The following is a 288358-nucleotide window of genomic DNA, read 5'->3' as shown; positions in this document are numbered from 1 at the left end:
AAGGGTGCCCTGGGGTGGAGGTGACCCCTTCACTACGGCAGCTCCGGCTTGGTTGCCTGTGTGTGTGTGTGTGTACGTGTGCATGGGTGTGTGCGTCTCATATTTTGTAAATGCTTGCATGTCATTTAATTTATGTTCCACAGCTGAAAAATGGTTTGCAAACTATGGCACTTGATTTTTGCATTCCATTTCTCTTCGATCACTTGGTGATTTCTTTTTTTTTTTTTTTTTAATCAGCATAGCAGCATCAGGAAATGCAAGCTGCACCACACAGACCCGTCCGTCGGTCAGCCCCGTGCCGCTCCATGGTCTGTCTGTCTGTCAGTACCTCCTGTCCGGGTGCTAAATGTGGATTCACAAGAAGGCCTTTAGCCACAATCGAGCACAGGTGGCGTTATGTGCCCTCCCTGCAGCCTGGGCACATCTGACTTCACAGTCCCCTTCCTGCATAAGATGATATTAAAGACTATATTTTACCGCTGTGTGGTATAAAGAGAAATATAATCTAGCTTTGATTACATTCATATTCTTTCTTCCGATTTTAAAAGAAATTAAGACATTTAAATGGGCTCCTGAAAGGATCGTGGGCCCCCACGCTCAGCGTGAATGCCCAAAAGGAGGGATCTAGTTTTTAAATGTTGGAGAGATGGAAAGTTGAACGTGAGGTGCTGTGGGGATGTTTAAGGCCTCTCTGGGAGAAATGATCACAGAAATGGTCAATAAATTTGAATTAACAAACTCTCCCTGTCCTCCCCCTCTTCACCCTCAGAGAGAGGAAAGTAGGCAAATAAGCATGGTTTGGAGGAAATTAGCAGATCATTACTGTGTGATTTTGCTCAGTTTCAGCAGAGTACAGTTGGCATTCTTTCTGCTGGAGTGGGCAATTAAGTCCACATTGGAGGCAAGAGGCAGAGGCTCATTATACAAATGAAATAAAATAAACGTGTGACCCGGCACCACATGGGAAGAGGCACTGTCACGTGTCTTCCCAGGAGGGGCTTTTTAAGTAACTCAAGCTCAGTCCAAGAGTCTGACACACACACACACACATACACACACATGAGCTCAAGGCCTCGAAAGGGCCCCATGTAAGAGCTACCAGTCAGCCAAAGAGGATCCAGGAACAAAGGAGAAACGAGCAAAGGAAGGGACGCAGAGAGAAAGGATGCATGGGTCAGTGGGGGCATCACGGTGACAGTGACATGAGAACAAACCCAGTGACATGATTACTGGCCCTGACCAGTAATCAAACCCAGGACATCCACACACTGGGTCCATGCTTTACCACTGAACCAACCAGCCAGGGTCACATTAAGGTTCAATGATTGCTTCTCTCTCTCTCTCTCTCTCTCTCTCTCTCTCTCTCTCTCTCTCGGTGTTTTGCACACTTGACCCAAAGCAGAGCACATGTTATCTTCTGAAGGAAGTAGGCAGGGGATGAGCACAGCCTGTGCTGGTTTAGGAGGCAGAGCGCAGCCAGGAGAGGAGCGAGGAGCATCACTCAGAGGGACCCTGGACACCCGGACCTCCAGCTCCCCCACCAGCGCGCTGGTAGACCTTGGGTGAGTCCCCTTAGCTCTCTGTGCCTCTGTCCTCACCAGTGAAATAGGGATTTTCCCTGCCTGCCTCTCGGGGCTGTTGTGAAGATGAAACGAGAGCACACGTGTACACTGAGCCGTGGTTTAGAATAAGCGTACATTCAGGATTTGCCGTTATTACTACCATCAGCCTTAACGTCATTGTCATTAATATTCTCTGAGAATATTGATGTTACAGAGATACGGAGCGACAGAGTCAGGTTGTCGGGGAGGGGCTCCCACTAGAGGGGTGTGTTTTTAAGATCTGGGGGACTGGAAGAGAATAGGGCTGGCGAGGAACCATTAAGGGTTTTTGTTTGTTTGTTTTTTCTTCTTTTCCAAGTGAGAGGAGAGGAAATAGAGAGACAGACTCCCGCATATGCCCCAACTGAAATCTACCCAGCAACCCCTGTCTAGGGATGATGCTTTGCCCATCTAGGGCCATGCTCGCAACAGAGCTGTTTTTAGCACCTGAGATGGAGGCTCCACAGAGCCCTGCTCAGCACCCGGGGCCAATGTGCTCTAACCCAGTGGTCCCCAACCTTTTTTGGGCCACGGACCGGTTTAATGTCAGAAAATATTTTCACAGACCGGCCTTTAGGGTGGTACGGATAAATGTATCATGTGACCGAGACAAGCTTCAAGAGTGAGTCTTAGATGGATGTAACAGAGGGAATCTGGTCATTTTTTAAAAATAAAACATCATTCAGATTTAAATATAAATAAAATGGAAATAATGTAAGTTATTTATTCGTTCTCTGCGGACCGGTACCAAATGGCCCAAAACCGTTACCCGTCTGCGGCCCGGGGCTTGGGGACCACTGCTCTAACCAATTGAGCCATGGCTGTGGGAGAGGAAGAGAGAAAAGGAGAAGGGAGAAGGGAGAAGGGAAAGGGAGGAGAAGCAGATGGTCACTTCTCCTGTGTGCCCTGACCAGTAATCAAACCCAGGACATCCACACACTGGGTCCATGCTTTACCACTGAACCAACCAGCCAAGGTCACATCAAGGTTCAATGATTGCTTCTCTCTCTCTCTCTCTCTCTCTCTCTCTCTCTCTCTCACTCACACACACACACACACACACACACACACACTACTTTTTACCTATAGTCAAGTCAGGAGATGACCCTCCTGTAGCCCATCTCGGGATATAACCATAACTGCTGGCTCTCCCTGTTCTCAGACTGAACCCAAGGCTTTCTGCACTGACACCCGACACCCACCCAACCCCGCAGCTTCCCCTCACTCCTGAGGCCTTCAGCCAGCTCTGGGCTCAGAAGGCCGGCAATTCAATGACACAGGGGTAAAGAAAACAGCAAAGACCTGGGGGCTCGGTGGTGGGCAGGAGTGGAGCTGGAGGAAGGGATGCAGGAGCCACTAGCAGAACCCCTGCTGACTCAGAGGCGGTGTCCTCAGAAGGCAGACCTGCTCAACGAGGCGCTGGCAGCCCCGCTCCAACCCCCTTCCCTTCACAGGCGGCCCTCACTGCACCTTCCGGCTTGTCCTGACTCCGTCTGCCTCCTCGATGCCGAGCTGCGAGGGTTCATACGAGTTTACAGCTCTGCGTTTCCTTAGGAAAAAATCAGCAATTTCTTGTTTGCTTTATGAAGTTAGCCAGCTTTTTATTTTCCCTTCAATACCCCCTTTCCAGCTCTAGCCCTTAATCCTCCACACTATTCATTGTGAGGCACACACTGAAATCAACAGCAAGAACTGAGTGCACGCTGTGCGCGCAACACCTTGCCAGGCACTGTCTGCGCATTTTCTCTATTATGTTTACAAATGATAAAAGTGAGACTCAGAGAGTTTAAGTTACTTGCCAAAAGTCACACAGCAGGAAATGGCTGATCACAAACTCCAGGCTGTCTGACTCCCATGCCTGGAGCACAAACCCTCTACCGGTTCATTACAGGCAACTTAGCATATGAAGAAATAGGGACGCTGTCAATTAATCCTCTATTAAAGCGCACACTAGAGCAGGCCTTGGGAACTTATGGCTTGAAAGCCAGATATGGCTCTTTTGATGGCTGCATCCGGCTCGCAGACAAATCTTTAATAAAAAAAATAATAACATTAAAAATATAAAACATTCTCATGTATTACAATCCATTCATTTCCTAACGCTCATGTTCATGGTTGCGGGTGGCTGGAGCCAATCACAGCTGTCCTCCGGGACAACACCAAATTTTTATTGGATAATGCATAACATACAAGAGTCGTTGTGAAGTCAGGAAGTAAACTTCGCTCCTTTTAATCAAGTAATTAGCTAGCTAATTGCAGAAACCCTTTTGACGAAAAAGATGGCTAAAAGAAAAAAAGATGAGAGTATCATACTTTTCAGCAGGAATGGACAGAGGAATTCGCCTTTGTGGAGAGAGCCGGTTCTGCAGTGTGTCTAATATGCAATGATAAAATTGCATTGATGAAACGGTCAAATATAAAGCGGCACTTCGACACACGCCATACTACATTTGCATCGAAATATCCAGCAGGGGACAGCAGGAAGAAAGCATGTCAAGAGCTACTGTGCAGAGTGCAAGCTAGTCAGCAGCATCTCCGTGTTTGGACCCAACAAGGTGACTGGAATTCGGCTAGCTTTGCTGGTGCTTTAGTAACTGTGAGAAACAGAAAACCAGTTCACAGATGGGGAGTATGCCAAAACATTCATGCTTGATGTTGCCAATGAACTTTCTGACGACTTTTCGGATAAAGGCAAAATAAACAAATAAAAGACATGCTTCTGTCGGCAAGAACTGTTCACTATCGTACCATCATGATGGCAAATCAAATTGCGGCAACACAAGTGAAGGACATAAATGCAGCACCATTCTTTTCTCTCGCTTTGGATGAGTGAACAGACGTAAGCCATTTATCCCAGTTCAGAGTGATTGCAAGGTATGCTGTTGGTGATACACTATGTGAGGAAAGTCTTACTGTTTTGCCTATGAAAGAGACAACAAGAGGGGAGCATTTATTCAAGTCTTTCACTGAGTTTGCTAAAGAAAAAAATCTGCCAATGGATAAACTTATTTCGGTGTGTACTGATGGTGCTCCGTGCATGGTGGGGAAAAACAGAGGATTCGTAGCGCTTCTTCATGAACATGAAAAGAGACCCATCCTAAGTTTTCACTGCATCCAACATCAGAAGACGCTTTGTGCTCAGATGTGTGGTGAGCAGCTTGATGAGGTGATGTCTCTGGTCATTCAGGTGGTCAACTTATTGTTGCCCGAGCTTTAAATGATCGCCAGTTTAAAACACTGCTGGATGAAGTTGGGAATAATTATCCTGGTCTGCTTCTGCACAGCAATGTGCGTTGGTTGTCAAGAGGGAAGGTGCTCAGCCGTTTCGCGGCTTGTCTGAGTGAAATTCGGACTTCTCTTGAAATGAAAAACGTCGAGCATCCTGAGTTAGCTAACACTGACTGGCTCCTGAAGTTCTACTATTTCGTGGACATGACTGAACATCTGAACCAGCTCAATGTGAAAATGCAAGGCATTGGAAATACAGTCTTATTCCTACAACAAGCAGTGTTTGCATTTGAAAACAAGCTGGAACCCTTCATCGCCGACATTGAAACAGGTCGTTGACTACACTTTGAAAAACTGGGAAAGTTTAAAGATGCATGTACAGCAAGTGACCCTGCTCAACATCTTGATCTCCAGCAGGTAGCAGGCTTCACATCTAATCTCCTGCAGTCATTCTAAGGGCGCTTTGGAGAATTTCGTGAGCACACTCGTCTTTTTAAATTCATCACCCATTCACATGAGTGTGCAGTGGACAGTGCCAACCTGAGTTACATCCCCGGTGTCTCCATCAGAGATTTTGAGCTTCAAGCTGCTGACCTGAAGGCCTCAGACATGTGGGTGAATAAGTTCAAGTCACTGAATGAAGATTTGGAAAGACTTGCACGACAGCAAGCAGAGTTGGCGAGCAAACACAAGTGGGGAGAAATGAAAAAACTTCAACCCGCGGACCAGCTGATTGTCAAAACTTAGAACGCGCTTCCCATCACATACCACACACTGCAGCGTGTGAGTATTGCTGTACTGACAATGTTTGGCTCTACGTGTGCATGTGAGCAGTCTTTCTCACATCTAAAGAACGTTAAGACCAACCTACGATCACGTTTAATGGATGAGTCTCAACGCCTGCATGAAGCTTAACCTCACCACTTATCAACCAGACTACAAAGCCATCAGCAAAACCATGCAGCACCAGAAGTCGCATTAATGTTAAGAAGTACTTTATCATCATGGTTAGCAACAGCATAACAACGTTATTAAAAGAATTCAGAGACTTATTGTACTTTAAAAGTGTTGGTCTTACATAAAATGCACACATTTACTTGTATTTAGTGTTAAACATATTGTATGACTCTCATGGAATTACATTTTAAAATATGTGGCGTTCATGGCTCTCTCAGCCAAAAAGGTTCCCGACCCCTGCACTAGAGTCATTTAAAGAAATAAATGAGTGCGTATCACAGGCAGTCTAATGTACACACAGGGTTTACCACAGCACAGCCACAGAGAAGCCGGCTGATCACAGGCTCAGACAGACACCAGGAGAAAGCGGAAAGACGCTCAAGGTTCAGCTCTCTGAGCTTAGCTTAATGAAGCAGGAGCAGGAGTCTAAAACAAACAAACAAATCCTCAGCTATGTAAGTCCACAGCACTGAATGAAGAGCAGTGTGCTGTATACGGATAAACGCAAGAATAGGAATAAACCAGGCGCTGGCCAGTTAACTCAGTCAGTTAGACTAGAGCATCTTCCCAAAACACCAAGGTGGTGGGTTCAATCCCCAGTCAGGGCACACATAGGAAATTATCAATGAATGCACAACTAAGTGTAACACAGATGAACACTTCTCTCCAAGACTGCCGGTTATCTCGACAGTCCTTGCTCAAACCTCTGCTGCCATTCTGGAGGGAGGCCCTCCCTTCCCCCTGAATCCCACAGATCCCCAGCCATGGCTGGACGCGGCTTCCCCAAGGTATCTCAGCACAGAGAAGCAGCTCTCAGGGCCTGCATGGCTACTTCTGGACCCTGGCTCTGCCCCACTGGTCAGAATCCCACTCTCCACCCTCAGTTTCCGTCTCCGTGGCCAGGGGTTTAAAGAGAAAAGAACTGCTTGAAAGACTCCACAGGGTTCCAGGAGTCAGTTTCAGGACACAAGTGAGTTAAAAACACTTTCAAATTTTCAGTATTGGTTTCTAGCTGCAAACTCATTTGAAGAAAGGTCTCCACCGTGTTCCAAAGCTTGTAAACCTCTGGGCCATATGCTCGCTGCAGTCCCTTCCAGCTGGGGCTGCCCATCATTCTGTGACAACTCCCTTCAGCAGTAATGGCAGCATCAGGTGTGAGGGCCCCCCTCCCCAGGGACAGGCCGCTCATTCTGGTTTCTCTTGGCCCCTCGCCAGGAGCTGCAACAGCCTCTGCACCGTGACACCCGGGACCACGCCAAGGGATGCTTTGGCTGCCTCTCCCAGCTGATGGACAACAGCTGGCCAGATGTGGTGGCATTTCATGGCCCTTATGGTTATCCTCTGCTTTTCCCCATTCAGTCGACCAGGACAGCTCCCCCATGACCTATGAGCTCTCAAAGTTAGAGAAGATGGACCTGTCCAAGGCTTCCTGAGGTGGCCAGAAACAGCCACTGCGGCCAGGGAGGGAGAGGTGAGCCTAAACCACCAGCCTGCCCGCTGCCCAGCCTCACGCAGCCCAGCCTCAAACAGCCCGGAGACCCGCAGCCCAGAGACCCGCAGCCCAGAGACCCGCAGCCCAGCCTCACACAGCCCGGAGACCCGCAGCCCAGAGACCCGCAGCCCAGCCTCACACAGCCCGGAGACCCGCGGCCCAGCCTCGCGCAGCCCGGAGACCCGCGGCCCAGCCTCGCGCAGCCCGGAGACCCGCGGCCCAGCCTCGCGCAGCCCGGAGACCCGCGGCCCAGCCTCGCGCAGCCCGGAGACCCGCGGCCCAGCCTCGCGCAGTCCGGTGACCCGCAGCCCGGAGACCCACAGCCTGGCCTTGAGCAGCCCCACGACTCGCAGCTTGCTCAGCTGTCCAGTGAGCCCCTCACCGTGAGGGCATCAGCCCCAGTGCTCTCGGCCGCTCCAGCTGGATGCCCAGCGGAGGACAGAACACCTACCTGCCAGGGCTCCGCTCCTGTGAGGGAGCACGGCCGAGGCTCAGAGTCCATCCTGCCTGTTACTGGCATGGTCTCTGGTCGGCCAGCCCTGGATGAGGCGCATCCGAGTCCTGGATCTCCTGGATCTCTGTGAAAATTGGTTCAGCCTCCCTGCCTGGTTCCCTCATTTATGAGATGGAGGTGATGACCCCCACCTCACTGGGTTGCTTGAGGATCTAATGAACTATTGTGAGAGTAATGCAAGGTCTGCACATAGTGTCTTATTATTTTTACAACTTTTTAACAAGGAAGGTATGCACCTCTGATGTGGGTGAAATATGCAAAATCCATTTCCATGTGTATGCTAGGGAAGAATCTATCATTTATTTATTTATTTAACTTTTTTTAAATGAGAGGAGGAGAGAGAGACAGACTCCCCACATGCACCCCAACCAGGATCCACCCGGCCACTCCCGTCTGGGGCTGATCCTTGGATCAACTGAGCCACTGGCTGCAGGAGGCGAAGAGAGAGAGAAGGGGGAGAGGAAGGGGGAGAGAAGCAGATGGTCACTTCTCCTATGTGCCCTGACTGGGGATCAAACCTAGGATGTCCATATACTGGGCCAACCAGCCAGGGCCAGAATCTATAATTTAAATGTTTATCATCACAGAATTCAGGGGCCTCCCTGCCTGGTCCATCTCCACTCCCATCACTACCACATACAAGGTAATGAACTGGACCACACCTCTAAAATCAAGGGGCTGTAGTAGCACAGAGGCTCCTGGGTGTCGGTTGGAGCCTGAACACCTGCATTTTTTTTTGGTTTTTTTTTGTATTTTTCTGAAGCTGGAAACGGGGAGAGACAGTCAGACAGATTCCCACATGCGCCCAACCGGGATCCACCCAGCACGCCCACCAGGGGCGACGCTCTGCCCACCAGGGGGCGATGCTCTGCCCATCCAGGGCATCACTATGTTGCAACCAGAGCCACTCTAGCGCCTGAGGCAGAGGCCACAGAGCCATCCTCAGCGCCTGGGCCAACTTTGCTCCAATGGAGCCTTGGCTGCAGGAGGGGAAGAGAGAGACAGAGAGGAAGGAGAGGGGGAGGGGTGGAGAAGCAGAGGGGCGCTTCTCCTGTGTGCCCTGGCCGGGAATCGAACCCGGGACTTCTGCACGCCAGGCCGACGCTCTACCACTGAGCCAACCGGCCAGGGCTACTGAACATTTGCATTTATAGGATTCTCAGGAGCTGCTGATGCTCTGGTCAGGGCCACACTTTGAGAACCACTGGACCCTAAATGCCCTTTCCAGCTCAAAGGTTTTATACTTTATATGTGTATGTTACACATAATTCTAACTATTTATTTATAGCTTATGCTTTTAGGACTTTATCTTCTAAGTCTATCTGGGGTCTTCACTAGGTGGGTTTTCCAGGAAGGCAGTCAGCATTTGAATCCTGACTGTTTATAGCAGTGGTTCTCAACCTTTCTAATGTCGTGACCCCGCAATACAGTTCCTCGTGTTGCGGTGACCCCAAACCAAAAAATAACTTTGGTGGCTACTTCATAACTGTAATTTTGCTACCGTTGTGATTCGGAATGTAAATACCTGATATGCATTATGTATTTTCCGATGGCTTTAGGCGACCCCGCCGGGGTAGTGACCCACAGGTTGAGAACCGCTGGCTTATAGTGATGGTCTGTGTGGGACCCTGAGGAGACTCCTTATCCTCTGATGACAGTGTTCTCACCTGTACAGTAGGGATAACAACAGTCCCCTCCATACATAATCTGTGGTGGAGACCAACGGTCATCCCTCTAATCCCCTGCCACGGAACACTGGCTGAGTACACAGCCCCACAATATGAATCATAACTGATCAAAGCCAAATTATATTTCCCTTTGCCAGAAACTGTTGGGGGGGGGGGGTCAACCTGACACAGTCTATAAAAAGAAAGTCTGTCAGTGATGAGAAACCTAATCAATGATGAGAAACTGTCAAAGGGAAAGACCTTTTAACCTGTCATCCCATTCTCCACGGCTTTCCTGCTTGGGATTCTGTCCCGTGGAGGCACAATGCTGGGGCTGCAGCAGCCACCTTGCCACCATGAGGCCAGCGACCACTGACTCAGTGAGATGGCAGAACGGAAAGACAGAAAGGACCTAGGTCCTCAAGGGGACCTTTGAACTGCTGAGCCAGCCCTGGGTCGGTCAGCTTCTAGACTCCTGTTTATAAGAGGCCCACATTAGTGATATTGGTGAGCACTGCATTGGCAATACGCCAGATATACTGTTCTATTGGATAATATGTGAAGCACATTTTTACTTAATGACTAAGGGCATAGCCTATATACTCAGTAAATATTAGGTCTGGGCAATGTTGAAAATCCTAAATCATTTCCTGTGGGTAGCATTTTTGCTCATTTTCAAAACAGTTTTTGGGTCAAAGAAATAAATTTCCCCCTGTCTCCAGCACCTGGCAACCCATAATCTACATTCTGTCTCTATGGAGTTGCCTATTCTAGATCTTTCTTATAAATGAAATCATAGAGTATGCAGCCTTCTGTGTCTGGTTTCTTTCACTGAGCATAATGTTTTTCATATATGGTTCATCCACATTATAGAATGTAGGAGTACTTCATTCTCCTTTATTTAAAACTGAGTTTTAGAGACAGAGCTAGGGAGGCAGAGAGACAGAGAAAGGGAGCCATTGATTTGTTGTTCCACTTATTCATGCCATCATTGGTTGGTTTTTGTATGTGTTCCGACCAGGGATATCAAATTCACAACTTCGGCATGTTGGGACCACACTTACAAACTGAGCTCCCTGGTCGGAAGCGTTCATGCCTTTGGGACCATACATCAATCCTTTGAATTGTCAAATAGCACTCCCCTACAGCATGGACATAGTACATTTAGTTTATCCAATGAGCAGCTGGTGGACACTTGGGTTATTTCTATTTGGGGGCTATAATAAATAATGCTGTTATAAAAAAAGAAAAACTTACAACAAAAGGGTTCATCTTACTATTCTTCACCATTCATTTTTCACTTAAAAACCCACGTTGCAGATCTTCACATATTAGCATATACCATTTGCCAGGTAGAAAAATAAAGTGCATTATCAATGAAATAAAATGTGATGAGGAAAAGGAGTTTGTGTGGAGGGAGCCATCTTTTATTCTGAATTAGGCAAATTTATAGAAAAAGGAAACAGCTAAGAAGAGATGACTTTACAAGCAACCGGAAAAAGGGATAGATCGGTTAAATGCTATTACCATCTACTTTGGCAAGTGCGGTAGCTTCTCTTGACATCCCTGACTTCATTTCTTACAAAAAAAAAAAAAAAAAAAAAAAACCCAAAACAAAAAAACAACCAAGCAACAATTGGTGAATTGTCAGAATGGACAAACTGGATTGACAGGTGAACTTGCTGGGCTCACCTGACCCTGGCCAGACTGCCCACAACACACCACCTTAGAGCCTGTGGCCAGCCCCACCCATCTCCTCTGGGCACTTCCGCCTCACCTCTGCCCAGCCCAGTCCTGCATCCACCCTCCTAATCTCCGCTGATACGCTGTAAATGCTTCCTGTGCCCAGTCCCCGACTCTTACCACTCTCTTTATGAATGAGCCCGCTCGGGTACCCTGCAGTGGCTGCACTTTAACCACAGACACAACCTGGATGCTCTGAGCAGCAGAAGCGCAGAGAGATGGTAAGGAAAGGGGAGGGCAAGACTCCACCTTTGTCCCTTGGTTACCTGTCATCAAGGTAACTGAAAGTGTAGCCTTCTGGTCTTGAACTGCTCACCCAGCCCCAGGCAAACTTCATGCAAAATAATGCAGGATCTTCTTATTGCTTTTATTTATTTTTTCCCCCAAGTCAGAACTGGTTGCTATATTTGTAAAAATTCATTACTGAGCTATTCCACCTGGCGACCAAATCAGACTGGCAGCAGAGGAAGGCTGATTATACAGAAACCCATCTGTCCTCATTAATCTGGGTAATGATGTGCAGAACCCCTGGAAGTTGGCACACGGGGCCTCTGGGCTGCGACAGCAGGCGGTGACACGGCTGTGCCCTGCCTCCCTCTTTGATCTGCAGGAGCTCCATCAGAGGTGGTGACAGCCAAGGTCTAAATACCTCCATGGAGACAAATCATTAGCTGGTGTCCGAGGAAATGGCACCAGTATCCTACAAATTCAGGTCCTGTCCCATCTCCAGATGCACAGGGGACTTAATCACTCCCTCCCTCCCCTGCTCTGCCACCTCGCCCAGCACCCTTTCTTAGACTTGAGAAAACAACACCTCTTTCTAAAAATGGGACTTTATAACCCTGTCAATGTTTGGAAATAATAAAATAGAAATTTAGGCCCTGGCCGGTTGGCTCAGCGGTAGAGCGTCGGCCTAGCGTGCGGAGGACCCCGGTTCGATTCCTGGCCAGGGCACACAGGAGAAGCGCCCATTTGCTTCTCCATCCCTCCGCCGCGCTTTCCTCTCTGTCTCTCTCTTCCCCTCCCGCAGCCAAGGCTCCATTGGAGCAAAGATGGCCCGGGTGCTGGGGATGGCTCTGTGGCCTCTGCCTCAGGCGCTAGAGTGGCTCTGGTTGCAACATGGTGATGCCCAGGATGGGCAGAGAATTGCCTCTGGTGGGAAGAGCGTAGCCCCATGGTGGGCGTGCTGGGTGGATCCCTGTCGGACGCATGCGGGAGTCTGTCTGGCTGTCTCTCCCTGTTTCCAGCTTCAGAAAAATGCAAAAAAAAAATAAAATTAAAAAAAATAATAAATATGGCCTGACCTGTGGTGGCGCAGTGGATAAAGCGTCAACCTGGAAATGCTGAGGTCACCGGTTCGAAACACTGGGCTTGCCTGGTCAAGGCACATATGGGAGTTGATGCTTCCAGCTCCTTCCCACCTTCTCTCTCTGTCTTTCTTTCTCCATTTCTCTCTCCTCTCTAAAATGAATAAATAAAAAAATAAAATTAAATTAAAAAAAAAAAAAAGAAAAAAAAATAATAATAAATAAATAAATAAATAAAATAGAGATTTACATGCTGCAAACTTGACCCTCACCCTTGCTGACCAACTCATACCCAGGATCTCAATGCTGAAATGTCTCCATGGGCTGACAGGGTTGGGATCTGACTGACGTGTGTACCCATGCTCCCAGCAAGCCTGGAGACCGCCCTTCCCAATAGCAAAAGTGGTGTGTGCGTGGCCTCCCTGCACCTTCCGCTGCTGCCTGTTCAGCCCAAAGCAGACGTGGCACTAGAAAGAAGGGACAAATGGTTTCAGAGGGAACAGCTGTTTATGTCAAATATGGATGTGTCCTCTTATCTAATTACCCAGATGCCTGCTGGACCCTCCTCTCCACTGTCCCCACGGGGCGTCACTCCACCTGTCTCCTGCCCCCCAACATCTGAATGAAGTTCTCTTCCCAACAACAAAGTTGACATCCTGGCCCGACATCCGCTCGTTCCCCTTCTCAGATGGAGTGCGGCCACTGGATCAGCTTCTGAGCTCTGAGTCACTTGGCTGCTTCCATTTCCACATCATTCACTGACAAGCTCAGCTATTTGTTACCACCCATCACATTAATGACCCCACTTCTAACCAGGTGTCCAGTTATCCCTCACTCCAAAGTTCAATATAATAAAACAAAACAAAACAAAACAAAAAAAGAGTCATTAATATTGGAAAGGAGGGGACAAAAGTCACTGTTTTCCTATGACATGATTGCTTACTCTAAGTCCAAAGCAAGCCACTTAAAAGCTATTAAATTAGTAAGAGAGCTTTGTAGTACATCAGACTCAAGATAAATAAACAAATAACCCATATATGTCCCAAATGCATGCAATAACAGAATAGAAAATAAAACAAGGCCCTGGCTGGTTGGCTTAGTGGTAGAGCATTGGCCCGGCATGTGGAAGTCCCAGGTACAATTCCTACTCAGAGCACACAGAAGAGGCAATCATCTGCTTCTCCACCCCTTCCCCATCTCTCTCTCCCTCTCTCTCTCTCTCTCTCTCTCTCTCTCTTTCTCCCTCTCCCTCTCCCTCTCCCTCTCTTCCTCTCCTGGAGCCAGTGGCTTGACTAGTTTGAGGGCATCAGCCTAAGCATTGAGGATGGCTCTGTGGAGCATCTGCCTCAGGTGCTAAATATAGCTCAGTTGTGAGTATAACCCCAGATGGGCAGAGCATCGGCCCCAGACAGGGGCGGCCAGGTGGATCCTGGTCGGGGCACATGTGGGAGTCTGTCTCTCAATCTCCCCTCCTCTCACTTGGAAAAGAAGAAAACAAAATAAGAAAAAACTACTTCCTCAAAAACAACAAAAATGTAAATACTTAGAACTAACTCTGAACCAGAAGCATGCAAGACTTATATGAAACTATAACACTTTACTGAAGAAACACAAGAAATACTCCATGCTCTTAGACAGGAAGAATCGGTGTAAAGATGGTAATTTATCCCTGAAACTAATCCACTAATTCAATTCAATCCCAATAAAAATCACCACCAATAGTTAGCACAGTATATGAAAAGTCTATATAAATCTAAAAGTCGTGGTGAAGAAAAAATATACACAAATAAAAAAGGAAGTTTTGAAAATAAAAACAATTTGGAAGAACTAGTTCTATTAGAATTCAAAATGTATTGCAAAATAATAGTCATGTGTGTCTTTGTGTCAGTGGAAAAAGACAAGGGGAACCAAATTACGACTCCAGAAATGCAGCTATACGAGAACTTAGTTTATGATTATTTTATGGACAGTGAGGGGATTATAGATAGGAAATAATCTATAAATGCCATATGGAAAAACTAGCTATTCATTTGGAAAAAACAGAGATTCAACCTTACCTCACACCACACATAAGACTAAAGGCAGAGTAATAATTCAAGTGTACAAATCAAAGCTGTAAGAGAAAATATATGAGAATATTTGTATACTCTTAGGATGGGGAAAGGCCTTTCATCTTTTAAATTTTTTTAATTAAAAAAATGTTTTTAGGTGAGGGGAGGGGAAATATAGAGACAGACTTCCACATGCACCCCGACCGGGATCCACCTGGGGAACCCCATCTTGGATAGATGATTTAGTACCAAGCTATGTTTAGCACCTGAGGCTGATGCACTCCAACCAAGCTATCCTCAGCACCCAGGGCCATACTCAAACCAACTGAACTGCTAGCTATAGGAGTGGAAGAGAGAGAAAAGAGGGAGAGGGGGAGAAGCAGATGGTCGCCTCTCCTGTGTGTCAAGTGGGAATTGAACCTATGTCGTCCATATGTCTGGCCAACGCTCTAGCCACTGAGCCACCAGCTAGGGCCAGAAAGGCCTTTTTTCAAAGACAGGAGAAAACTCAGAAGCCATAAAGAATAAGACTAATTTGACTACAATATATATTAAAATTTTAAATGATTTAAAAGAGACAACTTAGCAAAGTTAAAATATAATTTACATACTGGGAGATAAAAAATGCAACAAAGATTATGAGGGGACATGGCCTGAGAGATGAGGCAGGTGATGGAGGACCTCAAAGGCCATAATAAGGAGTTTCATCTTCACCCCAAGAGAAGTGGACAAACACTAAAGTTTATAACACAGATCATGACGACAGGCTTGGGATTTGCATTTAGAAAGATCATTGTGGCTACAAGATAAAGAGGATGGGTTGGAATTTAGTTAAGGTTGATATGGGCCACCCCAGTCAGACCAACTACGAGGTCTTACATTACAGTGGTCGAGGCAAGAGATGACCAAGGTTAGGACAGAAATGGAGAGAGTGGACAGATTGGAGAGACGGAGCATGGATTGCCGCAGGGCCGGGGGTGAAGGACAAGAGGTATCAGGAGTTACGGCTAGGTGTGGGTTTGGGGGACTGATGGGTGGCAGATCCACACAGTGAGACAGGAAACAGAAGAAGAACCTGCTTGAGAAGACAAGGTTCCGTGGGGACGTGGAAGATGAGGGTAGGTGTGAGACCTCCTCGGCAGTGTACAAGGTCCATCGTTAACAGGAAGACAGGGATGTCATAAAGGTGTGGAGACATGGGGGTCCAAGAGTGAATGGCCAAGAACAGACACTGGTCCTCGACCTCAAGGAGTTTGTCCTCAATGGGGAAGAGAGCTGCTCACACCAGGAGTGACAAACATCTTGCTCCTCCAAGTGGCAATGCTTCATTTGACTCCCACTCTGCGGAAAGTCTTTGGGCCTGGACGCATCTGCGGTCTGAGCCCAGCCACAAGGGTCCCAGGTCGTCTCGTGACAGAAATCATGATGGTGGAATTACAAGTAGGCATTATTTTCTTCTTGTTGTTCATAAGATTTAAGTATTTTCTGATGAATGTGTATTCTTTTATGAGGAGACTAAAGAATAAGTAGAGATGATTTTAAAAAATAAGACTTACTGCCTGATCAGGCAGTGGCGCCGTGGATAGAGCATCAAACTGGGATGTGGAGGACCCAGGTTCAAACCCCAAGGTCACCGGCTTGAGTGCCGGCTCATCTGGCTTGTATGTGGGCTCACCTGCTTGAGTGTGGGCTCACTGGCTTGAATGTGGAATCATAGACATGACCCCATGGTCGCTGGCTTGAGCCCAAAGGTCGCTGACTTGAGACCCAAGGTCGCTGGCTTGAGCCCAAGATCACTGCCTTGAATAAGGGGTCACTCGCTCTGCTGTAGCCCCCCGGGTCAAGGCACATATGAGAAAGCAATCAATGAACAATTAAGGAGACTAAGGAGCCACAACGAAGAACTGATGCTTCTCATCTCTCTCCCTTCCTGTCTTTCTGTCCCTATATCTGTCCCTCTCTCTGTCTGTCTTGGTCACAACAACAACAAAAAATAGTTACCAAAGAAGGATTATGGAGAACTGAAGATGGTGGGTGACTGTTTTTTTTTTCATGTCCTCTAACACATGATTTTTTGAGGAACAGTAACATTTGGGAGGAAGAACAAGCGCGGAGGGGAGCCTGGACAGCCCTTGCGCCCAGGGCGCATCGTGACTGCGTGACGAGAAAGGCAGAGGGAGGAAGAACCCCAGGGGACACCCAGGAGGAAGCCCACGAACACCCACCTTCAAACCCAGTGACACACGGCAGGGGTTTCTCAAAGTTATTGAGGTCATTTCTTTTTTTTTTTTTTTTCTTTTAGCAAGAGAGACAGAGAGAAAGAGACAGGAAGGGAGAGAGACAAGAAGCATCAACTCCTAGTTGTGTCACTTTAGTTGTTCATTGATTGGTTCTCATATGTGCCTTGACCGTGGGGCTCAAGCCAAGCCAGTGACCCTTTGCTCAAGCCAGAGACCTTGGGCTCAAGCCAGCAACGATGGGATCATATTGATGATCCTATGCTCAAGCCAGTCACCCCGCACTCAAGCTGGATGAACCCATGCTCAAGCTGGTGACCTTGGAGTCTCGAACCTGGGACCTCAGCATCCCAGGTTGACACTCTATCCACTGTGCCACAACAGGTCAGGAATAGAAAGTTATTTGTTAGCAAAAAAAAAAAGTTTTCCAAAAAATTTCAGAGACGCTGTCCTTCAATTCATTAGAATCACTCAATGCAGTTTCCAATTTGGAGTCTTTAGTATCTAAATGATCCAAGTCATTGAAATGAAACAAACTTCTTCATTTAGACTGCCAATTCTCTCTCATTCTCTTTTTCCCCTTACCTGAACAATATGGATGCTAAAAAAAAAAAAAACTGTTATAGACTAACTGAGTCTGCTTCCTGGAGCTGTGGACAGGGCAGGGACATCCTGACCACTCAAGTGCAGCCAGATCCACAGGCCACCTGTGCTGGCCGACTCCCTCTGCGTGCCGTCTGCATCATTCTGACGCCTCCTCACCCCGAGCAGTCCCTCTCAGGGCCACGCTGAGCTGCGTCTCAGACAGTGAACCAGCAGCTTCTCTGACACCGCTTCCTGGGTTCCATTCTGGTGCCTTGTGTCCATGTCTGGCCACCTAAGGGTAGTTGACATGGCTGGGACAATGTTCAGTGCAAGAAAAGTCACCAAAGAGTGATGTGGACCCCACCTCTCAAGATACCGTTCTTGGAGACGGCATCCAATCTAAGCAACAAGGGAGGAGACCACGTGGGAAAATCAACCGCCTCCGTGGTGAACGCACCCCCTTCCCCAGGAAGGAACCCTGAGACCTTTGTTGTATGGAAGGCCCCTCCCAACCCCAAAGAGCCTAAACCATGTTTAAAGTCAGGTTTAGAAACTCTTAATGTTGCAGCAACATAAAATAAACCTAGAGCTGCGTTAACACCTTTCATCTGATTAGAAATCGCCAGAGCCCTGGCCGGTTGGCTCAGCGGTAGAGCGTCGGCCTAGCGTGCGGAGGACCCGGGTTCGATTCCCGGCCAGGGCACACAGGAGAAGCGTCCATTTGCTTCTCCACCCCTCCGCCGCGCTTTCCTCTCTGTCTCTCTCTTCCCCTCCCGCAGCCAAGGCTCCATTGGAGCAAAGATGGCCCGGGCGCTGGGGATGGCTCCTTGGCCTCTGCCTCAGGCGCTAGAGTGGCTCTGGTCGCAACATGGCGATGCCCAGGATGGGCAGAGCATCGCCCCCTGGTGGGCAGAGCATCGCCCCTGGTGGGCGTGCCGGGTGGATCCCGGTCGGGCGCATGCGGGAGTCTGTCTGACTGTCTCTCCCCGTTTCCAGCTTCAGAAAAATGAAAAAAAAATAAAATAAAATAAATAAATAAATAAATAAATAAATAAATAAATAAATAAATAAATAAAAGAAATCGCCAGAAAGCAGCTGACTGTAACAACATTACAAACATCCCTTCTCTGACCCACATAAACAATACATATAAGATACGGCTGTGCACATATATGTGCAGCTAGAAATAAAAACATTTATCAGTAGACTAAAGAAACTAAGGAAATTAGTCTCACTTGCTTTTTAACCCCCACCCCCACCCCAATCAGGATGCATTTTTTGGAGTCTGCATTTAATGCCAATTAAGGGATGCTTTTCTATCTTTTACACAGGAACAACTATATTTAACACCACCATTCACTCTAAATAGTAACCGGATTTTATAAGGATGAAGCCTTTAAAGCTACCTTGAAGTCTCAAAATCTCTCAGCTGCTCATGAGCCGAGCTGGCTGGGCTCACAGCGGAAGGCACTGGTGGGAGCCACCCAGGCACCGGCAGACCTGCTTCAGCCTCGGGGGCTGCAGAGCAGAGCCACGCAGAGATACAGTTAATGTGCACATCCAGGAAGAGAGGCACTCCTTTATTTAAAAAAAAAAAAAAGTGCTGGCCCTGGCCAATGGGCTCAGTGGTAGAGCATCAGCCAGTATATGGATATCCCCAATTCAATTCCTGGTTAGGGCGCACAGGAGAAGCAACCATCTGCTTCTCCATTCCTCCCCCTGGCCCCTTCTCTCTCTCTCTCTTCCCCTTCCATAGCCATGGCTCAATTGGTTCAAGTACACTGGCCCGAGTGCTGAAGAGAGCTCCATGGAGACTCACCTCAGGTGCTAAAAATAGCTCGGTTGTGAGCATGGCCCCAGGTGGGCAGAGCATCAGCCTCAGACGAGGGTGGCTAGGTGGATCCTGGTTGGGGTGCATGCGGTAATCTGTCCCTCTACCTCCCCTCCTCTCACTTGGAAAAGAAGAAAAAACTGTTAATTTGCAGGAATTGGCCTTCTGGATTTTTTCGAATTCACAATTAGGTTTTAAGCATGATGACTGTAAAGAAGAGACAGGAGAAATAAGCAGAAATGTGTTATATTCTGTTGAAAACTATATCAGCCTGAGGTGGAGGTTGGGGAAGAGGGCTTTTACAAAACCCGCTGAGGTTAATCATGACGTTGGCCTGCTTTTAGGGCAACAAACTGAAAGTTCTGCAATGTCACACAGTAGTGGCCTGCGTGAAACTTCATAAAAGTCAGAATGAAACATCAGTTGTGTTGATGGGATGAGTTGAAAAAAAAAATCAGTCCTTTAGACACTCTCTTCTCTTGGAACACATGAGCCTACCCTTCCAACAGCCCAGGCACCCGTTAGTGCCCCACCACTGTCCTCCACATGGTATTCAAGAGTTGCTGGACAAAAATGCATCAAAACAGATTTGCTGGATCCTGGGAAAGTGGTGGAGTAGAAGTGTCGGGAGTCTGTCTCCCCACCTATATAACAATTGCACTGGCAGAATCTGTCTCCTGTAACCACAGTATTTTGGAACTCTGACATTTATTGAGGGTTTGCAACTTCCAGGGGAAGGCTTGGAAAGTAAGTGACATTTAGTTTCTGTATATTTCAACTTTTAGCTCACCAACAGCTACGCATCCCTACCCCAGTCCCATGGCAGGCAGCTGTGCACCTGTTCCTGGGGCAGGAGGCATGAAGTCTGGGGAAGCCAGGGTGGGTAATAGGGACCTTGCCCTCCAAAAGTCAGGGGTCTGTGTTCTGGTCACCGATTGCTGCTTCTGGTCATGAAGGTGCACACACAGAAGCAGCCACCATTGTTATATCATTGCAAGCCCCTCCCATTCAGCTTAAGTGACTTCCAAGGGATTTAAAGGGCTGGTACTTTCTCCCCCAATTCATTTTTCTCTTTTTTCCTTCAGGGAGCCAGGCGTAACCTTAATACTAGGTTCTCCCAAAGCAACTGCCTAGACAAAGAAAACTAGAAAGTTACCATGCATTCCCAGGGAAAGGTTTAGGTTCAGAACAGACCTGAGAAGACTTTAAATTTACACCTCAGGCTGATCCTCAACATGGAGACAACCTGCAGAATTTTTTAAAAGGCAAAACAAAAACAAAAAACAGCAAAACCTGGGGAAGGGGACAAACCTGACTTCCAGAGTCACCACATTAGATTCAAATGTCGGGTTTTCAACAACAAAAAAAATTACAAGGCAAATATAAAAACAGGAGAGTACAGCCCATTCAAAAGAAAACAAACCAACAGCCTGATGAGGCGATAGTGCAGAGGACAGAGTGTCAGACTGGGACGTAGAGGACCCAGGTTCGAAACTCCAAGGTCGCTGGCTTGAGCACAGGCTCATTTGGCTTGAGCACAGGGTCACTAGCTTGAGCACAGGGTCACTGGCTGGAGCATGGGATCATAGATATGACCCCATGGTCGCTGGCTTGAAGCCCAACGTTGCTAGCTTGAGCAAGGGGTAACTTGCTCTGCTATAGCTCCCTGGTCAAGGCACCCATGAGAAAGTAATCAATGAACAACTAAGGTGCCACAGCAAAGAATTGATAGTTCTCATCTGTCTCCCTTCCTGTCTGTCCCAATCTATCCCTCTCTCTATCTCTTTCTGTCTCTCTCTCACTAAAAAAAAAAAAAAAAAAAAAAAAAAGATGTAAAGCAAGTGTCTTAAAGATGCTTAAAGAACTAAAGGATGATGTGGACAAAGTCAATAAAAATTAAGTATGAGTAAAATGGAAACATTCATAAAAAATATATAAGTCCCCTAAGATGATACATAAGAGAAATTCTAGAAAGTCGAGAAATGAAATGTGCAAAAGCTGAAATGAAAAAATTCACTACAGATCCTGGCTGAATAGCTTGGTTGATTAGAGTGTCATCCCCATATGCAAAGGTTGTAGGTTCGAACCCTGGTCAGGGCACATACAGGAACAGATCAATGTTTCTGTCTCTCTCCCTTCCTCTCTATCTACAAATCAATCAGTAAATTAAAAAGAAATTTTCTAGAGGGATTCAAAGGCAGATTTGAGCACACAGAGGAAAGACTCAGCAAACTTAAATATAAGACAATGGAAATTATTTTGAGTCTGAGGAACAGAGAAAAAAGACTGAAGAAAAGTAAACAGAGCTTAAGGGATCTGTGGGACACCATTAAGTAAATCAATATATGCACTGTAGGAATCTCAGAAGAGAAGAGAGGAAAGGGCAGAAAGATGATCTGAATAAGTAATGGCTGAAAACTCTCTGGGTTTCATGAAAAATATGAATATACATATTCATGAAGCTCAACAAATTTGAAGTACAATGAAACTCAAAACAACTTACACCAAGATACATACTCAAACTACTGAACACCACAGGCAAAGACAGAACTTTGAAAGCAGCAGGAGGAGCAACTCATAACAGGTTTCCACAGTCTTTCCAGTGCTCTCCCTTCCCCCAGTCCGAGCCCCTTCCAGTCCATTCTCCACCTCATTCTGAAAGACAAAATCAGACCCTGTGCCTCCTCTGCCCAAAACTGGCCAACTGCAACTGCCATGATCTGGCCCACTGGTTCCTTGAGCCCTACCCGCTTGCTCTTCTCCAAGGCTTCACTCACATTCTGAGTGCACTGACCTGTTCGCGGCTCCCTGCATGGACATTCTGATGTCACACCTCAGTGTTGGTCCACACCGCACCCCCTCCTGGAAAGTCCTCTCATGCCTGGCCCACCTTGCAAACACAGTTCACACTTTCAAGTGCAGCTGTGCAGTCACTTTCTCATAGAGAATTTCCTGGCCACCCTGGCATTTGATCACAGCAGGTACACCTTGAGTGTACTTCCCTGTCCCCATCTGGAAGGACCAGTACCTGTTCCACTTCATGTTCCCAGTGCCCAGCATGGTCCCCACTCAGAATAAAGAAATCACGTGGAATGGACAGACCCTACTGTGCACTGGCAACAAGGAGATGTAAGTCCTGGTGTCCACTCTCCAGGAACTTGGAATTGGATTACGGTTAGAGAATAATACCAGCCAGTAGTCCAGGAGGGAATACAATCAGTGCGCAGTTAAATGTCTCAGAAGGGTGTAGACATTGTCTCATCTTCAAAATGAGGATGGCATTTGGGGAGTTTTCACAAACTCTGAAATAGCAGCCAGTATCTACTGAGCACACCTCTTTGGTATAGGGGATCGTGCTGATTGTACTCAAGTGATTACGTCATTGAAGCCTAAAACATCAGTTTGAGCAGATAGAAATCAGACTCTATATAAATCCCTAAGATGACACAAAAGAGAAATTCTAGAAAGTCAAGAATACTGCACATAATTGAGTTTCTACCATTCATGTTCTCCTCACGTGCACGTGTCAATGTGTATTTTATCGACTCTGTAACAAAAGAAAGGCCACAAACAAAAAAAAGTTAAATCTTTGAGCCTTACAGGAAGACAATGGTTGAGAGCTAAGCTTCAAATAAAACAGGAGGAAAAAGAATCTTGATTCCAAATGTTTCCTGTTTACTTCTCAGGCGAGCCCAGCCCAAGTGTAGATCATAGAGCTTACTATATACCATGGAAACTCAGACATGAAGTCAGAGAAGTTTCCTCCACACGGAAAGGGAGGACCCCACCCCTTCTCATCCACAGAACGTGGGAAGGAGACAGGTGGAGCAGGAGGGGAGTCAAAGATGTCCGGGCTCACCAGAGACCCTTAGGGTCAAAACCTGGGCGTAGAGGGTCAAGGTCTTCATATGCTTAGGGAGGCGTTTGAGAACGCTGTGCCTAAGAAAAGCCCTGCACTTAGCCCGACAACACAGCTGAAAGGGCATCCGAGGAGAAGGCGGCTCTGAGCAAGGGGGGGGCGCCCAAGGTTCTAACTCCCCCACCCAGGAGGGAATTGTGAGGGCGGATGGCAAGAACTATAGAACATGGGCCTCAGGACCAAAGGAAAATGGTCCAGAGCACGGTCTTCAGCACAGAGTATCCAAGCCAGTTCCCGAAGTACCACAGGACGCAGCACAGCGGAGCGGACAGCCAGCGGTGAGCCAGGCTCAGGACCAGAGCAGCCACCCAGCAGAGAAAGCGGTAAGGACACCATCCGGCACAAGGTCCCGCACTTGCACGGAGCCGGCAGCTTGGTAACTCCCTCCCTGTAGGCCCAGCTCACTTGAAGACAACCGAGAAGGAGGAGAATATCGAGTGCACATTTGTGCCAAGAGATTCATCCATTCATTCTACAAACACTAGATCCTACCACACGCAAGACAATGCCGTGGACCCTGGGAATACGGCACTGAGCCACAGAAGCCAAGAGCCTGTACTCAAGGGCCTTGAGCTCTGGTAGAGAAGCAGACCTATTACAAAAAAAAAAAAAAAAACAGGAAAATATTTCAGGGTACTGTCAATGTTAGAGTTCTGAAACAGGCAAAATTAAACCGTTTTGCCCTGGCCGGTTGGCTCAGCGGTAGAGCATCGGCCTGGCGTGCGGGGGACCTGGGATCGATTCCCGGCCAGGGTACATAGGAGAAGCGCCCATTTGCTTCTCCACCTCCACCCCCTCATTCCTCTCTGTCTCTCTCTTCCCCTCCCGCAGCCAAGGCTCCATTGGAGCAAAGATGGCCCAGGCGCTGAGGATGGCTCCTTAGCCTCTGCCCCAGGTGCTAGAGTGGCTCTGGTCGCGGCAGAGCGACGCCCCGGAGGGGCAGAGCATTGCCCCCTGGTGGGCAGAGCGTCGCCCCTGGTGGGCGTGCTGGGTGGATCCCGGTCGGGCGCATGCGGGAGTCTGTCTGACTGTCTCTCCCCATTTCCAGCTTCAGGAAAAAAAAAAAAATTAAACCGTTTTGTCTACTGACTTATACATAGGTACTGAAACACAAAAATAAGCAAAGGAATGATAAACTCAGGACAGTGGTTTTTCCCTGTGGGTAGAGTGGGAGTACCAGGGCGGAGGGGGGAGGAGGGGAGAAGGGATGGGGGTCCCCCCCCCCGCCACAGTTCAGCCCTAAGGCACTGGGAATCAATTCTTAAACTGAACAGAGGGCACGCAGTTGTGTGGTTTGTTATTCACTAATTGCACACGGATGATTTATGAACTCTTTTGCATGTATGATTGCCCAATAACTTTTACCAAAACATATCATTTGCATATCTTAGTCGTGTGTGTCATTATTCAAACATGCTCCGAGTATGAAGGCCTCACGCTCAAGTATGAAGGTGTTGTAAACCTGAGAGACTCTGTGCGTAAAGCCACCTGGGTGACACAGTAAATGACCACTCTCTCTCCTCCTTTCCTCCTTCCTGCAGGAGTCTTCAGCACCAGTCCACGTTTCTCCCAGTTCTCTAAGGAAATGGTTCTGGTTTTACAGAGGAAGTTGGACAATGGAATGACACCGTTGCTGGTCAAAGGGCTCTCCTGGAGCAGCCTCTCCATCCTTCTCCATTATCCCTAGGGAAAGGGACAGCACAGCTGTTGTCTGAGTCTCTGCCAGTTCCCTGATCAGTGCCAACAGGAGTAAAGGAACCTCCCAAGACAGACCAGCCTCTCCTGGTACAACACCCTGAGATTCCGCCCTGAGATTCCGTCTCTCCCCAGCACTTTAGACCCCGCCGCCGGCTTAAGTCTCAGTCACTCACTGACGCTCTGCGCTGGGCTAGCAGTCAAGCTCCCTGCTTGACAGACACAAATGAAGAAAGTTAAAAGGGTTGAGGAGGGCTTGACCTGTGGTGGCGCAGTCGATTAAGCGGCTAAAGCGTCAATCTGGAACACTGAGCGCCAGTTTGAAACCCTGGGCTTGCCCGGTCAAGGTGCAGACAGGAGTTGAGGCTTCCTGCTCCTCCCCCCTTCTTTCTCTCTTTCGATCACTGGAAATGAATAACAACTAAAAAAAAAAAAAAAAAAAAAAAAAAAGTTGAGGAGTTCAGTATTATCCTTCAATAATTGGATTTAAATGTTAACAAATATCATTTTTGTCACCATTGAGATTTTTCTTTTGAACCATGGATATACGTTACAGTAAAATATTTCTAACATCAAGTCGTTACCGCCTTCCTGCAATGTTAATTTGGTAATAACTTTATCTTAATTTAATAGAATGTTGGTCAATTTGTTAGTGTTAAATTCAGAACTATTTGCTTATTTTCATAACTCAAATTGAACTCTAACTTCTTTTGCACAGACATGGAGCATCATGTCAGTTGTTACCGAGGTTGTTAATAAATGAATAAGAAAACTTTATGTATTTCCTTACTCTGTTTATAATACATTTGAATGAACCATCATCCCAGCCCCTTCATCTATTTTTTCTTAATAATTTTTATTTTTGGACGTTTTAGATTTATTCATTTTTAGAAAGAAGAGAGAGAGAGAAATGGGGGGGGGGGGCAGGAAGCATCAACTCCCATATGTGCCTTGATGAGGCAAGTGCAGGGTTTGCAACCTCAGCATTCCAGGTCAACACTTTATCCACTGCACCACCACAGGTCAGGCCTCTTCATCTATTTTTTAATTCATTTTCATTAGAGAGAGAGAGAGAAAGAAAGAGAGAGAGAACGGGGGAGGAGCAGGAAGCATCAACTCCCATATGTGCTTTGACCAGGCAAGCCCGGGGTTTAGAACCGGAGCCCTCAGCATTCCAGGTCAACGCTTTATCCACTGCGCCACTACAGGTCAGGCCCCTTCAGCTATTTTTAAGTATAAACTTTAATATCTGTGGAAATTTGTCCTAATTAGTTATTCTATCCTTCAAGATTTGCCACTTCCAATGTAAATTATTTTTTAAATTTATCTATTGATTGATTGATTTTACTGAGAGAGGAAGAGAGGGGGAGAGAGAAACAGAAAGCAACAGGAACGAATATACAGCTGTTCCTGGATATGCCCTGACTGGGGATCGAACCGGCAACCTCTGTGCTTGCAAATGATGCTCCAACCAATGGAGCTATTTGGCCAGGGCTAATGTAAATTTTTATAGCTATATTTTCCTTGAAATCAGTCCGTATTTTGAGATGTTCATATTTATTTTCTTAATTACACAGAAAGTTTTCTATATTCTTTTCTTTCTCCCTGCACACAAAAAAAGTGAGACATCAACTTCTTTGTAATTTCCAATTTCTTTTAAGTGCTCATTTTTTACTTCACGTTGCTCTTGCTCCCCGTTTTCATAATACTGTATTTGCCGTTCCTTTCTAAGCTGGGTTGAACCTTTGATCACGTTCATTCACTGCTCACCCTGATCACCAAGCTTCATTTTCTGAGCCATAGCCCTCCCTTTCTTCACTGCCCTCACGGTCCTCTGCGTCTGATAAGGAGAACTCCCATTTTCACTGTTTTCTAAGATGTTTGAAATCACACGTTTATACTTTTTCTTTTTTAGGGGATTGCAATTTTTTCCCCACGTAATTGAAGTTTGTGATCACAGAAAATGAACTACTATATAAATTCTCCCATTTGCAATGTATGAAGGTCTTCTTTGTATTTAATTACATTTTATCGTTGTTCAATGAACTCTTACCAGAGATATTCAGTTGTCTGTAAGGTACAAATTCCAATTTGGTCTATTTAATTAAATTTAGTGATGTTATCATCCAGATTCTCTGTTTTCTCACTTAGTTTTGGCTGCTTGATCTTTCAGAGATGTAGGAAACTGTGTTAACTCTTTCTCCTGTGGGCTTCAAAACTTTTTCTCCCTGTGTACCTTATACAAAAGTATTTTGTTGAATATGTCAATGACATGTAGCCACTGCATATATGATATATTGCTGACCCTTATGTGTGTAGGGGGTCTTGTACTTCCTGTCAAAATAAAATTACCTGTCATTTTCTAGGCCAAGTAAGAGGAGGGGAGACAGAGAGAGACTCCCACATGCACCCCAACTGAAATCTACCCAGTAACCCCCATGTGGGGCCAATGCTCTGCCCATCTGGGGCCATGCTCGCAACCAAGCTACTTTTAGCACCTGAGGTAGAGGCTCTACGGAGTCATCCTCAGTGCCTGGGGCCAATGTGCTAGAACCAATTGAGCCACTGGCTGTGGGAGGGGAAGAAAGAGAGAAGAGAAAAGAGGAAGAGTGGAGAACACTTCTCCTGTGTGCCCCGACCAGGAATCGAACCTGGGACATCCACATGCCAGGCCGATGCTCTACCACTGAGCCAACCAACCAAGGCCAAATTACCTGCGTTAATTTTAATGTTTCTATATTTTAACTTCTTAATTATATAATACTAATATATCAGAATCTGTTGAGGTTTTCACTTTTTTATTTTTTTACCTGCACATATTAGCCCAACATCGTGGTTTTAACCTTCTCATTTTCTTCTTTGCTTTCTGAGATAGACAGTCTTTCACAAGTAGGACATGAGATTTGTGTGGGGTTTTTAATTCCAAAGATTTTTTATTTGAACATCTTGATGTTTACTATCATGAATATGTTTGATCTTATTTATGTTCCTCTTGCTTCCTGTTTTTTGGTGCTTGGGAAATTTTTTCATTGTCGTTTTTCATGTGTTCTTACTGTACACACCATGTTGCATTTATATTGTCTCCTGTGGTATTATTAAAATTAGTATTTTAAAAAAATTTATATTTGTAATTACTGTTAAGTCAATATAAAATCATACTTGAAAATAAATTTCTTTAATGAAAAAACTCAAAAATAAGAACCTTCTTCCTCCTCCTCCGTCGGGGGACACATTCAGTTCATGCTCAGCTCTCAGTGACTCTTCCTGGTTTTGTTAATAATAGTTGGGATTTTCAGAAACATGTCAGTATAATGAAATTACAATTTTTACACAGTATTTTCTCTGCTTTGTGCATGTAGGTTACAGGTATATATAAAACAATTCTGTTTCACTCGTTTAATTCTCCAAGTCAGGACTTCCCCATTGTAACCACACCATTTTTACTTACTTTGATTTATTTCTTGGCCCACTTCACTGTTTTGGGAAGTAATATTCCTCTAAGAGAGTTTATAGGGCTTTTACATTCTAGAACCTTCAGTCTCCCTCCCCTGCCCCAGAAAGAGAAATGACAATGTCTCATAGACGCCCTTCACCTACGAACATTTTTGCTAATATAAATTTGGAGGCAAAAAGATTCTCCTTTCAAAACAATAATTTGAAGAAGTCTACTGCAAGCATGAATATAAATTAAATTAAATTAAAATAAATGGATATTCATTTTTATTTTACCATCTTCTTACATGACTACAGGCATATACTGTATATACACCTTCATAAAGGGACATCACATGATGTCACTCCTCATCTTTTATAAATTGTACTTAATGCTTACTTACCTGGATTCTGACAAGCTTTCTGCTTTATTATTCTTCCTTTTCCTCTGTCTGACCTCTTCTGCAGGTATTGTGTCATCTACCTATAGCTTCACTATGACACTGTGCCCATGTCATCTCCTCTCACTGTTTTTATTCCTTTGTATTTTTCCTCCAAATCTGGGAGCCTTTCTCAATTTGATTCAACATCAGTAGGTTTCAAAAGATTTTTTGCCATAGGGACACAATTTCAAACAAAATATCAGATGCCCAGATTATAAAGAATTTTTTTTTTCCTGGTCTGTGGTGGCGCAGTGGATAAAGCACTGACATGAAATGCTGAAGTCTCCAGTTCGAAACCCCAGGCTTGCCCAGACAAGGCACATGTGAAAAGCAACTACCACAAGATGATGTTTCTCCCCCCCCCTAAACTTTCTGCAGCGTGAACTTGCTTCTTTACACGGCTGCTGTTGATTTTAATCCGATGACTTCGTTTCTAACGGGAAATACTATATTTGATCTGATGACTTCGTTTCTAACGGGAAATACTATATTTGATTTGCTGGCCTCATTGGAAACTTCCGAAAGCAGTGTGCCTAACTCCTCCATACACCTGTAATTTTACAGAGCTTAACTTCTACATTTAATTGGCAACACAGGCCAAAACGTTTTAAAGAAGTCAAGATTTATTAACACTCGGAGACTTTTAATAGCACTTTTGGCATTCACTGATGGTAGGTCTCTTTGAAAAACCAAAATAGGAAAGAAGAAACTTAATTTTCTTTTCATTAAAAAAAAAAGAGGCTAAATATCCATTTAAAAATAAATTTTGAACTACTGAAAACATCTGTCCAAAGGCAGAATATGGAATCAGCTCTGGTAACCACATCAATGAAAAAGGAATGCAATATTTCTTGTGCATTTTTGTAGCTTTTGCATCTAGATCCATTATCAACCATTAAAAACATCGTTAAATTTCAGTCTCCTTGAAAAGCTCTCCTTATCACAAACATCTCCCTTTTCATCAAAGTCTACTCTGTTTCCATCTTTTCCTTGGCTTCCTGAAGTTTATTGAGCTCAAGTTAGATATTTTCTAAAACTTTTTTGCTCTTTCCTATCATAATTCTTTTTTTCCCAAAGGAATACTGCTCCTCGGCCTCTTGCCTCCCACATTTTCCCTTCTCCACGTCCAATCCTTTGATCAAGGAAAGATCTTCACCTTGATATTTGCTCATAAAAAGTGTGTGGTTTTGCTTGGGTCCCATCCCTGTCTGCCTCCTCTGAGCTTCCTGTCTCCGCCCCTCCGTGGCCCACCCGCCTGTGATTGGCAGTTGGTGGTAGAACCAAGGGGAGGGTCTCCCCATCAAGTCTCTGGTCTGAAGTGCTGTACGTTTACTTCCTTGTCAAAGACATTGAATAAAAAACATTTTTCCGTTTGCATGAATCCCAGTTGCTGAATTCTCATTTCTCTTCTAGCATATTGGGAAGTCCAGCCCAGGAGTCACTTGGAGACAGATAGACAGACAGAAAGACAGACACTGACTCTGTAACAGGGAAAGCATTTCCTATGACCTCTTTTTCCCAATATATCCTTACTCGCTTCCTTGAAGCTTCTCCAAAGTTCTATACAATAGAAATCCCTCCTGGCTTCTAGTAAGTTGTTAAATAGTATTTCTGGTTTCCAACTTTGTTGGAAATTTGAATCCCCTTCTATATTTTCATAATTATGTCAGTGGGAAGATGTGTGTGTAGGGGGGATAAATTTAAAGTCCGTTGTTTCCTGCCACCATAACCCACAAACTAGTGTGGTCATTTAAATACAGGGGGCCACTGATCAAACCTGCAATCTCGGTTGAAATGATTGGGAACGACTGGTAGGGCTGGGAGTGAAATGTGTCCTCTGAGTGTGAAGATGGTGGAGAGCTGGAGTGTACAAGCGTGTGTGCTTATGCACAGAACGTCGATGTGTATAGGTGCTGACACGATGTGGGGTGGTCACTGAAACAAGGGGTGGGCAAACGACATTTAATAGAATTTAAAATTGAAGACTATGTATAATAATTCCTGTTCCTGAAAGATCTAATCCACTCAGGGTCAGACCTTGTTCCCTAACTCACCACACAGTTCATTCAGGTAACAGACCTAAGCCAATCAGCACCCCCTTTCCCTGACCAGTTTCAAACAAGCAGGTAAGCAGTGAGAAGTGAGGGGAGGTTTGCTGAGGAATTCTGAGAAAGAAACAGGGACAACATAATGAAAGAGAGGCTCTCCCTGGAGCTCTGTCATGTTCCTATCCAAGCCTGGAACTGTGACGACAATTTTGCTAATGAGAGAGAACTTACCCTGAAGGTGGGTGCAAAAAGTTGAGCAGAAACAAGAAAAGCAGATCCTTGAAACATCCTCAGGTTACTCTTGTCTTTCTAGTTCATGAAACATAAACCATGGCTTTTGTAGTTTAAGCTAGTTCCAGTTGGGTTTTCTGTGACCTCCAAAGAACCCCAGCTCACTCAGGGATCAGGGATCACGTTCACCTCTATATCTCGTACCTTACATGTGACATCTGCTCTTTTGCTCCATCCGTTTCCAAAGTGGTCATGACACGTTGATGGAAACAAAAGCCCAAATGGTGCAGAGAAGCAAGCCGTTCCGGTCAGTGCCAGGTCATCAGCCACCTCTGCAGGTACTGAGCCACGGCGTCATGTCAGGACTGCCCCACGCAGAGGACAGCCTCAGAGCAAACACATCATGCTGGGTTTATGCTGTGGCACAATGGCACCACCAATGAGACCACAGTCACTCCCAAAGCAAGAATACCGGCTTTACCTTTTTTTAATTGATATTTTTATACACACACACACACAGAGGGGGAGAAAGAGAGAGAGAGAGAGAGAGAGAGAGAGAGAGAGAGAAGCATGGATTTGTTATTCCACTTACTTATGCATTCACTGGTTGATTCTTGTATGTGCCCTGACCTGGGATCAAACTCACAACCTTGGTATATCGGGACAATGCTGCAACCAACTGAGCTTTCCAGCCAGGGTGTACCCACTTTATCTTCAACGGTTCCCTCTAGAGCAGGGGTCTCAAACTCGCGGCCCGCAGACTAATCCACGAAGTTCAAAATATTTTGGATAAAATTAAGTAAGCCTAGGGGCCTACTTGTATTTTTCATTTCTCTAGCATCCTAGCTAGATATTAGCTTAGTTAACAGCAGTTGTGATGCGAACTACAGTTTCTGGTCGTTTTGTGACACTGAAAAGTGTTGCGTAACAGTTGCCTTTTGTAGACCTAGTGCGGCCCGCCGAACGGCTGTGATCTTGCTCTGCGGCCCACATGCTGAGTTGAGTTTGAGACCCCTGCTCTAGAGAACACCCATGGGGAAATTGGATCCGTTCACAGAAAAGATGACTGACCCCGCAAGTGCAGACATCCCCCGACTGGACTAGAGGAGCTGCCTGTGTGATCCATCTCTGTGTCCTAGCACTAAACACACACCCGATTCACAGAGTACACCCCAAACACGTTGTGACTGATGGTACAGGGAACACGCCCTTCTGGAAAATTACTGAATCTTCCTTACTATGTTAGCATCCCTTCTTTCCAAATGCCCGCAGTTACCTAATAAAAGTTAATTGAATTAATTGTCCCCAAAGTGGAGGGTTTATTGCACAGGTTTTGGGAGAAGAAATGGCCAAGCCAATAAGAGATAGCAGGTGCTGGTGTTGGGGCTTCGAAGGATGGCCTCATGGTGGGTCCCAGGAGGAGACACATGGACAGGACACCTGGCTCAGGTCCTGATCTTCCCATTTACTAATTGTATGATCGTAGATGATGATGGTGATAATTCTTATTCTTCCACCACACATAAGATAAAGTGTTACTGAGGAATTTTTTATAGACCTAAATAATTGTAGTAATACACCATCTCCGTGGATTTTAAGACTCAGTATTATAAGAAGGTCAGTTCTCCCAAATTTATCTATAGATCCAAAGAACCATATGGGACGATGGACAGGAGAGAAGGTCTCAGTGGCAGCAGGAGTCAGACACAATTCTGAGCTCTGAGGGTAGCAAGCTGACTAAGGCCCTCACAGGAAGGCATAGCTCAAAGAAACAACCCTTCAGAAATTTCCTGTGATATGCAAATTTGAGCAAACAGCTCTTTCCTGATCCACACACCCTGCCCAACCAGATTCCTGCTAGAATAATTGGGGTCCCTGGCCTATTGGATCAGTGGTAGAGGGTCAGCCTGGCGTGCAGGAGTCCCGGGTTCGATTCCCGGCCAGGGCACACAGGAGAAGCGCCCATCTGCTTCTCCACCCCTCCCCCTCTCCTTCTCTGTCTCTCTTCCCCTCCCACAGACAAGGCACCATTGGAGCAAAATTGGCCTGGGCACTGAGGACGGCTCCATGGCCTCCGCCCAGGCGCTAGAATGGCTCCACTTGCAATGGAGCAACACCCCAGATGGGCAGAGCATCGCCCCCTGGTGGGCATGCCAGGTGGATCCTGGTCAGGCACAAGTGGGAGTCTGTCTCTCTGCCTCCCCGCTTCTCACTTCAGAAAAATACAAAAAAAAAAAAAAAGAAAGAAAAAAAAGGCCAGCTAACAAGTATCTTGTCCCCCTCCTCACCTCGCCCCAGGCAACAGTCTCGAACTAGAACTTCACAAATAGCATATCCAAATGGCTTACAAATATATGAAAGGTTCCCAACATAATTAACCATCAGGGAAATTCATATTAAAAGCACAATGTGACACCACTACACACTTGCAAGAACATTTTTTAAACTGTCAAAGATGTTGGGCAACTGGAACTCTCGCAGGTGCCTGGTAGAATAAGAATGGATATAATCACTTCAGAAACCCGTCAGTGTGCACTAAAGCTATGACTTATGCATACCTTACGTTCCATTAGCTCTATTCCTGTGGATGTACCCCCAAGAACTGCATGCATTTATACACCAAAATACATTACAAGACTATTCCTAATATCATTACTTATGTCCATTCATAGTATATTGGATAAACAGTGGTATAAACAATCAATGGAATACTATACTTCCATGGAAAACAACCACATAGCAAGATGGATGACTCTCAAAAGCATAATAATAAAGCACAAGAAGACAGCTGTAAAAGTATACATACTGTATGATTCCATTTATAATCAGTTTTAAAATAAGCAAAACAAACGCATGGTCAGAACATGCAGAATACTGTTTACCTTGAGGAATAGAATGCACTGGTGAAGGCACCAGGAAGCCTCGGGGGTGCTGGTCATGCTCTATTTCTGGATCTGGGTGTCGGTTACCCAAGGGCTTGCCAAAGTTGATGCCGGACATGGAAGAAGAGTTTCAAATCCCAGTATATCTGACTTCAGAGTGCTGTCAATTGCACTCTCTTACTAAATATGGTATGGTAAGGAAGTCTACTTAAAAATGGATATGAATAAGAAAATGTTCAAATTAGCTCTCCTTTAACCATCCATTTGGTGATGGAAATCACAGAACCATGACTGAGAAACCACTGCCACCTAGTGGTATCCTGCCCTAATTGCAGGACCAGATATTTTGGGCGTGACTCAACTTCCAAGTGTGCCAATTCAAAGCCGGAGGATAACAGCAAAAAAATGTGTTCAGTCTCCCCACGTACACCCAGTATTTCTTTCTCAAGTGATTGTGTATGGAAATAAATCTCTTTTCCTTCCTATGGTTTCATCCTAGTAATATATTCACTCTTTATCCTATTTTCATAAAAATAAGAATGCTACCTACCAATCATTGAATAGACACTGTATTAATCTCTTCGCATAGATGATGTCATTTACTTAGCATACCAATTCTATGGAGTCTACTATAATACCGACTTCAGGTATGAGTATAGTGAGCACTGGTCAGGTAACTCAGTTGGTTAGAGTGTCTTCCTGATACACCAAGGTTGCAGGTTTGATTCCCGGTCAGGGCACATACAAGAATCACCCAATGAAGGCATAAATAAGTGAAACAACAAATAAGTGTTTCTCTCTCTCCCCCCCCCTTCTAAATATCAATAAATAAAAAATTAAGAAAAAAGAAACGATTCGACTGAGATGAGACGTGCTGAAATTTCTCAAGTCATCGCAGATATTAAGTGATCAACTTGAGATTTCAAGCCACATCTGTAGGATTCCAGACGTCCTGCTCTCCTGTTTCCCAAGTGTGAAAGTCAGGCATGTTGTCCTCGCAGGAGGAAATGCAGAGATGTGAGTTCCGGGGGGAGGGGGCGCCAAGGACTCACTGTGGATTGGGAGCAAACCACTCTACTTCCCAGGGCTTCTCAATTCTCTTATCTTTCCACTAAAAGACTTGCCCAGATGATGTCTGAGGCTCCTTCCCACCCCAGCACCTAATAACTTCTAAACGCAGAAGAGAAACATTCATCTAAGTCACTTGCAATATGTTTTTGCGGTTTGGTACAACTATTTTTAGATCATCGCCGAATAAGAGCTCATTTTATGGAGCCGGTCACAAATTTCCCACAATCTTTAGGGGAAATCCAGGCTTGAGAGATTCTAGTGCTTAATGAGATGATGTAATGCAGGAAAATATATAGCTGGAAGAAAATTTTATTAGTGTGAGTAAATGTACATTTTCAAGCGAACTACAAGAACTTAAGAAGTAAATGTATACGCCCCACGGGGGAAATCACCTAGGACTTTAGAACAGAGCGTGCAGTGTTCATTGTCAGGCAGTCTGAGAACCTCTGCAGATGTGAGCAAAACAGAAAATTGTACAGGACCTTTAACCCTAGAAGGAAAAACAAAAGACCTTAGGAAAATATCTTCAGGGAGCAAACTGAAGACATCCTGTGACAGGTGCTTTTGTCAGAGAAAGGAACATTACAAGGCTCCATGAGTTACTCCATCATTCAGCAGAACTGCACTTATGTAAATATGGTGATGAGACACCTTCAGGATTAGCAACATTTAAGAATAATGCAGCCCTGGCTGGTTAGCTCAGTCTGTTAAGAGTGTCGTTCTGATACAACAAGGTTGCAGGTTCGATCCCCAGTCAGGACACACACAGGACGCAACCAATGGATATACGACTGAGTGGAACAGCAAATGAATGCTTCCCTTTACCCACCCCTCCCTCTCTCTCCCTGTCTCTGTCAAGGAATAAAAAATAAAAAGAAAATTAAGCCCTGGCCAGATAGCTCAGTCAGTTGGAGCATCCTCCCGGAGCACAGAGGATGCTGGTTTGATTCCCTGGTCAGGGCACATACAGGAGCAGCTCGATGTTCCTGTCTCTCTCTCAAAAAAAAAAACAAAAATAAAAATAAATTAATTTATTTTTTAAAAAGAATAATGCGTGATATTGGTCAGCATTCCAATAGCGGAGTAGCCACCTCCCAGTTCAACATGCCTATTTTCCCCCAAATAAGCATCTTGGCTCATGCAAATGCAAAAAGTAACATTCTAAATCCTATAAATTTTGTGACGTGCTTCTACATTGTTACATACCTAGAATATGTCTGACACATGCATCCTGGCAAATTTCAATCCTGTGATGTCAACTTCAGAGTTTAAAACTGTGACAAACCATTAGGGACTGGGAAGCCTACTCATTTCCATTATGATTTCACAGAACTAATCTTAAGTGAATAAAGGAAGGGGTAAGTCAGTGCAGAATGAGAAAGGTATCCCAGAGAGATGCTCTTTTGTCCTGCCTTCCCTGTCCTGCCTCTGTAGAGGCACTCAGGGTGTGTTTCAATCATTAAACAAGAACTTGTCAGTGTGTAAGCTGAGAATAAATTCAGAGAGTAGGCATCTTAGGGAACACCACTCACTGATGCTTTCAAAACCAACAAAGCATCGCAAGGAATCAAGGGACCACGGCCTTGATGGGACTAAAGCAACCAGCACACTCCCAACCCAGTTCCCAGTGGGCAAAGGGCCACCTGCGCACCTTCCCAGGTGAGGAGACTAAAGCACAGAAAGCAAACTGAGCCTGCAGCCAGCAGAGCCGGGGTGGGTGCCTCCGAGGGTGGCCAGAGGGTTTCTCCGTGGAATTGCCCCTCTGCCCTTTCTGGTCTTGTGCTGCTGTTCACTCCCATCCCAGCAGCCCACACTCCCTTTCAAGTGCCATCTGGCTCCCCAGTGCAACCAAGCCTCTCCAGCGCCTGCTCTAACCCCAGAAGGCTTCTCTCTCCTTGCCCAACTGCGACGCATTACTCCACAGAGGCTTATAAAGGAAGGGTGGACCTTCCGTACATCTAGCCCTCTCTCCTCACATCAGTTCAACCCAACAAATCCTGCCTGACACATAATAGGTCCTCAAGTTTTAGCTAGTGGCTAGGGGGATTGGCCAAACTGTTTACATTTACAAGAGGAACAAGATCCACTCTGCTTTCTTTGAGTTCAGAGTCCAGCTGAGAAGTGAGGCATGTTCAAAAGTAGCTCTAATTAATGAGAAACCACCAGCATGTGGGGTGACCTGTGGGAGGAGGCAGCATTTGAGAAAGACCTACAGGATTCATGGGAAAGTTCAATGGACAGATAAGAAAATGCTTCCTCTTTTCTTTAGAATCTTTCCCTTCCAATTTCTTCACATTTTTCTGAGAACTATTTCTCTAACAGGCAAGTTCATGAACAACCCCCACTGAGGGTTTATAAGTGGACAGAGTAACGGCTGGCTGGATGGATGGGAAATGCTCCCTGCCTGCATTCTGCGATGGCTCCCTATTGTCCACCATACTGGATTTTAGCTAGTCTTGATTGACCAACCCCATGTTACAGCTTAATCTTCACTGTGGTCCATTCAAATATCCTAAGCACCTTGGAGAAATCTTTTATTAAATTTTGCATTTGCCTGTAGGGTTCTTCTGCCGTAAATGGCCTGTGACCCTTTTCAGACCTCTCCATCCTCCAAAGTCAAGTTCAAGTTTCATCTCTTCCAGGAAGTCATCTTGACGGTAATAGCCCACAGAGATATCTCCTATCTCTGAGTATCTGCAGGACTTGCAATGGGAACAGGTAGTTTGTTCCTCAAACACAGAGTGCCCAGAATCTCCCTTGACTCTATCAAATGAAACCAGATTTTCCTACAAGATACTGATCTTCACGCACAGAAACACTCTGCATTCATGATATGTCCCTTCCCAGACACCTGGCTTACAAGCTGCTGAGCAAGGCGGGGTGGGGATGGAGGCATTGAACAGATGGAGATTAAACTGAGTTTAAATCCAGGCTCCCTCATGTACAACTCATTCATTCCTCCAAAACATCACTTCCTCATCTGAAAAAAATGAGATCAAGATGCCTGTATTGGCCCTAGCCAGTTGGCTTAGCGGTAGAGCATCAGCCTGGTATGTGGAAGTTTCAGGTTCAATTCCTGGTCAGGGCACACAGGAGAAGCGACCATCTGCTTCTTCATCCCTCCCCCACTCTGTCTTTCTCTCTCTCTTCCCCTCCCACAGCCATGGCTCAAATGGTTCTAGCAGGGTTGGCCCCAGGTGCTGAGGACGGTTCCATGACCTCACCTCAGAAGCTAAAATAGCTCGGTTGTCGAGCAATGGAGCAACGCCCCAGATGGGCAGAGCATTGCCTCGTAGGGGGCTTGCCAAGTGGATCCCAGTCAGGGCACATGTGGGAGTCTGTCTCCGCACCACCACCCCCCCACTCAATAAAAAGTGAAAGTTAAAAAAAAAAAAAAGATGCCTGTATTGAAAACATGGCATAGCAGGCCCTGGCCAGGTGGCTCTGTGCATAAAGCATTGTCCCATCATGCCGAGGTCATAGGTTCAATCCCCAGCCAGGGCGCATAGGAGAAGCAGTCAATGAGTGCACAACTAAAAAAAAAAATCGAACAATTAAGTAGAACAAGTTGATGCTTTGCTCCTCTCTCTCCCTCTCTCTCTCTCTTTCTCTCTCCCTTCCCCCACTCCCTTTCTCTCTCCCTCTTAAACCAATGAGGGGGAGAAAAAGGAAGACATGGCATGACAGTTAAATGAGACAACCTATGTGAATGCACTTAGTATAGGCAGGTAGCAAGCTTTGGACCTTCAACAAATGTTCAATGCCCTCTTGTTCTGAAGTTCTAAAATGCAAGGAGAAGCAGGGGCGGAAGAAAAAACAGTCCCCTCTCTCCAATGGTTAATGCTATCAAATCCTGAAATTAATAGTCTGGTGTTTTGTTTTGTTTTTTGGCAAGAGGGGGGGAGATAGAGAGACTCCCACATGTGAACTGACCGAGATCCACCCAGCAACCCCATCTGGGGTTGATGCTTGAATCAACTGAGCTATGTTTAGCACCTGAGGCCAATGCTCAGACCAATTGAGCAACTGGCTCCAAGAGGGTAGGAGAGAAAGAAGGGGAGAGGGGGAGAGAAGCAGATGGTCACTTCTCCTGTGTGCCCTGAGAATTGAATCCAGGATACAGCATGCTGCGCCAATGCTGTATCCACTGAGACAACCAGCCAAGGCCTAATCTGGTATTTCACTCATTCATTTGGAAGGAGACTTTGCAAAAGTCACACACTTTAAATCTGAAATCTCTGTTTCACAAGGTCAGCCCTCACTCTACAAAGTTCTGTAACCCGGGAGAGAACAGGGTGACGCTCTCTACTGGCGACATGCCACAGATCCCCAGAGTCAAGGATTTACCCAAACAACGTGATTCAACGCGATTCTCCTCTACAAAAACTCCCAGACAGCTCCCCTGCTCCTCTATAATTACCATAAAGTGCCTGCAGACCGACCACACTGGCGCTTCATCCTTCCCCTGTCAAGGGCAGCCTCTCCTGGCCACTGGAGGATCTCCTGCAGTGGACAGGAGCAGCCAGACTGGACAACGTGCTGCACTTCCCGGTCCTGAATCAGAGAACTTCCTCATCCTGGTGCCTCTTGCTGGCCCTGTTTACACATTTCCTGTGATTTCAGAAATCTAAACTTGAATGAGCAGAAAAATAACACAAAGCAGAGAGACGTTCAAGATGACGGAGCAGGAAGATCCCGAGCTCACCTGGTCCCACGGGCACAAGCAATCTACAACCACATGCGGACTACGTCCCTCTGAGGGGGACTGGGAACTGGGCGGACAGAGCCTTGACAACAGGAGCGGCACCAAGAGGGGAGGGAGAGGCAGGGACACAGCCTAAGGGAACCCCACGCCCCGCTGCAGCACTGCATGGTCTGGCTGGGGAGGCCTCAAACGTACAGAACTTTTCTCTGAGGAGCGGGCAGGATTTGAGCTTCCACATCAGGCACCTCAATCCTGGGATCCTGCACAGTAGACAGGAGCCCCCAAATCTCCTGGCTTTGAAAGCTGATAGGAGTATGCCCAGGTAAACTACAGAACTGCAAGGAAAGGAGGACCTACTCTTCAAGGACTCACTCAAGCTAGAAATCGGCAGAAAAAAACCCAGCAGCTAGGAAACCACACGGACCAGACCCCAGTGGAGGGGGCCCACATGGGGTGCCTCTGGGGAGAGGAGAGAGCGAGCGGGGGTCTCCCGGGGACAGCGGAGCAGCCAGGGAAGAGGGAAGAGACCGGGAGAGGAGGCAGCGTGGGGAAGTAAGAGGGAGAGAGTCAATGGAGCTCACGTAACAGAAAAACCCAACAGGCAGAACACTTTCTTGAATGACATCCTTCTTCCTCCCTTGGGATCTCAAACCAGCCATCCGCTAGCCACCCTCGGCTCCCTGACTAAAGGAGCCGCCAGGTCCACACTCCGGGCCACTGCTCCACCGCCTCAGTGCCGGCCCTGCTCACTCCCCGGCTGCCAAACATTGGGACCGGTTCCGTCATTCCTCTTCCTTCTAGCCCAATCTCAAACCTCCTTCAAGTATGCCCACTCTCTAAAATATCACTGTGACCATATGACACACCCACTCTCCCTGAAAGTCTTAGGTTGCTTCCAACCACCCTCAGAAGGAAGCCCGGGAACGTCCCTCACGACTGGCCCAGCCTGTCCCCAGCCTCACCGCCGGCCACGCACCCACACTGTCTGGCCTCGCCACTTCCATGCAGTGGCCCGGTGTGAACACTTGGCCCAAGTCATTTCTCCTTACTAGCGTGTTTTTCCTCCTTATTCACCCAGAACGCTCCTACTCATCCTTCAAGTCTTGATTTAACCGCTGTGTTAGTTTCCTGAGGCTGCCATTATAAAGTACCCCTGATGGGTGGTTAAATAAATGAGATTTATTGTCTCCACTTCTGGAGCCTCCAAATCTGAAATCAAGTCATAGGAATGGTTCCTTCTGAGGTTCTGTGAGAGGAATGTGTCCTAGTCCTCTCTCCTGGCCTCCGGTAGCCTCAGGAGTCCCCTGACTCACAGCTAGCATCCTCCTTGCGTCTTCACATCGTCCTCCAGCTCTGCCTGGCTCTGTCTGTGTCCATTTGGCTCATTGGTAGAGCATTGACCCAGTGTGTGGATGTCCCAGCTTCAATTCCCAGTCAGGGCTCACAGGAGAGAAGACCATCTGCTTTTCCTTCCCTCCCTCTCCCCCTTGTCTCTCTCTCTCTCCTTCTCTCTTTCCATCCTGCAGCCATGGCTCGATTGATTCGAGCACTTTGGTCCAGGAAGCTGAGGATGGCTCTGTGGAGCCTCTGCCTCAGGTGCTAAAAATAATTCAGTTGCAAGCATGGCCCCAGATGGGTAAAGCATAGGCCTCAGACGGGGGTTGCTGAGTGGATCCCAGTCAGGGTGCGTGTGGGAATTTGTCTATCTCCCCTCCTCTCACTTAAAAAATAATAATAATAAGGGCACAGTTACATTGGATCAGGGTCTACCCAATGACCTTAATATAGTCATCTTTACTTGATCATGAGCAAAGACCTGTTTCTGAAAAAGGTCACACCCATAGGTACTATGGGTTAGGACTTTAGCATCTTTCGGCAGAACAAAATTCAACCCATAAGAGCCATTATTATATCAACTACCCTTTCTTCTTTCTGCCTACAATAACAGCCCTGTCCTCGCATATAAAAACGCCCCACTAAACTTTAGCCCCCTTTCCATCCAATAATTCACAGGCTGGAACCAAGACGATCAGGACCCAGTGAAATGGTCCGGTTCCATTAGCCATTTGCCCCTGCAGGAAAACTGAATTCTTTTTGATGGCTTTCTGGGTCAAGGGCCAAGCGACAGATGTTAAAGCCACAGGTCACCCAAAATAAGGCATCTGAAAGAGCCTTCCTGCACCCCACACCAGGCCATGATGATGCAAAACCACCTGCAGCGGGGAAGAGGGGGTCAAGGCTGAGCCGGAAGTCAACGGGATTCCCTGTGCAGACCCAGCAACGCAGAGAGAGCAGCTTGGGTACTGAAGGAAAAGGGAAAGACTAGAGTCTCACCAGGCAGTGGCACAGCGAATAGAGTATCGGCCTGGAATGCAGAGGACCCAGGTTTAAAACCCCAAGGTCGCCAGCTTGAGCGCAGGCTCACCAGTTTGAGCATGGGGTCCCGGCTTGAGTGTAGGATCATAAACATGACCTCATGGTCACTGGCTTGATCCCAAATGTGGCTGGCACGAGCCCAAGGTCGCTGGCTTGAGCAAGAGGTCACTCGCTCTGCTGTAGCCCCCCAGTCAAGGCACATATGAGAAAGCAATCAATGAACAACTAAGGTGCTGCAATGAAGCATTGATGCTTCTCATTTCTCTCCCTTCCTGTCTGTCTATCCCTATCTGTCCCTCTCTCTCTCTTGCTCTCTGTCACAAAAGAAAAGGGCGGGGGGAGGACTAGAACCTATTCCTGAGGAGGAGTGAGCTGGCCTCAGCCCTAAGGCAGCATCACAGCCCAAATTCTTGCTGCCAAGGTGTTCTGCGCTCCAGTTTCTCTCTCCCTGCTCCCCAAACTGAGCCACTGAACCTGAGAAGGTACCTACATGCCCATGAAGATGACGATGTTCTGGACAAAAATGAAATAACCGGTCAAAGAAATATGCAGCATCTTTAGAACAAAAACAATTCAAGTCTGAACCACATCACGTTGATACAAGCACACTGACTCTTTTTAAAGAAAGGAAAATGAATGGAAAACTCTAGGTGTTGTTTTTTTTTACTTGACACTTTTAAAATTGATACCCTAACAGTATATAATATTTGTTATTAAAACCATATATAAGCCCTGGCTGACTGGCTCAATGGTAGAGCATTGGCCCAGCATGTGGAAGTCCCAGGTTCAATTCCCAGCCAGGGCACACAGGAGAAATGCCCATTTGCTTCTCCATCCCTCCACCTCTCCTTCCTCTATTTCTCTTCCCCTCCTAAAGCCAAGGCTCCATTGAAGCAAAGTTGGCCCAGGCACTGAGGATGGCTCCATGGCCTCTGCCTGGGGTGCTAGAATGGCTCCAGTTGCAACAAAGCACGCCCCAGATGGGCAGAGCATCGCCCCCTAGTGGGCATGCCAGGTGGATCCCGGTTGGGCGCATGCGGGAGTCTGTCTCTCTGCCTCCCTGCTACTCACTTCAGAAAAATACAAAAAAACAAAACAAAACAAATAAAACCCCAGAAAACATATATAATGAACAGTCTTCATTCCTCTAACATCTGATTAAATTTCTTCACTTCCTGTTGCTCTTTATGCCTCTTTCTTTTTCTTTCTTTCTTTCTTTCTTTTCTTTTCTTTTCTTTTCTTTCTTTCTTTCTTTCTTTCTTTCTTTCTTTCTTTCTTTCTTTCTCTCTCTCTCTCTCTCTCTCTCTCTCTCTCTCTCTCTCTCTTTCTTTCTTTCTTTCTTTCTTTCTTTCTTTCTTTTTTGCAGGAGGTATTGACATTGCTGGAGAAAAATTTATTGCCTGGAATCCAGCAATTGTGAAAACAATGTTTTCATAACATCACAGTGAAAACAACGCTCAGGCATGAGTTCTACCACCGAGGAGGAGCTGGCGCTGCATCCACACCCAGGAAATGAGGAACCCCTCACCTCTGCACTGCAGGACCCCACCCTCCGCACTGCAGGACAACCCCTTACCTCCCCACATTATAGGACCACCTTCTCACCTCCCCATATTACAGGACCACCCCCTCGCCTCCCCACATTACGGGACCACCACCCTCGCCTCCCCACATTGCAGGACCACCCTCTCACCTCCCCACATTGCAGGACCACCCCTCTCACCTCCCCACATTACAGGACCACCCCCTCGCCTCCCCACATTACAGGACCACCCTCTCACCTCCCCACATTGCAGGACAGTGTCGTCCCCTTTGTAAGAGGCAGGTAGTAAGAGAGATAACATGATAGGTGTCAAATAAAATGAAGCATTTCAGACCTTGAAAGGGCCTTAAAAATCAATATTCTGTGAACGTTTAAGGCGGTTCATTTGCGGGACACAAGACAAGCCGAGGTGGACGAAGCCAGAGTAGAAAGCTCAATGACTTAGGAAGCCATGGAACTACCTAAGGAATTTGCTCCAGAGCTTTGGACAAGTGTCCAGGTGGCTCTTGAGCTCCAGGGTCCCTTCAATACTGCCACTGCCCCTGGCGGAGGGCACGAAGCCAGGCCGTAGCCTCCCCTCGGACAGTCAGGGCAAGTTGTGGGTAGAGCACCCGCTAAGAGAGAGGGAAGTAGCCACCCCCTCAAATGTCAGACTCACGCGCATCTACACGTAGCACCTTAGACACAAAATAGGCCCAGTTATAGAAATATAGCGAGTCAGACATTGTAATCAAGTGAAATGTGGGCTATTGCAGAGGAAGAGATTGAAAACAGATATGAAAACTCAGATACGAGGAAGTGCCCTTCTGAAACAGATTTCTGCAGCGTGAGGAAACGGTGAGAGGGGCCAGGGAGTGCATGAATGACCGGGAACCAGGCTGAGGCAAAAAGATAAGAAACAAGAGGGTCTGGGAGAGTCATCTCCGTGGCCACACCTAGCACAGCCTGGGCACGGTTCCCCAGGGGGGCCCTTAGCTGTTAACCTCAGACCACGGTGCAGGAAGCGAAACTAGTTGAAGGTAATTATACTTCGTTTCACTTTTAAGGAGCTGTAGAGTTATTCCATAGGATGGATTGCTCCTGCTCTTCCTTTAGTTGTTTGTTAAGGAGGCCCTCGGAGATGTCAGAACGACACCTCCCTGGACTAGTGGCAAGAACAGCAGTGCTCGGTCGGCCGGAGTGGGCAGACCAGAGCAGCACCTGCCTCCAACTAGACTGACTCTTCCCTGCGCGTCTGCATCAGCGCTGAGTCCCCGGGCCTGCGACGTGAGCGGGTCACACAACATGTCAGCACCGCGACGGTTTCTGTTTCCTATTGCTGCTGCTGCTGCTACAAGTCACCACAAACACAGGGTCCTAAAACAACACAAATCCGTTCCCTTTCAGTCATCCAGGTCAGCAGTCCAAAAAATGGGTCTCACTGGCCTAAAATCAACTTGCTGGCAGGGCTGTGTTCCTTCTGGAGGTTCAGGGGAGACTGTTTCCGTTTCCGGCTTCTCCAGGCCACCCTCACCACGCCTCCCTCTTCTTCCTTCTTCCAGCCAAGTCGGGCTTGGAAGGGTCTCAGACTGTCACCCCTCTGGGTCTCCTTCTCCATTTCTATGGACTCTTGTGATCACAACAGGGTCCACCCGTCTAATCCGGGATCATCTCCCAATCTTAAAGTCATCTGATCCCATTCAAGTCACCTCACTTTTATCTGCAACCTAATCCCCCCTTTGCCACTTAACCTGACAAGAGTCTCAGGTTCTGGGGATTAGACCGGGGGGGGGGGGGGTTGCAGGGATCACTCTGCCTGTACCACCAGGAACACAAACTTCCGCTTCCACGCTAGTCACACATCACGACTCTCACCCACCCTTCACCTACGCAGGGCCCAGGGTGAGTGCCAATGGAATAAGAAGCAGGCATTTCACCTAGTGAATCACCTGACACGAGAGTGGGGGAGGAGGGAGGGGGGAAGGGACCGGGGGTCACATCAGCTGCTGTGCTGCTGCTGCTGCTGCAGCGCCAGCGCCTGGTTGGTCACCATCTCCACAGCGGAACTGCAAGGCCGTCCGGTCAACATGGCTGCTGGTGGCCGTGGGAATTCGAGCCCACGTGTACCCCGACAGCTTTGCGTTTGTTCTTTTCCGTGCGTTTGTCCTTTCCCAGCTGGCAGGCCCCTGGCCTGCGCATACACACGAGGAACGTTCAAAACGCGAATAAAAGAACAATGTGATGGATATGCTTCGCTCAAAAGACTGTCCTCTAGTCTGAGCCTTTGTCCTTCCTACTGTTTTGGTTTTAAAATGATTTTTAGTTTCTAGGATGCTGGGGGTAGAAAATGAGGGTGGTTGGTGTCTGACAGACCTGGTCTTGAATCTCAGCTCTGCCGCCCGCCGCCTGTGGTACGGACTGGCCCTGGACCTGCTTGCTCCTCTATAAAGGGTGGACAAGGTCCAGCGCCCAGAGCTGTTGCAGGTGCTGAGAAAAGGGACAGTGCCTGGCCCGGGGCCTAGCGCTGCTGTTGGTGTCAGCTCTCTCTTCCTGCCGTCTCTGCAATGCCCACCATCACTGGGCTCCAGCTATCAGTTTTTTTTGCAAATGACGCCTGGAGTCACATTCCCAGGCTTCCTCTCCCTGGTCCTTACTTTTCCCCTGGCCTGCTAAACATCTCTACCCAACATCATGGCAGCACCTCCAGAGCTGAGCCCTCCCTGCCCCGGCATCTGCTTTCTCTCCCATTTTCTTTGCTTCTATTAATGATAAATGCCCAGTGTCTGGTCACCCAGGCCGGTAACCTGGGTCTTCTTTGGTCTGCTTTTTCCTGGCTTGATGTCACCTCCTCCTGTGAGCTTCCTTCTCCCAGTTCTCACTGCCACCACATCAGAGCCCACACATACCACTCCCAGGGGCCGCACACCACAGCCTCCCTGCCCTGGGGGACTACCTTTAGAGGTGTCACCGCTCTGCCCCCTGTCCAAAAGCATTGAATAGTTGTTAAAACGCCTCTAAAATCACACTCAGACTCCTCGCCTGGGTCTTCACGGCCCCCGCGGCCTCCCACCGGCTCTCCTGCCGCTCTGTCATCCATCCCGACTGCAGCACCGCCTTCCGGTGCTGCCCAGCTCCCAGACTTCCATCTGCTGCTGCTCCCACAGCTGCCCAGGGTGCCCTCCCTGGTCCCCGGGTCCCCCAGCCTACTGCACCTGTAACAAACTTCTTTCTCTAGCCAACATGCTGCTCAGCAGTCGTCGGTGTGTCCAGGTCTTCAGTGTAAAGCTGGGTGATGACAATGCAATGCTTTGAATGCGGTCTGTGGGGCGGCAGTGTGAGACTTGCTCGCGGGGGCACCAGCTGCAAGCACTCTGCCTGACTGGTGTGTGAGTGCGTGGCTGCGCCACGTGTGTATGGCCTATCCAAGGCTACAGGTGCTTGCGCTCGGGAGAGATTGGGGATTGCGGATACACGGATTGCCTGCCCTCCACTGTAGGAGCTGTTTTTGCTGTTTGTTTGCCTGAGAGGCGGTTTCCCCTGCCTGTGTGCTTGTCTGCCATTGTGAGACTTTATCAAACAGAACGGCCCATCTCTTTCTGGCTCTGCAGATTTTCTACCATCTGCCCGAATCCAATGTGAACCTGCCTGGCCTTGGCCACCGGCGTTACACAGTCCCAAAAGCTTTATTTGAAATACTAGCATGGAACCTGGCTTCTGGTTACATATTCGTCAAGAATGAGTGGTCACGTGTGCATGGGCAACCAAGCCGCACAACACTTGGCTCTTAGTAACAGAGCTGCTCCCACTTCCTCCATAAAACAGGGGACCCCGTGGCTCTCTCTGCGACAGCTGCTTCTCAGGCACACACCAAGATCCAGTGACTAAAGGGTCACTCCTTCCTGACGCAACGACAGAGCCGGTTTCCTAGGGGTCCTCTGGGCTGTGGGAGCCCGCCACGGTCACAGAAGACAGGAGGTAGCCTTATACTGTTCCTCGTTTATGCCCCTAACTTGGGAGTCCAAATTCTCTCTAGGGATCCTTCGGGTTAGAGCAGTGGTAGTCAACCTGGTCCCTACCGCCCACTAGTGGGCATTCCAGCTTTCATGGTGGGCGGTAGTGGAGCAACCAAAGTATAAATAAAAAGATAGGTCCTGGCCGGTTGGCTCAGCGGTAGAGCGTCAGCATGGTGTGCGGGGGACCTGGGTTCGATTCCCAGCCAGGGCACACAGGAGAAGTGCCCATTTGCTTCTCCACCCCCCACCCCCTCCTTCCTCTCTGTCTCTCTCTTCCCCTCCCGCAGCCAAGGCTCCATTGGAGCAAAGATGGCCCAGGCGCTGGGGATGGCTCCTTGGCCTCTGCCCCAGGCGCTAGAGTGGCTCTGGTCGCAGCAGAGCGATGCCCCGGAGGGGCAGAGCATCGCCCCCTGGTGGGCAGAGCATTGCCCCCTGGTGGGCGTGCCGGGTGGATCCCGGTCGGGCGCATGCGGGAGTCTGTCTGACTGTCTCTCCCCATTTCCAGCTTCAGAAAAATACAAAAAAAAAAAAAAAAGATAGATTTAACTATAGTAAGTTGTCTTATAAAGATTTATTCTGCCAAATTTAGCGAAAATCCAACATAAAGTACTTGGTAATTATTATTATATGCTTTAACTTGCTGTAACTCTGTCTTATAAATTTTATAAAGTAAAGTTACTTCCCTACTTTATAAAATCACCATTACTGTGGAACCAGTGGGCGGTTAGAAAATTTTACAACTAACAGAGATACAAAAGTGGGCGGTAGGTATAAAAAGGCTGACTACCCCTGGGTTAGAGGAAAAAGAAGCAACTTCTCGCTTCACTCCTGAACCTGGAATCTGAATCCTGAATCAGATGGCTGTTGTTGCTTTCCCCTCCCCCACATGCTCACAAGCCCCGCCCCCATCAGGCTCTGGCTCCGGGGCTTCATGGTTTCAGAAACCCTTCCGGGGTCCATCTCTTAGCTGGTCACCTGCTATCAGTTCACATTGACCCACATCACAGTCATCTCTGGTCCCTCTTGCACATCAGAATTACCCATGGAGCTCTGCCAAGCCTGAAATTCTGGGTCCCACCCCAACTTGCCCAATGCTGGGAAAACAGCTGTGTTAGGCTTGCTCACTTGTATTTTGTGCGATTAGTGCACAAACACATGGCAGAGTTATGTATTCGTAAAGATATAGTCTATGTAAAGCTATGGGTGTTTGCCCTCAGCGTGGGTTGCAGTTTGTAGATTGCCTGCCCGCCACTGTGAGAAGCCATTTTGCTGTTGGTTTGCCTGCTGCCACGAGAAGTGATTTTCCTCTGCTGGTTTGCTTGTCTGCCGTTTCAAGACTCGATTAAATGGAAATGGCCCAACGCTTTCTGGCCTCCACAGTTTCTCTACTGTCTGCCCGAATCCAATTGAACCTGCCTGGCCTCGTCCACCAACATTACACCCAGCCATACCGTCCAGGAGGCAGACCCAGGCATCTATATTTTTTATGTAAGTGGGCGTGGGGCAGCTGTATTAGGCTTGCTCACGGGGTCACCAGCTGCAAGCACTTTCCCTGACTGGTGCCTGAGTGTGTGGCCTATATAAGGCTATGGGTGCTTACGCTTAGAAGCGATTGGGGATTGTGGATGGTGGATTGCCTGCCTGCAGCTGTGAGGGGCCATTTTGCTGTGTGTTTGCCTGAGAGGTGGTTCCCCCTGCCTGTGTGCTTGTCCGCCGTTGTGAGACTTTATTAAACAAAATGGCCCGGCTCCACAGTTTTTCTACCGTCTGTCCCAATCCAATGTGAACCTGTCTGGCCTTGGCCACCGGCATTATACTGGTGCTTCTTGATTTCTGTCTAGCACCAAGAGAATGGCTCCCACCTGCCCCCACACTTACACTCCCGTGCCCGGGAATGCTCCATGAGCTCACAGTTTCCACAGGCCGACCCCGCCCCGAGCCGCCTCCCAGGGCATCGGAAGGCTGCGCGGGTGACTGCAGTCGTGGCCAGCTCAGTCCCTGTCCAGTGTGAGGAACTCCAGAGCCCTCTTCATGGTGCTTGCTGTCTCCCTCGTGGGAGACGGGCAATATCACCATTTCTCATAACGCTCCCTGAATTAGCAAATGAAATGAATTCTGCTCTACCATGAGAACTAAACTGAAAGTGAGAAATTAATTCCTGAAGCCAAATTCAATACACTAAATTCATAAATTAAAAAAAAAAAACACTTTTACTGCCTTTCATTATATTTTCTCAACTTATTTCTTTACTTCTCTATTTCAAATTCCCACTTCGGACACCTCTCCTTCCCTATAAATCAATCTATCCATTTTTATTTTAAGTCTACCTGTTTGTCTTAAATGCCAGGAATGATGGCTCCACACCAACACCCAAGATAGACACGGGTTACCTGTCACTCAGTTCTAGGAAGAAATTGGCTACAAATTTAGTTTGCTCCCAGCCCAGGCTTTAGCTCCTGTGCTACCTATTTACCTGATGTAAATATTTTGCAAAAAAAATATTTTGCAAAAAAAAAACTTAAAGCAGTCTGAAAAAACTCTGCTACTTGATTTTACTATTACTACATCTTGCTAAAGGATTGCCAATTTTCTTTATGTACTCTTTCCAAATACACTGCTCACAAAAATTAGGGGATATTTCAAAATGAATGCAAAGCAATAAAAAAAGGAAGCATTTGTTTTTTTATTAAATAAGAACATCAGAAAAGCAAACAACAAGTCAAAGAAAGTTTTCAATTATGCAAATGAGATGCAAAAACAACTTTTATTTCATTGGTGAAAATGCACTATACAAAAGGCTGAAAGTACTAAAGTGTCTGCATGTTCCCTGATCTTGAAAGTGCGTTTTGAAATATCCCCTAATTTTTGTGAGCAGAATAGTTGCTCTTCATTCTCAAGTGTGATTATATTTTGTCTTGGGAACAACGCCTCCCAGCAAGCCCAAGTGCAGTCATGGTCTGAGGCCACGTGCAGGCGCCATCTGCCTGGCGCACACTCACCTACTGGCGGTAGATGCGGGGTGAGGAGTAGTCACAGCGGTGGTCCTCCTCATCCAGCTTTCCCTTGTTGCATCTTACACACCACGGAAGAGCAAACCAAGTATTTAGGACTCTGGCTAAGCACCAGCAGGACCCTCCTAGGGACCATCTTCATCGGGCAGTTCAAGATAAAGAAGGGTCCCTTGGTATCATTCAAGCAGGGACCAGCTGCTCGTAAAAGCAGGGCACCAGAAAATGTGGCCAAAGGTAAAGGACACCAATTCTAATGATGTGTCAGCATATCCTTCTCACCCTAGTGACACGAAGAGAAGCAGGGGGGCTGGAGGCAGCTAGGGTACATGTAAAAACCCCTAAAAACAAATTCCAAACTTGCAAAAAAATATTATTACCAAAGTCTGAGAAATGAAGCCCCTCACACTCCCCAGCCATCCATCGCCAGCGTATCTCCTCACTGTGAGTGTGACGGGAGCCACTGAGGGATGCAGTAGCAGCAGGGGAGGGGCCAGAGACCAGGTCACAGTGGAGCAGGGCCCAGGAAGGAGGGATACACATGGACCACTTGCCGCTATATAAAAATTACCCCAAGCAGGAAACCTTTCTCTTTTTCTTTTTCTTCTTGTTTTCTTTTTTTTAGGTGAGAGGAGGGGAGATAGTGAGACAGACTCCCTCATGCACCCCGGCCAAGATCCACCCAGCAACCTGTCTAGAGCCAATGCTCGAATCTACTGAGCTATTCTCAGCACATGAGGCTGATGTTTGAACCAATCCAGCCACTGACTGTGGGAGGAGAAGAAGAAGAGAAAGGGGAGGGAGAGGGGGAAAGAAGCAGATGGTCGATTCTCCTATGTGCCCTGACTAGGGATTGAACCTGGGACATTCATACGCCAGGCTGATGCTCTATCCACTGAGCCACCGGCCAGGGCCAAGAAACATTTCTTGTCTAGCAAGCTCTGTGGGTTAGGAGTTGGAAAGTGGCAGAGCCAGCAGGGATTTCTGTTATTTGAATGGTTCGCAGGCTCAGTCCGGTGCTGGCGCTGGTGCTGGTGCTGGGAGCAGGAGGCCTCAGCGCCAGGTCATCTGGGCCTCCCCGTAGGGCTTCATGAGCGTCTCTAGAACTTGGTGGCTGACTTCTCCCAGAACAAGTGATCCAAAAGACAAAGCCAGGAAAATTCCTAATGCCACCGATGACCTAACCTCCAAAATCCATACCATCAGTTCTGCTTTATTTGCTTCACAAGAAGTAAGACGCTAAGTTCAGCCCACACTCAAGAGGAGGGGAATTTGACGCCACCTCGGAAGGAAGGAGTATCAGGAATTTGTGTATCTTAAAACCATCAGCGAGTGGGGGGGGGGGGGCTTCAGGAACGGAACAAGGGCAGAGAATGTTTGTGGTGCACATTACCTGGCAATAAAAACACTACTTTTACATTCTAACATAGTTGCCTCCAGACACTCAGTCAAAATGCACACTCCTTCAGACATATTGACTGTCACTCGTAACTCAAGCGACCTATGATTCTGCATCAGCGCTCTCTTGCAAATCACCTTATTTGTGGGTGCTCAAGCCAATAAGCAGTTGTATCAACTTATTAGGAAGGTCTCACAGGTCGTGAGCCTTTGAGGGGTGTGGGTGGGGGCAGCTCACTGCTCTCAGGCTGACCCCTCAGCTGCACTGACTGCAGCAAATTAAACAGAATGTGTTGAACCATTCTGTGCATTAAATTCACATGATTGTGTAGCAAGAGAGAGCTTTGTCCCTGCAAAGGCTCCCTGTGTCTCAGATAAAAATAAGCAAAGCTGCTTTTAGAAGCTTTGTATACTTTTTCCCCTTCTGACAGCCTTCAAGTGGCAACATATGATTTGGTCCCTGGGACACACAAAGTGTTTTAATTAAAGGTTGTCTAAAAATACAGAACATTTCCACAAGCACATCTGCCATAAACTGCTCTGACATTCCGGCGGCGTGAAGTCCCCGAAAATTCTTTACATCTTAAGAGAGAATCCGTGTGTGCCCGCGCACTGCGGGCTGTCTGCACTGACAACCCGAACGGGATGTTTCTAGTTGGTGACCACAATAATTACAGGCACTGGGGGGCCGCTGCAATTAGTCCTTACAACTTGAAGAACAAGTTTAGAGATTTTGTGGCGTTTGGCTGAATAACTATTTAAACATCCTGTGAGGAGAAGCAATGGTGTAAGTGTCCATTAGACAATTACTCCCTGTGACCTTGAGCAAGTCAGTTAACATCTATGAGCCTCAGTTTTTAAAATCTATAACAGCAGCAGCTTTTTAGCAACGAGCTGAGGGGTACACAAAATGCTTCCCATCGCAGACAGCACCCGATCCCTAGTTCATCCCAATGAGACAGGTCCTATTCATTATGCCCATTTTATAAGTCTCCTGCTTCTTCCCTGTTTATACTTCATAGGGGGGGGAGGGAGAAAGCTTTCTTCTGAGAGGCCATGAAGGCGGTGGTGAACAGGACAATTTGGGGAAAGGGGGCCCAGGTTCAAACGCTGGCTCTGCTGTTTACTAGCTGAGTGACCTCGGGCTAACTACTTAACCTCTCTGTGTCTCACTTTTCCCCCCTCAGTAAAACATGGGTAACAATACTGCCGACCTTATAAGCTTATTAACATGAATGAAGTAAGTTAATATTTGGAAGGTACCTAAGACAGTGCTTGGTATACACATTCAGTCAGATAATAATAAATCTAGTATGATCTTGGACCAGCTCTTTCCTGGACAGGAGAACGTTGGGCAGTTAGGTCCCTGATGAGTCCGGGGAGACAGAAAACGTGCTTTCCGGAAGGGCCTCTGCCCAGAAGTACCTCCAGAGCCTCCCACCAGGGCAGAGAGGGGCGACAAGCCTCAGGGCCGTCCCACGGGCCAGGCCGCCTGCGCTTGTAGATGCTGTCACCTGCACTGAGACAAGGGCCACGTTAACAGGAGGGCAGAAGTCACAGTGTTTTGTGTAGAATTCCAAGAGGTCAGTACCGCTGAGGCCCCGTGAGGGGAGACTTCAGGCTCTGTCCCTGTAATCCCTACCTCGATCTTGTAAATAACACATCACGACACAGGAGCCTCCATCCACTTTCTGTCCCAGCCTACCCTGGACCAACCGGGACAGCAGCAGCATGTGACCAAACCCTCTGTCCGGTCATTCCCTCTTCACCCTAACTACCCTTCCCTGCCAATGAGGGGCCGCCTCACCTATTCCCGAGGCTGCTGTGAAGAGCAGAGGAGTTCTGGTCTTGGAAGTAACAGGTTCCGTACACAGGCCCCCACTTTATATATCTTTGCAGAGATAACCACAGATAAATCTTTCATTCCTCGGGGTTTAGGGTGAGAAGTATTGACTATTGAGAGGAAAGCAGTTCCCACGGACGAGAAGATGATGGGCTATGGCAGCTGGAGGGTCACGAGAGCGTCGCCCCTGGTGGGCGTGCCGGGTGGATCCCGGTCGGGCGCATGCGGGAGTCTGTCTGACTGTCTCTCCCCATTTCCAGCTTCAGAAAAAATACAAAAAACAACAACACTCCCCTACCCCCGCATCCTATCCCCTTGGAGACTTTTCAAGGAACTAAGTAAAAACTGGCAGTGTTTTCGATTCTATTATTCCGAGGACCTTTTAATTTTTAACTGATACTATGTAAAGATGGGGCGCCACGGGGCTCCAGCTAGTGAAGTTGTACACACAAAACACAATGCACTGAACAGGGGCGCTCGCCGCTCAGGGGATGAAAGGGAGGAGAGCGAGCGAAGCGACAGGACGTCCAGGAGGGTCGGACCGAGCACCCCTTTACGGGAGCAGCTGCGGTCCATGTGGGGAGACTCAGAGAGGGGCCGTGGAAGGAGGGGTTTCAAGAAGCGTTGCTCTGCATCCAAACCACTCCCCTGGCCCTGGCCGGTTGTCTCAGCGGTAAAGCGTCGGCCTGGCGTGCGGGGGACCCGGGTTCGATTCCCGGCCAGGGCACACAGGAGAAGCGCCCATCTGCTTCTCCACCCCCCACCCCCTCCTTCCTCTCTGTCTCTCTCTTCCCCTCCCGCAGCCAAGGCTCCATTGGAGCAAAGATGGACCGGGCGCTGGGGATGGCTCCTTGGCCTCTGCCCCAGGCGCTAGAGTGGCTCTGGTCGCAATACAGCGACGCCCCGGAGGGGCAGAGCGTCGCCCCTGGTGGGCGTGCCGGGTGGATCCCGGTCGGGCGCATGCGGGAGTCTGTCTGACTGTCTCTCCCCATTTCCAGCTTCAGAAAAAATACAAAAAAAAAACAACACTCCCCTACCCCCGCATCCTACCCCCTTGGAGACTTTTCAAGAAACTAAGTAAAAACTGGCAGTGTTTTCGATTCTATTATTCTGAGGACCTTTTAATTTTTAACTGATACTATGTAAAGATGGGGCGCCACGGGGCTCCAGCTAGTGAAGTTGTACACACAAAACACAACGGCTTCAATAGAACCTCAACCCCGGCGTCCCACAGTTCTGAGAACACAATGTCCAGGCAAGTACTGTTTAAGCAAATGTGTCTGTGCTGTGCTCCCATAAGGAAAATGTGCCTTCTCATCTTCGGGGCCCCACAAGCAACATTAGGAATGGCTTGGAAAGTGGATTGTGCGAAGTAGGGTAACAAGACACACACAGATGTCCTAGGGACCCCGCGCCGGTCAGGAAATAGCAGGGTTCCTGCAAACCCATGGGCACTGAGAGCCAGTCGTCTCTCTCGGGTTGCTATTATTATAAATCTCCTATATTCCTAGGCCAGGAAAAGACAACTACTCATCAGGATTCTTCAGCTATAAGACATATCACTTATAAGACACAAGAGCACACCATGCATTTAAAAATAACTGGGAGAAGCTGAGCCAGGGACCATGCCTTCTTCCATCGCCAGGGAGGGGCTGAACGAAGCATCTGTCCTCTGCTTTCCGGTATTTCATCCTCCCTTCACTGTCACCCCCCCCCCCCCCCGAGAGCTGTTCACGAGCTCATCCCTCCAACACTGATGCCAACAGAGCCCGTGCATATTGTTATTGTTTTTATCAATTGTTGTTTAGAGAAGCAGAGGGAGGGAGGGGAGAAAGGAGAGACGGAGGGAGAGAGAGAGAAGCACTCAGTTGTGCATTCATTGGTTGCTTCCTGTACGTGCCCTGACTGGGGATCGAAACCGCAACCCTGCATTTTGGGATGACGCTCTAACCAACTGGCCCAACCAGCCAGGGCCTATGTGGATATTACTGAGAGTCCTCATTTAACAAGGCTTCGCAGCAGCCCGAGTGCTGGTGACACGCCTGAAATGTTCACCTCTCCGCTTTGATTTCTGTGATGCCGCCTGGCCGTCCACGGCTGTCCCAATCCGCTGCCTGTGCTTCCCGGCCTCTCTGCCGGCTTCCTGCTACATACTCGGTTTATTTTTCCTCAAGGACTCGATGCTAGGCTCTCAGTTCCTTACCCGTACCCCTTCCCTGAGCGGTCTCATCAATGCACAAGACGTCAGTACCGCCCAAACTGTCAAAGCATTTCTCAGAGCTCAAAAGAACCCTAGCTAAATGTATACTTTAAATCTCCCCTTAGCTACCTCAGAGATTATTCATATTCAGTATGTCCCAAACTGTTCATGTTATCTACCCTTCAAACTTGGTTCTCTTCCAAAATCCTTCCTCTCAGTTCATATCAAAAGCAGTAAGAATGACATCAAACATACTCTCTCTGCTTACCGTACTCCCAGCACCGAGCTACATACATTACAAGTGACTTGTAGAAATCTCTGACTTTGCCCAAGAATTCTAAGGTTGGTACTTTGTTGGCACTAGTTTAAAAATAAAGACACTAAGGAATGGAGAAGTTAGAATTCTCCTCTGTCTGCAAGTGTTGGGTCCGCTGTCTAAACAGGTTTGAAGCCAGAAACAAGGGGCATCACTGACATCCCCACTAGGAGACATAACAACTTGCCAGGTTCTGTCCATTTTTTCTTCTGAAGAGATGTTTCTTTTCCCTACCTCTAACTCCACCTCTCCTTCCACCTTCTGTCCTTTCTCCATCGTATGCCTGCAATCTCCTACCCGTGTTCCTATATCCCCTCTTGTTCGTGTCTAGCATTATAACAACAGATTCAGAATGTGAATCTGATTGTTTTAACCTTTTAATATCATCTACTGCTTTTAGAATAAAGAACAAGCTCCTAATGACAGCCTACAACGCCCTCGGGTCATCCTCCCTGCCTCCCAAACGGTACATTCTTTTCTCACAGCACTGATCTTTCTCGAGCACCTCTGTTGCACTGTTTGATGTCTGTATCTCTGCATGTGGGAAAGTTGCTTGAAATGACCGTGTCTATTTTGTTCACCACTTCATCCTCCTTTAACCAGCACAAAGCCTGGCAAGTAACTGGCATTCATTGATGTCTGGTAGATGGGTGGATGGGTGCATGGGTGTGTGGGTGCACAGATCATGAACAATAAATGGAGGAAGAAAAGATGGAGGTTGGATGGGTGGAAAATGGAGGGTGGATGATGGAGGATGAATGATGGAGGATGGGTTGATGGCTGGATGGCTGGCTGGATGATGGATGAATGGATGATGGATGGATGGATGGATGGAGAATAGATGGATGATGCATGGATGGATGAATGGATAAATGGATGATGGATGGATGGGTGAATAGATGGATGAGTGGGTGGGTGGGTAGATAAATGTATGTATGGGTGGGTGGGTGGGTGGATGGATGGATGGAGGATAGATGGACAGATGGATGATGAGTGGAAAAGTGGATGGATGGATGGATGGATGGATAAATGGACAGATGGATGATGAATGGAAAAATGGATGGATGGATGGATGGATGGATGATGGATGGATGGATGGATGGATGAATGGATAATGGATGGATGGATGGATGATAGATGGATGGATAGATGGATGGTGGATAGATGGATGATAGATGGATGGATGGATAGATGGGTGGGTGGGTGGGTAGATAAATGTATGGATGGGTGGGTGGGTAGATGGATAGGTGGATAAATGGAGGATAGATGGATGGATGGATGATGAATGGATAGATGGATGATGGATAGATGGATGGATGGATAGATGGATGATGAATGGATGGATGGATAGATGGATGGATGAGTGGGTGAGTAAATGGATGGATGGGTTGGTGGGTGGATGGATGGACAGGTGGGTGGATGGATGGATAATGGATGATGGATGGATGGATGGATGGATGAACGGGTGGGTGGATGGATGGATGGATGGATGATAGATGGATGGATGGATGGACGATTGTATGAGGAGCGACAATCAGAAGTCCAACCTGCTGCCCCGTTTCTATTCTGCACATTTATCTAAAAGATTTTTTTTGCACACTTAGCCATGCCTTCAGTACGTTCTGTGGGTGGTAAGCACCAGAAGTCAAGTGATTCGTATAAACCTAAAAGGAGACTGGCTGCCAGACTCATGAGAATAATGAATAGGACTGGGGAGGAGACAGGGTTCTAACTGCAACAGGAGACAGTGCATGGAGCACTGGCCTGGTATCTGGAGACCTGCTTCAATCACAGCACTGCCCACGTTGGCCACGTGACTCTGGAGATGCTCTTTGCTCCCTTACTTTCTCCAAATGCTGTTGAAGAAAAAGGAGGTTGAAGATACAATGCTGTGTTCACCTCTAAGAATCCTTCCATGCTCATTAATAAGTTTCAGTTCATTTCATTTACAGTATCTGAATTCTTCACATAGAGGGTTTCACACAGGATACAAAAGGGAGGTTTAAAATGAGGAAATTCACGTAAGAAATAAGCATGGCTTTTAAATTGCATTTGGCATTGTTTCTAGACTGGGTACTAGTGTTTTGCTGCATTTTAAAATAGCTATTAAATGTTCTGCTTCTGTTAGTCATATGGTCACTTATTTGCTGCTCTCTAGCCATTAAAAGAACTTAAAAGAAGCTAGGGTTATTTCATTATTAGAATTATTAATTTCTCTCTATCATAAATGTGGCTCAGTAAAGTCATTCTGTGCCCTGCAGTTTATAGCTATAGTATGTTGTTTATGTGTCAATCATCAAAACACACTCTCTTTTTTTAATAAAAAGTTAATAAACCATAAGCACCACAAATTGAGCTTCATCTTCATTGTAATCGCTGCATTCTATCTGTGCACTTTCCAGAAATGACCTCTGGAAGGGAAGAGAAGCGAGCTTCGTGTCTGTGCTAAGTCTCATTAAGATAAGCCCAGTGGATGACTTGGAGTGAGACCCACAGTGCCAGGAAACCCGGGGTTCTTCCCTGTCTCAGCATAAACCAACACATCTCCACTTTGTTGTTAACGGAGCAATGGCAGGGCAATAAAAATGTCTGGCAGACACAAATAAAGATGAGGTTATGAATACTGACTAACAAAGGGCCCCGGCTAAGAGATGCAGGCCCTGGAGAAGAACAGAGTGTGGAAGCCAGGTAGGCTGAGCCACAAGGGTCCGAGGTTCCATATCCAGGGCCTCATGCTGAAGCTGGGCCCCGAGGAAACAAAACAGAAGAGAGGTGAGGCCCTGGCCCGGTTGGCTCAGCAGCAGAGCACCAGCCTGGTGTGTGGAAGTCCTGGCTTTAATTCCCCATCAGGGCACACAGGAGAGGCAACCATCTACTTCTTGTCCCCACCCCCTCTCCCTACTCTCTCTCTCTCTCTCTCTTTTTCTTCTGCAGCCATGGCTCAAATGGTTCAAGCAAGTTGGCCTCCAGCACTGAAGATGGCTCCATGGCCTCGTCTCAGGCACTAAAATAGCTTGTTTGGCCCTGGCTAGTTGGCTCAGCAGTAGAGCATTGGCCCAGTGTGTGGCTATCTTTGGGTTCGATTCCCGATCAGGGCACACAGGAGAGGCGACCATCTGCTTCTCTACCCCTCCCCCTCTCCTTCCTCTCTGTCTCTCTCTTCCCCTCCCACAGCCAAGGCTTCACTGGAGCAAAGTTGCCCCCAGACCCTGGGGGATGGCTCCATGGCCTCCGCCTCAGGCACTAGAATGGCTCCGATTGCAGCGGACCAACACCTCAGATGGGCAGAGCATCGCACCCTAGTGGACATGGTGGGTGGATCCCGGTCAGGCGCATGAGGGAGTCTGTCTCTGCCTCCCGCCTCTCACTTAAAAAAAAAAAAAGAAGATATGCGAGGATGTGATCCCCTTCATACAGAACTTCCTCATCACATGCCTCTGCTACAGGTCACTCTTTGGCTGACAGCCTATAAGGGGAGTGGTGCACAAGGGAGGTGGAGAGATAGAGCAAAAATAGACCAAAAAATAAAAATAAAACTCATGGACACAGACAACAGCGTGGTGACTGTCCTGTCCCAAGAGGGGAGAAGGTAGAGGAGGGTATGGAGGCATCAATGGTGGTGGACAAGGACTTGAAGTGGGGGGAGAACACACAATGTGCTACATAGAGATGCCTGCGGAACTGGGCACCTGAAACCTGTATAATTATATTAACTAGTGTCACCCTAATAAGTTCAATTGGAAAATTCAGAAAAAAAAAAAATGGACAGTGTGTAAAGACTAGACATTCCATACGAATGCATGATATAATGAACCTGGTTAGTTTCTTTTCGACAAATGAACAAGCCCAGAAAGAGGTAAGAGGCTCTTTCAATGGACATAAAACTTCTAGTTAAGAACAAGTTTGGCTCTGGGAACTGACCTTCATAACTAAAATAGAAAACTATTCGGGAAATATGAAAAGACGTTCTGTGGTCACACCCTTAATGCCTGTGATATTCAGCCTCCGTGAATGTTGATATAACTGTAAATCATGTCAAACTCCATTTTCTAGTGAGTCCTCATTATAGGAGGGCATTGAGTCTGCCATGGCCCTGTCTCGTCAGTCATTTCTGTTGACCTTTATACTTCTATCTGGAGTATATTTATTAAATAGCTCCTCATGATTAGTTATGTTTTATGGAAGCCAGAACACAACCACAATACTTAAGCCTAGTACCATTAATTTATCCTTTTTTTTTTTTTTCTGAAGCTGAAAACGGGGAGAGACAGTCAGACAGACTCCCACATGCACCCGACCGGGATCCACCCAGCACGCCCACCAGGGGCGAGGCTCTGCCCACCAGGGGGCGATGCTCTGCCCCTCCGGGGCGTCGCTCTGCCGCAACCAGAGCCACTCTAGCGCCTGGGGCAGAGACCAAGGAGCCATCCCCAGCGCCCGGGCCATCTTTGCTCCAATGGAGCCTTGGATGCAAGAGGGGAAGAGAGAGACAGAGAGGAAGGAGGTGGGGGTGGAGAAGCAAATGGGCGCTTCTCCTATGTGCCCTGGCCGGAAATCGAACCCGGGTCCCCCACACGCCAGACCGACGCTCTACTGCTGAGCCAACTGGCCAGGGCCTATACTTTTTTTATACATAAATTTTTATTAATTTTAATGGGATGACATCAATAAATCAGGATACATCTATTCAAAGAAAACATGTCCAGGTTATCTTGTCGTTCAATTATGTTGCATACCCATCACTCAAAGTCAGATTGTCCTCTGTCACCTTCTATCTAGTTTTCTTTGTGCCCCTCCCCCTCCCCCTCCCCCTCCTTCCCTACCCCCCCCATAACCACCACACTCTTGTCCATGTCTCTTAGTCTCGTTTTTATGTCCCACCAATGTATGGAATCATGCAGTTCTTGGTAATTTATACTTTTAATAAATGTACCAATTAAGAGAAATAAAAAAGAGATGCAGACCTAGAATGTTAGTTTTTTGTTTTGTTTTTCTTTTAGGTGAGAGGAATGGAGATAGTGAGACAGACTCCTACATGCACCCCAACCGGGATCCACCCAGCAACCCCCATCTTGGGCTGATACTTGAATCAACTGTGGTATTTTTACTGCCTAAGCCTGACAGTTGGACCAACCAAGCTATCCTCAGAACCCAGGGCTGGGGCCCTGCCGGTTGGCTCAGTGGTAGAGTGTCGGCCTGGCATGCGGAAGTCCCGGGTTCAATTCCTGGCCAGGGCACACAGGAGAAGCGCCCATCTGCTTCTCCACCCCTCCCCCTCTCCCTCCTCTCTGTCTCTCTCTTCCCCTCCCACAGCCGAGGCTCCATTGAAGCAAAGATGGCCCAGGCGCTGGGGATGGCTCTGTGGCCTCTGCCCCAGGCGCTAGAGTGGCTCTGGTCGTGACAGAGCGATGCCCCGGATGGGCAGAGCATCGCCCCCTGGTGAGCATGCCGGGTGGATCCCGGTCGGACGCATGAGGGAGTCTGTCTGACTGCCTTCCCATTTCCAGCTTCAGAAAAATACAAAAAAAAAAAAAAAAAAAAGAAAGAACCCAGGGCTGATGCTTGAACCAAGTAAGCCACTGGCTATGGGAGGGGAAGAGAAGGAAAAGAGGAAAAGAAGTGGGGAGAAGCAGATGTTCGCTTTTCCTGTGTGCCTTGACTGGGGATCGAACCTGGGATGTCCATAGGCCAGGGTGATGCTCTCTTCACTTAGCCAATCAACCAGGGCTGGAATGTTAGTTTGAAGACATGTAAATTTCCACCAACGAGGGAGGGACCGGACCGTTAATGGTAATGCTGAGCTTCTGATGTGCAAACTCCATAAACTCATTCTCAACCAAGGCTTTTGGGTGTATTTTAGACTTTGTATTTTAAATGCAGGAGGGAGGCCATGCACATAAATGGTGGATTCGGTGTTCCTCTGTCAGGGGGTGGTTGAATATGGTTAAAGAAAGATCAAGTTACAGATTTAAAGAAACACAAACCTGGAATTAGATGACTGAGTGGTGGGCACGCCACGCAATATACACAGGATGCACCATGGAATTGAAACCTATATACCTTTATTAATCGATGTCACCCCAATAAATTTAATGAGAAAAAAGGAAACACAATCCTCTTGTAAAGAAGAGTTAAATCCAAGGGCACACTTTTTAAAACTTGTTTAAAAGTGCTTCTGTTCAGAAAGTAAACAAGGCAGGCCAAGGGGCACACAGAGAGGTCGCTTGCAGAGAAAGGATGAGAGAAACATGAGCATGGACCCACGCCGGCACACTGCCCCGTGCACGCAAATGCCCAAGTACATCCCACGCACACACAGTCACTGGGGCCTGGGGATCTGTCTTTATTGGTACAAGGAAGGGGCATCTGTTTCCATGGCTCACTCCTTTATTTTATTTATTGGGTTTGGAGAGAGAGAGAGAAGAAGAGAGAGAGAGATATCTATTTGTTGTTCCATTTATTTATGAATTCCTTGATTGATTCCCTGTATGTGCCCTGACCAGGAATCGAATCTGCAACCTTGGTATATGGGGACCACTCTAATCACCTGAGCCACCCAGTTGGCCGTGGCTCACTCTTAATTGGTGAATTTAAAACATAAGAGTGAGAATTTAAAGTACAGGAAGAAAACAAAACTAGCCCAAATGGTCAGTTATCAAATTAACCAAATTCTAAAACAGGGGTCCCCAAACTTTTTACACAGGGGGCCAGTTCACTGTCCCTCAGACCGTTGGAGGGCCGGACTATAAAAAAAAACTATGAACAAATTCCTATGCACACTGCACATATCTTATTTTAAAGTAAAAAAACAAAACGGGAACAAATATATTTAAAATAAAGAACAAGTAAATTTAAATCAACAAACTGACCAGAATTTCAATGGGAACTATGGGCCTGCTTTTGGCTAATGAGATGGTCAATGTGCTCCTCTCACTGACCACCAATGAAAGAGGTGCCCCTTCTGGAATTGCGGTAGGGGCCGGATAAATGGCCTCAAGGGGCCGCATGCGGCCCGTGGGCTGTAGTTTGGGGACCCCTGTTCTAAAACAAAGGAGGCAGCCTTACACTTTATCTAGTCCTGGGGCTGGCAGTGGGTTCACTTAACCTGTGTTGAAGCAGAGATGCCTAATCAAAGCTTAAGTCAGGCACATGCATTTCAGAAAGAAAATCCACATCAGGGCTCACAGTGCAATTATTCAGGTATCTGTGACAATGCTGGTGTAAACAAACCTACCACATGGCCAGTCACATGAAAGTGTCACTTACAACAGAAAACCATCGGGCTGTAACATCTAGGTTTGTGTGAGTGCACTCTAGGGTGTTTGCACAACCACAAAACCACCCAACCACACATTTCTCAGAACTTAACCCCATCATTAGGCAGTGCATAACTGTATCTCAAAAAAATTTTTTAGCCCTGGCCGGTTGGCTCAGTGGTAGAGCGTCGGCCTGGCGTGTAGAAGTCCGGGGTTCGATTCCCGGCCAGGGCACACAGGAGAAGCGCCCCATTTGCTTCTCCACCCCTCCCCCTCTCCTTCCTCTCTGTCTCTCTCTTCCCCTCCCGCAGCCAAGGCTCCATTGGAGCAAAGATGGCCCGGGCGCTGGGGATGGCTCCTTGGACTCTGCCCCGGGCGCTGGAGTGGCTCTGGTCGCGGTAGACGACCCCCCCCCCCCAGGGGCAGAGCATCGCCCCCTGGTGGGCGGAGCGTCGCCCCCTGGTGGGCGTGCCGGGTGGATCCCGGTCGGGCGCATGCGGGAGTCTGTCTGACTGTCTCTCCCGGTTTCTAGCTTCAGAAAAATACAAAAAAAGTAAATAAATTTTTTTTTAGTGATATGAATAAAGATACAACTACACATGCAGAGACAGAGAAAAGTTACCTTAAAAAGAAACTGGCTTCAGTCTTCTCTGCCACTTTGTCACAAGATGATGGGCCCTGGCCAGAAAGCTTAGTTGGTTAGAGGTCACCCAGATACACCAAGGTTGCAGGTTTGCAACCCAGCCAGGGCACATACAAGAATCAACCCAATGAATACATAAATAAGTGGAAGAATAAATCAATGTTTCTTTCTCTCTCTCTCTTGCTCCCTCCCTCCCTCTATAAAAAAAAAATCATAAGATGATGGATTAATAGCTATAGAATTTTAAAGGTAAGTGTGGTGACCCAAGAACTATATTGGTTAGATTTCAAGACAACAGGAAACCATCAGGCATTGGTTAAGGTCTGAGAAATACACCACCTTTGTGAGATAGGATAAGGATTTCAAGGTTTGGGAAGTTCTAAATGTTATTTCTTGCTAACTGTTTAAATGTAGCACATTATTTATTATTTTGCAGACCAGCTGGTACACAGGATGAACTGATAGGAAGGAACTCAACCTAATGCAAGTTGCCAACTGCAAAGAAGAAATCAACATGTAATTAACCAAATAGTATGTATAAACAATGGCAAACCTCCCTTTGGGGAAAAACAATTTTGAATAGGACTGGCCTCTCCTTTGCTTACTGCAAGTATATAAAACTACCTTGGGATAAACAGGTCTTGTTTTTGAATAGAGCATCCCAAGAGGTGCACCCCTTGAGTTTGGTAACACCTTTAACACAACCTCAAAGGTATTTTTTCCACTGAATGACAACCTGGCAACATTCAAAGCCAAGAAACGGGAAAGCCCTTCTAAATGAAATAGCAGGGGCTCTTGAAACCACTTAAACTGAAACAAGCATATTCATTATACATGGGGTCATAAAATCAAAGACAAATAACAAAAATTACCCTGGAAGAGGAAATAGTATATAATATGTAATAATATCAATCAAGATCTAAAATTTCAGATAACAAAAACAAAGATTAAGAAGGGGAAACAGAATGATGTAGTTTTTAAATTTCTATACTGAAACCAAATAATATTGCTTCCTTCTTGGGTCTGATAACTGTTGAAATATAGAAGTGGTTTTTTTTTAATTAAACAGGCCCTGGCCAGGTAGGTCAGTCAGTGAGAACATCATCCTGAGACCCCAAGGTTGTGGGTTCGATCCCCAGACAGGGCACATACAGGAACCAACCAATGAATGCATGACTAAGTGAAAAAAAACAGATGAATGTGTGTGTCTCTCTCCCTCACTTTCCTCTCTCTCTCTTTAAAATAAATTGGTTGGCCCTGGCCGGTTGGCTCAGCGGTAGAGCGTTGGCCTGGCGTGCGGGGGGACCCGGGTTCGATTCCTGGCCAGGGCACATAGGAGAAGCGCCCATTTGCTTCTCCACCCCCACCCCCTCCTTCCTCTCTGTCTCTCTCTTCCCCTCCCGCAGCTAAGGCTCCATTGGAGCAAAGATGGCCCAGGCGCTGGGGATGGCTCCTTGGCCTCTGCCCCAGGCGCTAGAGTGGCTCTGGTCGCGGCAGAGCGACCCCCCGGCGGGGCAGAACATCGCCCCCTGGTGGGCAGAGCGTCACTCCTGGTGGGCGTGCCAGGTGGATCCTGGTCGGGCGCATGCGGGAGTCTGTCTGACTGTCTCTCCCCGTTTCCAGCTTCAGAAAAATACAAAAAAATAATAATAATAATAAATAAATAAATAAATTGGTCAATAAATTTAAAAATTAGGCCCTGGCTGGCTGACTCAGTGATAGAGCGTCGGCTCAGTGTATGGATGTCCTGGGTTCGATCCCCCATCAGGGCACACAGAAAAAGCAACCATCTGCTTCTTCACCCCTTCCCTTCCTCCTTTCTCTCCCTCTCCCTCTCTCTCTCTCTCTCTCTCTCTTTCTCTTGCTTCCCGTCCTGAAGCCATGGCTCAATTGGTTCAAGCATATCAGCCCCAGGTGCTGAGGATGGCTCCATGGAGCCTCCAGCCTCAGGTGCTAAAAATAGCCCAGTTGCCAGGACTGCCCCAGATGGGCAGAGCATCAGCCCCACTGAGGTTGCCAGGTGGATCCCGGTCTAGGTGCATGGGGGTGGGGGGTCTGTTTCTATATCCCCTCCTCCCACTTAGAGAAGAAGAAAACAATTAAAAATTAAATATAATCATAGAAATAAAAATTGTAGCTCTATAGATGTATATGCTTTCCCAAATAATATAAAAGATAAAAACAATAAAACTATTTAATACAGAAAAAAGCAAAGCTTAAAAACAAAGAGAATAAAAAGTAAGGCCACATGTTATCAATTGCAATGACTGAAATTAGGCCAAACTCAAATTTTTTAAATAGGAATGACCCCTGAATGAATATTTAAACATGCTGTTTATAAAAAGCATTCCTAAAATATAGTGGAAATGATGAAAAGTACAAGGACAGGCAAAAATGTATCAAGCAAAAATAAACAAAGCCAAGATACCACTTTATACAAAATAAGCGAAAGGAATAAAGAAAATGATAACTACATCAAACAGGCTTTATTTTGTATTTTCAAGAAAATACAGAAGCATGAAAGTCCATAAAGATGGTTAATTTACTCTGATAACTCAATTTATAATTGTTGGACAAACCACTGTGCTACAAATGTCTTAGGTTTGCACTTTGCCTAATTGGTGCATGAGCACAAAGCAGCACCAATGTGTGTAGTCTATGGAAGGCCGGGGCTGGGGGGGGGGGGGGGGGCAGCAGATTGCCTTCCTGCTTGGGAGGGGCCATTGTGATCTTCCCTGCCTGTCTGCTCCTCCCTTTAGGAGACTTTAATAAAGGGAACAGCCCCACCATTTTCTGGCTCCACTGTTCCTTTACTGTCTGCCCAAATCCCATGGGAACCTGCATGGCCGCGGCGGTGGCCACTGGCCTTACAATAATAAAACAGTAATCATAATGAATCATCCGTGTTTAATAGCCTTGCTCCCACTTACCTACAGAAATGTATAAAGTAAAAGAAGAAATAAATACAAATAGAAATGAATGAAAAGCAAGGCTCAGGTCTGATCTGTCAGGAAGATAAAAACTTAATAAAGATACAGAAATATGAATACAGTGTCATTTCATTCGACAGCATTTCATCACAGTGCTGATGGGGGATCCCGGGCAGGGCCGTTGTCAGTGTGGTGCGCACACATTCTCCGTGTCTGTGCGGGTTTTCTCGGGATGGCGGTTTCCTCCCATGCCACAGAGATGTGCACATAATTGAATGGTGTGTCTAAACTATCCCCACCTGAGTGTGAGTGGGTGTGGGTAGCCCTGCAATGAAGGGGTGCCCTGGCCAGAGTGGGGTCCCCCCTGGTGTCCTGAGCTACAAGGAGAGGCTCTGGCCACCCTGGACCCTGAACTGGATGGAGTCAGCAGGATGGAAAAGAATTCTCTCACCTGCTTTTAGTCATCTTCGCTAAATGTACATATGCCTCACATTTATTTCAATGTTTCACAATAGAAGTGTTTTGAGTCTTTATTTACAAATTTGGTGGTTTTTCTCAGTGGTAGAGCGTCGGCCTGGTGTGCAGGAGTCCCAGGTTCGATTCCCGACCAGGGCACACAGGAGAAGCGCCCATCTGCTTCTCCACCGCTTCCCCTCTTCTTCCTCTCTGTCTCTCTCTTCCCTTCCCGCAGCCGAGGCTCCACTGGAGCAAAGTTGGCCTGGGCGCTGAGGATGGCTCTGTGGCCTCTGCCTCAGGCACTAGAATGGCTCTGGTTGCAACAGAGCGACGCCTCAGATGGGTAGAGCATCGCCCCCTGGTGGGCATGCTGGGTGGATCCCGGTCGGGCGCATGTGGGAGTCTGTCTGACTGCTTCCCCGTTTCCAACTTCAGAAAAAAAAAAAAAAATTTGGTTGTTTTTCTGACCAGAAATATACTGTAGGAATTTAACTCTTGCTTCTATCAATTAGCCTCTGGTAAAATTGGTTTTGTTAAAGATCATTTTGCCTAACAGCACAATTTCTAATGTTGTATCAGAATAGCGAGATAAAACGTCTTGCCACACAATCAATCAATTAGCCAAATTAAGAAATTGGGAGTCTTTAACTAGCCGGCTACACGGACTTCATGGAAACCTAAGCTGTTCAAATCAATGCGACGGTGAATACAGTTTGGAGTTAGGTTTTATAGGGAGAATGACATACTGATTGAGGAAAGGGGAGGGGAGAAAGCGTAACAGTAAAACAAAGCAGTGAAATAAGCTTTCTTACAATGTTTATCTATAGGGTTAGTTCAGGGAGGAATATTCTGAGAATACTTGCTACTTCGCAAAGCTAGTCCAAGGCCACAGTCTGGGAAACCAGCCTCAAAGCCAACAGAGAGTAACTGACTTTCAGAAAAAGTATAAGTTCTGCTAGAAGTCTCTTTGTTTTAGAGAAAGTAAATTTGCCAAAATTTATTTATAAGCCTTTCTTTTCTACACTTCACTAACTACCTAGCGACAATCTTAGGTGAGGACTTACTGTACAGCTTGTTCATTAATATACCTGTATATGTAAGGCCGGTAGCCCTGACCACGCAGGTTTGGGTTCGCACTGGATTCGGGCAGATGGTAAAGGAACTGTGGAGCTGGAGGATGGTGGGCCATTCTGTTTATTAGAGTCTCCTAACAGCGGACCAGCAAGCAGGCAGGGAAGACTGCTTCCCTCTCTCTCTCTCCAGACTCACAAGGAAAAAAGTCTGGGGGCAGTGGGGGGAGGAGACCCCTTCTCTGGCAAACAATAGCAAATAATGTCCCTTCCCAATGGCGGCAGGCAATCCATAATTTACAATCTGCCGCCCTGAGGGCAAGCACCAATCAGGCCAAGCACAAGGCGAGCAAGCCTAACATACTGGTTGGCCCAACAATATACAAGAACAAAATATTTTTGATATTTAGATTACATCTCTTCTAAAATTCATGAAACAAAATTGATCATATAATTGGCCAGAAAAATAAATAGATTTCAAACAGCAGAAATTATATGGATTAGATTTACATATAAAGCTTCTTTGAAATTAAAAATTAATTTTAAAGCCTGACAGCGGTGGCACAATGAATTGAGCCTTGACCTGGGATGATGAGGGCCCTGGTTTGAAACCCTGAGGTTGCCAGCTAGACCATGGGCTCATTGGCTTGAGCCCTGGATCATTGACACGATCCCAAGGGCGCTGGCTTGAAGCCCAAAGGTCACTGGCTGAGCCCAAGGTCGCTGGCTTGAACAAGGGGTCAGTGGCTCGACTGAAGCCCCTCCGTCAAGGCACATATGGGAAGCAATCAATGAATAACTAAAGTGATGCAACTCTGAGTTGATTCTTCTCATCTCTCTCCCTTCCTGTCTCTCTTTCAATTAAAAACAAAAAAAGGCTTAAATAAAAGTTATTCTACCTAGACTATCTGCACGACTTACCGTGTTGACCCCGGTCACCGTGCAGACTGCAACGTTTGTCACTTTTCTCCACCGTCAAGTTACTTTCCCCCCTTTCCACATGCTTTGGAAGGAAGTCACCAAATGCAGCCAAGCGTGCAGAGTAAGGAGTTACAAGAGGGCAGAGTTTCCACATAATTTGGAATTCTTCTGCACAGGAGATGGGGCTCTCCTCCTCTTTGTACTTATTTATTTATTCAATCATTATGTATACCAGTATGAACTCCTGGATGTCTAGTTTATGCTTTGGGTTATAAATATAGGCACTATTTTGTTGCTCGGACTGTTTCAGCTGGGGCCACGGGGCGCTCCTCAGATGGCTCCTGCGATCCTCTGCCGACGCGCCCTCTTCTCTGGCGTTACAACCGCCAGGTTCATCCTGCATCTTTTCTCGCCTGGACCTGCAGTCAGTCCCTTTCCCTAGGGGCCCTGGTGCCACTAGTTGGAGAATGATACTATTAGACACCAAAGGCTCTAGGTGTTAAATTACTTTTTTTAAAAAATCTGGTGGCTTCTGGCTAACGGAATTATGTCATTTTTGATCCTGTTTCTTTATATGTTTTGTTTTTCAGATAGTCTAAAGAAGTTGGTCCTTATAAAAAGTAAGCAGAGTAATTTTATCCTGTTAAATAGCTATATGTGAAGTGGACAGAAGGACACCATGGTTTTCTGGCAGGCAGTGAGTGCCTATGTGCAGTGGAGGTGGGGACAAAATGAGGAGACGGGTCCACCCCTCCCTAAAACCACACAGCAAATTCGTGGCAATAATTGAACTCAATATAGCATGTGACCCTACAAATAGCAATGGGCTAGGAGTTGGGCAGTCGCGTTCCTCTCGATGTGCCTCGTCCCTCCTCTCCTCCCAGACTCACTGACTCCTTAGAATGTGCACCTTTCTGGGCTGCAGGGATGGCCAGAAAAGGAGGCAGGTCCCAAGTATCACAGGGTGTGCAGCCTGTTGAAATGACAGAGTTAAATTCGGCTCTCACAGGATGGCAAGGCGGGTAACTAATTCACACGAGACTCTTATGAGTTCTCGGTTTGTTTTTCCTCTTATGCGAATCCGGGTTTGTTTTGGTGGAAAAGCAAGTAATAATTCTGTGTCGTCTTCCCCGGCTACAGAGCTAGGTCACGTGGCCCCAAGTTTTGCCAAAAGCAGCACTTTTATTCTGTCAAGTTGCCAAGGCAACACCAGCTGCTTATGACATCATGTGACTGAGGGGACACAGACTGATTTTAGAAGCCTAAAATTATCACTCAATCTGCTCACCAAGATTCTGAAGCAGCCAAGACGGCCCCAAGCCCGAGGAAGAGCTTCACAAACGCTGCTGGGGAGGAAGACAGTCTCGGACTGGAGCTGGCCTCTCAGCCCAGGGCCACCGCCTCCTCACACACCGGAAACACGCGCGAGACCAGCCTGTCGTGGGCGCGCAGGGCACGCCGGCCCCTCGATTCCCGCTAAAGTTCTTGTAGCACCACGATGGGTACAGATAATTTTTAGTTTTTATTGATGGACTTTTAAAAAAATCAAAATCTATATTTATTTAAAGTCGAATTCTATCTCAAAAGGTTCTAATTCAAGAAGTGTTCAAGAGGAAGGATTGGATGTATATATTGGGGATATATATAATATTTATATAATTGCTTCAATATTTTCATAATAATAAGAGTCCATGGATCATAGTAACATTCTAAATTTTAGGGATTCCCAGAAAGAATTGATTACATTGACAGATTTCAGAGAACTATAATTATAAATTGATCATTTTTCAGGCACTTTTAGAAGCAGTGAGCCTCATGTTACCCCATCGTAGAGAATAAATTAGAATGAAAAGTAAGCCTTGGCCAGCTGGCTCAATGGATAGAGCACTGGCCTGGCCTATGGACGTTCTGGGTTCAATTCCCAGTCAGGGCACACAGGAGAAGCAACTGTCTGCTTCTCTCCCTTACCCTCCCCCCCTTCTCTCTCTCTATTTCCCTCCCACAGCCAGTGGCTCGATTGGTTCAATCGTGGCTCTGGGAGCTGAGGATGGCTACTTTGGAGCACATCAGCCTCAGACGCTAAAAATAGCTCGATTGCAAGCATGGCCCCTGATGGGGGTCGCTAGGTGGATCCCAGTTGGGGCACATGTGGGAGTCTGTCTCTCTATATCCCCTCCTCTCAGGTATGAGAGAAAGAGAGAGAGAGAGAGAATGAAAAGTAAAAACTGGACCAACTGCAAATTGCAAATACTTGGTCCTGCCACGTGGCCCAGGCTTTCCCCTTTAAATTCCCATAAAACTCGCTTTTAAATTAAGATAGTTGCATTGAAATGCTTATGCTTATTCTGACAAAATGAGTGAGATTATGGTTGAAGGAAGATACCCAGAGTGTCCATATTCCCGGTGAACAGAAATACTTCTTTATATTTCATTTTACAAATATGAATATTTGTGCCCTCTCTACATGCAGGACGGTGTTCTAGAATTCTCTGGGGCCAAGATGAACAAAATGTCATGCTTTCCTCCGTGGAGATAAGTCAAAAGGTACAAATAACCAAACAAAGGTAAGAACAGCTAAAACTGAAAGCCAGCGGACGTGAGAGGCCAGGCGAGGCCACGAGTGCTTCTGGCTGGAAGGGTGGGGGTCTTCGTGGAAAGTGATATTCTGAACTGAGACTTGAAGGACCAGTAAGACTTTAACAGCTTAAACGGACAAGAATTGCCAGACCAAGGAGGAGACACACAAGGGGTAAAGCTTGAAGGAGGTCAAGGGAGAGTTCGAGCAGGAAGAAGAGAGGCGGAGTGTATTCAGGAAGTTGTTGACCGGGGAGAAGGGTAAGAGATAGGGACCAGGTCCTAGGAGAAACCAAGTGTCATTCTGAGGTGCTTGGGCTTGATCCTGAGAATAAAAGGAGATGACCGGCCATTTCTGGGCAGAAAAGCATTATGTATACTATGAGGAGATGAACTTGGGGAATGTACCCAGAATGAAGGCTCAAGCAGAAGAGTGGGAGTCATAGAAACCATAGCAACCCAGATGGGTGACAGGCAGTGGGGCTTGGAACTGGGTAAGTGGATGAGCGAGCAGATGGACTTGAGGTGTACAGAAGGGGTAATCGGGACACGGCGGCCAGCTGCAGGAGTGTGGGCGGAGGGGGTAGTTCAGGACACCGCCAATGTGCAGTACATGAAGAAAAACAGCGCTCCGACCCCCCCCCCCCCCCCCCCCCGCCAGCTACAGGATTTGGGCGTGGCCTACTGAACTCCCTCCCCTTCCCCACCTGCCAGGGGGGATGTCTGTGCGTGTGCGCCCACGTGTGTGAACTCACGTGTCTCTACAGGATCGGAACTAGAAAGAAAAGAAAAGAGGAGAAGCAGACTTGATAGGGCTGGAGAAGCTGTCTGGGAATCTATAAGAGAAACCCAGGGTAAGGAGCCTCAGGGAACTGAGGACAAAGTGAGTACAAAGCAGGGGCAGGTTACAACTTTCAGCTCTTTAATGACAGCGCAGCAAAGGATCAGATTCGTTTTAAATTATCGTTCTCCAGTGGATGTTTAATTCTGGAAGCCCCACTCCGGAATTTAAACATACGGATCACAACTTCATGTGCATTATTTATAATAGCCAAGATCTGGAAACAGCCCAAATGCCCAGTAGATGAGTGGAGCTATATATAATGAACTGTGGTTTGATTCTGAGGATGGTAAGGAAGGAAGGGGTTTTTTACTTTATCTTAGAATCCCTGCCATGACTAACTGCAAATTGCAAACACTTTGTCATATCAGCCCCAAGGAGGGGCTGACTCTCTGGATAGGAACCATGACAACATGGAGACGCATCTGAATTTATTGAAGACTCAGTCCACTGAAATGTCTGTCTGGCTGATTTCTTAGAAGAAACGAGAAAAACCCTGGGATAAGAGTACATGTCTGCGAAGCCCATTCATGGTGCTTCCCACAACTGTGACTCATTCATTCTTATCTCTGTACACCAGTATTCCTCAATCCTTAGTGTGTATCTGAATGGTCTGAAGGGCTTGTTGAAACTGCCCTCAGTCTCACCTCCAGAGTTTCCGATTCATCGGGTCTGAAGCAGGGACTGAGAATGTGCAGCCCTGACAAGGTCCCAGGTGATGCCAAGCCTCACACTTCAAGGACCACTGTTGTGTATTCCACACGTCACAATGACACAATTCTTTTGGGGGGGGGGGGCGGGAGTTAGAAGAGGGGAGATAGTGAGGCAGACTCCCCCCACATGTGCCCTGAACAGGATCTACCCAGCAACCCCATCGAAGGCCAATGCTCAAGTATCAAGCTTTTTTTAGTGCCTGAGGCTGACATGCTCCAACTGAGCTCTCTTCAGTGCCCAGGGCCATGCTCGAACTGACTGAGCCATGGCTACGGGAGGAGAAGAGAGAGAGAAGGGGATCAGTGCCCAGGGCCATGCTCAAACTGACTGAGCCATGGCTACGGGAGGAGAAGAGAGAGAGAAGGGGATCAGTGCCCAGGGCCATGCTCAAACTGACTGAGCCATGGCTACGGGAGGAGAAGAGAGAGAGAAGGGGATCAGTGCCCAGGGCCATGCTCGAACTGACTGAGCCATGGCTATGGGAGGAGAAGAGAGAGAGAAGGGGATCAGTGCCCAGGGCCATGCTCAAACTGACTGAGCCATGGCTATGGGAGGAGAAGAGAGAGAGAAGGGGATCAGTGCCCAGGGCCATGCTCAAACTGACTGAGCCATGGCTATGGGAGGAGAAGAGAGAGAGAAGGGGATCAGTGCCCAGGGCCATGCTCAAACTGACTGAGCCATGGCTATGGGAGGAGAAGAGAGAGAGAAGGGGATCAGTGCCCAGGGCCATGCTCAAACTGACTGAGCCATGGCTATGGGAGGAGAAGAGAGAGAGAAGGGGATCAGTGCCCAGGGCCATGCTCAAACTGACTGAGCCATGGCTATGGGAGGAGAAGAGAGAGAGAAGGGGAGCGGGGGGGGGGGGGGGGGGGAGAAACAGATGGTTGCTTCTCCTATGTGCCCTGACTGGGAATCGAACCCCGGATGTCCATACACAAGGCCAGCATTCTAGCTACTGAGCCACCGGCCAGGGCCACCACAATTCATTTATACTTTCTACTGCTGATGGGCATCTGGGTTGTTTTTATTTGGGGGCTATTAAAAATAATGATTCTGTGACTATCCTTGGCTATGTCATTTATTAACTAGGTAACACATTTCGCTTGGATCCCTAGGAATTATCGGGTTCAAGTTTAGTAGATACCACAGATGAGTTTCCAAAGTAGTTGGATCATTTTACACTGCCAGGAATGACACCTATCTGAGAGTTCCTGCAACGCAGCTCCCCACCACACTCGGGCTTGTGCAGCTTGTAAGTGTCTGCCAATCTGGTGACTGTGCGTGTGGTTTTCATTGTGGTTTCAATTTTCACTTTCCTGATGACTAACGAGGTGGAGGCCTTTTACTACGTTTATTGGACATGAGGATTTCTTTTTACATGAAGTGCCTCTTTGAGTTTTTTTGCCTATTTTTCTAATTGATTTGAATGAGTTCTTTATGCATTTTAGATACTGGGCCTTTGTCAGCTGTGTGTGTTGCAAACATTTTCTTCCATTGTGTAGCTTGTCTTTTCATCTCTCTAGTGCTTTTGGTGAAAAGCATGTCTTGATTTTAATAGAGTTTAGTCTAGTGTTTCTCAAACTATCTGTGGTGAAGGACCCCCCACCTATCCATTGGGGATGATAGTTTTGAAAAAACAATAAAATAACCACATAAATGAAACACTAATTCAAAAGAATGTATACATCTCTATGTTCATTGCAGTGTTATTTACAACAGCCAAGATCTGGAACAGCCCAGGAGATGAATGGATAAAAAGGCTGTGGTACATTTACACAATGGAATACTACACAGCTGTGAAAAAGGAAACTTTACCTTTTGCAACAGCATGGATGGACCTGAAGTTTATTATGCTAAGTGAAATAAGCCAGTCAGCGAAAGGCAAATGCCATAGGATCTCACTTATATGTGGAAAGTAATGAACAAAATATAATAATGAGCAAAACAGAAACAAGAGGCATGGACACATGGAACAGACGGACAGCTGTCAGAGGGGAGCTGGGGTTGGGGGGATGGATGAAAGAAGGTGAAGGGATTAGACAAAAAACATATAACGAACACATAGATCCTGACAACAGTGTGGTGGTAGCCAGAAGGGAGGGGTGGGGAGCTAGGTGGGTGGGAAAAGACGGGGAAGTGGTGACAAAAGAGACTTTGCTGGAAGCAGTGGGTACACAGTGTAAAGACGGTGTCGTACGAAGTTGTACACTTGAAACCTATATGGTTTTGTGAACCAAATCACCCCAATAAATTCTATTTTAAAAACATGAAAAATTATAAAAGGCATTCAAAAAAACATTAAGCACTGTTTTATCAAATAATGTATTCAAGAGACACACACACACACACACACCCCGCATCACTCAGCCACACCCAATACTGTACCCAACAGTGACAGGAAACCGAATTCAGAGTGGAGGTCTGACATTTACACTTAACAGATCAACCTTTAAATGAGAACGTGCAACTGCCAGGCTTTGTTTTGTTGAGTAAAGGTCACAATGGACATGTTACCTGATTCCCCTGATGGCTGAATTTTCTTTCACCCCATTCTTCACCTTTGCCCCATTTCTGTCCCCATTCTTGAGCCGCCAACGTCCTTGAAGCACAGGGATGGGATGAGGCATCTATAAACATGATAGGAATATATTATGACGGTTTTAAAATCATGTCAAAATATCCCCAGAATTTTTTTTTTTTTTTTAATATATGAGTTAAAATGTCACATAGACTAGGTGAGCGGCATGCTCAGAGTATAGCTTGATTTTCAGCAAAGCATTCGGACACTGTCCTACAGGATATAATTATAGACAACATGTGCACACGAGCAGGAAGATGACACTGTTAAGTCAGGGACAAGGGAACGTGGGAGCAGCTTTATTATAGGAAAAAATTCAATGTGATGACATTTAATTGATGGAACTCTTATTCTCTTCTCTGGTTAAGAGGACTTAAAAATGATTGTGCAGCCCTGGCTGGTTGGCTCAGCGGTAGAGCGTTGGCCTAGCGTGCGGAGGACCCGGGTTCGATTCCCGGCCAGGGCACACAGGAGAAGCGCCCATTTGCTTCTCCACCCCTCCGCCGCACTTTCCTCTCTGTCTCTCTCTTCCCCTCCCGCAGCCAAGGCTCCATTGGAGCAAAGATGGCCCGGGCGCTGGGGATGGCTCTGTGGCCTCTGCCTCAGGCGCTAGAGTGGCTCTGGTCGCAATATGGCGACGCCCAGGATGGGCAGAGCATCGCCCCCTGGTGGGCAGAGCGTCGCCCCATGGTGGGCGTGCCGGGTGGATCCCGGTCGGGCGCATGCGGGAGTCTGTCTGTCTCTCCCTGTTTCCAGCTTCAGAAAAATGAAAAAAAAAAAAAAAAAAAAAATGATTGTGCAAGGCCCTGGCTGGGTGGCTCAGAGGATAAAGTGTTGACCTGGCATGCCATACGTCACAGGACCAACCCTCATTCAGGACACATACAAGAAGTAGTCAATGAGTGCACAACTAAATGGAACAATGAGTTCCTGCTTCTCTCTCTTCCTCTCTTTCTCAAATCAATGAAAAACCATTTTTGAAATGATTGTGCAATTCATAGCTGTGTTTCTGGGCCTATGTCCCCCTTGACAATAAACCTCTTGAAGGCAGACATTATGTCTTACTTGTCTTTGCAGTAGGTTTTTATAGATAATCTTTAACAGGTTAAGAAAGTTCCCTTCTCTTCCTACCTTGTTAAAAGTTTACCATGAGTGAATGCTTAATTAAGTTTTTACCATTTTTCCTGCACCTATTGAAAAGATCATGGGGTGTTCTGCTCTAATCAGTGAATGTAACAGAACAAGGACTAGATCTTCTAATGTTAAACTATTGTTACATTCCTGCTATAAATCTGTTGGGTCACGATGTGTTCTCAATTCCACACATTGCTGGATTCAGCTTGCCAACTTTTTGTTCATTAGTTCATGTTTGAAACTGGCCTAAAGTTTTCCTTTATCTTACTGCCTGTCTGGTTTTGATATCCATGTTATACTTGCTTCATTAAATGAGTGCGAAAAAATTCCTTTTTTTCTTATTTTATGGACTACTTTGTGTGAGACCAGAACTATCTGTTCCTTAATTGTTTATAAGAACCTGCCTATAAGAACTCTAGATTTAAATATTTCTTTTTAGGAAAGTTTTTAACTACTGATTTTTCTTTAATGGTTTCAAGTCCATTTGTTTTTCATTTTTCTTGAGTCAGTTTTTTTATTTTTATTTTTCTATTTATTGATTTGAGAGAGAGAGAGAGGGAGAGACGGAAACACTGAGTTGTTGTTCCACTTATTCATGCTGTCATTGTTGGATTCCCGTATGTGCCCTGACCAGGGATCGAACCCACAACCTTAGCATGTCAGAATGACACTCTAACCAATTGAGCTACCCAGCCAGGGCCTCATTTTACCAAAGTTTTTTTAAAATGGGGCACAAAATTAGTCATGATGGTAATCATTATTTTTTCATCTCTGCTGGTATATGCCGTTATGTTGCCTTTTTATTTTTTCCCTATATATTTTGTTTTTATTGAATTTGTTAATGTTACACAGTTTTTGCACTGCCAAACCATGCTTGAGAATTCAGAGAAAGAAATGGTACAATGAACAGCCTGTCCACCCATCATACAGTATATTAAAACTTGATTCATGTGCATTTTGATAATTCCACAATTTTTTTTAAAAGTTATAACAAGAGTTGATTTTAAATCTCCTGCAGGTCTTCAGATTTCTCATATAGTGTACCATTAAATATCCGTTTCAGTTAATTCCTCAATAACATAACCCTCAACAAAATTTTGTTGGAAAAAAAATGCATAGTTTTCAAGGAAAATATGTGGCTCAATGTCCAAGAGATTTGTTAAGATTCTGGTTCCCAGATGAAGTCTTCAGTTTAACCAAGAATTCCCTGTTTCTCACTTAATCATCCAGCCTCCCCTTGGCTTACTCAGCAGCTCTCCCACACACGTCAGAAGGCAGGCGCCCTGCCTGCCACCTCCTGTAACACCAACCCTATTGCCCAGAAATGGTCGGCAGGTCCTGTCAGGAGACCTTTTAAATCCCCAGGAGTCCAAATCCTACAGTGACACTTTTATCAAGACTAAACTCGGTTCTGGCTGGTTGGCTCAGTGGTAGAGCGTCAGCCTGGAGTGTGAAAGTCCTGGTTTCTATCCCTGGTCAGGGAACACAGGAGAAGCGCCCATCTGATTCTCCACCCTTCCCCCTTCTCTCTCTCTCTCTCTCTCTCTTTCTGTGTGTGTGTGTGTGTGTGTGTGTGTGTGTGTGTGTGTGTATGTGTGTCTCCCTCTTCCCTTCCTGCAGTCATGGCTTGATTGGTTTGAGAGCATTGGCCCCAGGCGCTGAGGATGGCTCCTTAGAGGCACAATCTCAGGTGCTAAAAATAGCTCGGATCAGATGGGCTGAGTGTCAGCCCCAGATAGGGGTTGCTGGGTAGATCCTGGTCAGGGCACATGCGGGAGTCTGTCTCTCTGTCTCCCCTCCTCTCTTAGTTGGAAAAAAAACCAAACCACTCACCTACCGCAGGCCCTGGCCAGGCAGCTCAGTGTGTTGGAGTTTCGTCCCCACATGCCAAGGTTGCAGGTTCCATCCCTGGTTGGAACATGTACAGTAATCAACCAGTGACGGCATGAACGGGACATGTACAGTAATCAACCAGTGACGGCATGAATACGTGAAGCAGCAGACTGCTGTTTCTGTGTTTCTATCACTCCCTTCCTCTCTCTCTGAAAATCAATAAGTTTTTAAAAATTAAAAAGAAACTAAACTCCCACAGCAGGATAGTTTCACTCACCTGTCTGTTTCCCTCACACCTGGAGCAGGTCTGTGACTCCCGACCCTGGCAGAGGTATTTATGGCAGAGAAACCCAGACTCCGCCCCAAGTGGCCACACCTCTTTGTTTCCTCTGCCGCTTATCTCAGCTTTTATATTTTGTTGATTAAAATTGCCAAAGGTTTATCAATATTACTAATCTTATTTTTTAAGATTTTATTTATTGATTTTAGAGAGAAGAGAGAGAATGAGAGAGAGAGAGAGAGAGAGAGAGAGAGAGAGAGAGAAAGGGAGTGGTGAGGATGGGAGCATCAACTTATAGTAGTTGCCTCCTGTTGCCTCCTGTATGTGCCTTGACTCGGCAAGCCCAGGGTTTTAAACTGGCGACCTCATCATTCCAGGTCGAAACTCGATCCACTGCGCCACCACAAGTCAGGCAATATTACTAATCTTTTCAAACAACAAACTTTATTTTCTCTATTGTCTCTTCATCTTCTAGTTAAATAATTTTTAGTTTACCTTGACCAGTTTGTTTTTTGGAGGGTTATTTTGCTTTTATTTTTCTAATTTACTTAGAATTACTTAGGTCATGCATTTTAAGCCTCTCTTTCTTTCTTGTGTAAGTATTCAAGGTGTAAAATTCCCCTCGACCAAACTCAGCTGCAACCCAAGTTCTGATACTTCATTTTGTTATTGTTCAGCTTCAGATACATGTGAGTTTCATTATGATGTCCTCTTTGACTTCTGAAATATTTAGGAGTGCTTTTCATTTCCAAGTGGATAAGATTGTTTTAGTTATCTTTTCATCTTGATTTTGGATCTTAGTTTTTGTTATTGTCAGAAAACGTCTTCTCAAGGTAACTACATACCCAAGTCAAAAAAGCCTATTGCCTGGCCAGGCGGTGGTGGCGCTGTGGATAGAGCGTTGTACTGGGATACAGAGGATCTAGGTTTGAAACCCTGTGGTTGCCGGCTTGAGCACAGGGTTGCTGGCTTGAGCGTAGGATCATAGACATGACCCCATGGTCGCTGGCTTGAGCCCAAAGGTCTCTGGCTTGAAGCCCAAGGTTGCTGGCTTGAAGCCCAAGGTTGCTGGCTTGAGCCCAAGATCACTGGCTTGAACAAGGGGTCACTCGCTCTGCTGTAGCCACCCCCCCAACTCCCCACCCCCGTCAAGGCACATATGAGAAAACAATCAGTGAGCAACTAAGGAGCAACGAAGAATTGATGCTTCACATCTTTCTCACTTCCTATTTGTCCCTATCTGTCCCTCTGTCTCTCTGTCTCTGTCACACACACACACACACACACACACACACACACACACACACACACACAAGCCCATGTCCTCTTTCCCTGACCCCTTGCCTTCCCTGTTGCCTCCCCCTCTCTTCCACCCACTGGTCAGTCATCACTAGCTCACGATTTCACCTCCTAGTTTATTTTTCCTCGATATCCATCCCCACTACTGGCCACTGTCCTAGTGCTCACACACGTGATCACTATTGCAACAATCTTTCTCCTCTGGTCTCTTTGCCTCTCCATTTGTCCTGAAATTCACCTTCCACAGGATTGAAATCTACATCTGAGGATAGCACTTTGTGCTAGGTAATACCACCCAAAACCCAGACTTTTTTCTTCTCATGACCTCCGTCTGCTGCCTGCCGCAGCCCCAGCCCCGGGTCCTGGCTCACTCTGCCACCACTCCTGCTGTGCTCAGCCTCTCTGCTACCAGAAATGTTAGTGCTGTGAAAGCAACCCTGCAAATAGTACCTGATTTCACAGAACTACTGAGGAGAGCGGTAGGAAAAGCTTGTGTGATTTCTCTTCACTCCTAGTAAAGAAGCTGAAGTTCAAAAAGTGAGGTGATTGCCGAAAGCCACACACCTAGAAGGAAGTGGAAGAACCCCATGCCTTCAAGCACATTGGTCACTGCTTGTCTTGACTACTTAAAGTTGGCAGCAAAGAGGGGAAGATCTCTACCAGTAAGACAATGAGAGGCCTACCAGTAAGACCTGTGGTGGCACAGTGGATAAAGAATCAACCTGGAATGCTGAGGTCACTGGTTCAAATCCCTGGGCTTGCCGTGTCAAGGCACAAACAGGAAGCAACTACTATGAGTTGATGCTTCCCTCTTTCTCTTTCTCTCTCTCTAAAAATCAATAAATAAAATCTAAAAAAAAAAAAAAGGAAAGACTATGAGGGAGGGGAGTAAAGAGTGGGTAAATGAAAATAAAACAGAAAAACACACTGAAAAACAATTTTTGACACTGATTACTCCCTTCATGTCCAACTATAAAAGTCTATTCTCCTGCCCTGGCCGGCTAGCTCAGTGGTAGAGCATCAGCCCAGTGTGTGGAAGTCACAGGTTCAATTCCCAGCCAGGGCACACAGAAGAAGTGCCCATCTGCTTCTCCACCCCTCCCCCTCTCCTTCCTCTCTGTCTCTCTCTTTTCCTCCCGCAGCCAAGGCTCCATTGGAGCAAAGTTGGCCCAGGCACTGAAGATGGCTCCATGGCCTCTGCCTCAGGTGCTAGAATGGCTCTGGTTGCAATGGAGCAATGCCCCAGATGGGCAGAGAGAGCATCGCCTCCTGGTGGGCATGCCGGTGGATCCTGGTCAGGTGCATGCCAGAGCCTGTCTGTCTGTCTGTCTGCCTCCCTGCTTCTCATTTCAGAAAAAAAAATTTTTTTAAAGTCTATTCTCCTCTAACTGCTGTCCAAACCCCAGACGTCGTGTAAGACAGATGCTTCATTCATTCAGCGTGTCAAACTTTTGGACCATTTAAAACGACAATTTATGGTCCCTGAAACACTCAATTACAAAAAAATAATTTTGCTGTACTTCAGCCTTCATGATACGGTGAGCACATGGGCAGGCCTCATGGTATGGTCGGCGTCAGATGACAAGAACCATTACGACAGCTGCGCCGTGCCAAGTCCAGCCTGGATAGCCTCTATATATACACTCCTGTTTCCTCCTCCTTGTCTCAAGATAAAAAGTAGAGCGCATTAATTAATGGTCTGACCTTACAGGAAAAAAATATATATGATTTGGACAAATGCCCATCAGAGTCCCCAAGATACTCTCATACATATACCCTTGTATTTCCAGGCTTTTTTAGTCACTTTTAGCCACTGTGGACTCCTTTCCAAGGCTGAGAAACTTCCTTCCTTCTGCCACACCCAGAGTCTACAGCTCTTATTCAGAAAAAAGGAAAGAAAGAGAAGAGAGGGAGGGAGGGAGGGAGCAAAGGAGGGAGGGAGCAAGGGAGGGAGGGAGGGAGGGAGGGAGGGAGGAAACTTGGCACCGATCGACAGAAGTTCAGTCTTAGAACGCCTATGCCTTTCTTCATCGGTATAGCCCTGTGATGTCTCATCTGCTGACCCTGACCCCGGCTCCCGGGCCACCCAGAGCCTCTGCCTTGATGCTATAGAAGTAGTTTGAGCTAAGCCAGACTCAGCCCCGAAGGCCACATGTCCGGCCCCATCCCTGAGACCCAAGCCATCTCTCCCTCCCTGGTTCTCTGCCAGTTTCATGGCTCTCCTATGGAGAGATGAGATCTAACTGCTGGGCCCTCGTTTTCTGGATCAGAGGCAGTCAGGCTGCCCGAAGAGAAAGCCAATGAAGGAAGTTTAACCATATGCCACTTCTACGTCCCCCACCCGATCCCACATCCCCTACTCGGCGTCCCCTTCACCAGGAACACAGTCCTACCAACACTGTTACTTTAGCCCGGACACCCATTGTCAGACTGCAAACCTCCACAACTATGAGATGATTTTTGTCGTGTTCAGGTGGTAAGTCTGTGCAATGTATTCAGGCAGCGCAGGGATCACACATCACATCCCTCTTTAGCTCAGCTCCAAAGACTAACCTCTTTTTCACTTTTTTTTTTTTTTTTTGGTATTTTTCTGAAGTTGGAAACGGGGAGAGACAGTCAGACAGACTCCCGCATGTGCCCGACCAGGATCCACCCAGCACGCCCACCAGGGGCGACGCTCTGCCCACCAGGGGCGATGCTCTGCCCCTCCGGGGCGTCGCTCTGTTGCGACCAGAGCCACTCTAGCACCTGGGACAGAGGCCAAGGAGCCATCCCCAGCGCCCGGGCCATCTTTGCTCCAATGGAGCCTCAGCTGCGGGAGGGGAAGAGAGAGACAGAGAGGAAGGAGAGGGGGAGGGGTGGAGAAGCAGATGGGCGCTTCTCCTGTGTGCCCTGGCCGGGAATCGAACCTGGGACCCCTGTACTCCAGGCCGACGCTCCACCACTGAGCCAACTTTTTCACTTTCAAACTTCTGCCACCATCTCCCCCCGAACAAGACTGCCTTTGCCAGGCCCTCCGGCCGCCTCCCACTGCCCAACAGAACCGCCCTCTCTCAGTTGGCAGCATGGCTCCCCTCAACCTCCTGAGGATTTCAACACTCAGGTGAGGTCCTGGCTCCTCTCCCTTCTCTGAGTTGGTCCTAGTCTTAGGGGTCCACACCTGTCTTTTCCCTGCATACCTGCTCTGGGTCCCCCTGCTGATGCCATGTGAGTGGGTGAGGAAGACAGTGCATGAAAGTATCTTCTTCGGGCCCTGGCCAGGGGCTCACTGGATAGAGCATTGGCCCAGCATATGGACATCCCAGGTTCGATCCCCGGTCAGGGCACACATGAAAAGTGACCATCTGCTTCACTCCCCTCCCTCTCTGCCTGCTGCAGCCTAGTGGCTTGATTGGTTCGAGTGTGGCCCCAGGTGCTGAGGATAGCTCCTTTGGAGAAAAATCAGCCTCTCAGGCACTAAAAATTGCTCAGTATTCAAGCATCAGCCACAGATGGGGCGAGGGGGTGGGGGGAGGCAGTGGTCATTGGGTGGATCCCAGTCAGGGAGCATGCAGGAGTCTGTCCATCCCCCCTCCTTTCACCTAAATGTATATATTGCTCACAAAAAAATTAGGGGATACTTCAAAATGAATATGAAGCGATTAAAAAAAGAAGCATTTGGGCCCTGGCCGGTTGGCTCAGCGGTAGAGTGTCGGCCTGGCGTGCAGGGGACCCGGGTTCGATTCCCGGCCAGGGCACATAGGAGAAGCGCCCATTTGCTTCTCCACCCCTCCCTCCTTCCTCTCTGTCTTCCTCTCTGTCTCTCTCTTCTCCTCCCGCAGCCAAGGCTCCAATGGAGCAAAGATGGCCCAGGCGCTGGGGAGGGCTCCTTGGCCTCTGCCCCAGGCGCTAGAGTGGCTCTGGTCGCGCAGAGCGATGCCCCGGAGGGGCAGAGCATCGCCCCTGGTGGGCGTGCCGGGTGGATCCCGGTCGGGCGCATGCAGGAGTCTGTCTGACTGTCTCTCCCCGTTTCCAGCTTCAGAAAAATACAAAAAAAAAAAAAAAGAAGCATTTGATTTTTTTATTAAACAAACGACAAGTCAAAGAAAGTTGTTTGATTATGCAGATGAGATGCAAAACCAACTTTTATTTCATTGGTGAAAACGCACTACACAAAAGGCTGAAAGTATTGGAGTACCTGCACGTTCCCTGATCCCCTAATTTTTGTGAGCAGTGTATATCTTCAGGGGAGACTCTTACTCAAGAGACCCAAGTCCACTCTTCATCATCTGCTAGATGAAGGGTGAGGCCCCCAGCATCTCCCCTCAGCTGAGGGGGCGTGGTTGCCTCATGGCTCCGCCCCAACCATGTTATTCCTGCTTGGCCTGCTTCGTTTTCACACTTATTTTTTGGCATCTAGTTATCTCAGCTTGCCTGATGTACGATGCTTCCACATCTGCATCGATTTTCTATTTGAGCTCCATTCTGAGAGAGAGTGAGTCTTTACTCCAGTCTTTACTCCAGCTGCATGGAGAAGACTCAGCAGCTAAGACTGCCCCAGAACGGCCTCCGGGGCGGGGAGCCCGCAGCAGCTGGTCGCACCGGGAAGCCCTGCTCTGCACAGACCGGTCCATGGCATGGCCTGTGCCCAGGGCCTCTTCTCTTATCCTTCCTTAGGGACAAGCTCACATATTTCAGCTACTACCTACCTGTTCCTCAAAGGCCTGACGAAGTTCACAAAAGAACAACCACAAATAAACAAGAGCAAGCTTTAGAATATTAAATATATGATTGCCAACATTAGTTTTTAAAACTTTTAATAGCAGAGCGGGGAAGATAAAGGTGAGGAACTCCCCTAGAGTTATGTATCTCCCAGAAGATCAAATACCGAAAGCATCTATTCAAAAAAGATATATTGGCACAGGAAGAATACTATCCAAAATGAAAGAAAATCCACCCTCCCCTTCCAAGGGAAGCAGCACCGGCCTTCAAACGAGAAGACTCCCGAGGCGCCGGGGCTGGATGGCTGTGGCCCGGCCCGTACCTGGACATGTCACTGCCGAATTGCAGAAGAACAGGAAGAAAGCAGACCGCTCTAAAGCACCTAGACTCTGAAGCAGGGGTCTCAAACTCGCGGCCCGCCGAGCAATTTTGTGCAGCCCGCAGACTAATCCACGAAGTTCAAAATATTTTGGATAAAATTAAGTAAGCCTAGGGGCCTACTTGTATTTTTCATTTCTCTAGCATCCTAGCTAGAGATTAGCTTAGTTAACAGCAGTTGTGATGCGAACTACAGTTTCTGGTCGTTTTGTGACACTGAGTAAACTGCATGTACGATTGTGCTTGTTGTACTGATTTTTTTTTTTGTTTTCAACTGCAGTGAGAAAAGTGTTGCGTAACAGTTGCCTTTTGTAGACCTAGTACGGCCCGCCGAAGGGCTGTGATCTTGCTCTGCGGCCCACATGCTGAGTTGAGTTTGAGACCCCTGCTCTATAGGAAGGAAAGCAGGTCACTGGAAGAGAGAAATAAGTAACACACGATTCTGCTCGGTGACCTGGAGGAGAGATGAGGCTCCAGCCCCTGTGCCCTGGAGGGAGCTCTGACTTCTCAAGCTCAGAGTGCCGATGGGCGGGAAGCACTGAGACTCGGGAGACAGTAGCTCCATCCTTGCTGAGCAAACGAGAGATGTCCCATTACGACCCTTACGCAGCCGGCCTAGAAGAGCTGCTGCGCACACTGCAGTGGGCTAGCTGCAACGCCTTCCCGTTATAAATGCAACGGCCTCACATTTGGTCCACAGATATCCCCCGCACGCCTGCTCAGGCACGGAGGCGAGCGCAACGGCGATGAGAGGGACACACTGGCCCCCCGCACGCCTGCTCAGGCACGGAGGCCAGCGCAACGGCGATGAGAGGGACACACTGGCCCCCCGCACGCCTGCTCAGGCACGGAGGCCAGCGCAACGGCGATGAGAGGGACACACTGGCCCCCCGCACGCCTGCTCAGGCACGGAGGCCAGCGCAACGGCGATGAGAGGGACACACTGGCCCCCCGCACGCCTGCTCAGGCACGGAGGCGAGCACAACGGCGATGAGAGGGACACACTGGCCCCTGCACTCACGGAGCCTACAGTCTCGCCCTGGCCAGGGGTCCCAGCCAGTCTCCCGAAGACTGCCTCAGGGCTGCCCGGTAAAGCCAGAAGTGCCCCAGGGGCTCTCGGCTGCTGGCCATCCGGTAGAAGTGAGGATCCCGGGGCTGGCATTCCCCTTCCGTCCCATGGCCCATCCTTCTGTTTCCAAACAGGATGAGCATCCTCACAATCTGCGCCACCCCCTGCTTCTCCGGATGGAAACCACAGGTGAGATTCGAGTCGTCCCTCAGTCCGGCTCTCTGGGTACTGGGCTGGGCAGGCATTCCTCCACAGGGTGATGATGGCCTATGACTGGTCGCTTCCCCGAGGCCGACTTTCTCCTGGGATGGGGTGGAGCAAAATGAAGAATAACTCCCTATTTATGAAAAAAAAAATTGGGAGTTATTTGCTACTTAATAGCAGAACCAGGACCTGAGAATGGAATGGCTTGCTTTCCTTATTAGCTGTCCTCCTTGAATTACCAAACAGGATAAAACTTCGTTATTTTCTCTATGCAGACGAAAGTGTGACATGAAGAGGCTCCGGTAATTAAGTTTAATTGGAACCAGATTTCTGAGAGACAGACCGTGAGCCCTGGTGGACAAGGGCCGTCTCATTTCCCTCCCTCTCCAAGTCGGCGCTGGCGATGATTGTTGACGTTGGTGCTGTTATCTAATTATTATGTGTAACAGAATTGAGAAATAATTGCCTCAGAGAATAATCAAAGTGGGATTGCACTTTTATTGATCATTATAAGATTTTTTTTTTTCCCTAAGATAAATTGGGGGCTGAACAAAAAGAACATGCACGGCTTTGTAAAAGGGATAGCATTATACGGCAGGATCTATTATTTAAATGCCGGAGATAATATTTCTGTTAAGGAGCATACCAGAATTAGCTATAAAAATGCTGTGTTCCTCCTCGATCAACTGCGCAGCCAGCACTGTTGGTTATGAAGGTAAAGCTATACACATCCCAAAACGCACCTCCCTTGCCCGTGTTTCAGCCTGACCCCCATCAGGAAGGTGAGCACTGTGGGCTGGCGAGCCGGGCGAGGGTCTGTGAGGGAGAAGCAGCACGCACGACGCACAGAGCACAGACCAGAAGGGGACAGACCCACGGTGACAGAGTGTCAGGGACAACAGACAGGAGAGAAGATGGCAGTAGGCGGAGAGGGGGCAGCTTGCAGAAGGGAAAGGGGAAATGAGAGCAAGGAGACAAAAGCCGCCCCAAACGGGAGGTGTGGGAGGCAGAGCGCCAGCCCAGGGGTACCCCAATTTCTCTCCAGACGCGGGTCAGAGAGCAAGAGAGAGAACGATGGAGAAGGTGAATAGGGACTGAAACACAGGCTAAGTTTTCTGGCCCCGGATTTCCCTTAATGCAGGGAAAATGTTCATGCCCGTGGCAGGCACCACAGATGTCCAGCACAGGACAGAGCAGGACAAGACTGGCAATGCTGGCCCTGGCTGGTTGGCTCAGCAGTAGAGCGTCGGCCTGGCATGCGGGGGACCCGGGTTCAATTCCCGGCCAGGGCACATAGGAGAAGCGCCCATTTGCTTCCCCACCCCCACCCCTCCTTCCTCTCTGTCTCTCTCTTCCCCTCCCGCAGCCAAGGCTCCATTGGAGCAAAGATGGCCCGGGCGCTGGGGATGGCTCCTTGGCCTCTGCCCCAGGCGCTAGAGTGGCTCTGGTCGCGGCAGAGCGACTCCCCCCCCCCCCCGGAGGGGCAGAGCATCGCCCCCTGGTGGGCAGAGCATCGCCCCTGGTGGGCGTGCCGGGTGGATCCCGGTCAGGCGCATGCGGGAGTCTGTCTGACTGTCTCTCCCCATTTCCAGCTTCAGAAAAGTACAAAAAAAAAAAAAAGACTGGCGATGCTGAAACTGGCATTTACTGAGCAGCTACTACGGACCATGCCCATTATGAGGCATGGTGTGTGTGTGTGTGACATCAGTGAGTTCTCATGACTGTCTTGTGAGAGAAAGAGTATGTATCCCCCCGTTAGGAACGGGAAAAATAAGTCTGCAGGAGATCAAATCATTTTCTTCAGGGCCAAACATCGAGCGATGCTGGTGTGTGTTTAAACCGTCCTTAACAAGAATGAAAGCTAATGAAGGACACAGTCTGACAACTCTTATGCCATTTGTTTTAAACACATACCTAATAAAATAAGCTGGTTGTTTATTAATATCCGGTTGGGACAAATGAATAAACTGGGGGTGCCCGTGAACGTCAAGTCATGCAGCCTGGAGAAAGTGCTAGAACTGTGGCCACAGCCAAACCTCCCCACTCCCTGCCCAATGGTTTCCCAGACTCCAAGTACGCAGGAACAAGGTGAGAGCCATTCACGACGGCAAGTGAGGGCGATTCTGCCAGGAGCACAAGACTGGCCACGAAGAGGAAATGAAAATGTATGTTTTTCTTTGACAGCCTATCAGTTGAGGCAGCACCAACTGGTGAAGCAGAGAAATCCTCAGCAGACTGACAAACAGAGGATTCCTTCCCATGTCAAGCTCCCAAAGGAGCCGCAGGTCATCGGGTGACCCAGAGGCCCGGGTTCCTCCTATCCTGTGGCTCAGCCGCCTTCAACATGGAGCTTCTACAGTTGTCCTGAAAGGGCCAAGGGAATCGGAAGTGGCCCTCGCCAGCTGGCTCAGCGGTAGAATATCAGCCTGGCGTTCAGAAGTTCCGGGTTCAATTCCTGGTCAGGGCACACAGAAGAAGCAACAATCTGCTTCTCCCCCACTGCCCCCTTCTCTCTCTCTCTCTCTTCCCCTCTCGAAGCCATGGCTCGACTGGTTCGAGCGCATTGGCCCCGGCAGCTAAGGATGGCTCCATGGAGCCTCCACTTCAGGTGCTAAAAATAGCTAGGTTGTAAGCATGGCCCTGGATGGGCAGAGCATTGCCCCAGACAGGGGTTGCTGGGTGGATCCTGGTTGGATTGCATGCTGGAGTCTGTCTCTCTACCTCTCCTCCTTTCAGAGAGATAATCGGGAGTGGAGGGTGTTGTGGAACAGAGAGTCATGCTTATGACCTTCCCCCATATCCTCTTGGTTTGGAGTCCAGACACGCCTACGGCAAGAGGCGCTGGGGAACTAGTGTAGCTATATGTGCGGGAAAAGAGAGCACGAGCTCGCCGAACGACCGCTGTCTGCCACGGTCTGCCCAAATCAGCACCATACTTGTTTCTCCCTTCTCAGTACATATAAAACTCGGGCCACCCATCCCCAGTGGAGGCAACCCAAGTCCCCCTGTCACTGCATCCAGCTCCCAGTCCAGGACCTCGGGGGGGTGACGGGGTTCAGGTGGGGCTCTTCAGGCTTCACAACCAGTGAACTAGAAAGGACAGATCAGCCTGACCAGGCGGTGGCGTAGTGGATAGAGCATCGGACTGAGACGCTGAGGACCCAGGTTCGAGACCCCGAGGTCCAGGTTTGAGCGCGGGCTCACCAGCTTGAGTATGGGATCATAGACATGACCCCGTAGGCATTAGCTTGAGCCCCAAAGGTCTCTGACTTGAAGCCCAAGGTCACTGTCTTGAGCTCAAGGCCGCTGGCTTGAGCAAGGGGTCACTAGCTCTGCTGTAGCCCCCCGGTCAAAGCACATAGGAGAGAGCAATCACTGAATAACTAAGGAGCTGCAATGAAGGACTGAAGCTTCTCACCTCTCTCCCTTCCTGCCTGTCTGTCCCTATCTGTCCCTCTCACTGACTTTCGCTGTCTCTGTCAAAAAAAAGGACAGATTATCTGCACTTCCCCCTACCCCCCCACCCAACACACACACAGACACACACACACACAACACACACACACAACACACACACACGCACACACACACGCAGCACTGGTATAGTCAGGACAGGAAAATCATAGTCTCATTCAGAATCTGGAAGAATGGGAAGTCCAGAGCACCGAGAGATCCGTCCTGGCCCCTTTCCCAGGCCCCTTGCTGGACTCTGATTCTAACCTCTGGGGACGTCGCAGGCTCAGCCCTCTGAGAGGGTTCACTCGCCCACCCCCTCCATGGTCGCAGAGGAAGTAGGTGCTGGTGAGTACACCCTCCTGAGCCTGGACTGCCTTTGCAGACCACCCCCCACTTCTGAAAGGTTTGGGGACCTGGGAGTTGTTACCAGGCTCAGTCAAAAACTTTTTAAATATAGATTGTCTTGGCAAAATTCAATTTTCTCCAAAACTTAGCAGGTTTCTGGTATCTTCTTTTCCAGTTAGGTCCATGCCCAGGAGTCATACCCCAAATCCTTTCCAAGTCTGGAGTTTCTATTTGCCTCCTCACTTCCATTCTCTCCCTCTACCCATCACCACTGCCTCCAGACCCCCTCAGACAATAGGAACTAAGGGCACGCCATTCATCTGGTCTTTAGGACAGGACTGAACCGTTGTGCTTACTGACTGGCCTGATCTCTTACTCAAGGTGACTGAAAGCACCAGCTTTTCCCTATACTCTCTTTCATTTACTCTCGCAAATTGGCCCATTATTTCCGCAGTGTGTCTGTATCTTACAATACCAAAAGCAAAAAGCAAAAGCCAACACATTATCCCTAGAGCCACAGTTTCATTAGGCAGATAGCCTGCTTTTAAAATGATCAAAGGTAACAATTTTACCAAATGTTTTGCGGCTGCCTGGCATGGGTCTCCGTGTTTCTATCATCTGATAGCAGTGATTATGTAGTAAGCCAAGGCCACATAGCTTAGGTTTTTGTCACAGCAGCACCTCACTTAGATACCAGGGACCAGGGTCTGGCCTAGGGGCTCCGTGGATAGAGCATTATCCAGGAGCGCCAAAGTTCTGGGTTCAATCCTAGTCAGAGCATGTACGAGGATGCAGCCAATGAGTGCACAACTGAATGGAACTAAGTAGAAAATGAATCGATGTTTCTCTCTTCTCTCCCCCCACCGCATTCTCTCTCTCTCTCTCTCTCTCTCTCTCTCTCTCAAGTCAATGGAACAAAAAAATTTTAAATGATACGAGGTACCAATTTCTGAATTAGGTAACACCAGCTGTAACACAGCAGGCAAACCACAGTCTCGGGGGCATAACTTAATAGTAGTTTATTTTTAACTCATGGGAATCCAAAATGAGTGTTTCTGTCCAGCAAGCTGCTCTACTTCAGTGATAATCCAGGAACCCGGAACCCTGCCTCTAGGGGCTTTCCCTTCTCCAAAATTGGTGCAGGAGGTCAACAAGAATGTGTGGGAGGCCTGAATAGTGAGCAAATCTCTCACTCACATTTCATTGGGTGGAACTCAGTCACATGATCACATGTACTGCAAAGGAGGCTGGGAAAAGTTACCTAACTACACTCCCAGAAATAATAGATAATGTATGTGGTTATTAGCTAGCTCTGCCACATACATCCAGTTCCCAAATTTTAATTCAGCATTCTGTTCCAGTTTGTAGATATACAAATAGCCAAAATAATTATGAGCTGTTTAAAGCAATTTTGCCTAGAGCATTGACTGAGCATATACTATATATAAATGGGCTAGACAGGATATGTAATCTGCTTGGAACGATGGACATCAGTGGACGACCCTCTGTACTAACTGTTGTTGTGCTGTTACTGCCTTCCTTCCAAAAGGAGAAAGGGACGCACCTACGGAGCAGCGGGCTCCTTTCAGGATAAAAGAGGGAAGCATTTGTTTTGATGGACGCCAGCTTTCGGGGTTGAGGGGAAGGGACATTCTGGCTAGATGCCCTTCCTCAGAGAATTTCAGTCCCTAGGGGAGCCTCTCCCGCCCAGAAATGCCGGGCTGCCTGTGCTTGTGGGAATCGGGGCTCTCCCACCTGGGCCGCAGGGGTCCCCACACCTCCCCAGGTCTCTCCCCGTCTTCCCTCCTCCTCTCACACAGCCATCACTGTCACGACAAGCTCAAAGGTGGCACAGGCAGATGACTGCACTGCTGTCTCCCTATATCCACACCTCCCTCGTTAAAAACCCAGTGCCTTCCAACACTACCTCCCTGAGCCATATTTGATGCCCAAGACCTGGGTCACTGATACGGAAAGCTCCGGAGCTTCCTAGAGCATCTGCCAACTGTAACCTGGGCATCTCTGCCCACCTGCTAGGCTGCAGCCAACTGAAGGGGCGTATGTTGCATGTCCTGATCCCTTCCTCTAAGTTCCAGATGGTTCCTTTGCCCCAGGACCCAGGTAGGCTCCCCCACCCCCCCCCCCACCCCCTCCCGCTCCTTCAGACACCATATCTCAGAACTGACTGACACAGCAGATGAAAAAGACGACCTCAAATATGCTCAATTTCACATTCAAACTCAGTTAAGCCCATGGCACGGTTCTAAGTCACCCATCACCCTTCCTCCCCTGCCTGGGGAAGCTCTCGTGGGGTTTCCTGTGGAGCAGTCCAGGGAACTGCATCAAACCATCCGAGCAGAGAGGGGCCCATACTGTCACATGAGGACTGGCCTCCTTCGCTGCTGCTCAGCACAGCAACGCTGTCTTAGGGGACCAAGCTCCTCAGAATGCCTCTGGACCTGGTCTTGGCCTTTATGCTCCTCCCTGCTCTGGGGCCACCTTTGTAGTGACAAGAGAATGATCAGAACGGGAGCAGGAGCCCGGGACCAGTGCAGTCAGCCTCCCGCCAGCCCTGTGTCCCGTGAGAGGGGCCTGCCGCCTCCAGAAGCCTGCGGAGAGCCCGGCAGCGCTCTGATGTGCAAAGAGGCATTTACCCTGTAATTAATTAACAAATTAATCAGATCAATCTACTGACATATGCTGATGCCTCCTCTCTGCCAGTCCCTGTGCTGGGCAATGAGGACGGCATGACTCACAGCCTCTTCTCCAAGACCTCATCCCTGGGGACTTTCCTGCGAGGAGTCTCGTGGTCCCTTCCAGCATGATCCCATTGCTCAAACAGTCGGGGCCCCTTCACCACGCACTGGGCGCCAGTCAGGGAAGAGCATTTTCACGGATTCTTCCTCCCCTGCCCCCTTCATTTAAATGAAAACAAATCCCTCCATGCCAAATGGACTCTCAACTAGCATTGATTCTTTTTTTTTTTTTTTTTTTTTTCACCTTTCTGAAGCTGGAAACAGGGAGAGACAGTCAGACAGACTCCCACATGCGCCCGACCGGGATCCACCCGGCACGCCCACCATGGGACGATGCTCTGCCCACCAGGGGGCGATGCTCTGCCCATCCTGGGCTCGCCATGTTGCGACCAGAGCCACTCCAGCGCCTGAGGCAGAGGCCAAGGAGCCATCCCCAGCGCCCGGGCCATCCTTGCTCCAATGGAGCCTTGGCTGCGGGAGGGGAAGAGAGATACAGAGAGGAAAGCGCGGTGGAGGGGTGGAGAAGCAAATGGGCGCTTCTCCTGTGTGCCCTGGCCGGGAATCGAACCCGGGTCCTCCGCACACTAGGCCAACGCTCTACCACTGAGCCAACCGGCCAGGACCTCAACTAGCATTGATTCTTAAGTCATGGGTTCTCCTTAGCTTTCTGTATGGATTTCAAGAGACAGGGTCTGCTTCTTCATAGGGATTGCTGGGAAGTGGCGAGCATAGTAGCACTTAGATCAGGGGTCCCCAAACTTTTTACACAGGGGGCCAGTTCACTGTCCCTCAGACCGTTGGAGGGCCGGACTATAAAAAAAGCTATGAACAAATAAATCCTTATGCACACTGCACATATCTTATTTTAAAGTAAAAAAACAAAACGGGAACAAATACAATATTTAAAATAAAGAACAAGTAAATTTAAATCAACAAACTGACCAGTATTTCAATGGGAACTATGCTCCTCTCACTGACCACCAATGAAAGAGGTGCCCCTTCCGGAAGTGCGGCGGGGGCCGGATAAATGGCCTCAGGGGGCCGCATGTGGCCCTCGGGCCGTAGTTTGGGGACCCCTGACTTAGATGAAGTGATGTAAATGCGAGTCTTCAGTCTGGAAAGATTGCCACAGGGCCTGGTGGCAGTTCTGGTTTTCTGCAGAGAGGCAGGCCAAAGATCATCCTCCTACACACACACACACACACACACACACACACACACACACACACACACGAGGTGCCTAGAACCTCTCCCATCCACCTGTTACCCACAGAAATCTGTCCCCCATAATGGCAAGGATCGGAGTGAGGGGCTGACCCTCTTTCCAGACGCAGCCCCTTTCCGACCCTCTTCTCCTGGGCTTGGGTGTCCACCTACGGTCAGCTAGTCTGAGCTTCCTCCCAGAACACCTGCTCCGGGGCCAGGCCTGCTGGTAACGAGGAGCGGGAGGTGGGTGGCAGAGTCCAAGGCCCCTGGTGGGAAGCCTGGAAGACGAGGACCAAACATCCCCCTTCACCAGTCTCCCTCCCAGAGTCGAAAGGCCTGAGCCTCAGCCGAGCTGTCGAAGGGGCTTCCCTTCCTTCCTCCCATGCCTCTGTGTTTTGCATCTCGTCCAGCTGTTCCTGCAGCCTGTGCAGCTGCTGCCCGGCTCCCCCAACTGCTCCTGCAGGACTGGACATGTTTCTCCCGCAGCCTCCTCCTCTCCCTTGGCAGCCGGCCGAGCAGCAGAAGCCACCAGGAGTAACCAGTCACTTCAGCTGGGGTCACCGTGGGCCTTTCCTTCTATCTCAAGGACAAGGGCTGCCATTTCAGAGTCGGTCTCATCTCCAAGAGCTGCCTGGGACAGCCCTGGGGTCCGGTGACAGCTCTGCCGGCCGGACGACAAAAACGGCTCGGGAAAACATGGTCTCTGCTTCCCACTGCGCCGCCTCCTCCCACAGAGGTCCCCACTCTCTCTGAAGGAAAACAGGGTCTCTGCTTCCCACTGCACTGCCTCCTCCCACAGAGGTCCCCACTCTCTCTGAAGGAAAACATGGTCTCTGCTTCCCACTGCGCCGCCTCCTCCCACAGAGGTCCCCACTCTCTCTGAAGGAAAACAGGGTCTCTGCTTCCCACTGCACCGCCTCCTCCCACAGAGGTCCCCACTCTCTCTGAAGGAAAACAGGGTCCCTGCTTCCCACTGCACCGCCTCCTCCCACAGAGGTCCCCACTCTCTCTGAAGGAAAACAGGGTCCCTGCTTCCCACTGCACTGCCTCCTCCCACAGAGGTCCCCACTCTCTCTGAAGGAAAACATGGTCCCTGCTTCCCACTGCACCGCCTCCTCCCACAGAGGTCTCCACTCTCTCTGAGACCCCCCCCCCAGGTCCAACGTGTTGGACTTGAGGGAGACCCCTCCTCAATTAACTACAGGGCTCTCCTGGCCTTGATGAGACTCTTTGGAGGATCCAGCCAAGAATCTCTCTCCTTTTCTACAAGGGAAACGCCCCATAAGGTCTCCGGATCCCCTTCCTTGTTTACAACCTAAGTCAGTCTCCATCCAGCAGGGTGTCTGCCCTACGGGGAACACTGGGCAACATCTGGAGGCAGCCTCGGTTGTCAGGAGAGAGTGAGGGAAGGCCATGGGCACCCAGTGGGTACAGGCCAGGGGTGCTGCTAAGCAAACCACTCGCAGTGAACAGCCCCTCGGGAAACAGTACCCATCCCCAAACGTCAATAACAGCCAGGCTGACAGACCTTCCCCTGAGGGTTTTGGCCTCAAGGGAGCCGCAGGGTTCCCTCCAGCACAGCAGTCTATGAGATCCCATCAACCTCTCCCCATTCGGACACCAGTTCCGGGTCCCAAGTGCTTAGGGGTATCCAATCAGTGTGCAGTTTCTAATAGACGAATGTTAGTAATCCCAATGACAAACTGGACATAAATTGTACAGTTGTACATTGTATGTACATTGTATGTACAAAACTGACACACCTTGTATGCATACATGGTGGCACACATTATGTATTTTGTGTTAGTGGAGTACTTATCAGTTTAATTTTTTATCTCAGCATTCACTTGTTGAATGCTGTATGAAGTTGTTCATCGGGACTTGGAAAAATATTTTTTTTACTAAACCTTCATAATGCAGTTTTATCTCCACAGAGGAATATGTGATTTCCCTTAGAAATTTTGTAGCTCAAGAGAGGCAATATTGACCTCCTTAAAAGTAAGGAACTTTATATCAGTAAATGTGGTTAAGGAACGCAAGTGAACCTTATCTTTCTGTGAAGGCTTTTACCAGACTCCTCTATAGGGAGGTGTTCTTGCCCTCCACAATGTCACAGCTCATCTGGGGACTTGCAAGTAATGAAATTGCCTTTCTCTAAACATTTGCCTCTCAAGTCAAAGTTCATGAATTCAGATTAACCTCTGGAGTGAAAAGTAAAATAATTGACATCACTGGTATCTGAAAATTTTGAAGTCAGAAGTCAATTCCTCAGCTGAGAGCTGGGCCCAAGGAACTCAAAGGGAAGAAGAGAGAAAGGGGAGAAGGCAGGGAGGGAAGGAGAGAGGGGAGGGAAGGAGAGGGGGGAGGGAAGGAACGAGGGGGGAGGGAAGGAGAGAGGGGAGGGAAGGAGAGAGGGGAGGGAAGGAGAGGGGGGAGGGAAGGAGAGGGGGGAGGGAGGGAAGGAGAGGGGGGAGGGAAGGAGAGGGGGGAGGGAAGGAGAGAGGGGGGAGGGAAGGAGAGGGGGAAGGGAAGGAGAGAGGGGGGAGGGAAGGAGAGAGGGGAGGGAAGGAGAGAGGGGAGGGAAGGAGAGGGGGAGGGAAGGAGAGAGGGGGGAGGGGAGAGAGGGAGAGACTGTGGAGGCCTGGCATGAGCTTGGTGTGCTGGGGCAGGAAGTGGGGGTGAGTATCAGGAAGGGGAAACGAGGAGGAAAGAAAGAGCCACTGGATTAAAAGTGCAAGAGAAAGACAAGAGTCAAAGCCTTAGACTGAGGCACGGGGCAGAAAGATGGATGGGAGGATGGAGAGAGGGAGATGGGACCACAGTGGCCAGGGGGTGAGGGGCAGGAAAGCCCTGTGGAGACGGAAACAAGGCGGGGCACCACAGAGGAGAAAGCCCACCCTCTCCAGTGAGGCAAAGCAAGGTGTTTTGTTTTCTAGAGAAAGAAAGATATGAATTTCTTCCTTGAAAGTTTCTTGACCGCTGGGTGCTGGTGGATAGAAAGACACAGAAAGGCAGAGACCGAGCAGGGTGGGGGGTGGGCAGGCCGCGCAAGCACTCATCTGGCCCAGCCCCTCCTCGCTGCCACAGGGGTAGGAGCCAGGCCACCGACACACAGCGGGCTCTAGGTCTCGCCTGAGGTGCGAGCAACCTGCCCCACCCACCCCCACGAACTGCTGGCTTCCCTTTAACCCCCACTGACGTCAGATGCACTAAGCCCTCAGTAGTTCATAGTCCCGGGTCCAACACAGTCATCTTGCCCACCCCCAGCACACACCCTGACCCTCAGCACCTCTCCTCTTTGTTTTATTTTGTTGTTTGTTTTGTTTTTTAGTGAAAGTAGGGGAGGCAGAGACAGACTCCCGCATGCGCCCAACCGGGATCCACCCAGAAAGCCCACCAGAGGGCGATGCTCTGCCCATCTGGGGCATTGCTCAGTAGCAACCAGAGCCATTCTAGTGCCTGAGGTGGAGGCCACAGAGCCATCCTCAGTGTCTGGGGAGGCCACCTTACTCCAATCTAGCCATGGCTGCGGGAGGGGAGGAAAAGAGAGAGAGAAGCAAGGGGGTGAGGGGGTGGAGATGCAGATGGGCGCTTCTCCTGTGTGCTCTGACCAGGAATTGAACCTGGGACATCCACATGCTGGGCTGATGCTCTACCATTGAACCAACAGACCAGGGCTCCTCCTTGTTTATCCTGTCATTTCCTCTGCACCCTCCATCTCGGCCTCCCCAAGCGCCAGCCATCATAGGCTCTCTTTCCCTTGTAGAGTGGCAGTGGACAGGTCCCACCAGCACTTTAGCCACTGGGGTCCTATTCTTCTCAGCACACCACCTTTAGAAAATTCTTCACTGGGCCCAGGACTCACATCAGAGCAGGGAACCCCCAAGAAGAGGTTCCTGCAGCAGCGCCCAGAGTATGTGGCAGCCCTGACCAGCCCTCAGGGCTGGGATATCACCTTCAAAGTGAGAGACAGGAGGAATGGTGGCCTCCTTGGGCTCCACCCTAGAAAGCCTGCTCTGGCCCGCAGACCAGGTGACACAGAGCTGACCGCTGCAGGAGCAGCCCTGCCATGAGCCTGACATGCAGGAGGCCCTGTGCTGTCAGAGAGGTCCTGGAAGACGCTGCAGTGTGATGTCCGTCACAAAGGCCCACTGGGAAAGCCACAAGCAGGTCTCTGGGGGGCTGGACAGAGGCCACACCATCTATCGCTGAGACTCATATGACTTTCACGAAATAGCTCCTGATGTGTCACTGGGCCCTGGCAGAAATGGAGGCATGATTATGGGGCACAAAAGACCACACGTCCACAGCAGTCCACGTGAGCCGGGCTCTCCAGACATGAGGTCAGATGGGTGCCATCAGAAGAGGGAAGTAATACTTCTGAGACTGGGTCAGAGCAAGACCAGGGGCCACACAAAGGCCACAGGAATGGGTAGCTCAGATGCCCAGGTCACCCACAATAGGGTTCTCTGCCTGTCTAGTCTGTGTGTGTTCCCTAGCACCAACTGAAGGAGAAGAAAGGTGTAAGCCTGGCTTACCACTGGGTAAGCTGGGTGTGTGGGGACAAGCCAAAAAGGGGACAGGCAATGCACGGTCACCCCAGTCAGGGGTGGTCCTGAAAGATGAGGGGGCGGGGAAAACTCTTCCACGTGGCAGAGCTGTAGATCTGGTAATACATTTTGTACAGAGCAAGGGGCCGAGAGGAAGACAAGAGCTCCTTGAGCAAGGGCCATGGGCTGCCGTTCTTAGTGCAGGAGCAGAAGGGCGAGGACCGGAGGGCTGGGGCCAACGCGGTCCGATGCAGAGGCAGGTAGATGACCCGGGAGCGGGCACAATGTGTGATGGTTTTTGCATCCCACGTTAATGCCCGCCAGAAAACATTCACCACGGAAGAGACAGGGACACCAGCTAGACAAAACGACTTGGCCAGCTGCCTCTGCCCACCCTGAAACTGCTCCCAGTGGGCACATCACTGGAGAGACAGAGGCTACACACGGGCCCCACAGCATGGGCTCCCCCAGACCGCGGCTGCTCTAGCTGCTGCCACCTCTGCACGTCCAGCCTGCCAGCAAAGGTCGAGGCTGAGTGCTGGAAATGGTGTGTTCCCTGAGGAGCTCCTCCATCCTCTAAGGCAGTGGTCCCCACCCCACGGGCCGCGGACCGGTACCAGTCCGCGGGCCATTTGGTACCAGTCCGCAGAGAAAGAATAAATAACTTACATTATTTCCGTTTTATTTATATTTAAGTCTGAATGATGTTTTATTTTTTTTTAAATGACCAGATTCCCTCTGTTACATCCGTCTAAGATTCACTCTTGACACTTGTCTCGTAAGTTCAACAATTACATTTTAAAATACCACAGTTTTTACACCGGTTGCATAATTTTATTTTGTGCGTTTATCCATCCCACCCTAAAGGCCGGTCCGTGAGAATATTTTCTGACATTAAACCGGTCCGTGGCCCTAAAAAGGTTGGGGACCACTGGTCTAAGGAATGCTGTTCGCCCCTCTCTAGGCTCCAGGTCCCATTGCCTGCCCTGCACTTGTCCTGGCCCAGCTCACACAGATCCTGTTCAGGAACCCGGCTGATGACCTCGGCCTTGATCCTGACCTTGGCCAATTCCTAGCCCTTCCAGGCACAACTGCTAAAGTTGATCTGCTGCTATCTGCCCAATATTCACTCCCCAATCTCCTATTTCTTTTTTCTTTTTATAATTTTTTTTTTGTATTTTTCTGAAGCCGGAAACGGGGAGAGACAGTCAGACAGACTCCCGCATGCGCCCGACCGGGATCCACCCGACACACCCACCAGGGGGCGATGCTCTGCCCCTCCGGGGCATCGCTCTGCCACGACCAGAGCCACTCTAGCGCCTGGGGCAGAGGCCAAGGAGCCATCCCCAGCACCCGGGCCATCTTTGCTCCAATGGAGTCTTGGCTGCGGGAAGGGAAGAGAGAGACAGAGAGGAAGGGGGGGGGTGGAGAAGCAAATGGCGCTTCTCCTATGTGCCCTGGCCGGGAATCGAACCCGGGTCCCCCACACGCCAGGCCGATGCTCTACCGCTGAGCCAACCGGCCAGGGCCCCAATCCCCTATTTCTTTATCTTTACTGCAATAACACAGATTTTGTTCAAGATGACACTATATCCAGCTAAAAATATTTTACTCCTCAACCACATTAACAATTCTTGACAGCGAGAGGGAGTATCTGAATGAAAAGGCGAAAAGCTCACGAGGGAAGTGCCTCTTTGTGACCCCTTTTGCCCTTTACTGGGCCTTTCACAATCCCTTTTTCATGCAAGGACTGTGGACAAGAGGCTTGGGGGCACAGCAGTGATATTGTGACCCCTGAGGCACCAAGCACTTAACGGTGACAGAGCAGAAAGGTGGAAAGAGCTGTGGTCCCTGGTCCTGTCTGAGGCACTGGACCAGCCCTCACCTGCCTACCGTGGGAGGCCTGTATGTAAATGCAGTCAGACTCTGCCTAGGCCACTATAGGAAGTGCTACGGGGTTGAACTGTGCTCCCTACAAAAACATATGTTGTAATCCTAATCCCTAGTATCTCAGAACACAGCCTTATTTGGAGACAGGGTCTTTACAGAGGTCATCAAGATAAAATGACATTACTATGCTGGGCCTTAATCCACTATGACTGATGTCCTTACAAAAAAAAGAAAATTTGGCCTGACCGGGTAGTGGCACAATGGATAGAGCGTCAGACTGGGACACAGAGGACCCAGGTTCAAAAACCCAAGGTCACCGGCTTGAGCATGGGTTCATCTGGTTTGAGCACAGCTCAACAGCTTGAACCCAAGATCACTGGCTTGAGCAAGGGTCACTCGCTCTGCTGCAGCACCACCCCACCCCCGTCAAGGCACCTATGAGAAAGCAATCAATGAACAACTAAGGTGATGCAACAAAAGTTGATGTTTCTCATCTCTCTCCCTTCCTGTCTGTCTGTCCCTCTCTCTGTCTCTGTCACATACAAAAAAGAAAAAGGAAATTTAGGCATAGAGACAGATGCAGATAGAGGAAGGATGACATCTCACCTTCAGAACTGGAGGCAATAAATTCTGCGGTGTAAGCCATTCAGTTTGTGGGACTCTGGCAGTTGTAGCGAAATACTGGCTTCCTGGTATTTGAAATTGGATATATTCTTGTGTGATAAGCAGGCCACTCACCCAGCTGTGCCGTTTCCCCTACATACACCCTAAATGTGACCTCCTCAAGCATCTGATATAATCTAACATTTGGAAATATTTCCATGACTTAAGACGACTGTCCAGGGAGCTGACAGCCAGCAAATTGTGTTTGAACGTAATGAGCCACTAAGGGCAACTGAACAATGGGAGAGTCTTGAACTTTGACTCAAGAGCTCTTAGCAAGGGGCCAGTCCTCCCTCTCAAATGGGCCCAGCTCTTTCTTGACAGCGTCCTCTTGTGCACAGACCACCGGTGGCCACAAAGTTCAATGTTCGATTCAATGCTAGCACCATGCAGTAACATGTTTTCCTGTTCCCACTGTCCTGCTAACAATCCTGAATACACCTCCCGCATATGTCCGGGCCAGGATCCACCCAGCAAGCCCCCAGGGGTGATGCTCTGCCCATCTGGAGCACTGCTGTGTTGTTGAGCAGATGATTTTTAGCACCTGAGGCAGAGACTCCACAGAGCCATCCTCCGTGACGGGGCTGATGCACTCAAACCTATCGAGCCATGGCTGAGGGAGAAGAAGGCGGGGTGAGAGGGGGAGAAGCAGGTGGTTGCTTCTCCTGTGTGCCCTGACTGGGAATCAAACCTAGGACAACCACACATAGGGCCAGTGCTCAACCACTGAGCCAACTGGCCAGGGCCTAGAGCAGGGGTCCCCAAACTTTTTACACAGGGGGCCAGTTCACTGTCCCTCAGACCGTTGGAGGGCCGGACTATAAAAAAAAACTATGAACAAATCCCTACGCATACTGCACATTATCTTATTTTAAAGTAAAAAAAAATGGGAACAAATACAATATTTAAAATAAAGAACAAGTAAATTTAAATCAACAAACTGACCAGTATTTCAATGGGAACTATGGGCCTGCTTTTGGTTAATGAGATGGTCAATGTCCGGTTCCATATTTGTCACTGCTAGCCGTAACAGGTGATATGACGCGCTTCCGGAGCCGTGATGCGTGCATCCCACGTCACCGGAAGTAGTACTGTACGTGAGCCATGCTGCGCTTTGTGGCGCCGCCACATACAGGACTCCCGGAGCACAGGATGAGGATGGATCCTGTGCTCCTCTCACTGACCACCCTCAGGGGTCCGCATGTGGCCCGCGGGCCGTAGTTTGGGGACCCCTGGCCTAGAGTGTCAACATTCTAACCATGAAGGCAGAATTAATTGAGTTGCCCTGGAAGGGATATTATTCTGGTTTCCAAATTTAATGAATGGCTTAGCTCCACCAAGAACCCAAGGCCTGGGTTACTCACTCTTTCATAGTGAGCTGCTTGGCAGCTCCAATCTTACAAAGGAGAGGGCAAAACATCAGTGCAGTAAATTCAAAAGCACGTCACTTCTACCATTTCCTTAGTCCCAGGCTTATCAATTTTTGAGTGAAATTTGAAGTGGCTTTTCTCTGTAAGTGGGAAATATAGATTGGAGGGTTTCATTCATTTTGATCTCTTCTTTGGAGTGGGATTGCTGGAATCTTACTGGCACTTACTCTAAATGTATATTAATTAATACGGAACTATTGAAATTAAACTTTTATGACAATAACACATTGATGTACGTGCTCATACAAACAGATTTAACATACTGCTCCTCCTAAGAAATGCATCTTAAAAGCTTCCTCCTAGTAACAACTGTTGGTCTTTGATATTTAATTAACACGAGCTGGATCCAGGGTAAGACACACTGTTTAGCAAATCTTAATAGTTGCTAATAAAATAACGATTCATTTTTTTTTACTCCTGAGTCATTTAATACAGTTAGCATTTTTTTTCCTTCTCAAGTATAACACTTAGTGAGTCTGAGGGTTAAATCTGTTCCAATTATGTGCATGATACCACTTACTGTGCATGAACCTGCAGACAGTGTTGCCCCCAACGCAGTTCTTATTAACAGAGAAGGCGCCTCAGACAGAGGTTCAAATGAAGCTTCTCCATCATGCAGCATTTTGAGTGTTTATTCAACGCGGTTTAAAAATTTCTTGTTTTTTTTTTTTTTGTTTGTTTGTTTTTTTTTCTTTTCATTTTTCTGAAGCTGGAAACAGGGAGAGACAGTCAGACAGACTCCCACATGCGCCCGACCGGGATCCACCCGGCACGCCCACCAGGGGCGGTGCTCTGCCCCCCAGGGGGCGATGCTCTGCCCATCCTGGGCGTCGCCATATTGCGACCAGAGCCACTCTAGCGCCTGAGGCAGAGGCCACAGAGCCATGCCCAGCGCCCGGGCCATCCCTGCTCCAATGGAGCCTCGGCTGCGGGAGGGGAAGAGAGAGACAGAGAGGAAAGCGCGGCGGAGGGGTGGAGAAGCAAATGGGCGCTTCTCCTATGTGCCCTGGCCGGGAATCGAACCCGGGTCCTCCGCACGCTAGGCCGACGCTCTACCGCTGAGCCAACCGGCCAGGGCCAAAATTTCTTGTTTTTAACGTATTGATTTGAGAGAGAGAGAAAGAGAGAGTAATATCAAATTGTTTTTCCATTTATTTATGCATTCATTGGTTGATTCTTGTATGTGCCCTGACTGGGGATCAAACCTGCAACTGTGGCATATTGGAACAACGCTCTTAATCAACTGAGCTACCCAACCAGGGCTTTATTCAGTGTGTTTTAGCCTAGTTCCCAACATCTTGTATTTCAGGGCTCACAGCTGTAACATGTTTCCTGTTCCATGCCCTTCCTCTTAATTTCTGCCTGCTGACTGTTTGCATCTTGTACGTCCATTTATTTAATCTCTTTGCCTGTTCCCAATGACTCTTCTCTTTCCTCCATGTCCTTTGCTCATCTTGGCTTCTCCATCTGAGGTCTGTTCTAAAGTGTGGCTATTGTTTCTTCTCTGTCTACCACTTTATGAAAACTTTAAGCACATTTTTTTTGTTTTTTTTTTTATATTTTTCTGAAGCTAGAAACGGGGAGAGACAGTCAGACAGACTCCTGCATGCGCCCGACCGGGATTCACCCGGCACGCCCACCAGGGGGCGATGCTCTGCCCACCAGGGGGCGATGCTCTGCCCCTCTGGGGCGTCGCTCTGTTGGGACCAGAGCCACTCTAGCGCCTGGGGGAGAGGCCAAGGAGCCATCCCCAGCGCCCGGGCCATCCCCACTCCAATGGAGCCTCGGCTGCAGGAGGGGAAGAGAGAGACAGAGAGGAAGGAGAGGGGGAGGAGTGGAAAAGCAGATGGGCGCTTCCCCTGTGTGCCCTGACTGGGAATCGAACCCGGGACCCCTGCACGCCAGGCCGACACTCTACCACTGAGCCAACTGGCCAGGGCCTTTAAGCACATTTTTATTTTTATTGTTTCTTCTTTTCCAAGTGAGAGGAGGGGACATAGAGAGACAGAATCCCACATGCACCCGGATTGGGATCCACCCAGCAAACCCATCTGGGGCAGATGCTCTGCCCATCTAGGGTCATTGCTCGCAACCAAGCTATTTTTAGCACCTGAGGCAGAGACTGCTCAGAACCATCCTCAGCACCCAGGGCCAACATGCCCGAATCAATCAAGCCACTGGCTGTGGGAGGAAAAGAACGAGAGGGAGACAGAGAGAGGAAGTGGAGGGGAGAGGAGGAGAAGCAGATGGATACTTCTCCTGTGTGCCTTGACCAGGGATCTAACCCAGGACTTCAACATGCTGGGTCAATACTCTACCACAGAGCCAACCAGCCAGGGCCATTACCGTTTAAAAGGAGGAACATGCTAATAGGGCGCTGCTCTGCTCAAAGGCCATACCTAACACATCAAACATAATGCTTCTCTCTGCCTTTCAAATCCTCAGTAACTTTCCCAGCTCCGATGAGTTAATAAATTCTACCCCAGGTAGACCTTCCTTTTCTCTATCAACACGTCCTGAGCTGAGAGAATGGTTCAGGCAAAAGCACAAGATGTATTCAGGAAACAATAAGCAAAAGACTTGCATTACAATTCCATGACACACCCTTTACTCATGACCTCAACCATCCTCATTTCCCTATTTTTAATAACGGTGACCAAGCCTCACAGCCTTTATACCCCCAGATCACCCTGTCCGTCCTCACTCCCCAGGGGCCCTCTCTGCCACCTCACAGTGTCAGTCCAATCAGCCTGAACCACATGAAACTGCCGTGATTGTGGGTCAGAATGGTCCGACACGGGCAATTTCACACGATTCAACCTCACAGAATTATTCCAAAGCCCGTACAAGTCTCTTTTCCTCTTCTTAGCAATCAGATACTCTCCTACCTCGTGTCTTGCCATCTACGTCCCAGATCGTGGCTGTGGCTCCTTACCGGCCTCCCCACGCCTGTCCTGGCACTGTCCCAGCCAATCCAACCAGGGTTCCCCAAATCAATACAAAAACAGGGTCCCCTGATGCCCGCGAGACACACTGCAGAACTTTCAGTCGAGCCTTCTTTGGTCTCTATGATCTGCAACTGACCCGGTTTTACAGACTTCTCTTTTCTTCTGCACTAGAAGTGGGCTTAGGGCTCATCCAGTCTTTCCAAACCTGGCTTCACATCAGAATCCCAGGAGCTTTTACTTTGCCAATCAATCAATCTAGCATTCATTCATATATAAGCTACTATGCCTAGTATTTAAATTTCTTTTTTTTTTTTAAGTGAGAGGAGGGGAGATAGGGAGACAGACTCCTGCATGCGCTCCAACTGGGATGCACCCGGCAAACCTCATCTGGGGTCAATGCTTGAACCAACTGAGCTATCCTCAGTGCCTGAGGCCAACACTCGAACCAATTAAGCCACTGGCTGCAGAAGGGGAAGAGGGAGGGAAGGGGGAGAGGGAGGGGAAGAGAAGCAGATGGTCAATTCCCCTGTGTGCCCCAACCAGGGATCAAACCTGGGACATCTATACGCTGGGCTGACACTCTTCATTGAGCCAACCAGCCAGGGCCTAAAATTTTTTTTAATTAACAGACTTTATTTTAATAAAACTAGAGCAGTTTTAGGTTCACATTAAAGCTGAGCATAAACTACACACACACATACACACACAGTCTCCCCACCCTCCACACCCCATAGCAGTATGGACATTTGTGGAAATGAACCAACCCTGACACGTCGTCATCAGCTAAAGAAAAATGTTTTGTTTTGTTTTTTTGTATTTTTCTGAAGCTGGAAACGGGGAGGCAGTCAGACAGACTCCCGCATGCACCCGACCGGGATCCACCTGGCACGCCCACCAGGGGGCGATGCTCTGCCCATCTGGGGCGTCACTCTGTCGCGACCAGAGCCACTCTAGCGCCTGGGGCAGAGGCCATGGAGCCATCCCAGTGCCCAGGCCATCTTTTGCTCCAATGGAGCCTTGGCTGCGGAAGGGGAAGAGAGAGACAGAGAGGAAGGAGAGGGGGAGGGGTGGAGAAGCAGATGGGCGCCTCTCCTGTGTGCCCTGGCCGGGAATCGAACCCGGGACTTCCGCACACCAGGCCGACGCTCTACCACCAAGCCAACCGGCCAAGGCCGAAAAGTGTTTTTTAATAGTATAAGGCCAGTGCTGCCACCGTGGCCATGCAGATTCATGTTCACACTGGATTCGGGCAGATGATAAAGGAACTGTGGAGCCAGAAAACGGTGGACCATTCCACTTATTAGACTCTCATAATGGCGGACGAGCAAGCAGGCAGGAAAGACCACTTCCCTTTCTCTCAGGGCCCCCAAAGCCCCAACCTCCTCTGGCTGCACCAGACATTTAGGCCCCCACTAGCCTCAGCAGGGCTCCCAAGCCCCTCCGCACTCTCTCTTTCTCTCTGCAGTCTCTCTCTCTCTCTCTCTCTCAACCCCAGCAAAACAAGCTGGGGGGAAAAAACCCTTCTCCAGCAAACAATGGCCCCTTCCAAGCAAGAAGGCAGTCCACAATTTGTAATCTGCCGCCCCGAGGGCAAGCATCCACAGCCTTCTGCAGACTATACACCCATGGCACTGCCTCAATACAAGCGAGCGAACCTATAAAACACTTGTTACAAACTTGTTTGTCCAACAAATAGGTATTATGCAAACTATTTTAAAAGATCCAAACACAGTCCTGGCCTAACTGCTCAGTTGGTTAGAGTATTGACCCTAAACACCAAGACTGTGGGTTTGATCCCTGGTCAGGGCACAACGGGAAGCAACCAATGAATGTACAACTAAAATGAAACAACAAATAAATGCTTTCTCCCCTCCCCCGTTGTCTCTCTGTCTCTAAAAAAAAAACACCATGAAAGGATATACAGCAAAAAGTCTCTGAGCCCCTGAACTAACTCTGTCTCCCTCCGTATATTTTATACACACACACGCACACACACACACACACACACACACACACTGGGACAAAAATAGGTTTACAGTTATTTGCATAGAAAATAATACAGTAATTAATAAATAATACGTTTCACATACTCACAACTGCAAACCTACTTTTGCCCACCCCTGTACAAACATCCTTGTTTATGTCTTCATGCACAATTTTAACACAAATGTAGTATACTATACACACACTATAGTGCACCTTATCTTCCTCGTAATAACACATATTGAATATTGTTCAACATCAGTAGAAACTAAGCTGCTTCATTCTTTTAAACTGCATTATGGATATAGGGATTAGAAAATATGTTTATTGTTCTTTAGGAGAGAAACATTGATTCGTTGTTCTACTTATTCATGCCATCATTATTGATTTTTATATGTACTCTGACCAGGGATTGAACCCACAACCTCAAAATGTCAGGACAATGCTCCAACCAACTGAGCTACCCTGCCAGGACCGATAGAAATTATGTTTTAGATTGTAGATTCCCAGGCGTCCTCCCAAACATATAGAATAAGATTTTCCAGAGGTCAACCCAGGAATTTCTCCTTTATATGCCTTTTCCAGGTGGCTCTCATGTAGGCATCTGAGGAGTCCACCCTTCTAGTAAGGTCATTTCCCCAAAGTCTCACAGCAAAGAAACTGGAGGCAGAGTTAACAGAATGTCACAGCTCCGTGAGTAGGACGCATGGATGATTTCATTGTCCAGGAGGCACACGGTAAATGTGTGGTTGTAACAAGTAACCCGGGTGTCATAATCCTGTTAATCAAAAGATTTTTTTTTTTCTTTTCTTTAAAAGTGAGAAGAGGGGAGACAGAGAGACAGACTCCTGCATGCACCCCACCCGGGATCCACCCAGCAACCCTCATCTGGGACAGTTGTTCCAATCAACCAAGCTATTTTTAGTACCCAGGGCCGACAATTTGGACTAACCGAGCCACTGGTTGTGTGAGAGAAGAGAGAGAGAAGGCAGAGAGGGAAGAGGAGTGAAGCAGATGGTCGCTTCTCGTGTGTGCCCTGACTGAGGATCGAACCCGGGACGTGTGCACACCTGGCTGACGCTCCATCCACTTAGCCAACCACCCAGGGCCGATCAAAAGATTTTAAATAATCGTTTTTCTCACAACACAGTCTGCTGATGTTAAACTACCTTCTGAGTCATCAAAGGACCATTAAAGCAAAGCATTCGTGTCAGCCTCCAAAACTTTTCTCTGCATATAAAACTCTTCTCTTACAAGAAGCATATCTTTTGCATTTTGTGTTTCCGGATATCAAGGTGATCCTTGTTTACCATAACATCCAGAATTTCACTGTGTGGAAGTTACCTAACTTAATAAGCTAGTCCCCTATCAATGGGTATGTAGGTTATTTCAAGTGAAACAGCCTTTTTTCACTCATTTTCCAAGTTAGTATTTCTATGTCGGCACTGGAGGGCACAGAGTGGGAAGAATGAGATCCCCGCCTGGAGGCAGAGTCAGTTTCTTGGGGAGAAAAGACAGGTAAACAATCAACTACAGAAGGTACACATTGTCACGTAAGTCCCAAAGAGAGGCTAAGCATAGTCTCTAATTCCAGAAGGAAGTAATCTACCTCCCTTTTCACAGGTAAGTAAACTGAGACCCAAAGCTGCCGTTTGAGTCACTTGCCCCTTCCGTGAAAAGCATGTTTTCTGAGGAACTGGCGCTGAAGGCTGACAGGGTGGGCAGCCCCCACGATGCCATTTTCAGGCTGTGCCCGGCTCCTACAAGGTCTTACAAATAGATGCCCTAGTCAAGGGGAGAAAACAAAAAGCAAACCAAGAGCTTAGCAACCTGGAAACCAAACAATTGACGGCATTTTACTTTGCAGTCAGGGTTTTAGCATCTTTTAATCACTATCTGAAGTAGTTCAGGTGACTTTAAAATTTTTCCATTGATTTGAAAGGGAAAAGACAGAAAGGGATATATATATATAGATAGCTATATATATATATAGATATATATATAGCTATCTATATATATCTATATATATATATATGGTCTACCGGAAAGTTCTGTCCGTTTTTGGAATAAAACTAAATATAAATTTTTCTTACCGTCAATAAACTTTATTAAATAATATAATTGCCATTATTATTAATGATTTCTTGGCAGCGTGAGGGCAATTTGTATATCTCATTTTTGAAAAATGTTTTATCTTTTGATGCGAAAAATTGATCCAGTGCTTGTTTGATATCTTCTTCATTTTTGAATTTTTTGCCCTTCAAAAAATTTTGTAAGGACAAAAACAAGCGATAGTCAGAGGGTGCTAAGTCCGGGGAATATGGTGGATGTGACAGAATTTCCCAGCCTAGTTCTGCAATTTTTTGATGAGTCCCCAAAGCAGCATGTGGCCTGGCATTATCATGATGCAGTATGTTCTTCCTATTGAATATCGCCGGCCTATTTTCTCGGACTGCTGTCTTTAAATTATCCAGTTGCTGCTGACAATACTTCTCCGAATTGAGCTTTTCGTTCGGTTTTAAAAGCTCGTAATATATTGGTCCTCGAATGTCCCACCATATACACAACATTCTCTTATTCAGAGTCAAATTTGGTTTAGAGGTGGAAGGGCTAGGTTTTCCGGGTTCACAATATGCCCTTTTCCTTACGATGTTTTCATAAGTAATCCACGTTTCCTCCCCAGTTATCATCCAGTTCAAGAAGGGCTCGCTTTTGTTCCAAGCAAGCAGAGATGTGCATATGACGACTCGATCATCCAAATTCTTCTGACTTAATTCATGTGGCACCCATCTTGAATATTTCCACACCAATCCTATCTTCCGAATATGGTCTGAAATGGTTTGCTGAGCTGAATTAAGCCTTTCTGCGATCTCCGATGTTGTCAGAAAAGGATCTTGCTCTAACATAGTCTTAACAACATCGTCATCGATCAAAGATGGTCGCCCAGAATGTGGCTCATCAGAAAGGTCAAAATCACCTGTTTCAAATTTTTCGAACCACTTCTGCATGTCCTATCAGAAACTGTACCTTCACCAAACACTTTCAATAAATTTCTACATGCTTCTGTAGCATTTCTTCCTTGTTGAAATTCGTATCAGATATAGTGGCGTAAATGAACTTTATCAGTAGCCAAGGGTACACTATGGCTTCACACATAAGACTAACGTGAATCAACTTTGTTTTAGTTAATTTGCTATGTCAGTATGTATACATGAAGTGATAAAAATAAAGAGGCACACATGCGCCAAATAAACGTGCTTACGTGTCGAAACTTGTTGTGATAGAAACGGACAGAACTTTCTGGTAGACCTGATATATCTATATCTATATATATATATATATAGATATATATATATAGATATATATAGAGAGAGAGAGAAATCTATTTTTTGTTCCACTTATTTATGAATTCATTGGTTGCTTCTCATTTTGTACCCATGACCTGGACCTGCTAGGACACTACTTTATCCACTGAACCGCCTGTCCAGGGCCCATGGGACATTGTTATGGAGCTTTTTTTTTTTTTTTTTTTTTTTCTTTTCATTTTTCTGAAGCTGGAAACAGGGAGAGACAGTCAGACAGACTCCCGCATGCGCCCGACCGGGATCCACCCGGCACGCCCACCATGGGGCGACGCTCTGCCCACCAGGGGGCGATGCTCTGCCCATCCTGGGCGTCGCCATGTTGCGACCAGAGCCACTCTAGCGCCTGAGGCAGAGGCCACAGAGCCATCCCCAGCGCCCGGGCCATCTTTGCTCCAGTGGAGCCTTGGCTGCGGAAGGGGAAGAAAGAGACAGAGAGGAAAGCACGGCGGAGGGGTGGAGAAGCAAATGGGCGCTTCTCCTATGTGCCCTGGCCGGGAATCGAACCCGGGTCCTCCGCACGCTAGGCCGACGCTCTACCGCTGAGCCAACCGGCCAGGGCAATGGAGCTTTTTTTTCTTGCAATTCTATACTCATTTTATCCTCATCAAATGCTCATTTCTTTGGTCAACTGGAGAAGATGTATTACAGAATTTGCTTATCGTTTCTTGTTTGATGAATCACAAAACAGTCAAAAGATAACCAGGCTTTGGAAACAGGTCACAGAAGTGGCCCTAAGCTGGTAAGGTGCTATTCATGTTCCTGGTTCTGCTCCATGGCATTGGTGTGTGGCCTTGCATCATTACAGCTACTGGGCCTTGCTCCGTTTTTGAAATCAGTAATACATCATTAAGAAAGGACCATCACTGCCATGAGTGACTGTGTTGTGATGAATGAGTGCTTGCTTTTTCTGAAAACACCTCCTATAAAAGCCATTTATCTGAAGGAAGAGAGATACGACCTTGGATTTAGATAGACTCAAGGTAGAATCCTAGGTCCAGTCTTATGAATTGTGTGAGCTTATATTGGTCATTTAATGTCTCTCTCTCTTTTTTATTTTTTTATTTTTCTGAAGTAAGAAGTGGGGAGGCAGAGAGACAGACTCTCGCATGTGCCAGACCAGGATCCACCCGGCATGCCCTCTAAGGGGCAATGCTCTACTCATCTGAGGCATTGCTTCCTTGCAACTGGAGACATTCTAGAGCCTGAGGCGGAGGCCACAGAGCCATCCTCAGCGCCAGGGCCAACTTTGCTCCAATGGAGCCTTGGTTGCGGGAGGGGAAGAGAGAGATAAAGAGAAGGGAGAGGGGAAGGGGTGGAGAAGCGGATGGGCACCTCTCCTGTGTGCCCTGGCCAGGAATCTAACCCAGAACTTCTACACACCAGGCCAATGCTTTACTGCTGAGCCAACTGGCCAGGGCCCATTTATTGTCTCTTTAGCTCCATTTCCTTATCTTTGCAATGGGTTTGCTTGTAGCTACCTCATTGAGCTGGGCTAATGTAAAGCCCTTAGCACAGGGCCTGCTTCAGCCAATGTGAGAGCTCAATAAACTAGAGCAGGGGTCCCCAAACTTTTTACACAGGGGCCAGTTCACTGTCCCCCAGACCATTGGAGGGCCGGACTATAAAAAAAAAAACTATGAACAAATCCCTATGCACACTGCACATATCTTATTTTAAAGTAAAAAACAAAACAAAATGGGAACAAATACAATATTTAAAATAAAGAACAAGTAAATTTAAATCAACAAACTGACCAGTATTTAAATGGGAATTATGGGCCTGCTTTTGGCTAATGAGATGGTCAATGTGCTCCTCTCACTGACCACCAATGAAAGAGGTGCCCCTTCTGAAGTGCGGCGGGGGCTGGATAAATGGCCTCAGGGGGCTGCATGCGGCCTGCAGGCCGTAGTTTGGGGACCCCTGAACTAGAGCAATTGTCATCCACAGTCACTGGGCCAATGTTAGGAAAGCCTAACTCCCAACCTTCCCCTTCCTGGAAAACAGGCTGGCCTCAACAGTGGAGAGAGCCTCCAGCACTTCAAGCATCCCTAATGGGGGAAGGAAGAAAGGTCAGGTTTTGACCAGGACAAGGAGGGGGGAAGGCAATAGGAAAAGCTAGGAATGATTCAGCATTAGAAGGGCCCTCATGGCCCTGGCTGGTAGGCTCAGTGGATAGAGTGTCAGCCTGGCATGTGGACTTCCCAGGTTCGATCCCTGGTCAGGGAACACTTGACATGGGACTATCTGCTTCTCTCCCCCTTCCTCTCCCCTCTCACCCTTCTCTCTTTCTTCTCCTCTCGCAACCAGTGGCTCGATTGGTTCAAGTCTTGGCCCTGGGCAGTGAGGATAACTCCACTGATTCGAACATCGGCCCCAGACAGGGGTTGCTGGGTGGACCCTGGTTGATGTGCATACGGGAGTCTATGTATCTCCCCTACTCTAAAAAAAAAAAAAAAAAAAGAGGAAGGGCCCTCATTCCCTAGCTAGGAAGGGAACCTTCTTATTAAGGTGAGGAAGTGACTGAAGCCAGTATAGCTTCCATCTCTTCCCAAGTCACCTTGCCCCCACCTCTGCCCAAGTTACCTTGCTCCCATAAAGTTTTAAGAACAATGGCTACTAGCATTACACTGGCCAGCAGGCTGAAAACCCCCTTCCGAGGGGGCAAATTTATCCACATTTCTTGGAACGATCAAGCTGAAGAGATAAAAGCTCCTGAGCATGCAGTGCCTGAAATTCACTGAAGGTAACATAGCTCCTCCCAAGAGCCAATCCTAGTAGGATAAAGGGGCCCGTGAAACAGGACAGGGCAGAGCTGCTGGCGCAGACCCGTTTCCAGTATTTCTGCAGGTATCCGTCTCACAGCCCCAGGCGGCCTGGCAAGGCAGAGAGGCCGCACGCTGGAGTGAAAGCTCTGGGTTTGGGTTTGGGGCCTGCATTTTGAGTCTCTGCATTTTTACAGCAAACAGGTGCAATCACATCTCAGTGCAGCTGCCCTTGGCGTTCTGGAAAGGACCACAGGAGAATGGGGAATCAGGTGCTCTGACCGGTCCGTGTCAGCATGATCATCGTTAACTGGGCGCAATCCACCGCTCACCAGCGGTGAAGAAGGAGTTCCTTGATTTTGACCTCCTGTGCTCAGACATCATCAGCCTCACCCCCCCCCCATATTCCTGATGTCACCAGCACTCTTGTGGAGGGGGTAACCCCAGAACACCACTGACGGTCAATGTGTATGCATTTAGGCGTCAGAACAACATTGCCAATATTACCAGTGTCACGGCAGAGAGCGGGCAGCAGGGCTGCCGGGCCAGCTTTGTCTCTGTCTGGGTCTTTCAACCCTGCTTTGGAGAATTCCATCCTGTGCCTTGGGAACATCCCTGGCCAGAACACCTTAAGATGCCAGTAGCTCGACCCGAAGTTGTCCCACCCAAAACTGTCTCCGGAGATTGCCAGATCGTGGGGGACGTGGATCTTCAAAAGCACCCCCAGCCGAGAACCACAGGTGTCTGTGAAGGAAAACATGGAACAGGAACTGGGGAGACAGGGCTGGTGACTGGTATTTCAGAGCAGCAGGAAGATTTCAGAGGGGTGTAAAAAGCAGAAAGGGAAGTTGCTGGCAGTCACACGGCATAAATGGGGCACCTCTCATCTCTCCAGCAGGACTGTCGCCTCCACAGCCTGTGGTCACCTCCACAGCCTGTGGTCACCTCCACAGCCTGTGGTCACCTCCACAGTTGTCATTTGAAGGAGCTGGGGAATGGGGCAAAAGGCTTGCCTTGGTTCAAAAGCTAATGCCTCCTAATACCACGAATATGTGTCCACATCTTCTGCTGGTGACAAGGGCCCGCCCTGCAGGGGAACCGAGGATAGAAAGCTCTCTCTCCTAAGAAATGTAGTTTTATTAATAATAGATCCCAACACTGCATGTCAACAAAGGAAACTTGTTTCTCAACAAAGCAAAAATATAGGCCATCTGAGGGTCTGTCAGCAGCTTCAAAATCTGATCTTTTTCTTTTCTTTTTCCAAAGCAGCATATACAGATCACAAAAAATTTCCAGGTGTGCGAAGCGCAACCAATCAAGGCTTTTGATGTTCATCCCAGCCTCCTCAGCAATCACTCCGTGAATGCAGAAAAGCAGTGACGTTACTAAAGAAGTGTAAAAGGAACCCTGGTTCTCGTCTAGGCATTTCCAAACCGCTGAGAGGAGAGGGGGAAGGGGATGGTAACACTGCTCCTTGCCAGGCCTCAGCTAACCTCCAGTCCTTGAGGGATAAGAAAAGGGGGAAAACACAGGCTGGGACGTTTCCAGAGTGGAAGATGATGCCAGAAACTTCCCAAGCAAGCAAGGCCACGCCTTTTCCTCCTCCCACTCCAACGGCCTTTACACACCACCATGTAAACCAAACAAACCGGGAGTTAAGGATGCAAGGCAGCGACTCAATCTCCAGACAAAAATAAAAGGGGGGGAACAGGAACCACCAATAATATTGTAGTCCACCGTTTGGACTCACCTGCTCAGTGTCACCCTCCAGCACAGATTCAAGCAAAAGCCTGCCACGTCCTGGGCGGGCAAATGCTGCTCTGGGGAGGGGGAGGGGCTGCCCAGCCAGGAAGTTTGCTGAAAAGTCAGTGGTCTGGTCATTCCTAAGCACTCGATAGAAGGCAGAGTTCAGGCCAAGTGAAGGCGTGTGGCTCCACCCCTTAACCACCCGCCGCAGTCCAGCAGCAGGTGCAGACTGTCAAAAGCAAACACGAACTTCTCTCCAAACAACAAGTTAACACCGCAGCCTGTCAACACCAATTAGCAAGCCCTACCAGCAGAAGCCTCGAAGACAGTGCTCAAATCCAGCTCTGTCCTCTGCAAGCAGACACTGGTTACCCCTATAGCCCTTCCCCCCAGGAAGTGACCCTTCATGGAAACTCACAACAAACACAGCCCTTAGCCTGCTGTTCCCTTCGGGTCCCAGGCTGGGTAGGATTAGGACTTTCCTGGATCCTAGGCCCTCTAGCATTCCTGGGCGTCTTTCCTCCATACTACTACTATTAAAATGTATTTTTATATAACTTTAAATGCTCTTCGTATTTTACTTTCTAATGTTTTAGGCAAATGTTAATAGGTTTGTGTAAGTCTGAAAATTACAACTTTTTCCTGGACCCCTAAAAGTATCACTGGGCCCCAGGCGCTGGGCCCACGCTGCCTCATGGAGAAGCCCTGATTCAGTGCAAACCTGCAATTTTTAAAAATTTAAAAATAAAAATTTTAAATACCACGGCCAATACATGCACCCAAACACAACTGCTCTCTTTTAAAAGTTTGTTTTATTGATTAAATTACTGACATAATAAGCCTGGAAGTGAGGTAGTACAGCTTGTCACCTAAGAGTGACCAACTCCTCACATAGGTACACCAAGAAGCTTAAATGGAAAAAAAAAAAAAAAGTCACGCAATATACATTTTCTTCAATATTTTATTTATATAGAAATACTTAAAAAATGAAGTAGCACCATTACTTAAGTTTTACCTTTATTATGTAGAACTTTAAATGTCAGAAAAATAAAACTCTTGATACAATTTCAAATCTTGTCTCAGCAAATATAATATTAGTATTTGACCATGAGGTTAAAGGCCCTTTATCATAAAATAAAATATACTTTTTTTTTTAAACTTTGCTCAGTAAAGTACATTTAAGCTCAAGTAACATCACCTACATATACATAAACAAGTGGTAAACAAATGTATTAAAATAGAAATACTAAAACTATAGTGGTGCAACAGAATTTTCGTAACTTGCACTGAATTCTATTTATACAAATGTTAGAAAGCATCAACAGTTCCTTTCGACGTTTATACATTTCAGGGGAGTTTTTTTTTGTAATAATATAGAATAAAATATGCTTTATATCACTAAATAGAAAATATGCTGGGTGAAGCAGATCTAGATTTGTCTGAACCTATAAAATCTCCAACCCAACAGAATACTGTTCAAAACGTTACACATTTCACGGTTTTGTAATTCCGTCACAATTGTGTGATTATTAAAATAATACAGTGTTCTTTGCCCTAAGGCCATACTAAAATAAAAAGATTTAACCCAGCTACAAAAAAGTTCACTGAACTTAAATTAAAATACTTGTAAACATCTTTTGCAATATGAAATATAATTTTTCAAGTCAAAAAAGAATAAAATACTTCAATCTGTATTAATGCGATTTCTCTTTAAAACTTTTAAACGTTTTTTTTTTTAATATATAAGAGATATGTTACAGTTTTTTTAACTTTAATAAAGCTGCAGTATTCTGGTTTCACAGGAACTCTTGGCCCTTCCACGAACATTCAGAAAGGATCCACTGTGTTCTAGAACAAGCATGGTAGGAACCCAGCATAATGGGGAACACACTAGAACAATTCACACATCCCATAGCACTATTATTATCATCTTCATAACAATTATTGTTCATTTTTGTCCTATTTTAAGAAAATGGAACACTTGCAGGGTTTTCTTCTTTTGGACGCTTCCTATTAAGTACAGTGTAAAAACTATCATTACTAGAAGGTTGCCGTTCCTATTATGTATAGAGCATGCATTTCAGGTGGTTCAGAGGTTTCCCAGGCTACAGTACTCTTGATTCAGATATCCTGGCAAGTTCCTTTGTTTAAAAATTAAATTTCAAACTGAGCGGATACTACAGCTTTCCAAGCTCCTCTCGGATCTCAGAGTGTGAGCACGGTAGGAGAGGGCACCAAGGAGGCCGGCAGGCGCTGGCGTGTGGGAATGGAGGGAAGCGTCCCCATTTCCCAGCGCGGAGAGAGATGAGCACAGGCGCGCGTTGCCCTCAGGAAAAGATGCGGATGGCCTGAGTGACCGCGGTGTGGCAGACTGGACACTCGGGCTCGCTTTTCTCACAGATGCGGTTGGCGCACTCCATGCAGAAGAGGTTGTGACCGCAGGGCACCAGCGCGGCGATCACTTCGCTCTCGAAGCACACGGAGCAGTCGCGGCTGCCCTTGCGCCGCAACCCGGAGGAGGAGGATGAGGAGCTGGAGGAGGAGCTGGATGACGACGAGGAGACCGACGTGTCGGAAGGCTGCAGGCCTGGCAGCTGCGCCCCCAGCCCGTTGGCATAGGCCGCGTAGGCCAGGCCCCCTCCGCCTGGGTCGCTGCGCACCCGGCGAGCCAGGTGGTGCTCGCCCGCCCCCGAGGCCATGTGCAAGGGCGGGGACAAGCGTGGGCAGCTGGTGCCCGGGTGCATCCGGCGGTGCACCAGCAGCCCCAGATTGGCGTTGGAGGGTGCGCTGGCCCCGCCCCCGGGAAAGACCACTGAAGACGATGAAGCTGACGAAGATGCAGAGGATGAGCACGAAGAGGACACCGGAGTTGCAGGCCCGCCTCCCGGCGACCGTTCGAATTGGGCCCAGAGAAGAGGCGCCCCAGGTGGGGGGGCGGGGGCCGGGTCGAAGGTAGGCTGGAGCTCTGGACAGCCGTCAGGGGAAGGCACAGAAGCTTCCCCCGTAGTGTAGGTGTATCCATTGGCATTGTTGTTGTTTCCATTGTGGGCAAAGCTGAGCGCAGGGCTGGGGGGGCTGTAATCTGCCAAGCGCGGGGTAGCGGCTGCGCTGCCGCCGGTCCCCCCGCCGAAGTAAGAGTCTGTGGAGGCGCTGCCAAGAGAGCTGGAGCTGTCGTTGCGGTAGCTGGAAAAGGGCTTGCGGCCGGGGGTGGGCGTGATACTAGGGGTTGGCTTGCTCCACAGGCTGCCTGGGCCAGCCCCGCCAGACCCGTGATGCAGATCAAAGCCCACATCCGTGCCGTTGGCGTGGAAGTCGTTCTCGTCTGTGAGCTCAATGATGCCGCCGGTGCGCAGGGCGATGTGCGCCTCGATTTCCTCACGAGCTCGGTCCACGTTCTCAGGCATGCCGGTCACCTCGAACACTGGCTCCTTGTCGCGGCTGGGCGTCACGATGTATGTGTGCGTCTGCTGTTGGATGCGCTTGATCGTGGCACCCTTGGGGCCCACCACAAGTCCCACCACGCGGTAGGGCACCCGCACCTGGATGGTGGTCTGCCCAGGCAGGTTGGGTGGCCCCGGCACCGCTCCATTGAGCGCTGTGTTCTTATTTCGCGAGGCTCGAATCATGGAGAAGTGCTCCGCGGCAGAGATGATCTCCCTCCGAGCCATGGCCACATCCTCCTTCCTGCCCGTCACAACAAAGACAGGCTCCTCCCCGCGAACCGGGGTCTTGATATAAGTGTTGGTCTTCGCCCGCAGCGCTTTGATTTTACAACCTGGGAGCCAGGGTGCAGGGGAGGGAGTGGGAGAGAGAGACAGACACGCCCATTACCCCGGGAAAAGCAAGGAGACTTGGGACAGCCCGTGTCCTGAACAGCGGAACCACAGGACACTCGAGGGGACGGAAAGGGGGCGGCTCCTGCCCTGACCCCAGGCCGGGAAGCGGGTTCCACCCGCGAAGCGCTCGAGGAACAGCCTATTGGCTGCCCAGCCCTTCCCTAGTGACTGCAGTCGTCCGGAGCCAAACCCCAGAATCCCAGAAAAAGTCAGCTGGGGAGACGCCTCTGGGATCCAGCGGGGTGCGCCGTCCGTCCTGAAGACGCGGCGAAGGGGTTCTGGGAAGGCAGCAGGAGCTGGGGGACCGCTGGGAAGGGGGGCAGTCCCGGGACCCATTGTTCCTCTTCTGAGCTCCATTACGCTTTGCAGAAATCCAGAATCCTCCTCCATCCGATGCTCACTCCTCCTCCTCCCCCCTCCCAAAGGACCGATCAAAGGCCCCCTCCCCCAAGCATCTTCTATTTAAATTGTATTTCCCGGGGTAGGCTGGGTGGGGGGCGCCAGGGGAGAAGGCAGTGATTTTAGCAGGAGAAGTGCATCCCGCCGTGGCCACGGCGTGGGTCTGGGAAACAGCCTGCCTGCACTTTCTTTGTCTGGGGCGCCGGCCCTTCGCGCGGCTCTTCCTCCCTCCCCAAGGCTCCCGGGCTTCGCGGATCCCGATCCCTCTCGCACCCTCCCCGCTGACACTACAATGCGGGGCGGTGACCGGAGACCCGCTACACTCCAGCTCCCCATCCTTGCCGGACCCACCTTGCCGCCCCACGATCTCGGCGACATGCTCCGAACTGGGCACCGGCACGCACTCGGTCATGTTCACGCTCTTCTTGCGCGGCTCGCTGTCGTACAGAGAGGCACCCTCGTCGCTGTCCAGCCCCAGGAGGGAGAGCTGATCCAAAGCGAGCTGCAGGGCTCTTTGGTCGTCCAGGGTCTCTCCCCCGCCGCCGCTGCCTCCTCCTCCGCCGCCGCCGCCTCCCCCTCCACTGCCGTTGCGCTCCAGGTCTGCAAACAGCGAGCTGGGCATCGCTCGGCCGTGCGCGCCGCGCCCCCGCCGGCTCTCGGCTCAGAAGCTACGGCCACAAAGGCGGCCGGGAAGCGAGCGGTCAGGGGCGGGGAGACCCGCGGCTGCAGAGGGATCCGTGGCTCCTTTCTCGGCGCCGGAAGGAGTGGGTCGCTCCGTGCGGTCCACGCCGGGCAGTGGCTGCGGGAACTACCGCCTTGGTCCCCACCCCAGGTCCGCTGTCGGATGGGGTGGGGGCAGAGCTCAAGTGGCAGCCGCGCGTGCCCCCCGAGTGCCCGGCTGGCTTGCCACAATGCCGAGTGAGAAGCGAGCAGGCGAGCGACAGCAGCGTTTCTTTAAGGAGCCCCTCCCCGGCTCCTCCACTCCCTCCCGCCAGCCCTCACTCAGCGCTTTTTCCTTCTCTGCTCCCCGCCTCTTGACTGAGGCTCTGCAGCGAGACGGCTCCGGAGGGGGACGAGCGAGGCGCAACGTCACCGGCGGGAGCTGACACTACAATGCTACTGACACTATCGCTGGGGGAGGCGATTGGCGCGCGCCGGGCGGGGGGCGGGCGGAGGCCGCGGGCAGAGCGAGCGGAGCGCGAGCGCCCCCAACCCCTGTTCGCCGCAGCCCGCCCGCCCTCCTCCCGGCCTCGCCCCGCCCCCGCCGCTGCTAACGCCTCTCTTTGTTGTCTAATGCGGGACCGGCAGCTTCGGGACACTTGCTTGTACCTATCAGCCGAGGACAGTCGCTGTCCACAAGTCTCCTCTCTCGCCTGACCGAGAAAAGTCCAACTTTGATGCCAGGGGACCGGCTCTAAGACAGCGGTCCTTAGAAAGTCCCGTTAGTATCCCAAATAAACTAACCCTAGAACCAGAAGTGCAACTGCGAGAAGGGTCTATTGTGTGCCCAAAGGGCTGGTCCGACACCTCAGACACGAAAGGAGAGCTGGAGGTCCTGGTAGCGCCAGCAAAGTGGCTTCGGCGCGGGTTGCCCACCTGCGCGAAAGCGCACGAGACACAAAGGCATCCGCCCGGCCGCATCACCACTCGCGCGCGCTCCCGCAATTTTGTCCCCTTAGGCAGGACTTTGCCCTACTGGCCCTGAAACTGTGGATCTGAAAACCAAAATCCGGCTGCAGCGAGGGCCTGGCCCGCCTAGCAGCTAGCGACCTCTTGAATGGACCGTGTCGGGGTCCTGCACCAGCCCCACGCGCCTGCCGGGACCCTGCGCGCGGGCGCGGGCGCGCGCGCCGAGATGAGCACGAGCTCCGTCACCGCTGGAACGCCGGCTATGGCGCCAGCCGGAGACGCGAAGTGCGCGCCTGCAGATTTCGGTCCCTCCCCGCCCCACGGTCGGGCATGCGCAGTGGTCGCGAGGAGTGGCGGGTTCTTTAAGGCAAGCGCTGCGTACCTCACCAGCCCCGCCTACGGCCCCGCCCCGACGGGAGGTGTGCGATCTCCGCGCACCCCTCTTTGTGCGCTTCTTGGGGAGGGTAGGAGGGGGGTGGTGGAGAGAGGATGCGACGGGACGAGCGGACGGGGATGGTTAGCTGAGCCCCTCCCCGTTGTCCCGGGGGCCGCTCCGAGAGCGAGCGAGAAGAAAGGAGGCTTTGAGGGGCGGGCCGACGCGCCGCTCGGTCCTTCTCCGCGCCGGCCCTAAGATACCCCCTCGAGCCCGCGCTCGCTCCGCTCCTTTGTTCTAGTACCGCTGGGCTCGCTGCGCTCTCTGCGCCCCTTGCTCTCGGTCTGGGGGCATTCGGCAGAGCGCCGCGGAACAGTTCGCCGAGATGGCCAACATCCGCGCAGCCAGACGTCTACCGAAAACAATGAGGACATTTGGCCGCTACAGCGGATGGGCTTACTCGGGGGACCAATTGGTGCCGCGGGACCATCACAGGGCTCGAAGGCGGAGGCTTCCCGCGTGCGCCCTGCTCGACCACTGGAAGAGTGAGCGAGCGCCCCCAAGGGGAATCATACCTGCCCCAAGGAGAATCGCAAGTTACAGTAGATGAGAGCGCGCTTTGTAATCAATGGACAATTATGCCAATGCCTTTACTTTTGAGAACAGGAAGATGTGCCCTTCTTTGCTCGCTCACCTGGAGCTGTCTTGGGGCGGAGGTGCTGATTATTTCCTTTGGGAAATGCAGCTTAAAAGCCACTTACAGTGGCTATTTCCTCAGGATGTTTATGTCACCTTCCAGGAGCCTGGTGTGTTTTTCTTCAAAGGGAATGCTTGATGAGGGGGGAGGGGGATGTTTAGTCCTCCCGGTGAGCCACCACCTAGATCTCCAGTAGAGATTTTTGTATTTTTTTGACATGGTTTATGGACTCCAATCCAATTAATCTGAGAATGAGGAGGAAATGCCCTTGAGTATTCCTGTGGGGTGGAGTGCTCCTAGTAAGGGGTCCGGGCTGGGGAAGGCCACAGGGGAGGCCCAGCTTTGAGCCCCTCACTCCCTGTAGGGAACTTCAAATGTTTGATGAAATCACACATCTTAGCCCACATTAAGGAAAACCTAACTCTGATCATAGGAATTCATGGAAAGCTGCCAATCCTGAGGTGCCCATGATGTCCACATAGCTCAGGTTACCCTCCACAGACCAGAATGCTTCAGTAAAAGCTATACACAGATCAGCAGGGTTTCCTGCAGACTCAAAGAAACTGAAGGCCTCCCTGATAGTCTAGGAGGGTGAGGACTGCTGTGGAAGGAGCTATGACTGACAGATCTGGCTCCCATCCTAAGCGAAGGTGACAGTGTCAATGTGAGTAAACTACAGCTTTGCCCCACAGTCACTTCTTGTCTTCTTGTGTCCAATATTGACTGATACGTGAATGCAATCTGGAAATCTTAATTCTCAATTCATTTAAAAAGCCAAGGCCCTGGCCGGTTGGCTCAGCGGTAGAGCGTCGGCCTGGCGTGCGGGGGACCCGGGTTCGATTCCCGGCCAGGGCACATAGGAGAGGCGCCCATTTGCTTCTCCAACCCCCCCCCCCCTCCGTCCTCTCTGTCTCTCTCTTCCCCTCCCGCAGCCAAGGCTCCATTGGAGCAAAGATGGCCCGGGCGCTGGGGATGGCTCCTTGGCCTCTGCCCCAGGTGCTAGAGTGGCTCTGGTCGCGGCGACACCCCGGAGGGGCAGAGCATCGCCCCCTGATGGGCAGAGCGTCGCCCCTGGTGGGCGTGCTGGGTGAATCCCGGTTGGGCCCAGGCAGGAGTCTGTCTTGACTGTCTCTCCCCGTTTCCAGCTTCAGAAAAATACAAAAAATAATAATAATAATAAAAAAAATTAAAATAAAAAGCCAAGACATCATCCAAACAGGCAAAGCCCAATTCTTTTTTAAAATAGATAACATAGGCCTTACCTGCAGTGGCACAGTGGATAAAGTGTAGATCTGGAACGCTGAGGTCATCGGTTCAAAACCCTGGGCTTACCCGATCAAGGCACATATGGGAGTTGATGCTTCCTGCTCCTACCCCCCCTTCTCTCTCTCTCTCTCTCTCTCTCTCTCTCTCTCTCTCCCCCCCCCTCTTCTCTAAAAATGAATAATTAAAAAAAATTTTTTTAAATAGATAATACACCCAACACCATAGTTTCTGGTTAGACTTTCTCAGGCTCCTTTAAGACCCCAGAACTTAACTACTTTTCCTGATATGGGACATGTTCTCCAAGGACGTTCCCAATATGGCTTTTTTTCTCTTTTTTTAATTACCATGAGAGAAGCTTGAAGAGTGTGGTCTGGTAATTAAGAACTTCAGTTGTCATAAAATACGAAAAGGTAAAGTCACACAAAAAAACAAACCAAGATTAACAAGACCACCTTGTAGTTTCCAGAAGCATCAAACTATACTGCTCACAAAAATTAGGGAATACTTCAAAATGAATATGAAGCGATAAAATACCCTCTAATTTTTGTGAGCAGTATATTTTGCACACATATTGCTTACTTTTGCAAATTAAGTAGCTGGGAACTGAAATTCTCATGACAAACAAGTTTGTACACCTTCAGTCAACTCTTTTACATTATGGAGCAACCTACATATTTCATCATGGGCATAGAGGAAAGTGAAGATGCAGAAATGAGCAAGGAGAAGGGTCCCTTCCCTTGAACACTGGTCATGTCTTAACCCAGTTACACAGCAGTGCCCAGAGAGGTTTCCCAGAGGTGAGGGAGATCAGTTGTGCTTTCAGAGGATGAAGTGTAAGAATTCAATGAGACCAGTGCCTAGCATAGTGCAGCAGGAACTAAACGTTTACTAAGGGTTGTTTTTTTTTTAATGATTATTTTATTGATTTAAGAGAGAGAGGAAGGGAGGCAGAGAGAGAGAGGGACAGGAACTTTGATCTGTTTCTGTATGTGCCCTGACCGGGGAGCAGACTGGCAATCTCTGCACTTTGGGATGATGCTCTAATACAGGGGTCCCCAAACTTTTTACACAGGGGGCCAGTTCACTGTCCCTCAGACCATTGGAGGGCCGGACTATAAAAAAAAAAAACTATGAACAAATTTCTATGCACACTGCACATATCTTATTTTAAAGTAAAAAAACAAAACGGGAACAAATACAATATTTAAAATAAAGAACAAGTAAATTTAAATAAAAAAACTGACCAGTATTTCAATGGGAACTATGGGCCTGCTTTTGGCTAATGAGATGGTCAATGTCTAGTTCCATATTTGTCACTGCTAGCCGTAACAAGTGATATGATGCGCTTCCAGAGCCGTGACGCGTGCGTCCTGCATCACCGGAAGTAGTACTGTATGAGCAATGCCATGCTTTGCAGTGCTGCAACATACAGTGCTCCTCTCACTGACCACCAAGGAAAGAGCTGCCCCTTCCAGAAGGGCGGCGGGGCCAGATAAGTGGCCTCAGGGGGCCACATGTGGCCCGCGGGCCGTAGTTTGGGGACCCCTGCTCTAATAGTTACAGTCTAACCAACTGAGCTATCCAACCAGGGCTGTGTTCACTAAGTTTTTAAGGGCATAAAGTGAATATGAAGCTATAAAATATCCCCTAATTTTTGTGAGCAGTATAGTATTGTTAATCATATGTTATACAGCAAAAATCTAGAATGTATTAATTTTGTATCACTAAAACTTACATAACTGAACAACTCCTCATTTTCTCCCTCCTCCCCCACCCCAGTCCCTGGTAACCACCATTCAATTCTCGGCTCGTGTTGGACTATTTTAGATTCCTCGTAGGCATAATGTCCTCCAGGTTCATCCATGTTGTCATAAATGGCAGGATTTCCTTTTTTCAAGGCTGAGTAATATTCCATTGTGTGTGTGTATGTATATATATATATATATATATATATATATATATACACACACACATACATACCACATTTTCTTTATCCATTCATGTCTCTCTGGACATTTCGAGTTGTTTCCCTATCTTAGCTATTGTGAATAATGCTGCAAAGAATATTGGAATGCAGATATCTCTTCGTGAACATGATTTCAATTTTAAGATTACTGGATCATATAATAGTCCCATTTTTTTTTTTTTTTAAGCAAGAGACAGATGAGAAGGGGGAGAGATGAGAAGCCTCAATTTGTAGTTGTGGCAGTTTAGTTGTTCACTGATTGCTGCTCATACATGCCTTGACTGGGGTAGGGGGGGGGGGTCCAGCTGAGCCAATGACCCCTTCAGGCCAGTGACCATGGAATCATGTTGATGATACTGCACTCAAGCTGGCAATTTCGGGGTTTTAAACCTGGGACCGCAGTGTCCCAGGTTGATGCTCTATCCACTGTGCCACTACTGGTCAAGCCCCGTTTTTCTTCTTCTTCTTCTTTTTTAGGAAACTCCATACTGTTTTTCATAGTAGCTACACCTTTTGACATTTTCATCAGCAGAGTACAAGGGTTCCAGTTTCCCTACACACTTGCCAACACTTTTGTTTTGCTTTGTAATAGTCATCCTAACTGGTATGCAGTGATATAACTCATTGTGTTTTTGATTGGCATTTCCCTGACGATGGTGACGTTGGTCTCTTGTCCATTTGCATGTCGTCTTTGGAGAAATGTATATTCAAGTCATTTGCCTAATTTTTTATTCCTGGTCTTGGCAATGAAACTGTGGATATGACACCAAAAACACACTAGGAAAAGCTTAAACACGTGGGACTACCTGAAAACAATTAAAATCTTCTGCACAACCAAAGAAACAATCAAGAAAATGACAAGGCAACCTACAGAGTGGAAAAAAAATATTTGAAAACCATGTATCTGATATGAAATTAATACTCAAGATAGATAAAGAAATCCTACAACTCAATAGCAAAAAACCACAATAACCTGACTGGAGAACAGAATAAGGACTTGACTAAACATTTCTCCCTCTTAATCACTGTACCAGTTGAATTTTAGAATTATACACACACACATGCCCCTAACATTTAGTCACATACCATGTATCTAAATATTTCAGAGTTATAAATCAAGTGACTGTTGAATAAGCTATGTCCTAAACACCTACCTAGACAAGTGGACCTTCATAATGACTAGAAGGTCCAGGTTAGAATCTGGAGCTCTCAGCCTCCTTGGGGCTCTGTCCTGCACTCTGGTCATACATGACTCCCTTCCCTTCCCCCCTACCTTCAGGCTCTGACCCACACCACAAGAGGGTCTCAAGCACAGGTTTGTAGACACCCTAGCTCCGTCCATGTCCTACACCCTGGAAACAGTCACTGCCTTAGATACATCTTGCACCTGGGGGTGGACACATTTCCCAGGAAGACCTGGGTGGACTATCAGGGGAGAGGTCCACACGGACACTGAAAGAGAACTGGAGCCTTCTGGGTAGGTAAGTCCAGCTGTGACTTCACACTCTGGGGAGGGGCACAGCCAAAGGACAGCAACAATGGGACCCACTGAAGTATGGGGCCAAGGACAGGGCCTCTTGTCTGACACACAGAATAACTTAAAAAATATAAAATAACTATTTGACTTATAAAATAGCAATTAAGTTAAGCACGATTATTAGCTCCAGTTTCTAAATAGGAAAAGATAACAGCTAAACCTATATACTACTGGACAGGATGGTTTATAGAGTTCTTGTAATATTTCTCACTAGCAACTTGCTTTTTTCTTCCTCCTCCTCCCTGCCCTCCTTTCCTTTCTTGGTCACACAAATGTTTTGAGAGAATGCCCTGCGTGCCAGGCACTGCCTGGGCCTGGGGTTTAAGGCAATGAAGGCAAATACAACCTAATGAGAATAGCATCGATCACACACAAATAAGCCGATAATTACAAACTGGGACAAGTGCACTGACTGATAAGCATGTGTTGATCTGTTGGTTGCCTTTGATTTACAGCTTCCTGCCGAGATAGGAAGGAATGCAAATCTGTTTTTTCTTAAAGCCAGGAGCTTTACATATTCTCACAAACCTCCGAAATGGATGCATACTATACAGCAGGGGTCCCCAAACTTTTTACACAGGGGGCCAGTTCTCTGTCCCTCAGACCGTTGGAGGGCCAGAGTATAAAAAAACTATGAACAAATCCCTATGCACACTGCACATATCTTATTTTTAAGTAAAAAAACAAAATGGGAACAAATACAATATTTAAAATAAAGAACAAGTAAATTTAATCAACAAACTGACCAGTATTTCAATGGGAACTATGCTCCTCTCACTGACCACCAATGAAACAGGTGCCCCTTCCAGAAGTGCAGCGGGGGCCAGATAAATGGCCTCAGGGGGCCGCATGTGGCCCGCGGGCGGGCCGTAGTTTGGGGATCCCTGCTATACAGCTACACCAGAAGTGGGTGGGCCTCCTGCAATCATATAAACTAATGCATTAAATTAACTCCACTCCTTGAGCAAAACTTCACCAAAAATTTCAGAGATACAAGTCCCTGCAGTGTGAGAAAGCCAATTGTCCAATTACAAGTGGTCCTTTCGTCTATCATGGGGGTCAGGTTCCAGAACACCCCCCCACCCCCGCGATAGGTGAAAATCAGTGAAGTAGACATCTTACATTTATTTTATTATTTATATGTAAAGGCTTTATAAACCCTCCCCACACTCTTAGAAACTTTTCCCACACTGTTATGAACCTTTCCCACCCTTATTTTGCTTATTTTGCCACAAAAAAATAATTAAAATGATAAATAATAAAAATACCTATATACCGCAAAATCCTGTGATATAGCAAATAATCCGCGATACAAAATTAGATATATACAATTTTAAAATGCACAATACAGTGAGACCATGAGAAGTGAGCCGCGACATGGTAAGGGACGACTGATATGGGGGACTAGAGCTCGCGATAACAAATTCTTCTGGGAATGCGGAGGGTGGCATGGGCAGGGCCCTCCAAGCTCTTATAAAAGACCCGCTGTCCCTCCTAATGTCCCTGCATTACAAAATAGAAAAGGTGCAGCATAGGGTAACGCCTGGTATATCATTACTTGTCTTCCGGTCACCCTGCTCTGGATGATTCCTAGTAAATGAAGGCTCCAGGTGCAGGGGACGGGCAGCAGTCACTTCAGAACTAGACCAAAAACTCAGTGGAGGAAAAAGACCTCAGTGAGAAGCAGCGTTTTGGCCCCAGCTCTGCACAACCCTAGCCAGTGTAATGAAACGTTTACACAGCTGTTAATATGCAGAGAAGGCCTAGAAGCTTTGCATTGAGGGGAGAATCCTAGCAGGACAATCTGGTTGTGTCAGTCACCCTGGTAACTGGGGTTTCTGATTGTCTGCTTGCTGATCTTAGATCTTTTTCCTGTTTTCATGGTTTCCCATAAGGAAGAAATACATCCCATGCAACTTAGCTTCAGAAAGGAACAATTTTATCTCTACTGATACTTAAGGGTAGATTAGGCAAACTCCCTAAGAAGCAAAAGCAGTTTCCCATCCTCTCTCCTGCTACCTCACCCAGGACTAAACATTGCAACTTTTTAAAATTGTTATCTCCTGCAGAGCAAAACCTTATTTTAGTAATTGTTTTAGTACACACACACACACACACACACACAGAGGTTTTCCAGCATTTTCCCTTTTCAGGTTTGGAAGGTGCCCATGGGAAGTGGAAGGCACTGGGGTGGGTTCCCAGCTCCTCACCAGAGTGTCCCAGTGTCCCGAGGCTTCATGAGGGACCGGCCTGGCCTGGTGACTGTGACTAAACCACCTTCCCCACACACTGCTGTGACTCACCCCCGCCCTCCTCTCCACCCTGCCCCGTGTAACCACCTGCAATGTGTTTTCTCTAAGTCACCTACAAACTGCCATAAACAGGTTGCTTTTCTTTTTGTTTTGTTGTTGTTGTTGTTGTTGTAGGCCTTAGGAAAACATTACACAGCAGGAAAAAATGAGGATATGGCTGAGGAAGGGCGACTACCTTGGAGACTGTCCTGTCGCCAGAGTGTCTTTTCTCCAATGAAACTGCAGCTTTTTATAAACCTCTTCAGTGCTCCCAAGCAGGGAGTGAATATTCAGGAGATTACCAGCTTGTCCCAGGCTCAGGCCAAGTGGGAGAAACCAGGCTCCTAATAAAGTTCTGCAGCTCCAGGGCTTCGCCCCCAACCCACCCCCATTGCTGCTACTGCTCCTCTTCTTACTACTGTGACTGCTCTTCCTGCTGTTGCTTTCCTGCTGCTGTTACCACTACTACTGGTGCTCCCCACACCCCCCTCACTCTGTCATTACCTTTTGTCTACTATCCGGAAGCACTTTGCTAGCTTGCAGGCTTTGCTGCCACACTGGATGTGCATGACCTTCCACGGTGCCTCTGTGGGCTCGTCTATGCAATGAGAGGGCAGCAAGGCTCCCCTTAGAGAGCTGCTGTTTAAATGAGCAGATACGGCCCTGGCCGGTTGGCTCAGCGGTAGAGCGTCGGCCTAGCGTGCGGAGGACCCGGGTTCGATTCCCGGCCGGGGCACATAGGAGGAGCGCCCATTTGCTTCTCCACCCCTCCGCTGCGCTTTCCTCTCTGTCTCTCTCTTCCCCTCCCGCAGCCAAGGCTCCATTGGAGCAAAGATGGCCCGGGCGCTGGGCATGGCTCTGTGGCCTCTGCCTCAGGCGCTAGAGTGGCTCCGGTCGCAATATGGCGACGCCCAGGATGGGCAGAGCATCGCCCCCTGGGGGGCAGAGCACCGCCCCTGGTGGGCGTGCCGGGTGGATCCCGGTCGGGCGCATGCGGGAGTCTGTCTGACTGTCTCTCCCTGTTTCCAGCTTCAGAAAAATGAAAAATAAATAAATAAATAAATGAGCAGATACTTTGGCTGACCTGTGGTGGCGCAGTGGATAAAGCGTCGACCTGGAAATGCTGAGGTCACCGGTTCGAAACCCTGGGCTTGCCTGGTCAAGGCACATATGGGAGTTGATGCTTCCAGCTCCTCTCTTCTCCTCTCTCTCTCTGTCTCTCCCTCTCCTCTCTAAAATGAATAAAAATAAATAAATAAATAAAAATAAATAAATGAGCAGATACTTCAAAAGTGCACCCCCTAGTGCCAGGCACACAGACAGCACTCGATAATACCAGCTCTCTCAAACTCCTCTTGTAAAAATCATTTTCCTTCTGTAATCTCTGTCACTCTGTTGGGTTCCACACACGTGCCTCCTCCCCACTAAAGCCTCCCAGATGGAGCCCAGAATCCAAACTGATCGCTCCTCCCTTTCACCCCCTGCCAAGAGTTAGGGTCTCTAGTGGGCACCCCCGTCCTTTGGCCTGCTATTGATGTTTGTGGATCTCTTTACCTCCCGTGCAAGGCTGCAGCGTTTTTGGAAAGCTCCCCTCCACTTTGTTCTGTTACCTCATAAGCCGCTTAGCCTCTGTGCCTCAGTCTCCACCTTTGGAAAATGGAGCACTGTACTGTGCTCACGGAGTTGGCATCAGAACTAAATAAAGCACGACACGTAAACATGTAACAGTCTTTGGCACAAGGGAGCGATCTCACACGGCAGGTGCTCAGACAGGGTCGGCGGGTGACTGTACCGGCAGTGGCCTGTATTGAGCTGCGGGCGTGGGGGTGAGCAGGTCTGGACTGGGAGGGGCACGGGGTGGGGGTGGTGAATGCAGTCAGCAGATGCGAGGGCCCCCGACAGTCGTAACTGTCCCCACTCACAGTGGGCAAGTTTGCAGTCACACAGATGCCTCTGTCCACACAGTCCTGCGACCCGCAGGGGGGTGGCTTTCCAACTGCAGGCCCCACTGTTCCGGGGTAGCCGCATCTGGGCCGGGGTCCTGACACCATCTGTGCCTCTGCCCGGGCACGTGTCATGGCTTCTCCAGCCACAGGCGTCCCTGTCTCCCAAGCACCACATCTGCAAGGAAACCCAGTCGCCTCTCACACGCTGGGGCCAGCTGAACTTTAAGCAGATTCAGGATGCACAAATAGGGAAAGAAAACCAGCCGTCACAAGTCCGTCTGAAGGAACCCTCATTCAGCCACTGGGCAATCAACAGCCTCCCCAGCCCTGCTCACTGTAGTTCACAGAGAAACAGTCACGAGACCGTCTCCGCGGAGTTCATTTCTTCCGAGGTCAGCATTTTTTTTTTTTTTTTTTTTTTACACTTTTTGTTTGGACGTAATTTTACACTTACAAAAACAAGAATAGTACAAATGACATATATATTCTTTAACTATTACCATTTATCACATTTGCTTTACCATTCTCTCTCTAGATATAGATATGGGTGTATTTTCTCTCACTTTCACACACATACATTTTTGAAATATTTTTTTTTTCCTTTTCTTGTTTTCCAAGTGAGAGGAGGGGAGATAGAGAGACAGACTCCCATATGCACCCTGACTAGGGTCCACCTAGCAACCCCATCTAGGACCGATGCTCTGCCCATCTGGGGCCATGCTCACAACCAAGCTATTTTTAGTGCTTGAGGCAGAGGCTCCACCAAGCCATCCGCAGCACCTGGAGCCAATGTGCTCGAACCAATCAAGCCATGGCTGCAGGAGGAGAAGAGAAAGAGCAAGAGAGAGAGAAGGGAGGGGGGGCAGGAGGGGTGGAGAAGCAGATGGTTGCTTCTCCTGTGTGCCCTGATCAGCAACTGAACATGGGATTTCCACACACCTGGCCAATGCTCTACCACTGAGCCAACTGGCCAGGGCCATATTTTTGAAACATTTGAGAGTGTGCACATCAGAGTCTTGACCCCTAAATGCTTCATCTACATTTCTTAAGAATAGCACTCGTCTCTTACAAATGCAAACTAGTCACCAAGGGCAGTAAATTCAACACTGATATAATACTTTTATCAAATCAGTAAGGGTCAGAATAAAAAAGATGAAAGTCTCAAATAAAATCATAATTGTTTTAAAATCCTTCAGCCTTTGGATACGTTTTAAAACACATAATAGCCCTGGCTGGTTGGCTCAGTGGTAGAGTGTCAGCCTGGCATGCAGAAGTCCCGGGTTCGATTCCCGGCCAGGGCACACAGGAGAAGCGCCCATCTGCTTCTCCACCCCTCCCCCTCTCCTTCCTCTCTGTCTCTCTCTTCCCCTTCCGCAGCCGAGGCTCTACTGGAGCAAAGAGGGCCCGGTCGCTGGGGATGGCTCCTTGGCCTCTGCCCCAGGCGCTAGAGTGGCTCTGGTCGCGACAGAGCAATGCCCCGGAGGGGCAGAGCATCGCCCCCTGGTGGGCAGAGCGTCGCCCCCTGTTGGGCGTGCTGGGTGGATCCCAGTCGGGCGCATGCGGGAGTCTGTCTGACTGTCTCTCCCCGTTTCCGGCTTCAGAAAAATACAGAAAAAAAAAATAATAATAAATAAATAAAACACATAATAGTGCCTGAAGCTGCCCACCCAAGTTTGCCTGATATCCTTTTGTGTCTATGATCATGAAAACCCGAGTCCTGTGTGGGCTGAGTAGGCTGGTATCCCAGGTGACCTAGGAAGGGAGCCCCAGCAGGTAATGAGTGCTTCCAGGAATGACTCACATAAGGGAAGGGGAGGCACCCCATATTCCAGGCCAAGGAAATTGCACGTGTAAAGCATGGGCAACCGAGAGACGGCCCATGACTTTAGAGTGGCTGGCTTCAGAGCCAGAGGGGGAGATCAGTAGGTGATGAGGCTGGAAAAATAATACTAGGGACACTATAGCAAGAGTGATTTTGCAGTAAAATTCCTATACAAATACACACAAATACAACCAGCCACACTACCTTTAGTCACTTGTGCGTTCCCGAGCTCAGGCTACTAGGCTAGGCAGGAACAGAGCCAGCTCAGAGGCTGTGGGCAGGTCAGCCTGCCCCTCTCTCTCACTAGCTCAACATACCTAGATTAGTGTTCATGAAAAAAAAAAAAAAATTTTTTTTTCTGATCACTGTATTAGATTTTAAAAATACTGCTCACAAAAATTAGGGGATATTTAAAAATGAATATGAAGCAATAAAATATCCCCTAATTTTTGTGAGCAGTGTATATTATTCTTTTAGCAAGACAGACAGGGAGACAGAGAAAGAGAGAGAGAGAGACAGGAAGGGAGAGTGATGAGAAGAATCAACTTGTAGTTGCAGCATTTTTAGTTGTACATTGATTGCTTTCTCATATGTGCCTTGACCAGAGGGCTTCAGCTGAGCCAGTGACCCCTTGCTCAAGCCAGAGACCTAGGGCTCAAGCCAGGGACCTTGGGTTTCAAGCCAGCAACCTTAGGGCTCAAGCCAGTGACCATGGGGTCATGTCTATGATCCCACACTCAAGCCAGTGACCCTGCACTCAAGCCGGATGAACCCATGCTTAAGCCAGTGACCTTGGAGTTTTGAACCTGGGTCCTCAGCATCCCAGGTCAACGCTCTATTCACGGCACCACCACTGGGTCAAGCAAAAATACTTTTTAAAAAATCTGTTTTTCAGGGCCCTGGCCGGTTGGCTCAGCGGTAGAGCGTCGGCCTAGCGTGCGGAGGACCCGGGTTCGATTCCCGGCCAGGGCACATAGGAGAAGCGCCCATTTGCTTCTCCACCCCTCCGCCGCGCTTTCCTCTCTGTCTCTCTCTTCCCCTCCCGCAGCCAAGGCTCCATTGGAGCAAAGATGGCCCGGGCGCTGGGCATGGCTCTGTGGCCTCTGCCTCAGGCGCTAGAGTGGCTCCGGTCGCAATATGGCGACGCCCAGGATGGGCAGAGCATCGCCCCCTGGGGGGCAGAGCACCGCCCCTGGTGGGCGTGCCGGGTGGATCCCGGTCGGGCGCATGCGGGAGTCTGTCTGACTGTCTATCCCCGTTTCCAGCTTCAGAAAAATGAAAAAAAAAAAAAAAAAAATCTGTTTTTCACTTTCAATTAAGAAACTCTCTTGGGCCTGGCCAGTTGGTTCAGTGGTAGAGTGTCAGCCCAGCATGTGGAAGTCCCGGGTTCAATTCCTGGCCAGAGTACACAGGAGAAGCACCCATTTGCTTCTCCCCTCTTCCCCCCTCCTTTCTCTCTCTTCCCCTCCCACAGCCAAGGCTCCAGTGGGGCAAAGTTGGCCCGGGCACTGAGGATAGCTCCATAGCCTCCACCTCAGGCACTAGAATGGTTCCAATTGCAATGGAGCAATGTCTGAGAGGGGCAGAGCACTGCCCCCTTGTGGGCATGCTGGGTGGATTTCAGTTGAGCGCATATAGGAATCTCTCTGCCTCCCTACTTCTTGCTGTAGAAAATTTTTTTTTTAAAAAGAAACTCTTTGTAATAGCTTTGTTATTTGGCATGTTGAGCTCATTAAAAGGTTGGTGAGCTGAGTATCATGTCACTGGCCACCCTGTGGTCTCCCCTCCCTCTCCCCCGCCCCTCCCACAATCTGTTAGTGCCAAGGAAAGCCCACCCCCCTGCATCATCCTGGCACCACTTCTCATCCCCCCGTGCTCGTCTTTCCAGGGGAAGATCGCACTGTGTGATGTAACTGCCTGGTTTCCCCAAAGGTGGACCATGTTATTTTCTTTTATTGTTATCTTCATTTAGAAATTAAATTTCATGGGGTGACATTGGTCCATAAGAACACACAGGTTTCAGGTAAACATTTCTATAGCATTTGAACTGTTCATTGCTTTGTGTGCCCATCACCCAAAGTCAAATCACTTTCCATCACAGTATATTTGTTACTCTCTACTCCCCTCCCCTCAACCCCCTCCCACTGATAACCACTTTACTTTTATCTATGTCCGTGAGTCTCAGTTTTATATCCCACCTATGTGTGAAATTACATAGTTGTTAGTCCCGGGTTCGATTCCCGGCCAGGGCACACAGGAGAAGCGCCCATCTGCTTGCTTCTCCACCCCTCCCCCTCTCCTTCCTCTCTGTCTCTCTCTTCCCCTCCCACAGCCAAGGCTCCATTGGAGCAAAGTTTGCCCAGGCGCTGAAATTACATAGTTGTTTTTCTGATTTACTTATTTTGCTTAGCATAATATTCTCAAAGTTCATCCATGTTGTCAGAAATGGCAGTATGACATCATTTCTTACGGCTGAGTCATATCCCCTTATATCTATGTACCACATTTTCTTCTTCTTTTTTTTTTTTTTTTTTGTATTTTTCTGAAGTTGGAAATGGGGAGGCAGTCAGACAGACTCCTGCATGCGCCTGACCAGGATCCACCTGGCATGCCCACCAGAGGGCGATGCTCTGCCCATCTGGGGCGTTGCTCTGTTGCAACCAGAGCCATTCTAGTGCCTGGGGCAGAGGCCATAGAGCCATCCTCTGCGCCTGGGCAAACTTTGCTCCAATGGAGCCTTGGCTGTGGGAGGGGAAGAGAGAGACAGAGAGGAAGGAGAGGGGGAGGGGTGGAGAAGCAAGCAGATGGGCGCTTCTCCTGTGTGCCCTGGCCGGGAATCGAACCCGGGACTTCCGCACGCCAGGCCGACGCTCTACCACTGAGCCAACCGGCCAGGGCCATGTACCACATCTTCTTTAACCAGTCCTCTGTGGAAGGACACTGTGGCTGTTTCCATGTCTTGGCCACTGTAAATACTGCTGTGATGAACATGGGGTGCATGAAAAGGTGGCTCATTTTAAAAGCTATGGATTTTAGCTGCACTTCTTAACAGAAAGCTGGCGGCAGAGTCCCCGGGAGCTCTTCTGCTCACACGGACACCCCGCCCCTCTCCCACCTGCTCAGGAAGGCTAGGTGGGCTGGGCTGGAGTTTGGGGCTATGGCTCCCCAGGACATACCTGATGGGCAGCCCTGGTCGAAAACCTCCCCATCAGAGGGGTGCTTGTTTATTCACTTTACAATCAGTGGAGAGGGACCCCAGAGGGAACTAGGTACTTCGAAGCCCAAGGCTGGAGTCCCCTCATTAGAGCTCCACTTCCTCCATCATTTCTTTTATTTATTTATTTTTTCTTTTAGAGAGGAGAGAGAGAGAGAGAGAGAGAGAGAGAGAGAGAGAGAGAAGGGGGGAGGAGCTGGAAGCATCAACTCCCATATGTGCCTTGACCAGGCAAGCCCAGGGTTTTGAACAGACAACCTCAGCATTTCCAGGTCGACACTTTATCCAGTGCGCCACCACAGGTCAGGCTTCATCATTTCTTTAAATAGCCCCACCCGCTGGAGCTTTTACAACACAGTTTCTTTCAAAAAGTAAGTGCTCACTCAGTCCTTCTCTCCCATGCTCGCTCCGTGAAGTGACGCTCCTCTCTACAACCTGGCCTTGACTTGGGTCTGACCACAACGAGTGCAAACGGCAGGAAGCAGACCGGCAGGAAGCGGACCCAGCCTGATCCAGATTCATTGTCCTGCTAACGCTGCCTTTTAAAAAAAATGTGTTCGCTTTTCTGATCTTAACAATATTATCATATCCAAATGCTAATAATGAAGGGCTTGCATTCCACTTCACAAGGGAGTTGAAGAATACATCAGAGGAGAGCGTGGTTCCCTCCAAAGATCTGGAAATTGGATTCCGCTTATAATCACTAGTTTTACATAACATTCTTGGGGAACATAGTTGATGCATGGACGCGGCCTAGGTGTCCCACAGTCTCCACAGTCTACCTTTTGGCAGAAGCACAGAACAGGCTACAGCCTTTCCCTAGAGCTCTGCCTGGCATGTCCTCCTCCTGCCTGAGTGCCTGTCCCAGACCTGGGACACAACCAGGCCTTGCTGTTACACGTGCATATCTGTGCAGCTTCTCCTGACATTTGTGAAAAATTAAGACAAAAATAAAAACATTCTTGAGAAACACCTGACTGAGTTCTTAAGAGGAGTTAGGAAAAAAAATAAAACATTATTTGTGTTTTTATTAGGTTGGGTGTTATTTGTGGTTTCTTCATTTCAATGTAGCCAAGAAAGCTTCTTCAGATAGTGTTAGACTTGATGTGCCTTCTGAAAGTGATGACATCACTGTCTCTCATATCGGATTCCTTTTATTTTTCATGCACAATTACATCGTCTAGTCTTTGTATTGCTTCAAGAACTTCCTGATTTCATTGGTGTAAGGTTGGTGGATAATGGGGAAAGGTCAGGCCTGGGAACTTTGGCTAGGACCGCCCACAACCAAGCACACCCAAAGAAACTTCCCAGGAACCCTTTGGTAAACAGTGACACCTCCGTCAGCCAGTGAGATTTCACCACGTCATATTAGCTCGACCACCCTAGGGACCCTTTAAATATCTCTCACACGGGTCATCCGTTGCGACTTCTCTGGCCTCCATCTTTCTTCGGGGCCAGGGAACCTCGTCGGGCAGGAAGTGTGCTCTGTACTCAATAAAGCCTTTTATTATTCCACACTTTATGGCTCTGACCCCCTTCCTTCTTTCTCGGCAGGGAAAAATACCTTACATTTTGGTGCTGAAAACCAGGAGGAGTTTGAAGAACCAGGATCTCTGACCTTCCACCCACTTCGGTGCACAGTGCAGTAAGTCCCCTGCTTCCAGCCACCCTTGAGTTCTTTCTGCCAAGACTCCCTATCTGGAAACCATAGCTAAGTCAGGGAAGTCTTTCCATTCCGAGTGTGTGTGCCCGTGGAGACGTCCCGAGCACATCCACTTTACCTTATCTGTTCATGGCCAGAGCTTGAGTTTGGGGATGCCAGTTCTCAAATCTGACCACTCCGAGGACTGAGGGTGGCTGTGGGGGCACAGGAATCTCCCTCCCTAAAGAAGAAGAAACTGTTCTTCTCCGCCGTGGCCGGGCCACAGAACCCACTGAATTAGCCTCCTGAAGGAACTTTCGGTTTTAACACCCTCATCAATTTAACTATCGCCAAAAAAGCTGGGAACTGATTGGAGATCTATTACATTCATGGCTTCTAATTATTTGCGCACCCGTCCTTAATCTCTGTGCAGCCTGTTCCACCATGCAGGCCCTTTTTCTGGCCAGAGAAACCTTACCTAAAACCTCCACTCCTGATCTTTCCTTCTCCACAGACTCCCCACTCTCTCCCCCTCCTGCCTGACCCCCGGGAGTGCCCCTCTCTTGGGACTTCTCTCTGGTCCCTCTGTGGACCTCTTTTGCTCAGGTCTCTTCCCTCCAAGAGCCCCCTCCCCTCCCTTTGCAAAATCCTGTTTCTTATTCACCACTGGTCCTGGCAGAGCTACTGCCTGCAGCTGCCCACTAAGCCCTGCCCTGACTGCAAGCAGTCTGGTCACTGGCAGAGAGATTGCCCCTTTGGGCAACAGGCTTTTCCTCAGTGCCTCTACATGGAGGACAAGCCGCCCGAATGGGATGGCCAATATAGCCAGGTGGGTGCATCACTCAATCTCCTAGGACACGGCCTGGACTCAGAGAACCCAGGGTATGCTGCAACTAGTGGGTAAGTCCATTTCATTTCTTGTGGACACAGGAGGTGCATTCTCTTTTTGCCATCACACTCTGGACCTCTAGTTCCCTCACGGGTCTCAGTTATGGGAATGGATGGAACCCCTTTCTTTCCCCCCCCCCTTTTTTTTTGGTATTTTTCTGAAGCTGGAAACGGGGAGAGACAGACAGACTCCCGCATGCGCCCGACCAGGATCCACCCGGCACGCCCACCAGGGGGCGACGCTCTGCCCACCAGGGGGCGATGCTCTGCCCCTCCGGGGCGTCGCTCTGCTGTGACCAGAGCCACTCTAGCGCCTGGGGCAGAGGCCAAGGAGCCATCCCCAGCACCCGGGCCATCTTTGCTCCAATGGAGCCTTGGCTGCAGGAGGGGAAGAGAGAGACAGAGAGGAAGGAGGGGGTGGGGGTGGAGAAGCAAATGGGCACTTCTCCTATGTGCCCTGGCCGGGAATCGAACCCAGATCCCCTGCACGCCAGGCCAACGCTCTACCGCTGAGCCAACCGGCCAGGGCCTCTTTCCCCTTTTTATGCCACGCCTGACATGCAGTTTTGCCTCAAGCTTGCCTCTATACAGGACCACTGGCAGTCGGAACCACTGGACCCCATCCATCTCCAGCCCACCAAAAGGCTGGACCCTGCAAATCCCCCTATTACTCCTTTTTTTTTAAATCCTTACAGGACCGCATCCACAAAGTTTCTCAACTCACGGCCAAACAAATGTTCCTCCTGACACCCCTCAAAACCACCACCGACCAATTTCCCCCTCCCCACGATGCCCCTAATCAGTAGGAAGTAGCCAGATGAATAAATGGCGCCCCTATTCTGTTTAACACAAAAGGTCAGAATGTAAGGTCGGTGGATAATGGGGGAAGGTCAGGCCCGGGAACTTTGGCTAGGACCACCCACAACCAAGTGCACCAAAAGAAACTTCCCAGGAACCCTTTGGAAAACAGCGACTGTCTGTCAGCAGTAAGATTTCACCACGTCATATTAGCTCAACCACCCTAGGGACCCTTTAAATATCTCTCACGTGGGTCACCCCTTGCGACTTCCCTGGCCTCCATCTTTCCTCAGAGCCAGGGAACCTCGTCGGGTGGGAAGCGCGCTCTGTACTCAATAAAGCCTTTTATTATTCCACACTTCGTGGCTCTGACCCCCTTCCTTCTTTCTCGGTTGGGAAAAACACCTTACAATTGGTAATCTTCCTTCTACCTTTCTGCTCCACTGTTCTTAGCAGGATCAAAATCACCTCATGATCACAAAGGGGTGCTGAAATTCCAGTCATCACATCGGAATTCCAGTTGGAAAAGGCAAGAAGGGCTTACTTCCCATCCGAATCAACCTCTTTTAAGCAGCTTTAAGGAAAGAGGAAAGCTTTACCCAGTCTTGCTCATATCTCAACAACCATCTCTAGGTGCAAGAAGGAAGGGAGATGTATGTTTTCACTACAGCTCCCAATAATACAGAGGTTCTGTTAGTAAAGAAGAAGAGGAAGTGAGGCGTTGGGCAGACAACTCCCACACCCGGGCACCAGCGGTGAGGCAGAGACCACCACACAGCTCTGTGTTCAAGGAGCTCAGGCTACAGGGAGAATAATTCCTTCCAAGCTGCTTAAAATAATAATTATGCCTTGAGACATAAACTTTCATCTCGATGAAGAGACTCCATAATTTAGGGCAGCACTTTCCCAGAAGATTCCAGACTGCAGAGACTTCTGCTGAGTTTGTTTTAATTCCATACGAATTACATTTCTCTCTATGAAATCTGCTTGGGTCCTGCTTCCACCGACCGGGATTTTCATTCCTCATAACTCCACGGAAGGAAACGGGAAACGGGAGGATTTTTTGCTAATAGCAAATCTCTACAGAATTTTTATCAGGAGATTTTCCTGAAAGACAAAAGGACAAGTAGCTGCAGAAGGCGCTGTATTGCTGTCTGTCTGTCTGTCTCCTCCCGCACAACCTCCTTTGGGTTGTGGGTCTTGATGGCTGCAGCTCTTCCACTGTGACATCCTCATCAAGAGAAGAATCCTCTACAACAGGGGTCCCCAAACTTTTTACACAGGGGGCCAGTTCACTGTCCCTCAGACCGTTGGAGGGCCGGACTATAAAAAAAACTATGAACAAACCTCTATGCACACTGCACATATCTTATTTTAAAGTAAAAAAACAAAACGGGAACAAATACAATATTTAAAATAAAGAACAAGTAAATTTAAATCAACAAACTGACCAGTATTTCAACGGGAACGATGGGCCTGCTTTTGGCTAATGAGATGGTCAATGTCCAGTTCCATATTTGTCACTGCTAGCCATAACAAGTGATACGACGTGCTTCCGGAGCCATGACGCGTGCGTCCCACGTCACCGGAAGTAGTACTGTAGGTGAGCGACGCTGTGCTTTGTGATCTCTCACTGACCACCAATGAAAGAAGTGCCCCTTCCGGAAGTGCGACGGGAGCCAGATAAATAGCTTCAGGGGGCCACATGCGGCCTGCGGGCCGTAGTTTGGGGACCCCTGCTCTACAAGGGTGTAAAACCCTCCCACTGTACAATATGTGGCTGTAACTCTAGACATAGGAGAAATGTGTTTTTCTATTTCATTTTGAGAAAATCTCGTGTTTCCTTCAAGTAAATGTGGTAGACTGATGGTTTTTGGCCCTGGGGACAGAGGTGGATTTCAGGATTTCCTCTTTCTATCTTGGTCCGGATGGGGAGAGGGATTCCCCCTAAGCTAGGAATAGAGGAAACCAGCTTAGAGTCCTCCCTGAACCGGAAGTATGGGGTGGAGTGCTCCACCGTTGGCTTTCCTTCTGCCATTCACCTATCCCGCCTGCCTTCTCACTGCTCAGGGGCAACCCACAAGCTCAGTGGTAGGTGGCAGGGTCGTGGTGGGGGTGGCCCTGAGAGGGTGCAGCACCACAGGTGGGCTCAGGAGGGGGCACAGGGAGAGCATGAGTGAGGTTCAACCAGATGCTCAAAGAATCTCGAGAATGAGTCCCATCAATGCGGGTGTGTCCAACCTAGTTGTCATCTACTCGCCATTTACTGCGAGCATGCCTTCTGTTGGGTGCTATACCAGGTTCTAGATATGCCAAGTTCCTGCCCTGTGGAGTAAGGAGGTAGGAGGTACAAGGAGGGAGTCCCCCAGAAGGACTGATGGGCACAGAAGGTTTCCTGGAAGAGGTTCACCCAAACTGAGTTCCAAAGGAGAAATGGGAGTAAGGCTGGTATGGGGCTATCTGAGCTCGGCCTAAGCTGTCTGCCACGGGGAAGGGTGCCAGGTGAGGCTGGGCAGGACTGGCCAGGAAAGGCAGTAGAGCCATAGTAATGGGGGACCTTACAAGCAGGATGACATGTGAGCTGCAATGAACTTCAATCAAGGAAAGACCAACAGCCCATGTGGCTAGCTAGGCACAGGAAGTTTTGGAGTTAGGGTCTTCCTGGCAGCCAGCCACTGGGCTGGAAGCTGTCATTGTCACCTGGGCAGGGAAGGAGGGCCTGAACTCAGAGACGTTGGGCCCAGAGACAGCTACACAGGCTGCCAAAGAGACAACCCTGCTAAGCTGGTGTGTGATGGACGTTGGGGAAAAGTAAGGAGCGATGGAGGAGGACGGCTAGGTTTGGGGACTGTGTGAGGCTTTGTTCCAGCCCCCTGTCCCATTCAGGGGACAGAGGAGTTCTTACTGAGTGGCAGGTTTCGGGCAGTCAGCTCCATGTATGTGGACCTGGGTGTCAGGAGAGCTGGGCAAAGGCATCTGACCCCACCAGTCGGCGGCACACCATGTGCAGCTCTGAAGACAACATGTGGCTGTCCCTGCGGTTATACATGTCAGGTCCCCTCTGCGAAGTGAAGTCCCCTCTGTAAAGTGCCAGGAGCCTCAGAAAGAGGGGGACATTCTTATTATGGGGGTTCTCTCGTTACACATCACTTTGATACGTTTTTTTCAGCAAATCCTGATAGGTGAGTACTAGAATTTCCTCCCTTTGACTTGTCATGAATCGCAGGATCAGAGATGGACAGTGACTTACTCAACTTGACCCAGCCCATTAGCAACAAACATGGAACCAGGGTCCAGGCCTTCTGTTCTGATCCCTGGGTCCGACCCAGAGAGGGAGTTCACACAGTGGTTAATGCACGGACTTTGGAGTTAGGCAGATGGAGGCTTGAGTCCCAACTCGACTACTAAGTGACTTCCTGGGTCTGCTCTTCGTCACCTGTGACTAGAGGACGGGAGTCCACCTTCGCTCAGGAACGTGTGAGACTTGAAACCACATACACCTGTACTGCACTTCACTCCATGCTGGCACATGGAGCCATTGCTTACTGCTGCTGTTTGTGGTGAATTCAAGAGCTCAACATCAGAATGAGCTGGTCCTGGAACCGGGTCAAAACGCTGAGTTCATCCTTCCTCCAGAGCCAGATGCAAACCAGGGCCTGGCCCACAACGGGGGTTTGAGGGACAACTGAAAACCCACCCTGCTGGTGTGCCTGACACCTCGCAGCATCTGAAGCTCCCGGCAGACATGAGCTAGGCTCCTTCATGGACCCACTGGACTCAGCGCTGGGCCCACACCTTGAGCCCTGCTCTCCCTCCTCCCTCTCTGCACAGTCCTCCCCCTACCAGGCGTCAGGCTATGGAGTCGAGCCCAGGAGTGGGGAGGCCCTGGCACTGACCGCAGCCCTGGACTCAGGCAGGGGCAGGGGCAGGGCTGGGCGGGGCAAGCTGCGCTCCGTCCTCGGCAGTGCCAGAGCCCGGGCCAGCAGAAGACCTGACTCAGCCTTGTGTCCTCATCTGGGTCCCCAGTCACATGTTTGTGGTTGGGACCATGGGCCCCGGTGACGACGGCGGCGTTTAACCGTGAGCGACACAGACGGCAGGCAACCTCTCTGTTCCATTTCTGGTGGGGCCCCATAGAATTTCTGAAAATCTTGGTCATGCGGTTGCTATGGACCAGACATTTTTTTAGTTCTTAAGTTCAAATGCAACCTTTTCTTTTCAAAAGAAAAAAAAAAAAATCAGCCACAATTCCAAGTAAACTGTTTCTTAAAAAAAGGAAGACCCTGGCCAGCCTAGCTCAGCCCATATGTAGCGTTCTCTTCCTCCTGCAAACTCATAACCTGGGTAGATTTTCCCCAAAAGTTCTGCTTACAATTCTAAATGGGAGCCCCTCCCAGTGTTCAGTGTGCTCTGATTAGTCTGTTGACAAAATAAAAAAAAAAAAAATTTTTTTAAAGGAAGAAAATAGTACTTAAACAAAAAACTGAAACAAAACAAAAACAACCCATAGCCCAAACTGGAACATTTAATATGAGACTGTTATATAAATATGCATACCCTATCATAAAAATAGAGTGGTTTAGGTTTATATATTTTTTTCCTTCATTTGTTGAGTGTCGTTGAAAATCCACCAAAAGCCAGTAGGTCAAATCAACACTGGTCACACCTCTCCCTGAATTACTGCGGACAGTTGTTAACATGAAGAATGAATAGTAGAGCTATTTCCGGGGCACCGGGCACGGTTTGTTGTTGCAAAAGTTAGCCAGTGACCGGTTTCCATGATCTCGTAGGAGGTGCGTTTCCAAACCCCAAACACAGCTGGAGGATGGAAGTCGGCGGCCTGAAAGTGAAGGTGACCGAGGACCCTGGGGGAGGGGCTTCCAACGGGAAGGGGGCGTGGCGAACACTCGGAGGGCTGTGCCTGCACTTGCTGCCAGGAGGGGCTGAGGACACGCTCCTCCAGGGCGAGGCGGCCGCACGGTGTGGGAAGGCCCGGGCGCAGTCCTCCTGGGCCGCTCGCAGTCTCTCCACGATAGGACGAGGATGTCTGCTCAGAGGTGTTCTGTGGTGACTCAGTGAGAACATGCTCGCCCTGCTGGGGCAGGCACCGGTCAGCCGCGGGAAAGGGCTGGACGTTCTTGGCCTTTGGCAGTAACGCATTTATTTTTCTTTGTGAAAACAAGGAACTAACAAAAGGACCAAGAGCAGCCAAGGGCAGGAGTGAACCGAAGGGAGCATCGTGTGGTGGCAGCCGGGCGCGCGCACACACCTGCGCCTAGTAGGTCTTCGGCACTGCCTGGTTCCTGCCCCAGGAGAGCTGCCGCCAGACCGAGGGGTGTCGGAGCACAACGCAGGGCTGCTCCCTCCGCCCGGTGCTGACAGTCACCTCCAACGTGGAACTGAGCTCTCCACTCACGCATTAGCACCCTTTGAAAACACTCATTTTTCTTCTTTTTGGTTGACATTTGGAAATGGGGATCACTGTGTGGCTAATATGCTCGTGTGTGTCGGTGGCGTGAGGAGTGGGAGAGCAGGGAGGCGGCTAAGAGCAATTGTTTAAAATCTCCCCACCCTCATCCTCTCACTGCCCGGGCCAAGATCAGGCTTTCAATGAGCAGTGGCTGGGCTGTTACTGTTGTTAGGAGCCACGGAAAGGTGGGGGTGGGAGGTGGCAACATACATCGATGCCTCCACGTTGCGAGATTTCTTTGGTGGTAGCGTGAAGGACACAGAGGGTTTGGGGAAAGAAGGGACCTGAGAGTATCCAAGGCTGATAACAGGGCAGCTGCAGATGGAGATGAACCTTCAAAGTGAGGTGAAAATGGGTGAGGGCAGATTGTGAGAAGGATGAGAAAGGGGGTATTTGTGGCACTGGGAGCCAAGCAGGAAACCCAGGTACAGTCTTAGCCCCCCAAAATAGCTCACATCTGGGTCCCAGATCTTGCTGTAAAACCCTTTCTTCTTTCAGGTGGAATCCTCCCCCCGGGCTCCTTCTCTGTTCCTATGACTTTCATACACGTGGCTGGGTGCGTGGCAAGGGCCCCTGTTCTGGCAGCATGGCCAGCTGTCAGCAGCAGGGCAGAACCACAGAAGATCCCAAATCCCCACATCAATACCGAGAAAGAACAAAGCTGGAGGCATCGCACTTCCTGATTTCAAACTACATTACAAAGCTATGGTAATTAAACCAGTATGGCACTGTCATAAAAACAGATACAGATCAGTGGAGCAGAATAAAGAGCTCTGAATAAACCTATGCATATATGGCCAACTATATCTTGACAGGGAGCCAAGAGCACGCAATGGAGACAGGACAGTCTCTTCAACAAATGGTGCTGGGAAAACTGAAGATCCATATGCAAAAAATTAAAATTGGACCCTATGTTTTTCTGACTGGGCTCCCTGCTACCAGGAACACTGAAGCCCAGGACAGCTTCTGGAGTGAGCAGTGGTCCTCGCCTGCCCCCTTCCTCACCCAGGAAGCAGCAGCAGCTTTAATGCAATAGCCATACAACTCTCTTGAGACAAGCAAAGGAGTTTGCCAACCCATTGATTAAATGTTCTTATCTCAAGTGTAAGGGAGAAATTACATGAGGCTTTATGAAGTGAATCCTTAAGTTAATTTTTTTTTTAAGTGAGAGGGGGGAGATAGTGAGATAGACTCCCGGCAATGTGTCTCGACCAGCAACCAGAATCCACCCGGCAACCCCATCTGAGGCCAGGGCTCAAATACTGAGCTATTTTTCGCACCTGATGCTCAGACCAACCGAGTTATCCTCAGTGCCCGGGGCCACGCTTGAATCAACCGAGCCACTGACTGTGGGAGGGGAAGAGGGAGAGAAGCGAGAGAGGCAAGGGGGGAGAAGCAGATGGTCGCTTCTTTTGTGCGCCCTGACCAGGAATTGAACCTGGGATGTCCATACACCAGGCCAACGCTCTATCCACTGAGCCACTGGGCCAGGGCTTTAAGTTATTATTTTTTTAAACCATCACTTGAAGCACTTGCTTTTGTCCTTGGGGGTACAAAAAAAAAAAAAAAAGAAGAAGAAGAAGGCTGGAGTCCCTGGCTCTTCTGGAAGGGAAAGCAGAGAACCTTGTAGGATAACGACTCAGTTAACAATCCCAGCTTATTTCAGAAGGCGGAACCTGAGCTTCAAAGAGTTAAAATAAACTTCCATGGCCTACACAGCTAGTAAGACACGAAGCCTGAACCAGATCCCAAATGTGCCTGGCTCCAGAGTCCGTGGTCCTAGAGCTTCTGAAGCCCATATGATCCCAGGATCACCCTGAGAACAGGAAACATGCTGAGGCTGCTGTGACGGACTGTCCAGTTTCAACCCAAACAGGAGGCGGGAGGTGCAAAGTGCCCGAAGGAGAAATGTCAGAGTGCTCAGAAGAGGCCTCCACGCCCTCAGCCTCTAGGCATCCGACCCACTTCCAGGTGCTCCCTCCTGCCTAAGTGCCCTTAGAGAAGCCACGAACAGCCCGTACCCCCTGGAAGCCAGGCTTCTTACACGCGGCTCCTAGCCCACCACTTGTCAGACCCCAGCTATGCAGTTGTTGGTAGGAAGAGCTGAAGACTTTCCAGCCTCGTGATGGAAATTTTAAAGAAAATAATGTGAGACCTTCACGGATAACTGCACATTTACCACCACAAATGGTAGCATCACAAAGACAAATATGTAACATCTCAGAAGTTGGGAAAACGGCCCAGGGGTGACCCATGCTAAGTATGGGAGCAATTTGGCTGATACATGGCCATCCTGTGATCCAGCAGAAGAAAAAGCCCACAGTTTCTAATTACCCAGCCACAATCCTGTATTTTGATGTCAAAGAGAGGAAATAGCTGAACTCTCTCCTAGTCACAGACATGCCAAGGAGCCGAGCGAAAGCCCTCTCCGCCCAGACTGCTGCTGAGCCCGCACTGGCCACTGGCCCGGCTGCCCAGCGCCTGCTCCTCAGATGACCCTTCAGGAGCCCACGGCGGCCCCACCTCATCCTCTGCCCATTTTGCAGGGACATTGGCAGCGATTTGCTTCTCAATACTTTGTCACTCTCTTTGGTGTCTTCCTCGCAGAAATCTGTTGGGGCTGGAGGAACTGGGGTCAGGGGGCTCCAGTAACAACCCATTTCCTCAGTAATCAACCAAGTCACAGCGCGTCCACCCAGGGCCCTCCTGATCCAGTCTCCTGCTTGTCCTTTCACTCTGTGCTTTCCAAAGCTCTGAGGAAGCCCCTGAGTGTCACCTGTGGCCAGGAGGTCAGCCAAGGTCTCTACTCTTGGGCTGCAAGAGTAGCAGAGTCAAGCTTCAGCCCTAAGATTCTTAGGACACGACAAACATTCCATCTCAAAATTTTGTCCAAAGCCTCAGCACAGCCGGTCTGGCATGAAAGGTTGCTTACTTACCAAGAATGGCATTTCTGCTTGGGAAACTCTTTGTTGTGCCTCGTTTTCCTTAGTAATCCCTGCAGGTGCTCAAGGCTAGGACTTCCCCATTGCCCAGAAGGGACAAACTTTATGGTACTTCCTGTCTCATAGTATAGGAGCAACTACTGCAGCTGATAACACAGAAACACATGCCCCCTGCCTCCAGCCTGCTAGGTTTTACTAGTCATTCATTCATTTTCCAGACATGTGGTCAGGAGAATGAAAGAGACTGGATGGCAAGGTAAAGAGAAACGGAGAAAAAATGTGGGAAGGAAGAATGAGGTATCCTCTTAATACCACTGACACGTGATATATTATTATTATTATTATTATTATTATTAAATTTATTTATTTATTTATTTATTTAATTTTTTTATTTTTCCGAAGCTGGAAACGGGGAGGCAGTCAGACTCCCGCATGCGCCCGACCAGGATCCACCCGGCATGCCCACCAGGGGGTGATACTCTGCCCATCTAGGGTGTTGCTCTGTTGCATCCAGAGCCATTCTAGCGCCTGAGGCAGAGGCCACAGAGCCATCCTCAGCGTCTGGGCCAACTTTGCTCCAATGGAGCCTTGGCTGCGGGAGGGGAAGAGAGAGACAGAGAGGAAGGAGAGGGGGAGGGGTGGAGAAGCAGATGGGCGCTTCTCCTGTGTGCCCTGGCCGGGAATCGAACCCGGGACTCCTGCACGCCAGGCTGATGCTCTACCACTGAGCCAACCGGCCAGGGCAAATTTATTTTTTTAGGTAAGAGGAGGCAAGATAGTGAGGCAGACTCCCACATGCACCCTGACTGGGATCCACCTGGCAACCCTGTCTGGGAATGATGCTCAATCAAGTACTGGGCTATTTTTAGCACCTGAGGCTGATGCACTTCAACAGAGCAATCCTCAGTGGCAGGGGCCACACTTAAACCAATCAAACCACTGGCTGTATGAGGGGAAGAGGGAGAGAAGGAGGGTAGAAGTGGATGGTTGATTCTCCTGTGTGCCCTGACTGGGAATCGAACCTGGGACATCCACACGCCAGGCCGACGCTCAATCTACTGAGCCACTAGCCAGAGCCACCTGATGTATCACTAATTTGACTTCTCTCCTAACTCGACAACAAAATCTCATAAAAGTCCGTTTATCAAAAAATATTAACATATGTAGTTGTGATACTTCTCCCTGCCGTAGCCTAACAGAGCAAATCCCATCATCCATGGCCGTGTTTGTCCTCCCCTTCCATGGGACAGCCTACGTCCCTGCCTCAGTCCCTGAGCATGTTGTCTGGTGAAACACGGTTCTATCTTGAAGAGGCTACAATCACGAGAGGGCAAATTGATTTACGTAATTCATTTGGAAAAGGCAGGAAAACCACTTAAGGGGGAAAAGAGAGACTGAAAGGGGAAGAGGAGAATGAGGGAGTCAAAGGCCAACCAGAGAGGATTTGAGGACAGCTTTTTTTTTTTTTTTTTTCATTTTTCTGAAGCTGGAAACAGGGAGAGACAGTCAGACAGGCTCCCGCATGCGCCCGACCGGGATCCACCCGGCACGCCCACCAGGGGCGACGCTCTGCCCACCAGGGGGCGATGCTCTGCCCTTCCGGGGCGTCGCCATGTTGCAACCAGAGCCACTCTAGTGCCTGAGGCAGAGGCCACAGAGCCATCCCCAGCGCCCGGGCCATCTTTGCTCCAATGGAGCCTTGGCTGCGGGAGGGGAAGAGAGAGACAGAGAGGCAAGTGCGGCGGAGGGGTGGAGAAGCAAATGGGCGCTTCTCCTGTGTGCCCTGGCCGGGAATCGAACCCGGGTCCTCCGCACGCTAGGCCGACGCTGAGGACAGCTTTTTTAGGCATTGAGGTGAGGAAGTGAGAAACAGGGGCCCTTCCCTTGGGGCGGCCCCCGGTGTGAGGACTGGGAAAGGTAGCGAGCGGGGAGAGAGGACTGTGAGTTGTGAGGTCCTCTGTTGACGATCTTGGAAAGAGATTTGGAAACTTGATCCTTGCCCCTAATAGTGCTCATTTATTCTTCAAGATTCTCACAAAAACCGCCTCCAGATGTCTTTAAAATGACCTTCTAGTGACCTCCCACGGCTCTGAATTAGAAGTGATCAAGGCCCTGGCTGGTTGGCTCAGTGGTAGAGCGTTGGCCTGGTGTGCAGGAGTCCCGGGTTCGATTCCTGGCCAGGGCACACAGGAGAAGCGCCCATCTGCTTCTCCACCCCTCCCCCTCTCCTTCCTCTCTGTCTCTCTCTTCCCCTCCCGTAGCCGAGGCTCCATTGGAGCAAAGTTTGCCTGGGCGCTGAGGATGCTCCATGGCCTCTGCCTCAGGCGCTAGAATGGCTCTGATTGCGGCAGAGCAACTCCCCAGATGGGCAGAGCATCGCCCCCTGGTGGCCATGCCCGGTGGATCCCGGGTGCATGCGGGAGTCTGTCTGACTGCCTCCCCGTTTCCAACTTCGGAAAAATACTCACACACACACACACACACACACACACACACACACAAAAGAAGTGATCACGGATTTAAATCTATGTAATTCTTGTAAATATGTAAGAAAAACAGCTAGATCTTAAGAGATTAGTGGTCTCCCATCCTAGCACTGCTGGCTACTATTTATTGACCACCTACTGTGTGCTGGGAACTGTGCTTAGGCAGAGACCCAGGTGAGAGTGAGCAGCCAGTATGGCTCTTACATTGAAGAGGAAACCAGAAGAAACCCTTTCAGACGGGAGAGTAACAGCAGCTGCTATTAATTGAATGTGCCGATATAATATTTGGGGGCTCTTAAAGCAATATGCTTTCATGTGTGGTAGTATGTACTGCCAAACCCAGTAGACTCAGGCCATAGAGCCTCCTCTAGAACGTAGAGAGGACACCCCTAGCAGTCATGGGACCTAGGGAGGAAGGAGGGTATTGTGTACAGGAGACTCTTCCAGACAGGAAGAGGAAGTGGAGATCCTGCTATTTCCTCTTGCTGGACCATGGAAAGGATGTAGAGGAGGAAAAACAATGGGTCAGACACGTGTGTCCCAGCTCCCTCCCCAGCCCAAGCCCCAGCGGCGGGGGTGGATGTTAACATGGGTTTGAGGGAGAAACTCCAAGTGGTAGTGGAGAGACACTTGTGTTCTGCCTCTGGGAAGAGACTTCCTTGCAGCAAGCCCCTCACTTAGATATGAAGCAGTCACACAGAATAAACATGAGGTGCGGTGGGGTGAGGTGGAGAGAAGGCCTGGGTTAAAACTCCCAGCCTTCCCTGGCCCAGAGGGACCAGAGAGCCAGAGGGTGAAAGCCGTGGGATGAGCTCCAGGGGTCCGCTGTGGAAGGGGGTGCAGTGGTGCCACCATGAAGGCCAGGGGTCCGCTGTGGAAGGGGGTGCAGTGGTGCCACCATGAAGGCCAGGGGTCCGCTGTGGTAGGTGGTGCAGTGGTGCCACCATGAAGGCCAGGGGTCCGCTGTGGAAGGTGGCGCAGTGGTGCCACCATGAAGGCCAGGGGTCCGCTGTGGAAGGGGGTGCAGTGGTGCCACCATGAAGGCCAGGGGTCCGCTGTGGAAGGTGGTGCAGTGGTGCCACCATGAAGGCCAGGGGTCCGCTGTGGAAGGGGGTGCAGTGGTGCCACCATGAAGGCCAGGGGTCCGCTGTGGTAGGGGGTGCAGTGGTGCCACCATGAAGGCCAGGGGTCCGCTGTGGTAGGGGGTGCAGTGGTGCCACCATGAAGGCCAGGGGTCCGCTGTGGTAGGTGGCGCAGTGGTGCCACCATGAAGGCCACAGGGATCAGGTGGAAGGTGTTTCTGACACTCAGAAGGCACTACGAAGAACTGGGGAAGGAGCAACTCAGCAAGGGAGAACAACTGGGCCCCAACCCAGCCAAGAAAACAAGCTTCAAGTTAATCTCTATACATGGGAGAAGTGGCCCATGGGGCAGGGTCCCTGCCTCTACCCCCTTTCTAGTTCCAGCCTCTCCCATGCTCCATTTATAGCAGCTAGTACGCCTCCTCAGGCCCCCAGTGTTGCCACACTTCTTTCAGCCACAGGGCCTTTGCACACCCTTCTCTTCACTCCTCAACCTCTGCTTCCTGGCTCAGTCACATTCTTCTCTTCCATACTTTTATAATATTTGCCATTTAATTTGGTTTTAAATTTACATTTGTCTTTGTGGTTCTTTAACACCTGCCTCCCCAAGAAGATTACAGCTCCACCAATGCAGGGACTGTGTCCATTTTCACTCAGTGTGTGACCAGAACCCAAAAGACATGGGCAAATTATAGGCCCTCAATCAGTATTTGCTCAATGACTGGATAAGCAAACAGCTGAATGAATGAATGACCTCTGTGAGGCAACAACTTTCTCCATTCTTCGGAGAAAGACCTGAGGCAAGAAATTTCTTGTGTCCAGCACAGAAGACGGGGGAGCCAGGCCAGCAGGGTGCAGGCCCTGCCCGCACTGAAGTAGTATGTATGCCTTTCCTCACCACACACTTGCTTTTCCTTTCCTTCAAAGTCAGAGCAGCATTTTTTCTTTCTTCAGGTGAGAGGAGGGGAGATAGTGAGACAGACTTCTGCATGCGCCCTGACCGGGATCTACCTGACAATCCTGTCTTGGGCAGGTACTTGACCACAGAGCTATTTTTAGCAGCTGAGGCTGATGCACTCCTATGGAGCTATCCTCAGTGCCCTGGGCCATGTTAGAACTAATCAAGCCACTGGCAGCAGGAGGAGAAATGGGAGAGAAGGAGGAGAGAGAGGGAAGAGCATTTTCTTTTTCAGAGGAGGAACCTAAGGATTTGGTTGTTTTTACTTTTCATTATGAAAATTTTCAGCAAACAAGAAAAGTAAGAAGAGGAGTATTTTAAATTATAGACTTCATGACAATTTACTGTCAAATACTTCCATATGCATCTCTAAAAAAATAAGGACACTCACTTACTTAACCAAAATTCTGTTATCACACCTAATAAAATTAACGGTAACTTCTTATAATCCTATAATACTTGGGCGTATTCAGATTTTCCCAAGTCTTCAAGATGTCCTCAACACTTAGTGCCTGAGGTCCAGGATCCAATCAAAGTCCCCACACAGGGCAGCGTGTTTTGAAAATCATCTTGAATGTCTTAATTCAGACCATATGTTTACCCACGTGGAACACAGAGAGAATCAGACGTCTCCCGTTTGCATTTCGGGAACCTCAGTCCTTTTCCAAAACTGCCTGGCACTGGCTGGTACGCAAGTCCAGGAACGGACAGCCGCAGAGCCCAGATCTGCGCTGACGGGGCTCCGCAGGCGCTCCACAAGCCAGGGCAGCCACAAGAAGAGGCAACGCGCAAGCCACACCACAGAGGAGAAGGGGGATGAGCCATAAGAAAAGTATTTTCTTTTCCCAAACACGGCCAAGCCCGCCTGGGAAATCTTGCCACCACTCCTGATGGCGCGGCCCCTAGGCAGGTCCGGGAGGCCCTTCTGAATGTGAGGTCACACTTGAAAAGTCATCCACTTGGGGGACAAAGCACTTTCTCCGGTATTCAGCTCTCCTGCAGCCAGCCTGGAGGCCTGAGGCTGGCCAGAGAGGCTACCAACAGGCACTGTCCCCAGAATGTTTGGGGGTAAGGCTGGGAGAGTCTACACAAGACTTGGCTGTAAGAGTGGTTTTTATCTTGATGGACATTTTGTGGTTTTCACATTGTCTTAGAACAGCAGCACCTAGGTTCAAAGTCCCCCAACGTAGCTACTGAAGTGTCCCTCAGATGGCTCCCTCAGGGTCCCCGTGAACCTCTCTCCTGGGACAGCGGAGGGAGCCCAGCTTTCCGGCCCCCTCCGTGGCTCCCCTCTTCCACGATGAGGGAAGGATGCTGGGAAGCTCCAGCCCAAGTAGAGATTCGCCTGACCTTCCCCTGTCGACAAGGGGGTTTGGACAGACCGACCCATGCAGGCCACTTCCCGGAAGAGCGGGAGAACTGGACACATCCAGTCCTAACTGGCTGCAGGAGCCCGACTCACAGGGTTGGTGCAGACGGTCACTCCCAAGTCCCAAGCCGCGCTCGCACCTCTGTGCTCCAGGGCAGCCTGGGCCCTGGGTACCATGGCACGAGGTGCCAGACCCAGACAGGGAGCAGGGGACCTCAAAGAGGATGGGAGAGCCTCCCGCTCCCCACCTCCCTCCTGCCCCATCCAGTCTGGACAAGTCTTCGTTGTGGGGCCTGTCCTAGGAGCTCTAGGATGTTTCAGCACCACCCCAGCCTCCACCCACAACATGCCAGTCGTGTCGACTGTCCCCTGGGGTCCAAACTATCCCCAGTTGAGAATCTCTGTTCTAGGTCTTAGGGACTTACTTAAAAAGCCAGACAGTTTCTTGCCTGACCAGGCTTTGGGATAGTGGAGAGAGTGTTGGCCTGGGATCCCCAAGGTCACTGGCTTGAGCACAGGCTCATAGACAGGACTCCATGGTCACTGCCTTGAGCCCAAAGGTTGCTAGCTAGAGCAAGGGGTCACTGGCTCAACTGGAGACCCCCGGTCAAGGCACATATGAGAAGCAATCAATGAACAACTAAGGTGCCACAACTATGAGCTGATGTTTCTCATCTCTCTCCCTTTCTCAGTCTGTCCCTGTCTATCCACACATCCCCTTTTTCACTAAAAAAAAAAAAAAGTCCCGACAGCTCCAAAACTGTGTACACTAGCAAAGAGCGCCGTGATGTCTGGAGAGCCTCACACAGCAGGCGTTCCCGTGCTGCTCAGGAGCCTGCCTGTTCCCGCCCGTGGGAGACGTGTCCAGTCCCTCCCGCCCTCCACTCGCACCGAGGAAGCTGAGCCGGAGCCCGGGCTTGTGGTTGACAGGACACAGCAGCGTCACTAAGAGAGGACTAACGGGTTTCACATTGTGGTTTTCCATGACTCATTCTCAGTGACCCACACTGTCCCCACTCCTTCCATCCTTCCTCCCTCTCCCATACTTGCGTCCCACAACTGAGGCCCAGGCCTCTGGCTCTGTCGACCCCTGAGCTTGACCTCATGCCCAGCGGCTTCTCTAGCCACAGCTAGACTGGCCAGGGGCTGCAAGGTCTGAGCAAACCTTTCCCCACTTAGTGACCCCTAGGGAGGCAGGGCCAGGGCCAGGCTGTGCATGGTGAGGCCGCCCCTGCGCACTCAGGACCCAGCATTCATGCCCCCTGCCACCTCTGGCCAGATCCATGATTTGGAACACTAGGTGAGTAGATCCCAACTAACAACAGTGAAGCGCAGGCACCCTAGATGCTCACAAGGACAGAAGAACACAGCTGATGAGGCATTCCAGGTCTCTCTGATCAGTGATCTAATTTACATAAGCCCATTATCTGTGTGATGTTAAGCAAGTTCCTTAATCAAACTGCGCCTCGGTTTTCTCACGCCTTGGAAGGAGAAAGGTGTTGCGGTAACATTAATGGAAGTAATCTTTATAAAGTGCTTAGAAATGAAGTCAGGCACATGGTAGGAGCTCAAAAAATAACATTTACATAGTTTTTAAAAAATATTCCAATATACCTTGGATTCTGTGTCATTAAGTACAGATCTATGCAAACTCTTTAATGGCTGTTAAACACAGCACAGTTTAATGAAGCAATTCTTCGCTGACAGACACTGGGGTTTCCCTCTGGGGGCTGCTGCACACACCCGTGTTTGGATGACCTGTGCATTTGCACGATTGTTTCCGGAGTGATTTCTAGAAAGCTGTCTAGGTTAAAGAGTGTGACCAATTTACATTTTTTTTTCTTTTTTTTTCCTGAAGCTGGAAACGGGGAGAGACAGTCAGACAGACTCCCGCATGCGCCCGACCGGGATGACCCGGCACACCCACCAGAGGCGACGCTCTGCCCACCAGGGGGGGATGCTCTGCCCCTCCGGGGCGTCGCTCTGCCTCGACCAGAGCCACTCTAGCGCCTGGGGCAGAGGCCAAGGAGCCATCCCCAGCACCTGGGCCATCTTTGCTCCAATGGAGCCTTGGCTGCGGGAGGGGAAGAGAGAGACAGAGAGGAAGGAGGGGGTGGGGGTGGAGAAGCAAATGGGCACCTCTCCTGTGTGCCCTGGCCGGGAATCGAACCCGGGTCCCCCGCACGCCAGGCCGACGCTCTACCGCTGAGCCAACCGGCCAGGGCAACCAATTTACATTTTAACACATATTGCCAAAGTGGGTAGGGCCACTTCTCAAAGCGGCAGGTCTGTGTTGCGGTCAACAACTACAGAGGATGTCCGGGTCCCCGTGAGCTCACTGACCTCAGGTCCAGCTCTGTCTCAGGCTGCTGCGACCTATCTGGACGGACTCAGTGAAAATGCAGCCATTGCTGCCAACATATAATAAGAACTAATGGCAGCGAGGGCCTGCTCAGAAGCAGTGATGGGCATGACGGGAAGACAGACCTTTCTGTTGGGGATTCTGAGGAACTTCACAGGCGAGAAACATACTGTAGGAGGAAGGAGGAGCAAACGCAATCGGTTGGGTAACAGAAGGAGTAATAATTTGAGTTCAGTTAGTGATGGCCATTTGAGGCCATTCCAGGCTAGGCCTTGGGGACACTTGTCTGGTCTTTTGGAAAGCAGGGTGCCAAGGAGCTGATTCACTCAAAACCCCATAAAACCCCAGGATATGAGGACCCATGATTTTGAGACCTTTCCAACATGACACCAAAAGAAGAAATAAACAAACAAACAAAATCCATTTCCACAGCTTTGGCAGGAGCGCGGCTCAGTGAAGGGTGACAGCAAGTGGCAGGGGACCAGGGTGCAGGCAGTGAAGAGGTGACAGCTTCAGGGGAGAGGGAGCCATGGTGCCCCACAGGTCAGTGCCCAGAGGAAGCAGCCTGGTCCCCAGCCTGTGTCAGCTGCCCCAGGAGCACCCTGTAGTGTCTGGGAGACGGGAGCAGCTGGAAATCCTGTGTGAGCAGGGCCACCATTAGCACTGCAGACCCTTTGGGCTGGGTGGACGCAGTGATGTCCGTAAGGCACATTCTATGCACATTACTTATGAAATATTAACCTTTCCTGGGGAAGGAAATTAGGGCTCCTAGAGAGCAGGCCAGGGCCAGCCTCAGACCTGAGGGTACTTCTGCTTCTGCAGAGAAACACTGGACCAGTGTGCACCGCTTTTTCTGTATCAAACTCCATTTCAAATGCTAAATCCTGTTTATTTTGACAGATCAAGGGGGGGTTGGTAGTGACAACTTAAAAACACTTCAAAGCCTCTAAAAACAGCCAAATGAATTCACCTCTAATTGAGAGCCTCAAAAAGTGAAGTTGTTTTAATAAAAGAAAATGTCTTTGGAAAGGGTAGCATATAACATAAAAAATGTGTACTTTCAATGACTTCATGTGAAACGTGGAACAGAAAAATCTCCCAGCTCTGATTTTTCTAGACACTCTTTTAAAAAAAAAGATAAAGGGGAGTAAACATTCATAACTAGACATCTCATAAGGTCACTTCCCCCTTTTTTTTGTTTTGAATTAGGGCAAAGAAAAAAAAAGAAACATCTAAATCTGATGTTCAAACAACCCTTTGCAGTTTGATCCACTCCTGTCTCCTTAAAAGTACATTTATAAGCGCCTCAGATCTTTGAGCTAGTTCCTCCCTTTCTTGTTCCTACTGGATCTGAAAGACAAATAACTTGTTCCTCCATCCATCAGCGTTCTGTCTGGAATAAACACTAGACTAGATAGATGCTCTTCTTCAAAATAAGTGAACTTTGCTTAGTTCTCTCTTTTGATTTTTAGTTCCCAATTCTAAAGTAACAGTGTATACATTTGAAAACACTTAAGAATTTATTATGGCCCTGGCCGGTTGGCTCAGCGGTAGAGCGTCGGCCTAGCGTGCGGAGGACCCGGGTTCGATTCCCGGCCAGGGCACACAGGAGAAGCGCCCATTTGCTTCTCCACCCCTCCGCCGCGCTTTCCTCTCTGTCTCTCTCTTCCTCTCCCGCAGCCAAGGCTCCATTGGAGCAAAGATGGCCCGGGCGCTGGGGATGGCTCCTCGGCCTCTGCCCCAGGCGCTAGAGTGGCTCTGGTCGCAATATGGCGACGCCCAGGATGGGCAGAGCATCGCCCCCTGGTGGGCAGAGCGCCGCCCCATGGTGGGCGTGCCGGGTGGATCCCGGTCGGGCGCATGCGGGAGTCTGTCTGACTGTCTCTCCCTGTTTCCAGCTTCAGAAAAATGAAAAAAAAAAAAAAAAAAAAAAAAGAATTTATTATTATTTTTTAAGTGAGAGGAGGGGAGATAAAGAGACAGGTTCCTGCACGGACCCCGACTGGATCCACCCGGCAACCCGTCTGGGGCCGATGCTCAAATCAACTGAGCTATCCTCAACGCCTGGGGCTGATGCTAGGACCGACCGAGCCACTGGCAGCAGGAGTGGAAGAGAGAGAAGAGAGGGAGAAAAAGGGAGAGAGAAGTAGACGGTTGCTTTTTATGTGGGCCCTGACTGGGAATTGAACCCAAGATGTCTGTACACCGGACCAACACTCTATCCACTGAGCAACCTGGCCAGGGCAGGAAGAATTTCTTAATTTCTACTCTCCAAGGTAGAAAAAAGTTAATGATCGAAATGAGGCCTAATTTTACTTAAAATTACACCCAAGATAAACTGTGTGCATTTTCATGTGTAAATCACAAAGGAGTTAATAAAAATTTCAAGAAACAAAAAGTAGAATTTTAAATAAGTGTCAATGAAAATCTCGATGCAGCGGTTCTTAAACTTGAGTGTGCGTCAGCATCAGCCGATGGCTTGTGACCACTGGTTGGGCCCAGCCCAGAGCTGATTCAAGTCTGGGGGGGCCTGAGAATCGGCCTCCCCCAAAAGTTTCCAGGCACTGCTGGTCTGGGTCCCGCACTTTGAGGGCCACTGCTCTAAACCATGCCTATCCTACTGAGACCTCTCCCTCATGAAGGAGAGAGTGGCATCCTAGTCGCCCTGCAATGACAGTCAGGAGACTTGTGTTCTCAATGTCGTCTATACCTACACACTATCGGCTTAGTCAATACACTCCACCAGATTTTCTGAGCATCTGTTCTGCACAAGGCACTTATAAAACCATCTTGACCTTCAAGCAGTTTTCAAAGAAGTCAGCGGGTAGGACCTGTATACAAACCACTACCACACTCACCAGAACACTTATCCTGGGTGCCATTAAACAGAGACAAATAAAGTCATGGGCCTCAGAAAGAGATAAGCTAATTTGTCAGGCAATGAGGAAGGTGACACCCTCAGAGCGAAGGCCCTGGACACAGGCTGTGAGGTGGAAAAGAGACAAGGGCTCCAAACGGCACTCAGAAACTGGCCTCTCCTCGCTGTTCAGCGCTCCTTGCAGGCACGAGCTTAGTCCTTTGGCAGGTTGAGCCCAGGGGAGACCAGAATGGCACCAGCAGCCTCGGGTTTGTATTTGACCAGCTAGCGACCCTAAGCAAACATACTTCTTTATCAAAAGCCCAGCAGTTGACACTTACTGGGACCTCTTGGGTCACATGTCCATTCCAATGAGGCAGAGGAGCTTGAACACAATGATGGGCCCAGCCGGGGGTCATAGGCAGGTATGGTGAGATCAAACCCGCCCACACCTCATGGACTTAGAGATGAAGTAGTTTCACAAAAGGAAAGCAGGAGGCTGTCTCCCTACTAGACACTGTGCAGGAGAAAACAGGAGGAAACTCGGAACTACTAACAGTACGAATAGCCCAGAGTTGGGATCCAACAGGTAACCATTAGAGCAGGCGCCAATTTAACAAAATGTCTCTACCAGCCTCGCAGGTGCTTTGCAAATAGACTTGATTGGTACAAGCTGGCTTCTGTCCACAGAGTCTAGTCTAGGGCAGGGCCCTGTTCCTGTCCCCTCTGCCTACAGCTTCTCTTCTTACAGCAGCAAGAACCCTACAAGGGGAACCATTCAGCTCAGGGGGTGGGGTGGGCCACTGCAGTGGTGGCCCCTCTAGACCACGCCTTGAAAGTGAGTAGCTCTGTGGTCTCCAAGTGTCTAATCAGGGAAAGGTCAGCTCAGCCACCATGCAGATTTCCCCCATAGCCTTGGATTCCAGTGTCACCTTCCTAGAAGGCTCTGGACTCTCCCTGTCCCTTGCAGCTGCTGCTGTGTGCTTCCTGGCCAGAGTTAGAGCCATGACTGCTCATCCATTCCTCCTGCTCAGCCCAATTCCACTGGGCACCAGCTTCAGCGCTCCCCTACAGGTGGGCCCCCCTGGAAGCCAGTGTTCTAGCGACTGCAGCTCCAGCAGCTGCCGCCTCTGCAAGAACTGCTGTCCCCAGGGTTCTCCTGCTCTTTGACAGGCGGAAGGCATGGCCACAGCGCGCGAGGAATCAGAGCAGTCAGAGGGCTGGCTGAGATGCAGCCAGGGCTCTGGCAGTGAAGGCAACAGCTCTGTGCAGGGATGGTTTTGACTGGTGGATGGGGTGTTGTCAAGAGACCTTTAAAATTGGGATTAAAGGCTGGTTCCTTTGGAGAAATCTGGGACAATGGAATTAGAGCTGTTAAACCTTTTGCCATGAACCTCATTAGATAAAATAATTTCAGCCAGGTCCAAAGACCTGGCTCAAAACACTCTATTCCTGTGAGGCCAAGGTGAGCAGGGGAGGGAGCCGTGGGTGGAATGTTGCCCGGCCCTCTGGAATTTCCTCAGAAACAAAAGGAGGCCCAGAGGAAGGGGACGGTGGGCATACGCAAGACGAAGTCTCTGGCTCCCCAGCTCTGGGCTGGAAAAATCCGAGTCAGGAGGCTCTGGCCCCTTTTCTCGGCCCTGTAGGGAGCGCATCCTCTGTTCTGCCTCTCTGCCCTTCTTCTCAGGTAGGAACTGCTTTATCTCCCTAAGGTCTGTAAGGTCGGTGGATAGAGGGATGGTCACGTGGGGAACCTAGGCCCGAGAACTTTGGCTAGGACCGCCCACAGCCAAGCGCGCCAAAAGAAACTTCCTAGGAGTCCTTGGAAAAAAAGCGACTGACTTGTCAGCCAGTGAGATTTCTCTACGTCTTATTAGCCCGACTTCCCTAGAGGGACCCCTTTTTAAAATATACCCACGTGGTCTCTCCGTGCACGATTTTCCTGACCTCCATCTTCGAGGCCAGTGAGTCTCGTCCGAGGAACGCTGTGTACCGAATAAAGCCTTTTGAACTTACCACACTTGGTGGCTCCGAGACCTGTTCCTTCCTTCTCGGCGGGTAAAAACACCTTACAAGGTCTGCTGCAGACGGCTCTGCTCCTGACCTGCAAGGCAGGTTTGCCACAGGGCAGTGTTCTTCAACCACCAGTACGTGAAAAAGTTAACCACCTGATGAAGATGACAGACCCAATGATCTTAGCTGAATTCGATTATGCTCAGTGATTTCTGCCTTAGTGGTCTTCAAAATAATTTTGGGTTCACTGGCAAGGTGACCAATCGTCCTCCTTTAGGGAGGTCAGTCCTTCTTTTGTAAGTTCCGTCCTTCCTCGAAGTGTCTTCTTTCATGTCCTCCTTTTTGATATTGGAGGACTAATCTGTAAATGTCCATATTCGATCGATGCAGTCAATCCATTGTGTGTGATGAGACATACAGCTAGTGCTTGAACTTACGACCACGATTGGTTCCAACAGACCGGTTGTAACACGATTTCTTCGTAAGTTGAGTAGGCTATGTATATATGTACAAGTACTGTGAAATGATGTTATAAAAATCTTTAGGTCATATTTTATAATTTTCTTTGTTCATTTTATGCCATTTGTATCATCTCTACACCATTTTGTTTCTTATTTGTACATTTGTCAGGTTTAAGTAAAACAGTGCATTACCAGTACAACTGGTTTAATATTTGCAAAGACAATTTCCTCTTGGTAGACATCTTGGGAGGGGTTTGATGAAAAATATCCAAGACACAAAACACAAATTGCTGTACCAAGTCTGGGATAACAGTTGAAATGGTGCACGCGGAGATGGTAGTGCTGCTGGAAGCTGGTCCACACTGTCGTACGCCCAGCTGGGCAACGCTTGCACTGCCAGATGCGGAGCAGTTGTGGCTAGCGATAGTGGTCGTAAAGTCAAATGGTCGTAAGTTGCATAGATTGTAAGTTGATCAATATTTGTATTTGTATTTGACATGATTTGTCAAGGATCAGTACAGTGAGGCGAGATGCGATTATGAGATGCATGCGCTCTGCACAGGAAGACCTTGAGAGACCATGTGATATACCGAGCCCGCAAATGGCTTTGTGTACTTCTTACTGAAACACGACACGGCACATACAACATTGTAGACTCACGATTATTTCTTTCTCAGTGAATTATTCAATCATAAGTAAGCACAATTCACGTTTTATTAATTCATTATCTATTTAATAATTTCCAAATATGTATAATTTTACTTACAAGTATTTTCCCGAAATTCGAGTTTTACAGTGGAAATCTAACCTCAAACAATATCTATTAATATCTATTAATAGTTGCATAAAACAGATGTCTTTAAATTAGAAAATGATAAACACACCCGAATATCACCCCAAGTTAGTGGTTTTGTTTGATATTTAGTTTTACTGAGTACTTTTTTCTTACAATTATTATTAAAAATTAATAGGCATGTAAGCATAATTATAATATAAAATACTACAAATGTTTTTATTATGCATTTATCATATTAGAGTATTATTGTTGTAATGAATAAAATGTTTCTTTTATTTACGATATTGTTTTCTTCGATTTATTTTTGTCCTCCTTTTCATTATAAAAAAGTTGGTCACCTTATCACTGGTCCCATGTAAAAGAGCTGAAAACCACTGCCACAGGGTCAGTGAGCTCCCCTCCTCCTTCCTAGGTCACTAGAGATTTCCTGCCACAGGCTCTGTGTGGAGCACCAGGATCAAAGAAAGGCCTCAGTCCTCCCATGGTCTGGTTTGTACATTTAGGTTGATGTTCATAATCTCCTGTTTTTAGAATTAGACTTAGATTCTTAACTTTTATTAATTTTATCCATTTCTATAGCTTATAAAGTTTAAAATGCTCTTTGCCTTAAAAAGGGTTAGTTTATTGCTTCACTATGGAATACTTCTAATTCCTAGAATAACCTATTCACCTGGAGGGCTCTGAGCCTTATTTGGTAGTTTTAAGATGAGGAAAGGGGTATTTCATATCTAGTTCCCTTTCCTCAGTTCCAAGTGCACAAGCTAACCTATTTATTTATTTAGGTGAGAGGAGGGAAGACAGAGAGGCAGACTCCCACGTGTACCCTGACCAGGATCCAGCCGGCAACCCATGCTCGAGTATCAAGCTCTTTTTAGCACCTGAGGCTGAGGGGCTCGGACCAACCAACCGAGCCTTCTTCAGTGCCTGGGGCCACACTCAGACCAAGAGAACCACTGGCTCCAGGAGGGGAAGAGGGAGAGAGGGGGAGAAGCAGATAAGTCATTTTTGTTGTGTGCCCTGACCAGGAATCAAACCCAGGACACATCTATATGCCAGGCTGATGCTCTATCCACTGAGCAACTGGCCAGGGCTGAATTTCTGAAATCAGTTATTTTTCTTTTTTTTGTTTTTGACAGATAGAATCAGAGAGAGGGACAGATAGGGACAGACAGACAGGAAGGGAGATAAGAAGCATCAATTCTTCGTTGTGGCATCTTAGTTGTTCATCGATTGCTGTCTCATATGTGCCTTGACTAGGGGGCTAAAGCAGAGCGAGTGACCCCTTGCTCAAGCCAGCAACCTTGGCTTCAAGCCAGCAATCTTTGGGCTCAGCCAGTGACCATGGAATTGTGTCTATAATCCCACGCTCAAGCCAGCCACCCTGCACTCAAGCTGGTGAGCCTGTGCTCAAGCCAGCGACCTTGGGCTTTCAAACCTGAGACCTCTGCGTCCCAGTCAGATGCTTTATCCACTGCACCGCCGCCTAGTCAGGCTGAAATCAGTTATTTTTCTAAAGTTACAAGCCATAAAGTTGAGCCAGTACAGATAAAGATTTTCAATCCTGGACAGAGGTAGCATAGCTAAGTTTCAGGCACAGAATATAAACATGATGAATATAAAAATGCTCCAAGTTCTCCTCTTTGCCTCTTCATAGTGAAGATTCCACTGCTATTATTGACTTTTTTGTTCCTAACACAAACCAGGCAACAATGCTGCAATCCTGGGTGTGTACTTGGAGCAGGGATTACCAGGAGTGCACTGGAGAAACAGGGCCATAGCTGTGAACCTAACTTTACCAGGTCCCAGTGGATTTCCATGTCTCTATTTCATGTTAAGGGTCAAAGAATACTCTGTATGTACACACAGTCTACCTATCTACCTCCCTATCTCCATACTGCAGTCTAACAGGGTCAGAAGCGGGGAAGGTATTTCCCCTCAGGTTCCATGGGAACTCTCTCCCAGCCTCCCCCTGGTCCGCCTGCACTCCAAGACTGGCTGGGAAAAAGGAGAACATTGATGTTGCCTTTGCCTGTCCCCTGAGTGGGACAGTTGCTTCTGGACTTCAATGCAGAGCCCTCCAGGAGTGTGGGTTGCGGCTTTGGGCTTCCTCAACTCAGCCTTCCCCACCGCCCCGGAGGCCTTTCTATCTGTGATTGCAAGAAGCTGGACCTCCTATAAGAACCAGAACTCTCCCTTCCCACCTTGGGACTGAGAACATCTTGTCTGGCTTCCACTGCACTCAATACCCTGAGGTCAGGGTCAGGGCACAGCACTGGGACATGGAGTAAAATCAGTCTCAATCACTGGGGACCCATTACGAATGACAGGACAGGTTAGATTACTCACACAGCAGATTGGCTATATTCCTTGGCCTGCCTCTTCATGGTCATTTAACTACTCACTACTGTCTGTCCTAAACATGGAAGAGGAAGAGAGGCAACCTATCAACTTGACACGTCACCTCCCCCACACCACGTCTGGCCCAACGCCACTGCAGGGACAGTGCCAGCTCCTCTGGGCTCTGCCTCTCTTCTCTACAAGGGCAGCGCCTGCTGATCACATACAGCGCCTAAGAACACTTTCCATAGCGCAGCGGGCACTTGGAATGATGTCCCTTACAAATGCTGTACATCGATGTGCCAGCTTTTCCTATGCAATCAAAGTTTTTAAATCAACCAATATGTGTTAGAACTTTCCTAAATTAATCCAGACATCAGTACCTGTTAAACTTAAACAGTAAGTTATCCAGCCACACTGTCGCCAAAGTCTGGGTCAAGTAGATTTGACCAGCTAGGCCAGGGTTCTAAAGATTAGAAATAAAATGTCTGCAACTAGTATTAAAAATGACCTAGTTTATTGGGAAAAACAAAACAAAACCATTAAAAATATTTAAAAACCAAGGTTTAGTCTGATAATTTCATGTGTTTTGAAAAAGAATCCTTTTTATAAGTGGCTATAAAAATTATTAGTGCAACATCAAAAATTATGTATATAAACTCTATTTTTGACTGAATTGCATTCATTCATTATATGGGGAGCTCCCTAAATAAGGCAACTGAGATTTTGGAAAAAGATTTACAATAAAGGCAATAATTTTGTCACGTTAGCTAGTTAGTACTCCTTTAGTAGGGCTAATAGGAGAGTAAAGAAGAAAATTAGAAAAATTTACCTTTTTAACGGAAAAGGTATTGAGCATAACTTTCATTAACACTTATTTAAATACGAGTGATGCAATTAATGAGGGAATATAAAACCAAAAGGTTTAAAGGCTAACAGATGAGCACTGCATTGTTTTCTAGACAAATAAATCGTGAGATGGATCAGCTCTGTGACTTGGTTGAACTACTTAGAGGTAGCTAGCTGGTCTCTCGAGTGTGTGGTCTCTGCAGACGGGACTGAGTGCTGTGACTCGATGATGAACTGTGAAACATGTTTACAATGTAAGGGGAAGTGTGACACTGAGGACAGGCAGGGGACGCTGCCCATCACACCCCCATACTCAACAGGGGACCTTGTTCTGGTACATGCTACAGGTGGTAATAAGTCAGCACGGCAATACTCACAAATTACGTCTTGCCTTGTACCAGAATCAAGAAAAACCACTAACATCCCCTTTCCAGTATGTGTGTGGGTCAGTTTTATTGACAGTGAATGCACAGAGATGATGCAGCAGAAAGTGTTTTCCAGGATCAAGCCCTGGGGTATCCTTCTTAATTTATTAGAAACAAGGACTCCACAATCGTAGTTACTTATTTTTGCTGAGGGTTCTCTGCTTTTCTGCATGCTCCACGATCTTCTCTTCCACATAGAGGCCCTTCCGCTTTCGTACCGCATTCATGTACTTCCGGGCCTGGTTCTCAGAATCCGCCTTTTCCCCAAAGTGTAAATACTCCTCTTCGGTGGTTGGCACCCAGAAGGGGTCACTGGGAATGATCTTGTAAAAGAAGGCGACAGAATGTGCTGGATTAGGAAAACATACTTTCATTTTAAAGGCCAATTCATATAGTCTCTGCTAAAGAATATGAGCAGGTAAGCTTGGAGGAATAGTAATAAACATGAAGAAAACAGGAGGTATGAGTTCACAAGTAGACCCAACAAAACTTGTAATGTGTATGATTCTTGCCATTTTTAACCATAAATAAATGGTTTTCCATTTATAACCATTACACACTGCTAAGGAAGAAAGAAAACAATTTTGAGTAACATAAAGGTTCTCCCTTTCAGTAGAATATAGCTGGCCTTTTGTGTCTTTCCATTAAATTTGCCTTTGTGCCCAGCAAAGACCAACACATTAAACCTATCCTTGCCTACTCTGAGCTTTACCTCAATACTAGGTGGGGCCCGGCGGAGCATCGGCTTTGCCTGGACCAGAGGCAGACCAGCAGCCTCCACTCCCCTCTTCCCGGGCCCGTTTCCTCCTCGGCTGGGGAGGAAGACATGCACAGGGGAAGGCGTGCTGAGGCCATCTCTCTAAGACTGCTCTTGAGGGGACGGGAGAAGGGCAGGATGTGGGGAAGGAAAAGCAGTTGAGAAAGGCTTAGTCTGGAAGCCAGACTGGGAAGGGGGCCTTAGCCCCCGAGACGACAAGCAGCCAAGTCATGAGGTCCCAGGTGTGAGCCTGGACACTTCCCTGAGGTCCACAACCAGAGGATGCCTTCCAGGACATGAACGAAGACTGACCACTTGAGGGTTTTGTTCAGGGAGAGAGAGTTCCAGGAGTCCAACACTCCTGGCCTCTGCCTCATCCCGTGTGGGAGGAGAAAACAGATGTGGGCAGCCTGGCCGCTTCTCCTGCTGGAAGCAAGCTGCCCTCAGGAAGCACACAGCCTGCCCATCCTCTGCCGTCCTACGGAGGGGGAGCCTGACTGCGGCCTGCCTGACCAAGGGTCATCCCGAGAGCTTCCACACAGCGCCTCAGGTCATCGGCAGGCTACGCCTGAGGCCCAGGAGGTCAACTTGCCCAACAAGTCCCAGCTGGTAGGTGGTATAGATTCCCGTGCAGAGTGAGGCCTCCCTCTGGACTCTGCCAGGCTCCCATGCCCTCTTCTCCCTTCACTGGGGGCCTTTGCTGTGACTATTTTTCTTTGGGGGCAGACAGCCCTTAGTGCAGGGGTCTCAAACTCAACTCAGCATGTGGGCCGCAGAGCAAGATCACAGCCGTTCGGCTGGCCGCACTAGGTCTACAAAAGGCAACTGTTACACAACACTTTTCTCACTGCAGTTGAAAACAAAAAAAAAATCAGTACAACAAGCACAATCGTACATGCAGTTTACTCAGTGTCACAAAACGACCAGAAACTGTAGTTTGCATCACAACTGCTGTTAACTAAGCTAATATCTAGCTAGGATGCTAGAGAAATGAAAAATACAAGTAGGCCCCTAGGCTTACTTAATTTTATCCAAAATATTTTGAACTTCGTGGATTAGTCTGCGGGCTGCACAAAATTGTTCGGCGGGCCGCGAGTTTGAGACCCCTGCCTTAGTGTATGCCTGATAAATGTAGGTTGAATGAAATGCTGCATATCTGCCTTTATTATAGAAAGTTCAGCTTATTAAAAATGGTACTTTCTCCTTCTTCCTGAGTACCTGACACCCGCATAAGCAGAGAGACTAGATCTGCCTCTCAGAAAGATCTGACAAGGTACCAGTAGCGTACAGCACTGCCGATCCAGGTGGCCCCACACCCCGCTGGCTGAGTGGATGTGCGGGTGCTGGGCGCAGGACAAAGGCAGCTCTGGGTGGGGGTTTGGTGGCTGGAGACAGTGGCTGTGATGAGAGACTCCTGGACTAGGCAGGTGCTGCCCTGGTGGCTAGACAGGACTGGACCAGACAAGTCACTCCCTGGTAAGGCCGGTGAGGCTCGGAGGGCACGGCGTGGAGCTGAGCCCTCTTCTCTCCCCACCAGGCAACCACAGAAGCCTCTCCTCCCCGGGGCGGGGGTGGGGCAAGGGAGGAAAGGAAATGGAGTGTTTACCTGGGCAGTCATCCACAGAGACCATCCACAGTCGAAGAGACTACTTTTTAAGCAGGTTACTGGCATCCTCCCCTAACCAGCTGGATGATAAACCCACCACAGACTATAAAGAAGCTACATTTTCTTAGCAGGTCTGAGTGGCAGTGGTGAATAAATTTCTAGTCCTGTTAAAAAAGTGACAAATTTTTAAAAGGGAAATAAATGAGGTGCTGGTTGAGAGACACCAGACTCAGACTGGCCAATTTAAGACCAGAGACCCCATTTCAAAACTATTCAATACAAGATTCAGGAGTTTCAAAAAGGACCCAACTTTGCGCCTCCAGCATAGACTTCTGACGTTTGCTTGGTTTGTTTCCCAAGACCTCAGCACACTTTCCTCACTAGCGCCAGCTGTCCGGGGCTCTTCTGAGATGAGCTGGAGACCACTCTCCCTGGTCCTCTGTCCTGTCAGGTGCTCTCACTACTCCTGCATCTGTGTGGGCATCTTGAAGACCCTTGCCTCAACATGCCAATTAAATTCTCAGGTCAGAGGAGATGGGAGTAACCTCTGACCCCACCAAGCTCATCTGGAACGTTCTTAGGGATACACTGACAAGGCGACCCTGAAGGCCGTCCAGGTTGCACTATATACAGAAAGGCCCCTAGAAGTGGAAAGCAGTTAGGAAAATGTGCTTTTTCCTAACTGGTCCACCTGGAATTCATCTGCCTAGAATGAGAATGCCTTTTTGCAACCACACAGTGTAAATCTTTTTTCCTCAAGTGAGAAGCGGCAATGCAGACAGACTGACTCCTGCATGTGCCCTGACCGGGATCCACCTGGCAAGCCCCCTACTGGGCAATGCTCTGCCCATCTGGGCCATTGCTCCATTGCTCAGCAACAGAGCTATTTCAGCACCTGAGGTGAGGCCATAGAGCCATTCTCAGCACCTGGGGCCAACTTGCTCTAACTGAGCCATGGCTGCGGAAAGGGAAGAGAGAGAAAGATAGAGAGAAAGAAGGAAGAGGGGGAGGGGTGGAGAAGCAGATAGTTGCTTCTCCTGTGTGCCCTGACCGGGAACCAAACCCAGGACATCCACACTCCAGGCTTGTGCTCTATCACTGAGCAAACCGGCCATAGCTCCCATAGCCTGAATCTGATACCAGTTTCTAATTCACAGAAAGGAAGGCACCCAAGTGGTAGCTGTTGCCCTGGTTATTTAAAAAAAAAAAAAAAAGCCTAGAAGGAATTTTTACCATGATTATGACCAAAAGGTTGGAAACACCATGGTGACAATAAACCTCTTCAATGCTATTGTAATCACTTCTTCCTTATTCTGTATGAACTCCAGCCCACCCCACAGGGTGATCTCAGTATTAACAGTTAGTTTTAAGGCTATGCTGACAAACATGCAGAACAGCATTGGCTGGTACTATTTTTCTTCCTGTGCCTGTTATGAGCTCCTTTTCCTCCTTTTCCACAGAAGGGGAAAACATAGAGAAATTATAAGATTGCTGACTTCAAAGGTTTCCTCATGGAAAATGCCTGTAATTTTATTTTCTCTATTTTTTTGAGGCACTTTCTCTCAAAAGCTCTTGATTGTAAATTACATGGTGTGGTGGGATGCGAATGAAAGAAGTGCCGTGGAGAGCAAAGCCAGATCTCAACAACCGGGTTATTTCTAAACCTAACTAAGGGGGGGAAACCGAGAGAGCCAAAAAATATCAGATCAATGACATTTAATTACAATGTTGTTTTCAAGACTTTCTGAGATGTGAGGCTTTGGGGACTGGGACCATGACAGGTGGCCAGGGGATGACAGGAGGATGGTACAAAACGGGAGCAAACTCTTTTTGACTACATTTTCTCCAAAGTTATTTATTAAATATTAAGAGACTCATTTTTAATAATAAGCTATAACTAAGCCAGCAACTTTTTTTTTAAACTATTAAAGATGTAAGATTAAATTTCATTTTTATTTTAATTTTGAGAGAGAGAGGAGACTGAAATATAAAATAGTACCACAGTTTTCATATTAACAAAAACTGCCTATTTGGTAAGAATGTGCTGTTTTCAAACCAGGTGTTGCGAATACCCCTCTTCCCTTCTTCTCTGGCAGCAGGTATTCCAGGTGTCACGTCCGCTCGCCTAAATGTGAGGGGGGCTGGGGGGGGGGCACACTTCTTTCTATAAAGAGCCAGAGAGTAAATTTTTTAGATCGCAACTACTCAACTCTACATGAAAGCAGCCATAGAAAATATGAAAATGAGTGGATATGGTTATATTCCAGTAAATTTCATTGACCAAAACAGGTAATGGGCAGTCTGCTGACTTTTGATCTAGTTAAAGGCCACATTTCCAGCCTCCTTGTTAGACGCGGCTGTAGGGTTGGTTCTGGGCCGTGGACAAGGTGCAGTGACTGCTGAGGGAAGGTGTGCCCTCCTCTTCCCTTCCCCCTCTAACCGGCTGGCGTGCAGATGTGATGGGGGAGGCAGAACAGCCACTTGGGACCATCAGTTTAAGCCAAGTGCTGAGAAAGGCAGCACAACGAAAAGAGTCAGGACTCTACGTCCTGGGCTAAGAGAGAACCTCTGCTCATCGAAGCCAGTCTATTTTACATGATCACTCTCAAGGACAAGACTGACTGTATGTAAAATAATGAGGTATTTTAAACAAAAATATAAAATACGTGAATTCAAATACATAATTCTCCCAATGATGATGCCATTACCATTCCTGCTATTTCTTCCTGGTTTGTGTTCTTAGAAGTTGAGTGCCAAAAACCAAATCCAAAAAAGCTAGAAGTCTGAATAAATGGGAAAGTACTATCTATAAGCTTGGGGATTAATAAATAATTTAAGTATTCTGGAGCTACTGTTTTCCAAATAATAGAATACAGCAACAATAGCTATTCAGATATAAGCTGATAAACCATCAAAAACACCATTTAGTTTCTAGACAACAAAATCTAAGAAAATTCCAAAGTAAATCACTGTTAAAATGTAATTTGTACTGACAAAAAATAACATAAACTAAATCAAAACAATATTAACATTGGTTCTATTAAGCATTAAGAATATGACTTGGGGCCCTGGCCGGTTGGCTCAGCGGTAGGCAGCATCGGCCTGGCGTGTGGGGGACCCGGGTTCGATTCCCGGCCAGGGCACATAGGAGAAGCGCCCATTTGCTTCTCCACCCCCCCCCTCCTTCCTCTCTGTCTCTCTCTTCCCCTCCCGCAGTGGAGACTCCATTGGAGCAAAGATGGCCTGGGCGCTAGGGATGGCTCCTTGGCCTCTGCCCCAGGCGCTAGAGTGGCTCTGGTTGCGGCAGAGCGACGCCCCGGAGGGGCAGAGCATCGCCCCCCTGGTGGGCAGAGCGTCGCCCCTGGTGGGTGTGCCGGGTGGATCCTGGTCAGGCGCATGCAGGAGTCTGTCTGACTGTCTCTCCCCGTTTCCAGCTTCAGAAAAATACAAAAATACAAAAAAAAAAAATATGACTTGGCCCTGGCAGGGTGGTTCAGTGGATAGAGTGTTGTGCCGGAGTGCTGAGGTTGCAGGTTCAATCCTCAGTCAGGACATATATGAAAATCAACTAATGAGTGCACGACTAAATGAAACAACTAAGTGGAACAACACATTGATACTGCTCACTCTTTCCCTTTTCCCCTTTCTCTCTCTCAAATCAATGGAATTTTTTTTTTTTTTAAAACGTGATGTTTTTAAGGAGAGGCAGACACAACAAGAAACTACACTCATAGATGGTATGAACTTGACCAATTAAAGTTTAACTTGCCAGGTCCAAAGTCAATTTTTCTGAAGTGTCACCTTTCTTTACTTTGCCAATTCACTTGACTACAGAAATTTTAAAAAGAAAGTTCTTTCTTAATTATTCCCACTCCCCTTTAATATCTAAAGTTAAACAGTTCATGTAAAGTATTCTGGAGAAAGGGAACGATCTGGCTAAAGAGTGTGAGAGAAGTAAGAACAGTTCAGCATTGAACCTTAACTATGAGTTTTGTTTAAATGAAGTTTAAGAAAAAACCCCTGGATTACGTGTGTGAAAGCCAGTGCAAGGCCACACCGCTGAGAGCAAGCCAAATGCCTGTGGCCCAGACTGCGGGGCAACAAGACACCTACACACCAGTAAGGGCCTTAGTTCAGAAACCAGAAAGCTGTATCTCAGAGGACACAAAGTTAGGGAGTTCCACAACTTGTCAAAATAAGTGGCAGAGCCCTGGCCGGTTGGCTCAGCGGTAGAGCGTCGGCCTGGCATGCAGGAGTCCCAGGTTCGATTCCCGGCCAGGGCACACAGGAGAAGCGCCCATCTGCTTCTCTACCCCTCCCCCTCTCCTTCCTCTCTGTCTCTCTCTTCCCCTCCCGCAGCCAAGGCTCCATTGGAGCAAAGATGGCCTGGGTGCTGGGGATGGCTCTGTGGCCTCTGCCTCAGGCGCTACAATGGCTCTGGATGCAACAGAGCAGAGCGATGCCCCAGAGGGGCAGAACATCGCCCCCTGGTGGGCATGCCAGGTGGATCCCGGTCAGCAGCATGCGGGAGTCTGTCTGACTGCCTCCCCGTTTCCAGCTTCGGAAAAATGAAAAAAAAAAAAAAAAAAAGTGGCAGAACTAGTATTTGAATCCAGAACTCTCCGACACCGAAGTTGTTACTCTTTCCACTAATCCACAAATGTCCACAGTAAATGAGAAATGTCAAGTTACCTAGATTACCTGTAAACAGTGACAATAAAACTGATTTCTCCAAATTACATCTAATAATTTAAAAATTCTATCCCTGACCTCAGGCTTTGTTTCAAAACATAACCAGTTGTTTCTGCACGTGCCCTGTTTTCCTTTGCCAGCCTGTTCTCACGAGGCACTCGAACTCATCGTCTCCTCCTCCTGGGGAGGAAGGCTGGACTGACTGCCCAGTCCCTTGTTAGTTTTTCTCCCCCTCAGTTAAAACACAATGTGCTCACCATCTTTTCTTCTCTCCGTAGCAATGTGGATCTCTGAAGTTTTCGGTTTTGATTATAGAGAAGATTCCTTTCTAATGCTAAAAGTACTTTTCCTCAAAAAAATCCTTAGAGTTTTACTTTCAAAAATGTGACTCTCTTTTAAAAACCTAAAACATATCTCTGGAGGGGAAAAAGGATATGTTCTGTGTCTTAAATTTTACATCAAATCCCTGGCCGGTTGGCTCAGTGGTAGAGTGTCGGCCTGGCGTGCGGGAGTCCAGGGTTCGGTTCCTGGTCAGGGCACACAGGAGAAGCGCCCATCTGCTTCTCCACCCCTCCCTTTCTCCTTCCTCTCTGTCTCTCTCTTCCCCTCCCACAGCCAAGGCTACATTGGAGCAAAGTTGGCCCGGGCACTGAGGACGGCTCCATGGCCTCTGCCTCAGGCGCTTAAATGTCTCTGGTTGCAACAGAGCTATGCCCCAGATGGGCAGAGCATCACTCCCTGGTGGGCATGCTGGGTGGATCCTGGTCGGGCGCATGCGGGAGTCTGTCTGACTGCCTCCGTTTCCAGCTTCAGAAAAATACAAAAAAAAAAAAAATAAATTTTACATCAAATAAAAAGAATAGGTGTGTGTGTACTATAAGGCACATGTAATCGAAGGTGCACTCAATCTGGATGAATAAAGACCATCTGCTCTCTCCCAGCCCTCCGACGGAGCAGAGCCATTGGAAGGCCAAATGGTACGGGGAGTTGTTTGCTACTCGGTGTCATCTGCAGGAAGCACATCTGTAGACGAGGAGGAGGGAGTGAGGGGATCTGGGCTTTTACCTCCCAATGGCTGAACACCAGCTGCGGGCTGGCCAGGCCACTCGTCCTCTTCCTGATCTCATCAGCAAAGCCGAAGCTCTCGGCCACAGGCAGCACAGCCTTGATGATGAACATGTCTGTGCCTTCCTTCATTTCTTCCTGTAGCACCCGGCCTTCTCTCTTGGACAAGACGGCATAGACCCGACCTGCAACGTCATGAAGCTTTTAAATTCATGGAGCCACTTGTGATCATTCATATAACCTCCAACACCCTACTAGTGAGTAGCTAGTTCTCTTCCCAATAATTTTGGTTTACAAAAGCATGGAAATTTTTTAAGTATTTAAAAAGTAAAGCATGATAATTATTGAAAAATCAGAAACAAAAAATAATAAAAAGCAAAGCCACCTCAAAATGAATTATCCAAAGATAATCTCCCTCAACACAGCAAGAGAAACGGGACTTTCAAAGGCCCTTTCAATGCAATTTCACCTCAGAGCTGTCTTCGGGTATAAAATCCAACGAGATGAATGTGACTAGGCTTTGTAAATATTAAGATATTTTAATTATGAAACATTACTGAAGCAATTAGCACAATGACATTTTTACACTAAAAATTAAAGCCACACATATAGAATTGTGGATCATATTTTTTTTTAAATTGATAATTAAGTGGCACAAGTATAAGAGTTTTATTCCCTGAAAATTGATGGTCATTGGAAATAATGTCTGGCAACAATTTCAACGACCACATCACAAGAATTCTAGCAAATTCTCGTGGTTAACATTTTTTTTCATCTTTAGACACAATTTGCTTTACACTCAGGAGGGAGGTGTCTTCCCTCTGGATTGGCTAATTTGTGAGTGATTGCCTCTGGGTGCTCAGCGGATCCTTTCAACTAGTGAGCAGAACCGAGATAAACAGACAATCACAGACAACTGTGAGGAACCCCAGTAGCTAGCATATCTACTGCTCACAAGAATTAGGGGATATTTTATTGTACTTTCCAAAGCCTCCTTCTTCACATAACGCTTAGAAAAAACAATTTTAATTATGTAAGTGATCTATGAATGTAGTATCCTTAAAAAGGTACCACAAAACAGTTGAGTAGAAAGAAGCTGTCTTCTGATTACCAGACTGAGTCGTAGACTGACTGCTCCCTCCTAAGTAGCAGGGTGACTTGATGGTCTGGTGTCTGCCACCCACCTTCATTAATTTATTTTTAATTTGGGAACTGAAGACACAGAGCAAAGGTATCTGATTTCCCAACTTTTGTCCCTGACTCAGATTTCCCCTTGGTGGTGGTGACTAGGAAGACAAAGAAACAGAGGACAGGAAACCCCTAGTGTCACAAGGCCTTCAGAAAAAACAAAAACAAAAAAACCCTTCTGTGACGGGCCTTCCGCACGTCTAGGTCCAGCTGAAGCACAAACACAAATCCCACGCGTGATGAGAGGCACGTCCCTCCCCTCTGCTCTCCTGGCCCTCACGTCTCCTTCTCTCAGCCCCACGTCCCGAGTGGCTTCCCATTTCCTCAACCTGTGCTCTTTCTTCAACACTCCACAGGTTGCTCTGGGCTCTACTAAAACTGCTTCTTTGAAATTTCTTTCTTTTTCTGTTTTAAAGAGAGGAAGGGGGAGAGAGGAAGAGGGAGAGAAGCGGAGAGGGGGAGAGGAGAGACAGAGAATGGGGAGAGAGACAGAGAGAAGCATCAACCTGCTGTCTCTCTTAGTTGTTCCACTCGGTTGTGCGCTCAATGATTGCCTCTCGTACGTGCCCTGACCTGGCCAGGGCCTGAAATTTCACAATCGTTTTCATATGTCTAGCCTACATGCCTTTTTCTTAGCCCTCACATTCTCCATGATTTTGCTGTGGTTTCTGAAGCAAGTGATCACCAATTCCCCAACCTTAGTAACGATCCTTAGGCCCCTGGACCCGTGACCAGCATTCTACCGTTTACTTCAGAAATTCTAAAAGGCACAACTTCTTCCTAAGAGTATTCCTTGAGGTCCTGTGCTCTTCTCTGAACAAACTCTCCACTCAGAGAGCTAATTCTTGATCATTTGTGTAGTTTAAATTAGTAATTTTATGCCTAGGACTCCCAAGACTGTCTCTAAGCCAGGCCTCTCTCTTGCCCTTCAATCGCACATTGACAGTGTCCGCAGGGCCTCTCCACCACGGAGCCCAACTTCCTCTTAAAGCAACAGGTCTAAGATAGAATGCATTCCCTATCGCAAAAGGTGACTCCACTCTCCCAATTCCAGTCATTTCTCCCTGTCATTCATACCAGAACTCTCAGTTACAGCATCACAGAACAGTGGGGGCGAAAGGAACTTAAGGGTCAACAAGTTCTACCACAGCCGTCACTTGAAATCTGCTTGCACACTTCTAAAACTGACTTCCTCCCAGCCAGCCTGTTCCATTTATAGGCAGTCCTGACTGGGAGACAATTCTCGAGTCCCCTTGAAGTTTCTAACCACTAGTCCCACTTTTTATCACACAGGACAAGTGTAGCTGCTCTTCCACATATCACCCTTTAACCTACTTGGAGACAGCTAACTAGCCTTCTCTTTTCTGACGTCTGAACAGTCTCCTGTGACACGATCTTGCTTTCCTGTTCCATCCTTACTACTTTCCTATTTAAATGACTATGATTTATTTACCTCCCTCTTGGAATGTGGTACCCAGCGGTGAAATCGATACTTTAGCTAGTCTGAAAAACTCTGAGAAAAGCAGAACAATTATCTTTACCAGTCATCCCTTTGGGCTACATATTATTTGACTAAAATTTGTATGAGGAAAAAAAGCTTACTATTAATAGCTAATACGTGTGAATGAGTAATTTTTACTTACCCTGCTACCTCATTCTAAGAAGTCTGAAGGTGGTTTATGGGAGTCAATCCAAAACACAGTGTGTGTTTGTGTGTGTGTGTGAAGGGTGTAGAAAGAATGATTAAATTTGGGAAAATGGACCATAAAGCGATGGGCCAGAGGCCAGCAGCAGAGGCTGGTAGCTCCTTCCCTTCCTTCATGGGTCATTCCCGCAGGCTTGGATCAATAATTGTAATTGAAACTAAATGTAACTAATCATGTAATTTTGAGACATTCAGTTTTAATTCCACTAAAACTAAATCCTGAAACGGGGGCTTGGTGACTGATCACTGAACAAAGGAAAGCAGCTACAATAAAACCTTCCAAATACACTGGTTCTCATGACAGGTGTGTCCAAGGCTCGGATGCATTCAGAGACCTTCTAACCTGCTACTGTTATCACTGAGAAATTAATGTGGCCCTGAGGGTTTTTGATCACGTGACACCTTGCTGAAAATATTTTTAATTTTTTTTTTTTTAATTTAAGTGAGAGGAGGGTTAGACTCCCGCATGTACCTGGACGGGGATCCACCTGGCAACACACATTTGGGGTTGATGCTGTGCTCCTCTGGGGCCACACTCGCAACCAACCTATTTTTAGCACCTGAGGCAGAGGCTCCATGGAGCCATTCTCAGTGCCCAGGACCAATGTGCTCAAACCAATGCAGCCATTGCTGTGGGAGTGGAAAAGAGAGAGGGAAAGGGAGAGGAGGGCAGGGGGAGGGAAGAAGCAGATGGTTGCCTCTCCTGTGTGCCTTGACCAGAAACTGAACCCGGGACATTTACATGCCAGATTGACACTCTACCACTGAGCCAACTGGCCAGGGCCTCACTGCAAATATTTTGATGCCCCTTCAACTGGGCATCTGTGCAAGCATACCTCGGTCATTTGTGCACTTACTCAAAAGTGCCCTGCTGTAAGCAAGGTACCAGGGAGAAGGCATCCATCAGGAAAAAAATGGCAACACAAAAATGAATCGATTTGAAGTTTTTGATCAGGGCTCCACTTTTAAGGAATTCATTATAAATGTCTCAGCCTGTGTTCAAGGCCTGTTAGGACATGGCAGTAGGCTGCTTGCTACCTCAGCTCCTGTGACTGCCAGATCCAGGAGTACCCAGAGTAGAAAGTCTGTGCTGTAAGCCAAGGTAAGCCACTCACTGCCCACTGGACACATGAGGCCTTTCCACTCGCAGCTCAGTTTCCTCAACCTAGAATATACTCAGTCCAACTCTATAGTCAAATCCTTTTCATCATTTCAAGCCCATTCAAAAATAACCTGCTCCACAGTCTCCTGTGATATCCCCCTCCCCCAAAATCACATCATTTGGGCTGCATTGGCCCTAAACATTTTTTTTTTGTATTTTTCTGAACCTGGAAACGGGGAGGCAGTCAGACAGACTCTGGCATGCCCACCAGGGGGTGATGCTCTGCCCATCTGGGGCGTTGCTCTGTTGCGACCAGAGCCATTCTAGCGCCTGAGGCAGAGGCCATGGAGCCATCCTCAGTGTCCGGGCCAACTTTGCTCCAATGGAGCCTTGGCTGTGGGAGGGGAAGAAAGAGACAGAGAGGAAGGAGAGGGGGAGGGGTGGAGAAGCAGATGGGTGCTTCTCCTGTGTGCCCTGGCCGGGAATCGAACCCGGGACTCCTCCTGCATGCCAGGCCGATGCTCTACCACTGAGCCAACCAGCCAGGGCCGGCCCTAAACATTTTTTTAATTGTATTATAGATTCTTGTACATGTATCTTCTTCTTCTATTATAGGCAGTAAAATTGGTCTTCAGCTTCTACAGTTTTTAGAGCTCGAAGTTTGGCAATTAAAGTTATGTTTTGCTTTGTTTTTCCCAGAATTTAGGAAAGGAAACAGCTGTTCACAGCAATGTTTTCTCTAATAGTAAACAAAGAGGAAACAGTGTGAATTCCCAATTTGGGGATGACAAGAAGTCAATCATAGCACATCAAACTGATAGGAGATTATGTAGAGATTAAAATGAAAATCATGAATTCTAACTAGCGAAAGAGAAGCATGCTTATAAAATAAATAATAAATGTAAAAAGCACAACATTAAACTGCTTCTACCATAAGATTATAGCTATGTAAAATGTACTCTTCTGGACAAAAATTGCAAAAGAAAATGGGAAGTGATAGGCAAATTTCCAAGGAGTAGTTTTCTTTCACCTTGTGGTTTCTGTTACTGTTGGAAACACAGCAAAGAAATCAGTGGGCACTTCTTACAAATCAGGTCACACTAACCTCTCTTCCTTCTGCCACAGAACAACCAGGCTGCTAAATCAAGCAAACGTGGCAGACAGGATGCAGATGGGCTTCGACCAAAGATGAGATAAAGCTGAAGACGTAATGGGGAATGTGGGCTGGCTGTGGTTGTGTAGACCAATTTGGCTAAGTTCATACAGCATGTCAACACCTTGCCCCGACCCTGGAATGTCCTTAGCAAAGAGTCAGTGCTTTGCTCACAGCTTAGTGTCCTTACTATGATAATCAGGAACTTCAAGATTCAGAGGCATGAGAGCAAAGTCGAAGTTGACACAACACTGGCCGGGGAATAAATACTTTGACAGAATCAGGATAACTAGGTAAGAATTCAAATTTAACAAAACACAAATTAGTACAGGTTAAGTACAAGGTTTTACAGTTGGGTTCAACCAACCAAGTGTCCAGGATTAGAGAGGGAATGCTGGGAAGCAATTCCTATGAAACCAACTAGGAATGAGTTTACTTTAAGCTCAATACAGTTTTCCGTGTTATGGTATAAAGAAAGCCCACTGAATACTTTACTTAAATGCTCAACTCAAATTTATTCTCTCCATCAAAGCCCATTTCAAGGGACAATCACTTTCAAAAGATCTATCCTCTTTTGAATTTGGCCAATTCCAATTTATCTTAAAATTTCACTGAAGGCCCTGGCTGGTTGGCTCAGTGGTAGAGCATTGGCCTGGTGCATGGAAGTCCTGGGTTCGATACCCGGCCAGGGCACACAGGAGAAGTGCCCATCTGCTTCTTCCCCCTCCCCCCTCTCCTTTCTATCTCTCTCTTCCCCTCCCGCAGCCAAGGCTCCATTGGAGCAAAGTTGGCCCGGGCGCTGAGGATGGTTTCATGATCTCCGCCTCATGTGCTAGAATGGCTCCATTTACAATGGAGCAATGCCCCAGATGGGCAGAGCATCGCCCCCTAGTGGACATGCCAGGTGGATCCTGGTCAGGGGCATGCAGGAGTCTGTCTCTCTGCCTCTCTTTTCTCACTTCAGAGAGAGAAAAAAAATCACTGAAAAACTATTTATTCACTAAATTTAAGTATATTTTACTTTCTGATTGTTTTACATAATTAACTTTTGTCACCTTAACTCGTGTCTCCAAGCAGGAATCACACTTAACAGTGCTGGCACACATAACTCAATAAAGTTTTTATTGAATTAAATTATAAAATTCTGGTGAAATATAAGAATCCCAACTATAGAATAAGAAAAGGTTTTTAAAAGTAAACAGTGATACTGAGAATATTTCTAATACATTAAGATATATATGTATGTACTAACAGAATAAGTATTTATCCCTATAAACAGACAGAAGAACTATTATAATCATAGCTGAGATTAAAACTCTAACACTGTTTAACAGAAAAAGTTATTTTTTATAAGTGAAGTTATTGCCAAAGATAAAGACAATGAAAAACAAGAATGAAAGAACAGGATAGAAGAAATATGAAGAGAGATGCTTTACCAGTCACATGACAAAACACAAACCAATTCTGATGTCCATTCAAGCCCATTAAAGACAATTTTCATGTGTAAGAAATGAAACATGGCCTGACCAGGCGGTGGCGCAGTGGATAGAGCGTTGGACTGGAATGCGGAGGACCCAGGTTCGAGACCCCAAGGTCGCCAGCTTGAGCGCGGACTCATCTGGTTTGAACAAAAAGCTCACCAGCTTGGACCCAAGGTCGCTGGCTCAAGCAAGGGGTTACTTGGTCTGCTGAAGGCCCGTGGTCAAGGCACATATGAGAAAGCAATCAATGAACAATTAAGGTGTCATAACAAAAAACTGATGATTGATGCTTCTCTTCTCATCTCCGTTCGTCTGTCCCTGTCTATCCCTCTCTCTGACTCTCTCTCTATCCCTGTATAAAAAAAAAAAAGAAAGAAAAAAGAAATGAAACATGGAACCTAATCTTTAGGAAAGTATATCTTACAAGTAAAGAAGATCATTTTCTTGCGATTACTTCCCCAGATAAAATGATTTTGAGATGATATTTTTCTACAAAATTTCCCATTTTAACCATAAGAAATTCTATCCATTTACAGAAGAATTTCTTGTTTTAACAATCCATGTAGAATACGCTAAGTTTTGAAAAAAGACTAAGGAAACTCATTTTGCTAATTAAAAAGAAAACCTAAACTCGTCTTTTTGTCTTGTGTATTGTTGGAGAACTAAAGCAACAGCCAGCAAAGTCTGAGGTCTTCTCAAACCTCTGAATATCCAGGCAGGAAGCAAAAGGCCTTACACACAGAGAGGTCTCCTCAGTCCTTTCTCCAGCTGAAGGAGGTGATTTAGAAAGAAAGAGGAAAACACAAGAAGTGAAGAGCTGACCATTCCGACAGCTCTTGGATACTCGAGGTTGGCTATCACTACCAGAGAATTCTCAGAAGCAATGAGAAAATGGCATCGGGGGATTCTCCAGTTTCAGAAGAAGGCTTCAAACCAATTCAGGAAAAAAAATGCAAATCCGAACACAGCTTCTTTGTTAGGTAACAAGTGTCTCATAGCCAGCTGCTCTCTCAGAGATGTATTAAGAAGGCTGACCAAGCCCTATCTGGGTCAGCCAGGTGGTAACAGCATCATCTCACTATGCCAAGGTTGTGGGTTCAAACCCCAGTCTGGGCACACTCAAGAATTAACCAATGAATGCATAAATAAGTGGGACAACAAATCAATGTTGCTTTCTCTCTCCCCCTTCCTCTCTAAAATAAATCAATGATTTTTTTTCAATTAAAAAAAAAAAGAGAGAGAACTGATAGAGACAGTGATACGGAGGCTGTTTACTAACCAATCCACATACACAGCTGCCACTTCGCAGGTGTCAATGGGGCCCTGCACAGCGGGATGTATACCTGGATAAGGCAAGGCAGAGACAGACTTTGTTCCTAAGAGAGAAGAGGGCAGATAACTCTGAGGGTTAAGATATGCATCTCTTCCTGGAAAATGCCAGAACTGAGTCTGACGGCCGGGTGAAGAGTCTCAGGATGAAGATAAAAACACAGGATGACAAGTGGTATTTCGAGGGACCAACCTAGGGCTGCCTGGTCACACACAGGGTCCTGGTGATGATTTCTTAATAAAAATGGGAAAATAGACAGAGGGTTGACTAAACAGAGGTGATTCAACTGTCTGCTGGGAACTTCAGTCTCATAAATGCCAACAGCTGATCCTAGCTTCATCTGTTGTGCTGAAAACTGTCTTTTCAAAAAGCAAAGGACCTGTCACTCCAAAATGGATAATATAGAAGAGATAACAATTTGAGAAGGAACTATCAGTTCCCATTATTTTGGGAGTTCAAGGGAGTGAAAGGCCTCTCATGGACCTATATAAACTGCAGACTTTAGGAAGGGTAATTTCAAATGGATAAAGGAAAAGAAACAAAACAGTTTTAGGATAACAAACTCTAAAATAAAATTCCTTTGGGGGTAACGAGAATTTCAAATATCAATCTTGAATGACGCTAATGAGAAAAGGAGGAGAGATGCTCTCCCACCCAAAATATGACAGTCGCCCCAAAATATCTGTTGGGTCATGGAAGGTACCCCGTGGCCTCTACCTTCTGTTTTAAGAGGAAATGCACTGTGAAGGCAGAAGGGGATACTGACTCAGGGTGGGTTAACAGCCTGTCCAGTATGTTAAAACCCAGAACAAGCTGAGCCACCAAAGCAGCCACAGAGCTAGACAACAAAGAGGTTCTTTTTTATTCCTGTCAAAATAAAGAAGAGACCTGCCTACAACCTGGAGAAGCCAGTGTGATGTTAATAGAGAAGAGCAAGAAAGCACAGTTGGTTGTCAATTCCTGTCACCTCTACTCTCTTCAAGAAGTAGAACGTGAACCCACTAAAGCAAGGAGAGCAAACACACCAGAGAGAAGAGATACTGCTCAAGATACTGGGAGGCTGATGAGCAAGCACCTGCCTTCTTCCATGAGTTCAAGTTCAAGTCTGCAGGACCAGAATTACATCTCAGTCCTAAAGAAATCTGACCCTTTGAGAAATTGCAAGGAACAGGGTAGCTGCCAAACTGCAGGTAAAAGGTAAATAGAGTTTTTAAGGATAAAAATGCTGGATTCCATCAACTGCAGAGTAGAAAGCCATATGCTCATTTGCTACAGAATTTTAAGAAAACAGAAAAATTTGTGTGTGTGTGTGCGTGTGTGTGTATATATATATATATTTTTTGTGTGTGTGTATTTTTCTGAAGCTGAAAATGGGGAGAGACAGTCAGACAGACTCCCGCATGCGCCCGACCGGGATCCACCCGGCACGCCCACCAGGGGCGATGCTCTGCCCCTCTGGGGCGTCGCTCTGCCGAGACCAGAGCCACTCCAGCCCAGAGCCACTCCAGCGCCTGGGGCAGAGGCCAAGGAGCCATCCCTAGCGCCCGGGCCATCTTTGCTCCAATGGAGCCTTGGCTGCGGGAGGGGAAGAGAGAGACAGAGAGGAAGGGGGGGGGGGTGGAGAAGCAAATGGGCGCTTCTCCTATGTGCCCTGGCCGGGAATCGAACCTGGGTCCCCCGCACGGCAGGCTGACACTCTACCGCTAAGCCAACCGGCCAGGGCCAATTTGTATATATTTAAACAGTATAATAAGGTAAACCTTTGGAGATGATCTGAGCTTTCCAACACAAAATTTATAAACCTAAGCTTCTTTGGTTGGTAAGTTGATAATCAAGGAAAGCTAAAGATATAAAAAGGGCCTTAACTTCATCGAAACATTTGATTCACTACTTACCAAGTTCCATTTCTCACAAGGACATATAAAAAAATTAAAAAAGCAATTAGTGTATTAATATTATGGTGTTGGGACTTTTTTCTTGGTATTAAAAAAAAAACTTTCTTCACTATTATTGTAATGTTTACTAAATATATACGCTAAGATTTTATTAATTGTAGAGATCTACTTAACTCATGTAAATACAGGAATACTGGTGGGCTACATCATTTTAATCACTGAAATTTGGATTCAGTTTTAGGAACAAAATGGGAACATATAACTTATTAAGAAGAAGAAAGTAAGCAATGAGGCTGATTCTGACTTTTTATGAGTTAACGACAAGATGCAGTTGCTAAACTGCATTAAAAGAACGTTGTACCACTTGTAGGAGGTAACAGTGTGCCTGTGTTCTGTACAGGTCAGATGATATCTGAGGCTGTGTTCAAATATGGCTGCTTTATTTAGGAGGGTGGCCAACCAAATAAAGTATGTCCAAAGGACAGTGACTGGAATGGTGAAAGGTAACAAAAATCATATTGTCAAAAACAGCTGCAGGATCTAGAGAGCTTTCCTCTGGATAAAAAACTAGAAAATAGCCCTGGCCGGTTGGCTCAGCGGTAGAGCGTCGGCCTAGCGTGCGGAGGACCCGGGTTCGATTCCCGGCCAGGGCACATAGGAGAAGCGCCCATTTGCTTCTCCACCCCTCCGCCGCGCTTTCCTCTCTGTCTCTCTCTTCCCCTCCCGCAGCCAAGGCTCCATTGGAGCAAAGATGGCCCGGGCGCTGGGCATGGCTCTGTGGCCTCTGCCTCAGGCGCTAGAGTGGCTCTGGTCGCAATATGGCGACGCCCAGGATGGGCAGAGCATCGCCCCCTGGGGGGCAGAGCACCGCCCCTGGTGGGCGTGCCGGGTGGATCCCGGTCGGGCGCATGCGGGAGTCTGTCTGACTGTCTATCCCCGTTTCCAGCTTCAGAAAAATGAAAAAAAAAAAAAAAAAAAAAAAAACTAGAAAATAAATGAAAGTGTGACTGTAAGAGGGATGAATGGTGGTACACATGATTGAAAACTATCAGGAGACGAGACCTTTTGCACAATATAGAAAAGACCCTATCTAATCATGGAACTGGCTGTGAGCTATCCATCAGCAGAAGTATTCAAATACAAGTGGTATATGCATCTCTCAGCATAGGGAACTAGAGAAGAAATCTGAGGTCTGCAAGGCCTTAAAGGGATCAAGATATCCTGACTCTGCCCTGGCCGGCTGGCTCAGTGGTAGAGCGTCCATCCAGCGTGTGGATGTCCAAGTTTGATTCCCGTCAGGGCACAAAGGAGAAGCGACCATCTGCTTCTCCATTCCTCCCCCTCCCTAACCTCTCCTCCTCCCACAGCCATGGCTGGATTGGTTTGAGTACATTGCTCTAGGTACTGAGGATGGCTCCAAGAAGCCTCTGTCTCAGGTGCTAAAAATAGCTCAGTTGTGAGCATGGTCTAGGATGGGCAGAACATCAGCCCCAGATGGGGGTTTGTCAGGCAGATCCTGGTCATGAGCTTGTGGGAGTTTGTCTCTCTATCTCCCCTCCTCTCACTTGGAAAAGGAAAAAAAAAAAGAAATGAAAAGATATCCTGATTCGAATGCTACTTCTGCCCTAATACATTCTCAATGAAAATGAAGAATAGCACCTGGGAATGGTCTAGACTGGCATTCTTTTAAAGAATATGCCCTGGCCAGATAGTTCAGTTGGCTAGAGTATCATCCTGAAGTGCAGAGGTTGCTGATTCAATCCCTGGTGAGAGCACATACAGAAACAGATTGATGTTTCTGTCTCTTTCTCTCTTCCTTCTCTGTTGCTAAAAATCAATAATAAAAAAAAAAGAATCTGTGGATTCCACTGATGTCACTATAGTTATGCTGTGTTAAAATAAGGTTGAGAGGAACTGTATACTATGTGTCATATTTGCAGATTTGACTCCTAGTGTTCACTGGCTTTAACCACATCTACATAACCTTGTCTAAACCAGCTGTCCTTGACATGCTGCTACAAATGCCTAATTCATCCCATAGGAGCCTTACTGTGAAGCAAGCCTAAATTTCTTTTGGAAAAAAATAGTACCACTTTAGATTTCTGCTTCTAGGAATTAATCAGCAAAAGAACTTTCCTAAAGGCTCTGGCCGGGTAGCCAGTTGATTAGAGCATCATTCCAATAGGCCAAGGTTGCAGGTCCAGTTCCTGGTCAGGGCACATATAAGAATCAACCAATGAATGCATGAATAAGTGAAATAACAAATTGATGGGTTTCTCTCTCTCTCAAATCAGTAAGTAAAATTTTAAAAATTCTGAAAAGAACCTTACTACAAGAATAAGCACATACTGACTCAAAGGACCTGGGCGCTGGAGGAAACCTCCTACTGTGACCCATCCTCTCATCCAGAGCTCACTTCCCCCTTCAACCCTCCTCACCACCCAACACTTCCATGAGCTCCAGACAGTAAGACAGCTACTGTGTGCCAGGTATTGCTGTAGGCCCTATATTCGTGTTCTCATATTTATCTTTACAACCTCCAATTATCTTTATAGGTGAAGATGATTAGTTTCAGTGAAATACTACCTATCAAAAGTCAAAATAACTACTACGTGCCAGGGCTCCATGTCGCCTGAGGTCCTGAAGGATCTTCCTCCAAAGGGAGAAAAATTGGTAGAATCTGATATAATGGTTAGCACTGAATAAAACCCCACATAATTTTCTTCTTCAAAAAGGACCCAGAATTCACAGAGCCCCTTTGTGTTGGAACTACAAGAATGCTGCCTCCAGCTTTGATCATTTTTAGAATGACTCTGGTTACCCAGACTGATATGGTTATTTACTTGAGAAAAAAATGCTGCACAGGTTTGGATGGTAACATATCAGCGGCTTACACCTTATTTACCAGACCTTTCATTATAGGAAAGAGTCTATTTATTGCAAAAGATCGTAGTAATTCAGTTTTCCCCCTCTCAAGATTTTAATATTTAAGGCCTCTGGCTTTTCAAGATCTTAATACCTTAGTAACTTAAATGATAATGGAGCTTCTGTAAAAGATAATATCAAGCGAGATTAAGTTTTCTGATCTAGGAGGCCTCCCTGCTGTTCAGGCGTGCCTCACTGCTATAATCTTTCTTCCTTACCGAGAACGTCGCTGGTGGCCATGATGTCACACGTGTACATAGCTGCCATCAGGCGCTGAGGTTTCACTTGCAGTGCATAGCGACAAGCTTCCTTCATGGTGGCAATCAGCTGTCCTGACAAGGGCCCGTAGCAGTCCGGGAGTGAAGACTCTCCTTTCGGGGCAGTCCTCTTCTCAGTGGGCTCGGAGGGGCCACCCTGCAGCTCTTGGTCTGCATCACCGCCAGAACAGCTTCCACTTCCCCCCGGTCCCTCTTTCACCAGCTCTTGATTCTGTTTATCACTTATTCCTTGTTCCTCAAATTTACTTAGGTCCCACTTTTCCAGAATAAAACAGACCCCCATGAGAGGCTCCTCACACATGGGGCCAGAGAGAGTTGCCAGCTGGAAGCCACTCACGATGCTGTTGCCCACATCTCGGTACCTACCGGATTCTTTGGAGGTTTTGCCAGCTGGGCCTGCCCACACTGAGTTCTGAAAATCTTCACTTTTATTTACTAATATATTGGGCCCACATTTTCTTGGGCCAAATGACCAGATTTGGTCAACTGTGTTCCTCCATTTTCTACCTGTTAGGTGTAGCTCTAGTTTTCCTTTCAATTCCCAAATTTTCTCTTGGGTCTTCTGGTGAATCATCTGAGTGTTCGTGCCCTCATTCAAAGATGATGTCAGTTGCTCCATAGAGCGAATCAAATCACTGTTTTCTTCCAGAATCCGAGTGACTTCTTCTGGAAGGGGCATAGCCCGAACACTGAGTATGGCTAATTTATTGGGAGTTGTCATAGTAATTAGCCCATCGGAGTCAACCTGTATTCCCTCGGGGATTTTGCTTTGATCTTCTTTTGTTTGGTGAATGACGGCAACTTTCTGTTGTTTGCCTATTTCTTCATTAACCATGTCCACTTTGGGGGGTTTTGTAATCGTTTCTCTGAATGGAATAATGGGTTCAGACACACTGATTTGAATCTTCGCAAACCTACAAATTCAAGACATAACACGAGGTTATAACAAAAAGAGCATCAACACTCCCTTGTAGAAATATCACACAATGGAGATTCTACAAAAAAACACAGAAACATAAAAATTATTATACTATGAAAGATAAATGGCTTTCATTTCATATTGGAAAGACTAATGAGACTATACCTTCAGAGGGTTCTTTGTATATAGTAGCATTTCACTGCTTTGTTCATTCTCAAAATAAATAAACCATCTGTTTAGATAAGAATGTTTTGAATGGAAAATAAATATTTTAATAAGATTTGACATATAAATTCTTTAAAATAATATTTGCCGATTTAACTGTCTGGAGAAGAAAAGCTCAATGATTTTAACTATAAATAGATGGGAGAATCACAGATGTTTAGGACATCTAGTCAAATCCTGGCCCCACAGCTGGCTTTGATAAAGAGGGAGGATCACAGCAAGAGGTGCATGATCCAGGAGTTTGTCCAGAGCATTTTCTGCAGGTTCTATCAGTATCTGCACTGTGGTTACTGAGCACTTGAAATGTGGCTAGCACAACTGGGAAATACATTTTAATTTTAATTAAATTTTAAAAGCCGCACATATCTACGGAACATTTGGAATGTGGCTACTGTGATTGAGGAAGTGAACTTTTACTTTATTTAACTTCAACTAGTTTAGTATGAAATAGCCATAGGTGGCTAGTGGCTACTGCTGGGCAGCACAGGTCTTGCACCTCAGTCTGGCCCCAGATGAGAAAGCCTCCTTTCCACAGGGGGCTTCTAGTTTCCTGCTGTGAACGTGAATGAATGATAAATTCACGGAGGATGGATTCTGGAGGCTGGCATGGAGTGATTCTGATAACAGGGAGACCATGCAGCTTTTTTCTCGTTTTCTGTCGACCTCCTTCCCAGGTAGCACTACAGCGCTGGTCTGGTCTGTGTGTGCTGTTGGCAATGTGGATGGATAGGAGTATAAACATACGCTCATGTATCTGTGTGTGTGCATTTATACATTATATGAAATCCTGGGATCTCGAAACAATCCTTTTCCCTGGGAAAGGTTATTCAATAAGGAAAATAATATACTAAAGGTCAAAGTGTGTGAAATGCTTTCATCTGACTCTAGATTTCTGCTTTCTGGTGCAGGGTAGGTATGTGGCTTATCTGATTTTATACTTTTTGATAAATTTGAAAACTCAATAAATAATTTTCTAAAATTAATGTTACCACAATTTATTTTAGAATATAGAACCTGAAAAGACTATAACATGTAGAAGAAACTAAAAATGTTGTGAAAAAAATTACCCAAGAAAGGTTTTGATTTTGCTAGTATGTTTGCTCTCAAGATTTAGTTTATTTCAAATGCTATATTTAAAATTAATCAAAATGGATGTCCATCTGATGCACTAATGTAAAACTACTTTGATGCCCGAACCTGACAAAGACAGCATACGTAGACAAAACTGTAGTTCAAACTTTCCATGCATGCAGATATAAAATCTAAGATAAAGTAACAATGAAAAAATTGGATATATGTATTTTAGTTACATGAGACACTATGCTAAGTATTTTAAATATATTATTTTTTCAGGAATTGTATTATTATCCTCATTTTGTAGAGGAGAAAACCAGGTAAAAGAAGTATGTGACTTCTCCAAAGTCAAAAAGCTTATAGTAAGTAGGATTCAAATCCCAGACCTCAGATTCCATGCTCTTACCCACTATACTGAAAAATCAAACTGAACAGCATATTGGGGGATGAGGGAATGGGATCAGAGAAGGTGAGGGGATTAGTGAAATGATATATACATAACAGAGATACAGAAAACAGGACAGCATATCCCAGAGGGAATGGGGGATGGAGCTAGGGGGTGGGGAACAAAAGGGGTATAATGTGGTTGGAGAGGTGAGGGTGTTCTACTGGGTGGGACACTTGAATCCATGTTCACATAATAAATTAAAATGAATAAAAAAATAAAAGAAAAAAAATTCTTTAGTTTTTATCACAAGTTATAAAAACTAACTTGTATTAAGTCTGTTAAAATAACATCACATTATTCAAGTAATCTATGTAAACAACTTAAAAAATGCTAAATTGTCATTTAATAAAATTTAGTACCTATCCTAACTTTAAAAAAGAAAAGCACCTAGAATTCTTAGGAATAAAAAAATATATTTTAAATTACTACAATATTTAGAAAAAAATGTATTCACATAGTTAGAACTAAGAAAATCAACTACACAGCTATTAAAACTGTAGGAGTGAATTCACACATGAAGTCTTCTTTTTCTTATAAAGTCAAAGGGGCTGTGAGTCAACAGTCCTTCAAATTTCTGAGTTTCCCAAGGAGTCTCCTATAGTAATCACTTATGAAATTAATTAAAACCACTCTATGCCATGGATGGATGGAATTGGTTCTATGTGCATGGTTGTCATACCCATAAAGTGCCTCAGGACCAAAGATTCGGTCAGTGGTGGGATTCAAATACTTGAACTCTTCCCTAATGACCATTTTAAGTATAAAAAAATGATATACTAAAAGGTAGTTTATTATTTCATACATTTAATACTTATATAAGAATAAAAGAGGTATACAAAATTAGATTGTTATAAGAAAGAGTTTTAAAATATTAAAGAAAAAAATTAAATAATACCTGACAAAAACCAATAAAACTGTTATATATTTCCAATGACAGCGTGCCACCCCGCCCCCCACCCCATTGTCTGGCACTTTTTCTCTTTATGTTAAATGTTTGTTTACTGAAGTAAGAAACGGGAGGGAGGCCCTGGCTGGTTGGCTCAGAGGTAGAGCATTGGCCTGGCATGTGGAAGTCCCCGGTTCGATTCCTGGTCAGGGCACACAGGAGAAGTGCCCATCTGCTTCTCCACCCTTCCCCCTCTCCTTCCTTTCTCTCTCTCTCTTCCCCTCCCACAGCCAGGGCTCCAGTGGAGCAAAGCTGGCCTGGGCACTGAGGATGCCACAGGTGCTAGCTAGAGTGGCTCTGGCTGCAATGGAGCAATGGAGCAACACCTCAGGTGCACAGAGCATCACCCCCTGGTGGGCATGCTGGGTGGATCCTGGTCCGGTGCATGCAGGAGTCCATCTGTCTGCCTCCCCACTTCTAACTTCAGAAAAAATACCCCCCAAAATAAATAAATAAATAAATAAAAACAAAAAAACCAGGAGGGAATTAAAATGTATTTTATCAAAGGTATAATAAGTTTTATGAAATGAATATTACTACAGGTGCTTAGAATACGCTGTTGTGCAGACAAATGTTAAAAAAGTAAGGAATGTAAATTTGTGATTTCCACACTGGGCAGCTGCCCAGGTGCCCACCTTAGAGAGAACCCTGATTACAAGTGCCATTTATTTATTTATTTATTTTTAATTTTATTTATTCATTTTTAGAGAGGAGAGAGAGAGGAGAGAGAGTCGGAGAGAGAAGGGGGGAGGAGCTGGAAGCATCAACTCCCATATGTGCCTTGACCAGGCAAGCCCAGGGTTTCGAACCAGCGACCTCAGTATTCCAGGTTGACACTTTATCCACTGTGCCACCACAGGTCAGGCCAGCAAGTGCCATTTTAACAACTGGTTCACTGAACTCAACAAAAAATGAAGTATTTATTGGTTTGCTGAACCTGTGCGAACCGGCTGAATCCCACCACTGGTTCCTATAAATCCTGGTGACACAGAGCCTGTCATTCTTTCAAAAGAAATGCAGCAGCTCAGTCTTTAGGCCTCTCGCACGGCCCTCTCCCATACTCGGTCAAGCTGACCTCCCCGCTAACTGCCCAGGGAAGTGGACTAGGGAGACTCCTCTCCACCTGGGCTCTAGGTTGCTGTCTGAGCTCCTATGAGAACACTAAGGCTGAACTTGAGTTTATTTCTCCTTGAGGCCCGCCCCAGTGCACAGAAAACTTTTCAGGGGGTAGGTGTCAGTCATTTCCAGATACTGGAATTTTTTTTTTCTTTTCTGAAGTTGGAAACGGGGAGGCAGTCAGACAGACTCCCACATGTGCCCGACCGGGATCCACCCGGCATGCCCACCAGGGGGCGATGCTCTGCCCATCTGGGGCATCGCTCTATTGCAACCAGAGCCATTCTAGTGCCTGAGGCAGAGGCCATAGAGCCATCCTTAACATCTGGGCCAACTTTGCTCCAATGGAGCCTTGGCTGCGGGAGGGGAAGAAAGAGACAGAGAGGAAGGAGAGGGGGAGGGGTGGAGAAGGAGATGGGCACCTCTCCTGTGTGCCCTGGCCGGGAATCGAACCTGGGACTCCTGCACGCCAGGCTGACGCTCTACCACTGAGCCAACCGGCCAAAGCCAGATACTGGAATTTTAAGGAAAAGCAGTTAACAAACACTTCTGAATTTGTCAAGTATCTTATTAAAGCAGTATATATTTTTTGAAAAGCAGAGGTATTATTGTTTTTATTAGTCTCATTTGGTCTAAATTATTTTTAGGTGTTTAGATATGGATAGTTTCTAAAAAAAGTTTACATAGAGTGGTTTCCACAATGAATTACTCATTAAAATATTATGATGCTATGTTAAGGGCATATTTCTAGAAAACTAATTTCTCTTACTATAAAGTACAGTGTTTTCTATACTGAAATTGAAAACTGTGATATAAAAATAAAATCTAAACAGAGAAATAAACTGAAATCCATTTTAGGTTTACAGAGTGAGTATGACTTGAAATACAATGCTAGGTACCAAAAAAATACATATTTTTAAAGAAAAAATAATAGCGCCTGATCAGGCCATGATGCAGTTGGATAGAGTATTGGACTGGGACACTGATGACCCAGGTATGAAACCCCAAGGTCGCCAGCTTGAGTGTGGGCTCATCTGGCTTGAGCCCAAAGGTTGCTGGCTTAAAGCCCAAGGTCACTGGCTTAAGCCCAATGTTGCTGGCTTAAACAAGGGGGTCACTCGCTCTGTTGTAGTCCCCCCCTCCCGTCAAGGCACATATGAGAACGCAATCAGTGAACAGCTAAGGAGCCACAACAAAGAATTGATGCTTCTCATCTTTCTCCCTTCCTATATCTGTCCCTATCTGTCCCTCTCTTTGTCTCTGTCTCTCTCTCTCTCACACACACACACACACGAGATAATGGCCTCAAAAAGTAGGATTATTTAACATGGATTTTAATTTAGTAACAAGAGTGTTAGGAGAAAATAATGTACTTCCAGGACTCCCTCCCCCAATAATAAAATGTTTTAATGTTAAAAAACAAACAAACCCTGTGACAATTAAGTTATTGTTTTAAAATACATTATGCATTATGATTTATTCAGTTAGCAGTATTTCCTAACCAACATTAAAACCTTCAGGAATGCCAAGGAAATGATAATGAATGTGAAAGAGGTGGACGCTCTACCTTGCGAGTTTGTAACTATGGCTCTAAAAGCATGTAAAGGAGGAACAGCCACAGCACCATAACTGAGGGCCAGAAACGAGGAGATGTCCATTGTGGCGGGATTTTCTAGTGAGCACGAGCAGTGGGAGGTGCTGTCCTCCTCCTCCTCTTCTGTACTGTCCTAGTGCTATAATATATATCCCGTCTTTAGAATAAAGAGGGGAAATGTTATCTACAAAAAGTGGTCTGGGATGCCTACTTTATGAGTTATAAATTCTCTTGACAGAGAAAGATCAAGACTTCCTGAGGTTTCCACTGTAGAGGCCACATCAAGAAGGAAAGGAGTCGGTCCGAGTCACAGCCTAAATTTATAACAGGTGGTTTTGTTCCGTTGTCCTGATAGGCTGTGTGTATGTATATATTTAAAAGTAAAATACTTATAGATGAAAATATTTTGACTCAAGCTAAAAACGCAAAATGATTCAAGTACAGAAGTGAATGCTATTTGTCAGTTATTAAACATTAAATCTATGACCCAACAACAGGCACAGTTCATGTTTCAGGGCCTTTCATTTTTTTGCCCCAAACCAATCAAAATCTAAGTTTAAATGGTTTGGGAAACACGAAAGCACCCACTGATTTCAGAGCTACCCTGTCTCCATGTACACCATGCGCTAACCTTTCCTTTAAGTCATCCAAACATCGCTGAAGGTGGACTTCCCCTGCGGTGACTAAAACGTGCTCTCCCGTTTCCTGGATTAAAATCTGGACACAGGGATCAGCCTGGTTTAACAGCTTCATTCCTTTGACGAGCTGAGGCATTTCACCTAGGTTAACAAAATGAAATTCTGATCAAATATAATATAAGGACTAATACAATCTAAAGACAATGTTCTTTCCACTCAAGAGAGAAGAAGAAAGAACTAAACTCTTAAAATAATGGTTTATTTTCTTTCCAATTAATGCAGTAATAAGAAGAAAACTACCTCTGGTAATGTATTTGTATAGATAGCAAACATGAGACACTTACATGCTCATCGAGACTCCCAAAGCTGATCTATACACATCTTCAAATACTCAGTACATATTAACTACCTACCATCATTATATCTGGGAATCCACCTAAAACTTATTACAACTGTACATAGTATATGCCTACAAAAGTAACAGAACTCTTCCCCGAACAGTACCTATAAAATCAACAAATAAGCAAAAGAAGCATTTGGTATGATATTCATTTCAATTCAAAAAACTACACCAGAGCCTATTTGAAACAATTATTGCTGAGACTGATATTAGTGTGGGATTCAGAACGAAGCTGCCCCCGGGCTGCCCGGTCGCTTCACCTGGAGACCTCCAGCCCCTCTTGCATTCTCTTCCGCTTGTGCTCTTGGGACACAACTGCTTTTCCCGACAGCTCCTGGCACTCGAGGTGTGGGCGGGGATTGTGATCTGCACTGTGGGTGTAGTGCTTCTTCACCCCTTCTCATACTCAGTGCTCCTGACTGTTCACTCAGGGCAGGCCAGAGGAAGTCCCTTGCTACGTTAGCAGAGACCATGGCTTTGGAGGTATTTTCATGCAGCCTGTTTCCCTTCTACATTCTCAAAAACTCAGCAATTCCTCACTGCTTGTTTTTAACATGCCGAATAAAACACAGGAGCTTTCTGCAATCAGTGGTTTTTAATATATGCTATAAGGGCTGAATATCCATATGCATTCCATGTCTATTTTTTTAAATAAAGCTTTTCTAACGATAATTAACACTTCATAATAGCTAACAACGTGTCAGACATATTACATATATGAACTCTATGAGGAGAAAGTGATTACTGTTCTCATTTTACAGATGAGGAGACAGGCATAAAGAAAATAAGGAACTTATGTTAAGGTCACAGGCTTTGATGCTAGCCAGGGTCCCACACTCTGATGGGTGTCAGCACCCTCACAGGTCCGGCAGTCCTAAGCCACATGGGAAATGCATACGTGGGATCCTGAGGGAAGACAGGGCAGGACTGCACCTGGGGGCAGGGGGAGGTGACAGAGGCGCCCTCATTTGTTCCTTGGTGGCACACTGTAGTTTTGTTTACTTAACTAGATTTATGGCTCCTATTATCTAGTGTGAACTAACTTAACCTTTACAAAATTTGAAATGTGGTTTAAAAGGATTTCTGCAGCGTCGGCCTAGCGTGCGGAGGACCCGGGTTCGATTCCCGGCCAGGGCACACAGGAGAGGCGCCCATTTGCTTCTCCACCCCTCCGCCGCACTTTCCTCTCTGTCTCTCTCTTCCCCTCCCGCAGCCGAGGCTCCATTGGAGCAAAGATGGCCCGGGCGCTGGGGATGGCTCTGTGGCCTCTGCCCCAGGCGCTAGAGTGGCTCTGGTCGCAATATGGCGACGCCCAGGATGGGCAGAGCATCGCCCCCTGGTGGGCAGAGCATCACCCCTGGTGGGCGTGCCGGGTGGATCCTGGTCGGGCGCATGCGGGAGTCTGTCTGACTGTCTCTCCCCGTTTCCAGCTTCAGAAAAATGAAAAAAAAAAAAAAAAAAAAAGGATTTCTGCAAAAACACCACTGATAATATGAATAACATGCACAAGGGAAAAATTAGTAAAAACAATGGCTGTTCGCCCTGGCCGGTTGGCTCGATGGTGGAGCATTGGCCCAGTGTATGGATGTCCTGAGTTCGATTCCCAGTCAGGGCACACAGGAGAAGCAACTGTCTGCTTCTCCACCCCTCCCTGTCCCTTCTCTCCCTTGCTCCCTTTCCCTCCTACAGCCATGGCTCGATTGGTTTGAGTGCATCAGCCCCACGTGCTGAAGATGGCTCCATGGAGCCTCCACCTCAGGCACTAAAAATAGCGCAGTGTGAGCATGGTCCCAGATGGGCAGAGCATCAGACCCAGACAGAGGTTGCCAGGCAGATCCTGGTTGGGGCGCATGTGGGAGTCTGTCTCTCTATCTCCCCTCCTCTCACTTGGAAAAGAAGAAAAAACAACAATGGCTGTCACCAGTATGAGAATCTAACACATTCTATAAAAAAAAAAAAAATACTTAAGTCTGTCTCTTCATGGTAATGGTGACAGCTAAACAATATTCAAAGAAGAAACTTTTCAAAAAAGATATGGAATATGGAGACGACTTTTAAAAATATCTACACTGGTGTTTTGCTGCCAGAAACAATGCTCTGACTTCCCAAGCTGGGGTGCAGAGATAACTATCTCTGCTATCAAGCAGCAAACAGTCTCCTTGGGGAGTAAATAGGCCATGTTCAAAGACAGAGGTTAGAAACTCTTTAAAGAGTAGGTGGTGTGTATGGCCTCCATATTTGAGAAGATTATTTCCATTATATACCTACCTGAAAATTCACAGAACATTGCTGAAACAAATTGTGAAGAACCAAGTCTTAAACACATACATTAAAAAAGTGTCATGAATATCACAAGCTTTTAAAAACAAGGTTATCTTACTTGGGTGTTTTGGCTCAACTGCAACCCTCACAATAGGTGTGGCTTCGAAGCTGAGTGGTATGAATGGTGGGCAGGAGGGCGAACTACACAATGTTGCAGATTTCAGCACGAAGTCTTGAAGGCCCCCTATTCCTGCAGGAAGAAAAGATTCATGGGTTAATAAAAGATGATCAATTCTAAATTTACATAAGAAAAATAAGAGCATCAACCCAGTGTACATGTGACCAGAAGCCACACTAAGAAAATGTGGCAGAATGAGGCAGGCCCACACTGAGGTTTCGGACCCCTGGATGCTATTTAATTGCTGTTAAAAATCTAGGCATTCTGCTAGTTTTTGTTTTTTTTCCCAAGTGTGCAAATCCTTTTACAACATAATGAGCCAACACATCTACTCCGACCACAGAAATTGCCATGTCTAGATCCATTATGATTGAAAATACTAATTATTTCTAGTTACAACTTTTTAAAAATATTAATTTGATGAAGATGAGTTTCTAATGAAATAATCTCTTTTGCAAATCTACTTACATACGGCTTAATGTAATTAAGAGACTGGAAATCTGCTATTGCTAGGGAGCACCTGCCCAATGCTACCCTGCACACTACCCGTTGTAGAAGAGTATCAGCCAGCCAGCCCTCTCCCCACTTCAGGCACCTGGCTGATGGCTGCGTAATACTCCAAAAGGTGTATTTGTCTGTGAGGAGACGAGAGCAGAGAGAATACCCCAAAAAGAAAGACAAAGGGGTGCAGTGAACCTCAAATCCGGAGTAAAAGCAGACGACATTTTAGAATGAATTAAGAAACACATACGAGGCCTGACCTGTGGTGAGGCAGTGGATAAAGCATCGACTTGGAACACGGAGGCCGCTGGTTCGAAACACTAGGTTTGCCTGGTCAAGGCTCATATGGGAGTTGATGCTTCCTGCTCCTCCCCCCTTCTCTCTCTCTCCCCTCTCCCTAAAATGAATAAAATCTAAAAAACTAAAACAACACATGTGAGGACTACCTTTGTGCTTCTGGGTTCAGCTAGATTGATGAAGGCATAGAAGGGAAGGCCGCCTGCTTCAGGGAGAGGTGACACCGGAGAAGGGGGTATGGATATTTAATCAGCATTCTACTTACGTATCTTGGATTCAGAAACAATTAAGGAAAGAAAGCAACTCTGCCACCTCCAGCTGACAAACGGATGCAAAGGAACAGGGGCAATGGGATGCCACCCAACTGAACCTTCGCTGGGCGCAAAAGCAGAGGCAGAGGCTCTGAAATGCAAGCTTGGAGGGTGGCTTAGAGGTCTCCTTCAGTCTGAACACACAGTACTACGGCACCCCGTCTGACACCCTCACCCCATGCACCCAGAATTCACTGCTTCACTATGTGAAGAGGTAAGAAAATCTTACACTATGCTAAAACCTGTCTTCCCCATCTATATATATTCTTAGCTCAGTTCTCCAAAGGTCCGCAGAAAACATGCTGCTTCTATGAACTACCTTTTGGATTCTGAAGGCATTTTTCAGATCCTTTTAACCTCTCTCTGCTTCACACTCAACATCATTAAGTCCTTTAACTGTTCAGATCATGACAAAATTTCCAGATCTTTTGATTACTAGACTGAAAAATTGAAGTTTTCAAGGTACTAAATTCAGTCCCTATGCCTCCAAGTGTACAAATCTGGTCACGGTCTAAGTTTATTACCATACCTTTTGGTCCAGCACACAGAGTTCTACACCTGGTCATAGTTTCTTTTTTTTCCTTTTTTTGTGCGCATGAGAGAAATATATATAGAGAGACAGACAGGGACAGATAGGGAGAGAGATGAAAATCATCAGTTCTTCATTGTAGCACCTTAGTTGTTCATTGATTGCTTTCTCATATGTGCCTTGACAGGGGGCTCCAGCAGAGCCAGTGACCCCTTGTTCAAGCCAGTGACCTTGAACTCAAGCCAGCGACCTTTGGGCTCAAGCCAGAGACCATGGGGTCATGTCTATGATCCCATGCTCAAGCTGGCAACCTTGGGGTCTCAAACCTGGGTCCTCTGCATCCCAGGCCGATGCTCTATCCACTGCACCACCACCTGGTCAGGCTGGCCATAGCTTCTTGTCAACGCCTCCCCCCCCCCCCCCCCCCCCGGGTACCACATGCCACAGATCAAGTCTACTCGAGTTTCCACCAAGTCTAGAAATAACATCTCCCGTGAGGCTGGGGGTTTAGGAAAACCCCACAGTAAATATTCTCTTTCAAACCTCATCCATCCTGCTTCTGACCTCTGACCAGCATGCATTTCCTTCCTGAACACACAGCACATGGTTTTAATGACAAGATAAAGCTGGTCTCCTCTCTGTATCACCAGGGACATGGGCTGCAGGTGGTCAGTATATTCTGAACACTGTCTCTTAGAACTTCTCATTTACAGTTTGCTGTTCAAGTTACCAGATCTACTCTTGCTACTTCCATATGCCCAAATTTGTGAACATGACTATAATTCTCCTAAAAATAATCAAGGATAAAAGGCAATACACCTCAGTATTTCTAGTCAAGATTAAGAATTTGTGGAAGAAGTGATGCTCTTGGATAGTTAAAAACTATACATATCACCATTTTTACTTCTCTTAAAATATACTTTTAAAATCTAGGAAAGAAACCATTATGATTGGGGGGGGGGGTAAATTACCATACAATGATTTAAAAACACTTTAAAAATTTCTTGATAAATTAGATAATTATTAAGTGTACAACTTGATATTTACACAAAATATAGTATAAAATAGGTTTTTTGTTTAAAAAACAATGCTATCAAGTATCTGAAAAAAGAGTAGTATGCCCATAATCACACCATTCTAATATTGTGACTATATTAATTTTTATATATTTCCATCCTCTATTGGCACACATAATTTAAAAATTACACATAATGCCCATATAACTTTTTCCTTTGACTTCTGTTGCTTTAGTAACAATTATAACAATTAAGGAGGAATTCCTCCTTCATATAAAGTACATTTGCTAAAGCATTTTCCAACCAGGACTGGGACCAGGGCAGGGTGGGGATGAAGCACATGCTCCCTCAAGGGAATCGTTTCAGAATTTCTGGGACGGAAGTGATATTTCAGGAAAAAAATCCAAAATAAGTGTGGCATTGATTTGTTTCAAGGATTAAAAAGGGTGCAATTATTTTTAGTGTTTATCAAAAAAAGGCATATAGCTTAAATAAGAGAAAACAGAAATATGGAGTGAAGCAACTTACTAAACAGCAAGAATTCTAGCTTGTTTTTTATATAAATACTAGTAACTTATGTCTGATTGAAGAGAAGTGACACAAGTCCTCTCTGGTCCCGATTCTTCTCTACACAAGTACAATTAGATACACAAGCGAGCGAACTCCAGCTCACACACTGCAGAACAGATGGCAACACCTGAGTCCACGCTGAGCTCTTCCACTGGGCACACACAGGCCTCGCCGGGCTGTGTGCCACACCCTTCAAATGCTTCCTAACCTCAAACGGGCGGTTTGTAAACCAGTTCGCAAACACTGTCCAGCCAAAACGTTCTCCAGGCTCCCTCTAATGTTTCCCTCTAAGGGGCACTTTTTGCATTTCATCTTTTATGATATAAGACTAAAAATATTGTGCTGGGCTGAGATGGATGGTCTCCCATTGAGAACTTTTTTCTATTCTTAATAACTCCCTGTTGCACAGGCTGAATCAATCTAGGATGAGGTCACACTGGCAGGCAGAAGAAGATGGTGAAATCACTACTGTGGTTTAATACTGCTTTCTGGGGACAAGCCTGTTCACTGCCTAAACAGACAGTATTACTATCTTGAGGGAAGTCTGGATTCGTAAAATGCGCTTTCATTGAGGGTATAAAAACATTACTATGATTAAAAGAAAAAAAAAAAAAAGAAAAACTCTGTGGGAAAAATATGTGAATGCTCTAGCTAGACAATGGTCTCCTAATCACCAAACTTGAACGTTACTACACTCAGAAACCATCAACCTGTTCATTTTAATCTGTTTAGTAAGCCTGAGTTAATGAACTCCTTTAAACCCTCAAACGAAGTTTTATGTAACGGTCATCTACAGAGCCTCGGGCTTGTGAGAGCATGGACACTACTTTGGAAGGGACATGAAGATTCAGACAAGTATAATGACTTTTTAAGTACAGGTTCCCACGGTGGTGGGATAAACCCCCTGGTTTTGGAAGACCACCTTCTGCTCTTGGACCTTCTGTTTTTCCATCCTGAGAAAGCCCATGTTCTCTGCCCCTAACTTTATGCCTGTATTCTATATTTCTAACCAAAACCTGGATTCTGCTCTCTGACTCCACTAAAAAGGGCATCTATCAGAGGATCCATGCATGCTGTAACCCCTGTCATGGGGTTCCGTAGGCAGTTAGGTACATGAATATAAAATGTGCCTTTCCAAGCCTGCTTGGCTAGCATCTCCAAAGTAGACCAGAAAATCCTGATGGGTTTCGGAGGATGGGTCAAGTCTGTCCAGGATGCTAAACAAGTTCATTAAAGCTACTGCCCTTTAGCTTCTTGGTGTTATAGAAGGCCCTAGGAAAAAGTCTTGCAACAATGACATCATTATGTCAGATTTTTTCCTTCTCCTAGGGACAGATGGAGCTCATAGCAGCTAATAATTCTTAAGCAAGTTAAAACAAGACCTTTTCTTGGAAGAGAGACCAAAGTAAATGAGAAAAAGTAGTACCTGAGGAATAAAACCTTTTTTTTTATTTTTTTTACAGATGTGTAGGACTGCTATCTTTGTTTATACTCAAGAATTGGTAGAAACTTGCCCCTCTGTGTCCGCAACCAGGTAAGTGTTATAACTGGGTGTCACCTCCTTTCCTGCAGGAACAGACAGACCCACCAGAGCCTGGCTCTCACCAAGGGAATTACACAGTCAGGAGGTCTAGGATTAAAACAGAAGAAAATCTACCATAAGCCTATAAGCAGAGCACCTGAAAACTGCCTAATATGTTTCTCAAAGCAAATAAAAGGGCAGTGAGTTTAAAAAGCCTTGTGGATGACTTGGTTCGTCATACCAGGACAAAGGGGATCTATAGAAGGCTGGTCCAGCGGAACCACAAGATGCCTACTATAGTCTGAAACAATGCTGAAAATTTGTTTTTAGATTAAAAAAAAAAAAAAAAAAAAAAAAAAAATATATATATATATATATATATATATATACACACACACACACACACACACACACACACACACACACACACACATATACACACACAATAGAAATGTGAATCTGCACCAAATAAAAGGAAAACTCTCCCAGTTTCATACCTATTCAGTGCTGTTTGATGTGGGCTCACGCACAGATTTTTTAGGGCTCCTTAGGTAGCTATCCCGTATAGCCTCTACAGACTCATCACTGACTGATGGCCTACCAGAACGGGGTTTCTCCACCAAACTGCCGGTTTTCTTCAACTGCTTATCCCACCGAGTAATGTTATTCCTATGTGGTGGCGCTTCGTTATAAACGCGCCGATATTCTCGTTGCACTTTGGTCACGGATTTGAATTTAGAGAGCCACAGAATACACTGAACTTTCCTCTGTACCATCCACATCTCGACTGGCATGGCCGTGGGCTGCTCTGCTGTATACACGGTGTTACATCATCATCTGCGCATGCACACATGCTGCCACATCATCCTACAGAAACTGGGAAGGTTTTCCTTTTATTTGGTGCAGATTTCACATTTCTATCGCCTTTTGTTGCTTTCCTGTGACCGGTCAAAAGTGCACCATGACTTTACGGACACACTGTAGGTACGACTTTACACAACCATGAAATTATAACCGATTTCTACTACCTTTAAAGTTGAAATATTTCCAAATAAAAACAGGAAGTAGGGTAATTTCTGGATGAAATGAAACTTCATCACAGTACACAAAAGACCCTGATTGAAATGATCAAGGAAAAACCTGAATGAATAGTTAAGGTGGAAAAGGGCACTTCAAACTGTGAGCTATTTCTGTTAGCTGTGGATCAGATTAAAGAAAACTAGCAGGTCAGCTCATAGCTCTTTCTTGAGGAAGTAACACAACTTAGAAAAACAAATGCACAGACAGTACAGTAATGGAGGTCTCCCTGGAAACAGACCAATGGCAATGAATGAGGACCCCAGAAAAATAAATGTGGGAACATGAAAATGACAAGAGGTGACCTGGTAAAAAGAGGAACTATTCAGTAAATAGCCTGAAACAATTAGCTAATAAAATGGAAAAAATACATAATTTCATTTCTACCATATACCATCTAGAAAATAAATTTCATATGGATCAAAGATGCAAATGTAAAACATAAAAGTTAAAAGCACACACCATGAGATGATACCATAAAACTAAAATCTTGCTACATTATAAAAACGCTGTTGGCCCTTGCAGCTTGGCTCAGTGGATAGAGCTTAGCGCTGGCATATGAATGTCCCAGGTTCAACCCCTGGTCAGGGTACACAAGAGAAGCAACAACCTGCTTCTTACCTCCTTCCTCTCCCTCTTCTCCTCCAGACAGTGGCTCAACTGGTTCTAGCACCAGCCCCAGGCACTGAGAATAGCTCCATTGGTCCGAGAATCAGCCCTAGATGCTAAAATTAGCTTGGTTGATTAAGTATCAGCCCAAGATAGAGGTTGTTGGGTGGATTCCAGTCAGTGTAGCTGTCTTACTGTCTCCCCTCCTCTCACTTAAAGAAAAAAAACTATGTGACAAAAATACCATTTAAACAAAGCTAAAAGTTCCAAAATAGAGATTTGTAATGTTTACAAGAGACAAAGGATTAGCAAGTATAATATATAAAGAACTAGTACACTGAAGAAGACAACCAGGAGGCAACCCAGGAGGAATTTAGGCAAAGAATATACCGTACTTTTCGCTCCATAAGACGCACTCCCCCCTCTACCCCAAAATGGAGGGGAAAATGCCCGTGCATCTTATGGAGCGAAAAATATGGTATTTTATTAAATATTTTAACACACTATTTGGTTCAGAATATTTTTTTTTCTTATTTTCCTCCTTAAAACTCTAGGTGTGTGTTATGGTCAGGTGCGTCTTATGGAGCGAAAAATATGGTAAGTAGGTCCAAGAAATGAAAAGAAAGGAAGCACTAAGAAATCAAAAAATCATATAAAAACAATCTTAATCTATTGATAACAAGGTAATGAGATATTTTTTACACTAATAATACTGGTAGAACTGTGAAGAAACCATGTGTTGGCAAGTATGTGCAGAAAATGTAGGCTTATGGAGTAGTGATGGGAACAGAAATTAGAAGAGTGATTCTGCAATGTTTAGCAAAGAATGCCCAGACTGCGCAGCTCACCAGTAAAGAGTTCTGGTTGTAGATCTCAAAACAGTATTGTGGACAGGCACAACAAGTGGACCAACAGTATACCATAGAGTGGTACAACCCTCTTGCTACAAACCTAGGTGATTTGGGAACTGGTGGCGGCATTTCTGGTGGGGCCCATTTCTGGCACTTAGTGGGTAAGGCCAGGGACCAAGCCCTGAAATGTGTGGACATGTCCCACACAGAAAATCGTTCCAAGATGCAGGCCTTTTGAACATTCAGCTGGACAAACCTATTTATAATGATCTGACCTTAAATCCAACCCTATTTTAGTAAAAGAGTCTTTCTTTTTTTTTGCACAGTTTAATATGCAATTAATTTTCAGGAATGTTGTTCTGAAATGAGCTGTTCACCATTAAGAAACAGCCACTGGCTACAATCTCAGTCATCGGTGTCATACGTCTGATCAAACTGCATCTGCAGCTGACATATTCCTGGTGGCCGCAAGTATTTGACTTGATCAGGCCTCCGGTAGAGCCAAACTGGAACATTTACATACAGCAATGGACTTGATCTTATTGTAAATCATTTTCTTTTTATTTATCCTTGATGTTATAGTTAAAGAATTGCACTGATGTTTCTGAAATTAGGCTGGCAGGTCGATCGATTTTCTTTCAATTTCATTTCTAGGTGGATGTTCACTATTCTATATATTCTCTTTTATGATAACAAAACATTTTTTGTAAATCAGAAAGTAAAAAAACAGCCTTTTTGTGGCTTCTGTGCCTTGAATGCTTGCATTATTTGAATTATCACTCAGCAACAAACCCTAGGATTATGCTGTAAACACACTACATCTGCATTAATCAATTTAGGGCCTAAAAATTGAAACTGCTCTCACCTCTGAACTGCCAGGCTTGTATTTCCCTGGTGCCTGGTGTCCGCAGAGGGAGTCTTGGGTTCCTATCTGATAGGGAGCTGGAATGTTTCTTGAGGTTAATCAAGGTCCTGAGAGTGAGCCGTTGGATAGCCTTAGATTGAAGGCCCTGTTCAATCTTATTTCCACAAAAAGACCCTAATCTCCAGATCCACTCACAGGCCACCCTGGCATTAGACTGCCCTGCATCACTTGACACCATCCATGTGTCCTTTATCGTTTGTAATGAACACTTCTCCAATGGTTATTTTCCACAAAGTCACTTTAGGAATTATGGGATTTAGAGGATGATATAGAACCTTACAGTCTAATGTATCAAAATTTGAGAAGAATTCCTGCACTTTTTAGGTCTGACACCAAATATCCACTGATGGGTTAGGTTTGCAGATGTGAGCTGAGCACCATAGAGGAGACAGAGATGAAGACCCCCAAGACCCCACATTCCTTCCATTTTCTGTCATTTCCTTACTATAAGTGCTGTCCAAGTATTTTTAAAACTCAATCACATTACTATTGACAATCTATTCTAATATCTGAGCCTCGGAGCCTGAGATTTTTGAGACCACAGCCATGTGTCTGCATCCTGATGTGGCCATGACTATGGCACAGGTACAGCTTACTTGATATTAAAAGCTACTGAAGCCCTGGCCGGTTGGCTCAGCGGTAGAGCGTAGGCCTAGCGTGCGGAGGACCCGGGTTCGATTCCCGGCCAGGGCACACAGGAGAAGCGCCCATTTGCTTCTCCACCCCTCCGCCGCGCTTTCCTCTCTGTCTCTCTCTTCCCCTTCCGCAGCCAAGGCTCCATTGGAGCAAAGATGGCCCGGGCGCTGGGGATGGCTCTGTGGCCTCTGCCTCAGGCGCTAGAGTGGCTCTGGTCGCAACATGGCGACGCCCAGGATGGGCAGAGCATCGCCCCCTGGTGGGCAGAGCGTCGCCCCATGGTGGGCGTGCCGGGTGGATCCCGGTCGGGCGCATGCGGGAGTCTGTCTGACTGTCTCTCCCTGTTTCCAGCTTCAGAAAAATGAAAAAAAAAAAAAAAAAAAAGCTACTGAAGAAATATAATTCCTAAGGGGAAAAGTAACATTATTAGAATGTTGACTAAATTTTATACAAACATAGGTCATTTTAATTCAAGCCAATACTTTTTCCAGTGCATGCCTTACTTCCCTGTGAGAAGCAGCAGTTTTCTTTCTTTTTTTAAAATTAAGTAAGAGCAGGGGAGGCAGAGAGACAGACTCCTGCATGCACCGGGATGGGGATCCACCTGGCAAGCTCCCTATGCGATGATGCTCTGCCCATCTGGGGCATTGCTCTGTTGCTATTTTTAGTGCCTGAGGTACAGGCCATGGAGCTATCCTCAGTGCCTGGGTCCAACCTGCTCAAGCCAATCAATCCATGGCTGTGGAAGGAGAATAGAGGAGAAAGGGAGGGGAGGGAAAGGGTAAGGGGTGGAGAAACAGATGGTCACTTCTCCTGTGTTCCCTGACAGGGAATCGAACCCAGGATATCCACATACAGGGCCGATGCTCTACCACTGAGCCAACTGGCCAGGGCCTAAGCAGCAGCTTTCAAAGCAGCTCTTGATATCATGGACTAACCACTATACAGATTAATTAAATCAGAATATGTGAATATCATTTCAAATATTAGTGAGGTTTTATACAGTGAATCCGTAAAGTCATGATGCACTTTTGACTGGTCACAGGAAAGAAACAAAAGACGATAGAAATGTGAAATCTGCACCAAATAAAAGGAAAACTCTCCTAGTTTCATACCTATTCAGTGCAGTTCAATGTGGGCTCACACACAGAATTTTTAGGGCTCTTTAGTTAGCTATCCCATATAGCCTCTACAGACTCGTCACTGACCGATGACCTACCAGAACGGGGTTTCTCCACCAAACTGCTGGTTTCCTTCAACTGCTTATCCCACCGAGTAATGTTATTCCTATGTGGTGGCTCTTCGTTATAAACGCGACGATATTCACGTTGCACTTTGGTCACGGATTCAAATTTAGCAAGCCACAGAATACACTGAACTTTCCTCTGTACTGTCCACATCTCGACTGGCATGGCCGTGGGCTGCTCCACTGTATACACGGTGTTACGTCATCATCTGCGCATGCGCACATGCTGCCACATCATCCTACAGAAACTGGGAGGATTTTCTTTAAATTATTTATTTATTTAATAAATAAATAAATAAATATATTTATTCTTAAATATATTTTATTCAATATATTTGGTGCAGATTTCACATTTCTATCATCTTTTGTTGCTTTCCTGTGACCGATCAAAAGTGCACCATGACTTTACGAACACACTGTATTATTGTGATGAGTCTTAATTTTATATTATAAAAACACAGTTGGGCCCTGGCCGGTTAGCTCAGTGGTAGAGCGTTGGCCTGGCATGTGGGAGTCCCAGGCTCGATTCCCAGCCAGGGCACACAGGAGAAGCGCCCATCTGCTTCTCCACCCCTCCCCCTCTCCTTCCTCTCTGTCTCTCTCTTCTCCTCCCGCAGCTAAGGCTCCATTGGAGCCAAGTTTGCCCGGGTGCTGAGGATGGCTCTGTGGCCTCTGCTTCAGGCGCTAGAATGGCTCTGATTACGGCAGAGCGCTTCCCCAGATGGGCAGAGCATCGCCCCCTGGTGGGCATGCCGGGTGGATCCCGGTCGGGCACATGCGGGAGTCTGTCTGACTGCCTCCCAGTTTCAAACTTCAGAAAAATTCAAAAAAAACAAAACAAAAACATAAAAACACAGTTGGTTAGTATTAGTATTATAAAGCAATCAAACCTCTTTATAAAAGACAAAGGAATCTGTACTAGAGGATTGGATTCATAGAGACACTACCAAACATGGGGCCCCAAAGTGGTTAATCCATTCTCACTGGAAAATGACAGATCAATAAATTTCTATAATGTAGCAGTTAATTTATTATGAACATTCTAAATGACTAGCAATAGAGGACTGGTTAACTATTGAATAAATTAAATACCATACAGTAATTAATAAGTTGAATTTTAAAAACTACTTAGTCACATATAAAGCAGAATATAAAGGCACAGATAAAGCAGAATATAAACTTTTATATAGATAGGACTATATAAATAAAAAGAACTATAACTAAAAATAAAAATTATAGTAGTGTTAGTGTTGAGATTATGGATGATCATTTAAAAATAATGAAAAGTTATTAGACACAAGCTACAAGGACTTTGAATTAGCAGAATCAAACAAATATAAGCTACATAAACCAATATACAGAAGTGAAACAGCAGCGAGAATGATTCTAAAGTCAACAGCACATCCACACTGAAGAAACAATCTGACTTCTACCCCACATCATTTATAAAAACCAAACGCAGAAAGATTAAAGGTCTAAATCTCATGTGTAAAACAGAAAAACTTATAGAAGAATAACACAGAACTTCTCCATGACTTTGGAGTAAGGAGATTTCTTCAACAGGACACAAAAAAGCACTAATCATAAAAAAAAATTGAAAAGATATTAAAATTAAGAATTGCTGTTCATCAAAGGACACCATTAGAGAGCAGGAAGGCTAACTCAGAGAGTAGGAGAAACTATCCATAAAAAATATATCCAACCTGGGAATTCTATGAAGAATATATCAAGAATGCCTACAAATAAATGCAAAAAAGACAGAATTTTTTAAAAAAAAAAAGGTGAACAGGCCCTGGCCGGTTGGCTCAGTGGTAGAGCGTCGGCCTGGCGTGCAGAAGTCCCAGGTTCGATTCCCGGCCAGGGCACACAAGAGAAGCGCCCATCTGCTTCTCCACCCCTCCCCCTCTCCTTCCTCTCTGTCTCTCTCTTCCCCTCCCGCAGCAAGACTCCACTGGAGCAAAGATGGCCCGGGCGCTGGGGATGGCTCCTTGGCCTCTGCCCCAGGCACTGGAGTGGCTCTGGTCACAACAGAGTGACGCCCCCTGGTGGGCAGAGCGTCGCCCCCTGGTGGGCGTGCCGGGTGGATCCCGGTCGGGCGCATGCGGGAGTCTGACTGTCTCTCCCCGTTTCCAGCTTCAGAAAAATACAAAAAGGTGAACAAAGATTTAACATTCATTTCATAAATAAGTAAAATTTAATGGTCAACAAATAAATGAAAAGGCACTTAACCTCACTAGTCATCAGGGAAACTATGTAAGATATTAACCCATACATACGAGAACGGCTCAAATGAGAACAAAAACAAGTACCAGCATAAAGATACTGAGAACTGGAACTCCTGGTGAAAACATAAATGGAAATATTCACTAAGCTTGAACATATACCTACTCCAGCAATAGCTCTTCCAACGGAAATGTGTACAGATATTCAACAAAAGACAAGAATAGTCAAAGCAACAATATTTACAATAGCCAGATACTGGACATAAACTAAATGCCCTCCAATAGAAGAGTGGAGATAAATTGTGGCAGTCACACAATACAATAAGAATGAACTCATCACAATCTTGTGCGGTGACCTATGGATCGCACAACCAGAACATTAAAGGAAAAAAACCTGACACAGAGTATAGTCTGTATGATTCAGGTTATACAAAACTTAGAAACAGGTAAAATTAATCTATGATGTTAGAAGTCAGGAGAGTTGCTACCTTTAGGAATTGGGGTTTGTGGGTGGCAGTACCTGGAAACACACTTGGCTTCCAGCATGCTGGTAATGTTCTGTTGCTGCTAGTAACACTGGCATATGTTCAGTTTATGAAAAGCTATCAAGCTAAGGCTTAAGATTTCCATACTTTGCTATATGCCTATTATGCACCAATAACAATTTACTTAAAAATGTTATTGGGCACAAATTATGTGAACATTTAAAGTGCTTCTGAGTCTTTTAGAGATGCTATTAACTGCAACTAATAAACCAATTTAGAGCCTAAAACCTGGTAGCAAAAGAAAGAATACATGGTTTGTCTCCTTTTGTCTCTTCTTCTACATCATCCAATGACTAATGAAATACGTCTTTCACGTAACATCCTTACACAGATTCTTCTGAACATGTCTGTCCTTGAACAAATCATTTCCTTATTCAAATACGGCTGCTTGCATCTGTCTCCCTCGGGTTCCTCTGACACTCCATGGTTCATTCAGAAGTTGGTTCTTCTAAGCTCCCCTTGAAAGATGCTCAAAAGAGTTTCTTTGGTTTTTGGTCTGTTTCAATCTTCAGGAAGACAAAACAATTTGTACCAAGTATCGCATAATTCTCTACTGCAGCCTTTATTTATATAAAAAAAAGTCCAATACAATACCCAAAATATTTCCACGTGTCTCTTTTCACTCTTACCAGCTACTACTGCTGAAATCCAACTACCACTAGAGTAAAATCATCTCAACTTACATCATGGGAAATGTTTCTTTAGCGTTATAAGAAAAACAGAAAAGTGCTACAAAAACTAGGACAGCAAAATAATATGAAAGTTTTGTCAAGTTGTCTGTTTCATGACATGGTCCATGGCGGTCTTGTGTATGTGAGTCTCTGGGCAAAGACCCCAGAAGCGCTGTGAGATTAGATCATCACTTCTATGTGGTCCCCACGTAGGAGGCTCACAAGGGGATGTCAGGAGTACCTCTTTCCCTTTACCAGGGCACGGAGGTGTGTTTTCTCAAACAACAACAGTGTCTTTGTGGTTTATTAACAAGCTTTGTCCCCAGTGAAACCTGTTGCAAACTAAAGAATTTCACTGTCACACAAACCAGAAATGCTGATGGAGCATCTGTGAAGAAGCTTCATAAGGCAGACTAATGCAAGCATTGCTCAAGGTGCCTGCCTTGGCTACTAGTGGAGTTTGATTAGTGATAACCAAACCCTGCTGGCTCTCTGTTCCCACCAGTTCACAGAGGATCTTATTTGGAATCTGCCCATCACCTTCTCTGGGCTGCTCCTCACAGGCCCACCAGGCACTAAAACTCTGCAGAGGTCTCTGAGTAGGGAAACGCTTCTTCTGTGTGTCATGCTGTTCGAGGAAATAAGACATTTGATTGTGACCTCTTCCAGGTTTTACTCGCCTTCCAAAGGTCTCGGTTGGGGAGCAACAGGACTGGGCCAAAAGGCAAGTTAAGTGACAGGAATCCACCATTCCTCCCTCTGCAAACTCAAGCTTAGCTATTGGATTTCTCTGTCATGCCTGGTTGCTTGTTCCTCAGAAGTTCCCTTGCAGGAGGCACCTCCACAACCTTCAAGGGCCCATTCTACCAACTATCTGGCTATGCCCCACTTCTGAACCCCAGAGATGATGCAGTCCATGACGACACTGATCCTTGGTACTGTTTGAGTTCTACATCAAGAAAATGGTTCACGGTGTCCAGCAGAAGAGGGGGGTGTAGCAACACTTCTGAGTACACTCAGGAAGTGGGAAAAGCCTTCGGGGTTTATGGGGGCAGATTTCCAGGTCCAATACCATATTAGGCTGGCAAGTGCCTTATCTGGAAAACAAAGTCTTCTCTAAAACAGTCTCCTTTTTAGTTAACATCACAGGATTTTGGGGCTTTGGTAAGGAAGCTCAGTTGGTTAGAGCGTCAGCCCCAATAAGCCAAGGTTGTGTGTTCAATACCTGGTCTGGGCACATATAAGAATCAATCAATGAATGCATTAAGGAGTGGAAAAACAAATCAGAGTTTCTCTTCTCTCCTCTCTCTAAAAATTGATCAATAAAGAAATTAAAAAGGATTTCTTTAAAGTTTTGTAAACTTTTATAGCTTGCTTGTAAACTATGTCAAGTCCAGCAAGTGCTCAGAACTCGCCCATGTGACAGAGGAGGAACCAGAGGGGTGCAGTGGGGAAAGACTGAGCCCAGATCTCAGTCACTAGCCTTACAGAGGAGGAACCAGAGGGGTGCAGCGGGGAGAGACTGAGCCCAGATCTCAGTCACTAGCCTTACAGAGGAGGAATCAGAGGGGTGCAGCGGGGAGAGACTGAGCCCAGATCTCAGTCACTAGCCTTACAGAGGAGGAACCAGAGGGGTGCAGCGGGGAGAGACTGAGCCCAGATCTCAGTCACTAGCCTTACAGAGGAGGAACCAGAGGGGCGCAGTGGGGAACGCTGAGCCCAGATCTCAGTCACTAGCCGTGCTGGAGGAGCCCCTTCTCCTGACTCCCAGGCCAGGGCCTTTTCCTCCATGCCACTCTTCCTTAGTGTATTCCAGAGAAGATGAGCTATATTTTTCCAAGGCAAATCAATAATCATATTTTTGCTCCTTTCCAGAAATCTCACTCACATGTCTTTCTTCCACTGAAGGAAAAGTCAAAACGTCAACTCTGACAGAGGAGAGGAAGAAGTACTGAGGGTAGAGAGGCAGTGTTAGATACAGGAACAGAAAGCACCTGGTGGAGAGGATGAAGCAGTAAGTCCTAAGATCCAGTGTCTATTCCCAAGATCAGAGCAGGGAAAAGGCCTGGACCCGTAAGTGCTGGGGCCTTGCCTATAAATATCTTCATACAGGCGAAATGGTTTAAAATTAAGGTCAACTGAACCTTCAAGGGACAAAAGGGGGAAAACACATTGGCAACATAAATACAATACAATACAATAATTGGCAACAGAAATACAATCTGGTAAGGAGACTGGAGGAGCACCAGCTGTTCTATCCCAGCCTTGGCCCCACTACTGGCAACATTTAGAATCGCAGGTGCCAGTCGTTTTTTCTTTTCCTTGATTTCTTTTAGGTACTTAAAAGTTGAATTTTCTTTTGTTCTTTTTATTTTTTTCTCTTTTCATGTAAGAAGATATGCATTACAATGAGTGAAGCAAGAGTGGCACATACTGTCTCGTCCTTTCTCCTGATAAACACTCTCACTAGTGTTTAGTGTGTGCATTGCTTCCACAAACAAAACGCACACATATGTCACCTTTTAATCCATTCGGATTATTATCTTGGCTTACCATGTGAGGCAGAGATGTGATTTTAACTAATATTTTATTTTTGAAAATAGCTGGCCCTGGCTGGTTGGCTCAGTGGTAGAGCATCAGCCCGGTGTGTGGATGTCCCAGGTTTGATTCCTGGTCAGCGCACACAGGAAAGAACCATCTGGTTTTCTACCTCTCCCTTTCTTTCTCTCTCTTCCCCTCCTGCAGCCATGGCTCAATTGATTTGAGAAAATTGGCCTCAGGCACCGAGGATGACTTCATGGCCTCTGTCTCAAGCACTAAAAAATGGCTCCGTTGCTGAGCAGGGCCCCAGATGGGGGAGAGCATCGCCTCCTAGTGGGCTTGCCAGGTGGATCCCAGTCGGAGCACATGTGGGAGGTCTCTCTGCCTCCTCTCACTAAAAAAAAAAAGAAAAAAAGGAAAAGAGATGACCTAATGTCCTAACTCTATGAATGGGGACGGGGACATACCCAGAAAAACACACACACACAATTCCTAAGAACTGCATGTCTTCTGCGCGGGGGTAACTTGTGTGGACTTCGTCTGTGTGGTCATTAAACTCAAACTGGTTTTGTCTCTGAGAAGTCACTGTGGCAGGGGATTGATTTAGAGACAGATTTCTTTGCCGCCACTGAAGTATTTCCTTCGTGTTAATATAGTCTGGGGAAATGAAGATCTCATAATTTTTTAGGAGAATGATGGAATTATTATCCATTCCACTCTTAAAAGTTGTTATTGGACCAAAGTCCTCAGATGAGAAAACTTGACAATTCTTTGTTTTGATGATTGTACATATTTTGACTACAGCTTGTTTCACCCCATTTTACCAAATAATCCCTTCTCTGCCAAACGGAGTAATTTGGAATTTTCACACCCTTCCTTACAACCTACCCAGCTTCCACTTACTTCCAATTGAGGAGGGAAATTCCCCAAATAACACAAAGGACCTGAAATGCTAGAGACCACCGTTTGGGAGGCAGGAGAGAGCACTATAGAACGTCTGTCTATGCTAACTTGGGCCGAGTTTCCTGTTGAGCCCATTTTAGAATGCGGGCTTAGTTTATCTGTGTGGTTGGCCCTACTGGGAGGGTAGAGCTTGTTTTGATTTAGAGTCAAGTGTGACTCAGGAGCAGTAGGAGGACAGTGCGCTGTGGTCATTAACCTCCATGTCCAGCAGGAAACTGAGCTCAGTGTTTCCCAGGTCAACCTGATTGCAGGCTTTTGTCTTTTCCATGTTAGCATAACTTTTTAAAAGGTAATTAACGATCCTAAATCACTCTCTGATTGTTGCTGCAAATATGTGTTAATAGCTATGGTCTGAACTTCTTATGCCTCTGCTGAGTCCTGCCTGAACCGGGAGAATTATTTACTATATTTACTATTCAGAATCCTGCATGTCTCAACTGCAGATCTTCTGCATAGTAACACAGCAGTCAGACCTTTCCAGACAAAAATGTATAATGAAGAGCTTCCTATTATCAAAGGCAGAATAATTGGATTAAGAAGCATCATTAACCACTGACTGTAATGATGCCTACAAGCTGGAGTCACTGTTCTTAGCCACTGTTCTAGCTGCTTCACGTCTCTCCTCACCTCTGAGGTCCTGGAGGGCCACAGCTTCATAGAAAGGAAACCAAAACCATGGGGATAAAAGTGTGACCGGCTCGAACCACCCTTGAAAGGTGAGCCCTTCATTAATAATATGTACTGCTCGCGTATTCTGCTCTTGGACTCGTAAGATAACCTGACATTGTTCTTCTGGGAAGACTTCCAGTTTTCAGGGAATCCTGTGCTTGGTTTTGTTTTATTGTTGGCTTCAGTAACTCCCTAGGAAATTTAACCAGCTGCCAACTGACCCTATTCACAAACAGAGAACACAAGGGCCTATTGTAAACCCAGTGACAATATTCAAATTGGCTAAAAATTCAGCACCTCAGAGCTACAGAATAAATTTTGCTGGACCATCCTAAGAATCTTTTGGTTATTACTAAATTTTTCCCAACTCCTTCCATCAGATTTGGGGAGAATGGGCGCACTTATCACCAAATCTGTTCTCCTTGGTTGGTTTCTTACAAGCCTGTTTCAAACAGTCCTATTGCTTTTGTTGGTTAAATTGGTGTTTTGCTTTTGAAATGCCATCTTTCTGTATATTCATGATTCTTCTATGTCCACTCCAAGAGAGGGAAGTATCTGTGTTGGTTCTGCGTGTGGCGAGGAGCTGTGGCACAGAGCAAAAAGATTTGCTGTTCAAATCTTAAGTCTTTGCAAAAAAAGGAAGATTTTAGATTAACTGTGAATTTCCAGGGGTCTGACTTCTGTCTCCAATAATATTGTTTTTATGCCTTGAGTAATATAAGCACTAACACTGACTTAATAGTTGGGAGGGTATATGTGCAAATTATCTTTAATGTTTATAGAACGTTTTTAAGTATATACTGCACAGCTTTACTTTCTGATTCTGCTTAATCCTTCTCATCCTGTGTTATATCCCTACTGTGTTAAAAAAAAAAAAAAAAGGCATTTTTCTGTGATGAGAATTAGTTAAAATTCACTTCCACCACCTTTAATGAAAACTGACAGTATTCTTCATACCATCTTCTCTGCTTGGCTACATCCACACCTTTCCCTACACATATTAATTAACCACATCTCTGTAAATTACATATATTTATTATAAAAACAAAGAACAACAATGAACAAGTTGAGACTTTTAGAGCTGTTAATTTCTAAAAAGACTACTTAAAACAGTGAAGTGGTCTTTGATAGAAAAGAAAGCTGAAAGTTTCATCATTCACCAAAAACACCTGGAAATAATTTGAAAGTTTTCAAAGTTACTATTCTAATAGGTATTACTTCCAACCTAACTATTACTGGCCTTTGAAATATAGAAGCTAAAAGCAGACTGGACAGATCAAATGCTGTAGATAAAAGCATTTTAAAAAGCATACAGTGCTATAAAAACATAAGGTGGTGGTATTAAAAATGGATTTGGACATGAAATCACAAACTCATTCATTTCAGTGATTCCCTTAAATCTTGGACAAGGGCAGAAAACAGTGAGACTTTAATCCAGATCCAGTTCCCCATCTTATGGGATCCTTTTGGGCCAGTCGACTTTAATCAAATTACACTCCCTCCCTAAAGGATTAGAAACAAACTGAGAGGTTCTGGTCGAGCGCCACAGCTTTTCACTCAAAGCTATCGTTCTCACTTTCATAAAGGACGTTTGAAAACTGTGTGATCAAATTTGAAAGTAACTTTTTAAGAGTTGCAGGTAGACTTTCTGACAAAGAAGAGTTTCATATTTGTGGCAAAGTTAAAATATGTGGCTGCAGCAAAATAGTTGGTGATTAAAAATAGTCACAAGGACAATGACAAGTCCTCATATGAATTGATAAAGAGATTAACAATAGTAATACATTTAAAAATATGGCAGAAAAGAAGTGATAAACTGCCCAAAGGCAGAGATTATACATACTCAAGGTGCAGTGTCTCTTGACACTGTGTGAGCAAGAGCTCAAGGAATAGCTGCTGAACCGTACCAAACTCAATATATATTCAATCCTAATTTTTTTTCTTCGTTTCCAAGTGAGAGGAGGAGAGACAGACAGATTCCTGCATACGGCCCGACTAGGATCCACCTGGCGACCCCTGTCTGGGGCTAATGCTCTATCTGGGGCCTCTAGCAACCAAGCTATTTTTAGCACTTGAAGCGGAGGCTCCACAGAACCATCCTCAGCGCCCAGGACAGATATGCTCAAACCAATTGAGCCATAGCTATGGGATAGGGAGAGAGTGAGAGTGAGAAAAAGATAGAAAGAAAGAAAAGGAGGAGGAGGAAGGGCTGAGAAGCAGATGGTCACTTCTCCTATGTGCCCTGATCAGAAATCGAACCCAGGACATCCACAAGCCAAGTTGACGCTCTGCCACTGAAACAACTGACCAGGGCTTCGATCCTAATTTGACACAACAAACAGAGGCAAAAACTGTGTTCACGTGTGAGTTGTATAAAGAAGACATATGGAAGGGCATATTTATCAGTGGTTATATCAAAGAAGTGGTTACAGATATGAAATTATTAATTTCTGACATTTTTGTATTGTTTGGATTTTTACTATAAGCACTTTTGATATCCAAGTGAGTGAAATCAAGATAAAAACTTATCAGCTAAATCCGTCAATAAAGAATGGATATTATTTAGACGAAACAATTCAAATTGTGTGTGTGTGTGTGTGTGTGTGTGTGTTTCTAAACAAAAGAAAACACCCTAGGGTTATACTCTAGTTCAGTGGTTCTCAAAGTGTGTGCCCTAGAAGATTTCCAAGTGCGCCCTATGGTATTCCAGAGAAATATCTGCCTGTTGGAAACCAAAAAACCAACAAGGTTTTTGGAGTTGAGATCTTTGGGGGACAGAGGTGAGGGGAATTGGCTATGAGCTGACAGTCTGCCCAAACACCCACCTCACTTGCCTGATTAGGTTGCAAAAGGCAATGTTAAGCTGTGGTGCTGGATTGTTTATACTACCCCCCAAGTTCCCCGGAAAGACTGGAGGTAAGTTCTTCTATCTTTTGTTTGGTGTAAAGTTAAGATGATATGTATGGTGGTCGTTTTCTGCACTCAACACAATTAAGAGTAAAAAGAGAGGAATTCTTCAATGTATTGATGAGAAAAGGAGAGTTTGCCTTTCAAATATATGCCCAAACATTGAAGAAATCATAACACAAGAATGAAAAAACTTAACACATTTGCGCCGGGACCTGCTGAATTTACTAAATCTTACTAAGAATGTATCTATATATATAAAAAGATAACTTTCTTGTTGTTTTTTTATTTTTATTTTTTCTTTTGAAGCTGGAAACGGGGAGAGACAGTCAGACAGACTCCCGCATGTGCCCAACCGGGATCCACCCAGCACGCCCACCAGGGGCAATGCTCTGCCCACCAGGGGGCGATGCTCTGCCCCTCCGGGGGGTCGCTCTGCCGCGACCAGAGCCACTCTAGCTCCTGGGGCAGAGGCCAAGGAGCCATCCCCAGCGCCTGGGCCATCTTTGCTCCAATGGAGCCTTGGCTGCGGGAGGGGAAGAGAGAGACAGAGAGGAAGGAGGGGGGGCGGTGGAGAAGCAAATGGGTGCTTCTCCTATGTGCCCTGGCCGGGAATCGAACCCGGGTCCCTCACACGCCAGGCCGATGCTCTACCGCTGAGCCAACCGGCCAGGGCCGTTCTTTAATTTTTTAACCCTTCTTTTTTACAAATTCTAAAAAGCATAACTCAAAAAATGAAACATAAAAACGTTTTTTACTGTCAGAATAAATTTAATTTTGTATTTATTTCATTTAATTACCATAAAAGCACACTTGAACTTTATTTTTTTCCTCTAATATTTGACTTATTATAACATATTTCTCAGAAGTTTGTATATAGTGCACCTACAATTATTGGTAGGAGTTTAAATGCACCCCAACTTCACAAAGTTTGAGAACCACTGCTCTTGTTTGTAACTACTAGCTCCTGAAAATGGAATAGTGAACTTAATGATCAAATATACTTGCTAGAGAAAAAAAAAGATTCAACTAGCATTCACTGAGCATTAGTGAAATGTTAAGCAGATTATCTAATAACTAAGGACTTAGAGAATATGTGTAGTCAATTTATCCACAGCCTGTCTTATTAACATCCAATTATATCCCCTTTCAGCCTTGTAGGTAAGCAACCCTTTCACTCTAAACACAAAATCAAAGGTTATATACTTTCTCATTATCAATGGTTTTTTTATTTATGCATCAACATTATTATATGTAAGAACAATTAAGTTGCCCACATTCTGCCTAAGTTTGGAGGCATTTAGCTCGAGTAAAATTTGGCAAAGCCTTTTAAAAAAGACTAATTTTTTCTGGTGTTGTGAACTGCCTATCAAAGTACAAGGGCATATTCTGCGACTTAAATTCTAAAAATGGGCCTTCTTCTCTCCTCTGGCTCATAACTAAGTAACTGTTACTGAATACACCTTGCTTTCGACTTAAGAAGCCAAACCTTACTAACATGACTCAGTCAACTCAATATGCACAACAAATATTTGCGCTTTTCCCTGACCTCCTTCCACGGCTCCCCACCTACTGTCCCACTTGGTCTCCCAGCTCCCTCGGTGACCGGATTCCTCTAGCTCTAGGCTGTTGTTGCCAACTCTGCTGGCGGCCACAGTGGCTGCATCAACCTACTCTATTTTTTTCTCCCAGACACTGGAAAAGGCCTTTGCCTTTATATTCAGTAGCAGTGTAATCTTGGTGAAAGAACTTTATTGAAAAAGAGTTTAATGAAATCTTATTTGAGTACCTAGGTAACAAAACAAGATAACTGGACTTTCTTCCCAAATTGGGTTTGGTCAGCGGTGACGTTGGGGCAGACTGGATGCTCGGCCCCAGCTCCATTCCAGCCTCCTTCACCTGTAGCACCTTGTGTGAGCCTCAGACCAGACAGAATTTCAACTTCATTCTATAGGGCCAAACTGCTTCCTATGATTTGTTCTATAAACATTGATGAAACACGCACTTAGTTCAAAGTATACTACAGACACTATCAGAGATACAAATATACAGCTCGCTTTACAAAGAGAGGGAGATGGAGTTAATAGATTCAAATGCTCATCTTCCTCTCCATTTAATCCACAGTCCTGTTTTTAGAATCTAAAACTTGATGAGGCATACTGAAGAATAGAGAAAACAAAATATATTCTATGATGTACACAAAGCAAGTCTACAGACTTGTTACATTAAAATTTTCTTTTAAATTTATTGATCTGAGAGCGAAAGACATCAATTTGTTGTTCCGCTTATTTATGCTTTTACTGGTTGATTTTTTTGTATGTGTCCTGACTGGAGATCGAACCTGCAACCCTGGTGTGTCGGGATGATGCTCTATCATACTGAGTGGCCCCGCTAGGGCCAGACTTGTTACATTTTACAATAAATTTAAATTTGGCCACGATGTAAGTTTTGGAAATATTTTTATATTATTTGGAGTTAGAATCAATAAATCCAATTTATCTGTAACTATACCAGTAAACTAACATCCTTTTATTTTCATATTTTAGCATAGATTTAACACACCATTGGTTTCAGTTACAAACTTTTCTAACCTCACAAAGGGAACTGTTTTTCAAATTTGGTATCTAAAACACTATGAGTATATTGTACGTATCAAAAAAAATTAAACTTTTATGGGCCAAACAAATCTAGAAAAGACTGAAAGTTGCTCAAAAAATGTTACTTTGAAAGACCTGAGTAAGTAAGACCAGTGTTATCTTACTTGCAAACTTACAGATCTATGCTCTCCAGCTGTGGACAGCCCTATGGTATGTCACATCTGGGCAGATTAATATATCTGCACATGAAAGATGTAGCCACATATGCTCACGTAAACACAGCCTCCCTGTCTCCTGTCTCCTCTAAGTCTGCACTTGAACGTGGGCCCTTGGGAGAAATTAATTCCTGGTGAGCACAGTAAACATCAGAAGCAACAAAGAAGCACGTGACTGGTAGTCAGATTCTGGAAACTCCTGTTCCTAGTATAAGCTAGACCTCCAGGCTTCCTTTCTGATCTGCGGCCCCTCCATTTCCCCACATATAATCTAGAAGCCAAATTCCATCAAGTGAATAACTGTAATAATATTACCTAGATCTTCCATACATTCTTCCCCCGCTCCACATTCCACTCCTCTCTGTGCTCAAAGGAGCCCCTGGGAGGGCAGCAGTCAGACTTCTATTCACTCCCACTGGCACCGAGCATGTGTCCCATAACATGCCCCCCTGTGGAACAGGCCCCCTCTGTGGAACAGGCCCCCCCTGTGGAACAGGCCCCCCCTGTGGAGCAGGCCCCAGCTCAGCAGCACAGAAATGCCCAAAGAAAGATGATCTTTGCCCCAGGTGCTTAAAGACACCAGCTGAAAATACAACAATGCTCCCACGTTCTAAGAGAAATGGATTAAAAGAGTGTTGGAACTCAAAGGAAGAAGTCAGAAGCGTCTGCCTAGAGTAGCGGGGAAGCCGTCAGAGAGGTGCATTGAGCTGGTACTTTTTTCTTTTCTCTTTTTAGAGAGAGGGAGAGAGAGACAGGAACATGGAGTTGTTCTTATATGTGCCCTGACCAGGGATGGAGCTGGGGTTTGAGCCTGAGTTGACCAGGACGTGCAGGGAAAAAGAACACTTCAGGAGAAGAGACAACATGTTCTGAAGCACAGAGGTACGAAAATCCCGACGTATCACTGCTGGTGGGAAGGTAAACTGGTTCAGCCACTATAGAAAACAGAACGGAGGTTCCTCAAAAAATAAAAAGAGAACTACCACGTGGCCCAGCAATTCCAGTTCTGCCCACATATCCAAAATAAACATAGGACTTTAAAGAGATCTATGCACTCCCAAGTTCACTGCATTATTCACAACAGCCAAGACGTGGAAACAAAGTGTCCGTCAATGGATAAAAATATATAAGGAGGCTGTAATATGTACACACACCTACACAATGGAGTATTAGTCGACCATAAGAAAGAAGGCAAATCCTGCCATTTGCAATAACATGGATGGACCTTGAGGGTATCATGCTAAGTCAGACAAAGACAAAAATTGCTTATTACTTATACATGGAATCTAAAAAAGCCAAATTCATGGAAAGGGAGTAAAAGGGTGGTTACCTGAGGCTGGGGGAACCAGGGATATATTGCTTTAGGGTACTAACTTGCAAACTACTAGTAAGGCCTAGAGACTGAATGACTGCATAGTGATTATAGACAATAATACTGCATTATAAACAGGAAAGTTGCTAAGAGACTAAATCTTCATTGTTCCCAACACACACACACACACACACACACACAGTGTGATGTTATAAAGGTGTCTGCTAACACTTCAGTGGCAATGTTATTCCAAACATAAATGTATCAACACAGTGCACACCTTAAACTTGCAAGATGTATATCAATTACAACTCAATAAAAATAATTTGTAAAAGAATCCTGACTTATTCAAGAGTGGTGAAAAGGAACGCACAAGGGTTGAGAGAGGGAAAAGCAGACAGAGAAGGTCTGGGAGAGGCTACACACAAAACCCATCTAAGCTCCTAGGACGCAGCATCAGCAGTGAAGAAGAATAAGGGCCAATGGAAAATATTTCTCCTTGGGGACTGGGGTGGAGGTGTCTCGCCCCCTCACTTCCACACAGTGTCTCTTTCCAAGCTGATAAAACTGACAAATTCTCATTGTTCAGCTTCTCTCTTCTACCCCACTGGAGAGGAGCCAACCCACTTCTCCTGTCCTTCCCAACAGTTTTCTTCCAGGAAAGACTAGGGCTCTGGTTTCAACTCTCACTACCCGAACTGAGAGAATACCCAGTCGCTCCCTGAGTCTCAGATTCCCTTTTTATAGGAGGAAAGGACCGGACGACATGAACTACAAAATTCAGGGACTCCATAAGCTGAATGTAAAAAATATCACATTTTCATTTTAACAATCACAAAAAGGGAAGAGAATCAGTAACAGAAGTATTTAAAATAACCTCACACAACTATACAGAAAACCAAATCTAGCTAATAAGGGATGGCTGGGAGAGTGTAATTAGTTGCACAAGTAAAAACTTCTTGGTCTCAGTTTTCTCATCTTCCAAATAAAGTAACAAACTGACCACTCCAATTTGGTGTGAGCCTTCAATGAGAAAACATATAAGGTCTACAGCCATACCACCCCGAACGCGCCCGATCTAGCCTGATCTCAGAAGCTAAGCAGGGTCGGGCCTGGTTAGTACTTGGATGGGAGAAAACATATACAAAAATGGCTCTCTGAACACCTAGTATGCAACAGGTCAAAGCAAATGTTGATTCAATCTAATCTGATGTCTCTTTCCCATCCAAGTACTGACCAGGCCCGATCCTGCTTAGCTTCCGAGATCAGGCTAGATCGGGCGCGTTCGGGGTGGTATGGCCGTAGACTTGATATATCTTGATTGAATTTGTAAGTGCAGCATCCTTTGTATCAGTTAACAAAAGATATGCAAATATACTGACACTGCATAAACTTTCAAAAATGAAAATTTATAATTGTCATTTTGGAAAAACTGAAGGCTTGTGGTTCTGAAGAAAAACAACTATTATACAATAAATCTACTAATTGCTGCTTCTGTAGAGATCTAAAAGAAAATGTTCCTCTCTGCTACCCCCAGGGGAAAGGGGTTTTGCCTTTGATTTTCAAAGCATATCTGATTTCTTCTAGCCATTACAGAGTCAAATAATAAAGATGGGTTTAGATACAACAGTGAAGTAAAGGAGTAACAACTCTTCCTACTTCAGTTCTGCACTTAAACCAATAGACCCAAATCCTTTGAAATTTGATCATCAATGCAATTATGCATTGAACTGCTGTAAATTAACAGACCGTCATCTGGGAAACATAAAACAAACCTTGTGACAATGTGCTTCTAATTGCATGGGAGATCAGGATGTTAGTGATATTTTATATTCTGCTTCATCGCCCACTAAGCAGCATATATTTTCATAATAATGCTTTTTCCAAGTAGAAACAACTCAAGGAATCATAACTCAATTTCCAAGATGAAGAAGAAACCAAAGGGAAAAAATATACAACTGAAACAATGCTTCTAGTATTTGGATGAGAGGTGGGAGGGGCAGGAGAGAGAAAGAAAAGGGCCAAGATAAATCTAAATGACTGCTCTGAAATTGTTCTTCAGGTTCAAACAGCAAGCTACACTCATCTAAACTTCTCTGGTTTAACGATTCAGGCACCTCTAAACATGATAATAAAAAACGCCTGCCTGCCCTGTGCAGAAATCTGGGCTGGGCAAAGGGGTAGGTTATAGACCTCTGCAGAGAAATCCTGCTTGTGTTAACTATGTTTGGCTCACAAAGCACAAAACCCAAAGAGCACTCGTATGCCCGTCCACCAACAGCTTAGTATCTTTATAAAGATGGAGTTAAAGGTTACGGTTACAAATGTCACACATGGGCTCTGGTACAGAGAATAGGCTCCTGTTCACACTCACACAGACACCCGTCTTTGTTCTCTGTTCAGCCGGAATGGAAATCTGTGGAAAGGCTGCCCCCTTGTGTTCCTCTGGGTGCAGCTGTAGCCCTGGCTAGAGATGCAACAAGCGGCTGCATAAGCCTTTTAGCAATCTGACTGGCATGATGGCTTCAGAGAACAGACTTAGCCACTCAATCTCTGCCCAGAAATCAAGGCCAGTGTGAGTGATGATCACCGCTTGTGCTCTCAGAGAACATGGCACTGCCTCAGTACTGGTTTAAGGATGAGAAAGCTGTCTGAACCTCTTTCGAGGCACAGCCATGTGCAGCTTGTCCTTGAGCTTTTTGAAAGCTCCTGGCTGTGAGAAGACATTGCTTAAAGGGGTGGAGTGCCTCTATGTCCAATGGCTTTCTGAATGTCACCTAGAGCAATCCACAGATAGAAGGGCAGACAGACAAGACACTGACAACAGCAAAGCAATTAAAGGTGATAGAAAAACCCAAGTCTCAGGAGGTGAACAGGTTCCTAGAAAACCAACCAAGAAAAAGGGCAAGGCCACAGAGATCACCGGATCAAACCTTACTTTATAATGATAAACATTCAGGTCTGGAAGTTGCCATGAAAGTGGCCAACGTGTCAGAGGCCTCCACTGGGAAACGCAGTGCTGCTTCTCAACAAGAGGCTGCCTCATTAGCTGGTTTGGAATCAAAACTGTGAAGGGCCTAAAATTAACTTGAAAGATTAAATTAAAGTAGCCAGTGTGGGAATCTAACCATGTGGGTAGTAGAGAACCAAACATACTAAGTGCTAAAGACATGTGAGAGAATGATTAGGCTACAAAATTAAGCAAAGGCTTATCTTTTCAGAGTAAACAATAGTTTACTACATGTAAAAAATAATGCATCCTGAGAAAGGAAGGCTTATCAAACACAGTGATATCCCCTCCTCCCTGCCCCATCTCTGTCCACCCCCAAATCTCAAGTAAAAATGTCCAAAGAAAGGTAAAAATTAGGGTAAGGCTATATTAACACAGGAAAAGGTCTCATCCAAATGCCAAAAACTTTGAAATATGGAACTAGATAAAAAGTCACCCAGGCATACTAGAATTAATTTATGCCACCAAAACAGTGGTTGGTCTCCCCGGAAGTCAAAAGAAGAGATTGTGGACCTCACAAATACCCCAGAGTAAGAAGGCCAAGGGCAAAAGATCCTGCAGCAGAGCTAACTTTGGCTGCTGCTCTGACTTAATCTGAGACAGCCAGGCCTGAGGTCCACAGCAAAGGACCCTGTATGAAAATGGGAAGGGCTTCTCCCTAGAAGAGATTAGCACTGGACTAATTTTAATTGTTTGCAATGACTTGGTCCTGACAAAGTTAGGGAACCAGGACAACACAGTGCTGGGTTTAATTAAGCCCAGTCCTTTCCTAACTCCTTTCACTAAAAATGGCTCAGTACAGTAAAAAATGTAGATTCCTCCCAAATGAACTTACAAATTCAAACAAATAAAACTGTATCCTACTATGGGAACACTTGTATTTGTATAAATGCATGCGTGGATATAAGGCGTAGGAATATCCACTATACTGGGAACACCTAGAGTAATTACCCCTAGTTTTCCCTATATTGTTGAGCTTTATAGTAAAAGTGATTATGACTTACTTCTGCAAATAAAATTAAATCTGTTAATATAGATATTTAATGTACTAGAATGAGATAAAATGACATCAAGTTAATATGGAGGAATAAATGTCCAAGAACAGTAAAAAATTGAGATGAATGGCAATAAAAACTAGATTAAAAAATGAGTTACTTGAATTATCAAAACCAATCAATATAGATTGGTAAAAACATCAGAATAGCAAATAGAGCCCAGAAAGAGACTACAGTATTTACAGAAATTCCACCACCACAAAGTGGCCGGAAAACGTGAGGGTGGGGAAAAGGAACCCGAGCATTCAGCTTCCAGTTACCCTCGCCCATGCTGTAGAAGAGCTTTGCTGAATGAGCACAGGAGATTCATGTAACATAAAACATTTCAAAGAACACTGCAAAACAGAGCACAGGTGCCACAGTGCGGGATAGAGAATAAGAGAATTAGAGAGAAGAGACCAGTGAAGCTTACGTTTCAACAAAGCGCACCTTGGAGAACACTGTACAAAATCACAATGGGGGCATCTGGGCCCTGTCTTCCCTTGGGAGTACCCTTATCCCAAAAGATAAGAAAGGGGTTTCAAGTGACTCCTGGGGACAATTTTGGCCTTAGGAAGTCTAGGACAAAGCTCTCTTCTTTTTTTTAGCAAGAGAGCGCGAGAGAGACACGGACAGACAGGAAGGGAGAGAGATGAGAAGCACCAATTCTCCGTTGCATCACCTTAGTTGTTCAGCTGAGCCAGTGACCCCTTGCTCAAGCCAGTGGCCATGGGGTTATATTTGTGATCCCATGCTCAAGCTAGTGACCCCGTGCTCATGGTGGAGCCCACACTCAAGCCAGGGACTTTGGGGTTTCAAACCTGGGTTCTAAGCATCCCAGGCCGATCCTTTATCCACTGCACCACTGCCTGGTAGGCAAAACTCTCCTCTTGAGCGGAGCAAAGATAAGGAGAATGAGCTGAGACTCAGAATACCTCTGCTTCTCTTGACATCCAAAGCCTTGCCTTTTCCAGCCCAGGATGTACCCAGGTGATTGCAAGAACGCCTGGGACACACCGAGGGGAGGAAGAAGCAATTAGTTTCAACATATGGCGTGAGCTAAACAAACAATTTCCAGTGGTAACATCACCTTGGCTCTGGGGTCCTGGACAATGTTATCACACTAAAATGTCACTGTCCTGATAGCCTTTAATGAGAAATGTTCAGACTCAAAGGATTTTTGCTCTCATGAAACTCCAGAATATTTATAATTAAAACCAAATGTGTTCACCTCTAAAAAAAAGTTTCCATCTTTCCAACTTCCTTTTGTACCTGAAGATATTTTAAACTTTGAAACAATAAATGATAAACAATGACAGCTCTATTTATGTGCTCTCCCAACCCAAGCTCAGTGATCTTATTAACTGATTTATTCATTGCACCGACATTCACTGAACACCCAAGAGATTGTCACCATAATTGATGAAAAGCAAGACTCACAAGGTAAAATGTATTTATCTCATTTGCAAGAAATAAGATAGTCACTCTTAAGTATATATTATAGTTCTTTTTTAACCTTTGATTTCATTATTATAATCAATATTAGTATTAGTCTCCATGCAAACAAGTTGGATAATCAATCTGAAATGAATGATTATCTATGAGAACATGAGGTAACAAAATCAACATCAGGAACAGTAAAAAGAACCTGAAGGGATAACTGGTAACACTAACAATTGACAACCAGGAGTAGTTGGTTTCATGGCTGTTAAAAATAAAAAAAATTTGTGTGTGTGTGTGTGACAGAGATAGAGGAGTATCAGAGAGAGGGACAGATAGGGACAGACAGACAAGAAGGGAGAGAGATGAGAAGCATCAATTCTTCGTTGTGGCTCCTTAGTTGTTCATTGATTGCTTTCTCATATGTGCCTTGACTGGGGGTAGGGAGTGGGCCTAAAGCAGAGCAAGTGACCCCTTGCTCAAGCCAGCGACCTAGGGCTCAAGCCAGTGACCTAGGGCTTCAAGCCAGTGACCTTTGGGCTCAAGCCAGTGACCATGGGGTCATGTCCATGATCCCATGCTCAAGCTGGCGACTCTACACTCAAGCTGGCGACCTCGCGTTTTGAAACTGGGTCCTCTGCATCCCAGTCCAACACTGTAGCCACTGCATCACTGCCTGGTCAGGCTAAAGTTAAATTTTTTAAGGACCAAAATATTCTCGTGCCATTTAAACTGTTCCACAAAATAAAAAACCATAAAAACGGTTCCCTGATCTGTTGCTTCATGAAACTAGTATAATGCTGACACCTAAACTCCACAAATATAAAATAAATATATATCCAAAAAAATACAGATCCAGTAAACTTACAAAGATTTTATGTAAAAAACTATCAACAAATTGAACCATTGCTCTATTAACATATTGAAATACACTCACCTAATAGTTTATTTCAGGAAGACAAAACTGGTTTGATATTAGAAAATGTGTTAAAATGATTCACACAGTAAGTGGGTCAAAAGAGAAAAACGTGTTACCTAAAAGATGTGGAAAAGACCACTGAATGAAGCTCAACAGCTATACACATTTTAAAAATTAATCTATAAAACAGAAACAGGAGAATACTTTATTTTTATTATAAAGATTGCACAGATCAAATCTCAGGGTAACACACTGTAATGCACATAGGAATTCCTACAACGTGAGGAAGGAGACACCATTATTGTGGCATCATAGCCCAAGAGTTTTAGCAAAAGCACTTAAGCAAAAGATATGAATACTGAAAGGAGAGATCATGCCTAAGAAAAGAATATGCAGGTTACAACAGTGATTTTCTTTTCTTTTTCTTTTTTTTAAAGACCTCAGAGGAGCTGAAATTCTTATTTTTTTTAAATTTATTTTTATTCAATTTTAGAGAGGAGAGAGAGAGACAGAGAGGGAGAAGAGGGGAGGAGCAGGAAGCATCAACTCCCATATGTGCCTTGACCAGGCAAGCCCAGGGTTTCGAACCGGCGACCTCAGCATTTCCAGGTTGACGCTTTATCCACTGCACCACCACAGGTCAGGCCACAACAGTGATTTTCAATTGCCAGTCCACAAAAGTTAATCACCCTATTATTGACCATATTTTTATAAGCAATATAAAATTAAAAAAAAAATAAAACATGTAACTCTTAGATATCAGAGGAATAAAATCAGTATCATGTGTAAAATAAAAAGTCTTAAAGTCAGTTGAGCCTGACCAGGTGGTGGCGCAGTGATAAGAGCATTGGACTGGGAAACAGAGGACTCCGGTTCAAAACCCTGAGGTCACCAGCTTGGCTGTTGGGTAGCTGGCTTGAGCATGGGATCATAGATGTGACCCCATGGTTGCTGCTTTGAGTCCAAAGGTCACTGGCTTGAGCAAGGAGTCACTGGCTCGGCTGCAGTCAAGGCACATATGAGAAAGCAATCAATGAACTAAGGTGCCACAACAAAGAACGGATGCTTCTCATCACTCTCCCTTCCTGCCTGTCTGTCCTTATCTGTCCTTCTCTCTGTCTCTGTCACACACAAAAAAAGTCAATTGAAATTAAGTCAATGTTAAGAAGAGACTAGTATGGCTAATAGTTATTTACTGATTAAAATAAATTCTTACTGGAAATGTTGGTAATAATAAAAAATTCACTAGCAAGTGAATTTGAAGTATTACAAAAGTACCATAAGGCTTAAGAATCACAAACTGTTGAGATTTCCCTTTAAATAAATCAAATCTGCTGGTCAAGCCTCTCAAGGCTCCTGACTCCTCAGTTACCCCCTTGACTAAGAAAACACACACACATTCATTCAAACCACACTGACTTCCTAGCAACCCAGCAACCCAGCAACTCACCATGGGCAGAAATAAAACCAGTTCAGAAAAAGGCTTGGTAGTATTTATTATTTTCCTCATGCTATAAAAAGAGGAATATCATATTTCCCCTTAAAATATGCCCCTGAAATTTTAAAGATTTAACCATATGGAAGAAATCTGAAAGGGTCTAAGAAAAGGCTAAAGATTTGGAATCCTAATTCAATTTCCCCTCACAATTTAACAGGAATCTGTAGCAAACATTTACTTTTAGAGATATTCTTGGGAAGGAAGTGAACAAAAGGCTATTGTTTGTTAAACATGTGAGGTCTCTCCTGTCCCATATATACCAACTTTTCAAACATCAGGTTGGAATTAAATAATTTTAAACTTTAAATTAACTGTTTCCAGACCATAAAATCTATTCCACACCTACCCAGTCAGTATAATTCTCCAAGTGAGTTATAGCTGAGTTCAAAAGTGAAATCTGCATTTTTTAAGTGCCAATATTAAAGAACTTTCCTTCAGACCCTGACATCCACACTGACTTGTTCAAGAACACCATAAAATGTTTTCATTTCCTCCTCCAACAGAATTTTTCATCTGCATTTGATAAATCTGACGCTGTACCGTTTCTGATGGAAAGCATATGGGTATCAGTCACATCGTTCCCTACTATATACTTTCCTATTAAATAGGAATTACAACTTTTTCCTTATGCTAATAAGACTAAAAAGAATAAAATTTGCAGGCCTGCCATGATCACTATAAACATCACTATGTCTTAATTTGTAATCTGTGTCCTACCACAGGCCTATTAACATATAAAAGAAAACAAAAAATTATCTACAATTAGTGGTATGGTTGTTTTAACACGTCTATAAATTCTTTGACATGTCTCCCATCAAAAGGTGGAGTTAGTTCCTTCCCTTTGGATATAGGCCAGTCTTCATGACTTACTTCTGTCTAATAAAGAAAACATGACAGAAGTGAGGCTGAAGGCTTTGGCCACTGGGTCATAAAAGCTGATAAAGTTTCCTCCTTTCTCCTCCTACTGGGATGCTCACCTGCAGAACGCAGTCACCAGGCTGTGAGGAAGCCAAGCAGCCATATTGAAAGGCCACAAGTTCCAGCCTCAGTTCTACTCTCAACCAATGTCCCAACAGACAACAAGTATGAACCACCAGACATGTAAGTAAAAAGAGGCACTGTGGCCCTGGCCAGGTTGCTCCATGAAAGCACATCATCCCAGGGTGCCAAGATCGTGGGTTTGACCCCCCAGTCAGGGCATATACGAGAAGCAATGAATGAGTACACAGCTAAATGAAACTAAGTGGAGCAACAAGTTGATGCTTTATCTCTCTCTCTCTGTCAATGCCCGCCCCCACCCCCCACCCCCCACGCTTTCCTCCCTCTCTCAAATCAATGGCTTTCTCTCGGGCTGTTTGCTTTTCACATATTAATGAACCAGAATCCCTGGCCTTTTCCTCTGTCCTGCCTTAAAGTAACTCCTAGCTTTAAAGAGTTGCTTTTATTAAACATCTGGTTTATGAAACTGCTGCTACTGCTATATACGCTCCAGTTCTTAATCAATGAACAAGTGAAATGTGCCTAAAAAGGTAATTCTGACTCTAAGGCTGGTAACTAGTTCCAGATGTTTTGATGGAGCCATTTAAATGGGTTACCAACCCAACCAAGTAACCAATTAAAAGTTTACTGTTCCTTCTAATGAACACTAGGAAGGGAAACACCTTAATTACTGAAATAAGATTGTCCTCCAAGAAACATAAGCCTTAATAGTTCCCAATTATTTAGAATCAAAAGAGTCTTAGTCATCTAGACTGACTTATATGAGCAGGAATTCTTTTGCTAACAAACAAAAGGGACCCCAGCTTAGAGCATTCACAGACTATTTAAGCAGTACTATTTTTTTTAAAGAACTGCCATAATTCACAGAAAGTTTTGACCTACATGCTGATCACTCAAATGCACTAAATGAAAGTCTAAGCAAACCATAAAAAAGAAGCCAACTAAAAAAGAGAACAGTCATTTCCTTCAAGTTCACTAAGCTTGTGACATGTCAGGTAGCTCCTCGGAGGAGATACACACAACACGCAGCACCGCCCTACCGAGCACATTTCCTGGAGGCACTTCCTCTAGATCTTGCAGTTCTCGTCCCATTAGAAGATACAGGTGCTCCAGAGTGCAGCACGCCATGTGGGGGACCGGGGGCACATCATCAAGAGGAGCTGAGAAGCCTAATGGCACCTGGGAAAAGAAAAATGATTGCAGGTAAGTTAGAAAGAATTACATGAAAACACTAGTTAATATCTATAAAGCTATTTTCATTCATAAGATGTAGTGCAATCACAGTTCATATAAATCTGAAACATGCAAATCTGATATGTTATATAAAAATAAGTCTCACTTTATGAATAAAATCTGATAGAGTGAAACCCCTCATATCTTTAAAAATAGTCAAGAATCTCAAATAACCATAAGTTTTATGGCTCAGGTAATATAAATTCTGTTGTAACACCATATAAGCTAATAAACAAAAATCCCCATATATAACCCCTCGCTGCCATTTATGTGAACGCTGTCACACACCATTCTGGTGATGACTGTACTATTATTTCAACTCTCATTATTACTATTATCATTTCAAAATCTTTTAATCTTATACTGTCCTTCAAGAATTCAACAACAGCAGTGCTAGAGCTCAGGAACACATGAAAATGATTAACTGTAACATGTAAATATGCTACGAGGATAACAGCTTTAGCAGTTCCCCTTACATCACATTTATTCTTGTGGAAATATGTCTTGAATTATTCAAGTTTTGTCAAGCATTATTTAAAAAAAAAGAATTAGTCAATATCTTGAAGAATAGTCAAGATACTGTCTTGAATTATTCAATGACTTCCATATACAGCTGGTACCCTGAAAGCATTTTAGTCACCAGCTGATCTTTGGCACCTACAGGCCCAATGCACTGGGAGAGCGCTGTGGAGAGAACGTTAGAATGTAACATACACAGAGATAACCAACTTCACAAACACAGTGAGTGACAAAAAAAGCAATACAGCAAATAACCTCATTGCAGCTCAGAGGAGAGAGACGCTATTGTATTAGGTTAAACTTGGAAACTTGGTAAAAATGATGGCCTTTCAGGCATGTGCTACATTTAAATGTACATGTTCTGATCAGTGACAACTTTGCAGGGTAGCTCTATAGATAGGATGGAAAGAAGTGTTATAAGATTAAATAGGAAGAAACAGAATAACTCACAGACAATATGAACATTCACTTAAACTACAGATGAATTATAATTAGTAAGAAAGTTTAGCAAGGTCACTACACACAAGATCAATATACAAAAGTTAACTATGTCTACAGATCAACAATAGAATATACATATTTTAAAATACTAACTTTTAGACTAGCAACAAAATATTGGCTAGGAATAATAAGTCTAATAAACATGATTAAAAATCTTTATGAAAAAAATAATAAAACTTCAATGAAAAACATTTAAAATAACCTAAATAAGACAGATACACCAAACACACTGCAAAATGTTGATTCATGACCAACAGGGACTGATTTAAAGCTATACCAATCAGGTCTCAGCAAGGCTTTTCATGGAACCTGACAAATACAGGCTGTCTTACTGCTTTTTGCTAATCCTGCCTGGCTCCCTGGACCGCTAGCATCCTCGTCCTCCTATGACCTACATTATTTAATTGCTATGTGTACAGGTTACTAATGTTCAGAAGTGTTCCGCGATAGCTCAAGCTTGCGGTTTCCTTGTTGGCCTCTGGCTCAGGCATATTTGGCGGATCAGGACAACACTCTAACCAACTAAGTTACCTGGCCAGAGTGGCTCAGGTGTATATGAATGCTAGCTGTTCACCTCCTTAGAGACCCCTGTGATCAGTTCCTGGGCTATGCCTGCCATGCCATGCAACTGGTCACTAGTGGCCCATGCCACCAAGATTTTGGATCTCCCTATTTCTTGAAGATCTGTCATTGTCCTGGCTCTAACATGACATCTGTTCTTACCAGTTCTTTCTTCTAGCCTTGAAAAGAAAAGCCTTATAATTACTAAGGCCTGAAAATTTGGTATACCTACTAGTTTAGTTTCTTAAATGTTACTGAGACAGGTTTCCCATGTATTACTAAGGAAACACAAGAGGAGAAATCATCCAAATATGCCTTTTTAGAGACAAAATAAATCTACCAGTAAGGTAATCAACAATCTCATCAGTCTGAAAAGTATCAAAACCTTAAAAACAATACACTAATATTTTATTACCAATTCTTACCCGCTGTAAAAACTCAAGAGGACTGTATTTGGGCCCCAAGACAAAAATTTTTTTCCCTCTTCGGGCCACACCACTGAACACCCGCGCAAACGCAATGAAAGTCTCTTGGCTGCTTTCCTCCTGTGGCACAGGTTTCGGGGTCATGCTCTCCACCTGCTGCTCATCACCTGCCAGATACAAATGGAGAGTGAATGCCAAGGACACTGTCTCCTCTCTGGGAACTGCCTGGAAACTGGGTGTGACATATATTTAGCCAAGTTTCAGGGAAGAAACACTAAGAATAAAAACATATTGATAAATGCTACAATTAAAACTAGAAGTTCAAGAGCTAAGGAATGAGTGTCCCAAATTAAGCAAAAGAAATATACTGCACCAAAGCCTGTTGAGCTGTACCTCTCCGCTCTTCGCCATCTGGACTTGTTGCAAGGGCGCTCCCGTCTGAGGGGGGCTCGGTGGGGGCCTGGCCCTGTGCTGCCGCGAGCTTCTCTGCGTGCCTTTGTCTTGCACGCTCACGCCTCTGTGCAATTTCTTCTTGAGTGAGAGGTCTACAGGATATCACAAATATGTCAACACCTGGCAACATAAGCATCTCTCAGTGGCTCAAACAGGAAAGCAGCATATATTTATGTGACTGGTAAAGACAACTGGCCCCAGGTCCCTTCCAGGCAGAAGGTTCCTCCAAGTTCTCTCCCCAGCTGTAGCAACAGGAAAGAAGGCCTGTCGGGCTTTCTCTGAGAATGCTGTGTCCCCAGCTATTCTCAGCTCAGGACCTGCCAGGGATGAGCCCGCACCCCACACACAGCCTGGCACACAGCATGGACATCTCGGATGCCCGTCCTCCCACCAGACGTCCACCACTGCCCGCCCCGACTTCCCCTCTCCTTACCGTGGCTTATTCTGAGGCAAAGCCTTAGCATCAACTGCAAACATTTTGGAAACGAAGATAATAACTGGAGCAGTATCTTCACTTCCACATTTCATAAAGGCTAAACAAATAGAAAGTAAACATGTATTTTTCCCCTCATTTAAAAATCCAGATTTTTCTGGGAAACAATTAAGATGCTTTGACTATGGTATCATCTAAATGTGGAAGCAGCGTATTTCTTTTTACAACTACAATAAAAATTCCACTTAGAAAACTATAAAATCACTGGAAAAGTAGAGTGAGAACAAGTAGAACTGGCAAGAAGAAAGGAAATTAAAATTCACAGTGGGAGGAGGGCTGGGGAACTCCTACCCAGAACTGGACTGAAACGAGAAAATGGGTTAACCACCCACCACAAGCCCTAATAAGTGTTTCCCTCCACCCAGTTTAGAATTGAGGAATGTTACCAAAGGTCAACAGTCAACAAGGAAGCTTGTTGATAGACTACATAAAAATCAATAATTTTTCCAATCCCCAAATTAACAAGTTAGAAAATAGACAAAAATGCATTATCATGACAGTAATGAAAAATCCTAGAAATAAATTAAGGTTATTATAAACATGCCAATTCCTCTAAGTATACAATTGTACACAATTGTATGAAGTTTTATTTCACAACTCAAATATTATACAATTTCACAGCACATACTGACATTTTTCTTAGCCTATCTAGAGATATTAAATTGGTTAGTAATTTCTTAAAAATTTACTTACTGATTTTAGAGCAAGAGAGACAGAAACATCAATCTATGTCTGTGTGTGCCCTGACCAGGGATCGAACTAGCGACCTCTGAGTATTGGGATGACACTCTAACCAACTAAGCTACCTAGGCAGGGCAAAATTGGTTAGCAATGTTTTTAAAAAATCACTCCATGTCAAACATTGTACTGTATACTTAAGTTAAAGATGACCAGTAAAATTCAAACAAACAAACAAAAATTCCAGAAGTCAGAATTAAACATGCACCAGAAGTCATGCCTGGGGTGCTCTGAAAGGCTCTGAGGAACAGAGTGACACGTGTGACCTTACAGTGTAACAGGCTCACTGCCACAGGGCGACAGAGTGCTGACCGGAAGCAGGAGCAGGAGCAGGAGCAGGAGTGGGGACGCCAGCTGGAAAGCTACTGCAATAACAGGTCAGAGAGCACGGGTGCCTGGCCCGGGGAGGCAGAAGAGGAAACTCTGGGAAGTAGCTGAACTCTGGGTGTACTTGAAAGGAAGAATCATCAGGATTTGCAGGTGAACTGAATGCAGGGGTGTGAGATAAACATAGGAGCCATGGATGACCCCAAGGCTTTCAGACTGAGCCAATGAAAGGATGGAAGTCTCTATAACTGAGACAGGAATAACCAGGAGAAACACACATTGGGATAAGATAAGAAGCCCAGTTTGGAATGTAAGTTTGCAATGCGGCTTAGCTAAGTAAGTAGAGAGAGGACATGTGTAGCTGGACATACGAGTGTGGAGTTCAGGAAATAGATTAGCACTGGAGACACAGATGTGGGAATTACGAGCATATTGTTGTCACACAAAGCCTTGAAACTGAATGAGATTGCAGGAATCTCATTCAGTGAATGCATCTAGAAAACAGATGCAGACCAAAGACTGAGCCTTGCTTGAAGGCATCCCATATTTAACCAGTCAGAAAGATGGAGAGTAACAAGAAAAAGAGATTAAAAATAAGAAGACAGAGACAGGAGAAAAGCAGAAGCATGTGGAAGCCTAGAAGTCAAGGGAAGAAAGTGTTTTGAGGAAGGAGTGACAACTATGTCAAATGTCAATGACAGATCTAATCAGATGGTTTAACGAAGGGGAGTCGTTAGTGACCACGGGAAAAGCAGAGAAGTGGTTTGGGGAATGGAGGTTGCAAATTCAACCGAATGGGAGAAAAAGAAGTGGACACAGTGAATGCACACAGATTAAGTTCACGGGGCCTTACAGAGCCTGGAAAGGGAGGCGCCCTTCCCATGGGGTGCAATATATAGGATGACTGTGGAACAGCACAGCCCTGGGAACCATGCTTCCACAGTCCGGAGGGTAATGTGGCAGCTCAGGACACCGTCCTGGCTGTTTAGGAAAATGGAATAAAGCATCGTCATGAGATTATGAAATGATAATGCAGGAGGAAGGAGTCTCTGAGCCTCTGGTCCTCCATCCCACCGGCAGAGAAAAATGGCTAGAGCAAAAACTGAAACCTTGGGGGGAAATGCAATTGTTTACTTGTGGAAGTGGCCATTTGGCAAATTGGCATTTGGCAAACTGTTCTACAGTAGCCTTGACCTAGGACAATCAAAATGAGCGAGCATACCGTGTTCATCTTTACCTCACCTGCTTTCAGTGCCTGGGTTTCCCGTGGAAGAGAGTCAAACGTTTGTGATCCTGCGCACATCAGTTTCTCCACTCTCTCGGATGTTATATCGAGGGGACTAGGAAGTTTCTGACACACCATAGCTGAAATCTGTTGTTAAGGACTCATAAACTTGAATGAGAGTACTCCACCAAGGGACAGATTCACAACAGCCACTAAATTTATGTCTCTACAGCAAATGCCTGGGCTGCAAGGCAACATGACTATATATGCGTCACATCTCAAAATATGGATGCAGTTCCAGAGAGCTCATGGACTCTCCCTAAAGCCCAGAAAGGGTTCTTATGATAGATATTCTAACATACTGATGACCCAAAGAACAAGTTAGGACAAGAGAGCCTAGTTAGTAGCTCAGGTACCTGTGCCTTGAAATCCTAAAATTTTTTTGTATGCTTTCAGATTATATAAATTTCTATAAAATCACCATCATCCACCAGCAATGATACAAGAAATCCCCCTAGCAGAGCCAGTGTCACCACAGGAGCAGGTATCCATCAGCGCTCTGGGTTGAAACAACACAGCTGGTTCACTCCCAGTGCACCCCTGCCCTGCACATGGGTACTGTCTGGCACATGCAGGTCAATGAAAAGAGTTTAAATTCATCTATAAAATTACTTCAGTTAATGTAATCCATTTAAAATTAAGTCTTTTTGGAATCATTAACACGATGGAAAATATCAAAACACTAAAGAAAAATAGTACTGAATACAGCAGTGATCTAACATAAACCTCTCAGTTCTCTACTTATATGTAAATCTTAGTCAAGTAAAAAAGTTCCTATTGTTACAGATTACTACAAAAAATCTTAGAAGAGCCCTGGCCGGTTGGCTCAGCGGTAGAGCATTAGCCTGGCGTGCGGGGGACCCGGGTTCGATTCCCGGCCAGGGCACATAGGAGAAGCGCCCATTTGCTTCTCCACCCTCCACCCCCTCCTTCCTCTCCGTCTCTCTCTTCCCCTCCCGCAGCAAAGGCTCCATTGGGGCAAAGATGGCCCGGGCGCTGGGGATGGCTCCTTGGCCTCTGCCCCAGGCACTAGAGTGGCTCTGGTCCCAGCAGAGCGACGCCCCGGAGGGGCAGAGCATCACCCCCTGGTGGGCAAAGCTTTGCCCCTGGTGGGCGTGCCGGGTGGATCCCAGTCGGGCGCATGTGGGAGTCTGTCTGACTGTCTCTCCCCGTTTCCAGCTTCAGAAAAATACAAAAAAAAAAAAAAAAATCTTAGAAGAGCATTCATTTAAACTAGTATCAGTATAAATATGTATACTAATTAGTATTAGTATGATAATTTTTAAAGTATTAAATACAGGTTCATAGTAGAACACTTAAAAAAACAACAGAAGACTTACTTTGGATTGGAATGCATTATTCCCAGAGGATTTCTTGGTTGACAATAACTTGTTTTCTTTTCCTGTTTTGTCAAAACTATGACTTCATTAAAAACCATTAAAATAAAGGATACCAAGAACAGCATGAGAGATGGGCAGCCACTGACTGCAAATGGCACTGATCTGGACTTTAGGGTCTGAATGTCGTGCCTCCCGGGCTCCGATCTTTAATCCTAAAGAAGTCACTATTTTATCAATTTTTTCTTTGTCCCTAAAATAAACATACATGGGGAGGGTGGGTGGAGGAAGAGAAGGTCACACACAAATATGAAGGAGCTGTGAGGAAAAGAAACTCAACATTTGACACATTTATTCCTAATGTACTTTTTCTATAAAAAACTAAAAATGATTGGAAGAGGTTCCTGCCACACTATAGGACTGTTCAATCTCCACTCTTATAACTTTATTTATTTGTACTTTTAAAATTAATTTATGTTTATTTGGATGATATGGTTTGCCAAGCCATACAGGTTTTAAGTTTATAACTCAATATAACACCATCTGCACCGCACATCGTGCACTCCCTGACCCAAGCGAAGTCTCCCTCCATCCCCATCCCTCCTTGTCCTCCACCCGGTCCCCTCACCTTCCCCCCTTTGACAGCAGTCCAAGAGTTTTCCACTCTCATACTTCTACATAAACCTCTAACACTTCTCCTGAGGCACCACTCCACAATCTCCTTAAACAAGCTATGTCAGCTGGTGAAGTAGTTTTATAAACACATGCTAAAAATGCATTAATCCAACTCTGGAATAAGCTAGGAACTAAACTTACTAAAGCAAACTTTCTTTCCAACTCGTATCAAGGGAGCTGTTGCCCAGGTTCCCCATTAATGATCCTAGACACCAAGCACTTTGCCTACTGCTATTATTATTTTATGTATTTTCAACTGGGTTTGAAAAAATGAAGGTCCAATGTATTCTCTCCATCCTTTTATCTCTTCACCTCAGCACACTATGAAATACTTCTGTACTGTCCCTTCTGTGACCCGACCTGGGTCACACATACTCCTTTAAGTTGTCCCCACGCCTGGAATCGCCACAGCTGGACGGGCCCTCTTCGCTCTCTCCATTATCTCAGCTTTCCCAAGTGTGACTCAACAAACTGGAAAGTGAGACAGATCCTACTGCCCAAAGATAAACAATTTATAACAGTCTCACCTTTTCAAGACAGCATCATACAAACTCCATATATTTTCCAGGATTAACTGCACAAATAACGGTTTCTTTCCCTTTGCCTGCAAAAAAGAATACATAAGCTTAGGTTTCTGAGTCTTTAACAGGCATCTTAAATATTGATTCTTGACATGTTGTATTATCAGCAAGTCTCATTTTTACTAGAAAATACTTATTCTAGTAAAATTCTAGGAAAGTAGTTATAAAAATACACTGTTCTCTTCCTCTGGGAACTATGGACGTCACAAACAATGAGACCCTTTGGGGGACATATCACTGTGGCTGCCCACTACTGTCCTAAAAAAACACGTAACACCCAAGCCGAGAGTGAAGACTTGACTCTGCCTATGCAGGCCCTCCCATGAACTTCGTGCTAAAAAAAATTGATTTTTTAGAGGCAAGGAGAGAGAGACAGGAACGTCAAGATGCTCCTGTCTGTGCCCTGACCAGGGAATCAAACCACCAACTTCCATGCTCCAGGATGACCCTTCAAGCTACCAAGCTATTCGACCAGGGCTTAATTTATTGATTGATTGATTGATTTTCCAAAAGACAGAGAGAGGAAGGGAGAGAGAGGGGAGGGGGAAGGGAAGCATTCATTTGTTGTCCCATTCAGTCATACATTCATTGGTTGCTTCCCATGTGTGCCCTGACCGGGGATCAAACCCAAACCTTGTCATTTCAGGGTGACACTCTTAACCAGGGGTCCCCAAACTTTTTACACAGGGGGCCAGTTCACTGTCCCTCAGACCGTTGGAGGGCCCCACATACAGTGCTCCTCTCACCACCAATGAAAGAGGTGCCCCTTCCAGAAGTGCGGTGGGGCCGGATAAATGGCCTCAGGGGGCCGCATGCGGCCCTCGGGCCATAGTTTGGGGATGCCTGCTCTTAACCAACTGAGCTAACAGGCCAGGGCCTAAAGAATCTTCTTAAACATAAAAAATCATCATCAAGGAAAAGGAAATTGAAAACTAAAGAATCTACCACTTTTCTTATCACAGCATGCAAAATAATTGCATGCTCTCACACACACATCTGATGGACTATAAACTGAGGCCTCCTTTCTGAAAAGGTAGAAGCAGGGTATAAGGAAATTAATTCATTACCTCTGAACGCTTGTTTAAAAAGAAAAGTCATCATGAAGACAGAAATTCATGCAAAGATGCCCACCATACCTTTACTTATATCAAAACATTTGAAAACTAGAAATAGAAACGATGTCCAATCTTAAATAAATGATGGTGCACTCACAACACAGAATAACAACAGGGTACTGATGTGACAGGAAATGTTTTCAAGGCTTTTCCTAGATGATGTCATGTAATCATCATGCCCACCCTACCTCCTTTTCCAGATGAAAAAACTGAGGTGCAGGCCACAGAGCTGCTAAGTGCTGGAGCCGAGATTCAAACACAAAGTCAGACTCTCAAACCATTCTCTTTCCCACATCACTGCACTGGCCCTTTTTAAAATATACTGTTTATTAAAAGATTTTAAAAGCAAGGGGAAATGTTTACAATGCTTTCTTTCTTTTTTTTTAGACATAATGTCAAGCAAAAAGGCACCTACAGCATTATATAAACAGTGTAATCTCAACTGGGGGATGTATATATCTATCCAAAAGAAATGAAAATAATTGAAACCACAGTGCTGTTTTCTGATTTTTGTTTTTTCCTGTGCCTTTATGAGTACTTTATAAAAAGAATATATATGCTCTTCAACAAAAACAAATTTATAAAACCCTGAATTTTACACTGATAAAGAAGCTTCAAGAAAAGGAAACTTTGGCCCTGGCTGATTAGCTCAGTTGGTTAGTCATCCCAAAACACCAAGGTTCAATCACTTTTGTCAGGGACAGGAAGCAATGAATGAGTGCACAGCTAAGTAGAATAGCAAATGAATGCTTCTCGATCTTCCCTCTCCTCTGTCTCTCTCTAAAAAAAAGAAAACTTTGAGGCATGTGACCCAGCAGTCCTGCACCACCTCTGTCTACAAAGGCAGGGTTCCAGGGAGCACCCCCATCGGTACTCATGGTGACTGGATTTGATGAGAGAAGGCCTCCGCTGAGACTAGAAATAATACAGTGTCGGCCACACAGAGGTGTGTGAGAGAGATGTCTCTCCATAGTAAAGGGGGTCACACAAATGCATGATGCATAATATATACATACCTTCAAGTGACCAGGATCGGAGAATTTTCTCCTTTAGTAAAAGAAAAAGCAGCAATTCTTTCTTCCGTATATATAAAGAACTATAAACAATACTTGAAGATTCACAAGCTTTAACCAAATATATAAAATGAAAAATCCTTCATGAACTGACCCCACATAAATCAAAGCCAAATTACATCTATGAAAGGTGTTACAGTACAGGTTCTCTTAGGGCAGAAAGTAACCAACATTCAAAAGGGACATAAGCCACATTACCTGATCAACCTTCATAATCTTCTTAGCCTTCATATTTATATAATAATCACCCCACAATGTTTTCAAAAGAACTTCCTCTTTTATGCCAATTTTTTGACTGTAGATCTTGGCGAAGTGCTCAATTCTGAAAGAAAAGTGTTTATGTTATTAGTAATAAGTATGAGTACAGGGGGTCCTCGAGTTTTGGGTTAGGACAATCTCGACATATGATATTTTGGGTTTATGATGCTCACTCCCATAAAAACTAAAAAAACAAAACAAAAAACTGTGATGTGAGTGTTTCACCTCATGCCATTAGTGTCGTACTTACTGACTACGTGGACGAACTAGTTTGGTTGCACACAGTAAAAAAATACACAGTAACAAGGCATATGAGTGAGAGTCAGCACTCCCCAGTATACTTATGTACACTATTTTGGACTGTTAAAAGTGCAAGTGTTCCGTCTGAATTAGGCTAGAGTGTGTTTCGAATTATACCAAAATTTGGGTTACGTCACTGTCATAGGAACGAAACTGTGTCGTAACCCGAGGATGCCTGTATAGCTAACATTCAAGTTTTCCCGTGCCAGGTTCTATTCAAAGTGCTTCAAATGTATTGCCAAATGTAAACATTTGAACTCTCCTAGGAGGCAGGTACTAATTACCTCCCCCTTCTTACAGAAAAGGATAAAGAAGCAGAGATATTACATACATAGTGAGGTTGGGATTCAAGCCCAAGCAGTCTGGCGCTAAAGTCCATATTCTTGCCCAATTTTGAATACACTCACATGAATCAGAATTCACGCTATAGCTCTTTTTAAATTCTGCATGTGTAAAATGGGGTTGGAGGACAACAGCCAAGAAAATACAGGCTCTAGCTGCCTGTCCCAACTATGCCGACAAAAACTGTATCAGCCCTTCCCTGCTATCGGTGACTATTGCTTACAAAGAAAACGAACTTCACAGCCAGAACTGGCCAAAAAGGGGTTTCTAGCACCCTGGAGTAAACAGAAAACACACACACACTTAACTCTCCTCGGCCCTTTGAGAAACCCATCAGCACTAGCTTTGCTCTCAGCCATGCGAGAGGAATCACCTGACAAGTAAGGATGCTGTATACAGTGTGTGCAATATCTGGTTAAAGAACCTAGAACAAAAATCTCTTTTCTACAGGGAACTGTATGTTCAATCTAAAGTTTGAGTCCAACTCTCACAGTACCTGCATCTTAAAAGATGCTGCTGTTTTACCCTCTGCAGGAGGAACTCAAAGTGAACACACTCAGACACTTCTTCCCAGGCCGGTCAGTAGTGGTACCGCTGGAATCCAGCATGACCACAACCTGGTCCAAGGAGCTGGTCCTCACTCAGGACACTGGTAGCCTGGTGGGAGCGATAAGCTGGGGAGTGGAAGTTAATGATTATGGTAGAACCAGGAATGTGAAGAGCATCAGGCAGGAGTGTAAAAACAAAAGCAGACACTTTAAGAAACAGCTAAAGATAAATATCTATGTCCCCTCTCACTGAGGGCAGAGAGACAAAACAGCCAATCAAGAATCAAAATTTAAATTATATGGTTACAGACTGCCGACATTCTAGAGCTGGCCTCAAGTGTCCATTACTTACAAAGTAATTCACTCTAGAAAAGCTTTATTTCCCAGTTATTAATTGGAAAATTTTTTGTCTTTCTGAAGGAGGGAACCTGTCTCCACAAATTCTTACTTCACTCCGTAGACCTACAGCTTTCCCAACATGGAGGGCTGAAAGGAGCAGTCCCGGTCGCCCCCACGTTACTCACTACACCGCAAGTGAGGAGACAACGTCAATGGCAGACATTCACTGCGCAGACTGTTCATCCCTCAAGAAGAAAACCGATTCCGTCTTGCTGCCCACTCCAGGGATCAGTAAAAAGAGAACTCTGTATTCTTTCTTATAACTGTAGTCCATTTACAATGACTTCAAGATAAAAAATTCAGTGTAAAAAATCAGTTATGTGTAAAATCCAGAGGTTTAATTAGATGCAAATGAACTTACCCAAAGCCCCACCCATCGATTGCACTTGTAAACACCACATTCCCCTGTTCTGGAGAGAAGTAAAGGTGCGAGTCATCTGTGTCCTCCAAGCCAGTGCTCCAGTCATACACTTGCTCTCCTGGGTCAGAATTTGGGTTTCCCTGGGATTCACTCTCTCTCTCTGCTCTTTCTTCTAGAACTTTAGAAGTAAAGAGAGTTCCTGTGAGCGCATTAATCTAGGAGAGACGGTGAAATGGCAAAGTATCATTCAGATGCTTAGCTTGCCCCTGATAGGAGACCCCATGACCAACACAGCTTAACCCTAGAATCACCCATCAGTCTGTATGGGCTCATATTAAGTTGAAATTTATAATGATAGATAACTGCCATGTTATCAACCCATTCTTTCTAAACTCAGCAAAACTAAATTGTAAGGCTTTTGAAAGGTTATTTTTGTGATTATTTTAATGCAAACACTAATGTGTCATATCTTTAATTTATTTTTAGGACTGAGGCCTAGTGAGATTAGAAGCTCATGGTTTCTAACCCCCAACGATCCTAGTTTGCAACCCTGGCCATTTCTCACATCAGCTATTTGAACTTCTCAGCATTCTCTTCAGGCCTTCTTCCCAACCTCTAACTCCCAACTATTTTTATTCTCAAGTAAGCAATCTTATTTCCTACCTTTTCTTACGCCCCACCACAGGCAGAAGTAGTTCCCCTGGACCCGTCCCTGTCCATCTCATCAGGGAGCCAAATCCACTGATCCATTCCGGTTTACCGCTCCACCCTCTACATTCCCTCCCTTCACAAATGTTAAGCTGGTCTCCCCAATGGTGCTCCACTGTCTTGAAAAAGAAAGTTCAAACCTCTTGTATGCACAACATACAAGGTTCACATAATCTAAGCCCTATATTCCTTTCTGCGTAACATGATCTGATTTTTCAGGAATAACAAAATCTGTGCTTCTTTGAATAAAACTCTGTACTATGCTTTTTCTAGCCTTTGTGACTATACATCCTATTCCTTCTCTCTCAAATGCCCCTGCTACAATTCTCTACTTGGCAAATACTATCTTCCTTTGATCTCAAAGCTTCTGTTGTGAAACTTTTCCTAACACTCTCTCCCTCTGAGCCCAATCTGGGTGAAGCAGCCCTCACTTATACTCTTAAATCACACCAGGGCTTATTTCATCGTTTTCCAAATATCTCTTTTTAATGGTCTGTTTCCACCTCCACACTGTGAGATCTTTGAAAATACAAACTCTGACCTGTCATTACATTCACAACCTGTAGCACACGATGGACATTCAAGAATTCTTTTATTAAACATGTAACTATGTAAATGTTTGCTGAATAAGTGCAGGTTTGCCGGCTTGAGTGCAGGCTTATCAAGATGAGTGTGAGATTGCCCCTTGAGCGTGGGATCACTGACATAATCCCATGGTCAATGGCTTGAGCCCAAAGGTCGTTGGCTTGAAGCCTAAGATTTCTGGTTTGGCTAGAGCCTCCTGGTCAAAGCATGTATGAATGAGAAGCAATCAATGAACAACTAAAGTGACATAACTATGATTTGATGCTTCTCATCTCTCTCCTCTACTGTCTCTGTCTCTCTTGCTACAAACAAACAAATAAAAACAGTCATAAAAAAAACAAAGAGGCCCTGGCCGGTTGGCTCAGCGGTAGAGCGTCTGCCTGGCGTGCGGGGACCCCGGTTCGATTCCCGGCCACGGCACATAGGAGAAGCGCCCATTTGCTTCTCCAACCCCCCCTTCCTCTCTGTCTCTCTCTTCCCCTCCCGCAGCGAGGCTCCATTGGAGCAAAGATGGCCCGGGCACTGGGGATGGCTCCTTGGCCTCTGCCCCAGGCGCTAGAGTGGCTCTGGTCGGGGCAGAGCGACGCCCCGGAGGGGCAGAGCATCACCCCCTGGTGGGCAGAGCGTGGCCCCCTGGTGGGCGTGCCGGGTGGATCCCAGTCAGGCGCATGTGGGAGTCTGTCTGACTGTCTCTCCCCATTTCCAGCTTCAGAAAAATACAAAAAAACAAAAACAAAAACAAAAAAAACAAAGAACCTCCTAATATTGATTCCCTTTGAAAGATTTTAACAATATTTTAAACGAGAGAGCATTAAAACCAATTGTCCAAGCTTTATGCTCAAGGATACTTGAAGAACGAGGGGACTCCTGACAGGAAGCTTGTTTTGTTGCCTCTGTGTAGTATGATAATCCCAACATAAGTGAAACTTAAGTGGAAAAGTTCTAAATAAGTAAATTCTCTGTAGCAAAACTTCATATTCAACGTAGCAACTGCCTTACAACTCTTCTCTGAGCCCTTATTTTTTTAAAAAAACACTGCAGTACAGAATAAAATACCTGTTCTAAAATATTCTTGAGATGAGAATAGGCCTCCTGTGGGGTGAATTTCAGTTCCACTATCAAGCGATCTATCTTATTGATCACTAAAACCGGACGGATGTTTTCGAGCCAGGCCTGTCGAAGAACTGCCTGTGTCTGAATAAAACAGAAAGGAAAATATAAAACTCATGATTTGAAATAATTAAAACACATTAAAAATCTTGATTAATAACCAGCTCATTTCTATACTCCTTTACCACAACTCAGACCAGGCCAGTCAGACACAGGTGCTCACGAGACATTCACACAGTACAGGACACATCAGCAAAGGACTACAGACCAGAGACTGTCCTTGCCTTCACAGAACTGACAATTTACTTACGATGGATAAATTACAATGTGTAAACAACAGCAAGGAGTTTGGTGGAATTTTACAAACATGAGGAGTTTACTGAATAAATATAAAACAGTTATGTTACCAACACACAGGTCAAAAAGCAACATTCTCCCAGGAGTCCCTCTGTACACCTTACTGACCATAATTGCAGCTCTTAGCATTAACCACTATTCTGCTATTCTAAAGTCAGGTATGTTACTTTACTTATCTTGTCAGGATACCTAAGACACTACACACAGATGAAAACTGTGCTTCTCAAGCTGAGGTACCTGTGCCCATAGGGGAAATCAGAAGGGAAGTTATAGGACAATTACAGTACATCTTAGAAGTATCAACTTTCCTCCATTTGAGTAATTTAAACCTTTTATTATTCTTTCTATAAAATAGTATAAACATTAAAACAAACAAGGGTATATTAAGAAGTAGGATATAAGGTGACAACATTTTAAGATAAAACATAAGGTTTCAAGAAAAAATATATATTAAAAGAACTGAGATTAGATAACCACTTCGAACTCCACGCCCACCAGAGCTAAATGTTCATTCACACTGGCCTTGGGGTGAACTTCTCCAACTCTGATGGAGGAGAAACACTAGATTAAGGATATGACAGCATGGGAGAGGGAAGAAAGAAGGGAGAAGGAAGCAGGAAGGGAGAGGGAAGCAGGAAGGGAGAGGGAAGCAGGAAGGGAGAGGGAAGCAGGAAGGGAGAGGGAAGAAAGGCAGAGGGAAACAGAAAGGGAGAGGGAAACAGGAAGGGAGAGGAAAACAGGAAGGGAGAGGGAAGCAGGAAGGGAGAGGGAAGCAGGAAGGGAGAGGGAAGCAGGAAGGGAGAGGGGAGAGGGAAGCAGGAAGGGAGAGGGAAGCAGGAAGGGAGAGGGAAGCAGGAAGGGAGAGGGAAGCAGGAAGGGAGAGGGAAGCAGGAAGGGAGAGGGAAGCAGGAAGGGAAAGGAAAGCAGGAAGGGACAAGGACAGTGTGTGTGTAGGTGGGTGGAGGTACAATGGTAGACTGAGAAGGCAAGACAGGATTTCTCTGATCTAGGGGAGAACCAGCTCAGGAGTTTGCTTTCAATAACCTCTCACAGCTCAGAAACCATTTCCATTAGAAACCACCATACTGTCTCAAAATCCAACATTTCTCCCACTTTTGCTGAGTCCCTCTATAACAGGATATTACAGACACTTCAAATTTCTAAAGTTAAAGTCGTACTTTTTAAAATCCCTTAAAAACTTGGATGATTTAACTTCACCACAGACTGGAACATTACTAAATATAAAGTGTAAAACCAACTTTCTGACAGTGAAATGTCTAAGTGCACATAATAATCAACCACCAGTTCCTCCCTTTTCCCACCGTCCTTAACCAATTAAGTCTTTTCACATCACAGCCCACTACCTGCGGACAGACTCCTTCCACAGCATCGACCACAATGATGCACCCATCACATATGCGAACAGCCGTGGACACTTCTGAGGAGAAATCCACGTGTCCTGGAGAGTCTATCAGATTAATCAGGTACTCCTCATTACCTGAAATGAAATTTAAGGACAAACATTGTCAGTTGTGCAGGTATACAATACACTTCTTTGGGTATTCTAGAATAAGAAAGCTTCTAAGAAATGACTGTAAAGCTAAAGAAGGCCAAAGCTCAATCAATTGTCATCCCAATCTAGAATTCCCATTGATGAAACTACTGTTTCCAAATAGTTTCCATATAAATTGTTAAAGACTTTATTCTTCTAATAGCTACCACTTACTATGAGGCTCCTGTGAGATAGGTACTGTGCTAAGGAAACACTTTTAATGTGCTAATCACACATTATTGAATTCTGACAATAACCGTATTAGATAAATATTACTATATTCATTTTACAGATTAGGAAGTTGAGACTAAAAGAAACCAATGCCTGGCCTGGTGGTAATGTAGTAGATAGAGCACCGACCTGGATGCTGAGGTCACTGGCTGGATACCCTGGGCTTGCCCGGTCAAGGCATATACAACAACCAACCAATGAACAGTTAGAATGAAGCAATTACTTCTTATCACTGCCCCCTACCATGATCTGTAAAATCAGTGTTTAGAAAAAAGGGGGGGGGGGGAGGGGGACCAATAGCTGAAAGGGAAAGCTGGTCCAAGGGGCTAAAACAGGAAAGCCAACTTAAAAAGGCACAAAGTAGTTGGCCAACTACTTTCCTACAAATTCTCAAAGAGCACATGTGAACCTGCTCAATCAAGACACAGAGTCAATTCTACAAAAATGTAAGGAGTACTATGTGTGCCGAGCAGTGTGCAAAATGTCCTCATCACATATACAACCTTATTTATTTATTTATTCATTTATTTATACCACGTGAGAGGCGGGAGGCAGTAAGACAGACTCCCACACACACCTGATGAGGATTCACCCAACAAGCCCCTACCAGAGGATGTTCTGCCCATCTGGAGCTGCTGTTCCGTTACTCAGCAACCGAGCTATTTAGCACCTGAGGCAAGGCCATAGAGCCATCCTCAGTGCCCAGGGCCCACTCACTCAAACCATTCAAGCCATGGCTGTGAAAGAGGAAGAGAGAAAAAGAGAGAGAGAGAGAAAGAGAGAGAGAGAGAGAGAGAGAGAGAGAGAGAAGGGCGAAGGGGAGGGGTGGAGAAGCAGATAGTTGCTTTTTCTGTGTGCCCTGACTGGGAATCAAACCCAGGACTTCCATACACTGGGCCAATGCTCTATCGCTGAGCCAACTGGCCAAGGCCTACAATTTCCTTTAATTCTCACAACAAACAAAAGTATTTAGCTTATAGCAGGCCTTGCCTCAGGTGCTAAAGTTATAAGGGTGACCACACATTCTGATTTGTCCTTTTTCCCACCGGAAGTCCCACGTCCCACTAACCCTATGTCAGTCCCAGGCAAACAAGAACACCTGGCTTACTCCAGGTTATAGAGACTTCACATTAAACATAAGTAAACCATGCAGAAAAACAATAATTCATTAGAATTCTATACTTATTCCTCCTTATTGCTAATTTGACATGATTCTCTTTTAAAGGCAAAATAATTATTTGAATGTTCAGACACCTGCATATATACTTTACTTTGGCTCCTTCTCTTAACTCTGCTTCCCAAATTCTGTGGTCTCCAGACTATCACCGGGCTCAATATTACAACTTGTGGGCCATTTGAAGAATTTTCTCCAATGCAATTTTATCAATTTGATGACTTGACTTGTGCCCTAAGCGATGCTAATAATGATAAAACAACAACAACCAAGACCAGGAAGCACATCTATGGATTGCCCATTTGTGTCTGCCACTGTTCTAAGCATTTTACAGACTTATTTAATGTCTTCTTACAACAACCCTTTGTGGTAATTACTACCATTAGCCCCTTGTTACAGAGCAGAATACAAGGGCACAGAAAGTTAAATATCTTTCTCCAGGACATCGAGCTAGAACCCAATTCTGAGGTAAATTGCCTAAGATCAATCAATGCAAAATGGTAGAATGAAAGTTCAAACCCATCTAACTCCAGAAACATACCTTTAACCACTATACTCAAGATGGCATGCATTACATCTCACAAGCCAGGATGCCACTGGTAGTGGATGGCTGAACACTAATACACAGGGGCCTTGAGAATAACTTCCTGTCATGGGATTGTGACCTTTACTCATCCCACATTAAAACCTTAATTTTTGGTAAGGCTTCCATTTCCACAGCTCTGGCCAAACCAAACTTCTCTAAAACTTACCAATAACCTCTGGCCAAATAGCCTTTTTCAATTCCTACAAGAGTTACTATCAAAACGGCATCCTTATTTGGGGACAACAAGCTATAAAGATCATGGCAACCCACAGCATGTGAATAAGACTCTAAACCCAATACACAGGCCATAGGACAGAACAAGGAACCAGCCAGTAAATGGGACACTACGGCTGAGCCAGCAAGGTCCTAGGACTCCTGATCTTCCTTCTGGAGATATTCACACAATCACCTGGGTGGATGCAGGCAGGCGTGAACAGCCAGTGTTTCTGCCTGCAAGCCAGCCAGAGGTCCCTGATTGCCTCTGACAACAGATCACTCGGAGAGGCCAGAATGCAATTTGTGTAAGAAAAAGCAAAGAAACTGAGGCATGCAATTAACAGAGGAAAAGATGAAAAATATTCAAAACTATTTTTCTTTAAAGATAGATTGATTTACCTTTTGCATAATGCAGTGAAATGGCGCTGGATTTCATAGTGATGCCTCGCACCTGTTCATCTTCTCTGCTGTCCATATACCTTAACTGTAACAATGCAACATATGCATCCTTACTTCCCAATGAATTAAAATGCAACATTAAAATGGAATGCTCTGGACTTTTATTTTAAATGCCTACTATATTTATTTATTTACTTATAGTGAGAGAGAGAGAGACAGGAAGACAGAGATGAGAAGCATCAACTTGCAGTTGCACCTTAGTTGTTCACTGGTTGCTTTCTCACATGTGCCTTGACTGGGGTGGGGTGGGGTGGGGATGGGGCTGCAGCCAAGCCAGCGATCTTGGGCTCAAGCCAACGATCTTTGGGCTCAAGCCAGCAACCTTGGGGTCGTGTCTATGATCACGCTCAAGCCAGCAACCCCATCCTCAAGCTGGTGAGCCCATGATCGAGGTTTCAAACCTGGGTCTTCAGCGTCCCAGGTTGATGCTCTATCCACTGTACCACTGCCTGGTCAGACATAAATGCTTACCTTTTTCCCCCCGTTCTTTTCCAAGTGAGAGGAGGCGAGATAGAGAGGTAAACTCCTGCATGCACCCTGACTGGGATCCACTGAACAACTCCAGTCTGGGGGCCAATGCTCTGACCATCTGGGGCCATGCTGGCAACCAAGCTATTTCTAGCACCTGAGGTGGAGGCTCCACAGAGCCATCCTCGGTGTTTGGGGCCAATGTGCTCAAACCAATTGAGCCATGGCTGTGGGAGGAGAGAGAGAGAGAGAGGGAGGGAGGGAGAAAAGAGGGAGGGAAAGAGGTACAGAAGCAGATGGTCACTTCTTCTGTGTGCCCTGACCAGGAATCAAACCTGGGACATCCACACGCTGGGTCAATGCTCTACACTGAGCCAACCAGCCAGAGCCAACGCTTACCTTTTAAACTAAATGCCGTTCATATTTTTTTAAGGGGGTAAAGGTTGGAGAATGAAAGTTATTATGGGGAAGAGAACATAGACAAACTAAAAGACATTACCACTTTCCAAAGGTAGTAAAATACCACAAACTCCCCCCAGAGAGTGGCTCATTCAAATTTCAGCCATGAACGACTGGGTAGTCAATGAACAATTCACAGAAAGCAGTATTTGGATAAATTTCTTCCATTCATCAAGAGCACAGCCATTCTTTTTCTACTCATAGACTCTCTGACAAAGTCTGGACAGAGGTTCAAACAGAAGGTCTCCAGAAGCAAGAGAAGCCTTCACTCCTTTCCCAAGCTAGATTTTAAACATATGTTTTTAAAAAAGAATGACAGGGTAGAAGATGTTTCTAACATTGCCATTTAGCTGATGGCTTTCATAAAGCATTAATGCCTATAGATAAGGGCCTGCATCGCATCTTGTCTCTACAGCGCATCAGTACTGATGATGTGTCTCCACAGCGCATCAGTACTGATGATGTGTCTCCACAGCGCATCAGTACTGATGATGGCTTCACTTAACTAGAGAGCCCACCCTCTCCAGCTCCTCAGCCCTCAGCATGTCATAATCTTTCTCCTCTCCCTGCAGAAGGGTCTGTTCCCTGCCCTGCCCTACTTCTCTCCACTGTCAACTTTAGAAAACCTTTATATTTACTTATTTCTTCCATTCAAAAGCCTTGAGAGTAACTTACTGTCACGAGAGTACCACATTTACTCAACCCACATTAATTTTTTAATTTTCAGAAAAGCTTCCATTCCCACATCTCTGGCAAACCAAACACGTAAAAGTTACCAATGACCTCTGGCCAAACACAATAATCCTTTTTAACCCTCATTCTTTTTGATCAGAGCGGCATTAGACACACCTAGTTAATTACCCTGTGTGTCCGTGTGTGCTCGTGCACATATGTGAAATTCTCCTAGGAGTCTCCTATCTCCTCCTCTCCTTCCTCTCGTTCCTTAGGTCCCACTCTGGCTGCTCTTCACCTCTCCAATCACTCAGAAAGGCCTTCCTCCAAAAAGTCTGTCTCTTGTTATTCGATATGTGTATGTTTTTTCTTTCAGTCTCCTCTGTGTACTTTTTTGATTCAATTTTGCTTCTCCATATCCTCTTCTCTCTGTTCCCAGTCACCTGACAAGTCCTGCTGATTCCACTCCAAATTCATTACAGGGATGAACCTCTATTTTTGTACAAGTGAATTATTCCAAGTCCTTTCAAAATACAGCTGAAAATGGTTTTATTTCATTTCATTTCCTAAAACATGATTGTCATTATGACCCAAAGGCTTCAGAAGCCTTCCTTTGGTACTTAGTTTAGCCTTCAAGGTCTTTGATTATCTGATATATCCTCTCTACCAAAGTGCAATTGCTCTCAGCAGTTCGTAAGCAAATCTTCACTGAAATCAAACACAACTCACAAATTAGCCTTTTCCTACTTTATTCCTGTTATTTCCCTCCACCTGATGGTTTCTCTGCCTTGTCCTTAAACCACCCAACTCATTCACATGGGAAGACTCTCTTCCTCTGTGAAAACTCCCACAACTGTGCCAGGATATCATCTGACTTAACGCACTCACAGGACCTCTAAGAACACAGCAAATGGTTCATGACATTGTAGATAGCTAATACCCTCTGAAATGCAACAGCTATTTAGCAAATATAAATATAACAACATACCTTGCCTGCCAGGCGGCTGGAGATGATTCCATTGCTAGATATGAGACAGTCAGCCAGAGTAGTTTTTCCTGTTAAAATAACAGTATTAATTCAAAGCTATTTCTTTTTTTAAAAGTAGGGGGGACGTAGCTGTATCTCTACTGATTTAACATCTAACCATAAGAATTGGTTCAACAAAGATTTTCTATGAATCTATACCAAGCAAAGCAAGACATACGGGCACTTGAAAGAGTTTAATTAGTTTTGACCAGAATATCACCTGGAAGAAAACTTTATAGTACAGTACTAGAATCTGTCTCCAACCCTGTAGATCTCACCAATCTACCTGAAAAGTTGTCAAGCAACTTTCTTTTAAGTGTGCAACTTCTTTTTGCATTGAGGCATAATTCACACATAGTAAAATGCACAGACTCTTAAGACTCTTAAATAATGAGACAAACCACCATGTAAATCAAAACACCTCTGACAAACAACTTTTACACAATTACTAAGGTCTGTCCTGCATGACTTTAATCAAGTTTACCCTAATTACTACATCAATCATCCGATATCAGTAACAGTGACAGTAGCTCATTCTTTTTATTTTTTTCTTCATTTTTCCGAAGCTGGAAATAGGGAGGCAGTCAGACAGACTCCCGCATGCGCCCGACAGGGATCCACCTGACACACCCACAAGGGGGCGACGCTCTGCCCATCTGGGGTGTCGCTCTGTCGCGACCAGAGCCACTCTAGCGCCTGAGGCAGAGGCCAAGGAGCCATCCCCAGCGCCCAGGCCATCTTTGCTCCAATGGAGCCTTGGCTGTGGGAGGGGAAGAGAGAGACAGAGAGGAAGGAGAGGGGGAGGGGTGGAGAAGCAGATGGGCGCTTCTCCTGTGTGCCCTGGCCGGGAATCGAACCCGGGTCTTCCGCACGCCAGGCCGACGCTCTACCGCTGAGCCAACCGTGAGGGCCAACAGTAGCTCATTCTTACTAGCTCAGAATGACAAAACATAGCACAGCAATCATTTTTTTTTCTCTGAATGGTATACTGAGTAAAACAAGACTACAGACTTACTACATTACAAAGCCATTCCAAAAATTCTTCACATTTTAATGCTCAAGTTCTCGTTTAAAAAACAATGCAATATACCAAAATGCTAATCACTAATTAGCTGCCTTTATTTCAATGTTAACAGGGAGCATCTCTGACATCATACTTTGGAAGGAAACAACGCCTGCCCCTCAGCCAGCATCCCTCTCACCTGCCACTGCGTCACTCCACTGAGGACGCACTCGGAGACACAGCCCCTTAATTACAGACAACAAGACATTTGAAAGGGTTCTCACCATGGTCCACATGAGCCAAAACACAGATATTCCTGATGTTCGCAGTGTTTTTCTGGAGTTGAACCATCTTCTCCAAACTATTGAGCACCATGATCGTTTATGTCCTGTGACGGAAAATTAAAAATGGGTCACAAATGGCACCTGGGCTAAAGGGCGAGGCAGTAACATATATATATAGTATATATATTTTTAAATGCTGGGAGCTGACAAGACTGCTCAGGTGCCTCAAACTGGGAAGGCAATCAACGTGTCCTGAGGGCACCCACCCAGGTCCAAGTCCAACTGGGGCGCGGAAGCAAACACCTGCCAGGACGGCGTCTGGAGCCGGCTCGTCCCCCGCGTGGGGCGGCCGCGATGAATCACGCGGCGCGGGGCGCTGATGCACTGGGGCGACGCCAGGCCTGGACTCACGGCGGCGCCCGGTGCAGGTCCATGAGGGCGGAAGCTGACGTCTCCCCCGCCCCGCACGCATCCCTCTCAGGTGGACAGTCCTCGGCTCAGGACCGCCCACGGAGCCTGAGGAAAGTTTGGGGTCACGTGCTTACTAACCACGCGCGGCACTGAGACCTTATCCCCTTCCAGAGAAAAAGCAAAAGATTTCAACTCCACACCCCACTTCACCTCAGCCCGCGGTTCCAGGTCCACACTGGGCAGCGGCTCCGCCCCGCCCGCCCGCCCCCCCCCGCCTCGGCGCCCCGGGACCCGCTCCACTGGGAGCCGACCGACCAGGACACCGCAGCCCAGCGCTGCCCTTACCCGCTCGGCCGCCCGCCGCCCCGTACGGAACCCGGGTCCGGTGGCACGCGCGCGTCGGTGCCCTAAGAGATCCAAGAGGGCAGAACAACAGCGGCGGGGCGGGCCTGGAGACGCACGACCTCTGACCCGCGCGTGCTGACGCCACCGGAAGCTGGCGCCGCGTCCGTCTCCCGGGAGCCCGCGTTGCCTTGACGACGGCAGGCGCGCTGGAACTAGGGAAGCTCTGCGCTCGGAGGCGCGGCGGCATCGAACTTTCGGGCAGAGAGCATGAGGAGCCGGTGCCTATGTCAGATCTGCACCTGCGGGTGAGACGCGGCGGAGGCGGCGGAGCTTCAGGTGGTCGTGTGGAGGGCAGGTGACGCGAGCGCAGCTCGGTCCGCTCCGCGAGCTACTGGGGTTTACAGGTTCCTGCTGTGTAGGCGCTCTGTCCAGGGTCCACACGGACCTGCCATCCCGCCAGGCGGGCAATAATGTGAAGGTGTGTCCGGATTAAGGCAGGTCAAGTGGTACGATCGGATCTGACTGGGAGACTCAGATGCCCCACAAAAATTTTTTTAAGAATGAAAAGAAAGGTCGAGGAAAAGGGAAAGGAACTGAACGGTGTTCAATCCCAGAGTTTTCAACTAGTGTTAGGCTTCTTTCCATCTCTAGTTAGCCGTCCAAGCCGTATCCTATTCTTGTTCCTCCTACCCAGGCAGTGCTCCTTTGGATATAAATGACTGGAAAGGTAGTAGTCGCCACCCTGAGGCCCAGGATTGGTCTGTGAGTCCTGTCTAACAACCTTCCACCCCATCAACAATCTTCTTCCTCAGCTTCACTGTTGACCCAGGAGTTAGAGTAATACTGGCTAAATATATATATGAATAGGTCATTCCCTTCGTATTCTAATCCCCTCCAAAGGAAAAACCACTTGTATGCTGATGGAAAGCAGTCCTCCCCCCTAGTTTCATGCTAAACGTTGTTTATAATTAATAAGTAGATGTACATTCAGTGATTTTCAACCTTTTTTTTTCATGGCACAAACACACACTAATTACTAAGGTCAGTGCCCCTGACTAAATACAACCATTTTCATCTCATGGCACAAATAAATTAGTTACTAAGGGAGAAGAGGTCAGGGCCCCTTTTTCTTTAGTAATTAGTTTATGAGTGCGTGAGAAACAAAGGTTGAAAATCACTGCAAGATAAATTCACATTTGTGGTATGAATCCAAAAACTGACATGCAAAAATTGGTTAGTTTGGCCCTGGCCGGTTGGCTCAGTGATAGAGCGTCGGCCTGGCGTACAGAAGTCCTGGGTTCGATTCCCGGCCAGGGCACATAGGAGAAGCGCCCATCTGCTTCTCCACCCCCCCCCTCCTTCCTCTCTGTCTCTCTCTTCCCTCCCGCAGCGAGGCTCCATTGGAGCAAAGATGGCCCGGGCGCTGGGGATGGCTCCTTGGCCTCTGCCCCAGGCGCTAGAGTGGCTCTGGTCGCAGCAGAGCGACGCCCCGGAGGGGCAGAGCATCGCCCCCTGGTGGGCAGAGCGTCGCCCCCTGGTGGGCGTGCCGGGTGGATCCCGGTCGGGCACATCCGGGAGTCTGTCTGTCTCCCCGTTTCCAACTTCAGAAAAATACAAAAAAAAAAAAAAGAAAGAAAAAAAAAATTGGTTAGTTTTTTTTCTAATCATTATGTACAACCCAACATCCTTTCCCGTGCAGTGGTCAGGACCAGGGGGTTCCCCTTTCTTCCAGCAGTGTGGGGATCCAGGGAGCTGAGGTAGGGCTGGTGTAAGCATCCCGTCAGGACTTTGAACATTGGTAATGCTCCTTGCTGAAGTTCAAATGGTCCTTCAAGAGTGGTGCCACCCTCGCTTTCAGGTTTATGTTTGAGGCACAAGTATCTTTGGCAAAGCTGAGAGCCACGACTGGAGGGCTCCTTTGAGCCAACTGTTTTAAGATCTGGCCACCTTCCGGGCACTGATACAGAGAGCGGCAAAGATTCCCCACTTTCTTTGAACCCGTTCCCCTCATATATTACCTCCTTCCTTTCTTTGGGGGAATAGACCATTTCTTTCCCCGTTGGGAAAACAAAGTCCTAAGAAACAACTACCTTTCATCTCTAGAGGGACACCTGATTTCATCTCTACCTTGGATTGTTTTTATTTTTTTTAAAGTGAGTTCTGGGAAGCAGAGACAGACTCTCTCATGTGCCCTGACCAGAATCCACCCAGCAAGCCCACTTTACCTACCCTAACAAGGGGGCAATGCTCTGCCCATCTGGGCCCTTGTTCCATTACAACCAGAGCCATTTTTTAGCACCTGAGGCAGAGGCCATGGAGCCATCCTCATTACCTGGGGCCAACTCACTCTAATCAAGCCATGGCTGCAGGAGGAGAGGAAAAGAGAGAGAAACAGACAGACAGAGAGAGAGAGAAGCAAGGACTAGAGAAGTAGATGGGTGCTTCTCCTGTGTGCCCTGACTGGGAATCAAACCCAGGACATCCACACGCTAGCCGACGCTCTGCCACTGAGCCAACAGGCGGGGCCCCACGGATTGTTTTTTAAAAAGACTGGAAAATGTGTTGACTTTAGACAGCTTCTTTGCTCTTCCTGGCAACAAGGAAATGTAAAGGTCCCAACTACCTGCTTGAAATAAAGGCGGGGGAAAAAAACAAGGAGAACAAACATTAATATGTCAATACATTGCTCTTTCTAGAAGGATCCAAGATCAGGAGAGAGACCTCTGCAGGGAAATTTTGACCTGCTGCTGCTACATTTTCCTCTTGTTGTTTGAATCTTCTTTCTTTTTTTTTTATACTATGTTCATAATATGTTCAAAGGTCTATTTCTTTCACTGTATCAGTCAAAGCAAACCATCCATCTCCTAACACTTTTTTCTGCAGTATGTATAGATGATTGCTCACATGAGTACAACTGTGATGGAGCTATTTAATGTTAGAAAACAAAGTTGGGGGAATGCTGGAAAAAATTGGGAATTGGTAACAATAACCAACTTTCTTTGAAAACCTGGTATGAATGGGATTTTGAAGAGACAGGAGAAAATGGATAATGTGGACAAGGATAGGAAATTGTTTGACTGGTCTATGCCTCAAATTCATGATGGAAGATAAAAGAGCATATGTCTTCATTCAATACATCCTGAAATAAAATTATAAAACCAGGGTAGAAATCAACCCATATTACTGAAGAGAATGGAAAGAGGTCTCACTAACACATGAAATTTCAATGAATTTTTGATATAGAGAAGGATAAAAGGAATGCCGACAGATAAAACAAAAACAGATAAATTGAAGTAAATTTTCTGAAGTAGACATGGGAGCCTGTCTGTCAACAGGGCCTGAGACAGACTGGGGTCTAAGTTCACAGGGTCAATAGAGGACAGGAGGGTAGGATTTGTGCTTAGCCTTCCTATGTCAGGCAGCAGACACCCACCACCAAGGGCAAGGAGGAAAATACTTCCTTAATGAATTTAAATTGAATGTTCAGGGACAGTTAAGACTCCAGTTGTGGCCACCTACCATGAAAAACAGGACTCAATTATATATATGTATATACACACATGTATGTATATATGTGTGTGTGTGTGTGTGTGTGTATATATATACACACACACACACATATGTGTATATGTGTATATATGAGAGAGAGAGAGACAGAGACAGGAAGAGAGAGAGAGATGAGAAGCATCAACTCGTAGTTATGGCATTGCTTTTCATATGTGTGCCTTGACCAGGGGGCTCCAGCCAAACCAGTGACCCCTTGTTCAAATCGGCAAACTCGGGGTTTCAAACCTAGGACTTCAGTGTCCCAGGTCGATGTTCTATCCACTGCACCATCACTGGTCAGGCAAGACTCAACACAATAGAAGTTACAATAGAAAGACTGAAAATCATCAGTGCATGTGAAATGCAAAGAACATAAGAGGAATTATAGGTACTAGAAACTTCAGGAAAATTAAACACTATACAATAAAATTATGGTTCAAACCTAATTGAAAAAGCTAGGAACCTTTTACCTTGAGTGCTCTTAGGGTCATGGTATTGGAAACCACAGATTAGAAAAGATTCTCCCTGCACTCATTAAGTGGCTTACCTTTAAACAATATGTCAAAGTCAAGGTAATGCAAACATTATATACTAGGTTCACAACTTTTCAAATAAAAGTGGGTTTTTTTTCTGATTATGAAATAAATAACATGAGGCATAGTTTAAGAATTCAAGTAAAAAAAACAACTATGATATAGTGAAAATTCCTTATAATCTTCTTCCTCACAGATAACAGATGTTATTTAAGACTTGTTTTACAGTCACATTCTTTAAAGAGAGAGCATACTATACATACTATTCTACAACCTACTTTTTCATTGTTTAGTATCTCTTCATCTTCCAATAACTATGCGTGAAGATCAACCTCATTCTCTTTAACAAGTGCATGTTGTGAGCATATATTGGTCAGGGCTCTTAGTTATGGACAATATAATCTACTCTGGCTAGTTTAGGTATAAAGGGATTTATTAAGGAGTGTATGCAGGGCCTGGCCGGTTGGCTCAGTGGATTGAACATCAGCCCAGCATGTGTATGTCCTAGGTTGATCCCCAGTCAGGGCACACATGAGACACGACCATCTGCTTCTCTCTCTCTACTTTCTCTCTCTCTTCCCCTTCTGCAGCCAGTGGCTCCATTGGTTTGCGTGTCAGCCCTGGGCACTGGGAATAGCTCGGTTGTCCAATAACTGGCCTCAGGTGTTGAGAATAGCTCAGTTGATTTGAGCATCAGTCACCGGGTTGGTCCTGGTCAGGATGCATGGAGGGGTCTGTATCTCTATCCCCTCTCCTCTCACTTAAAAAATAATAATAAAGTTTATATAACTCACAGAACTGTTAGAAGCACCAAAGGAATAATCTCTTAACTAAGCTTTCAGGAAAAATTTCCAAAGATCTCACCGCAAAACTGGGCTGCCAAGGGAGCCATTGCTTCTGCCACAATCAGAAAACTGCAGCAGGGCTGTAGGCTTCAGAACCGCTCCTCAGTGCCAAGGTCAGGAAGCTGCCAAGTCAGGAAGCCACCTTGCAAACCAGAACACTGTCTACCAGCTGCTGGCTGCAAACTGTGTATCCATGCAAGGAAAATGGATGTCCCAGGTAGATTTCTCTGAATCAGTCTCATGTGGTAGGTGAAACCCAAATTGTTTGTGGAACTTGCCAGCAAAGGGGCTTTCAGCTTCTGTAGTAGAAGACACACTAAATTGTTGTCAGAGCAAAGCCAGAATTTTCACCACATAAGGATATACCATAACTTACAGTTTTCGTAAACACCATTGCAGAGAAAATGGAAGGTTTTTGCTTTGTTTCTTAGTAAAGCTGTTCTTAGATGTAGAGATGCTAGTTTATTGAAGGTCTCTGATTATAATGTCATTATCACACAATGTTTTTGGAGGTGTAAATAATCTTTCAGTTTATTTATATTTGCACAGGCGACATCACTGTCCACATGGAACCACAAGGATTTATGAAAATTCCGGCGTGTATTGCCCAACAACTGAATATTTGGAAAAATATCCTACATATGGCAGTGTTCTTCCTGCTCAGAGTCTTAAACCTAAGCAAGAATTTCGCGCGTACCATGGTAAAATGGAAGGAATAACAACATTTAAGTAAATATTGAACAACTTTTTGCGTATCTTTCTCCCAACTCTTCTGGTCTTAATAAAGTTGTTTAACTCTTTAAATTGACCTCTTCCGTGGATTTAAGTTGAACCAATCCAAGAAGCAAGAAACTAGTTGAGTCACAACTTGAGAAAACTAGCAAGATGAGAATGAAGTCTGACTGACAGAGAAAAGGGAAATAAGTTCTATTGCTTTTTTTTACCTGCTGTGTCTCCACATTTATCTGTTTTCTCCTGTCACCATGCCCTCGAGGAATGCAGTAGTTTCCTAACTGCTGTTACATGTATATGTAACTCCTCTGGTTTCTGTTTCTGATTTATTATGTATACTTTAGCCTGCCAAGATGATCTCTTTAAAATGCAAGCCTAATCCTTTTGCCTCCCTGCTTAAAATACTCTTATATTAAGTATTGTTTAATACTTAATGGCTTTTTGTTTTAATTTCCATTGATTTAAAAAAGGGGGTAGGGGGAGAAGTATATAATCGTTGTTCCACTTAGTTGTTCCTTTTGGTTGTGCACTCATTGATTGCTTCTACTACGTGTCCTGACCCAGCATTGAACCCGTGACCTCAATAACCCGGGATGATGCTCTGTCCACTGAGCAACCCAGCCAGGGCCTCCTGCTGTATTTAATATACTCCAAAATCCTTACCCAAATCCTTTCATGGCTTGGCTCCTACTTGGCTCTCTATTTTCATGGCAATGCCCTCTATACGCTTTGCTTATATCCCACAGAACATTTTCCATTTCTTGAAAGTACCAGGTTTAACTTGCCACAGAGCTTTCCAACATACTATTGATATTTTACCGTCTGAAAACTTCCCTCCCTCTTACACTACTTAATCCCCTTTCATTTGTAGATCTCAATACAGTTATTGCTCTGGAAAGCCTCTGACCCCTCACACGGGTTTCAGGCGAGGTACAAGCCCCCATGTCAGTTCTAAAGCATCTTCCTATTATATGTCATTAGATTAGTCTCAGAAGCCCAGCCATTAAAGCAGGAACTGTCTACTCTTATCTCAGTATTCTGTTACATCCTGGCACAATGCCTACTAGCACATAGTAGGCACTCAATATTTATTCTAGAACAGCGGTTCTCAACCTGTGTAGCTTTAGGCGACCCCTGTGTTTTGGTCATTCGACCCCCGCCAGGGTCGCGACCCACAGGTTGAGAACCGCTGCTCTAGAACCTTAGTGCAGTGCCTACTAGCACACAGTTAGGCGCTCAATATTTGTTCAATGGGTGAACAAATATCTCCTCCTAGGCCTAAACTTTTCCTTTGGACTTAGCCTTTGTGACCCCTTTGTATATTTGTCAACCCAATGGGTTATTTTCTTTATTCGGTTAACGTGCACACCATATTCAAGGTCTTGGGCATTAAGTACAAAAGCAATGACATGAGGTTCCTGCTTCCAGTGAGCTCATGCATCAGACTGCTATTTGAGGGTTAAAAACACTACAACAACTTTCGTTTGTACTGTTTCCATTTTCATCTCATTTCTGATAGAGCTCGTTCTGCTTACACGGTGAGATGACAGCCCACAGGCTGGAAGCCTGTCCTAAAGCATGGCTCTGCCCATGTCAGATGTTTTGGGGTGTGTCAGATGAATAAAAGTGCACTTACCTCTACTACTTCTCCCTACAAGGTTGCTTTGGGTTTGGAGGTATACTTTCTAACATTTAAGTAATCTGACCAGAGAAACTCGGACTGCTAAGCTTCTCTGTCCTCTCCCTGTTTCCTCTGCTCCCCCGTTCGCTGTAGCCTGTTCCCCTCTAGCTGGTATTTGGGAAGAGCAAAGACCAACTCCCGAGTCTGAAGAGGCGGAGGTATGTGATTTCTACTACGATTCATCCCCTATACTTATTATACGTTTATGACCAAGTGTCAGGCAGTACACGTGGCATCTGGGATACAGGGACAAGCAAGAACAAGATGGTCATGAACTCCCTGTGCTCACAGATGTGGCAGTAGTGAAGGTAGCAATCAAAAATCTCCCTCAAAATAAGGATAAAATTGCAGCTGTAATAAAGTCTATGACGTTAGCACAAGGTAAATGGAGAACCAGAATAAGAGAGGTTTGACTTTATCAGGGAAATGCAAAGGACGTGAAGCACCGAACTAGATGTAGTGGCAAAGGCAGTGCACCCAGGCAGAGAGCAGGAGGCAGGAAGGAGCGGGGGAGGAGGAAGCACTTCCAGAAGGAAGTCCCCCTTGAGCCTAGGAAGCAGGAGGAGGCCCAGGGTGGGCAAGACTGGAGGCCCAGGGAGGCAGCCAGGAGCGCCTTTCTTTCTCGATTTGTTTTGTGTTCGTTTGTGTGGTAAATAAGGGGGATAAGGAAGAGACGAGGGAGATGAGAGCAAGAAGAACCTGCTCAAATTGACAGGGGAAAGGATTACAGTACTCTGGGTGCAGCGTGAGAAAAGATCGCCAGATGGCTACAGTGGATACAGGTAAATGAGTGTAGGAAATGGTTGAATGATTTGAATGAGTTGTTAGGAAAGCTTGGAATATCATGGTGGTGAGGAGACGGGGAAAGCGGTTAGATTTGAGAGAGATTAGGAGGCAAAAATTGACAGGAGTTGATGATGAACTATAATGATGCCTCGGTTTTCGTCAATAATCAGGCCGAAAACAATCGGTGAAATTTGAGACTGATGAAAACCGAGGCAATTATTTCCATATGAATCAATGTAAATCCAATTAATTTATTCTAGACACTCCAAAATACATACCAAAAACACATTACACCAAATACTGTGTACGCAGTAATCACTTAAATGTAATTGTAGTATTAGCACTTGGAATCAATTAAAAAAAGCACAAAAACACTGGAAAGCAATGAAATTGTTTGGCTAGATGCACGGGGTGATGCTCACATAACGAGAAACAATGCCACACTGAGCAGGAGAACGCGTGGGTCACCCTTTGTTTTTGCAAAATTAGCAGTGAGGTCACATGGGCATGCCCATGAAATCTGAGGCAATTGATGAAAACTTGAGACAATTTTTCCCCAGAAATAATCAATGAAAACTGAAACGGATGATAACGGACATCGGTGAAAACCGAGGCATCACTGTAGATCCAGGCAGAAAGTGAGGAATGAAAGGCGAGCCCTGGGTTTTGGCTGTGCAGCCGGAGAGATGGCAACGCCATTCACTCACATGGGGAACAAGGACCAGATGTGTTGTGGGGGGTGGAGAAATAGTGAGTTTGATGAGGGGCATATTAAGTTTTGAGGCACCATTGACTATCCAAGAGGTCGTTGTAAATGCTGGTTTGGAGCTCAGAAAAGAGGTCTGAGCGGAGAGAAATGTGCGACTCTGTACAGGTGGCAGAGAAAGCTGGGGGAGCGGAGTTGTCCTTGGGAGTGCACACTGAGTGAGGAGAGGGGAGGTGGGTGCAGAGAGAATTTACTGGAACTACAGGGAGTGGGCACTCATGTCAATCACTGCTTGAGAGGTCAAGCAAGGTGAGGACTAAAACTGCTTGGTGTATTTAATCATTTAGAAGCCTTGTGACCCTCGAACTGCATCAGAGAAGTGACTGCCGGAAACGAGTGGCAGTGGGTGGTAGGGGTGGGAAAATGGGACAAGTCTAGGGAGTTGTATTGTGAACAGGAGGAAGGGCTCAGTGAGTTTGGTTTTATTTTTGGATCTTATGGACATACACAGAAAATACTGGTTAATTCAAAATGGTTTAAAACAAATCATAAAATGAGTGATGTAGTCAATCGAGTCCAGAAGAAAATAAAGCAATTTTGAAGACTCATGGTAATAAAAGTAGTAGTTAACATACTGCCCTTACTATGCATCAAGCACTGTGTGTGTGTGTGTGTGTGTGTGTGTGTGTGTGTGAATCCTCTACCTGCTGAGGTAGACGATATTATTATCCTCTTTCACATGTAAGGAAACTGGAGCACAGGCATATTAACTAAGATGTCCAAGGTCATGCATGCAGTGAACGACAGAGCCAGGATTTGGACCCCAGCAGTTTGAGCCCTCAGACTGTGGCGTCCTCCACCCCAGACTCAGTGACTGGTCCTCACTCGGCCACACAATGTTGTACAAGGCCTGGTGCAGCTGGATTACCATGTGGCTCCCATTCATGGAGAGGGCTTCCACGGGGATCTGAGGATGAATAGCTCACATCCTTATATCCATATAATGAATATGACTTATGTCAAAGGCCAGAGTTTATTATTTAAAGGTGAGCAGGAAGACAGCATGACTTTAATGAGAAAAAGGCATGTCCCAGTAACTTACTAGATAGTCTTTAAGTAGGATGAATGTGGATTTTGACAAAGTGAACCCAGGAGATACTTTAAAAATTCTTTTCAGAGTCATTAAATTTTTCACCTGAGGTCCTTCCATGTTAGGAAAAAATTCAATTATGGAAAGGTTTTATTCATGTAAGATCCAGTTAACTAAGAATCCATGACAACGATGTCTTGAAAACTAGGGTTTTTGATATATCTACTTCTTGAGGTATTTAGTCACTGGCTGGGACATAAAGCAATTCAATTATTTCAAGTAGTTTATCAACCATCAACATTTTAATATCTTCTTAAACTTCTCAAGTAAAAAAAAAACTTGAAAATTCCAATACTGCATTAACATAATCAGAAATAGAAGAATCTGTGAGGCTATATTTCAAATTTATGTATTTCAGATCAGATTATCGTCCTTATGAGATAGTCCAACAGCCTCGCCATGTACCGGAAGAATATAAACCAAAACAGGGGGAGATTGACCTGGACACGACCTACAAACAGGCCTTTAATTCTTATAAAGTGCAGCCTGTGGCAATAGTCCGGCCTTTGGAGAGAAAACAAGTTAAGAGAGAAAAGTTGGACACTGTCCCAACCTATAAAGGTAACTCGCCATTTCAAAAGTGATAGAGCCAAAGAAGCTAGAATTCACCTCCAGCTTTGACATCAACTCATTATTTTGGCGTGTTGCCAAACTTAGTCCTTATGACTTAGGAAAAAAACTTTTCTCTCTTTGGTCAAAATAATACTGTGGCCCTACTCTGTTGGCTCAGTAGTAGAGCGTCAGCTTGGTATGTGAATGTCCTGGGTTTGATTCCCAGTCAGGGCACACAGGAGAAGCGACTATCTGCTTCTCCACCCTTCCTCCTCGCTCTTCTCTCTCTCTCTCTTCCCCTTCCACATCATGGTGCAACTGATGGTGGTTTGAGTGCATTGGCCTAGGTGCAGATTGGCCCCATGGAGCCTCTGCCTCAGGCACTAAAAATAGCTTGGTTGCGAGCAACCAAGATGGGTAGAGCATTGGCCCTAGATGGGCGTCACCAGGTGAATCCCAGTTGGGGTGCATGTAGGAGTCTGTCTCTCAGTCTCCCTTCCTCTCACTTAGAAAAAGAAAAAAGCAGTAATAATACTGTAAAGTGAAAAAAGACCACCTGCATAATTAAGAGTTAGGAGACCTGGCTTCCTGTCCAAATTCAGCCACTTGCTTAGTTTTCTCTGTCTCAAAACATGTAAAAACAACAGATATCTTCAAACAAGCATTATGTCATATTTGTCACGTTATGCCACATTTAGTTGGTACCTTTCCTTTTCCTCCATCCTAGAATAGCTTAAACTCTACCAAGCATACTAGCAACCTTCTTCAAGACCAAGAGTATAGATTTTAATTCAACCGCATTGATAATTACATTAAAAGTAAATGACCTGGCCCTGGCCAGTTGGCTCAGTGGTAGAGCATTGGCCTGGCGTGCAGGAGTCCCGGGTTTGATTCCTGGCCAGGGCACACAGGAGAAGCACCCATCTGCTTCTCCACCCCTCCCCTTCTCCTTCCTCTCTGTCTCTCTCTTCCCCTCCCGCAGCCAAGGCTCCATTGGAGCAAAAGTTGGCCTGGGCGCTGAGGATGGCTCTGTAGCCTCAGCCTCAGGTGCTAGAATGGCTCTGGTTGCAACAGAGCAATGCCCCAGATGGGCAGAGCATCGCCCCCTGGTGGGTGTGCTGGGTGGATCCCGGTCTGGCGCATACGGGAATCTGTCTGACTGCCTCCCTGTTTCCAACTTCAGAAAAATAAAAAATAAAAAAAAGTAAATGACCTAACTACGGTAATTAAAACAAAAAGATTGTCATAGTATATGAAGGAAAAAAAGAACCAACTATATGCTATCCACACAAAACCTTTATTAAATACAAAGATATAGGTAAGTTAAAAGTAAGAATGGAAGAATGTGTATCATGCCAATTCTAATTAAAAGAACTGTAGGCCGTGGGTGGTTGGCTTGGGTAGAGTGTTGGCCCAGTGTGTGGAATTCCTGGGGTTCAATTCCCAGTCAGGGCACACAGGAGAAGCGACCATTTGCTTCTCCACCCCTCTCCCACCTCCCCCCTCTCTTTTCCCTTCCTGCAGCTATGGCTCAATTGGTTCGAGTGCATCAGCTCCAGGCATTGAGGATGGCTCTGTGGAGTCTCCACCTCAGGTGCTAAAAATAGCTCAGTTGCAGGCATGACTCCAGATGGGCAGAGCATCAGCCCCAGATGGGGTTTGCTGGGTGGATCTTGGTCAAGGTGCATGCGGGAGTCTGTCTCTCTATCTCCCCTCCTCTCATTTGAAAAACAAAGAAAACAAAACAAAAAAGAGAGAGAGAGAACTATAAAGACTGTTAATATCAGAAAATCTAGCTTTCAAGACAGGAATATTACCAGGGATTAAGAAGGAATTAGCTACAGTCAAAAACCTATTCTCTCTCTCTCTCTCAGTCTCTCTCATGACCTCTTTCTCTTGTTATCTCTCTTATTATCTTGTTATCCTTCTGTCTTGTTCTCTCTTTCTCTTCAAATTTAGGTTCACAAGAGCAAGAATATGCTGGACCCAATTCGTCTTTCCTTGCCATGCTGTTCCATAAGACTCTGCCAGACGAAATTGCCTGCCCTTGGCTCATATATCTACTCTCACCCAAACATCGGTAGCTTGAGGTGGAAGTAATTGTTTCATTCCAAACTTGGCCATCTTGGCAGACATGTCTACAGATGAGGAATTTTTCTCTTCAGAGGTGTAATAATAAGCATTTGAGTTTGGGCCTTTCAAACAAACATGGCAATGGACTTTAGTCTAGACTCTTTTTTTTTTTTAATTTTTATTTATTCATTTTAGAGAGGAGAGAGAAAGGGAGAGAGAGAGACAGACAGGGAGAGAGAGAGGAGAGAGAGACAAAGAGAGAAGGTGGGGAGGAGCAGAAGTATCAACTCCCATATGTGCCTTGACCAGGCAAGCCCAGGGTTTTGAACCGGCGACCTCAGCATTCCAGGTCGACGCTTTATCCACTGCGCCACCACAGGTCAGGCTAGTCTAGACTCTTACACTTTACCTTGTATAACTTCTCTCCTTGAAATCAATTTTTGGTATTTAGAATTGCATATTTTTGGGTGAAGTCAATTCTATACTATTTCTCAGCTTTCTTCCCTTCTCATCTGGAAACAGAAAACCCATATAAGCCTCAGTTGAAGTGTAAGCACTTCAGTTTTCCAGCCATGGTCTAGGTAAGCAGCAAGAAGGAGAATTAAGATATTTAACACTAAATCTCACACTGAGCTCTTATGTGTCACTTCTAAATTGTACAGTTTTTTTCTTTTTTTAGGTGAGAGGAGGAAGATAGTAAAGCAGACTCTCACATGTGCCCCTACAGGGATCCACCAACCCCATCTGGGACCAATGCTCAAGTACTGAACTATTTTTAATGTCTGAGGCCGAGGCTCCAATGGAGCCATCCTCAGCACCCAGCGCCATGCTCAAACCAATTGAGGCATTGGCTGTCGGAGGAGAAGAGGGAGAGAAGGGGTGGGGGGAGATGCAGATGGTCGCTTCTGTGTGCCCTGACTGGGAATCGAACCTGGGATGTCCATACATGGGGCCAACTCTCTATCCGCTGAGCCAGTGGCCAAGGCCTGTACAGACAGTTTCTAACACTTCTGAAAGCCCTCTCAGCTCAGGCCCTGGCCTCCACATAGCCCTCTGTCTTTTGGGAATGCCTTGAAGTCCATTTCCTGAGGGGGAAAACTGAAGCTGGTCGTCTTTTGGGGACCATGTGAGTTACCCAGTACTGTGTCCAGGGAATCCTGTACGATTCCTGTCAAAGGCACCGGAACTCTCCCTCCTCTGAGGGGCTTCTCCAGAGCAAGAGGAGAAACTCCCACAGCCCTTTCACTCACACAGCAGGGCCCTTGCTCAGCTTAATCCTAGATTTTATGGTTTATGTTAGCATTTTATGTGTTATAGCGAAAATCTCAACCAGTTCCTGGGAACACAACCATATCTCCTAAACTGTCTTCCCCCAAAACAACTTCTTTGGCTTTCAAAAGCTCTCACCTGTCAGGCTCCATTGTTCCCCTCTCTATGGTGTAATGGAATGAACTAGAAGTGGAAAGTTACACAAATTAAAGGGGGAGATAGGAAAAGCATTGTGGAAATGGAGAAAAAACATATCTGATGGGAATCAGAGGAACTTCGTATTTGTTTAGCATTCTGATTTCTAAAGGAAATGGCCAGACGTTTGGCAATGAGAGAATTAGTTCATGACTTTGACAAGATCACGGTTTTCTCCTTAGTATTCAAAAATGCTGTCCTTTTTTTTACCCCCAAGATGATTATAGAGCTTGGGACATTCAGAAAAGTGAACTTTATAAACCAGAACAAAGTTACTATCCCCCTACTGTGAAATTTGGAAATTCAACTACATTTCAAGACGACTACGTTCCTCGGGAGCTGCAGCTGTTGCACTCGCCGGGTAAAACAAACACTGGAGACGTTTGGAGAGTTTCAGACAAAGTTTTATGGCCAAGAGAAAAAGAAAACAAAGCAAAACAAAACAAACCTGCGCAGGGATGTACTTAAGTGATAGTCACAAGAGCCACACCCCGAGCGCCTACAGTCTAGGGGTTTTTATAGTATAGCAAGCAAGCAGTTCATACAGAAGCAAATTTGGCATTTAGCAATTGGTTTCCTCAAATTAAATTCTAGTCACGTGCCTTAGTAACCAGTCATACAGTTGAAAGCCCCAGCTGGAAATATCCCTATCTATCCCCTAGGATGTGGTTACATTTTCTGTCTTAGCAGTTCTTGTGACTTCCTTATTTCAAGGACTCCTCAGCTCCTAGCCATTCTGGGAGTCTGACGATTTCTTTATTTCAAGGACTCTTCAGCTCCTAGCCATCCTGGGAGTCTGGGGTCATCTGTTTACTGGACTAGTTCCTTTGAAGTTATTTCTAAAGCCTATTAATGTATTTTATAACTTTTATTCGAATGTCACATTTCCTCCTCTTCTTTGTTCTAGTTAAATTCTTAACTATAACGGAGATTTTTCGGCTGCACTAAGGCGTTGGTATGGCTGAGATAAAATTATTATTTTAACTGTTTTTATTTTTTTTTTAATAAAAGCAAATAACTTGTTAAGGATTACGGGTCCAATAGTGAGGGCCAATAATAATACTAATAATGGTCCTGCTAGTGTAGTTATCAATGTAGTTAGCCAAGGTGACAGTTTGAATATAGAGGTGAACCAATCTAAATTGTCATTATTTTGTTGAATGTGCTTTGCTATCTGTTTTATTTTATTTATTTTATTTTGGATTTTATTGTTGTTATTAGTTAAATTAAAACAATATATTTTTTTTATTTTCTTACAATTCTGGTGGTGAAATAATAATAGATAATCAATAGCCGCCCGATTATCTAAAATAGCTTGACGTAATTGCTGCTGTTTATGATTTAAAAGAGTCAATGCTTGAGACGTTTCGTTGATGCTTTTAGCTAAGTTACAAGCTAAATGCTGGATTTGTCTATGATTGTAAGCACCCCATACTAGATTCCCTACAACACTTAAAATTATGGCATATCCTTCAGCTTCTGACAATAATTGTACTTCATCATGACATTCAGGTCCTACAGGGATGGAGGCAGCACGCCTGCTGCGAAGAGTGGTATTATGCTTAAGAAGTAACAAATCATTCTTGTTAGGTAAGAAAGTAGCAATCCTAGATAAACAACAAGTGGTGTCAGTAAGATTAGGGGGAATATAATTATATGTCATAGAGTTACAGGTAAAGAACCATCCAGTAGGCAGGGTAACATAGCCATAAATGGAAGGGTATTTGATAGTATTTTTACAGGGTAAAAAACCAGGGATTGTTTTACAATTTTTACTACAATTAATAAAAAGAACACAAGTATCATTGGGTACAATAATGCTATGGGGAGTATGAATCTGTAATGCATGGCTTGGCAACTGATAAGAAACTTTTCCCCAGTTTGCTAAATCTAGATAAGTTACAGTCTTATTAGGGATACTGGAGAAGAAAGTTAAATTCCTTATGTCAGCTGCCGGTTTACATACTGGGCGTAGACATTTTCCTAACATGAAATGAGAATGACTATTCTGTTCAAGGCAAAACGATGAGACATTTAGGGTGCGTGCTAAAGCTACCCATAAATTCTCTGGATGATTCAGGTTTTCCTGGAAAGCAGGTACTGGTTTAATATTGGATAACATACAAAAGAAAACCATTGCTACGATTCGGGTAAGAACCGCACTTTTAAGGGATTGTGGGGATTCGCTTTGACTCTCCATTTGGCTTCCTTTAAGCTCGGTTTTTGAGCTAACTTTACATGTGATAGATGAATCTAGTAAGGTTTTTTAGCTATTCTCACAGCCGTGGGTGTGCTGAACAGTACCTGGAACGGTCCTTGCCACCGAGCGTCAAGGTTTCCGCGACGGTGGTTAAGAATCCATACCCATTGTCCTGGCTCCGGTGGAGTTGGCAGTGGAAGTCCTTTGAGTTGGTCCTTCTGCTGGTCTCTAAGCGCCCGTACTTCTGCACGTATTAGTTGTAATGCCTGTAAGGACTTTAGAAAACTTTGATTAGAACCCTCAATTTCTTTCCTCGTTATTTGTGGAACCAAAGGAGTTGGTTGCCCATACATTAACTTATAAGGAGTCCATTTTCCTGTATAAGGTGTATTTCGAACCCTATATAATGCAAAAGGGAGTAGCTTTACCCAATTTTCGCCAGTTTTTTTTCTTAACTTAATTATAGTCTTTTTAAGGGTCCTATTCATCCTCTCGACTTGCCCTGAACTTTGAGGCCGATAAATGCAATGTAATTTCCAATTGATTTCTAATCTTTTTGCTAATTCCTGTGATATCTTGGACACAAAAGCAGGTCCATTATCTGACCCTATAGCAATGGGAATGCTATATCGTGGAATGATTTCTCTTAAAAGTATTTTACAAACTGTTGAAGCAGTTTCTCCTTTTGTAGGAAAAGCCTCAGTCTATCCAGTAAAGGTGTCTATTAGAACAAGCAAATATTTATAGCCTAATTTCCCTGGAGTCATTTCGGTAAAGTCTACTTCCCATAGTTTTCCAGGAGCTTTTCCTCGGTGCCTGATGAGAGGAGGTAATTTCTTATTGACAGCATTTACTTTGGCGCAGGCCTGACACCTAGACACAACAGAGTGTATGATATTTCTGATTTCCGCTTCCTTATAATATTTTCTTACTAGATGTTCTAGTTTTTGTTGTCCTAAGTGGGAGCTGCTATGTATTTCTTGAATTATTTGTCTTAACACTCCTTGTGGTAGGTATATTCTGCTGTCTGGTAATTTTATCCATTCCTGTTTACTTTTCTTATCCCCTAGTTGCTTATTTTTCTCTTCTTCTTTTGGCTCATACCTCGGTTCTATTTGTAGAGTAGGGGGTGGGATGAGTAGCAGTTGGTTAGTGTGTTCCTCCTCTTCTGCTGCATTCCGTGCCGCTTGATCAGCAAAGTGGTTTCCTTTTACTATAGGGGAATCCCCCTTTTGATGTCCTTTGCAATGTATTATTGCCACCTTTTTAGGCAACCAAATGGCTTTTAATAGAGTTAAAATTTCATTTTTATTTTTAATTTCTTTTCCTGCAGTAGTCAATAACCCACGCTTCCGGTAGATGGTGCCATGTACATGGGCCGTGGCAAAGGCATATCTACTGTCTGTATAGATGTTGGCACTTTTCCCTTCAGCAATTCTAAGGGCCTGTGTGAGTCCGATAAGCTCAGCCCGTTGTGCAGATGTGTCTTTAGGCAATGCCTTTTTCCATAACATAGTATCTTGAGTGGTCACCGCAGTTCCAGCATACCTTTGCCCATCCCGAACATAGCTACTTCCATCTGTAAACAGAGTTAAATTTGCCTTCTCATAGGCCTGATCCCGTAGATCTGGTCTGGCTCCTGTAATGGTATCTAATATTTGTCTACAGTCATGGATCACCGATGGGTCTGGCAACGGGAGCAATGTAGCAGGATTTAAGGCCGTTGTTTTCAAAAATTGTATTGCGGGGTGTTCAGCAACTGTGCCTGATACTGTGTTAGTCGGGCATTCGAGATCCACCTATCCGGTGGAGCCCGCAGCACTTGTTCTAAATAGTGCTCTCCAATGACCTGAATGTCTTGACCTAGAGTCAGTTTACTGGCCTCCTTAACAAGGATGGAGGTAGCAGCAAGTGCTCTCAAACAATTTGGCCAACCTGATGACACAGGATCTAGTCTTCTGGACAGATAGGCTATTGGTCTTTTCCAAGGTCCCAGTTCTTGACAGAGGACCCCTAGAGCAATGCCCTTCTTCTCAGTCACAAATAGTTGAAAAGACTTAGACAAGTCTGGCAGGGTTAATGCCGGGGCTGCAACTAGGGCCTCCTTAAGTTTTTGAAAAGACTCTCGTGCCTCCTCTGTCCATACAAATTGTTCCTCTTTTCCCCGTGTTAATTCATGCAAAGGTTTGGCCAGCTTTGCAAATCCCAGTATCCAAAGTCTGCAATATCCCACAGCACCTAAAAATTCTCGTACTTGCCTCTTACTTACAGGCTTAGGAATCTGTAATATAGTCTGAATTCTTTGGCTAGACAAACTACGTTGTCCTTCCCTCAAGTCATACCCCAAGTAACTCACGGTTTGGGTGACAATTTGGGCCTTCTTAGCAGATACTCGATAGCCCATCCGTTGCAGTTCTTGGAGTAGTTCCAATGTAGCTTCTTGGCAACTCTCCTGGTTTGGGGCTGCGATAAGGAGATCGTCCACATACTGCAGCAGCACAATTGAAGAGTGGCCGGCTCGAAACTCCTGTAAGTCTTTGCACAAAGCCTCATTAAATATGGTTGGTGAATTCTTAAAACCCTGAGGGAGCCTGGTCCAAGTGTATTGGCCTGAAAGTCCATTCTCAGGATCATTCCACTCAAAGGCAAACATTTCCTGACTTTGCTTTGCTAATGGAATGCAAAAGAAGGCATTTTTTAAATCTAATACTGAATAGAAAACATGCGTTGGTGGCAATGAACTTAATAGGGTATAGGGGTTTGGCACAGTAGGATGTATGGTCTCTACCCGAGCATTCACTTCACGCAGGTCCTGCACTGGGCGATAGTCCTGAGTTCCAGGTTTTTGTACTGGCAGTAGAGGAGTGTTCCAGGCAGATTGGCATTCCCGGAGAATCCCGGCTTCTAATAAGCGCCTCAAGTGCTGTGCTATACCCTGCTTAGCCCGAGCAGGTACAGGATACTGTCTGATGCGTACTGGGCTGGCATCACTCCGCAACAGCACTACTACAGGCGGCTGATGTACTGCCAATCCCGGAGGATTATTTTCTGCCCAAACTTCAGGAACCTGCTGCTTTACTTCCTTGGGGATGCCCGTAAACCCACTCTTACCTTCCGGGAGGGAGGCAATCAGGTATTCTTCTGATATTGGCACAGTCACTAATACCTTGCCCTCTGCATTCTTCTCCTGGTTGAAGGTTATTGTTGCTTGAAATTTTTGCAACAAATTTCGTCCCAACAGCGGGTAAGGGCAGTCTGGAATAATCAGGAATGAATGAGTAATAGTCCCTCGCGCCAGGTCTGTAATCCGAGCAGTGGCTCGAGGATATGAGACAGCTTTGCCAGTGACCCCTATTATCTTTGTGGATTCCTTTTGTAATGTCCCAAGTGGTCTCTTTAGGACGGAATAAGTGGCCCCCGTGTCAACTAGGAAGGTAGTTGGTTTCCCCTCAATTGACAGTGTGACCATAGGCTCCTGGGGGCCAACAGAAATGGAGCCTTGGCCCCGTCAATCTAATTGGAGCAAAACCTGTGAGCTTTGTTCCTGATTTACGGCCTGTAGTTTAGGGCAATTCTTTTTCCAATGACCTTTCTCTTTGCAATAAGCACACTGGTCTTTATTTAGTTGCTTCTGCGGGAAAGTTCCCTTCTTTCCCTTAAAGGGCTGCTGTTTCCCTTTTGGTCCTTTTGATTGCTGTGCCAAGAGTAGTTTTACAGCTGCTCTCCCTAACTCAGGGTCATTACGATTGACATAGACTCTCTGTGCTATTTTTAATAATTTATTTTTATTTTTTTTCTTAAATTCTTCTATTTTCTGGAGCTTCTTTCTAATGTCTGGGGCTGCCTGAGTGGCAAAGGTTATGTTTATTAGCCTGCGATTTTCCTCTGCCTCAGGATCAATAGGGGTATAAACCCGGTAGGCCTCCATTAGCCGCTCTAAATATGCAGCAGGGGACTCATCCTTCCCCTGAGTTACCTCACCTACCTTACTAAAGTTGGTTGGTTTCTTAGCAGCTGCCCTTATTCCCCTTAATAGAGCCTGGCGATATTGGGTAAGCGATTTCCTATCTCTGACATTGTTTGGATCCCAAGAGGGGGGGCTTCTGGGGAGCGTCCTCTCTAGTTCCCTTTCAGTGCCCCCCTTTTCCCTAAATACTTTTTCAGCTTCTTGGCTGATGCGGATTCTTTCTTCCGTTGTGAACAGGGTGTGCAAAAGCTGCTGACAATTATCCCAAGTTGGTTGATGGGTCCTGAAAACAGTCTCAAGCAAAGAAATTAACCCCTGAGGTTTCTCTGAAAACGACGGGGTCTGATGTTTCCAATTATAAAGGTCACTAGTAGAAAAAGGAATATAAATCATTCGGGACGGTGCATGTGGTCCTTCATCTAGTGGGGGCAGCACCTCCCTAAGAGGCAACATTGGGGCACCTCCATCAAAGGAAGGTTGAGCATAAGGGGTCCCCCCCCGGGTGTGGGGAGGACTCTGGACATTCTCGGGCACAGTTGAATCTGGCTTCCTGGGCTTCTGAAGAAGAGGAGGATAATTTATAGGGTCTACTATATCCTCAGTAACATCAGAAAGGACCGGATACGATTTGGGAGGCTCTCTTTTAGGTGCAGGTGGAGCGGAGGGAGGGTGAGGCTTAATGTCCGCTGCGCTCACACAAATAGCTCTCTTAACCTTTTGATTAGCTTTTATGCACCTCTTAATGTACCTAGGTTTGTCTGTAGCTATATTTATTCAAACATCTATATACACATATTGGTCTGGGTGAGGCACCTGATATATAATGGCTCTTACTGCAAAAACTATAGGCAGATCAAAGGTTTCTTCAGATGGCCATCCAACCTTAAGAGATGGCCACTCCACTTGGCTTAAGGTCCGGAGAGTTTCTCGATCGGGTGGAGGTCCCTCATAACCCTGAGCTCTCTTCTGAAAATCAGAGAAGTTACTTAAAATGCAATTAAGAGGGGATTTAAGAGTAGATTCTTGCTGTCCCATCTCGCGGTACTTGTTCTTCTCAGCCAGGTATGCTTCTAGTCCTACAAAGACAACACACAGGATTCCCTACCCTATAAGCAGGGTGATCTAGATGGATGAGCGTTGATCACACTGTACTGGCAAACAAATTAACACCAAACACAACAGTGCAGCAAATCCCAGGAGGGCAATACACAAAATTTCCTACACAGTCATTCAGGCTAAACAAACAACCAGACAGCAGCGCGGCGCAGCGCAAGTGAGCTCACTACTTCAAAACGATTGATCGATTTCAGACAGAAACAGAAACCTCGGCCGGCAGCGTCCTGCCCTTTGGCCCGAGTGTCTGGGCGGGTCTCTGACAGCGTCCTGTCTGCCACCACAGACTGCAAATGCTCCGGAGCCAGACAGATTACAGACACAAGGGAATTCCACAACAAAATACTCACCAGCTCGAGCTGTTCCGCCTGTCCCCAGCCAAAATTCCCGTAATGGGAATCCCGGAGCGAGCCCCCATAAAATGTTGCACTCGCCGGGTAAAACAAACACTGGAGACGTTTGGAGAGTTTCAGACAAAGTTTTATGGCCAAGAGAAAAAGAAAACAAAGCAAAACAAAACAAACCTGCGCAGGGATGTACTTAAGTGATAGTCACAAGAGCCACACCCCGAGCGCCTACAGTCTAGGGGTTTTTATAGTATAGCAAGCAAGCAGTTCATACAGAAGCAAATTTGGCATTTAGCAATTGGTTCCCCCAAATTAAATTCTAGTCACGTGCCTTAGTAACCAGTCATACAGTTGAAAGCCCCAGCTGGAAATATCCCTATCTATCCCCTAGGATGTGGTTACATTTTCTGTCTTAGCAGTTCTTGTGACTTCCTTATTTCAAGGACTCCTCAGCTCCTAGCCATCCTGGGAGTCTGACGACTTCTTTATCTCAAGGACTCTTCAGCTCCTAGCCATCCTGGGAGTCTGGGGTCATCTGTTTACTGGACTAGTTCCTTTGAAGTTATTTCTAAAGCCTATTAATGTATTTTATAACTTTTATTCGAATGTCACACAGCCTAGGCAAAGCTTCAAGCCCAGCCCTGTGGTCAAACGTCCCACAGTCCCTTTTAATAGTGATACGAGCCATCGCCTAGATTATGTACCTTACCAGCTAGAATCCAAGGCTGCTCAGCCAAAAGAAGTCTACAGACCGACCGACCACCCCTTTGAGGCTCTCACAACCCAGCGGTGTGCCTTTCAGGGTCTTGCAGGTGAAACCACAAAAATCTGCCGACCGGCACACACCAGAGTGACCCAAAATGTTCCGTTTGAAGGAAGCACTGAAACCCATGAAAGTTTTCAACCTTGGGAAATCCCACCCCCGGAAGTCAAGAAAGCACAAGAGTATGTCCGCCCCGCAGGGACCATGCCGTTACACAGCACAAGCCATCTGGATTACATTCCCTATCAGGCCACGCGCGTCCTCCCCATCAGGCCTGTGTCTCACAGAAGAAACAACAGGTTTCCTTTCCAAGGAACAAGCACCACGAGGGAAGATTTTCCAGCGTGGGAAAGTTGTCGTCGAGGACTCATTAAAAATCAGCAGCAGATTCCCAACCCATCTGGGAAGTTCGACGGTCTGAGCACTTTCAGATCTCACTATGTGCCACACGAACTGGTTGCAACGGAGAGTTGTAAGCCTTTAAATGTTCCCCTTCAGAGTTCCAGCCCATTCGATGACGTAACCATGTACTCTACCGAGTATGCGCTGAAAAAACAGGAGCTCTGCCCGGCCAGCTACCCCTCTCCCCCAGGTTACGTCTTTGAACACACAAATTCCCGAGGTCATAAATTCTTCCGCAAGGCCCCGCCCCCCTGAAGACCTAGCCAGCGAGTCATGTTTAGAAGGAGGCTAACTCAGAGGATGTTGGCTTTCCAAGGGGGCGGAACCAATTGTTTATAGGGCAAAAAATTTTTTATGAGAGCTAAAACAAATTATCTTTCAATTTTTAATCAAGAAAACTGGAAACTTTATCACAGGAAATCAGGATCTTAAAATCCTTTTTGTATTGATATTTTAACAGATTTGTGCTTTCATTCGCATTTCTGAAAGTTGAACGGTAGTACATTCCCATCAGAACTGCTTTAATCTCCAACACACTGTTTCATAGCTCATTTCCAGTCCATCATTTATACTTGTGTTTATAATTACAGCAACTGGAGTGATCTGTGTGCCAATTACCGTTTATCTAACACATTAGGGCTGTCTATACCACCACTGAAAATGACGCATGATTCTTCTTCCCAGACAACAGCGTTCCTTTTCCTCAGACTTCAGGGCGTCTACAGTATACAGAGTGAAGTTTGGGTGGCTGCTCCTCACTGTGTTCGAGTTGTGATTAGAGCCACTGTGGTGTGACAAGCACAGGCCCTGCTGGTTGGAAATCAAAGGGTCTGAGTTCAAGTTCTAATGGCGTCACAGTCTTTTTGTGCCACCCTGGGCAGGTGACTCATGTCTGAGCCTCAGTGCTTCATTAGCAAAAAGGTATCTGCCCTGCCTGCCTCACCCAAATTCGTTTGTGCATCAAATCGTGTGATGCACTGTAATCCAGAAGGTGCAAGTGCGGAACAAATGTCAGGCGTTGTTAAAAAGTCACTTCATCTCTTCTGGTGCCTGTTTTCTCCTCTTACAAATTGGGATAATTGCCTATTCAGTAATCACTTTCTGGCCTTAGCGAGGATTGGAAAATACCCTAATTTGTATCGAGCTTATGAGCAGTGTGATGTCTGAGAAGTCTTCCGCGTACAGCTGGCTTCCCAAGCGCCTGAGAAGCTGTTACAGAGAACAGAGAGCCTGGATTGGGGGGAGTAACATGGTTTGAATGATGGCATTTCCAGACGGGGAAAAGCACTTGTTAAAGTAGTTTCAGAAATGACTGACAGCTCTGAAGAAATCTTCAGGGTCACCTCAGGTAATTATGCACCTGGTTGCCTGGCCCAGAGTCATAGTTCAGAAGAACCAGTTCACTATGGGGCACAACTATGTTCTCCTCATCCTCGTGAAGAAGAAAGAACATATTGTGTCTATAAGTGCTGAAAATCTTGTAATGAATTAAACTCTTATTGAGTGTTTTCTTGATAAATGATTGCATTATGGAACAATATGATTTATCATAAAGTTTAGGTTTTTGTAGCTTTTGATTTGTTCCAAACTATATACTTAATCTAGAATAAGTCCATTTGGTTAAAATATGTATAGTTTTAATTTTTTGAAAGTAGTTTGTTTTAATTTTTTACTTATCAGTTAAAATGATGTATGATTTTAGATTTCTTTGCAACATTAATGAAGCATCAATAAAAGGAATGAATTTTCATAAAATCATTTCTGTACCCGATTTTCTCTGGAAAATAGAGCTTTTTATAAAGGTTTATCTAGGTTAACTTTTACATAATTTTGATACTTACCTTTTTAACAGAAAATGTTATATTCAAAGTGAAGAACAGGGAAATACTTCAGCACCCTCACGCTGGCCTACTTTCTGGTGCTGGATATCCAGCCCCTCTGTAACCCGACGTGGGTGGTCTCCTCCCTGGACACACCAGCTGGGGTTCCCTGAGGCAGTCTGCCTGGAGCTGAGGTCACAAAGATGAGTGGTGTCTCCCCCAAATCTCACTAAGTATAACAGGTGAGAATAGAGAGACTGGAGCCCTGTGAGTGTGGGACACTGAGCCTGGGAGCTCAGGACAGGCTTCCTTAAGGAGAGGACAGCTGCTAAGTAGTAGAAGGTAAGTAGGAACCGGACCAAGCACGGTGGGGAGGCCGGGACAGCATGGCCACAGGTAGAGAAGTACCAATCTCAGACCTCAGTGTGTGTGGTAAAGAGACTCCGAGACTGGGTGGGATATAACGAGACAGGACAGGCTTTGGCGAGATAGGGCGGGATATTGCCCCGGCAGCCAGCAACCCAATTCATCGCCTCCTACGTCTCCTTGACATACCGTGCAGGAACGCACACACCGTCACACGTTTTCATAGCACTGGACACTAGTGATATTATTTACCAGGCTGCCATACTCTAGAAGGGATTTCCAGCAAAGCAAGCTTTATGAATCTGATGAAGAAAGAATAATTCAAGGAGAAACAGGAAACTTCCACCCCAACCCTTCCTTCCCCATCTAGGACATCCTTGTTGTGGGAAATCAGACTACAGACTCAAATTAGAAAGAAAGGCTTTGTGGTTTCACGAAACGACATGGGCAGCAAGCACTAAGGGTGAACCCTGATATCTGCTGAGGGCTTCGGGTGATTATAACTCCCTGTGTGTGTGTGTGTGTGTGTGTGTGTGTATTCATCAATTGTGACAAAGGTCCCCTTTGGTGTAGGATGTGCATGTGGCGGGGAGTGGGGGGGGGGGGGTTCAGAGCAGCCTGTACATTCCACTCAATTTTGCTGTAAAACCTAAGACTGCTCTAAAAAAGAAAGACTATTAAGAACAAACACTGCATGGCAGGCAGGAAGAGAATACTCACCCGGCTTCTTAACACATGAAGTTTACAGACTTTCCTTTGTGTGAAACCACCATCTAAAGCCGTCTCTGAGGAGCGCTGTGTGAGTGCAGGAAGAAGAGACCTCTGAACATGAAGGCGAGCCTTGCAGTCCTGAGTTAGCAAACTTCAACAAAGCTGTATCTAAACAAAAATTAAAAAAAAATGCTGCCAGCCCCGGCTGGATAGCTGGGTTGATTAGAGCATCACCCCAAAGCGCATAGGCTGCTGGTTCGATCCCATCAGGGCACATACAGGAACATGCCCATGTTTCTGTCTCTCTGTTTTTCTCTCTCCTTTCTCCCTCTTTCTTGCTAAAGTCAATAAATAAAAAAATTTTTTTAAACAGTTGCTGATATACACTTTTTAAAAGGGTCACAGTGTCCAATAAAACATCAAGAATCTTTTATTTGGGGAGGAAAGGGGAGGAGGGTACAAGGAGGATAAATGCTGATGGACGAAGACTTGGATTGGGGGATGAACGCACAACACAGTGTGCAGAAATGTGTTGCAGAATTGGGCACTGAAACCTGTGTCATTCTGTTAAACAGCGCCACCCCAATAAATTCAATTAGTAATTCATTTCTGTTTTATTATTATTATTTTAGCGAGCAAGAGAGAGAGAGACAGACAGGGACAGACAAGTTGGAAGAGAGAGAGATGAGAAGCATCAGTTCTTTGTTGCAGCACCCTAGTTGTTCATTGGTTGCTTTCTCACATGTGCCTTGACTAGGGACTCCAGCAGAGTGAGTAACCCATTGCTCAAGCCAGCGACCTTGGACTCAAGCCAGTGATCTTTGGGCTTCAAGCCAGTGACCCTGGGGTCAGGTTGATGATCCCACGGTCAAGCCAGCGACCATGCATTCAAGCTGGTGAGCCTGTGCACAAGCCGGCAACTTCAGGGTTTCGAACCTGGTCCTCAGTGTCCCAGGTCAATGCTCTATCCATTGCACCACTGCCTGGTCAGGCTAATTAAGAAATTTAAAAAAAAGAATCATTTTGTTAAGGCTCCAGCTCTTCCCTTTTCCACTTGATGTTTTACATGGATGTGCAAATTTTTACCCCATGTCACCGATGCAGGACTTTTGCCAATGTCCTTCGCCCCTCCCAACCTGCCTGAGCACACAGCAGTTTGAGATCTGCTCTCTAGGGTGGCCGGGGCTACTTCACCATCACCTCCTGTGTCCCCACTGCTACTCCCCAGTGCAGCCACTGTGGAATGTAATGAGGCCATATGGCCAGGAGATGTTTGCAGACAGTGAGCATTTATGGACAGACGCCAAGTCTGCAAAATGGGAACTGTATCTTCTTTCATAGACTATTAGGTTAACTTGTACAAAGTCCTTTCCCTCTCTGAGCCATTTCTTTACCTATAAAATATGTATATGTCAAAGTGCCTGATCAGGTGGTGGCGTAGTGGATAGTGTGTCAACCTGGGACACTGAGGACCCAGGTTTGAAACCTCAAGGTCGCTAAGGGCTTGAACGCAGGCTCATTCAGCTTGAGCGTGGGATCATAGACATGACCCCATGGTCGCTGGGTTGAGCCCAAGGTTGCTGGCTTGAGCAAGGAGTCACTGGTTCAACTGGAGCCCCCGGTCAAGGCACATATGAGAAAGTAATCAATGAACAACTAAGGTGCTGCAACTATGAGTTGATGATTCTCAGCTCCCTCCTTTTCTGTTTCTTTTTTTTTTTTATAAGTTGCATTCTTTTTATTTTAATTTTTATTTATTTATTCATTTTAGAGGAGAGAGAGAGAGAGAGAGAAAGGGGGGAAGAGCAGAAAGCATCAACTCCCATATGTGCCTTGACCAGGCAAGCCCAGGGTTTTGAACCGGCGACCTCAGCATTCCAGGTCGACACTTTATCCTCTGTTTCTCACTAAAAAAAAAATCACAAAAAACCCCACACACATACACATCAAAGGACATGTATCCAGAATATATCAAGAACTTTGAAACTCAATAATAGAAAAAATGGCTAAAATATGGAAACAGATACTTCATCAAAGAATATACAGATGTAGGTTTTATTACTAAGTTGGCTGTAACAAAATGAATGAACTAAGTGGCTTTAAAAACAGAAATGTCCTTTTTTACAGTTCTGGAGACAAGAAGTCTGGGGTCCAGGAGTCAGCAGAGCTGGCCCCCGGGGGCTGCAAGGGAGAATCAGCCCTGTCCCTCCCCCAGCCCGGAGCTTTGCTGGATGTCTTGGGGGGGGGGCTGGCTTACAGATTTCTGCCCTTAACTTCACACGGCATTCTCCCTGCATACACACACCTGTGTCTAAATTTATAAAAATAAGTCATATTGGTATTCACAGGCATAGGACTTCTCACCAACATCACAACTTTATCATCTGCAAAGACCCTATTTCTAACTAAGGTCTCATTGTGGGAGTTGGAAGGTTCATGGGGGAGAGACACAATTCAACCCAACAAAGATGTCAAATAAAAATAGGAAAAAATAGTCTGCACATCGTTAGTCATTAGGGAAATGTCCCTGAATTGGAAATGAAGTTGCTAACTTCCTCTGTCTCCTGATAACACTCTCCACTCCTTAGAGCGTATGTGGGCGTTAGTGATGGAAAAAGACAGTGATGATGATGATGAAAGTGCATGTTTGAGACATGAGGTACCACCTTCCATGTCTCCTGTGTGGCTCAGCTGCATGAGGGTAACGTAGTCTCAAAGTTACTGTAAATGATTGATTTTTAATTTTTTTTTTACTATTACTATCTTTTTTATTTCCAAGTGAGAGGAGGGGAGTTAGAGAGACAGACTCTTGCATGCACCCCGATTGGGATCCACCCAGCAACCCCTGTCTGGAGCTGATGCTCTGCTTATCTGGGGCTGTGTTCACAACTGAGCTATTTTTAGTGCCTGAGGCAGAGGCGCAACAGAGCCATCCTCAGAGCCCAGGGCTGATGCGCTGGAACCAACCGAGCCATGGCTGTGGGAGGAGAAGAAATAAGGAGAGAAAGAAGAGGAGGAGGTGGGGTAGAAAAGCACATGGTCGCCTCTTCTGTGTGCCCTGACCAGTAATTGAACCTGGGACATCCACACGCCAGGCAAACGCTCTACCACCGAGCCAACTGGCCAGGGCTGATTTTTGTTTTTAATTAAGTGACCTTGGAAACTCCAAAACCTTTGGCGAATGAAGAGAAATCTCACTTCCAAGACCATGACTCAAAGCTACAAAAGACATAACACAAATAAGCCCCTGGCATTTATAAGGACGCCACTGAATAGTCAGAGTAAATTTATTTCTGAATTACTTAAGGATCATGAAAGAGAAACATTACTCTTCTGTTTGAAGAAACGGCAGTGGAATACAGTACACAGGAATGGCCTTTGAAGGATAAGACAAAAAAATAGCAAATGGAAAACAGCAACTTTAAACACCAAGTGAATCAATTTAATAAGAAATTTTGTTAATAAGAAAAATATATGTCCCATGTCTTTATTACACACTGTACAAAATAAAATATTGCACCTTTAAGTCATATAAGTATATACAAAGCATATTTTACAAATGATCTCTTTTAATTTAAAAAAACCTTCAACAATCAAAGTGTTGATTGAGGATCAGTAACTCGTGGGCTGATGTGTGTCCTCGTCGCGTCCCCCGTCCATTCGCAGCCGCCACCCCCTCTACTTACAGTAGGTGCTCATCACAGTGTCAGCGAGGCTGAGGCGTGACAGGGGCCCCAGTGCCCGGAGCGTGGCATGTCCGCGGACATGGCCGAACGCACCGTCCACTTACGAGTGACCGGGGACGAGGTCCCACACAACCTGCTTCACATAACTTTGCTGCCAGGAGGCGGTAGGCAACCTGGGAACAGGCAGCTGGGGGACCGTGGGTGAGGGGGCAGGACTGCTTGCTTCGGGCTGTGTGACATCTAAGCCAGAGCCGGTGGAATGGAAGGGAAAGAGCCCAGAACGGAATCAGCTCGAGAACCGACGGTTGAAGCCCCGGCCAGAGAGCTCGGCTGGTGGCAGCGTCGTCCCAGAGCGCAGAGGTTGCCGGTTTAATTCTCTGGTCTGGGCACATACAGGAGCAGCTTGATGTTCCTGTCTGTCTCTCCCTGCCTCTCTCTCTCTCAAAAAAAAAAAAAAAAAATGAAAAGAGCTAACAGTTGTCAGCTAGCTTCGACTCCTTCAGCACCAACACTGACTCCCAAACTGGTCCCCCTGACACTGTCACTAATACTGACATGGCCCAGTCTAAACGCAGCCCACCTCTGACCTAACCTGGCCCTGACCCTAAGTCCAAAGCTTTACCCCTAACTTGACATCCATGCTCACCTAACCCAATCCTAAAACGAAACTAACCGGAAACGTATTTACCAAACCCTAACCCTAATTTCCTAACTGTAACTTCCGGCCTGACCCTCATTCACTTTGGATTTACTGAAAAAAAAAAAAAAAAAATCAGTTCAATTTAAAACAATTATTTACTATAAACAATTTGTTTTCAATTACCATGCTTCATATTTAGATTGTTTTCTTAAAAATTTTTCCAAAATAAAAATCCTTAGGAATACAACTTTATGCATAAATTAGGTCTCCTTATAAGGCTCCGGACTTTGGGTACAAGAAAATAGTGCTTAGAAAAAGTTTCATTCACAGCTCTTAAAGCACTGAATAGACTTCAAAGCCAGCAGGAAAGGTTAACTTTTCCTCTCATTTAATTTCCAAGATGCCCTGTTTGGTCAAAGATATTTTTCTGGAATTGTGAAAATGACAGCGACATCTTTTTGTGCCCAGGGTTCTTTAAGAGCAAGGACGAGATGTTATCCCCCCCCCCTTCCATCCTTGGACCAGTGAGTGTTACAAGCCAGACTGTCTCTATTTCACAGACTAAATTTAAGGATCCATAAAAATGCCCATTAGTGCCAACCTATTAACGGCTCCTAGCCAGAGCTTCTAAGATCTAAATGTCTTAGAAACCCGCTGAGAGCCTAAGAGTCGAGAGAAGAGGAAGCCATCCATTGCTGTGTTTCTCAGGGAGTCCTACGCTAGGCTAGTCTACAAATCACAGGAAGCAGCAGCAGCACGTGACATCGCATGAGTGACCTTGGTAGGCGCCTGATTTAGAAGGACACAATGAGGTCCCAAGTGCCTTGGCCTGCCGGCGAGGGGGTTTAGGTTAGTCCCGGAACCTATCATTTAACAGAGCTGGAATTAGAAACTGGCCACGGGGAAATAAATGGCAGTCAGAGTTTTAACAGCGGTGACAGCCCATCAACCTGTGTCTGACTGCGGAATTCGGAGTGTTTGGAAGACACACGTGTTTTTGAATCAGCTACACGGGGGAGAGAGAGCTCTGACGTTTGTGTGTCAGCTTCACAGCAGCGCCCTGGCCCCTCCGACAGTTCACCCTGCGCGGCAGGACCGGCAGCACCTCTGCCCGTAGAGGTCCAGCGAACACAAGTTCAGATGCTTCACAAACGTACAGTAGTAAGTTGTGTCTGTGCAGTTTCCTGTAAACAAAGCAACAAAAACCCATACGCATTAACGCACATCCGGTTAGAGAATCAGTGAAAGATCATTTGATTATTTTTCTGAAAAGCATAACTCGAGATCACAGAGTGACGAGAAGGAACTAGGCGGGGCCGGGCACCGGGCAGCGCCCGCGGGGGGCAGGAGGCGCACAGGGCTCACTTCTCAGGGAGGCCCGGCAGCTTGTCACTGTTCTCCGGGGACCTCACAGCCCTTCTGGTCCGTGCTGCTCTGGCCGAGCCATGGTGCTTGGCTTTTGGAGGGTCATGGACCCCTTGTAAAACT

At 46.3% G+C, this 288358-nt stretch overlaps 5 protein-coding genes across 5 annotated transcripts in view; 2 read left to right on the top strand and 3 right to left on the bottom strand.

Annotated features, from left to right (window-relative positions):
• Positions 1 to 117237: 117237 nt before the first annotated feature.
• Positions 117238 to 121441, bottom strand: MEX3B (mex-3 RNA binding family member B). Its single transcript, XM_066355499.1, has 2 exons — positions 120883 to 121441; positions 117238 to 120071 (listed from the first exon to the last, which is right to left on the bottom strand). Exons 1-2 carry the CDS (start codon positions 121151 to 121153, stop codon positions 118624 to 118626), a joined length of 1719 nt encoding a protein of 572 aa, XP_066211596.1. The 5' UTR covers positions 121154 to 121441; the 3' UTR covers positions 117238 to 118623.
• Positions 121442 to 163383: 41942 nt separating this feature from the next.
• Positions 163384 to 256902, bottom strand: LOC136384397 (elongation factor-like GTPase 1). The gene is made up of 20 exons (XM_066354535.1): positions 256788 to 256902; positions 256032 to 256135; positions 254706 to 254773; positions 252059 to 252143; positions 249265 to 249398; positions 247490 to 247627; positions 245141 to 245355; positions 243131 to 243254; positions 240691 to 240767; positions 239605 to 239741; positions 238109 to 238231; positions 235742 to 235841; positions 235249 to 235400; positions 234856 to 235022; positions 232657 to 232795; positions 197925 to 198056; positions 195138 to 195285; positions 188125 to 189098; positions 175128 to 175312; positions 163384 to 167330 (listed from the first exon to the last, which is right to left on the bottom strand). The coding sequence occupies exons 2-20, from the start codon at positions 256120 to 256122 to the stop codon at positions 167142 to 167144; spliced, it is 3378 nt and encodes a 1125-aa protein (XP_066210632.1). The 5' UTR covers positions 256123 to 256135; positions 256788 to 256902; the 3' UTR covers positions 163384 to 167141.
• A 36-nt stretch (positions 256903 to 256938) lies between these two features.
• LOC136384443 (stabilizer of axonemal microtubules 2-like) lies at positions 256939 to 271803 on the top strand. The gene is made up of 5 exons (XM_066354604.1): positions 256939 to 257092; positions 262261 to 262440; positions 267125 to 267327; positions 271073 to 271216; positions 271763 to 271803. The coding sequence occupies exons 1-5, from the start codon at positions 257055 to 257057 to the stop codon at positions 271801 to 271803; spliced, it is 606 nt and encodes a 201-aa protein (XP_066210701.1). The 5' UTR covers positions 256939 to 257054.
• Positions 271804 to 278527: 6724 nt separating this feature from the next.
• On the top strand, positions 278528 to 279902 carry LOC136384442 (stabilizer of axonemal microtubules 2-like). Its single transcript, XM_066354603.1, has 2 exons — positions 278528 to 278572; positions 279099 to 279902. The coding sequence occupies exons 1-2, from the start codon at positions 278528 to 278530 to the stop codon at positions 279900 to 279902; spliced, it is 849 nt and encodes a 282-aa protein (XP_066210700.1).
• A 7678-nt stretch (positions 279903 to 287580) lies between these two features.
• LOC136384641 (ADAMTS-like protein 3) overlaps positions 287581 to 288358 on the bottom strand; it is a 248229-nt gene continuing 247451 nt past the window's right edge. Inside the window, exon 29 of the mRNA XM_066355073.1 lies at positions 287581 to 288054. Within this exon, the coding sequence (XP_066211170.1) occupies positions 287948 to 288054 (107 nt within the window). The 3' untranslated portion in view covers positions 287581 to 287947. The remainder of the gene's footprint in view (positions 288055 to 288358) is intronic.

Source organism: Saccopteryx leptura, chromosome 13, assembly GCF_036850995.1.
Source record: "Saccopteryx leptura isolate mSacLep1 chromosome 13, mSacLep1_pri_phased_curated, whole genome shotgun sequence".
Taxonomy (NCBI): Eukaryota; Metazoa; Chordata; class Mammalia; order Chiroptera; family Emballonuridae; genus Saccopteryx; species Saccopteryx leptura.
This window is presented reverse-complemented; position numbering and strand designations above follow the sequence as displayed.

Bases quoted from the DNA above. Each gene is read 5' to 3' on its own strand.
- MEX3B (XM_066355499.1), bottom strand. From the start codon at position 121,153: ATGCCCAGCTCGCTGTTTGCAGACCTGGAGCGCAACGGCAGTGGAGGG. The intron at 120,072-120,882 runs GTGGGTCCGGCA...CCTGGCTCCCAG, and splicing joins CGAGATCGTGGGGCGGCAAG to GTTGTAAAATCAAAGCGCTG.
- LOC136384397 (XM_066354535.1), bottom strand. From the start codon at position 256,122: ATGGTGCTCAATAGTTTGGAGAAGATGGTTCAACTCCAGAAAAACACT. The intron at 252,144-254,705 runs GTATGTTGTTAT...GCATTGTTACAG, and splicing joins CCAGCCGCCTGGCAGGCAAG to TTAAGGTATATGGACAGCAG. The intron at 247,628-249,264 runs GTAGTGGGCTGT...TGTTTTATTCAG, and splicing joins TGGAAGGAGTCTGTCCGCAG to ACACAGGCAGTTCTTCGACA.
- LOC136384443 (XM_066354604.1), top strand. From the start codon at position 257,055: ATGAGGAGCCGGTGCCTATGTCAGATCTGCACCTGCGG. The intron at 257,093-262,260 runs GTGAGACGCGGC...ATATTTGCACAG, and splicing joins TGTCAGATCTGCACCTGCGG to GCGACATCACTGTCCACATG. The intron at 271,217-271,762 runs GTAAAACAAACA...TCTTTGTTCTAG, and splicing joins GCAGCTGTTGCACTCGCCGG to TTAAATTCTTAACTATAACG.
- LOC136384442 (XM_066354603.1), top strand. From the start codon at position 278,528: ATGGGAATCCCGGAGCGAGCCCCCATAAAATGTTGCACTCGCCGG. The intron at 278,573-279,098 runs GTAAAACAAACA...AATGTCACACAG, and splicing joins TAAAATGTTGCACTCGCCGG to CCTAGGCAAAGCTTCAAGCC.